We start from the raw sequence: 288,358 nt of genomic DNA, 5'->3' as shown, positions 1-288,358 counted from the left end.
CTTTCTCTCTATCTCTCTCTTTCTCTCCCTCTCCTTCTCTACCTCTTTTTCTCTCTCCCTCTATATATTTCTCTTTCTCTCTATCTCTCTCTCTTTTCCTTCCTCTCTCTACCTCTCTACGTCTATCTTTCCCTCCCTCCCTCTATCTCTCTCTTTCCCTTTCTCTCCCTCTCTACCTCTCTTTCTCTCTCCCTCTATCTATCCTTCTTTCTATGTATCTTTATCTATCCTTCTTTCTCTCTACCTCTCTATCTCTCTCTCGTTTCCTCCCTCTATCTCCCTATGTTTCTCTCTACCTCTATCTTTCCCTCCCTTTCTCTATCTCTCTCTTTCTCTATTCTCTCTCTTTCCCTCCCTCTCTCTCTACCTCTCTCTCTCTCTCTCTCTATCTCTACTTTCTCTCTCTTTTCTTCTTTGTTTAATTTTTTCTTTTTAAATCTCTTTTTTTCCCTTTCTCTATGTTTAATTTCTTTTTCTACTCTTTTTTCACTACTTTTTTTAATTTATTTGAAGCTTTTTTATTTTTTTTACTTTAGTATTTTTTGGTATAAAAAACATTAAACTAATTAACTTTAAACCTAAACTTAAATTCAAGAAACTACTAAATAAAATTAACAATATTTTTTAATCTAACTAACAATTCAAATCAAAACATATAAACTTAATTAATAGCATTATTTAATTTAAATCACAAACTTAAATGTAAAATTAAACAAAAATTAAAGTTTATGTCTGTATGTGTGTGTGTGTGTGTGTGTGTGTGTGTGTGTGTGTGTGTGTGTGTGTGTGTGTGTGTGTGTGTGAGAGAGAGAGAGAGAGAGAGAGAGAGAGAGAGAGAGAGAGAGAGCAATGAAACTTAGTGCACTCACATACACTGTATGTGTGCACAAAACGGTTGCAAAGTGGCTTCCAAACCTGCAAAAACACACATACACATGTACATTGTGTTACACACACACAACCAAGAAAAATGCACAACCATCTCACCTAGTGCAAGCACGGAGGAGTGTGCTTTGTTTTCTCAAACCCGCAATGGCATAGAAGTGCAGATATGTCTGCAAAATGAAGAAGAGAGAGAGAGAGAGAGAGAGAGAGAGTGAGAGAGAGAGAGAGTTTAATTTCGAAAACGCATAGAAAAAGAGAGTCCGCGGTTTTTTTATAGTTGGCGTCAGTATGCCCGCCCATATTGGCCTCGGTATCAACGTCGGAATCGGCATTGATATCAGCGTCAGAAAACAACAGGTAAATTTTATTAAAAAAATTAGACTCCCTCCAGTATTCCGGATGCACATATCGACGGCCGCCATTGACGTCGGTAAGTTGGCGTCGATATTCAAGAAGTGATCTCTACTAGTGATTGTAAATTTCCGATTTATTTCAAGCCATTGTAATATTTTTAAGGTGTTACGAGCTCAATGGGGTTCCAAGCTGATAAGAATAGATCAGTTAGTGTGCCTAGGTTTCCAATTCAGTAAATGGTGGAGCCCTGAAGGCCTTGGGCACTAGGACATTGCATATTTTTACCCTAGCCTATATAAGGTAGTGTGTAAAAGAATCTAGGATTCTAAAACTCATTTGTTGAGAGCCCTCTTTGGTGAGAGCTCTTGAGGTGTGTGGCTATGGAGACCTTGAGCTTCTCCTTGCTCATGCAACGTTAACACTAATCAATGCTTAATTCTCTTTCACTATGCCTCTCTCATGCTTCTTGTGATTGCTATTGATACTTTGATTAGCTAGATCGTAACTAATTAGTGGTTAATCCCTCTCTAATATGTGTGATTGCCCTTTTTTTCTTGTGTGTGCATGTAGTTTTGACTGGAGTGTGTTGCTCGATAGATCTATGTGTGTGTGCTTGTGATTAGTATGCTGCATGATAGGATTAGTGTTGTGTGCGTCTTGCAATTGTTAGTGTGTGTGATTGGGTTGATTTGAGGTGAAGGAAAGTAGATGTGGAGATGGCCGACATTGTGGCTTAGCTCCTCCATAGGCCAAGAAGCTCACCTCGTAGAGTCACCATTTGTCTTGCCATGATTAGCTCACTAATCATGTGAGTATTTCCATATCCTAACCGGGTAGCTCATCCCTCCGGATTGATAATTTTGTTGGTCATTGGAGCTATGCAACGATGGTACCCCCAACAGTTGGCGCTGCTATCGGGGACGATGGCCTACATTAGTGTAATTGTGGTATAATTGGATGTGTTTTCTCACTAATTTCACTGGTATGTTTATGGTTTTGTGGATTCTGAATGTGTGTGCATGAAGCAATGTGTTCATTTTAACCTAATTTGTCATCATATCTTGCCAATTGTGTGTTTACATACTCTAATTTCACAATAACCCCTTGCTAATTTTACTAATTTTGCTAGCTTACACACTAATTTTCTACAAAGAATTGGAGCTTTTGACTTTTCAATCGATCTTCATTGAAAAGGTAATCTAAGTAGTATTCTCAACCTCCCTAGAATCTAAACATGTGTAGAGATTCCATGATGATGCAATGTCAATGCTATGTTATGCTATGCTAATTAACACGATGACTATGCTATGTTATGCTACGTTAATTACAATGCCATGTCAATGCTATGTTAATTGCAATGCAATGTCAATGCTATGTTATGCTTTGAACATTTTTGAATTGTTCATTTTCATGCCATCGTAATGCCGAAATTCTCTAGATTTGGTGGCGTATGAAATTGACAAGTTCAATTGCTAATTGGTGAATGTACATAGCTAATTGTGTGCCTAATTGATCTAATTACATGCTTGAGTGGTCAATTGCAAGTTTGTGTGCACTAAAATCAAGTGTGTGTGCATTCTAATTGAGTGTGTGTATGCCTAATTTTAGGTGTGTGAAAACTATTTTGCCATTGATTGTGCACCTAAAAATCAATGTGTGTTTAATGATTTCTCAATTGTGATGATTGATTTGTGTTGTGGCCATGCCCAACTACAAATTTGTGAAATTACATTGCAATTTCAACAAGATTAACCCTTTTGTGTACGCACCTAAGGATTGGTAAAAACTGTCAATTATCAGTGCCTGTTTGCCTAAAAAGTGCTTAAAGTGCATGATTAATTCAATTTTTTATTTCATTTTTTATGTGTGTAATGGTTAATTGCTTCATGTTTTAGCTCAAAATATGGATTTACACACTCCAAATGTGTCAAATTTTGACATAATTTTGCGACTAATTTTTTTATTTTAATTATCTAGTTTGGATTTTATTGATGAAATTATTTGGTAATTGAATTGATATTATTATTATGGTTTTATTTGGCTGCACTAATCCCCTATGCATGGAGGATTCTTTTAAAAAAAGGTATTTTTTGGTAACTTTTTGCTATTCTTTAGTAATTTTTGCATTAATTTTTTCTTAATTCTGTGAAAAATTGATATCATGTTATCTTGACAAGCTATTTTGTGTGCATATTTATGGCATCATTTTGAACTCATTTGTGTCCTCTTTGGTCGAGTTTTAAGAGTTTCGCTATTTTCGAGAGCCTGGTTGTTAATCTTATTGTAAATCATGTTTTTTATAGAAACTACTATTTTTGGTGTTCTTATGTGTATTAAAAGTGTTTGATTGTGATTGCCGGTGATTTTTAAATATTTCTAGGATTTTTTTGGATATTTATGATAATTTTTAAAATTTTCAGATAGTTTTCTGTTTTTTCAGGTGATTTTCAGCCTAATTTTGGCACTTTTGGACGTTCGAAAAAAAAATAAAACGAATTTGAAGGTTCAGTGTGGATCGGCGGGATTTTCAAACCTTGATGTGCGGTCCGATACAGCATCGACGTTCGTGGCAAACTCAACGGTGGTTTTCAATTTTGACAAAAAAAAACAAATTTTATGCGCTCGCGGTGGGAACGGCTCCTTGCAATGCTAAGGTTCAACAAAAATAAAAATTTCGAAAAAATCCCTCCCCCTCGCAAAAGAGCGATTATTAACTATCTCTCTCTCTCTCTCTCTAAGTCCCTCTCTCTCTTGCTCTCTAATTCCCTCTCTCCGATTATCGACCCTCTCTCTCTAACTTTCTCTCCCTCACTCCGATTATTAACACTCTCTCCCTTTTCTTTCTCTGCTCTCTCTAACTTTCTCTTTCTCTCTGTCTGGGTCCCATATACCCTCCCCCTCTCTCTCTTCTCTCTCTAACTTTCTCTTCTCTCTGTCTGGGTCCCATATACCCTCCCTCCCCCTCTCTCTCTTCTGTAACTCTTTCACTCTCTCTCTTGCAACCCGGCTTGGCGTTCTCTCTCTCTCTCTCTCTCTCTCTCTCTCTCTTTGGGAAAATTTATTATTTACATAAATTACATCATCTCATCTTTGAGCTATGTCATATCAGACTCATGAACTGTAGACTTCTCTCTCTCATCTTCCCGTCAGTGATACAAAGGCAGTCCTCTATCATCTTTTTCTTAATGATCTCCCAGGGGATAGTGACCTTGTAAAGCGAGATTTTCTCAAAACATGCAAAATTTTGAGCATTCCAAATAAAGAACACTAACCAAACTCTCAATGATTGCATACAAAACTGCATAGCATCATCTGGATATTTGCACATCCCAAATGTAACAGGAAAGATAGACAGTTTGATTGGGACCCAATTTTTTTTGTGGTTCTCTCTCTCTCTCTCTCTCTCTCTCTCTCTCTCTCTCTCTCTCTCTCTCTCTCTCTCTCTCTCTCTCTCTCTCTCTCTCTCTCTCTCTCTCTCTATTTGACTTGTAGCTCGCACACACACTCGCACACACACACCAACTCTCCCTCTGTCGTACTCGGCCCCGTTGTCAACTACCCGACAGCTGTCACGCGCCGTAAGGGCTTTCCACGTCAGCAGGACAAATCTCTCTCCCTTTGTCGTACTGCACGTCGTCAAGGCAGCCTACTCTCTCTCTTCTCTCTCTCCTCTGCGCTACGGTGCTACCCCAATTCGGCGAAGCCCATTAACTCTCTCTCTCTCTCTCTCTCTCTCTCTCTCTCTCTCTCTCTCTCTCTCTCTCTCTCTCTCTCTCTCTCTCTCTCTCTCTCTCTCTCTGACCACTAGCCGCCAGGCCCCGCACTGCGCGTGCAACTACCACGTCAGCACACGTTCTCCCCCTCGTCACCTTTGCATGCGTGCCATGCTGCTGACACATTGTCCCTCTCCCTCTGGTACCCGGATTCCCTGCAGAGTCGCAAATGCCAGGGCCCCTTTGCCATGACCGTCCACGCGCCCATAGGTGAGAGCAGGTAACTTTTATTTATAAAAAACCACAAAAACAATAAAAAGACAAAAATCCATTAAAAAAGGGTTTTTAAAATTACCAAAAAATAGAAAACTCATCAAAAATTTACCCAAGAAAAAAACTTTCAAATCAAAAACCTTATAGAAAATTCATAAAAAATAAATTGATTTGATAATTCACAAAAATGTAAAAAATTCGTAAAGACTCAAAAAAATTTATTAAAAATCATAAATTGATAAGAAAATCACACTATATCAAAAAAATCATAAAACCTTCAAAAAATTCATAAAAATTAAAAAATTCACAAAAGAATTGTACTTTTCTAAAAAAAATATTAAAAATACCCAAAAATTTTAGAAAATTCAAAATTTCACAAAATATTAATAAAAATAAAAAGAAAGTCATCGAAAGAGGCAGAAAAGCAAAAAACACACCGTTGGAAATTTACACACCGCAAAGCGAACAGAAGTCGAGAAGAGCAACCAGAAAAAAATCGAGCATACCGCAAAAAAGCCAGAAATAGCAGAAGAAAATACAAAATAAGCGAGAAAAAGACCAAGTCAAAGCCGTGAGCGACATAAGAATTTCTCTGACACTTTCAAGGTAGAGTTAATCAACTCTTGTGAGTCTAAAGAGCAGTCAACTACAAAAGTGCTTTGTCATAAGCAGTTTTATCAAAATCGAGCAGTAGAAATTCTGCTAATCAATACGAGGATCTTCTAGGAGACAATTTTTACAAAACGAGTCGACATGGGCTCAAACTGAGCTGAGGATTCAAGTACAACAGGACAAGCCAGTAGCAATGACAACACATGCACAATTGCAACAAAGCAGATTTTACAGCTATATGTCTACAATGGAGATAAACTCTTATATGTAGATTCAGAAGGCCATAGATACTTGATGAGCAGTAAAAGAAACATAGGAGCCAAGATCCTATTGATCAGAGTGAAGCCAAATTCAGAGAACTCCCAGATGTTCATAGACTTCAGTGGATCCAGGTATTGCAAGATCAAAGATGATGTGCAGATAGAAGTTCAGAAAGTCAACCCAAGTGTTCATCCAAAAATCTACACAAGCCAGCAAAACGGACAGTTGGTACATATGCAATCAGGGTCATTGTACATGGATGAGCCAATAGAAGCCAATCTAATTGGAGAACCAGGTGAAAGACAATACAAAGGTCAAGATGGAACATTCTACAACTTGATGCTTAGTGTTTTAAAGAAGATGCCAGCAACTTGGCAAGCACAGAAACAAAAATTCCTCAGCAAGAGCTTGACACGACATAACCAAATGAAATACCATCAGTCATGGCATATTTCCAAGATTGTGGACGAAAAGGTGGACATTTTTTGGAAGATTGTCCAAGAAATCCACACAACAGGCACACATCAACCGCGGAGCAAGGTACATAGCAAATTGGAAATACAAATCTCGATGTAAGTGCATTTAAGTCATCACTTTTAATGCACTTAGATGATTCTGCATTATCGTTACAATGTGTCTATCGAAGACCTTGCCGCATGGCTATGCTCCATTGTCCCACTCCATCCAAATGCATCTGTCTGCGTCCTCATTGCCATGTAGACACTCAATTGTGGCCCTTTTGTTTACTTCAACATGACATCTATTCAAGATTTGCGTTCAATTTTTTTTTGAAAATGGGTATCATTTGCTACTACTACTGGCTCTTTCTCACATTTAATCGATGGAATCTTTACAGATTCCATCACAACTCTAAATCAATTATCTTGCACATGTCTAAAACTCAAAGGCATGTTTGCAACAATTGGGATCGATCTTGACATCTAATAGAACTGAGATGAGTTTTCCTTGCTAGTAAAGACAGTCGCTGCATAAGATAAGAGGACCCTTGCTTTAAAAAATAGCACTATGCAAGCTCACCAGGTGTCACCTACTTTTTTCCTCGGGTATGTGACCCTGGCTGCCTTGCCCTACAGTGCCAGGCTACATTTCCGCCGACCAACATATTCTGAGCGTTCATTGTGCATGCGTATACACAAACGTGCAACAAAAGAGAGAGAAACGGAGAGCATGTACCAACGATGTGTGTGACAAACGGCTGCATAGGAAAAATCCATTTGAAGACAAAAAATCCCAAGATTCTTTCCTTTCCCCAAGAGCCGTTAACTTTGACCGCCTCTCTCTCTGCTCTCTCTCTCTCTCTCTCTCTCTCTCTCTCTCTCTCTTTCTCTCTTCTCGTCTCAACGGTTAGATTGCAGGGCACACACCACCCGAGCTGGCCTGTTGAAAGAGAATCTGCCACGTGTTGGGGGGAGGGGCCAGAATCCCTCCCCCTTTTATAATAGTACTAGTAAAACGGCGCCGCCTTTGGCGGCGGCATGGCCCCTATTACCCTCAAACTCTTCACTCTTGACAAATTTCACAAAAGAAGATGAAGAAAGTTACTCTCTCTTCTTCTTTCTTTCTTATCTCCCCAGTGTCCCCCCCCCCCCCCTCCCCTCTCTCTCTCTCTCTCTCTCTCTCTCTCTCTCTCTCTCTCAAGGTATCATCTCAAGAAGAAAAGCCACTTGAGGAGGATGCAAGAAAGATGATCTTGTATCCCTAACCCAACAAATAGGGACACATGATCTATGAGACCAACTCACGCTTGCGAATAAGCTTTTGGAATTGTAACGGGTATCCATGGAATGCAGGAATTGGCATTGATGAGCTTACCAATGACTCCGATCTGATACTTCTTATCGAAACATGGGAGCATGATGCACAACGAATTCTTGGATTTGACAAATACGATGTGCATTCTTTGATGTGGGCCAAAAATGCAAAGCAACGAAGAGTCCAAGGAGGCGTAGCATGTATGACCAAAAAGGGTTTGAAAGATGTTTCCATTGTCAAAGAAGATAAGTATAAACGATACTTATGGCTGAAAATCAGCCCACCAAAAGGTCAAGTCATGTTTGTGGCTGGTTGCTACATTCCTCACTATGACTCCAACTTTTATGCTCTCTTGAATATGGATAGAGATCAGCCCTTTGTTGAACTAGAGGACGACATTGCTCATTACAAGGATCAAGGTGAAGTCATTGTTTTTGGAGACATGAATGCTTGCACAAATATGTTACAACACGACACACAACAAGTCAAAATGCCGCATGTCTCAAGAAGAATGGATGACTCATACATGTCTAATCGAAGTTCTAATGATGCAAAAGAACCGGATCACTACGGAAAGTCACTTCTACATATGTGCAATAGTACCAGAATGCTCATTGCAAATGGTGTATCTCTATGGCAAGGCACCAATGACTTTACATGTAGAAAGCACAATGGTGATAGCGTGATTGACTATATGTTGTTCTCGGAAGCCACTCTAGAATGCATACAAAGCTTTACACTTGGTGAATGGAATCCGGAATCGGATCATAGGATGTTATGTATTGACCTCAAGTGTGGTAAATGGCCCGAGCATGTAGCCTCCAATCATGATGTGAATCATTTGTACCTACGTCTAGACTCCAAACGAGCACTTATATATGCTGATATGGTGGACCAAATGTTAAGCATGATAGAGCATCAAGAGAGCCCAACATTAGAATGCAAGTGGAAAGTTTTCAAAGAAGTAATTTGCTCTTGTGCGAAGGAATGTTTTTCGGTGAAACACATGTCTTGCAAAAGGTCTAAGAAGTGTAGCACCAAGAAGAAATGGTTTGACATGGAATGTAGTCAAGCCCGAAAACACTTGCTAAGATTGGATGCAATCAAAGACAAGGAAGTTTACTTGGAATGTTCACACACATACAAAGCACTTGTTCAAAAGAAGAGGAGAAGGTGGGAAGTCAAAAAAAAAACTGCTTTTGGCGCAAGAGAAAGCACATGCATGTGGCAAGTTTTGGCAAAATCTAAAAGTCAAATGCGTTGAGAGCTTTGATGACTTGACTCTTGAGCATATGTATATGCATTGCAAGAACCTCTATGTGCAACCCAATGTTGCTAAGATGGAGTGTTGTAGATCCCTTCCATTTATGTCTCCCTTCTTTACCATTGAAGATGTATGCCGCGCGCTTGAGAAACTTGCTACTCGCAAGGCAGGTGACCTTCAAGGTGTCAAGGCTGAAATAATTAAATGGACAAGCAAGAAAACACGATATTGGATATGCGATATGTTTAACCTTGCACTTCAGTATGGCATGCCTCATGATTGGAGTGCAAATTGAATCAAACCTTTGCACAAAAGAGGAGATGTAAACAATGTGAACAACTATCGCACTATAATGGTTGGTTCTTTGATGGCAAAGTTATTTGGATGTATCATGGACATGAAGATAAGTGAATGGGCTGAAAAGAATGGCAAACGTGCGCTTGGCCAAGCAGGTTTTCGAAAGCATCATAGCACTATTGATCACCTTGTCACTCTTCGAGTTCTTATGGAAGTGTCTCGGTTGAAAGGAAAAAGGTTGTATTGTTGCTTTGTGGATTTCAAGAAAGCTTTTGACATGGTACCGTGAGGAAATCTTTGGAGACGTATGCAAAGCCTTCAAGTGCCACGAGAATTTATGCATGCAGTCTTTTGCATCTACCAAAAAGTGATATATCGATTACGTATGGGAGATGGAATTTCAGAATTTTTTGCGAGCACCATTGGTGTCAAACAAGGATGCCCACTTTTCCCAATCCTCTTTGGGCTACTCATTGATGAGTTGGAATGCATGGTTCTTGATTTTATGCAGCAAGAAGGCATAGAAGAAGTTCAGATCAGAAATGCGGTGATCATGCTTTTGCTTTATGCAGATGATGTAGTGCTCTTGGCACATACCTTAGAAGATGCACAAAAGCTTATGAGTGTCCTGGAACGCTTTTACCTACATAGCGGGCTAATCATGAATGGATCCAAAACCAAGGTTATGCTTGTAAAGACCCTCAATGACGAAAATCCATGCATTGTATACAACAATGAGCAACTTGAAGGGTAGCTCACTTCAAGTACCTTGGCCTTGAGGTTCCATCCAATCATAAATGGAAGGATTGTGCAATGCGTCGCTTGGAAGCCGGAAAGAGGACTTATTATGCATTTGAGCACATGTGCAATGCTGGAGAGATCAAGTGTTGGGCTCTCAAAAAGTACCTCTTTGACACATTGGTGACACCGGTGCTTCTTTATGGAGTGGAGGTGTGGGGTGGAAGCATCGGGAAGTCTACTTGGAAAGAGTTTGAGAATGTCCAAAAGCGTTTTCTCACTTTCTCCAAGTCAAGATACAAACACCCTACATGCTCTTACTTCTTGAGTCCGAATCGCTTCCCATTGAGGTCTTGGGCATGCAAAGGGTTGTGGTGTACATACGTAAGACACAACGTAGCCCTTTGCATCGACTTCCTAGAATCGGATATGAAGCAAGTCAAAAGGTTCAAAAGACATGCAAGAGCAAAATACTAAGTTCGGGGTGGATGCTTGACATCAAGAAATGGTTTGGAAGATGGGATGCATGTCACTTGGTCAAGGATGCATCGATCGACTCCCAAGTTAATGAGGCCTTCTTACAACACCAATGTATCACGGCTTGGGAGAAATCCGGAGATTCTCGCTTCATCCATTACACTACACACGTTGCCCCAAACTACAAATCTCTCTTCTTCTCCGAACGAGGTAACCAAAACCATCCCTACATCCTTGAGCCCATCCCGTTGAGTGTGATCCGCACCATTGCCTCCATTCGTCTTAGCTCCCATTCTCTACGCTGCGAGATAGGACGTTGGGGCACTGGCGAGGAGTGTCATCGACTTTGCACCTTATGCCCTCGTCAAGTGCGAGAGAGTGAGTACCACACACTACTTGAGTGCTCAGCTTTTGACCACATTAGGTCCTCTTTTCCCCATATATTCAGCCATGAGCTCTCCCTACATACCTTCCTCTCCCAACCACGATATGGACTCTCTATTGCGATGCTCATTTCAGCCATTTTTTAGCATCGAGATTCACTTATGACCTCCACTCACACCACGTGACATGTTCATTTGGTCCCATAGGTCATATTTGACCTCCGAGGACGATAATATAACTCTCTCTCTCTCTCTCTCTCTCTCTCTCTCTCTCTCTCTCTCTCTCTCTCTCTCTCTCTCTCTCTCTCTCTCTCTCTCTCTCAATCAATCAATCAATCAATTAATCACACCGGACTATGTCAATCAACATCAAAATCTGCGCTGAGAGCAGTTTCAGAAAAAAATGTGTCTCAACTTAATATCATGCTGTTTTCTATCTGCAGCTCTCTCTCTCTCTCTCTCTCTCTCTCTCTTTCTATCTATCTATCTATCTATCTCTATAGCTCTTTCTTTCTCTCTCTCTCTCTCTCTCTCTCTCTCTCTCTCTCTCTCTCTCTCTCTCTCTCTCTCTCTCTCTCTCTCTATCTATCTATCTATCTATCTATCTATCTATCTATCTAGCTAGCTAGCTAGCTATCTTTTTCTCTCTCCCTCCTCCTCTCTCTTTCTCTATCTCCCAGTGTCCCCCCCCCCCCTCTCTCTCTCTCTCTCTCTCTCTCTCTCTCTCTCTATATATATATATATATATATATATATATATATATATATATATATATATATATATATATATCTAGCTGTCTTTCTTGCTCTCCCTCCTCCTCTCTCTATCTCTATCTCCCCAATGTCCATCAACTTCAAAATCTGCACTGTGAGCAGTTTCGGGAAAAATGTCTCTCAACTTAATATCGTGTTGTTTTCTATCTGCAGCTCTCTCTCTCTCTCTCTCTCTCTCTCTCTCTCTCTCTCTCTCTCTCTCTCTCTCTCTCTCTCTCTCTCCATAGCTGTCTTTCTCGCTCTCCCTCCTCCTCTCTCTTTCTCTATCTCCCCAGTGTCCCTCTCTCTCTCTCTAGGTGTCTTTCTTGCTCTCCCTCCTCCTCTCTCTATCTCTATCTCCCCAGTGTCATTCAACTTCAAAATCTTCACTATGAGCAGTTTCGAGAAAAATGTGTCTCAACTTAATATCGTGCCGTTTTCTATCTGTAGCTCTCTCTCTCTCTCTCTCTCTCTCTCTCTCTCTCTCTCTCTCTCTCTAAAGCTCTCTGTCTCGCTCTCCCTCTTCCACTCCCTTTCTCTATCTCCCTAGTGTCCCTCTCTCTCTCTCTCTCTCTCTCTCTCTCTCTCTCTCTCTCTCTCTCTCTCTCTCTCTCAATGATGAAAATCCATGCATTGTATATAACAATGAACAACTTGAAGTGGTAGATAGCTTCAAGTACCTTGGCCTTGAGATTCCATCCAATCATAGATGGAAGGATTGCACAATGCATCGCTTGGAATTCGAAAAGAGGGCTTATTATGCATTTGAGAACATGTGCAATGCTAGAGAGATCAAGTGTTGGGTTCTCAAAAAGTACCTCTTTGATACATTGGTTACACCGGTGCTTCTTATGGAGTGGAGGTGTGGGGTGGTAGCATCGGGAAGTCTACTTGGAAAGAGTTTGAGAATGTCCAAAAGCGTTTTCTCACCAACTTTTTCCAAGTCAAGACACAAACACCCTACATGCTCTTACTTCTTGAGTCCGGATTGCTTCCCATTGAGGTCTTGGGCACGCAAAGGGTTATGGAGTACATGCTTAAGACACAACGTAGCCCTTTGTACCGACTTCCTAGAATCTCATATGAAGCAACTCAAAAGGTCCAAAAGACATGCAAGAGCAAAAAACTAAGTTCGGGGTGGATGCTTGACATCAAGAAATGCTTTGGAAGATGGGATGCATATCACTTGGTCAAGGATGCGTTGATCGACTCCCAAGTTAATGAGGCCTTCTTACAACGCCAATGTATCACGGCTTGGGAGAAATTCGGAGGTTCTCGCTTCAGCCACTACACCACACACATTGCCCCAAACTACAAATCTCTCTTCTTCTCTGAGCGCGGTAACCGAACCCATCCCTACATCCTTGAGCCCATCCCATTGAGTGCGATCCACACCATTGCCTCCATTCGTCTTAACTCGCATTCTCTACGCTGCGAGACAGCACGTTGGGGCACTGGCGAGGAGTCTCATCGACTTTGCACTCCCTGTATCTCTCTCTCTCTCTCTAGCTGTCTTTCTTGCTCTCCCTCCTCCTCTCTCTATCTCTATCTCCCCAATGTCATTCAACTTCGGGAAAAATGTGTCTCAACTTAATATCGTGCCATTTTCTATCTCTATCTCTCTCTCTCTCTCTCTCTCTCTCTCTCTCTCTCTCTCTCTCTCTCTCTCTCTCTCTCTCTCTCTCTCTCTCTCTAGCTCTCTCTCTCGCTCCTCCTCCTCCTCCGCTCTCTCTCTCTCTCTCTCTTTCTTGCTCTCCCTCCTCCTCTCTCTAAAGCTCTCTTTCTCTATCTCCCCAGTGTCCCTCTCTCTCTCTCTCTCTCTCTCTCTCTCTCTCTCTCTCTCTCTCTCTCTCTCTCTCTCTCTAAGACTCTCTCTCTCTCACACATTTTCAGCCATAACTTAGACCTACACACTTTCCTCTCCCAGCCAAAGTGTGGGCTCTCCATTGCGACTCTCATCACTACAATTTTGGAGCATCGAGAGTCACTCATCAGCCATACACATACTACATCACATGTAACTTTGGTCCCATAGGTCATATTTGACCTCCGAGGACGATAATAAAATCTCTCTCTCTCTCTCTCTCTCTCTCTCTCTCTCTCTCTCTCTCTCTCTCTCTCTCTCTCTCTCTCTGAAGTCTGGAGTTTGGAGTCTCTGGACAGCGGACGACACCTGTGCTGCCAACGTTGCATAGACCACCCCCGGCTGAGCCACCGAGCTCACTCTCCCTCTTCCTCTCTATCTCTCTATCTCTCTTTCTCTCTCCCCCTCCTCCTCTCTCTCTCTCTCTCTCTCTCTCTCTAAATCTATCTGTCTCGCTCTCCCTCTTCGTCTCTCTTTCTCTATCTCCCAGTGTCCCTCTTTGATTCATCTCTCTCTCTCTCTCTCTCTCTCTCTCTCTCTCTCTCTCTCTCATTCTCGAGAAGACGTTAATATACCATTTAATTCATCTCTCTCTCTCTCTCTCTCTCTCTCTCTCTCTCTCTCTCTCTCTCTCTCTCTCTCTCTCTCTCTCTCTCTCTCGCTCTCTCTCTCTTTCTAAAACGCAGCAGTTTTTTGACCTAGTAGACAGCAGTCCACTCTTTTGATCATAACTTCTTCATCCGAACTCCGATTTGGGTGATCTATAGCCTCAATCGAAGAGCACGAAATCCTCTACGCATTGATGTAAAGACAGAAATTTCCAAAGTTATGGAAGGCATTTCTGTAGCAGCATTTCCGAAGTGAACAGGTTCAACAAAATTGATTCTCATCTCCTATTTTACATACAATGTCTTCCGGCACTCGCAAGGGTTCTTCTTCTTCAACAAGGTCCACAACCATTGTGGAAAATGATCCAAAATCTCCTAAGTGTGGAGATAGCAACACAACCACCCAACCAACGACATCGGAAACCATGATCATGGCGTACTTGGAATCATTGCAAGAGACAGTAAACAAACAAGGGGAAGACTTACGAGCACTTGCAATGGAGAATGGGACACTAAGGGTACTTGTGGTTAAGAATGAGAATCTCAAGAGGACACTTGAGATGCAAACAACACGTTTGATGCAACTTGAAGAAGAAGTCAAGGAATGTAAACGCTCTCTTGTGGACTTGAATGCTTTGAAGGAGCGGATGAGCAAAGTAGAGCATGACCATGTATTGAAAGAGGAGAAATTTGACACTATGAGCCGGGATGTATGCGACATGAAAAATGTATGCACAAACAAGTCTTGGGTTGATGTATGTGGTAGCAATGTGGTTTCTAATTCCTCACTTATGCAAGCTATGGTTCAAACAAAGAATGTTGAGAATGTGGATGTGGAGGAGTTGAAGGAACGGGAGCGACGTTCCAAGAACATTGTTATTCGTGGAATTCCCGAAGAGAAGTTAGAGACACCTCCTTCTCTTGCCATTGTTATTGAAGAAATCTTCAAAACCCACTTTGGCATGTCCGGAGTTATGGTCTATGGAGCACATAGAGTGGGGAAGCAAGGAGCTCCTCGCTCGGGAGAACGGCCAATTGTATGCACCATGCCGGATGAGACCAAGCGAAAGATTATCCTTGATAATAGTTGGATCTATTTGAGGGATACAAAATGTTTTGTATGTGAAGATCGCACTATTAAGCAACAAAATATGCGTCGCAAGGCATATGAGGAAAAGAATAATAAAAACAAGGAGATCTCTCATGAAGAAAATGTGCCCAAGGAGGAGGCAAGTCTCTCAAGCAAATAGAAATGCGTGACCTATGAGACCGAGTTACAATTGAAAATATGCTTTTGGAATTGTAATGGATACCCATGGAATGCGGGGGTTGGCATTGATGAACTAACAAGCAAAGCCGATGTTGTACTTCTTGTTGAAACTTGGGAGCATGATACACAAAGGATTAACGGCTTGCAGGATTACAATGTACATTCATTGATGTGGTCAAAGAATCTCAAGCAACGAAGAGGACAAGGAGGGTTAGCAGGTATGGTTAAGAAAGGATTGGAAGATTTTGTATCAATTGTGAAAGATGACAAGTACAAACGTTATGTATGGCTGAAAATTATGACACCAAAAAGAGCACCCATTTTTGTAGCCGGTTGCTACATTCCTCATCATGATTCTCCCTTTTATACGTGCATGGATAGAGATCAACCATTTTCTGATTTGGAAGAGGACATTGCTTATTTCAAAGGTGAAGGTGATGTTATTGTATTTGGGGATATGAATGCTCGCACCAAAACATTGCAACATGATACTCAACAATTTGATATGCCATACATTTCAAGGGAGTTGGAGGAAGTTCACTTGTATGATCGTACTTCAATGGATGAGAAAGAGCCGGATCACTATGGAAAGTTACTTTTACACATGTGTAATAGCACGGGTATGCTCATTGCCAATGGTGTATCTTTGTGGAGTGGAACCAATGGATTTACATGTAGGAGACATAATGGGGATAGTGTGATTGACTATATGCTACTCTCTGAAGCCATCATGTATCGCATAAAGAGTTTTATGTTTGGCCAATGGACCCCGAAATCCGACCATCGCACCTTATGTATTGACCTTTCATGTGGAGAAGCAACTAAGCATGATAATCTCAGCCAAAGGAAAGAGAAGTTATCACTATGTATGGATTTCAAACGGGCACCAATGTACATTGAAATGGTTGAGCAAAAATTATGGATGACAAAGCTTCAATGTGATGCACCATTGGAAACTAAATGGGAAGCTTTCAAGAAAGCTATTTGTTCTTGTGCGGAAGAATGCTTTGCCATAAAGCATCTCCATGGTATCAACAAAGATAGATCACACAAAAGGTGGTTTGATAAAGAATGTCAAGATGCTCGAAAGTCCTTGATAAAGCTTGATGCAACTATGGACAAAGACAACTATCAAAGTCATTTGCATATATACAACGCATTGATTCAAAAGAAGAGAAGAAGATGGGAAGTAAAGCAACAAGAATTTCAAGTCCAAGAAAAGGCACATGCATGTGGAAGATTTTGGAGAAACTTGAGAGGCAAGCGGGTTGAGAATTTTGGTAACTTGAGTCTAGTGGATATGTACACACATTGTAGGCAATTATATGAGCAAGCAAATACTGAAAAAATACCATTTTATGGTTCACTCCCATGTATGCCGTCTTTTTTTACTATTGAGGATGTATGAGGTGGGCTTGAAAAGTTGGCCACTCGCAAAGCGGGAGATCTTTAAGGTATCAAGCCGGAGATGATCAAATGGACGAGAGATTTTACCCATGAGTGGATGTGTGATATGTTCAACCTTGCACTTCAACATGGTATGCCTTATGATTGGAGTAGTAATTGGGTTAAGCCTTTGCATAAAGGAGGGGATGTAAAGAATGTAAGCAACTACCGGACTATAATGATTGGGTCTCTTATGGCAAAGTTGTTTGGGTGCATAATGGAGATGAAATTGAGTGATTGGGCTGAAGAGAATGACAAGTGTGCAAAGGGACAAGCGGGTTTTCGTCGATGCCATAGCACCATTGATCATCCTATCACTCTTCGTGTTCTCATGGAGGAAAGTCGGTTGAAAGGAAAGCGATTGTATTGTTGTTTTGTGGACTTTAAGAAAGCCTTTGATATGATTCCACGTAACAATTTGTGCAGAAGGATGGAAGAACTCCAAGTGCCAAGTGAGTTTATGCTTGCGGTTTCTCGAATCTATGAGAAGGTGATTTGTCAATTGCGCATGGGAAGAGAAATTTCAGAAATTTTTGTAAGCACTATTGGGGTTAAACAAGGATGTCCATTGTCACCAACTCTCTTTGGTCTATGCATCGATCAATTGGAACAAATGGTACTTGACTTTATGCAAGAAGAAGGCATTGAAGAGGTCACTATTTGCAATGCAGTAATCATGCTTTTGTTGTATGCGGATGATGTAGTGCTTCTAGCACACACTTTAGAAGATGCACAAAAGCTTATGGTTGTCCTTGAGAACTTTTGCTTGCATAGTGGGCTGATTGTAAATGAATCCAAAACAAAGGTTATGCTTGTGAAAACCCACCATAAGGAGAAGCCATGCATTGTGTACAATCACAAGTGGCATGAATGTGCTATGCGTCGTTTGGAAGCGGGAAAGAGAGCATATTATGCATTTGAGAACATGTGTAATGCGGGAAACATCAAGTGTTGGGTTCTCAAGAAGTATCTTTTTGATGCATTGGTGACACCGGTTCTTCTTTATGGAGTTGAAGTGTGGGGCGGGAGCATCTCAAAGTCTACTTGGAAAGAGTTTGAGAATGTCCAAAAGCATTTTCTTACAAACTTTCTCCAAGTTAAGACACAAACACCATATATGCTCCTACTTCTTGAGTCGGGATCTCTTCCAATTGACGTTATGGGCATGGAAAGGGTTGTGGAGTACATGATAAAGATGCGTCAAAACCCCTCACATCGACTTCCTACAATTGCATGGGAAGCAAGCAAAAAAAGTTCAACAGACGCATAAAAGCAAGATCTTGAGCACGGGATGGATGCAAGACATAAAGAAGTGGTTTGGGAGATGGGATGCATTACACTTGCTACATGATGCTTCAATTGACTCTCAAGTGAATGAAGCTTTTCTACAACGCCAATCTATTACGGCTTGGGAGAAATCCAGTCGGTCACGCTTCATACATTACACCACCTATATTGCCCCCAACTACAAAACCATGTTCTTCGCTAAAAGAGGAAACCGTACTCACACTTACATGCTTGAGCCTATTCCCTTGTCCGCATACGCACTATCGCAGCAATTCGGCTTAGCTCCCATTTTCTTCGATGCGAGATACGGCGTTGGGGCAATGGAGAAGAGTCAAATCGATTGTGCACATTATGCTCATTGCAAGTTCGAGAGTCTGAGTACCACACACTACTAGAGTGCTCAACTTTTGATCACATCCGGACTTGCTTCTCTCACATTTTCAGCCATAACTTAGACCTACACACTTTCCTCTCCCAGCCAAAGTGTGGGCTCTCCATTGCGACTCTCATCACTACAATTTTGGAGCATCGAGAGTCACTCATCAGCCACACACATACTACATCACATGTAAATTTGGTCCCATAGGTCATATTTGACCTCCGAGGACGATAATAAAATCTATCTATCTCTCTCTCTCTCTCTCTCTCTCTCTCTCTCTCTCTCTCTCTCTCTCTCTCTCTCTCTCTCTCTCTCTCTCTCTCTCTGTGTCTCTCTCTCTCTCTCTCTCTCTCTCTCTCTCTCTCTCTCTCTCTCTCTCTCTCTCTCTCTCTCTCTTCACGCTCAGCCCGCCTTTGTGTTTTTGGGATGAATGTCGTGCTGCCATGTGTCAGGGGGGGGGGAACCGGAATTCCCTCCCCCTTTATCCTCAGTATAGATTTTCTAAAATTTCCTCTTGAAAAATTCAAGAAAGGGAATTTTGTGTGTTTGATAAAATTAATTTCCCCGCACACAAATGCCTCGTCACCATGCCGGTGTGCAGGCTGAGGAGGCTGCCATTCACATATCGCCATCAACTTGGACTTGGAGAAAGAATTGGTGGGCAGCAGTGCTCGAAAAAAAACCTAGGTTTAGTGTAATCCCACCTACAAATTTTGAAATTTACCTCTAAATTTTAGTGTAATTGAGTGTAAAAACCTTCAAATTTTGGCAATTTACCTCTGTTGTTTCAAATATGTAGGTTTCCAAGTTTTTGGAAAAAAGTATTTTTCGAGCACGGGTGGGTAGTGGGAGGTGGCTCGCAGGCCCGTACGTGCTGAGGGCAGCCTAGGTTGGAGGGAGGGAGGACCCGCAGCCCAGATAAAGGGACAGCTCTGGCAAACTACGGGCCACGTGAAGGACTCAACGCCTCCCTCTCTCTCTCTCTCTCTCTCTCTCTCTCTCTCTCTCTCTCTCTCTCTCTCTCTCTCTCTCTCTCTCTCTCTCTCTCTCTCTCTCTCTCTCTCTCTCTCTCTCTCTCTCTCTCTCTCTCTGCCCGCCGACATCTACAGAATGCACTGGCCTAGAGATTGGAGAAGCTGCCATGTGGCAAGGGGAGAGGGTAGGACTCAAGAGCGTCTCTCTCTCTCTCTCTCTCTCTCTCTCTCTCTCTCTCTCTCTCTCTCTCTCTCTCTCTCTCTCTCTCTCTCTCTCTCTCTCTCTCTCTCTCTCTCTCTCTCTCTCTCTCTCTCTCTCTCTCTCTCTCTCTCTCTCTCTCTCTCTCTCTCTATGTGTGTGTGTGCCGTCGAGCGTCTACTGTGTCATGTCGCGCAAGGCACACACGCCTGGAAGCTACCGGATGAAGCTCCTTTTGCCAAGTCTCCTCTCTCTCTTTCTCTCTCTCTCTCTCTCTCACACACACACAACGCGCTTAGTTGCAGTCCACACTGCCGAAGGTGGCTGGAATGAGCAGGTCTTGACATGTGGCAGGGGCGGAGCCGGAATTCCCTCCCCCTTTATCCTTAGTATAGATAGATATAGCTCAGATATAGATAGTGGGGAGGGGTGTCCAAGATGACACACTCTTTGCTAATGAGCGTATGCAAAAGATAAAAATTAGAAACACAATAGATATACATCATAATAGCTCCTCAATAAACCATGCAAGAGCATAAAAAAAACAATGGTGTGCTTAGCAGAGTTCGGGCTAACAGGAGAGCCACCCCATTCACAAAAGCATACCGTAGAAAATCATAACGACCAAGCAACACTCCGAAAAAGCCCGAGGTCCCCATCACCGACCCGAGGGCCACAGCACGGATGAAGCAACACCACTCCATAGATCAAATCCAAAAAAGACTAGTTCCAACACATACCGGCCTTTTTAGGAGAGCCTAGCACCATCATAAGAAGCCGCCGGTACTGAGCGTTGCCGCAAGGTACAAGTTGCCTGCCACTCGAACCCTACTTGCCACTCAGATTTTGCACCGGCAAACGAAAAGAAAACTGGCCCCCATCCTCTCCCCCCCCCCCCCCCCCCCCCCCCCCCCCCCCAAGAGGGGGTAGGAGGGTGGGCCTCTCCTGGAGCTCCAAAAATGAGGGAGGGGTGAAGACCATGTGATAAACCATGGGGAAGGCTGCAGATGGTCTCCCTCCCAAGGTGCATATGGAGTCCCTCAGCCCTTTGTTTGGGTTTTTTTGGGTGGGTTGGGGGGGGGGGGGGGGGGGGGGGGGGGGGGGGGGGGGGGGTGGTGCGGAGCAATGGAAACTTTCTGTAATCACATAGGAGGAAATCTAGACGTCAGTTGACTATGCCTTAGGATTAAGTCCTCTAGATATTGTTATCCATTGTAACCTGCTAGCCCTGAAGGCTAGGCAGTGGCTTGAGGTTCTTTGTGCTTTATCTTGGCTAATAAAATTCATACACTCACTATTGTGAGTTGTGTGTGTGTTTGGCGTTTGTGGGGGCGGGGGGCGGGGGGGGGGGGGGGGGGGGGGGGGGGGGGTTGCGCGTGCACGCACGTGCGTGCGTGTTAATTCCTCTAAATATTGTAGTCTATATTTTGTAATTTCTATGTCGACGTCAAGCAATGTTTTGGTAAAAATCAGTTTTGTAACCATACTGAAATATTCTTAGTTAGAATTTCTCTTTTTTTTTTTTCAAAACTCACAAAGGTCAGTGAAATATATTAGCATAACCAAAAAATTATAAATTTTTGTCATGCTTATGTGGACCATGATGTCCCATAGATACATCAAGTGGGAGCCACACGAGGACATTGAAGAGGACCCTAGAGAGAACCTTGGCTGATCATGGAGCAAAGTTCAACCTAAGCAGGACCAATCCTTCTGTTCCATTCATCAAAGTTCATCCGTTTTCCAATGGCGACAATTGTTTCTCTGCTTTTTTGTATAATCTCCATGAACTTAGATGTTTCTAGGGTGTTTCTTAAGACCCAATAGTTCCTTAGTCCTCTCCACATGTTTGAAGTATCAAAATCTAACAATTTGGGTGTTGATTAGAAGTGCTTGACTCTTGAACACCTTTCCCACCCGCGAAGAGATTGGAAGAACCCTTAGGTCTTTTGAACCCATTTGCAAATTCTCTCTGATAGGCCACAAATTCCCGAGCATTCCTTGGATAAGTGAGGGAGGTCTTCACAATCCGTTTTGCATTGCAAGCATCTATCTGGACCAATTCCTCTGGCTAGAACCTTTATACCAGCCAGAGGTACTGGTTCAGATAGGTGCTCTCATACAAAAGCTCAATTGAGGACATTGAAAAGGACCCTAGAAAGAACCTTGGATGATCATGGAGAAAACTTCAACATGAGCAAGGATCCATCTACTAACCAAACTATGCGGCACCAATCGCCTTGTTCCATTTATCAAAGTCCATCCGTTTCCCAATTGGCAAAAATCATTTCCCTACTTTCTTGTATAATCTCCATGAACCTAGCTATTTCTAGGACATTTTTGAAGACCCAACAATTCTTGGCCTTCCACACATGTTTGAAGTAGAAGAATCTAACAATTTGCGTGCCAATCAGAAGCACTCGACTCTTGAACACCTTCCCACCCAGGAAGACATCGAAAGAGCCCTATCTTGTAGATATTTTGAACCCATTTGCAAATTTTTTGTGCGAGGCCATAGATCCTTGAGCATTCCGTGAATAAGTGAGGGAGGTCCTCACAAGCCATTCTTCATTGCGAGCATCTATTTGGACCAATTCCTCTGGCTAGAACCTTCACACCTCAATCTTAGTTATAATTTCTCACCTCAATGGCATTGAAAGATTGCTAGTTAACAGGATTGTAGAAGGGCCATACAAGTGCTTGATGCCTATCTGCAAGCCAAACTTTGAGTGGAAATCCTAGTGATGGTCAAGAGCATAACTTTTCTCAAATCAGAAACCAAGGGTATCTACCACAATCTAATGATCAAGATTGATTAGGCCTCGCCCCGCAACAAACAGTGAGATATGCACTGGTCAGAATCAAGATGGGTGTTGGTAGAAAATAACATTTGGAATCCACATTGGCCATTGTCAATGAAGATCTTTTTGTGGAAGGTGCTATGGGGTTCTTTGCAATAGGCGTCAAGATTCTAGCCAGAGGCATTGATTTAGATTGGTGCTCTGGTACAAAAGCTCAATTAAGGACCCCTCTCACATATTTGAGGAGTGTCCAACTATTAGAGGCCTAACAGGTAAGATATGCAAATGGGTTCAAAAGACCTAAATTTGTTCTTAAGAGGGAAGGTGATGAAAAGCCAAGCGTTGTTAATCTGTACACAAACTACTATATTTTGCTACTTTTAGCGACTTTGGAAGACCAAAAACTGTTGAATATTCAAAAATGACCTCTCAATAAATAGATTCATGGAAATAATCCAAGAAAACAGGGAAGTGATAATTGTCCTCGAAAAAAAAAAGAACCCAGACGAGTGGAAGCGAGCAATTCTTGTTGTCTTGACCACTAAGGTGGGTAAGTGATCATGGGTATACTTTGTAGATTCTAGAGATATCGAGTTATACCTCAAGGCTTGACAAGAGCTTGAGGTTACTTTGTACATTTCTTTTTGGAGATTTTAATAAGTCAACTTGCAATTGTGAGTTTGATTCATATATATATATATATATATAGCTATTTTTACAAAAGCTAGTTTTAAAAACTTCAGCCTTCTTTTACAAATTTTCAATAAAGTTCTCAATCTAAAAGTGAGCTTTCCCACTCGTTTTCAATCAAGATTTTTGAATGAGCAAAAGCCACACAATTCTAAGATGAGGCACGCTTTCCTTGATCATTGAGACAACGAGACATCCATGGTCAATGTATGAGTATCCATTGTCATGGTGTTCAATCAAGAGTCAAGAGCTAAGATACAAGTCTCTTTACAGAGATGCACACTTTCCTTGACCATGAAGGCAAAGGGACATCCATGGCCATGATCATCAATAAGGACTCAAGAGCCAAGATGTTATTCCCCTAGTAGTTCTAATCCAATTGCATTATTGGCCTATAGAAGGCGATAATGGAAGGTTGAGAAAATGTACACCTTTTGTGCCGTTGATATAGAGGCTATTGATGGTGGACAATTGTCCTCTTTGATTGATAAGGAAGGCTTTATAAAGATTATATCTTCCTTTAGAATGTAAATGGTTCTTTGCATCATTGTAACTTGGTCCTTTCGTTCAATGCTCAATTGACTTCCCTTTTTTCTTCCTGCCTTTGTTTAGTTTGTAAATGGGTCCCTTCATTTAAGGACCTAATGATCTTTTTAAAAACTGTTTTGTCTAAAACATAGTTTCTTAGTCGTAAATTCTCCTAGCATTTGAAGATAATTTACAAAAAAAATAAAAAAATTTCTTAAATGGAGAGAATTTTTTCACAACTAAGAATAAAAGAATTGAATTTGAAGCAAGATGGTAAATTTCTTCAAAAAAAAATTGTAATTTTCCTTAAATGAAAGAATGTCTTCACAACTAAGTTCTTTTTTTCAACTTCTGGGTTTAATATGCAAACGTTACCTTGCTATTTTAGTGTAACATGTATCATTATTAGGAATTAGATTTAGCACTAGATTGATAAAAAAACATTTTTATGTCTTTGCAAACTTTTATGTCCTCTTAAATAGGCAATTTCATAGAATTATGACAAGGGATTGCAATGAGTCCACAAAGATAGCTTATGAGTTGAAAAAACTTGGAATTTGTTTGGCTATGGATTCTAGATTTAGAATTGTCTTTTGTAAGTACTTTCCAACCTAAACTATGCCACAAAATCTATGCTATTTTTGTACATTTTTCATAATATTGGTCATATATATATATATATATATTGTAAAGAATGAGGATGCAAGAGAGCTACACAAGACAAGCACAAAGCACACAGAGATGGAAAGCTTCTTCTTCTTCTTCACAGAAAAGAGAGTACAAAATGACTAAGTGCTAAAGCTGAAAAGTAGCACATATGTACATGCGGTCACTAAGTGTGAACTCGCTAGAAGCGTACTAGGCTGGCACTATAAGTGTAGTCCAGCTGTAGAATCACTGGCAGAGATCCTCCGTGTCGGTCACCTAACGCGCCAGTGAGTAAATGCCGTAAGCGGCCAAGACCCGTAGTGGATGCCAGCTCAAGGTGTAGAGCTCGACATCTCAACACTCCCCCTCGAGCTCTGCATGTCGCAAAGTCCAAGCATAGTCCGGAAACGTCGAAGCTTCTCAGCTCCGAGGGCCTTGGTAAAGATATCCGCTATCTGCTCCTCTGTGCTGACGTAGACCAAGTCGATGTCGCCCGCCAACACTCACTCTCGAACGTAGTGGTAATGGACCTCTATGTGTTTGGTCCTAGCATGGAACACTGGGTTCCTAGCCAACTGCATGCTGCTGAGGTTGTCACAATGAATGACAATCTGCTGATCCACCTGCACTCCCAAGTCCTCAAGTAATGTGCGTAGCCAAGCTATCTCGCACGCCGCAACTGCTGCACCTCTGTACTCGGCCTCTGTGCTCGATAAAGCAACCGTAGGCTGCTTTTTGCTGCTCCAAGTAACAGCAGCACTCCCAAAAGAGAACATGAAGCCACTCGTAGATCTCCTATCAACAATGCTACATGCCCAATCTGCATCTGTATACCCATACAATGCTAATGGTGCATCTGCTGCATAGAACAATGCGTAGTCAAGAGTCCCTTGCACATACCTAAGTGTGCGTCGTACTCCATCCAAATGTGGCTTCCTCGGAAGCTGCATGAACTGACTCTCCAAGCCTACTGTGTAGCTCAAGTCTGGCCTTGTGATAGTCAAGTAGATTAGACTACCCACCATCTTCCTGTACATATTGACATCCTCAACAACATCACCCTTCTCTGCACTCAGCTTTGCATTCACATCCAAGGGAATGGAAATCGGCTTACAATCAGCCATACCATACTTTGACAACATGTCCAAAGCATATTGTCTCTGTGACAGCCATACACCCTCTGGAGTCCTGATCACCTCAATGCCAAGAAAGTAGCGCAACTCGCCCAAATCTTTCATTTCAAACTCCTGTTTGAGAAGACCCTTCACATGGTCAATCTCCATAGCATTGTCACCAACAATAATAAGGTCATCTACATATATGGTAATGACCACAATCCCCACATCACTCTCACGTACATAGAGTGAATGATCAGCATGAGCTCTCCTAAAACCAATATTGACAAGATACTTGGCAATCCTGTCATACCATGCTCTAGAGCCCTGCTTCAACCCATACAAAGCTTTGAGAAGTCTGCATACATAATCTAGGTAACCTGGATCGACATAACCAGGTGGCTGATCCATATACACTTCCTTTTGCAACTCACCATTCAAGAAGGCATTCTTTACATCCATTTGATGCATAATCCATCCTCTAGATGCAGCCACTGCTATGACAGCTCTCACAGTCGTCATCTTTGCCACTGGAGCAAAGGTCTCCTCATAGTCTATGCCATACGTCTGTGCATAACCCTTTGCGACCAGCCTTGCCTTGTGACGCTCAATGTTACCATCAGCCTTGTGCTTGGTTTTATACACCCATTTACAGCCAATAGCTTTCTTGCCACTTGGCAATGGCACCAACTCCCATGTGTCATTTGCTTCCAATGCAGCCATCGCTTGGTAATGCGCTAGATACCCATCATAAGTCAATTTCTGAACTGGATTTCTGACTCTATTAGATCTGCGCGGTCCTTGGTCACTCCTTTGCCCTCTAGCATCTTCTTGTACTTTCCTTACACCAGGTGTCCTGACAGCCGGAATTCCAAATTCCTCATCAAGACTTTGTTCAGAACCATCTGAATCCATGTCTACATGTGAAAAACCTGATGATGCATCAACCATAAAGGGAGGTTCATCAACCTTTTCCTTTCCTTTTCGTGATACATTCCCTGTACCTGTTGGTGGAGTAACCTGCGTACGTAGTCTACCATTCCATGGTTTCTCAACAGAGCCACGAGAAGAGGACTCTTGTGGTCCACTCAAAACCTGTGACTGTGGCCTCACATTTTGTACAACCACATCATCTTTTACATCAGCCCCAATAGTGCCATGTGCATTACTGTACTAGCTGCTCATCTCATCAAAGACTACATCTCTGCTCACTCGTAATTCTCGTGTAGTAGGATTGTAGCACCTGTACCCCTTTTGTTCAAGGGAATATCCCACAAGAATACATTTCTCTGCTTTAGGATCCAATTTCCTACGCAACTCATCTGGTACATGCACGTAAGCTATGCAGCCAAACACTTTCAAGTGTGCCAAATCAGGCTTTGTACCTGTAAACTTTTCCTCAGGTGTTACATCATGCACCGCAGCTGTAGGTGTCCTGTTCATAATGTACACAGCTGTATTTACAGCTTCAGCCCAGAAATGATGAGGCATGTTCTTCTCATTCATCAATGCACGTGCAGCCTCTGCAATGTGCCTGTTTTTTCTTTCTGCGACCCCATTCTGCTGTGGAGTATATCTGCATGTAAACTGTCTGTGTATACCATGCATTCGCAGAAAATCTGAAAAATCATTGGAGAAGTACTCTCCCCCTCCATCTGACCTCAATGTCTTGATTTGCATATCTGTCTCCTTCTCAATCATGACTTTGAAGTCTTGAAAGTGACCAAACACTTCACTTTTGTTACGCATGAAGTAGACCCATACTTTCCTTGTATGGTCATCAATGAAAGAGACATAATACCTGCAACCATGTATACTTGCAGTATCGGTTGGACCCCAAACATCTGTGTGCACCACCTCAAGTAGCCTTTTACATACATTGCGCTCATGTGGAAATGAGCCCTTTGACTGTTTTCCAAACTGGCATGCTGCACACACTTTATGCATATCATCCACCTTGAATTTGGGCAAACCTTTTACAATCTGTTTTGATTGCATGCTGCGCAATCTCTGCTCATTGACATGGCCAATGCGTTTGTGCCAAATGTCAACATCAGCCACAACACCTGTGCCTTGTGCAAATAATGCAGCTTTTACCTCAGGCATGTCTACATTCAGCGTAAACATTCTGCCCACACATTTGCCCTCTGTGATCAGCTTACAGCCATTCTGGAAATCTTCTACATAACAGCCATTTGGATTGAAGCGAACCTGCAAACCCTGCTCAACCATTTGTCCAACAGAAACAAGATTCTTTGTAATGTTTGGGACATGAAGTACATCTGCTAAGTACTTTGATTTCCCACTCTTCATATTTAGAGGTATGTCCCCTACATGAGCAATGGGGTGAGCTGTATCATCTCCTGTCTGCACATAGCCTGACACATCTGGTTTGCGCATATCTCTAAACCACTCTCCACGAGACGTCATGTGATTAGAGGCACCTGAATCCACATACCAAACATCATCTTGGGTGGAATTCTCTGCAATCATTGTATTCATTACATGCTGCATAACAAACATGCGCTCGTTTTTGCTGTCATCTGCATCTCTGCTAGTAGATGCATAGTTGCCCTGTTCTCTCTTTCTACTTGCTTTTCCCTTTGGACAGTCACGTGACATGTGACCTCTTTCACCACAAGTCCAACATTCTCTACTATCTGGAGTATGTTGCTGCCTGCTTGATCCTGCACCACGACCTCTTTGACTCATCCTGCCTTGAGACTGGTTTCCCCTGCCACCTGTATTGTTTTGATTTGATTGACCTTCCAGAAATTGGCCCCTGCAACCCCTTGGGCCTCGACCACGACCTCTACCTCTACCTCTGGAGTTAGAATAGAAGGCCTGTTCAGAATTATTTCTGCCATGAGAAGAAGATGTGTCAAGGTTCTTCTCCTCAAGAATAAGCATAGAAATCAAATCTTGGAACACGGGGATGTCGTCTCTTGTATTCATGGAAGACCTAAAATGTACATACTCATCTCCCAGACCATCCAAGCATGCACGGACAATGTCATCGTCTTCCACTGAGACTTTAATAGATCCAAGAGTCTCAATGATACTCTTGATCTTCAAGGCATAATCATTGATTGAGAGGTTGTTCCTCTTAACCTGATTTAGCTCCGACTTTAGTTGAAGCTTCCTGGCTTTGGTGTTCACCTCGAACACTCTGCCTAAGTTTCTCCATGCAATGGTGGGGGTTTCAGCATCCTGTAGATAGCCCATCATGCCATCTGTGATGCTCATAGACAGCCAATACATCACTTTGCTCTGGCCTTGTTGCCAGTCCCTCAAAGCTTTCCTTTGTTCTGCTGTAGCATTTGCCTCGGGAATCTCTGGTTCCTTTTCATTGTCTCCTTCTACATAGTCCCAATAACCTTTTCCTTTTAGGAAATTTGTTATTCTGAACTTCCATGCAGGGTAGTTATTTTTCTCAAGCTTCTCAGTAACAATCTGACTGAAACCGTCAGACATCTTGAAGCACTAAGACAAAATAGCTGCAATCTGCAAAAACCTGCAAATCTGTTGAACCTGCTATCGTGGTTCCTGTAACGCTTTCTACACTCAACGAGTGTCCACAATCAAGCGTACATACAACCACTGTACTTGTACAGTAAATCTCTGTATACTGCACTTTGGAGACCCCTAAAAAAATTTTCGCTGCGCGAGGCGCCTTCGGCATCTGGTCGTGGATTGCGAACGAAGGGATTGTGATGCTCTTGCTCTCTTAGCCTCTCTTGCCTGCACCAGGCTCTGATACCATGTAAAGAATGAGGATGCAAGAGAGCTACACAAGACAAGCACAAAGCACACAGAGATGGAAAGCTTCTTCTTCTTCTTCACAGAAAAGAGAGTACAAAATGACTAAGTGCTAAAGCTGAAAAGTAGCACATATGTACATGCGGTCACTAAGTGTGAACTCGCTAGAAGCGTACTAGGCTGGCACTATAAGTGTAGTCCAGCTGTAGAATCACTGGCAGAGATCCTCCCTGTCGGTCACCTAACGCGCCAGTGAGTAAATGCCGTAAGCGGCCAAGACCCGTAGTGGATGCCAGCTCAAGGTGTAGAGCTCGACATCTCAACATATATATATATATATATATATATATATATATATATTATATATATATATAGATAGATAGATAGATAGATAGATAGATAGAGAGAGAGAGAGAGAGAGAATCTTATGCTAGAAACAAACTAGATTTCCAATTATCGTACAACGATTGGAATTGACCCCTTTAAGCTTCCCTGCTTTGGGTATCGTACAACGGTTGGAACTCACTCCTTTAAGCTTCCCTACTTTGCAAGCAAAGAGCTCCTAGAGCTAGCATGACGCGTACCCTTGCATTCTCTATTTCTCACAAAGTTTAGATGTAAATCTTAAGAATTGTAGATGGAATCGAGTCTTTGGTGGTGGCCCTTGGGTGGCTGGTGATGGAGCTTTGTGCTCCCCCCATCATGCGATCTGCTGCTCGTTGGAGTCCTCCGTTGGTCCTGCAAGGGTGGGGTCCTACCCAGTGGCAGTGGGCGGGCCTTTGTTGGTGGTAGCCTTGTAGGAGTGTATCTAGTCTTTCGAGGGTGCCTCTCTATTTAGCTAGTGTATGTCTTGGTCCTCTTGTCTGTCTTGGGGTGGCTCCCCTTGAAGACGATGTATCTGGAGGGTCAAATTGTGGGGGCCTTCTATCGGTATGGTTGTATGGTTCTGGATGTATCTTGGTTATTTTGTAGTCTTAGGATTTGATGTGGCTCCTTGGAACGGTTTGTGCAGGGAGCTGTAATTGTATTTTTTTGGTGATCAATACATTCATTCACATAATGTGAGTTTGGCAAAAAAAATTTAAAAAAATTGTAGATGGGATAACCTCATAGCCTAAAAGTTGGGCTAAAGTCCTAAGGGAGGGAGGATAATCTCAAACAAAATATGTTTCCTCTTATCCCACGTCCATGATATGGATGTTAGCTCAGCTTTTAAGCTATGAGGTAATCCCACTTGCATTTCTTAAGATTTACCTCTAAACAGGGTTGCGCTGGAGCTACTCTGTTTCTTGTTCTGTTGCTTGCAAGGCCATGGAGCTAGGATGCTCGTGGATGGTGTTGCAAAAGGACGGGGCAAGATCAAAGCCATTGGGGTCATATGTTTGCATATGCATGAGGACAGTGGTCTCTAGAGTGAGGCATCAGGCAGATCGACTCTTCTTGCATGCAGTCCCCTATGGCTGGCCCCCTCATTTTATGGAAACGTGAAGGTTGCCTCTCCAAGTTCTGCAAAGAGCCAAAACGGCGATTGGTTCTAATCAAGGCTTCTGATGCGTCTGGGGTTTTGTTGCACGTGGAGGGAAGGAACATTGGTGGCAGTATGGGCTCCTTCTCATGGCTTCTATATGCTCACAGGCCCCATGGATTGAAGGTGAGGCTCACCTAAATGGCCCGTCTTCTGTGGTGTGGTGCATGATGCTCTGTGGTCACTAGCAATTGTGGATTCATCTGTAGCTTACTTTTTGAGGTGATGGAGGCTATTCCTCCCCCTTTATGCGGCATGTAATGACATCTGTAATCTATCTATTGTTTTGACGCATCATGCGGAGGTCTCCTCTGGGGGTGGTAGTCCCGGTGGTTTTTGTTGCAGCCTTGTGCTTTTTTTTAACGTAGCTTTGTGCTCTCTATTGCACCGGGTATGGGTCCCCCTGTAAAATCCTAGGACTATGTGCTAGATTTTAGCTGGTTTTTATCATATTGAGGGGGTTCCCTTTGAGGGTGGTAGCTCTGTTGGGATTCATGGCAACCTTTTGATGTTTGTCTATGGTTTGTTGGATGCCGAGGCTCGGTTTGTGAGCAGGGCTTGGTATGTAATTTTTTGCTATTCTTAATATAATCACTCACATCTGTGAGTATTGAAAATAAAATAAAATCTACACTTGTGAGAAACAGGGGATGCAAGGGTGTGTAGCCCTGCTAGGTCTGGGAGATCTTTTCTTGTGAGCAACCTTGAGCAGGGAATCTTAAAAGGGTCCACTGCAACAGGAAAATGCAACCAAGCCTCTCACCCTCACTTGTCTAATGCACGCTACTGTCCACTCATTTTTGGCATTGGGAGAAACTTACTTCCCACCTCCCCCATGGGGAGCAGAGGTAGTTTAGATTTGGTCTATGTGCGATTGGAAGGGTTTGCGGTGTGGGAGAATGCACCCCTTGGTGGTGGCGATCTTAGTAGGGAAGAGTTTGTCCCACTTTTGTCAGAGATTTGCATATTGTTTTGCTTGTTCTTGGTGTTTCTTTGACAGGCGGTTGGTGGGTGACAGACGTCGTCCACTTGGGGGCTAGCAAGGAATAATCCTTGGGCATTTTTGGAGAGCCAAGCACCATTGCCAAGATTTGGCATCGATCGAAGCCCCCTTTGCGGCCGCTTAGACTTGACTCCATCTAGTCGATCTTTGGTCGTTGGTTGGTGATGGAGTTCATGACTCCCCTCATAAGTAGTGCTATCTTCCACTTCTCTGGTACATTTTCTGTGTAGTTATGTTTATCGTCCCAACAAAAATCTCCTAATGTACAAGTTTCTGGTTCTATCTGTGGTGGGGTGGATCCCCTGTTAGCCATCAGAACTCTTGGCTATTTGTTTTGGCTTGCTTCCTTGGCTCATGTTGAGGAGGGAGATGTTGTAAGCTATGTTGGTTATAGTAATTTATCTTCACTCTCGTTTCGAAAGTACTGCCAAAAATATATATATATATAAAAAGTGTGATAACCTTTAAATATAGTTCTTTTTGTCAATGCTCACTCAAACTAGAGTGAGTGACGATTATATTGATAACCACCACAAATTCATGCTCAAACAGAGCGAATGGAGGCCACCATAACTCTCAATTTAAACTAGCTCGTGTGACTCGCCTTCGACGGATCTTGCTCGCTTTTACATGACACACATGATATTCATAATGTGTGAATGAAATTTCTTAATTAAGTTGTGTCTATATGACCTCAATTAGTTGTTTTCATAGTCAGCACAAATGACGAAGGGCTTGTTGAAGTAGTTGCTATCTCTCTCTCTCTCTCTCTCTCTCTCTCTCTCACTCACTCTCACAATGCCAAGGGTATATTTTGGCAACACAAAGCACAACAAGAATGAAGAAGGCATGGTGCAAAATCTATTGTAGGATGGTTGAACCATGATGGCATGGAAGTAGCCCTCCATGATGACGATGATGTGCGAGAAGAGGAGGGGTCTCATCTCACAACACATGACGACAAACAGAGTCACTTGGGCGAGAACAAATGCATGTGAAGAGAGTCTTAGATCTGGATTGTTGTGTAGAAGGGGTTGGGAGGACCCTCCCCATTGCTTGATGGATGGAGGGGGGAGGTTGAATAGATTGGTGCTATAAAAAAAACCTAGGTTTAGTATAATCCCACAAAAATTTAAACTTGAGCGCACCCACTATGGTTCAACCCTCGAGACATGTGGGTGTGGGTGAGTGGGCACAATCCCATAAAACTAGTTAAAGCAAAGCTTCGAACGAGACATGTGGGTGTGGGTGAGTGGGCACAATCCCATAAAACTAGTTAAAGCAAAGCTTCGAACGGCCAAAAAATATATTTAAAAAAAGATACAATTTTTTGATAAATTAGTGTAAGAACCTTCAAATATAGTCAATTAAGTCTCACACGTAGGTTTTATAAATTTTGAGAAAAAAAGTTTTTTCAAGCAATGAAGTAGACTAAGGGCTGCATGACAGCAATAGTCTTGGACTTGGTGATGGCGCCCAACAACTCCTCAAAATGGTGAGCATCACAGGACAACTTGAGGGGCCCACTCTACTTTGCATAGCCAAACTCTCAGGTAAACATCTCCAGCAATTGTGTCAGCAAAGGATGCACCAACATAATTATCCAAATGACAGTTGGTGTGGTAATTGAGCCCTAGAAGCATTGGCAAGAACCCTTTCGGGAAGCACTAGCAAGAGGCCCTAAAACATTGGTTGAAGGTGTTGGCCTTAGATGGCATGATCCACTGCAACACCTAGTGTGTGACTTGACATCCCAGGTGTCAAGTACTACATGCCTTTCCCAAGCACATTATAAGATCGAGGCTATGTGTGGGTTGCATCGTTAGCGGCTTCCCACGGCCTCCTCTCTATGCGTATGTGGAGAAACTAGAAAAACGGGGAGGAACTCACTGCAAGGGAACTGCATCATCATTGGCTTCCCATGGGATCCTCTCTATGTGAATGCTACTTAGGATGGCAACAGCAATACACTCTGGCTCACCTCATGACCGCTTCTGTAGCAGCATTTCTGAAGTGATCAGGTTCTAGAAAATTGACTCTCATCCCTTATTTTACATACAATGTCTTCTGCTACTTGCAAGGGTTCTTCTTCTTTAAAGGTCCACAACCATTGTGGAAAATGATCCAAAATCTCCTAAGTGTGGAGATGGTAACACAACCACCCAACCAACGACATCAAAAACCATGATCATGGCATACTTGGTATCATTGCAAGAGAACATAAACAAACAAGGTGAAGACTTATGAGCACACTAAGAGTACTTGTGGTTGAGAATGAGAATCTAAAGAGAACACTGAGATGCAAACAACACATTTATGTAACTTGAAGAGGAAGTCAAGGAATGTAAACGCTCTCTTGTGGATTTGAATGCTTTGAAGGAGCGGATGAGCAAAGTAGAGCATGACCATGTATTGAAAGAGAAGAAATTTGACACCATGAGCCGGGATGTATGCGACATGAAAAATGTATGCACAAACAAGTCTTGGGCTGATGTATGTTGTAGCAATGTGGTTTCTAATTCCTCACTCATGCAAGCTATGGTTCAAACAAAGAATGTGGATGAGAAGGAGTTGATGTAACGGGAGCGACGTTCCAAGAACATTGTTATTCGTGGAATTTCCCAAGAGAAGTTAGAGACACCTCCTTCTCTTGCCATTATTATCGAAGATTTTTTCAAAACCCACTTTGGCATGTCCGGAGTTATGGTCTATGGAGCACATAGAGTGGGGAAGCAAGGAGCTCTTCACTCGGGAGAACGGCCAATTGTATGCACCATGCCCGATGAGACCAAGCAAAAGAATATCCTTGATAATAGCTGGATCTATTTGAGGGATACAAACTGTTTTGTATGTGGAGATCACACTATTAAACAACAAAATATGTGTCGCAAGGCATATGAAGAAAAGAATAAGAAAAACAAGGAGATCTCTCATGAAGAAAATGTGCCCCCAAGGAGTGGCAAGTCCCTCCAGCAAATAGGGATGCATGACCTATGAGACCGAGTTACAATTGAAAATATGCTTTTGGAATTGCAATGGATACCCATGGAATGCGGGGTTTGGCATTGATGAACTAACAAGCAAAGTCGATGTTGTACTTCTTCTTTAAACTTAGGAGCATGATACACAAAGCATTAACGACTTGGAGGATTATAATGTACATTTATTGATATGGTCAAAGAATCTCAAGCAATGCAGAGGACAAGGAGGGGTAGCATGTATGGTTAATAAAAGATTGGAAGATTTTGTACCAATTGTGAAAGATGAAAAGTACAAACGTTATGTATGGCTGAAAATTATAACACCAAAAAGAGCACCCATTTTTGTAGCCGGTTGCTACATTCCTCATCATGATTCCCCCTTTTATGCTTGCACGGGTAGAGATCATCCATTTTTTATTTAGAAGAGGACATTTCTTATTTCAAAGGTGAATGTGATGTTATTGTATTTGGTGATATGAATCCTCGTACAAAAACATTCCAACATGATACCACTCAACAATTTGATATGCCATACATTTTAAGGGAGTTGGAGGAAGTTCACTTGTATGATCGTACTTCAATGGATGAGAAAGAGCCAGATCACTATGGAAAGTTACTTTTACACATGTGTAATAGCACGGGTATGCTCATTGCCAATGGTGTATCTTTGTGGAGTGGAACCAATGGATTTACATGTAGGAGACATAATGGGAACAGTGTGATTGACTATATGCTACTCTCCGAAGCCATCATGTATCACATAAAGAGTTTTATGTTTGATCAATGGACCCCGGAATCCGACCATCGCACCTTATGTATTGACCTTTCATGTGGAGAAGCAACTAAGCATGATAATCTTAGCCAAAGGAAAGAGAAATTATCACTATGTATGGATTTCAAATGGGCACCAATGTACATTGAAACGGTTGAGCAAAAATTATGGATGACAAAGATTCAATATGATGCACCATTGAAAACTAAATGGGAAGCTTTCAAGAAAGTTATTTGTTCTTGTGTCGAAGAATGCTTTGCCATAAAGCATCTCCATGGTATCAACAAATATAGATAACGCAAAAGGTGGTTTGATAAAGAATGTCAAGATGCTCGAAAGTCCTTGATAAAGCTTGATGCAACTATGGACAAAGACAACTATCAAAGTCATTTGCATACATACAAGGCATTGATTCAAAAAAAGAAAAGACAACTATCAAAGTCATTTGCATGCATACAAGGCATTGATTCAAAAAAAGAAAAGAAGATGGGAAGTAAAGCAACAACTTTTTCAAGTCCAAGAAAAGACACATGCATGTGGAAGATTTTGGAGAAACTTGAGGGACAAGCGGGTTGAGAATTTTGGTAAATTGAGTCTTGTGGATATATACACACATTGTAAGAAATTATATGAGCAAGCAAATGCTGAAAAAATTACATTTTAAGGTTCACTCTCATGTATGCCCTCTTTGTTTACTATTGAGGATATATGCGGTGGGCTTGAAAAGTTGGCCACTCGCAAAGCGGGAGATTTTCAAGGTATCAAGCCGGAGATGATCAAATGGACAGGAGATTTTATCCATGAGTGAATGTGTGATATGTTCAACCTTGCACTTCAACATGGTGCCTTATGATTGGAGTACTAATTGGGTTAAGCCTTTGCATAAAGGAGGGGATGTAAAGAATGTAAACAACTACCAGACTATAATGATTGGATGTCTTATGAAAAATTTGTTTGGGTGCATAATGGAGATGAAATTGAGTGATTGGGCTGAAGATAATGGTGTGCAAAGGCAAAATGAGGTTTTTGTCGATACCATAGCACCATTGATCATCTTGTCACTCTTCGTGTTCTCATGGAGGAAAGTCAGTTGAAAAGCAAGAGATTGTATTGTTATTTTGTGGACTCTAAGAAAGCCTTTGATATGATTCCATGTAACAATTTGTGGACAAGGATGGAAGAAATCCAAGTGCCAAGTGGGTTTATGCTTGCGGTTTCTCGAATATATGAGAAGGTAAATTGTCAATTTGCAAATGGGAGGAGAAAATTCAAAAAAATTTGTAAGCACTATTGGGGTTAAACAAGTCTCTTTGGTATATGCATCGATCAATTGGAACAAATGCTACTTGACTTTATGCAAGAAGAAGGCATTGAAGAGGTCACTATTTGCAGTGTGGTAATCATGCTTTTGTTGTATGCGGATGATGTAGTGCTTCTAGAGCACACATTAGAAGATGCACAAAAGCTTATGGTTGTCCTTGAGAACTTTTGCTTGCATAGTGGGCTGATTGTGAATGAATCCAAAACAAAGGTTATGCTTGTGAAAACCAATCATAAGGAGAAGCCATGCATTGTGTACAACAATGAGACACTTGAAGTTGTTGAGAGCTTTAGGTACCTTAGGCTTGAGGTTCCGTCCAATCAAAAGTGGCATGAATGTGCTATGCGTTGTAGGAAAGAGAGCATATTATGCATTGGAGAACATGTGTAATGCGGGAAACATCAAGTGTTGGGTTCTCAAGAAGTGTCTTTTTGATCGATTGGTGACATCGGTTCTTCTTTATGGAGTTGAAGTGTGGGGCGGGAGCATCTTAAAGTCTACTTGGAAAGAGTTTGAGAATGTCCAAAAGCGTTTTCTTACAAACTTTCTCCAAGTTAAGACACAAACACCATATATGCTCCTACTTCTTAAGTTGGGATCTCTTCCAATTGAGGTTATGGGCATGGAAAGGGTTGTGGAGTACATGATAAAGATGCACCAAAACCCCTCACATCGGCTTCCCACGATTGCATGGGAAGCAAGCAAGAAACTTCAAAAGATGCATAAAAGCAAGATCTTGAGCACGGGATGGATGCAAGACGAAAAGAAGTGGTTTGGGAGATGGGATGAATTGCACTTGCTACATGATGCTTCAATTGACTCCCAAGTGAATGAAGCTTTTCTACAACACCAATGTATTACGGCTTGGGAGAAATCCGGTGAGTCTCGCTTTATACATTACACCACCCATATTACCCCCAACTACAAAACCATGTTCTTCGCTAAAAGAGAAAACGGTACTCATGCTTACATGCTTGAGCCTATCCCCTTGTCGGCGATATGCACTATCACAGCCATTCGGCTTAGCTCCCATTTCCTTCGATGTGAGATACGGTGTTGGGGCAATAGAGAAGAGTCAAATAGACTCTGCACATTATTCTCACTACAAATTCGAGAGTCTGAGTACCACACACTACTAGAGTGTCAGCTTTTGATCACATCTGAACTTGCTTCTCTCACATTTTCAGCCATAACTTAGACCTACACACTTTCCTCTCTGAGCCACAGTGTGGGCTCTGCATTGCGACTCTCATCACCACAATTTTGGAGCATCGAGAGTCACTCATACTACATCACATGTAAATTTGGTCCCATAGGTCATATTTGACCTTCAAGGATGATAATAAAATATCTCTCTCTCTCTCTCTCTCTCTCTCTCTCTCTCTCTCTCTCTCTCTCTCTCTCTCTCTCTCTCTCTCTCTCTATGGGGTGAATTGATAGGTGCCTCTCTTTTCAAATAAATCTATGAGGTCTCTTGGAAAGTTCTCTCTCTCTTTCTCTCTCTCTCTCTCTCTCTCTCTCTCTCTCTCTCTCTCTCTCTCTTTTGTACAGCTTCTCACTGACAATCTGGTTAGGCCGGTCACTGTTGAGCGACATGTTTCCAACCCTTCACCACATTTTTGAGTAGCCTACTAAAAATAGTTAGCTACCACATGTAACCACAATCTATGTACATACACCTATTTCATTGTGCTAAATAGTATTTGTGCACACTATAGCCGAACCGAAGCTGTTTGCACCACCAATATGCAGACATAAAAACCCCAAACCTTAGCATTTCTGCATGCGAACACACTCTAACTCCAAAACCAAGGTCAAAATAAAATCCTGAGACACAAAATATTCAAAAAGAACCACCTCAATTAAAGATCATTGGATAATGGCTCCCGAGACTACCGAAGCTGCTTCATGGGCTGCTCCTACTTGTAGTTCTTGTACTTCTTCTTCACTAACTCAAGATAAGAGGTGTACCAAACATAGGGGAAAATACAACATAAAAGGGCAACTAGTGAAACAATCTAATGTAGCCGCTATTGAGTGAGGTGAGAAGATAAGTATGCCATCACTCCGTTAGGTAGACCAACTCGTTGTAGTATAGTTGTAGTATCACTATAGAAGATATGTGTATCCACCAAGACGTGTGAGTGATGATGACTATCACTGGTAGTCATCTAGGAGTCCTATATGTTGAGCTTGACATATTAACATGTTCTATTCATTCTCACAAAAAGCTCCCCATCCGTTAGTACTTTCTAGATGTTGCAAGTATAGCAAGAATTTTATGACAAATGAGATCACTAAGCACTCCAGCCTCTAGACAACCCATTTTCAAGTGCAACTAGTGTGAAATAAGCATGTCTTAGCCCATGGCTTCCTTTTGTAATGCTGCAAATAGGGATATCCAACCATCCCAAGCCAATCCTCCACTCTATCATTGCCAAAAATCTATCTAGGAAAACTAGGTAACATGTCACAATCCCCAAAGGATCTTTTAGAGAAATTGATAAAGAGTGGAAAAAATCCTTTTTTTATTGCAAAAGCTTTTGAGTTCCCTAGAAAACCCTTGATTACCACTTTGTGATCTCAAGAATGAGGGTAGGGGATGGTAGATGTTCTATTGCACTATGTGTAACTGCAACCAAAATATATCAATGACTTTGAGTTAGCATCCATGAATGTGAGTCAACATGCCAAACCTACCCATTTCCCCAACTGAATCCGTTTGTCATACGCTAAAAAGTATATATCTTTGAATAGTCTCACAAAAACCATACTATAAAGCATTCCAAAAAATGTGTACATTGACATAGGTTTGAAATTCTTCTATGATTGAGTGGTTTCACCCATGCTTATATGTTGATCAAAGTGTCTTTTCATTTCAATGCAAAACATTTAGTGAAGATACTATCACAAATGCAAAAACTTCAATATCATTTGCCCTATTTTTCAGCATTGATTTTAGTATTCCAAAGCATGCCATCTTACTAGAACCTCTTACAAAAGGATTTAAGGCAATTGATTCAAAGTTTCTATAGAAATAAACTCATCAAGTAACTAACAAAATGTTCACAATCTAGATAACAAACCATTTTGCAATAGTTAAACCATAAAGATATAGGTTATCCAAGATGGGGAATGGTCTAAACCAGAAGGGGTCACTACTTACATCATAGGCAACCAAGTTTAGCACGTTATATTTATGCAAAGTCTAAATATGAGAAAACCCTTTGCAATTTTAGGTATATGATTTAAAAGTGATGCAAAATGAGGTTATAAACAAAATGTTGATAGGCTTCTAGATGAAGTTAGCAATTGAATGACTATTTAATGAGGACTACACAACTAGTAGTGTTATTCTTTAAGAGAGATAATCAAGACCACCAAAAAAAATTTATTTTTTTTTTTGCAAAACTCAAAATTGTGAGTGGATGTATCAAAATGTAACCAGGAAAAATCAAGCTCTAAAAAAAAAAACTTGACTAAGCTCTAAAGACCACAAAATCCTAAAATGAATAGCATATTGTTTGGATTATATTGAGATTCTCAATAAAACAAAACAACAATAAAACACGCAGCTTATTTAGCTTAATGAAAAATATACGTATAAGAATTAGAAGAACCATGAAAACAATGAAGATAAAGAACACATGCGAGTCACTTGCATCGATTGGTGTTACATTTTATGTTGATGACAAAGTAGAAGTTTGTATGCAAGCTTTGGGTCCAAAATAAACAGTTCAAAACTGACATCCATCTTTGAGATAACACTCCCTCATTATCAGATCTTGTGCTCTTATTGATTGTGGAAGAGAAGGAACTTGAGTAAGACTCCTCTACACAGGGTGGAAACAATTTTGAACAGGTCCTTTTCAATTATAAAGGAAGAGTAAGAGGATGTGGTATAGGTCATGGTTGAGGCCAAGGAAGAGGTAAGCACCAAGCACAACAAGAGAATAAAAATCAAGGTCAAAACACAGGTGGTCGAGGAAACTCTCGAGGTAGGGAGAGTCCAAGAGGTCATCGAAATGTGTAGCAAAATAATGCAACACAAAAATGTAGTATGTTGGGGTTGTGGAAAACATGCCCAATTTGAATGTGACTATCCAGATAGGAGGCAACAAAACAATTATGCAACTACTAGTAGGAATGTGGACGAGTCAGCCTGAGAGGCTATTTGTGGTGTATCACATGTTGAATACTATGTCTGTAAATGTAGCAAAATCCAGTGATAATGTCTGGTATGTGGATTCTGGTGCATCAAATCACATGATCGGTCATGGTGAATGGTTCAAGGAAATGCAAAGTTTACAAAGTCCTAGTTATGTAAAAACTTAGGGTGATATTGCACTTCTTATTATGCATGCAAGAAATGTACCACTATCTATGACAGATGGTAAAGTGAAGTACCTGGCTGATGTACCTGTAACGTACCCAACATTACAAACAACCTGGTTTCTGCTGAGAAAATGGTTGAATAGGGTTTTCATGTCAGGTTTAACTCTGATGGTTCTTTGACAGCATAAGAAGCATGGAAGGCTAGTTGTGCACCGAAATAAAGTGTGCAAAATGTTTACTTTGGATGTAAATGTGCCTTAATTGAATGCTGCCAAGTTTGCACAAGGTGTAGGTGATGTTTGAGATATTGAGATTTTTGGCACAAACTTATTGGTCATGTAAATTTGTAGAGGCTGACAATGATGCAAACTAAAGAGATGGTTAAAGGTATACCAGCATTCAAAGTTGTTGAAATGCAAAAAGTTTGTGAAGCTTGTCAATTTGGAAGGTAGGCAAAAGCATCCTTTCCTCATGATAAGAATGTAAGAAAGAATGCATTAGATTTAGTGCAAACAAATGTATGGGGCCCGACAAATATTGCATCTATGGGTGGATGTAGATACTATGTGAGTTTTATTGATGACCATATGAGGAAGTCATGGGTCTATTTTATGAAGCAAAAAAGTGAGGTGCTTATGCACTTTCAGAATATCAAAGTTATGGTTGAAAAATAGACTAGAAAACATGTAAAGTACTTGAGATCACATAGAGGGGGAGAATACTTCTCCAATGAATTCAATGGTTTTTTGAAAAAGCATGAAATTCAAAGGCATTTTTTACATAGGTATACCCTGCAGCAAAATGGTGTTACTGACTGAAACAACAGACACATTGCAAAGGTTCCTAGAGCATTGATGAATGAGAAGAACATGTGTCATTGTTATTGGGATAACATTGTTGCTATAGGTGTTTACATTATGAAAAGGACCCCCATTGTTGCAGTACATGATATGGCTATTGGGGGTACCATCGTAGCATAGCTCCAATGACCAGCAATAAATGTCAATACGGAAAGATGAGCTACCTGGCTAGGGCATGGAAACACTCACTGATTAGTGAGCTACTCATGGCAACAGGAATGGCAAATCTATGAAGTGAGCTTCGAGGTCTATGGAGGAGCTAATCCATGATCATTGCAATCTCCACATCCACTTCTCTTCAACTAAAATCAACCCAATCAATCACACTAACGATTGCAAAGACACACACATCACTAATCCTATCATGCAACACACTAATCACAAGCGCACACACACATGGATCAATGGAGCATCCACACTCCAATCAAACCTACATGCACACACAAAGAATAGAGGGAAATTACACAAGATTAGAGAAGGATTAACCATTAATTAGTTATGATTTAGCTAATCAAATCATCATTAGCAATCATATAAAGTATGAGAGAGGTATAGTGAAAGAGGATTATTAATTGATTGGTGTAAATCAAATCACATGAGAAAGATTAAGCTCAAGGACTTCATAGCCACACACCTCATGACTCTCACCAAAGAGTGGTCTCAACAAATGAAGTCAAGAACCCTAATTACATTTTCACACTGCCTTATATACATATGGTAAAACTATGCAATGTCCAAGCGCCCAAGGCCTTAAGGGCTCCCACAACTTACTAAATTTGCAATCTACACACACTAAATGACCTATTCTTTATAGCTTGGAACTCTCATTGAGCCTGAAACCCATTATGAATATTATAATGGCTTGAAATAAATTGGAAAATTACAATACATGGCCATTTTGAAAAAAATATGAAAAACTTGCAACTCCAATCTCTAGTGCTTCTTTGTATTCATCTTTGATATGCTTTGTAAGGCTCGGACCTTCAGTAGCTTCTGTTAACTAATCTCAACTCAGTTAATATTCCCCCCTTGCAATTTTAGTGCCCGTCCTTGGGCACTGTTGAAAAGTGTTAGTAGAGACTGGAAGGTTTTTAATTGGTTGTTGATGGGTTGTCTTCATTTGTTGTTGAATTTGTTGATGAGGTTCATTTTGTTGTCGCATCTTCATTGGTCCAAGTTTTTTTCTTGATGTGAGAGATGATGTTGTTGTAGCAGCATTAATGGTGAGGCTTCTATTTATCCATTTTAAGAGTATGTACAAGACAAGTAGAATGGTGAGGATCTAAATTAGGGTCTTATACTTGGATGACCAAAGGGAAAAAGCCTGGTGGGAAAAAAGTTCCTTTCGGATACACACATTAGTGGAGTACTTATTAGCATAGAAAATATTAATAAAGTAATGCAAGGATCATTTGCTGAGGGATATAGAATTAAGATACACACATTAGTGGAGTACTTATTAGCATGAAAAATATTAATAAAGTATTGAAGGGATCATTTGTTGAGGGATATAAAAATTAAGAGGGCATCATATATATAGGTAGTATGATGGAACATTGATTTGCTTGTTGTAGTGCACTCAAGCTACATAGGTAGAAGCAAAAAAGAATGTCTAATGTATATGTCCAATGATAGAACGTCCTATATTCATACACAGAAATGCATTGAAAAACAATATGATGTGCAAGAAATAATTTTGAGGGGTTCTTCAAAAAGGAGGTTTAGCTATAAAAGCATATGTCGTGGCTTTACAAGATGGCACCCCTTTAAGAAGGGTTTTTGTTGTTGAGGATATGTGCTCTCATCTTATTGTGCATTGTGCATGAGTGTTGGACTCTATGTCACTCCACCATGACTAAATTAATATACTTCAACTCTTATGGTCATCTCATTCAGCATGAGCAACACGGCTTATATATGCTCAACTCTCCAGGTTGAGCATAAGCCTAGAAACTATGACTCTTAGCACATAGTTTACTACAACTTGAAGCTTTGGGACTGACATTTTGCTCATTTTTTGGCTCATCATCCCGACTATACCTATGCCAAAGAGTATTTTTTGCACCCTGGCAACTTGGCTATTTACATTCTTGAACTTACTACAAATATATCCTCTGGTAAAAGTAAGATCGAATCCTCAAAGAGAGGATTAGTTAAGAACCAAGTTGGCATTGAAGGTTTCTTTTGCCATACCTATTTAATTGGCTTTGAATCTATGTTGACGGTTGGGTCAACAACACGATATAACTCAACAAAGCCTTATTTTTTGAGAGTTATGGAATGCTGTGGATTATGGTTATAAACATCATTTGTAATAAGTAGCTAGTCTAGTTGTAGAAGCCGGCGTGCAATGGCACTTCCAGATTGTAAATACCAATCCATTTGACCCCTCAAACTCTATTTTTAGTTAATCTAACGTAGCCTTAGGATATAAGGTACCTAGGTCATTTTTGTAAGGAGAACTTTTATCATAATCATAAGTTTTAAGCTACCGTTGACTTTGTGTGAGAGAGGAAGAGAGAGAGAGCATGAGTTTCATCCTAGGGCTACTCCTCGCTCGATCATCACATTGTAGATCCGACTGCACCATTGCGTTAGCCTCAGCAAGAGCTATGCAACAACGCCAAGCATTCCTTGTAAAATGGAGCAAAGGCACTCACCCATCTGCGTACTATTTGCGGCTATAAGTATATCAAATGATATCTGTTTTCTACCTGCAAGTAGTTGTTAGAATTGTAGTGACATAAGCTACACATAGGTACCCATAGATTTCGATTTTGGGCATTTTAGAATTCTACTCTGTCTTTATACGTGTTTTGCGCAGATGGGTTTAGAGCTAGGATTTATAGTGTAGAGGCTTAGGGAGAGGTGTATCCTAGTGAGGGGATGGTGTTCCTTAAGTTTCATACGATTCTGGTATGATTTAGTGAGTTCCCTTCCGTTTGTGCATATGTGGGTAGGTGGTGTTTTTGAAAGCAGTGAGATTCTAGGTTGTGGTTTAGTTGGCCTTCCAGAGTGTTGTATGTGTAGGATGGTCTCAACCTAACAAGCTAAACAGATTTCCTTCGTGTGTCTATCGTGGCATCTGTGTCCTTGATTGAGATTATGTTGATCTAGGTTGTGTTGCATGCATTTTATGGTGGTGTGATTCGCTCCCGCAACATTGGTGCCATTGTCGGGGATACAAGAACTTAAGTATGTATTCCCACTAACACTCATGTGATGGTTGCTTGCTTTAGTTTTGGCTAAAGAAAGAATTTCTTTTAAGTGGATCTGGAAGAGGTTATTTAGAGATCAAATGGATAGCCACGAAGCGTGTGTCTTGCCGAGGGTATTCAACTAGGTATATTTAGTTAGGATTTGTAGATTAGAGTAGTTGTTGTGGTGGTTGAGTGTTTTGTGAGCTGATAAAAGCATTTTCTAGTCCATGTGTGGCATTGAAGCGTTTTTCTACTCATAAATGCAAAACCCCATATGATTTGTAGAGTAGCTTTAGTTAAGTGATCTAATTTTGATCTAGCTATTCATCTTTGATTTATTTGCTAAAGTGCTTATTTGCATTAAGAATCTCTAAAAAGACTACTTTTGAGGAAAAATGCAATAAAAAGAGTTCTAATGACTTTTTTGCATGGCTAACTAGTGTTGAGGATATAAGAGGGCATGTGCAAGAGGTCTATATACAAAAATTGCAATTCTGTAAACTAGGACATTATACTCGTATAATGTCTCAAGGGGCATGTCGAGACCAAATTTGAAAATTTTGACTGCACCAGTGTGTTTAGAAGGGCGGTTTAACCCTAAGTATACATTGAGACTAGAGTTTTGACCAACTCTTGACACCCAAAAGACAAAAGACGGAGTGTCTAAAATAGAAAATAGAAAAACTTGAGATTTTGAGCACACTTTTGTATGAAAATTGGTAGAGGTGCTTGAAAACCAGTGCTAGACACTTGGGGATGCCTGTGAATGAATTCCGACCAAAAACTCATCAGTAGACATCATACACATATGATGTCTAAAGGGTGATTCTCGCAGCCAAAATGAACTTTTGACATTTTACCCATCTTCTGCATGTTGTGTTGAGCACATACACCAAATTTCATGTCATTTGGACATATAGATTGAAAACTCGGAAGGTTTTAATCTTTCAAAGGATTTCCTTGTGGAAAAGTAGTGATTTTGAGCAATTTTGACATCCAAAAATTGTTGTGAGCACATATTCTTGTTCTACACACTAAGGGGCACCTCTGGTAGAAACAGAACTAAGATTTATAATGTCTTAGAGGCCAGATCTGAAGTCAAAAGTTACATCTGAGTGCACCCTTGTGATCTACAACATTTAGGAACCATATAGAACAAATTTCATCAAATTTGAAGCATTTTTGGGTTTGCAAAGACCAAAGACGCATGTAGGAAAAGTAAAGGCTGGTATTGGCCATAACTTGCACAGAAAATATCAAAATTTAGTTTTGAAACTTGCTGTGAGTTGCCAGTGTAGTGAGGAACCTCTTGAGTAAAACTCACTTCATTCTGACCAGTTAGACATCATACACGTATGATGTCTAAAAAGTACTTTTAGATACTAAAATTGATCTAAGCATACCAAGGTGTTAAGCACCACAAGACAAGCTCACATACCAAATTTTGTCAAAATATGAGCACATAGATATTATATGCGTATAATGTCTCAATGCCATATTTGAAAGTTAAACTTCACTTTTTACCACATAGGGGGTTGGTAAATGATGTTTTAAGCTTGTTTGCAAAATTTCACTCGTAGCTTCGATTGACGAGCCGTAAAGACAGGCATTTAGAGATTTTTGAGTAATTCAACTTGGATTAATAAAATCCCAGCTATGACCACTTCAAGAAATTCATTGTCTGGCATTACCAAGACATCTTCTAACCCTTGGAGCCGCATTTGGCACACTTTCAACTTAAAAATTGGCTTGTTAGCAAGCCCTTATAATTGTTGATTAACCATGCAGGATTCAAATACTCTTGATCAACATTCCTTTGCTCATTTTCTTGTCATGGGAGCGGAGCGGCACGACATTCACCCCCTTTGAACCTGCACAGCCTCCGGTCTGTGCCAACCGATCTTCAAGCTACATCTTCTATAAATACCTTAAGCTACTTGTCATCAAGCTCACGTAGTTGATAAAGGTATGTAAAACAAAAAGAAGGTGTAAATCATAACATCAATAGTCTAGCTCAATTATTTGGTAGTTGTCCCATCACAATCCTTGAACCGTATGGTCGTATCTCCAAAGCTTTCAATTATATTAAAAAAATCTATTTAGTGAACCCGCCAAACTCAAGTGCTCCAGTTACTTATGCACACGGCTTGACCATCAGCTCTCTTTAAGGAACTCTATCAAGCTCAAGTATGTCTTACTCTGTCTGCACACGGAATGGTCGTCAAGTCCTTTACTTCAAGTTCTGGGAGCAAAACTATCTCAAAAGATGTGAAGATACGATAACAATTGTCCAAGACGTCAACTGGAAGCTAGCCATGTAAGCTTATTTATCATATAACCAAAAACACTTCTGTCTTAGTATACATCCAAAAACAAATCTACTGCCAAGTAACCTGCTACTACAGGAAAATAAATGATATCTCTGAATGTGCAAGTTGTTCTTCAATAGCTCCCAAGATCAAATGGGATAATAAGGAATTGCCCCAATAGTGGAGCATCATAAAATCCACATGAGCATACATATTCTGAATCAATCAACTTCAAGAATTTCTGCTCCAAATATGCTATTCCAGGATCTAGCAAAAAGAAACCACAATGTAGACCAAAAAATACCCATCCATAGTGTACCTGCTTTTGAAGATCTGTCGAATCACCTAGATCAAATACCATTAAGATCACATAGCATTGATGGCCTTTGCAATATACTAGAGCTTCACCTGAAGCATAGTGCAGCAGCCACGTCTCATAAACTTTTAGTAACTTAAGGTCGTTACCAGCAAGAATTAAAGAATTATGACTCCCTTTTACTGGTACCCATACAAAGCACGAGGAGATTGCTTCAACCCATACAAAGCCTTCTTACATCTGCACACTTTTTCCTCTTGTCCTTTTATGACAAAACCGCGAGGCTACGTTACATAAACTTCCTCAAATATTTCATCATTCAAGAAAGTAATAACAATGTCTGATTGATGTACATCCCAACCAAAATGAGTTGCCAATGCACCTAGAAAACGCACAGTAGTCATACGACAAGTGGGAGAAAAAGTCTCTTCATAATCTATGCCTTTTTGTTGTGCATAACCCTTTGGAACAAGTCGAGCCTTATGGTGATCGATCTCACCACCCGGCTTGTGTTTCAGCTTGTAGACCCACTTCATACCAATGGCCTTTTTGCCAGGAGGCAAATCACATAAAGTCCATGTGTCATTTTCTATAAGTGCATCATATTGTGATTGCATGGCAGCCATCCAATTTTCAGAATTCTGTGCTTCAATAAAAGACAGAGGCTCCTCAACATCATGTAAGCTAGACGCAGCCAAAGCATAACAATCTGATGCATAAGATGCATGGCGAGAGCCTAAACGAGTATGACTAGACAAAGGTGCATCCAATTTACTGTGACGCAAAATGTGCACCAACCATTTTGGCATACCTCTAGCCTGCTCATTTTCAGCCCTTTCCTCATCAAATACATCATGTGCATCTGCATCAGTAATGGGTTGATCTGTAACATTTCAGAAACTCCCATAGGCTGTACATTTGCCTCATTGGAACTTACATTCGTATTTCCACCACTGAAAAGAGGCAACAAAGTGTCATAAATGTCATGTGAGCTTACATTACTGTCTCTAGTACATGACAACAAGGGCTGAACAGAATCTTCCACAAACACTACATCCCATGAAACCAGAATATGTTTTGTTTGCGGATGATACAACCTGTAACCTTTGCTTTCAGCACTATAACCAACAAAAATACATTTTATAGCCTTATCATCCAAATTTTTTGTGTTGTGTTTGTGGCACCAAAGCATATGCCAAACAACCAAAAACACGCATGTGCTCAGTAGAAGGCTTTCTATCATGCCATGCTTCATATGGAGTAATAGACTGCAAAGCTTTCGTAGGACACCTGTTAAGTACATAAGTGGCACACATGATGGCCTCAAGCGAAAAAGAATGCGGAAACGCTTGACTTTTGACCATACATCGTGCCATTTTTGTCAGTGACCTGTTTTTCCTCTCAACAACACCATTTTGTTGAGGTGTATAAGGCACTGTACATTGGTGTTTTATCCCACGACTAGCCAGAAATTCATTAAATTCATGAGACATATACTCCCCCCTGCGATCGGAACGGAGGGTGCCCATAGTACATTTCGAGACATTTTTAGCCATAGCCAGAAATTATTTGAAACACATAAAAACTTCGAACTTCGCTTTAAGCGGAAATACCCATGCATGCCTGGAGTAATCATCAATGAAAGTCATGAAGTAAAGGTAATGCCCAAGGACGGAGTTTGCATGGGCCCACAAACATCACTATGCACAAGCTGCAAACTACGTGTGGCCCGAACTGAACCATCCTTTGAAACTTAGAATGCTGCATCTTACCCAAAATACATCCTTCACAAACATGTTTGACAGGTGCTTCAAGAGGCGGCAAAGAAGCAACCATATCAGATATCTGCAAACGCGGCAAACTGGCAAAATTCAGATGACCAAAACGTACATGCCAAAGTTTTGCATCTGAAATAGCCCTTGAATCTGCAACAGCATTTGCAAAATTTTGTCCACACTTGTCATACAAAGTGAGCTTATACAGCCCACTGCACAAAAAGCAACAATTTCATCACCAAAACTGAGATCATGAACTATACATCTCTCATCCACAAATTTGACTACAAGTCCAAGTCTAGAAAGAGATTCTTCTTGATCCCAGGTACATAAAGTTCATCAAAAAGTGTGAAGGAACTCCCATTAGCAGCAGTAAGCACAATCTTTCCAACTCCCTGAACTGCATAAGAAGCATTGTTGGCACAAGTGACAGAATTCCCACGAGGGACAGACTCGAGAGAGGTGAACAATTCACGATGTGAGGTAATGTGCTTTGTAGCACCACTGTCGAAATACCACACATGTGAATCTGCAGCAACAACTGACAAGCGTGCATCATGGACAGCAGGATTGTAAGTGCACTCTGGGCTAAAAGCCCATTCTACATCAACATCAGCATCACAGTCTCCTTTCACAAAAGACTCGACAATGGCTGCATTTGTAGTGGAACCAGTATTTGCAGTGGAACCACCCTCTTTCTTCTTAGACTCTTTGGCCTTCAACTTAGGACACGACTTATTCAAGTGATCATTAGCTTTACAATAATGGCAACGCATCTTCTTTTTTCTCTTATCACCAGAGTTTCCAGATAAATTGCTACCAGTAGAAGCATTAGAAACAGAATTTTTTCCACTCACAGCAGAACCATAAGAAGTGGCTACATTGTTGTTACCACCCTTTCTTTGAGAAGCAATAAAAGCCTGTTCAACTGCATGCTGCCTAGTCCTATTTTTTCTGGAAAGTGACTCTTGCAACAACAATGTGCATAATGCATGAAACTTGACAACTTCAGGATTTCCTTGGGTCATAAGTCTTCAAGTACAAGCAAAAGTCTGATAAGAATGTGATAAGGCATCAAGAACAGTCTGCACAAGGGAACTGTCTGAAATGACTTCACCTGCAGAAATAAGTTGCTCATTGATATCCTTGACACTAGCAAGGAAAGTGTCCATATCATCTTCCTCATGCATAATCTTCAACTCCAGCTCTTTACGCAGCAAAGCAATTTTAGCCTCATTGCGGCTTGCATAAAGACCAGCCAAAATATCCCAAGCCTGTTTTGTAGATTTTGCTGAACGAATATGAGGAACAATGGTGCACTTTCATAGACAACGCAATCAATGCGTGAGCCTACGCATCCTCTACATCCCAACGAGCTTGTTCTACCGTAGGCAAAACAACTCTAATAGTAGCAATTCTTGCAGCAAGACCTGCAACATCCTCAACATCGCCTACATCCTCAGAACTAGGACGTACATCAATGCCCTTCACAATATTCTAGATGCCCTTTGACACAAGAACGTGCTGCATCATATAAGCCCACATAGGGTAATTGTCCCCATCCAACCTGTCCTCAGTAGCAAACATGACATTTGTTTTGTTGTCAGCCATGGTAAATGTTGCACGTGATGTGAACAACACGTGCTATATAGCACAAATCATAGAAGACTGTAAGGCACCTGTTATGCAAAAAAAGACACTGACAGAAACTCTGCACAAAATGACAAAATAGCCTGTGTCGTACTGCCTGTAGTGGAAACGGAGGCCGAAATGAGCCCGAATCAGAAATTTGAGCAGACTGAGCTCTAAGAGCTTACCCAAAATATTTTTCGTCCTGTGAACGCTCACCAAAGCTCACTGAAATCAGAGAAAGTGAGCAGGCATGTGCTGGAGCAGCTGGCAACTAAGCCCAAGAGGATGCAACCTGCTTTGATACCAATTGTTGGAATTAGCGTTGCAGAGAAACGCACATAGCTTGGAGAAGATGAAGGAAGCTCAAGGCACACAATAGAGAGTGTGTTACTTAGTGTGCAATGGAAAAATAGATAGCCCTAGAGTGATGGGCGTATATACAATGCTCGGGGGAAAAAACCTCCTAAAGAGGGAAAAAATGCCCCGACGGTCCTAGTGTGTTCACACACATCACTACCACATGTATATGGTAACACTTCTTCCTTGGAAGGGTCTTGATTTTACTTCATATGCCCTGATCTTTGGTTTTGGTAACCATATCTTTCTGTTACCTCTATAGTACTCTTGTTCATTTAAAGTCCATTGTGATGTTATCCATCCCATGTGTTTGTCTTCCTATGTTGATCTTCCAACTTTAGTCCAAATTGGATCTCTGACTTTTACTAAAGTGCTCCAAACAAACACTTGCTTGACGTTTTTTTTTCTTGGGTACTTGGGCTCATATACCTTTGTTTTTTTTCTTGGGAACTTGGGCTCATATACCTTTGTTTTCATAGGTGTCTCCCTAAAGGTTTTATTGGGGTCAACAATTGACATGAAGTTTCTAAAGCCTAACTTGCTTGAAGAAGTTGGTCCATAAGGGTTCTTTGATGTAGAGGCATATAATGTCACATCTTTTGTGCTAGTTGGTGGAAGTTCCACTTTTTCTTGACCTTTGTCTGCAAGATTTTTTGTTGATTCTTGTGACTTTTGCAACTCTAAATCTAAAAATAACGGTACCTGAAACTATTGATTGCTACCACTTGGAAAGGAGAGTAATAGCATTGTATCTTCTTTGTAGGTCTTGTGTTGGTCTAACCACTATTGTCCAAGGATGACATCTACAAGAATTTCCTTTGAAGGCTTTACTTGAAACTTTATCTTCTCTTCATGCTTTTGGATGCTAAGAGAAGCAAACATTTATTCTTAACTTGTAGCCATACCTAGCATTGCTTTATTGTCATGTTTGCCTGTAATGATCTCAAGTATTCTCTAGATGTTTTTTGAAACCATATTACACCTTCTTTCTTAATCCAATAGATCATTGCATTTGACACTTATTCCATTTGAATTACTGAGGACTATAGTTATTCTCCTTAGTGGTTCTATTGAAGATCTCTCCCTGCTTTTGCTATAATCTTGTCTTGATATTTTGTAGTCTCTATGTAAGGTGATTTGAGACTTTCTGTTTCACTCGGGCTTCCATTTGCTGACTCAACGGACATCGATTGACTAACCTTTGAATTTCCTAACACTAGAATGGTAACCTAACAGGACATAAAAGTGTCCTTTCAGGGTTTTGGGAAAAATTTCCAAAACCATAGTAGATCCACTCATTTTGAAAAATCCTTTCATGAGCTTATAGTTCAATAACTACTACATATGGAAAAAATGAGAAACTTGTATTTTTTCTCATCCCTTGGTCACTACAAGACTCCAAAGTTGATGGACCAGTGCATTTTGCCCAAAACAACAATTTCTTACGGTTGATTGCATATAAATAAGAGTGGGGATTTTTGTAGGACATGAGATAAAATGCCCCGTTAACTTCAATGGGTTGGTGACCAAAAGATATGGTTGCTTTTACCTCACTAATTTTTTTTTGGGCAAAAAAAATAGGTACAAAAAAGTTGCATTTTTTCCATTCTGCAGACCTATCATCAAAGTTCTATAGTCACGCTCAATACAGATACTATATACATGTTTTCTTAGTTCCCTTTGGGCATTTGGATTCAAAAGGAGCCATGGAGCATGTCAAAAGGATAATGGATCTCTTACAATTGGAACCTTGGGGGCAATGATAAAGTGCTAAATACAGCAAACACCCATAGAAACTACTCAATATCTAGCCAAGTTTGTAGTCTATGATTAGATATGGTTACTACCTACAAAATACACACAATTGGCCTAAGAAACTAGCAAAAAGTTATACTTGCTACTCTAAAATGTATCGTATTCTTCAGCAATCAAAAAATTCAACCATCATCATATACTATGCTATATAGCATATTAGGTCCCCCAAAACTCAAGGAAGATTAGCTTTATGTTATACGTTACACTTACACAATCAAAATTGAATTTGGATATGAAGAAAGCCACCAAAAAAATCATAAAAGTGCTAATTTTGGCCAAAAAGCAGGATTATGCAATTCTTATAAATTGGTCATAACTTTCAATTTTAACACTTAGTTCTCCCTACAAGCATCAAAACATGTTGAGAACTATGAAGGCCTAACCTCTAGCCATCTAAACCTCACAAACATGAAGTTTAGAGTGGTATAATTGCCAAAACTTGAAAAAAAGCCAAAAACAGGACCCGTTTTTTCACACAGTTTAGGTTCAAAAATGTTGTGCAAGAGTAAGGTTAATGGTGAGATCGATACTCCAAAAAAAATGCTAAGTTTTTTTCAGCTCATAAGGCAACTTTGTGGATATATAGCACCTAGAAATTCATTTTCATACTCTTCAAATAATTCAAGCAAAATGGTCACTTAACAGGACACAAAAGTGTCCAAGGACATAAAAGTGTCCTGTTACCATTCTAGTGCTAATGCTCCTTGGATTTTTGCAACCTCGGTCTTCTTTACTTACAGCTTTGATGGCATTCTCTGCTCAATAGCTTTTGTTGTTTTGTTAGGTGGAGATGAAACATTTTCAATGAGCTCTACTTTGGCATCCGTCTCCATTTGAACTATACTTGTGCTATCTTTTGTGAGTGACCATTTCTGGTCTTCATTCTTGTTTGTCTTTGAAGATTGCATCTTGTTTGAACTCCATACCTCTAAAACCTTCTGGGCCATTGGCATTCCCAAAATGATGTTATCTGTTATATGTTTTGCTGCAATCACATGAAATTGAGCTTTGATGGTGTTTGAACCTATTTGAATGGTAGTTAAAATGATTCCCCATCATTCTGCTCATTTGTTTCCAGAAATACTAATGAATACATGAGCATCTTCCAACTATGGTTGGCCACAATTTTTCCAAGTGCAAAATGACATGAGGTTCTTGTCTAGCTAAAAATCCAACATTACTTTGCTTGATAGCTTTTCTTCATGTTCACCAATAATGTTGCACTTGATCTTCTCAGGATACTGACTAATCTTGTTGTGGTGGTATCCCTGAGTTGAGCGCTTTTAGCATCTTCTTTGTTTTGACCACCTACTTCAATCCATGTTTACTCATTTGGTTGTGATACTGCACCTTTTGTTTTTAGCTATTGAACATTATCTGTTTGCATTTGGGTGACTTTTGGTCTTAGAAGGTCCACTGTACGTTTTGGTAGAATTTTTCTCTTTGGAGGAGATTTTGGTGGTGACTTTTGTGTAGATTTTGTTGATTTTGAGTTATCCTTCACCCTTTTGGCAGCTTGAGGCTTTGCATCATCTTAGATAATCTTTAACTTCAATCTTACCATCCGCAGGGGTCTGTACAAGGTTTTCCACTTGCTAGTACTTGTTGCAATCTGCATCTCGATATGCATACATGAGCTTGGTCACATGAAATTTCTTGAACACTATGTTATTCCTTGGCTTTTGGCTTTGATTTGTGAAGATAAACTAAAACCTTTGTCTTGATGATCTTCATAGAAGCATCTGTCTGTAGATTCTAGTGGGATTTGGGTTAATTAGAAACTTCCAACAACCATATGATACTTTAATTTCTTTTGCTTTGAGGAGGTCTAGCTAGAAATTTGAATGGTATTGCGTTTTCTGTTACAAGAGTTGAGCTTACTTGATTTGTAGCTCCCCCCTTCCTAGGGTGAGCACTAAAGTTTTCTCCATGGTGAGGACTTAATGCTATAGGCCTCTGGTTTGATCTCACCTTTTGAGACTCTGAAGGCATGTGCCATTGCACTATTGATGTTTGGCATCTGTAAACCTTGTGCATAGTTTCACATGTACCTTTGTGAAACATGACATATGATTCCCCAAGCTAAGTTGTAAATGGCATTATCTTCACTGTGATATTGTATATCCTGTGGGTCTCCTAAGATATGGGCTTCTATGGTTTCAAGACCCAAGCATCATAGATTATAGATTTTCGTCTATATCTACCACTGTTTTGGTCAAAGTATATGCTAGTCTGGTCACAACGTTGAAGCTTGACTTTTGATGGGGGAGAGTTTGGTTCTAAACAAATTTATGGGTTCACTCGGGTAATTTCATTCAGCTCTAGAGAGGATAGGCTATAATAAATTATCTCCTCTAAGATAAACCATCCTTCTTAATCTATCACTATGCACAATTCTATGAGCTGGTATGTAGGCATTTCAAATACTGGTTGATCCTTTTTGTACAATTTGCTTTCTTGATCTACAAGGTGTGGGTATGAATTATGTGTGTCACAGAATGCTAAAAGCGTTTGTTTTGATGTATCCCTTAGACTTGTGGTTGATTGCACACTAGCGGTACTGGATGCAAAATAATTTGCAAACCTTACACTCTTTTTGGCCTTCGATGATAATTGGATGCTTTGACCAAACTCACGCACGAATTGGTTTTTTACAGGATCAATTTTAAGCCTTTCACGCCCTCATGCATCTTTATGCTGATTTTGAACTTGACGTGATTTTAGTGGTGCTTCTAATGATAATGCAGAATCATATGATTGCATAAAAAATGATGAATTAGATGCACTTACATCACAATTCACGTTTCCAATTTTATATGTACTTTTCTTAGCAGTTGCTATGTCCCTATTGTCTGGTTATTTGCGACAATCCTTTGGGAAATGTCCACCTTTTCTTCCACAATCTAAGCATTACACCATGAGTGGTGGTATTGCATTTGGTCTTCTATCTCAATCTCTTGCTGTGAAGTTTCAACTTCTATGTTGGCCAAATTGTTGGTACCTTGTTTTAGAACAGTGAGAATCAAGCTATAGAATGCTCCATCTTGACCTTTTCTTTGATTTGGTTCTCCAATTAGACTAGCTTTTATTGATTGATCTATTGTATCTTCCATTTTTGGATTTTGACTGTAAATCTGACCATTGTAATCCATGTACAATGACCTTGATTGCATATGAATCAACTATATGGTTTTCTGGTTGTGAAGATGTTTGGATAAACACTTGGATCTATTTTTTGCACTTCTATCTATACTTCATCTTTGAGCTTACAATACCTAGCTCCACTAAAATCTGTAAACATCTGGGAGTTCCCTAGATCTGGCTTTATTTGAATCACTAGGATTTTGGCTCTTGTGTTGTTTTTGATGCTCATCAGGTACCTATGGACTTTTGAATCTACATATAAGACTTTGTCTCCATTGTAGCCATAGAGAGTAAAATTTTCTTTGTTGCACTTGTGCTTGTGCTACTCTACTACCTCTAGTTCACTTGAATTCTCGGCTTCCATGTTGTGCTCGATCTGTAATGTTATCTTTAGCAAATTTTGATGTTGCTCAGCAGAATTTCTCCCTCTCGGGTTGACAGTACTGATTGGCTCAAAGAAATTTTGGCAATTGATTGCTCTCTACACTCACAAGAGTTTATGAACTCTAGCTTGAATGCATTAGAATTGATTGCGGTCTTTGAAACGATGAGAATATGGGCCTCAAATAACCTAATATGCAATTCAATGTGAATTGTGACCCTGTTTGTCCGATCCTAAGCCCAATCTACAATGCAATTGCTTGCACTTTCCAATTTGTAGTTGGCATGATCACTTTTTACCTCTAGCGTTCTTTGACTGAGTTGTGGTGATCCCCATCCAAGAGTAAGCTAAACCAATGATGTTTTCCACCAAAGCGTTGTAGTCGAGAGATTTTTCTAGCTTTCTCGGCCAAGTTTTGGACTATGGCAAGTTTTACAACTCGAATTTTCCAAGTTTCATCCAAATTCTGCTAATTGATCAGGTTTGAGGGTTTTTGGCTTTTCTATTCCAAGTGGTTTCACTTTCTACTCGTTTTTCAACAAGTTTTAAATTTTTTATCTATCTTGGTTTGATTCCACTGTTCTCTCGCTTTGTTTTACTATTTTCTTTCTTTTCAAGCTTCTTTTGCTCGCGGTGTGGTCACCTCCATGATTTTTTTAATATTATTTTTTGTCTTTTTCTTCTTTTTGGCACCTGCCGTTTTATCTTTATTATTTATTGTGAGATTTTTACATTTTATGATATTTGGTATTTTACTTTTTTCTTTATTTTTGGGGAAATCTTTTATTTTCTTTGAGTTTCTTTTGTCATTTTTATAAATTTTAATGGATTTTTTTAGTGTTCTTATTATTATTTTTTATTTTTGCAGTTTTTTATTTTAATGTATTTTAGGAGATTTTTATGATTTTTTGGTGACTTTTTTTAAATTATAAAATCTTTTTTCTCCCTTTCATGATAATTTTTTACTTTTGAATGTTTTTTTGTGTGTTTTTTCCTTTTTTTGGGTCTTGAATTTTTTAATTTTTTTGTTTTTTGTGTTGTTTATAAAAAAATTATATTAATAAATAAAATAGCAATTTAAAACTTGAAAATCAACAACCTTACCCTCTCGCTACCTTGTAGTGACGAGGACATTGGCCTACACAACACGGATGCCGAAAATGGGTGGGGCCGAACATGGGTAGTAGATGGCGGTGATGGCACGCAGCTTAAAGGTAGCAGAGTAGGTGGATCCACACACACACACACACACACACACAGAGAATGTCATGCCTGGCGGTGACATGGCAGGGTGCAATGAGGAGAGAGAAGGAGACAGAGAGAGTGTTGGCCTGTGGCTCTGTAGAGGGCGTAGAGAGAGAGAGAGAGAGAGAGAGAGAGAGAGAGAGAACGCAAGGCCTACTATAATGGTCTATAGTGCGGGTCCACACAGTACACACACACACACACACACACACACGGAGAGTAGTGGGCCTTCACGTGCGAGAAGAGAGCATGCGTGGGGAGTAGTAAAGGGAGAGAGAGATTATGGGTGTATGTGTGTGTGTGTGGGGGGGGTGCAAGTGGGGAGGAGAGAGAAAGAGAGAGTAGGCTACTAATCAAAGAGAGAGAATGGGGGAGGAGTGAGAGAGTTGTTCATCGGAGAGAGAAATTGTAATCAAATATAGCTATAACATTCACGATAGCAGAAATTGAAATAATAATAGTGATCTTTTCCTTTAATAGAATTCTTAAAGAGCATAAGAAGAATAATTGATTAAAAGTAGCAAGATGAAAATTATACCTAATTAGCTTGGCATGAACACTATTTATAAAAGAGAGAGAGAAAGGATAAGAGAAATTGACAACAGTTGAGGACCGGATTTATGTGGAGCCGATCCCCCCTCCAAAAGGCTTTTGTATTATAGATTCCCCCATAAAGAGAGACTTGGTACAATACAAGTTTGTTTTGCTTGAGACATCGTTGTTGGTGCAATGAAGATGGTAGAATTCATACACCAAAATTATGCCCTTCATTAACTTGCAAAAGCAGTAACATATCCCCGGCCTCAATCCCAAGACTTCAAACACCATCTAAGCAAGCTCAAAACCGAGCAAAGTTATCGGCCAGTGAGTTTCTCACGTATATATATACTTCTTTTCTAAAAAGAGATATCACAGAAAGAGAGAGAGAGCTCTTTCTCTAAACCCAAACAATAAATGTCAGCACCATTGCTCCCCAATCATGATTATGCAAATCTAGTAGTCCTTATACATGTCACCATTGCTAGAAAAAATATGTTTTTTTGGAAACTTAAGATCAATTGAACAGCTTAGTTCACAAAGATGGAAGATGCAATTCCTTGCCATTTTGGATTATTGTTTGGAAAAATCTAGAAGATGTCTATAAGGCCATAATTTGTTTGCGGAAAATTTCATTCTTTTGAGCTTGTGTCTGCTCAAGACAAGGTGGTAAGGAAATCTTGCTAGATGGATAAGGGAAAGGGTTGCATCGTATTGACATCACATTTTTTGCAGATGATAGAGACTTGCCAAACCAAGAGCTACCATGTATATTCACTAGGAAGAGAGCTAATAAGTGATAGAAGATGCTTCTCTCTCTCTCTCTCTCTCTCTCTCTCTCTCTCTCTCTCTCTCTCTCTCTCTCTCTCTCTCTCTCTCTCTCTCTCTCTCTCTAAAAAAAGAGAAACAATATCACTATCACTGACTATTTTCATCATATACAAAACATCTTTACAACAAAATGTTGAGCCTGGAGAATCTCCAAGAAAAAGCATTTTCATTTTCAGGGACCAAAGCTGACTGGATCTACTTCGATCTTTGACTTATCTTTCTTCTCTTTCACTTCACCTTGCACATTCTCCCACTTAAGTTTTAGTCCTCATGAAAACCAAGCCAACGTGTGAGCACAACCAAGCTACCTTGTAGGATCTTCTCTCTCTCTCTCTCTCTCTCTCTCTCTCTCTCTCTCTCTCTCTCTCTCTCTCTCTCTCTCTCTCTCTCTCTCTCTCTCTCTCGGGTTGTCATGGCGCTTCTTCCCCTCAATAAAAAGGGGCCCTTAAGAGGCACGAGAATTGGCTCTCCATAGGCTTGTCATGATATGTGGCCTCATTAGCTCTGCCACATGGTATCTTGGTAGTCAACACACCCTTTTGGGGCCTCAAAGCACCTTCTCCAAGTTCAAAAGAAACCACCATCTTGAACCACTTTGAGACTGGCTTTATTACCTGCTCAGGTATCCAATGCCCCCATTCAAGAAAAACCCACTAAGAGCCCACTTTGGCGGCTTTGATCTCACCAATCACTTCCACATTTCAAGGCTTCAGGGACCACAAACCAATGTGTTGAAAATGATTAAAAATCACCCGACACCGTCTCTCCAATAATTGTGCCTAACTTCACCTGGTCGTATCTTGGCAACCGTGCTTTGATTGACATGTCATAACTTGTTATGGCAGCAGACTCTAATTCTCTAGTTTGGATCATTTTGAGCAGCAGAGAAAACACTTCTACACGTGTCTCAAGAGCTCCTACACACAATGAAACAACCCCCTTGTGATTTGAAAGAGTTTTCACTCTAGAAAACTCTCCGTTTTTGCAAATTTTTGTGATGGAACTATGTGTACATGTTGGGGATTAGCTAATTGCCTTGACAAATGCACATAAAACCCACTAATTGTATATGGTCATCTGAGTAGCCCAACTAGTGGGGCATTAACATATATTCAAAGGGAGGAGAGAGATGCACAAGAGAAAATCATCATCCTAGATGAGACAAGGGAAGAAGGCAAGCTTTCTATTAAAGCTTCAAACCCGAAAATCTACTCACAAAATTGAAATTCAGCCTCCCTTCTCATATATGGATGGTGAGATTTCTAGTCAGGGGCTTTGGGAAAATATATGCTTGGTGGTGAGTTGATCCATATATCCAAAATGTGGTGCCTCATGAAAGCACAAAAAGTTCTTGATGGGCGTCCTCTCTGAAATTTGGTCTCTTGAAGTGTGTTGATTGCAAGATATGGCTAGCATGGCTGTAATAAGGAAGCATGTGCTATTTTCATTGGATTTGAAGGGAAGGCCTCCCTCTAAATGTAGCCACTTATGCATTGATTGAAGGATATTCCCAATGTGGATGTGCCAAAGTAGCTTTGAGCTATTATAAGTGGCTGCAAAGGGAAGATCTTTCTACAAATGCAAACACATGTGGCCTTATACAAGGCCTTCACATAGGTGAGAGAATTCTCTCTCTCTCTCTCTCTCTCTCTCTCTCTCTCTCTCTCTCTCTCTCTCTCTCTCTCTCTCTCTCTCTCTCCACCCAACAAATAGGGACACATGATCTATGAGACCAACTCACGCTTGCGAATAAGCTTTTGGAATTGTAACGGGTATCCATGGAATGCAGGAATTGGCATTGATGAGCTTACCAATGACTCCGATGTGATACTTCTTGTCGAAACATGGGAGCATGATGCGCAACGAATTCTTGGATTTGACAAATACGATGTGCATTCTTTGATGTGGGCCAAAAATGCAAAGCAACGAAGAGGCCAAGGAGGCGTAGCATGTATGACCAAAAAGGGTTTGAAAGATGTTTCCATTGTCAAAGAAGATAAGTATAAACACTACTTATGGCTGAAAATCAGCCCACCAAATGGTCAAGTCATGTTTGTGGCCGGTTGCTACATTCCTCACTATGACTCCAACTTTTATGCTTGCTTAAATATGGATAGAGATCGGCCCTTTGTTGAACTAGAGGACGACATTGCTCATTACAAGGATCAAGGTGAAGTCATTGTTTTTCGAGACATGAATGCTCGCACAAATATGCTACAACACGGCACACAACAAGTAGACATGCCGCATGTCTCAAGAAGAATGGATGACTCATACATGTATAATCGAAGTTCTAATGATGCAAAAGAAGTGGATCACTATGGAAAGTCACTTCTACATATGTGCAATAGTACCGAAATGCTCATTGCAAATGGTGTATCTCTATGGCAAGGCACCAATGACTTTACATGTAGAAAGCACAACGGTGCTAGCGTGATTGACTATATGTTGTTCTCGAAAGCCACTCTAGAATGCATACAAAGCTTTACACTTGGTGAATGGAATCCGGAATCGGATCATAGGATGTTATGTATTGACCTCAAGTGTGGTAAACGGCCCGAGCATGTAGCCTCCAATCATGATGTGAATCATTTGTACCTACGTCTAGACTTCAAACGAGCACTTATATATGCTAATATGGTGGACCAAATGTTAAGCATGATAGAGCATCAAGAGAGCCCAACATTAGAATGCAAGTGGAAAGTTTTCAAAGAAGTAATTTTCTCTTGTGCGAAGGAATGCTTTTCGGTGAAACACATGTCTTGCAAAAGGTCTAAGAAGGGTAGCACCAAGAAGAAATGGTTTGACATGGAATGTAGTCAAGCCCGAAAACACTTGCTAAGATTGGATGCAATCAAAGACAAGGAAGTTTACTTGGAATGTTCACACACATACAAAGCACTTGTTCAAAAGAAGAGGAGAAGGTGGGAAGTCGAAAAACAACTTCTTTTAGCACAAGAGAAAGCACATGCATGTGGCAAGTTTTGGCAAAATCTAAAAGGCAAGCGTGTTCAGAGCTTTGGTGACTTGACTCTTGAGGATATGTATATGCATTGTAAGAATCTCTATGAGCAACCCAATGTTGATAAGATGGAGTGTTGTAGCTCCCTTCCGTTTATGTCTCCCTTCTTTACCATTGAAGATGTATGCCGCGCGCTTGAGAAACTTGCTACTCGAAAGGCAGGTGACCTTCAAGGTGTCAAGGCTAAAATGATTAAATGGACAAGCAAGAAAACACGATATTGGATATGCGATATGTTTAACCTTGCACTTCAGTATGGCATGCCTCATGATTGGAGTGCAAATTGGATCAAACCTTTGCACAAAGGAGGAGATGTAAACAATGTGAACAACTATCGCACTATAATGGTTGGTTCTTTAATGGCAAAGTTATTTGGATGTATCATGGAGATGAAGATAAGTGAATGGGCTGAAAAGAATGGCAAACGTGCACTTGGCCAAGCAGGTTTTCGAAAGCATCATAGCACTATTGATCACCTTGTCACTCTTCGAGTTCTTATGGAAGCGTCTCGATTGAAAGTAAAAAAGTTGTATTGTTGCTTTTTGGATTTCAAGAAAGCTTTTGACATGGTACCGCGAGGAAATCTTTGGAGACGTATGCAAAGCCTTCAAGTGCCGAGAGAATTTATGCATGCAGTCTTTCGCATCTACCAAAAAGTGATATGTCGATTACGTATGGGAGATGGAATTTCAGAATTTTTTGCAAGCACTATTGGTGTCAAACAAGGATGCCCACTTTCCCCAACCCTCTTTGGGCTACTCATTGATGAATTGGAATGCATGGTTCTTGACTTTATGCAGCAAGAAGGCATAGAAGAGGTTAAGATTGGAAATGCGGTGATCATGCTTTTGCTTTATGCCGATGATGTAGTGCTCTTGGCACATACCTTAGAAGATGCACAAAAGCTTATGAGTGTCTTGGAACGCTTTTGCCTACATAGCGGGCTGATCGTGTATGGATCCAAAACCAAGGTTATGCTTGTAAAGACCCTCAATGATGAAAATCCATGCATTGTATATAACAATGAGAAATTTGAAGTGGTAGATCACTTCAAGTACCTTGGCCTTGAGGTTCCATCCAATCATAAATGCAAGGATTGTGCAATGCGTCGCTTGGAAGCCGGAAAGAGGGCCTATTATGCATTTGAGAACATGTGCAATGCAGGAGAGATCAAGTGTTGGGCTCTCAAAAAGTACCTCTTTGACACATTGGTGACACCGGTGCTTCTTTATGGAGTGGAGGTGTGGGGTGGAAGCATCGGGAAGTCTACTTGGAAAGAGTTTGAGAATGTCCAAAAGCGTTTTCTCACCAACTTTCTCCAAGTCAAGACACAAACACCCTACATGCTCTTACTTCTTGAGTCCGGATTGCTTCCCATTGAGGTCTTGGGCATGCAAAGGGTTGTGGAGTACATGCGTAAGACACAGCGTAGCCCTTTGCATCAACTTCCTAGAATCGCATATGAAACAAGTCAAATGGTTCAAAAGACATGTTGGAGCAAAATACTAAGTTCGGGGTGGATGCTTGATATCAAGAAATGGTTTGGAAGATGGGATGCATGTCACTTGGTCAAGGATGCGTCGATCGACTCCCAAGTTAATGAGGCCTTCTTACAACGCCAATGTATCACGGCTTGGGAGAAATCCGGAGGTTCTCGCTTCAGCCATTACACCACACACGTTGCCCCAAACTACAAATCTCTCTTCTTCTCGGAACGAGGTAACCGAACCCATTCCTACATCCTTGAGCCCATCCCGTTGAGTGCGATCCGCACCATTGCCTCCATTCGTCTTAGCTCCCATTCTCTACGCTGCGAGACAGGACGTTGGGGCACTGGCGAGGAGTGTCATCGACTTTGCACCTTATGCCCTCGTCAAGTGGGAGAGAGTGAGTACCACACACTACTTGAGTGCTCAGCTTTTGACCACATTAGGTCCTCTTTTCCCCATATATTCAGCCATGATCTCTCCCTACATACCTTCCTCTCCCAACCACGATGTGGACTCTCTATTGCGACGCTCATTTCAGCCATTTTTGAGCATCGAGAGTCACTTATGAACTCCACTCACACCACGTGACATGTTCATTTGGTCCCATAGGTCATATTTGACCTCCCAGGACGATAATAGAACTATCTATCTATCTCTCTCTCTCTCTCTCTCTCTCTCTCTCTCTCTCTCTCTCTCTCTCTCTCTCTCTCTCTCTCTCTCTCTCTCTCTCTCTCTCTCTCTCTCTCTCTCTCTCGCACACACACACACACACACACACAAAACTCTTTAAAAAAGTTTGCGTCTCTTTCAATTTTTAGATTTCAAGTTCGCTAAAATATAGTGCTAAGAGCCGATTGAAAACTCAAAACAACTAATTCAAGGGAGGGAAAGAAGGATTAAATCCGGTTTGAAAATTCAAGAAAATAGAGTTTAATTGTAAAAAATGCTGTTATTTTGAGAAATTTCCTTTATGGATGTTTGTGAAATTGATTTTTTCTGAACACTTTTTGAAGCATGTGAGCCGATGCTCTCTCTCTCTCTCTCTCTCTCTCTCTCTCTCTCTCTCTCTCTCTCTCAGACATGATGACCATACACTCATTAGAAGTATAACAAGCTAACATTTGTCCAAAAATGATTTGCGGGAAAAACCCAGGAGCAGTACCACAAAGTAAAACTTACTTTAGCAACGCTACATTCCAAAGAGGCACCTACCTAAGATTAATTAAGCTAATTCTCTGGAATCTCAACATCCCCATCGTCAATCTCTGTTTTCAAATCCTTAGAATCATTGCCATCCACAGAGAAACCCACAGAAACGCAGTACCGAGAATTTCCTTTATTGTGCCAGCAAGCTCCTTTGCTATTGGACGGGGACACATCACATGGGCAATCTCGATCACATCACCGAGAGAAATGTTTGTGCTTGATGTTCTTGAATGTATAAGGAGAAGGAAGAGGAATCTACATGTCAAAAACCAGGTAAGAGCTCATGGGGCACACTAGCATGGAGCAAAACCCTATCGCCAATGCTAGGATTGAGGGGCAAGCATAAGAAGAAGAAAAAGACAATCGAGTGTTGCAACGGCTTGCATGGTCAGATTAATAGGAGGAATTTTGACAATGCAATTATAAGAGTAGCCAGCAATCATGAGAAGCATCTGCTGTATAACAATGTCATAAATGCAAATGATGGCATCTCTATTGTTTCAGTCAGTGGGCTTCATCATTGTGGTATTAATTGTGCATTAAATGGATAGGAATCTGACTGTCAAAGCTCACCCTCTTCGAGATTAGAAAGAGAGATAATTGTTGCACAAAATTCACAGTGGATTAACAAATCCCTTAGCACTAATCATGAGCAACTCTAGCTGTATTCAGAGGCCGTGTTCACACCAGAGCACAAGCACCCACCACAACAGCACTCGGAGCAAGGATTATAGCGCGTTGAGCTACTATTTCAGTCCTGCGAGGAGAGCAGCTGCAGCAATGCATTCATCTTCTTCCTATCGTGCTCGGGCTTTGAGGGCTTTGATCACAAGTGTAGCGATGCTATTGCTCCCCCACTTCTAGTGCTGCTCCAGTTCAGTGTCACCATTGACGAAGCCACCTATAAACTCCAGTAGACGATAGACATGAAGCTTAGTGATGCATGTTTTGCACCCACAATGAAGATGCAATGCTGATAAAGCAAGGGCAGCAAGAATATGAGGAGGTGGTTTTTGTTCGTTTAACAGAAGGGGAGGTTGGAGCTGCCTCTTCATTGGCGCCCAAGATTGGGCCTCTGGGTCTGTCGCTCAAGAAGGTAGGAGAGGACATCACCAAGGAGACTACCAAGGACTGGAAGGGCCTGCGTGTTATCGTCAAGCTCACTGTCCAAGATCGTTAAGCCAAGGTCGCTATCGTCCCTTCCACTATCTGCGAGGGATCCAATTTGGGCAGCATCTCTGTTGGTTCCTCTCCTTTCTTTCTGCTGCTTCTCCTTCTGCTCCCGCAACCATGCATTGCCCCCCCCCCCCCCTGCCCCCCCCCCCCCCCCCCCTCTCTCTCTCTCTCTCTCTCTCTCTCTCTCTTACTAGGAATAAACGGTAGCTAAATTAAATCATGATAAAGATGCCCGTTACATAAACCTCAGAAATTTAGCCAAGTTTGCTTCATTCTGTAGCCATCCCCGCACCTAAAAATTACTACAGAACATGAAACATCATTGCGATCAAAACTCAATAGCTCAAGCATAGGAGAGCTAATACTTGTAGTTGGCAACATGAAGCGATTCGTCAGTGCCAACACCCTTAGCAGCATCTCCAGCATATTTTCCAAGGAGAGCATCAGAGTTGGCCTTGCATCGGGCAAGCAAAACAGCTTGTGCTGTAGGAATGTTTTCCTTCTTTCCAGCCCAAGTCTTCAAAGTGCTGGCTTGCAATGCTCGTCCAAATGAGAAAGAAAGTGTCCATGGCTTCTTATATCCAGCTCATTCATGGCATTCAAATTCAAAGTTGCTTCTTCCTCACTTCGACCATCCTTTGATCAAGTGCTTGTATTGTGTATTTGGCTATCTCCTGAGGGGTTGTCTTTGGCGCTTTAGAGCCAGGATTAACCATGTTTGGCTTCACAAGATGCCCTCTAAGAGTACATGATGATCGCTCAAAGCCTTGTAAACAGCAGCAAGCACAATCTCCGTCACAACATCACATTTCTTAATATCATGGGGCCCATCCACAAGAATCTCACGCTCAACAATGGGGACTAGACCATTCTCTTGGCATGTGATGGCATAGCGAGCCAACCCATTTGCATTCTCAAGTATGGCAAGAAGAGACAGCTCAATTGGACCAATCTTGAGCACAGCTCTCCACTTCGCAAATCAGGCTCCAGCATTATAATATTGCTGGCAGTGTTGGGCAAGGCCGTCCAATCCCTGAGTGATTGTCTCACCGTCAGTGCCTGCAAGGTTGACAATGCCCTTATCTACCTTGATGCCGGGGACTACTCCACCCTCTTTAAGTGCCCTTATCTGCTTGTCACTTGCTATTTTCTGATAGAGGGTTTCCTTAAAGAGAATGACGCCACAAAGGTACTGGAGGGCATCTGGGGTAGTAAAAAGAAGCTCCCAGAGAGCTTGCTTGTTTGACTCTACAATATTACCCACATGTATACTTGCCAGATGCTTCCCAATAGTCCATGTGCTCTCATCGACTGCCAGGATGCCCTTGCCAGGGGTCGCAATGTACTTGGCAGTGGCAATAAGCTCAGCTTCATATTACCCTCGAGCGTGGCCATGGTGGCTAGCATGGTAGAGATGCAAGGGTCTCTCTCTCTCTCTCTCTCTCTCTCTCTCTCTCTCTCTCTCTCTCTCTCTCTCTCTCTCTCAAGAAACTCATGAAGCCCATGCAACTCTGGTGCGCGCTCTTTGAGAGAGTTCTCTCTCTCTCTCTCAAGAAACTCATGAAGCCCATGCAACTCTGGTGCGCGCTCTTTGAGAGAGTTGAGTTGAGAGAGAGAGAGAGAGAGAGAGAGAGAGAGAGAGAGAGAGAGAGAGAGAGAGAGAGAGTTCAGAAAATATCGTGTCTCAACTTAATATCGTGTCATTTTCAATTTCAAAATTGTCTACTGAGGGCAAGGGAAAAAGGAGAAACCCCACCCCAAAAAAGAGAAAAACAGTGTGAAACCCCAAAATATAAACCTAATTTTTAAAAATTTCCTCTGGGAAAATTCAAGGAAAGGAATTTTGTATGTTTGGAAAATGATTTTTCCCGAACACTGGAGAGAAACCCTTGCGCACCGACGCACGCTCTTTGAGAGAGTTGAGTTTTTAGAGAGAGAGAGAGAGAGAGAGAGAGAGAGAGAGAGAGAGAGAGAGAGAGAGAGAGAGAGAGAGAGAGAGATATCCACGCCGAAGAGGAAGCAGAAGCAATCATGACGGTCAAGCGCCCTAATGGTGGACATAACAAACACCGAAGAGGCCACATTAACCCCATCAGGTGCTCTAGCTGTGGGTGATGTGTGCCCAAGGGCAAGGCTGTCAAGCGGTTTCTTGTAAGGACCATTATTGAACAAGCTACTATGCAAGATGTGCAGGATGCTTGCGTTTATGATGGGTACACACTTCCCAAGCTTTATGCCAAAATGCAGTACTGTGTTTCATGCGCCATTCACTCTCACATTGTCCATGTGAGATCCCGCACAGCAAGAAGAGTTTGGGAGCCACCATAGAGGTTTAGACGCAACGAGGATATGCAGAACCAGAATCATTGTACCAATGTTCCTCCTGTTAGGAAGTGGAGAGGTGTCTAATTAGTGCATAATCCAGGAGAGGAAGAAGGCTCATGAATTTTGACTTCTATCATAGAACTCTTAGAAGACGCATGCTACGAGCATTGCCATTGTGGTGAAGCCATCAAGTGGATGGACGTTGAGGGACTTTTGAGTCTTTTGGACAAGCTTGTATCTGATGTTTTGAAAATGTCTTTCTAAAGTTTTTTCAAAAAAAGAAAAAAGAGAGAGAGTCTGACTTGCTTCTGAGAATCTGAGAGTGCGTGACAGAGAGAAGCCTTGCGAGTGAGCAAGAGACACGACACTGAAAATTCATTAAACTCGGCCGCTGAGAGTGAGTGACCAGTGCTTGAAAAAAACTACTTTTCCAAAAACTTGTCAAACCTACATGTTAGAAATATTAGAGGTAAACTGACTAAATTTGAAGGTTTTTACACCAATTTACATTATTTTTTTTTCAAGTTTTGGAGGTTTTCTCACCTTTAACAATAAAACTTAGAGGTAAATCTCAAAATTTGTAGATGGGGTTACACTAAACCTAGGTTTCTATTACGCTAAACCTATGTTTTTTTCGAGCACTGTGAGTGACTTATACAGACGGCGCTGAGTCTAGAGAGAGAGAGAGAGAGAGAGAGCGTAATTGGCTAGATTGGTTGAGAGCATGCACACCCCTTCCATGCAGAGCTCGTTGCCCAGTGGCGGAGTCAATCCCAATTTTGTGGAACTCTAGAAGAAGGTGGAGGTAGGGATTGCTGAAATATCAACTTTTGGCATGCGACCAGAAAGATTGGCTTTTGAGAAAAGATTCCTCGGCTGTGATCCCACAACTGTGGAAGACAAACCTCATTCTCTCTCTCTCCCTCTCTTTTTTTTGTTGGAATTTGTTATTTACAATAATTACATCATCTCTTCCTCTCTCTCTCTCTCTCTCTCTCTCTCTCTCTCTCTCTCTCTCTCTCTCTCTCTCTCTCTCACACACACACACACACACACACACATCCAAACTCTTCATCTTTGTTCTCGCCAAAAGATAGGGCTCAGGTGATTGCAAAGGCATAAGAGGTGATTGCCAACCTGTTGCATGCAAGTGGTGATTATCGTTCATGTCGACAGTACCTTATGATCTTCATCACCTCTCCCGCCCTTGGCCACAAAGTCCTCGTGATTGGGGCCTCCTCTTTTGCAACTCGCCATGAAAACTCTAAAAGAGTCTGTAGTCCATGAAAATTATTCTTTTCATGTATGTGATGTGAAGGATATTTTCTTTTTTCTCTTCGTTTCTCAAGTGTCATGTTTATATGCTGAAAGATCTTTTTTGCAAGCTAGACAAAATGGAGTCACTCACCCAAAAAAATTATCTCCAATTTCAATAAGGTACAATCTAGCACCAAAGATTGCAAATACACATTGTTCATATTGGCTCCAACCTACCAATACGATCTACCAAATCTACTTCTTCTATAACTTCCCTACAAGCACTTGCCATAATTTTATGTATTGAGAAACCCTCCTCCCCCCTCCACAACATTGTGTGCGCGCACACACACACACACACACACACACTTTTACTTGTCCACGCAACTACCATGGCTTGAATATTGATGACCACAAGCCGTGATTCAGAGGAGGGAGCATAACCTTGGATACTCAAGGAGTTAATATAAGGGTGGATGATTAAAGTCTCCATAAGGAATGCTCTAGACATTTAGAGACAATGATAGAAAGATTGTAATATGTAATTTGATGCTAAATGTTTCTATTATGATTTTTCTATGTATCTTGTGGGGTTTTGCTCTTTTTTATGATTGCTTGAAAATGATTGCTTGGAGTTTGAAATTCCTCATCCTGCAGTCAATCATGGATAGACACATAACCATTTAAGGATGACAACGTGGCAACAAGATTGTTCTTATGTTTGACAATAGCATCTATGCACTTTCGTTCTCTTTTGTGATACAACATTATGAAATAACTAATGCATTCAATTTGCATCCATTAAATCTAATGGGAGAGCATGTGAAGATAAAGGCTACTGAACTTGCTAGTGGTGAACAAATCTTCCTTCTCAATCATGGCCAATGTCAATTCTAGAAGGTTTGCATTGCTATTTAAAGCACACGAGGCATTGGAATGAAGGAAACACTAGTAATAGTCAAATGATCCCTCTAGAGTAGTTGGTATACTACATGCAATGCCTTCACAAAGCAGCCTACACATGGCACTCAAGCAAGCAAAGGATATCATTCAAGTTCAAGAGCTACCTATGCATTATGATGGACATGTGGCATTTGAGTTGCCATCTTTTGATCTATTTGTGCACGAGCTTATGAAAATTGCAACATGTGAATTTACCATGGAGAATAAGTTTGCACAAATAGAGTTTTGGAATATGCTCCAACAAGGTTATGACTGTGTATCAATGTGTGTGTGAACACATGAAAGGAAGAGTATGGATCTTTTGTTTGAGATTATTTTAATGTGTGTGAACACATTAAAGGAAGAGTATGGCTCTTTTGTTTGAGACTATTTGAGATGCAACATGGTTACTTTGCTACACTATACTCTGTAGAGTAACTACTGAGATCTTGATCTAATCTTTTTCATTGCTTATGCTCGCTCGGTTTCTTGTCCGCTCGGAAGTACTCGCTTGAGGATTGGGATTCCTCATTCCAATGGACACCTCATGCAATACGTAAGCATGACATTGCTCCTTGACAAAGTTTTATAATCATGCTTTCAACAATGCATTAAAATAGGTGTATCTTTGAAAATCATGCAAGCTAGTGACCCACTAGGATATAGATTTTCCTAGTAGCTATTAAAAAGAAATATATGAAAAATACATAGAATATATATAAATTGGAAGTTACCCTAGATATAGTATCTAGCTAAGGTGTGAGATGATAATGAGATAGTTGAAATAAAGAACCAATTACTTTTGCCCCAAGTCAAAGAGACGAAGCTATTGACGCTTTTTCCCATAGTACTTTCTAATGGTAAAATAAGAATATGTTACCCTGGAGATAAATATTAGGATGAGATAGAAAGATGATTATTATTCTTAGATATGCGTATGTACATTATGCGAAATATACTTATGTATCTAAAAAGTTTCAAGATATGTCTTGTAGCATTCATTCCCACTATGTCGTGTCACAACACGACAGCGGGAAAAAGTCATCCGCGTGAAACCGGTGTGTCGGGTCATATATCTAGGAATTCACCGCAATGTGTAAGAATGTCAAGCCGGTGTGCTAGAAATGGTGTCAAAAATTGATGTGCGAATGCATAACAGTAAATCACTGATGTCAAGGAGCAGTAGCTCTATCTCTCTCTGCTTGAGAGTGATGACGATGTCGATGTTGATGTCACCTTCCGCCGTCGGACAAAAATGGCTAGCGGAGTAGCCGCAGACGCCTATGCTTGAAGCCGGTGTCGAAGAAATTTGCCGATGTTGAGGTCGATATCAATGCCAAAAAAGTGCACGCACCGGGTGTGTGTGTGTGTGTGTGTGTGTGTGTGTGTGTGTCAAAGTCGGAGAGTTCGGAGGCCGAGATGGGAAATCGAAGTCAATTTTGGAGCCGGATATTCCCAAATATACGCAACCGTTGTTTTGCCTTTATCTCTCCCTTTCTAGCACTATCTCTCAAAAGGCGGTCTCTCTCTACTCAAGCTCGGGACTCCGAGTAAGTGGGAGGTTGGTGGGAAAATCCCTTGCACACACACAAACTTTGTGTTTAAAAAGAGCTTAGACACAAAAAAAAATCGATTTTTGTTAAATCAAATTTTGTCGATTTCTACAGGATCATTGACGAGCCAGAGCATGACGAGGTACATTGTGTGTATGGATTGTCGACTGTTTGCAGCGCTGCCTTGTGCAGAGTGTGCAAGAGAGGATAGCATGCAAGAGAGGGGAGAAGAGAAGGGGGAAGAAGATGATACAACACGCAAGTCATCCTCAAAGTTTTGTATTTGGATACTTTTGAACTTTGTCTGAGAAAGTAACATTTGGAATGGATTGTATCTGTTTTAAACTTTTCTTGGTGCCAATTTGAGAATTGTTTGACTCTAGTTTTAATACTGGTTTCAATGACTTGTGATTTTCTACGGGGTGGAGTATTGAAGAATTGTTGTTTGATAATCTTTAAACCTCAAAATGACGTAGACCGTGGGTGTCTGAGGAGTGTTTTTTTGTATGCTAGAAAACCTCAGAACAACGAAGACCGTGTGTCTGGGGAGTGTTCATTTGTATGCTTGAAACCACCAAGTGACATAAGCTGCGGTCTGGGGAGTGTTTGGTTGTATCATTCCTCTAAGCTCATGCAATTTTCAGACCCCACACATTAGGATGCACTATGCATTAGGATGCACTAACTCCATCATAAGAACAACAATTTTGAGCGCTTTTTCCAAACCGAAAAGCCTCAAACACCTTTACACACTGGAACCATCTTAAACACTAGCAAACCTATCACCAACTCTTGAACGTGTATAGTTTTCAACCTTTGCAATATTCTTGCAAGGCACGTGCCACTTTTACCTCAACAACCTCCCACTTAAAGAAGGCGAATGTGCTGATAAGTGCATTCTACTAGTTAAACTACTAGTATGTACAAGAAAATAGGTGAGAGTCTATGTCAACCTATGCCCACTAGCGCGTTCCAAACTCGATCTACATGCATTCATATCAGCTCTAGTGATGGGCAAGCGTATGTATGCACTCTAGACCTTGCATGAAAATCCCACAAACAACTCTGTAAGGAGTGCATTGCTTCACAATGCATCATGCTAGTGTCAGTCATCATACAATCCTTGCTATAAATTCTCCCACTATGGTTGCTAGGTTGAGCCTCGACACTAGTAGCTCGTACATGAGACACCCAAACGTTGATGAAATCTGTGCAAACCTGACTGTACTAGCCTCCTCATTACTATAGGCATGCACTACATCATTTGGACTACTCATCACGTATGGATGTATCATTCTCCAAGACTAGGATGGCTACATCCCTCTCATCCATACGTGGAACTATGTGTCTTGAAATCAACTCATCAGCCTCTACCATGAGCATATCAAATAATTCCATGTTCATCATCTCTGTCTATGTCCCTAGTCAGCAGACCTGATTTGCCTCTATCTTCACAAACTTCAATGACACCTATTGTGTCTCACCAGAGCACTGCCACTCTACTCTGTCTCTACAAAGTCAACTGACATGTCGTGCACATCTAGTGGCTTTTGACTCAATTCTAGGATCAACAAGCCCACTTCTCCTTTGGAAACTTATGGCTCTGACAAGTTTTTTGGAGTAGTTTTGACCAAGGTTTTATCCTCTTAGATCATGTTTTCTACTTCATATTATGATACATAGTTTATGTGCGCATGTATGATTGTAAGGGCTACTTCAAAGAGAGTATTTCCAATACGGTTTTGTGTGGTTTTTTCTATGTATGCATATATGGATAATGAGTGAGCTAGTTACAACTCGCAAGTGGCAGATTCATAGGTTTACAACGTTTTTGGATAGGTACAATTGTCCTTAAAGTTGTTCGTTTAGGAGTGAGCTAGATTGGCAGGCTTTTGGGCAATTTATGTATGCCATATGTGGATTTTCTTACTCAGATATTGAGTGTCTATTTATGGTCTATGCGTTTTCGCTGTGAATTTTTTGAGAAATTTCAAGGAAAAATCTACCCATATTTCTATAAACTCTTGCCCTGTTTTCTATGTATCTGCAGCTTATTGTCTCATGCTTTAGCGGTCAAGATTTACTTCCACTTTGATAGTGATCAAGTTTTGACTCTCACTTTGACAGGTTTTCGTTAGTTTACAACACATATTGGTGTTCCACTCTCGCAGGAGTGAGATTTGTGTATGCTCGTAGTGGCTATAGCTTACATGTAATCATAGGTTCTACAAGTTACAAGTATAGGTTCCTTGCATGTGCCAGATTGTGCATGGAGTTTTGTGGGATACATATTGAGCATTGCATTTTCTCTTTACTCAGCATATGGTTATGCATTTTTTGCTCATTTGAGAGTTGTTTATCCCTAGATTGTTTATGCACTAGCTTTGCTTGGTTTATTGCAAAGGTTGGACACTACTACTGTACATTTCTTTGGTAGACCTACATTGTGCATATGCGAGCATTGGATTGATGTAGTGGTATGGTCGAGTGATCTCCCACTTTGTTGCCATTTTGGCATGGTTTATGGTTGAGATTTTTCTTATCTTACAAGGGAGACTTTGTTAGATTTCTCCCAAGATTTTGCGCCCATGTAGCATATATGTGTGACGTTTTAGAGTCTACAGAGATGACTCGAGAGACATAGATCTTGTTTATGCCAATACTTGCATTGTTGGCATTGTGGTCACACATGGCATATAAGGCATCATTGCTTTTGACATATGAGGTAGCAGCAGTGATGTATGCGAATGCAGGTTTGGTTTTGACACATGCTAGAGAGCTGACTTTGTATTCCAATCGTGATGATGTCACGTTTACCTCTAGCATTCCTATTGTTTACATGCCTTTGAGAGGTGGCACTTCTTCCCCCCGTTGGTTGCTAGATGAGGATGCAGTTTTCCACATCACATCACATCATGAGTGGTTTAACACTTTCTCTAGTGGGAGCTTTGGTCGAGTGTACTTGGCCAATGGTTCAGCATTTGACATTGTAAGAGAAAGAGATGTATGAATGTCATTGCCCAATGGTGCATCATATACACTTCAATATGTGCGCTATGCTCCTCAATTGAGATAAAGTTTGATCTTAGTGAGACAATTAGCAAATTGTGGGTGTCAAATATTTCTTAGAGAGAAGTTGTTCCAGATGCATTGCATATCACTAGTGATTGCCAGGAAAGCTTGGAGTGGCTTGGTATATCTTGTGCATGTATTTGTGGTACGAGACAACATAGTCTCGATAATGTTGTTGGCATGCATTGAGCAAGAGATGAGTGTGTCTCCTTTGCGAGTGAGCTTGATACCAATTCATGAGACGATTTTGGGATGCGAAAGTGTGCATGCAAGAAGGGGAAGAGGAAGAAGGGCACACTGTGTGGAGTGGACTAGAGTGGAAAATTCCCTCACTCATTCCTTTATGTATATAAAGAATGACTGATTAGGTCAATGGGCGCTGGACACTGGACGTCCATCTTGGGGTAAGACACGTTCTTCCTTTACCCCAATAGGCTCTTAATTCTACTTTATTTTTCCCAATTTCTCTCTAATTGTCTCTATTTCTCTATGAGTATCTACAATTATTATTTAAGTGCTATGAATCATTGCCTCACCACTCTTTTTAAATCTTGCTTAACTCCTCTCAAAGTCAAAGGGCTGACTCTTCTTCAGACACCCCTTGTGCAACAACTCTTTTGGCAGCACATATTGAAAAAGTTTTGCAAATAAAATAGCCTTTCAATTAGAAACTGCATATGCTAAATCTTTCACATGTCTTGTAATCATTAAGCTTAAATAGTCTAGAAAACAAAGTGTAGATGCCACTGTAGTATCATCAAAGCTAAGATCATGCACAATACATATATTGTTCAAGAAATTGACAACAAGCCCAAGTTTTCAAGTATAAATGCAAAAAAAAGGCTCTTCTTGTTCTTGTTCTTGCATCCAAAAGTGTGAAAGAATTGCCACCTTTAGTAGTAAGCACAATCTTTCAAACTCCCTTAATTGAATAAGATGCTTTGTTGGCACATGAGAGAGTATTCTCACTAGGAACACTATCAAGAAAAGTGAACAAATAACTATGAGACATAACGTGCTTAGTTGCACCATTATCACCCATGATCCATGGATTTTGTGCAAATTGGTCATGGCAAAGCATTGGAAGCCCATTATAAAACCTGCAAAATATTTGCCAAATCTGCATATAAAAAACATTTGTGATGGCTGCATCTACCTTTTCCTTGCAAGCCTCTTCAACCTTAAGCATAGACATTGCTTGATGGGATGATCATTTGCCCTACAATATTGACATTTTAGCTTCTTCTTGCCTTTATTGCAAGCCTCATATTTATTGATGTTGAAGAAGTAACAGCTGTTGGGGCAATATTGCACATTTCTTAGAACTCTTCCCTTTGTTTGATGAGACTCTTGCATCAATATAAAGATAATACCATCAAAATTCACATCATTAGGCCCATTCTTTCTCACAAGCCTAAATGTGGAGGCAAAAGTTTGATAAGAATATGGCAAAGCATCAAGAATTGTTGGGGCATCTAAAAAAAACAGGAGTCTTTATGTTAGAATGCACTTTATAATTCAATGAGCAACTATACATTCATGCAGTCTTAGCCTCGCTAACTTGGATACATCGTTTCAGTTGAGGGTCGTAATAGGGATCCTAACAAGGTAGAAACAATTTAAAAGCGGCCTTCTCCCAAAATTTTGGAATAGCTCCAATTTTTTTGCGATGTGATAGCCTATTATTGTAGACTAATTGAGGGTTATGCTAAGATCGCTATGCATATGATGGACCAATTGAAATTGTGTGGAGTAAAGTTGTTTGACCTTTAGCTTTTGAACATTCTCTTTAGAGGATTTTGTTTATTCTAACCCACGTTTGGAGGAGATACAAGCTCTTTCATGAGTAAATGTTTGTTTATTGTTCCCAAGATTTCTGACCCTTCAAAACAAGCTTTATCCTTTTTTATGGCTATCTATTAAATCCATAAGGCCTCCTTAAGCTTACTTTTGTTAATGAAGTTATAATTAAAGACTAAATGATTCTCTGGTTATGATTTTAAAAAATCTATTGTCTTTTATTGCAGCATTAAAAGACTTAATCAAAAGAGTCTAATGCATTTTGGGTCATTAACCCACAGTATGCATTTCTAGTTAACATCTAGTTAACATCCCTACTGAAATATTTTCTTGCAACTCATTTGATAACACCGCCTATAATGAGGCTTTCCCTTGTGAAGGTGATTTTTGCCTCATTGGTGCTTTTACTAATCCTCTTAACTCTTGTGAATGTCTTAGATATTGGGATTTTTTTTTAAAGTGAAGATTGCAAGGCTTCCTAGCTAAAAGTACCTCTCATAAAAAGTGAAGATTGCAAGGCTTCACTAGCTAAAAGTACCTCTCATAAAATTTTTTTAGCTTTAGGTCTCTTCTAGAACTTGATGGAATTTCCAATCCTTCTTTATTCCTCTTGATCTTATTGTTGAATTTTTTTGGTGGCATATTCATGCTCACCTCTTTGGTGTAATCTTTACCGAGTATTTTTTTTAACTTATCCTATTAAAAGGCTCTTGGATCTTAGAAGTTTTCAAATCCTCAAGCTTATAAGATTTCCTTTAGGTTTATTGATGGTGGGGCTTTCCTCTACCCTTATATCAAGCTACTTATAGATTCATGTCAACCTTGTACTCCATCCAGACTCTATTGGATTTACCACTTTGATATCATTCAGAGTAGACTTACTTTGGCAATGATGGACAAAGTTACTTTGCAATCCACACATTTATGTTGCTCTATTACAATATCCAGGAATTCTTTTGGTGCATATACTTCTTGCATACATTGTGGAAAAAAGCATAAACTACCCTACGACAATGTATCCTTTAATGTTTTGAGTGAACACTCGGCCAAGGAATCAAAACTATAATGTGTCCATTTCTCAAGTTATGCTAATAATCTACTATGCCCTTGATTCTTCGTTGGCCTTTTAGAATTTACGCACATGCTATTGGATATTAAGGAGGAAGACTTCCATCCCAACATTGTTCCTAAACATATACGATTAATCAAAAGAATTCCAAACTAGGCTATCAATCTAGACCACAAAACCTTTATTTGATGGAGACCTTTGGCCCAACCAATTTGAGTCAACTTATAGCTTGACACCTTTTCTTCTAGCTTCCCCCCTTGGTAACCCTGTCCAACTTTGCTTGCCAACCATTGATGCTCGGCACACCAACCTCTTTTTTGCCAACCAGTCCTTCACTTGGAACGCCAACCTCTTGCCTGCCAACTAGAATTTACACTTAGCAAACCAACAAATTTACTCTAATACCATTGTTCGAATTGGGGGAAAACATTCTAAGAGGTCACCCATCCCAACACTATTACATGCTTAACTGAAAGAATTCCAAAACTGAGCTAGCCATCTAGACCCCAAAACCTTAAGGTAACCTTTGGTCCAACCAATTTGAGTCATTATATAGCTTGGCACCATTTCTTCCAACACAAGTTAATTCATCTCTTTGAGCCAATGGGTTTAACAATTAAAATTATCCAAGATTATTGTAAGATTCCTTACTTCTAATTCTATTCGCACAGGCAAGTTTAAAATTGATCACATATTTCAAATTTTGTCGAGTGGGTAGGAAGCTACCACTTGTCAGCAGGCTATCCACACAAGTGGTAGCCTACATCACATGTGCCGATCAAGGGTGCTTTATACATGTGAGACTGACCAGTTAATTCATGTATATCTTTGTGTGGGATTAGCAGCATTGAATTTCATCCAAATCTTAACTCCTTCAATGGGCCTCTAATCTCTAAGGTTCTTCTTTTCATTATTAGTAAATTTATCGTGCATCAATGCCTTAGTTTCTTATCCACTTCTATCCTTTCATGGTTTCGTGCCGACCTAGTGGCTTTTTTTGGGACAGAGGCAATGAACAAGATTGAAAGTGAAACTTTTTTTCCAAGAGCCACCCATGCACCACCTTTACCGCCCCTCCTCCCCTACCGCCCCCCCAACTCACATAACAACTCTATCCTCCATGCCTATGTATCTATCCATCACTCCATCTCTCTCGTGAGTTGTCCCCACGTCTCCATTCTAGTTGACTCCTCTCTTTATCTTGATCCTCTCTCTGAGTTTTCTTGGCCCACCTTTTGCCTATGTATCCTTCCTCTTCCTTCCAATTGAGTGAACGAGTTCCTCCCCCTCACTATACCGACTCTCTCCACGCCTCTTCTTCCCACCTCAGTATACCCCACTCTCTCCACACCTCTTCCTCCCAACTCAGTATACCCCACTCTTGCCATGCCTATCTTTCTTTCCTCTCCCACAACCCCTTTGCTCTCTCATCTCGGAAGCTAGTAATCATCTCCCCGAGCTCTCTCTCTCTCTCTCTCTCTCTCTCTCTCTCTCTCTCTCTCTTGCAACTGTTTTTTGACCTAGTAGACAACAGTTCACTCTATTGATCATAACTTCTTCATCCGAACTCCAATTTGGGCGATCTATAGCCTTAATCAAAGAACAAGAAGCCCTCTACGCATTAATATAAAGACAAAAAAAAAAATAGAGTTATGGAAGGAGTCTTTGTATCAAAATTCCTGAAGTGAACAGGTTCATAAAAGTTGACTCTCATCTCTATTTTACATTCAATGTCTTTCGGCACTCGCAATGGTTCTTCTTCTTCAACAAGGTCCACAACCATTGTAGAAAATGATCCAAAATCTCCTAAGCGTGGAGATAGCAACAGAATCACTCAACCAACGAGATCAAAAACCATGATCATGGCATACTTGGTATCATTGCAAGAGATTAAAAAAACAAGGTGAAGACTTACGGGCACTTGCAATGGAGAATGGCACGCTAAGGGTTATTGTGGTTGAGAATGAGAATATCAAGAGGACACTTAAGATGCAAACAACATGTTTGATGCAACTTGAAGAGGCAGTCAAGGAATGTAAATGCTCTCTTATGGACTTGAATTCTTTGAAGGAGCACATGAGCAAAGTAGAGCATGACCATGTATTGAAAGAGGAGAAATTTAACACCATGAGCCGGGATGTTTGCGACATGAAAATGTATGCACAAATAAGTAATGGGCTGATGTATGTGGTAACAATGTGGTTCCTAATTCCTCCCTCATGCAAGCTATGGGATCAAACAAAGAATGTTGAGAATGTGGATGTGGAGGAGTTGAAGGAACAGGAGTGACGTTCCAAGAACATTGTTATTCGTGGAATTCCCGAAGTGAAGCTATAGACACCTCCTTCTCTTGCCATTGTTATTGAAGTTCTTCCAAACCCACTTTTGCATGTTTGGAGTTATGGTATATGGAGCACACAGAGTGGGTAAGCAAGGAGCTCCTTGCTCGGGAGAACAGCCAATTGTATGCAACATGCCGGATGAGACCAAACAAAAGATTATCCTTTCCATAATAGTTGGATCTATTTGAGGGATTCAAAATGTTTTGTATGTGAATATCGCACTATTAAGCAACAATATATGCGTCGCAAGGCATATGAGGAAAGGAATAAGAAAAACAAGGAGATCTCTCGAAGAAAATGTGCCCAAGGAGGAGGCGATCCCCTTGAGCAAATAGGAATGTGTGACCTATGTGGCTAAGTTACAATTGAAAATATGCTTTTGGAATTGCAATGGATACCCATGGAATGAGGGGGTTGGCATTGATGAGCTAACAAGCAAAGCCGATGTTGTACTTCTTGTTGAAACTTGGAAGTATGATACACAAAGGATTAACGGCTTGGAGGATTACAACGTACATTCATCAATGTGGTCAAAGAATCTCAAGCAAAGAAGAGGGCAAGGAGGGGTAGCATGTATGGTTAAGAAAGGATTGGAAGATTCTGTATCAATTGTGAAAGATGACAAGTACAAACGTTATGTATGACTGAAGATTATGACACCAAAATGAGCACCCATTTTTGTAGCCGGTTGCTACATTCCTCATCATGATTCCCGCTTTTATGCTTGCATGGATAGAGATCATACATTTTTTTATTTAGAAGAGGACATTGCTTATTTCAAAGGTAAAGGTGATGTTATTGTCTTTGGGGATATGAATGCTCGCACAAAAACATTACAACATGATACTCAACATTTGATATACCATACATTTTAAGAGAGTTGGAGGAAGTTCACTTGTATGATCGTACTTCAATGGATGAGAAAGAGCTGGATCACTATGGAAAGTTACTTTTACACATGTGTAATAGCACGAGTATGATCATTGCCAATGGTGTATCTTTGTGGAGTGGAACCAATGGATTTACATGTATAAAACATAATGGGATAGTGTGATTGACTATAATCTACTCTCGAAAGCCATCATGTATCGCATAAGAGTTTTATGTTTGTCCAGTGGACCCCAAAATCAGACTATCAAACCTTATGTATTGACCTTACATGTGGAGAAGCAAATAAGCATGATAATCTCAACCAAAGGAAACAGAAGTTATCACTATGTATGCATTTTGCACCAATGTACATTGAAATGGTTGAGTAAAAGTTATGGAAGGCAAAGCTTCAATATGATGCACCATTGGAAACTAAATGGGAAGCTTTCAAGAAAGTTATTTGTTCTTGTGCCGAAGAATGCTTTTCCATAAAGCATGTCCATGGTATCAACAAATTTAGATCACACAAAAGGTAGTTTGATAAAGAATGTCAAGATGCTTGAAAGTCCTTTATAAAGCTTGATGCAACTATGGACAAAGACAACTATCAAAGTCATTTGCATACATACAAGGCATTGATTCAAAAGAAGAGAAGAAGATGGGAAGTAAAGCAACAATTTTTTCAAGTCCAAGAAAAGGCACGTGCATGTGGAAGATTTTGGAGAAACTTGAGGGACAAGCAGGTTAAGAATTTTGGTAACTTGAGTCTTGTGGATATGTACACACATTGTAGGCAACTATATGAGCAACCAAATGCTGAAAAAAATGTCATTTTATGGTTCACTCCCACGTATGCCCTCCTTTTTTTACTATTGAAGATGTATGCAACGGGCTTGAAAAGTTGGCCACTCGCAAAGTTGGAGGTCTTCAAGGTATCAAGTCGGAGATGATCAAGTGAACGGGAGATTTTACACATGAGTGGATGTGTGATGTGTTTAACCTTGCACCTGAACATGGTATGCCTTATGATTGGAGCACTAATTGGGTAAAGCCTTTGCATAAAGGAGGGGAGGTAAAGAATGTAAACAACTACCAGATTATAATGATTGGGTGTCTTAGGGAAAAATTGTTTGGGTACATAATGGAGATGAAATTGAGTGATTGTGTCGAAGAGAATGATGAGCGTGCAAAAGGACAAGCGGTTTTTTTGTCGATGCCATAGCACCATTGATCATCTTGTCACTCTTCTTGTTCTCATGGAGGAAAATTGATTGAAAGGCAAGCAATTGTATTGTTGTTTTGTGGACTTTAAGAAAGCCTTTGATATGATTTCACGTAACAATTTGTGGAGAAGAATGGAAGAACTCCAAGTGCCAAGTGAGTTTATGCTTGCGGTTTCTCGAATCTATGAGAAGGTGATGTGTCAATTGTGCATGGAAGAGGAATTTCAAAAAAATTTGTAAGCACTATTGGGGTTAACACAAGGATGTCCGTTGTCACTAACTCTCTTTGGTCTATGCATCAATCAATTGGAACAAATGGTACTTGACTTTATGCAAGAGGAAGGCATTGAAGAGGTCACTATTTGCAATATGGTAATCATGCTTTTTTTGTATGCGGATGATGTAGTGCTTCTAGCACACACTTTAGAAGATGCACAAAAGCTTATGGTTGTCCTTGAGAACTTTTGCTTGCATAGTGGGCTGATTGTGAATGAATCCAAAACAAAGGTTATGCTTGTGAAAACCAACCATAAGGAGAAGCCATGCATTGTGTACAACAATGAGATACTTGAAGTTAGTTGAGAGCTTTAAGTACCTTGGCCTTGAGGTTCCGGCCAATCACAAGTGGCATGAATGTGCTATGCGTCGATTAGAAGCGGGAAAGAGAGCATACTATGCATTTGAGAACATGTGTAATGCAGGAAACATTAAGTGTTGGGGTTCTCAGGAAGTACATTTTTGACACATTGGTGACACTGGTTCTTCTTTATGGAGTTGAAGTGTGGGGTTGGAGCATCTCAAATTCTACTTGGAAAGAGTTTGAGAATGTCCAAAAGCATTTTCTTACAAACTTTCTCCAAGTTAAGACACAAACACCATATATGCTCCTACTTCTTGAGTCGAGATCTCTTCCAATTGAGGTTATGAGCATGGAAAGAGTTGTGGAGTACATGATAAAGATGCATCAAAATCCCTCACATCGACTTCCTACAATTGCATGGGAAGCAAGCAAAAAAGTTTAAAAGACACATAAAAGCAAGATCTTGAGCAGACATAAAGAAGTGGTTTGGGAGATGGGATGCATTACACTTGCTACATGATGCCTCAATTGACTAGCAAGTGAATGAAGCTTTTCTACAACGCCAATGTATTACGGCTTGGGAGGAATCCGGTGGGTCACGCTTCATACATTACACCACCCATATTACCCCCAACTACAAAACCATGTTCTTTGCTGAAAGGGGAAACCATACTCACACTTACATGCTTGAGCCTATCCCCTTGTCAGCGACAATAAGCACTATCGAAGCCATTTGGCTTAGCTCCCACTTTCTTCGATGTGAGATAGGGCGTTGGGGCAAAGGAGAAGAGTCAAATCGACTGTGCATATTATGCTCATTGCAAGTTCAAGAATCTGAGTACCACACACTATTAGAGTGCTCAGGTCGCATCCAAACTTGCTTCCCTCACATTTTTAGCCATGACTTAGACCTACACACTTTCCTCTCCTAACCACAATTTGGCTCTCTCATCACCACAATTTTGGAGCATCGAGAGTCACTCATCAGCCACATACACACTACATCACATGTAACTTTGGTCCCATAGGTCATATTTGACCTTCAAGGACGATAATAAAATCTCTCTCTCTCTCTCTCTCTCTCTCTCTCTCTCTCTCTCTCTCTCTCTCTTTCTATTTCTCTTGCTACTTCGCTCGACAATGGCTACAACTCCCCATGCCTCTGCTCTTGTAGGCTTCCTTCTCACCTATCTCTCCCCTTTCCCTCTTTGTTGCATGCTTGCCCTCTCTTATCTCTACCTTCTTGCCCTTCCCTTTCTCCCAATATCCTCGATTCCTCTCTCCATGCTAACACCTCATCTCAACTCCCATTTTCTCCCCCTCAAAAAGTGGTAGTATTAGAAAAAATGTCATTTAAATGTAAATTGCAAGTTCATTGCTAGGCCATTGAATTAAGAGAAATTTTTTAAAAAAGTCATTCCAAATTGAGTTTCCTACTCATTCTTAGGCCATTGAATAATAAGAAAACTCTATATGCATCACTATGTCAATATGTTAAACTTACAATCACGAGCATTTTCAAATTGTACACAATTTTGATTGTATAATGAAGACTTGCACAAAACCAGACACTTGTAACCCAGTACCTTTGCTCACGTGGGTTTCCCAATCCTCGGAATCTCACAATACTTAAAAAATTAACATGGACCTACAACTTTAAAGCATCGGTTGTAAGAAGTTGTGCATTGTTTAGATAAATGTGACAAGTTGTGCTATTGTAATCATTGATATCGGTACAAGGACTTTTTTTCTCCTCCCATCTCTTCTATGCTCTTATTCTTCTCCTCTCTCTCACATATACAAATTGGACATATTATGATGCATTTCTTATGAAGATCATGAGGCATGTTACAAATGGTATCATAGCAAACCAACCTTGCAAACATGGAAGCTACGAACAAGTAGGAAGATTCTAAAAAATTTCTTTTGAATTAGATTTTTGCAAGCAAAGAGGAACCAATTGGACATGGCAAGGATCAAGGAGGCCGGTGAAGGAGCTAAGTACCTATCCTTTTTATGAGATGCATGATTTCCTTTTAGCAACTATTAAATTCATGTGTAGCTATATTTGGGGAAACATAAGCACAAAGGTAGTATTTTTTTGTTGATTTGGGTAGTACATTGTTTCATGTAATCAAAACCTATAAGAAACATGAATTTTATATTTGATTTTCACATTATAAGACCTTTAGAGTTGGCAAGGAAGCATTATATTTTAGTTTACTTTTGTAAATCTACTTTTATGCTTAAAAAATGAACAACATTTATGTGGTTGACATGTGCAAACCTGATCTTGTATAGAAGCTAGTTGACCGTGCTCTCCTTGTGTTCTAAATGATTACAAGAAAAAGGTTTTGATTTTAAAAGAAAATAGAGAAATTGAAAAGTATAAAAGTAAGGCAAAGGACCAAAACACTCACTATGGATATTGTAAATTCAATGGGCTTGCTTTTGGATTTGAGTGCCCCTCCCACTTTGATGGGTTTGATAAATAATATATGTTGATGTCTTTGTTGTTGTTTTCTTGGATGTCACCTTTGTGTATTCAAAGGGTGAGGAAGGCTATAGCTGACTGGAATAAACTAAAGATTGTGTGAGGTGTGGGAAGTTTAATGGGTTTAGCACAATATGAGAGGGCACACCAAATATGAGAGAGCACACCAAAAGGAGTCTTTTTTTGGTTTCAATCCATTGATCGGTTTGACTAGAGAGGATGAGCGTTTGGTGAGAAACTCTAATTTTTGTTTAGCCTTTGATACATTACAAGGACGAGGTGTTGAGTATTGTTTTGAAATTCTATAAAGTGGGTAAACTCTTCGTGTTTTGTTTGATGCAAACGGGGAAAGATCAGGGTGTGTATTTGTATTAGAGAAAACAATGATTACATATGGATCAATAATATATGGTAAACATAAAGTGAACTATGTGTGTCATGATTAAGATTTACTAGGCATGGTGCATGTATCTAGGCATTGGAGGCATCTCTTGCTTGGGGTAATTTTAAGAATTTACCCCAAGCAAGATATACTAGGCATGGTGCATGGATTTAGGCATTGGAGGCATCTCTTGCGTGGGGTAAATTTAAGAATTTAAATTAAGAATGGATCATGAAATCTGAATTTCTATTTCTTAAGACTTTTCTTGATATTAGAAAATAAGATAAATTCAAATCTTGTCATAGTAAAATTATGATTTAAAATACTTGGATATAAAAGAGATAAATCTATTATATTTGTTTATGTCTAGTAGGTAAGAGTATGTGTGTTTTATAGGTTATCAAGAATTTTCTATTGCTACAAGTCCCTATAAGTTTTTGAAGGATATGATACTTGCAAGGAAGAGATTTATTTTATGATATATGGGACATGCTATTGTTTCCTTCATCTGATTGAGTTTGATTCAAGATTGGAAGCTAATGGAATCCCTCCAAAGGAAGGTGATAGATTTGATTGAGCCTATTTTGAGGAGATTATATATAGGAAAGAACAGTGGCATGATGAGGAGAGTGTACCCCACCTATGAGAAAAAGGCCCATTGTGCTACTGCCAAAAGAGCACGAGCACATTATGGAGATGGCAACACGAGGGGCATCCCTATGAAGCCAAGGAGAAAGTGGAGCAAGTTTGTAAACAAAGTTGACAAAGAAAGATGCCATAATTATTGATATAGAGACTAGGCTTGCAAGATATGAGCAAATATATGGACCTCTACCCCTAGGTGCAAATGAATTTTGCATTGAAGACCTATTACAAACAAAAGGAGCCTATGTATATTTCTTTATGTATGAGTACAATGAATCTTCTTCTTCTTCCATATATTCTCCACTCTTCTTCTTCTTCTCTCTCTAATGGATGCAAATTGGACATATTATTACGTATTATTATGATGGAAAAAATAGAAAAGGCCCTCTTTTCTCTCGCACAAGTAGAAAACAAGCTCGTGGTAGTGGTACCCTTTACTAGAAGTTTAAAGGAGTAAATTGGGCATCAATGGATTATGGTTGTGAATAAAGAAGGTACAGAAAAGTGTTTGCTGTAATCAATTTATCAGAGAATTGCAAATGAGAGTGTAAAGCATACAAAAAGGAGGTAGCATACCCAAACAAAGAGTATCCCAATATTCAAGGGGCCTTCCAAAATGAAGATAATGTACTCAACTAAGGCAATGTGCCTAAATATGGGCAAAGTCACTAATGGAGGGGCACAAACCCATTATCAGTGTGACTAAAAATGTATGATCACTCTTTCACAAGGCAGGCTTACTCTAGCTCTTACGAAACAAATCTAATCCTCCTAGGCCAAGATCTACAAGATAAGGCCAAAGCCTTAGCAATGATGTTAGAGGAAAGGGGTGGGGCTCTTATAAATAGGAGGGGCTGCGTGGAGAAGAGGACAACATTGCAGAGGATCCTATAGTAGCATTAGACCTTTAGTCGATCTCCTTAGGTTTTCCTTCTACGCAAGAACAATCATTGGTGCCCTTTTTCGGCATTGGGCTCTACTTTTTTAGATTCAAGAGTTACGAGAGAAGCGCCTCTTGTGGCGGGAATGTCCAAGGTTGACCTTCGCATTGCAAGTAAGGCAAATTTCGAAGCTGGGCACCTTGTGATTCTCGACAAGTTTTGCCTCTGTAGCATTGGCAGCGAGAGCCTCTACAAGGGCTACGTTGAGTTGTGCAAGCCAACTTATTGAAGTCTTATATTACTAGCACTCTGTTTTAGGCCTTGGGATATGTTTTATACCTACTTGTTTTAGTTAGAGCTAATTCCCATGCCAAAGGAAGTAAACAAATTTAATTGGATTATAAGTTGGATTTATATGCGTGAGTAAGCAAAAAACAAAAATCACATTGTTGAGCCGAGATATTTGACTCTTGTTGGTTGTAGGTGTTTTGACAATGTTTTTTTTTGAAGTTCATAGACAAGTTATCACAGTAGTAGAAATGTGTATTCAAATTTTTAGATTGAGCATCCTCTTGGTGAGCATCAACTTTTCTCCTCTTCTTATGATGGCATCTGGTCAAAAGCTTTCGGAGGAATTTTGAGCTTTGCTTCCAATAGTGATGAAGATGTATCTATGAGCTTCATTCGATTTATGCTCTTGTATGGATATCAATTCTAGATCCACAATAAGAGTGTGTTTGGCCAATGAAGGTGTACATTTGGTCAAATTATTTTTACAAGAACATTTTGATAGGTTACACGTTGCTTAGAGTAATGTTAGGAAATCTCAAGACCACTACAAAAATTTTGCAGATGAAATACTCCTACTCACAATTAGAGAAGATAATACTTCATTTCAAGAGGTGGTTCAAAGACCCTTTGATGATAACCCTTTGCCACAACCTGCATGTAGAGAATTTAAGATGTTGGAAGGATAAATTTGTCCAAACTGTGTGGTTTGCTCATCGTTTGATTTAAACTTTACGGATGAATTTTAGAAATATTAACGGGTGTTACGGCCAATAAGTGTAAACATGCCGCATGAAGCTCGCCATATAAATCTAATCTTGATTTAGCTACAAGGTGAGCTTAAGGAGACTGAAACAACAATCAAGCACGCTTGCCATGTGAAGCAGCGAATGACCTGTTTGAGGGCTATGAGACAAAGAAGGAATTTCTGCATTCAAACTCGCACAAAGGAAAAGCAAGAACGTTCTCTAATCCATTGTGTAAAAAAATAGGAGCTCAAAAGCTAGACACACCTCGTGGGTTGTTAAAGAACATGGTTTGTAAAAGAACAACATGCAGGCTAGCAAGATTTGAACCCACAATCCAGCGAAGACTCAGCTCTCACTCCATCGTGGTTAAACAATAATATAAGGTTTTACCCCATAGCAAGAATTCTATCCTTAGGCTAACGGAGAGGCCCTTGTAAGTACCAAGGTTCTCACCTTGGTAGAACGCCATGCTATTTGGCGCGGAGGCCTGCACCCAACGCTTTTCAAATTAGTCTGGAACATGGACGTAAGTTCGTCTCTGCAACGCACCGTGGTACTTCTCTGTCTTTGTGTGTTGAGAGAGAGAGAGAGAGAGAGAGAGAGGTCTTGGCATAGGGATTGGAACTGCTAGAGTCCACGAGGCCATGGCAGAGCTAGCTTACTAAGAGATGCTCCATGGGAAGAGAAGACGAGGCCATGGCAGAGTTAATCAGGGCTGTCAGGGTGGATGTCCATTATGTCAAACCCAAATTAAACTTACAGTGAACTTTTTTGAAATGTGAACTCAAAAACTAAATTTTCTGAGCTGCAAGTATAAATGCAGTGTGAACTAGTCGTGAACTATATTTACACAGAAGGTCTTGCTGGGGCTGAATCTGCTACTTCTTCATGGGCTGAATCTGCTACCTTTAGGGGCCGAGTCTTGCTGACTCTTCATGGCTGAAAACGCTAGGCTGCTGTGGCTGAAAAATGCTGAAATCTGCTAACGCTGGTTCATGCAAAAATGCTAGGGATGCAAAAACGTTGGCAGCTGGCTTCTCTGCAAAAACGCTAGAGGGTGGGGTTCCTTGGCAGGGTGCCCTGATGCAAAAATGCCAGGCTGTGGTAGGGTTGTGGCGAAGATCTGCTGATGGAGAAAACGCTGATGATGGGGTTCTTGCTTGGAGGAAGTCCACCAAGGTCCTGTTGAGAAGATGCCTGCTGAGCTTGGCTCTTGTTGCCTCTTCTGCCAAATAGTGCTAACTTTGGTTTGCTTATATATTTTCTTACCCAAATTGCCCTACCTACTTTTGTTGGAAAGTCACTTAAATTAATAAGTGAAAAATACAAAAAATAGGTAAAATGGAAGAGAGTGCTCATGAAAGAATTGCCATGCCTCTCCTGAGTCTCTACTCAAGAACAGAACAGCTGATACAAGTCTTGCTCTATCTGGGCCAAGTAAGCTCGTTTCTTCCGTCGCACAAGGCGTTGGGAAGCAATCCGAGATTGTTTGTAAGTGATGACTCCTAAAAGTAGATCCATTTGAAGTTGGGCTCTCATCTCTTTGCACTCCTCATCATACCAACTATTATGGGGTACTCCCAGAATGTCGCCCCTGACGCGGCTGAGTGTGTGGGTATGTCTCTGATGCTACACCATGCAGTTTCTCAGACAGTAAAGTGGTGCACTCCTCCACTGAGAGGCCAGGACAAGCTGTGCATAGACAGCTATAAATCTCCTTTGTATAAACCTAGTCAATCTCTGGTGTAAACGTATAACGAGTATGTGACTTGCCTCCTGATGTTTGGGCTGTACTATACTGAAATGATACAGAGAATGTCAAAAGAGCACGATCCACTGCTAAGCCCATTGGTCTGGCCCCTGCTTCCACTATGATATCCTGAATACAAGGAATAAAGCTCGGCTGCGCCGTACAATAGTCCACTATACTGGCCCCGTGTCTGTGTGGAAAGCATGTGAAACCGGCGGCTCCAGGAAATCGTTGTAAGTGACCTGCCTCCTGATGTCTGGGCTGTACTATACTGAAATGATACAGAGAATGTCAAAAAAGCATGATCCACTGCTATGCCCACTGGTCTAGCTCTTGCTTCCACTATGAAATCCTGAATACAAGGAATAAAGCTCGGTTGTGCCGTAACATAGTCCACTATACCGGCTCCGTGTCTGTGTGGAAAGCATGTGAAACCGACGGCTCCAGGAAATCGTTGTAAGCCATTAAGTATGGCTAACCCATGTGTAGTCGTCATCTCCCATACTCCGTCTGCTTTGTGTCATGTGAGCATCTGTCAAGCCCCAACTCACTGACATCCATCTCTCTAAACATCTCATCTGAAGTGTCGTAGAAGACTGTCTGAGAGTTGCCCGTTCGGGCATTGAAGGAGGATGATATCACCATCCTTAGAAAACTCCCATATATCACCACCTAGTATAGAGAAAGGCGACTGTCCACTGGATGTAGCATATACTGATGTACTGGGGGGAAGTAACATATGGCAATGTATAGAAATCGGCCTGTGTCAGCTCTCACCCTCACCCACATGTATCTAGCATGATCATCTCTCCGTACAGTAAGTAGTAGTGGCTATAACTCCTTTCTAAATAGCACTGCTACTCATCTTGAACCTCTACACCCATGCTCAGATCTCACGATTGTCCTGTGGGCTGTCTCCCATCTGTATCCCACCACATGTGGCATAAGTTGTCCAGGGGCTTGACGAGTCTGTGAGAAGAAAACAATGTCCCTATCTCTGAAACTGTCCTCAAAGGCACCAACGTCCAACCTCATAGATCCATTACAATTCCAAGTAGCCATCTTCAGTGTGGTCCCATAGGTCTCACACAGTCATGTAGAGCGCCGCTCTACAATCACCACCCGACCATCTCTGTAAAAGGCCATCTTTACCTTCTCCCTTGTCGCAGTAATCTCTGGCATTACCTCTCTCATATGCGCAAGCTGTGAGAGAGTGAGATCATCACCAAGGAAAATATCTGTCTTCTTGAGACTAGGCCTCTTTCTCAAGAATTCCTCCTTCTCTTCCAAGGAGGGGAAGCGTAGTATCAGAGCTCTCCCTTCTGAAGATTCTCCCGGGCCATCACTCTTCTTGCCCACTCTCCATGCCTTTGTGTGTGAAGGCTTGTCCACCCCCATCATGGATGTGAGGCTTGTGACCTCTTTTTCCTCATTGTTTATGTCTTGAGGCCGGTTACCCTTACATGTAGAGCCCACATCCTCCTTTGTTTCTCTTCGAGGGTCATTTTAATAAGAGTGGGTGTACAAGGAGCTTCCTTACCTTTCCCTTTCTTGGCAACCTCAATCCAATTTTCGGCCTCTACTTTCTTTTGTGTTGCGGAGATGACCGCGGCCCATGACTTCTTCTCTCTATCTTCCTTGATAGTCCGTATTTCTTCTCTCATGGTATTCAATTCTTCCATCATGGATGGCTGAATTTCTCCTTCCTCGAGCCGTCCACTTTTTGCTTGTAGATTTCGGATGATGGAATCTTGGATGACCACTTTCTCCTTGAGCGAAGCGATCCTGCTACGTATGCCATCTCTTTCTTCGGTTCATCTTTGAAGAATAGTGCTCCTTTCCTTCCTCCACTCTTCCACTTTGTTTCTCCATTCTCTCATTTCCTTCTCTATTACTGGCCTCCTCTTCCCTGTTCGCATGAAAGAGGCTTTGTGGGCGACAGACGATGGATGTGTCTTCTTATACGTGGGGGAAGCCGTTCGCACTTCTCTAATGCTTCCCCACACACACACACACACACACACACACACACACACAGAGAGAGAGAGAGAGAGAGAGAGAGAGAGAGAGAGAGAGAGAGAGAGAGAGAGAGAGAGAAATGAAATGAAATGTTATATTAACTCTTCAAAAGGCCAAAATGACCTACGAGACCAATCTGTTACAAAATGGTGAATCTAATACCATGTCTGGGTACAAAAGAACTAGATACTAGAGAGAGAGAGAGAGAGAGAGAGAGAGAGAGAGAGAGAGAGAGAGAGAGAGAGTCTAAAAACAACAAAAAAATACAAGAAACTCTAGAAACAGCAAGAAATGCTTGTGAAACTTAAAAAAACAGTAAAACACCGATTTGAAACCCTAAAAAAATAGAAAAAACAGTGGCAAAACTCTATAAACAGCAAGAAACAGTGACAAAACCCTAAAAATCAGCAAAAAACAGTGACCAAACTCTATAAAACAGACAAAAAATAGTTTCAAAACCCTAAAAACAACAAAAAAATAGTGACAAAATCCTAAAAACCGCCAAAGAGCAATTTTGAAACCCTAAAAACAGCAAAGAAAGAAGTGACGAAACCCTAAAAACAGTGAGAGACCCATGAGAGAGAGAGAGAGAGAGCGAGAAGACTAACACCAGATGGGGTCCCAAAACCCCCTCGAAGGGCCCTCCTCTCTATCTTTAGAGAGGTATTTGCTTTAGATTGCACAAATGCTGATACAGTTGTCCTAGATGCTGGTGGGATCTTGCGGTAGATGCTTGGATGTGCGAGGCTAAGGGCTGAAAATGCAAAAACACTAGGGATGCTGAATAGGATTTGCAACTGCGACGAGGCTATACCTGCACTAGCCACGTTTTAATAGGTTGTGGCCCTTTGTCCCTCACTAAAATATGTAGTGTAAAGCTGTCGAGTCCTTCATGAATCGCTAAAAAAGTGTATGAAATGTGTTAAGGCTTCAAGTCATCACTCTAAGACTTTTCTTCTTTTGGCAGACCCAGGATTCTGCTGGATGTTTAGAAAATTGTTTAAGTTTCTTAAAAGGGAACAATGATGAGCAACGTTTGGTGGGTTTGCTACTTGCAACGAAGTATGTACAAGGAGATGACACGAGTTCTGTTGTTCAAATTTTTGATGCTGTTGGCATCCAGTTCATAAATAGACTTCTCAATTCTGGTTCGTAACTCATACTATTTTGACTCTTGAGGTCTCTGTGTGCATGATTCAGTGCCAATTTTTGACTTGTCACTTGTTCTGTTATTTGAAGCTTATTTTGACCCTTGAGATCAGTTTTTATTTTGACCCTCAAGATCAGTTGTTAAAAAGCCTCAACTCCTTGTGTCCATGATTGCTTCTCTATGTGACTGTCTGCATGTTCTCTGTGATCAAAGTAATTGTTTTAGGACTTTGACTATTACCATACGCATGGTTTTTGACATGCTTTCTCCTCGCTTCTGTGGTTTATGATTTGGTCTCACAGTTTTTTGGTACGGTCTTGTTCTATTATAAGTTGTTGGCTTTACTGAATTTCCATATATCAGACATATAGAAGCTATGTTAAGCTCATTGGTCAAATGACAGGAGTACAGGGGACTGCAGAGCAAAAGGAGGCTTATGTACAATTGTCGATTTCAGTACTTTCAGCATTCTGCAGAGTACCCGAGTTAGCTGCATCAGATGAAATAACCGAGAAGATCCCTACACTACTGGAGATTTTAAAGAAAAGGTATGCTGAGCTTTTAGTCATCTGGTTCTTCTTGTTGTGGGTCTGGGGATGTCTTACTGTTTGCAGATCACAGACCTCAAGAGAGCTTTTGATTTTTTTTTAATAGCTTGTGTGGGTCATGCAGGCCAAAGGACACCATACTGGTGGATTGCCTTGAATGTCTTATTGGAATTTCTGCGGCCTCTGACCAAGGAAAGGTTTCTATCAAGAAAGCTGGGGCTTTGTCAGTGTTAATGGAGTGCCTTGCTAGGTCTTCATCAGGTTTGATGAAGTATTATTGTAGAACTTTTCATTAGCAGCGATTTAAGCTTCTCAATTGTGAGACTGTGATGTCAGTATACTCTAGGGATGCACATATCTTTACAAGTTTAAGTTTGAAAATGCAGTTTGTGAGTCCATCATGAGTAGTTTCATGTTTTATAACTTGCAGGAAGAAAACCTTAGCATTCCAGGGAAGTGCTTGTTCACAGTGGCAACACATGCTCAGTTATAATACGTCTCTTTCTGTCAATAATTGCTACTGTGATGGATTGCTTTGTTGCACTAAGGCATCGAAGATCAAAGCTTTGCTTTGGAACTGCCATTCATATAGGGTCTTGAGTGCCCTGGCTAGGATTGATTTAGTCTGCATGAAGAAGGGTGGTCTCAATGGTGCTTCTTCTTTTCTGTATGTCCTGCTTGAATGTGATTATCTGGATGGTTTCCCTTTACTCCTGTGGGGTGTATGCCAAATGACTGCCTGTTTGGTGAAATTACTGTGCCAGAATTGGGTGCCAAATATTCAGAAGATGCAACATGCTATATTGAGTGGCATACATGCTACAAGTGGGATGGAGTCCATTAGAGGTGATGATAAGAGCCATTAAACAAAACATGACCAATTTATGATTGCACGATCCCATAGAGACATGGAACGGGGGACGGAATGGGAATGGGAACGGCCAAAGGAGGGCAACGCGAATTGGTTTGGGGGGGGAGGGGAGAGGTAGATAGCCTAGAGGAGATTGAGAAAATGGAGATTCTGTCGAGTAACTAGGCTTAAATGGCCACAAGGTGTGGAATGAGCTGGACTTTTCAGTCAGCTATTCTAGGTTGGTTGTTAGAGTTAGTTTAGATCAGGCATGAGACTTCAAATCAGTCCAGATAGTGAAACTGGAAACGGAAATGAACATTGAGACTACAACTGGAAATGAAAACTGGAAATGAGCATTGGAACTGGATTGTATATTCAGATAGAGACAAATACAATGTTGAGAAGTATGTTTTTGAATCACAAGAGCATATAGCTCCAAGATACAAGAGGTTCGGGATAGCTCAAGCCAAGATAAGATAAGATAAGATCAGATCCCCAAAATGAAGTAATGGCCCCTATTTATAGGCCTTTGACTAGGCTTCTGACTGTCTGTATCCTGTGGCAGTTACTAAAGTAACTGTCGGTAATTACTGTCTCTGAAAGCTTCCAGTACAATCATCCGCCAGCTGCCTGGTAAGGGCCATTCCCGCCATCTACATTCCTCCTCCCCTTTCCTAAATTTTGGTGTATACCAAAATTTTCAGGAGTCTTCAACATTTATCCAGTGTCAGTCCATGTGACTCGCTTCTTGCCTGGCACCTTCTTCTTGGGAGGTTTGTGTGAGACCGGGGTGCTTGGACCAGCATTGTCCTTCGAAAGGAGTCGGTATAGAGCTTCTGCTCCAGTTGATCCTTTCTGACAGTCTGCATCTCAAAGTTATATGGAGTGAGAGCATTCCAGGTCTTGGTGTCAGGATCATACAATGTTCGTTTTCCTCTGGTAAGCCGGGCTCTGGCCAGCTTGCAGTGTGCATCCATCCTTGAGGTAGTGGTTGGTTGCATTTTATTCTAGTTTCAAACAAGATTTCAGCCATCTCTCTGAACTGGGGTTCAAAGGATGCTTTGTTGGCTAATTCCTTCTCAACGATCTTGAAGGCTTCGACCATGAGCTGTAGTAGTTGATTTGTAATCTTGATTAGCCTTCTGATTAGCACCTTCCACTGACCCATCCTTAATTGAAAATTGTGAAGATTGTTTCAGCTCATCGAGCTGGTTTTTCTTCAGAGCGTCTTGCAACACTTGATTCTAGGCCAGCCACTCAGTAGTGGCTTCTTCATACCAATCCTGAGCCCGTGTCCACTACCTTGACATATTGTTGTTTGGTCTGCTGGCTCAGGGTGTGTGGGGTAGAGAGCTGGGAAAAAGCGTGGAAGCTCTACCGCTTTGGCCCGAATGGCATACACCAGTACTGGTGAGTCTGGAACAAATTCTAAGAAGTTTAGTACCATTTGGTTTTGCTGCTGCATCATCTTTCTAGTGATTTGAACCAGATGAAATAAGCTTTTCAGATTCTGTTCTTGTTCTCTTAGTGTCATTCGTGTCTCTGGTCCCCTGTTGCTGGTGGCATTGTCTTCCAGGAGAGCTCTGATCCTTTGATCCAGTATTCCTCTGGCACTCTGCATCTGAATTAACATCTCTTTTGACCTGAATTTTGATGTCTTTCATGCAATGGTATGTGGGTTTAGTGCCGAGCAACATTCCCAATTTCAATCCAAACGACTTCAAGTTGTCAGTGGCAAAGTTCTTCAGAAGTGGATTTAGTGCCACATCATCAGGGGTTACACACCATTCTGGGACTCTTTCCAGTACTTGGATACAACTTGGATGTGGAGGCAGTTTACATACTGGTTGAGTGTGATAACTCATTGCTTTCCAATCCAGTACCATCCGCCTGGCCCCTACATACAACATTTGAAACGGCTCCAAATTCGAATAAACTGTCTCAGCATGTAAGAATTCCTTTGGAGATGCTTTTGCTTGCTTAGTCTTTTATTTAGTGTCATGAGGTCAATAGAATTTGTGTGGTCAGACTTAGAGTCAGATTCTGGAACAATTTTCTTTCCTTTGGAATAGAATAAAGCAGGACCCCCCCCCCCCCCCCCCCACACACACACACTCAATCTCGTGCGAAATTGTTTATGACGTGGTAGTTGCACGGACGCCCACGCTTTACACTGATGATGTGGCAAACTGTACGATCTTCCGCGAAATGCAATGACTGCTGATGTGGTAGTACAGATTTTTGTGAAACGCGCTGATGCTTTTTGGAAGCCAGATGCTTTTAGAACTTGAAGCTTTTCATGTAACCGCTTTTAGAGGCTAAGGGCCTTTAAATATGATCCATGGGATCCCACTCTGGTAGTCTACCCACGGGGGATGCAGAGCAAAGCCATGGGAGTTGTACCTTTTTGATGCAATATAAAGAAATACTGAAAGGGGCACTAGGGTTTGGGGCGAGTGCTCTCTTGGGATGGAACTCCGCCACTCCGTGTCTCGTGTGTCGTGCATCTCTTTAAGTTCAGTTTTTATTTGAAGTGCTTAAGGGCCATCTGTTGGTGTCACTCATTGTCCCAGGAAAGTACAAGGCAAAGAACATGGACGTCTATCTTGCACCACTCAGTCTATTCTTTTCGGTTGGCATGTGGTGCCCGTTTTCTTTACACGCACTAAGTTCAAATCATTCATCAGACAAAATGTTATAGACATTTCATCTTTTTCTACATGTCTCTAACAATACACACATGAAAGAGCACATGTTTTCAATTCAATTAAGGAAATTTCCAGTTCAGTGCACATTTGTTCATAAAGTCATTCCGCAAAAAATATTGTTAGCGTGTCAATACCCTAAAATCTCAACGAGAAATTAGGCAATCAGTGACAAAGGAGTGGAGTGGCTCCCCTCTTGTGCAATCCGCACCGCACCAGATTCAACTTGTTGATTCATCGGTAGCTTTTGGCATAGACATTGCTAATATCACGGAGACGGGCACCACGTGCCAACGGAAAAGAACAGACTCCCCATCTCATGTCGTGCATCTCTTTCAGTTCAGTTATTATCTGAAGTGCCATCATATTTTGAGGTTATAAACTTGTCTCACTTCGTTTCGGCCACTTTAAACAAGTTTTCTTCGACTTTTAGGGTTTTTAGGCCCCTCGACCATTGATCTATGAGTTAGTCGGGGATTCCTTCTGCTTCTTCTTAGGGTTTAGGCCCCTCAGTCGGGATCTGCAAGTTGGCTCCGTTTTTTAGTGGCTTGACACGTCAGCAATTTGTGACATCCCCCCTTCTTGAAAGAAAGTAATCGTTTGCGATTACCGTATATCTGCAAAACAACTCAAGTTAGCTCAAAAATTTCCGAGGGTCATTCCGAGGGACAATTAGTTTTCTCAATCCAGATCGGAGCTCTTGATATCTTGAGTCGTTGGTTTTTCAGAAGTATCTTATCCAATAAGGAGTCTCATTCCAGATCGGAGCTCTTGATATCCTGAGTCGTTGGTTCCCATAAGTATCTCATTCAATAAGGAGTCTCATTCCAGATTGGAGCTCTTGATATCCTGGGTCGTTGGTTTCCTAGAAAACTCTCATTCAATAAGGAGTATTCAGTGGTTGGCACATCACAATGCAACACAAATGCTCACATATGCATGTTACAAGACATAGAAACATAAAGCCGCCGATGAACATTCCCCCCACAAATAACCAGGGCCATGAGTTGTTCAATGACTTCCTCATCACTCCTTCCGCAAATAACCTAAAAAGGTTCGGGCCATGAGATATAGAGGCCTTTTACAACCAAACGCTTCCCAGACCGCAGCCTACGTCGTTTGGAGGTGCTGAGAGTAACCATTGAATGTTTTGAGAGCCACTCTCCAGAGAAGGCGACGTCAAACTGTATTTGGCCGGGTCTATATGTACGCTTTCTACTGAGACGATGTGTCTCAAGAAATGTAACTCAGGCAAGAAAAAAGCGCTCTTTTTTTTCACATTTATAAGCAATTTATGCTTCCTCAGTGTTTGGAAAACCCACAATTTATGCTTCCTCAATGTCTGGAGAACCCACAAATAATTGGTAGTCTGTGAAAATCTAAAAAGTCGTCCTGAAAGTAGTCTTATTGACGTCTTTAGAAGCAATACAGATTTGATGGTAATCACTGATCATATCAATTCGATAAGTAGAATTCTGAAGTCTGTTGAGTATATCAGCGATCCTCCTAATGTGGAAATTTATTCTGGTTCATTGTTTCTTTATCTTGGCCTCGGCTAACTCTGTAAGGTGGCCGGTTCAGTGGTGTACTACCACGAATCAATCATGTGATCTTCACGACATGAATAAAAAACAACACTTTTCAAACATTCAACACTTTCCCCGCAAATAACCACAAGGGTCCGGGCCATGAGTATGTGCAAGCATTTTCAAACATCATTTCTCACTACTCCATTCAGGAGTAAATCACCAAGCATTGAAACTAGTATTCAAACCAAAGTCAAACAGTTCAAATTGGAACCAAGACAGGTTTAAAACAGATACCATCCATTTCAAACAAATGCCAAACAAGATCATCATACAATTTCTCAAACAGAACTCCATTCTCGACATCAATCGAGCTCAAAAGTCGACAGGGCTTCCGTCTTGAAACTTGCATCAAAATTAGGGTTAGAATTCTTCCATAAGGTTGTAGCCAACCACACCATGGTCCATAAGCTCTTGGATAGACAATGTCCGTGTAATGGTGATGGTAGCCCCAAGGTATAGAAATCACACTGGGCCCCCAGGATTATCAGCTCGAGAAGAAACACCTATTGCAAGATGTTGAGAAATTTCTAGTTATAATCTGCTAGGGTTTTTGTGGCAAGCATTTCATAATACCCCCACTCTGCCAGAAGCTGTACTCCGAAGGCAGATGTCAGAAGGCATATAACTTTGGGCAAAAAGTTTTTTTGAAAGCTTGCCGAGTCCTTGGAGTGTGCGGCTTGGTAGCTACAGACTTCCACCACTTCATGGCACTGCCTCTGAGAAAAAAGTGGTTTGAAAAATCTTTGATCCTTGTCTTGTAAGTGATCTTTATGGCTTATGCCCTGTAAGATAGAGCGATGAAGACGGGAGCGTGTCCGATACGCGATGAAGTAAGGGTGAGAGTGCCTATAAAGTCCGGGGTTGAGACACAAAGATTCTTTAATATAGTTTCATGTAAAGCTTGGAAGCGCCATCTTGCTCTGTCTCCTCTTTGGTAGGACCGATATGCTTTCAGAAAAGCACACGCCTGAAGCTCTGATGCCACTATCACGGGGAAGGGCAACACGTGCCAATGGAAAAGAACAAACTAAACAACTTTAAGCACTTCAATTAACAACTGAACTGAAAGAGATGCACGACACAAGACGGAGAGTGGCAGAGTTCCACCCCAAGAGAGCACTGGCCCCAAACATTGGCACCCCTTTTGGTATTTCTTTATTATTGTTGACTCGCAAAGTACAACAGCCAGAGAGCACCTCCTCTGCGATCTGCGCGTTGAAGAGTGCTGAGAGGGCCCCCAAGGCTCATATTTAAAGGCCCAAAGTCTCAAAGCATCAAATATGAAAAGCTGAGCACAAAAAAAGCTTTCCTAAAATTTTGGGATTTATCTAAAAATATGCCGCGAATTCCGGGATATCCGTATCGATGCCACGTCATCATATTTTGAGGTCATAAATTTGTCTCACTTTGTTTCATCCAATTTCGAGCGCTTTAAACAAGTTTTCTTCGACTTTTAGGGTTTTAAAGCCCCTCGGTAGCTGATGTGTGAGTTGGTCGGGGACTCCTTATGCTTCTTCTTCTTAGGGTTTAGGCCCCTTGACCGGGATCTGCAAGTTGGCTCCGTTCTTCAGTGGCTTGACACGTCACTATTTGTGACATCTAATGGCCCAAAAGCTTCAAGGTACAACTCTCTCTGAAGAGAATTTGCAAGGTTCTCCTCCGCCATCCACTTTGCATTGAGGGGCAAAAATTACCCTTGACCAAATATACGGTGGACCTAGCTTACCTTTTTGTTCTTTTCTTGTGCCTCTTGGTAGCCTTGCTGGCCTCCCTGTCCTTGGCACCTCAATTGGTATCTGTGGAATTCTTTGACCTACCAGCTGATGCCCTTTGCTTTCTTTCCTTGTGCCTTGGGATTGTGGGTAGCCTCGCTAGCCTCCCCTGTCTGTTGGCACGTCAGTCGCAATCGTCGGGACCCTGAAACGCACTATCATTTGATCCCCTTTCTCCTTTTGAGTCCTCGGTTGAGCTTGCATTTGCTTCCTTTAGTTCGTTGGAACCCTCGGTCGCGCTACCATCTGATTTCCTTACTGCCCCAAAATCTTGTGATGAGCTGTCATTCGGTTCCCTTGATTCATTCTTTGCATTGTAAGACTCTTGCCGTGTTGAGGTGGATACTATCGTGTTCGTAGGATAAGTCAATGAGCTACCATGCATTTCAAATCCTTGCTTAGCATGTCCCATAAGTCTCTAGATAGAGTTAGAACTGAGCGTCGACAAACTCCCCCGCCGAAAATTTGTCTGTGGCTGGCATTTCAAAGTGCCCCCCACTCTTGGGTTCTTTATATCTTATGCCCCTTCAGACAAAGCGATAAAGGCGGTAGTGTACGCGATGCGGTGGACTAAGGGTGGAAGTTGCTAATAAGTCCGGGGCCAAGACAAAAGATTCTTTGATTTGACTGCTCTGTGTGTTCTTGAAGGACTGGTATGCTTTCACAAAAGCACATTCCTAAAGCTTTGATACCACTGGTATAGGCTTGGACACTTTAAGCGAGAAATAAATAGCAACACACGAATGGAAATTGCAAAATCACCGAACTTTGAGAGAGAGAGAGAGAGAGAGAGAGAGAGAGAGAGAGAGAGAGAGAGAGAGAGAGAGAGAGAGAGAGAGAGAGAGAGAGAGAGAGAGATGGATGGCGGAGTTGAAGCACTGGCCCCATAGATTGTAGCCCCTTTTGGTATTTCTTACAACTCTCGAGGGTCCTTTGCTCTCAGAATTTGCCTTTAATTGCTTTGCAGAGTGAGGCCCCCGGGGCACTTGTAAACAATACAAGGGATGCCTGAAAGCAAAGCCCCAAAAGCATATGCTCCCAAAAGCTAGCGTTGAAATCAGCTAAGGAAATTTGTGGAAATATGTATAGCCTGCCATGTAGCATCCTCAGCGCAAAACGTGCAAAGATCCATACAGTCCTGCCATGTCATCGTTCGTACGGCTGCCACGTCAGCCTGTCAGCGTGTTTTATGGAAATCCTCCTCAGAGTTCAAGCTTTGAGATTTTTAGGGTTAGGCCCCTCAGCCGGTGCACAAAAGGTCTTTAGGTTGGTTGGTTCAGCTTCTCTTGTCCACTTGGCCATTTCCCTTCTAGATGGGCGTGCCACGTCATCAGTTTGTGACATTCCCCCCTTGAAAGAATTGTGACCGACCTCGGAGAGAACCTTTCTTTAGTAGACAGTGACTCTATGTACTCATGACTAGACTGCACCAAGCCAGTACTTCTACAAAGACATTAGTCATTGATTAATCACATTTTTTTCGAGGGTCTTAAATACATATCGTGTCGAGATGTCACCTCTGGACTATTTCCACCATGTAGCTCTGATTGAGAGCTTCACATGTATATTTTTAGTACATTTTTAGCCCACCAATTTGGGCTTGTATAGGCATTATACTTCCTTTATTGGCCTTTGGACCACTTGGACTATTTTTAAAGGTTTCACATTGTCCGATTGGCCAAATGGCCCATTTTAATAAAAGAGTACCAAAAACCTAATCACTTGAAGTTTTAGAATTCTAAAATGTACGTTGCCCTCTTCTCTGCAACCAGCGCTACCTCTCTCTCTTCTTCTCGGGTGTGTGTGGGTGTGTGTGCGCAGGCTAATAAAAAGAGGAAAATGGTATAACCTTTCTATCACCCAAGTGTGGTAGATTGGTTATGCCATTTCCCTCTTGAATAACAGGCCTTGAGTTCAACTCTCCTCGTTGGGAAGATCTTTAAGGTCTCTTGGGATAGTTTCCTACGACGTTAAAACTCTCTTCTTCGGGTGTGTGTGTGTGTGTGTGTGTGTGTGTGCGTGCGTGCTAATAAAAAGAGGAAAATGGTATAACCTTTCTATCACCCAAGTACGGTAGATTAGTTATGCCATTTCCCTCTTGAATAACAGGTCTTGAGTTCAACTTTCCTCGTCGGCTAGATCTTTAAGGTCTCTTGGGATAGTTTCCTACGATGTTAAAACTCTCTTCTTCTCGGGTGTGTGTGTGTGCGCTAATAAAAAGAGGAAAATGGTATAACTTTTCTATCACCCAAGTGTGGTAGATTGGTTATGCCATTTCCCTCTTGAATAACAGGTCTTGAGTTCAACTCTCCTCGTCGGCTAGATCTGTAAGGTCTCTTGGGATAGTTTCCTACAACGTTAAAACTCTCTTCTTCTCAGGTGTGTGTGTGTGGGTGTGTGTGTGCGCGCTAATAACAGAGGAAAATGGAATAACTTTTTTATCACCCAAGTGTGGTAGATTGGCTATGCCATTTCCCTCTAGAATAACAGGTCTTGAGTTCAACTCTCCTCGTTGACTAGATCTTTAAGGTCTCTTGGTATAGTTTCCTACGACGTTAAAAATCTCTTCTTCTCGGGTGTGTGTGTGTGTGCACGCTAATAAAAAGAGGAAAATGGTATAACCTTTCTACACCCAAGTGTGGTAGATTGGTTATGCCATTTCCCTCTTGAATAACAGGCCTTGAGTTCAACTCTCCTCGTTGGCTAGATCTTTAAGGTCTCTTGGGATAGTTTTCTACGACGTTAAAACTCTCTTCTTCTCGGGTGTGTGTGTGCGCTAATAAAAAGAGGAAAATGGTATAATCTTTCTATTACCCAAGTGTGGTAGATTGGTTATGCCATTTCCCTCTTGAATAACAGGTCTTGAGTTCAACTCTCCTCGTCGGCTAGATCTTTAAGGTCTCTTGGGATAGTTTCCTACAACGTTAAAACTCTCTTCTTCTCGGGTGTGTGTGTGTGTGCTAATAAAAAGAGGAAAATGGTATAACCTTTCTATCACCCAAGTGTGATAGATTGGTTATGCCATTTCCCTCTTGAATAACAGGTCTTGAGTTCAACTCTCCTCGTCGGCTAGATCTTTAAGGTCTCTTGGGATAGTTTCCTACGACGTTAAAACTCTCTTCTTCTCGGGTGTGTGTGTGTGCTAATAAAAAGAGGAAAATGGTATAACCTTTCTATCACCCAAGTGTGGTAGATTGGTTATAGGCCTAAAGCACTCAACATGTACTTTGGAGCTCTTGAAGCCCTCCTCCACTAGGTTTGCTTACATGTTCATTGTGCTTGAGCGTCTCATTAGAGTGCGGCCAAATCTTATACGCACCATTAGCTGTGATGAATGGCTTGCTTGGAATGACATTACTAAGCCAAGGTTCCTCGAGTTCCGGCGTAATATTTTCAATGAATCTTGGTGGGTGGAGGCAGAGGCATTGGTAAAATCCTTGAATCCAATCTACATGGTTCTACGCATCACCGACATGGAGGGGAGCACATTAGGCCTACTCTACGAGTACATGGATAAAATTGGGGAAGCTCTCAACAGGAATACATACTTGCCATCGGAAAAGTAAGTCCTATCTCATTTGTAGCTACTTACAATCTCATGTTATAACTGGCTGAATTTTATTTGTCCCTTTGTTTAAGTCATACGTGTCTTGCCATTTGATGTCACAGGGTTGATGAGTTGAGGGAGGTGTGGAAAACACGATGGAATTGGTTTCACAAACCAATCCATGCTGTGGCGCATGTGTTACACCCTTTATGGCGTAGTGAAGACCATTTTTTGTCAGATGAGCTAGACAAGGGATTTCAAGAGTATGTGGCAAAGTACATGCGCGGTGATGTAACGGTCGCAAGAAGAATAGAAGATGATTTGCTGGCCTTTCGGAATCACAGCAGTCACTTTGATCGAGCCACTGCAAAGCTTCGGGACACACAACTCCAACCTCTATCTCATGGTGGGAGAAGTATGGGAATTGTGCACCTACTTTGGTAAATACACTTTCTTAATCTCCCATAATACATTCTAGGCTTTGCCATTTAGGCTTTGCAAAACCAAGTGTTAAATGCAACTTTTCCCCCTTTATTATCATGTGTTGTTTGTAGAAACGCCTTGCCATTCGAGTCCTCTCACAAGATTGTGTTGTTGGTCCTTGTGAGAGAAATTGGAGTACTTGGGCCCTCTTCCATACAAAGAAGAGAAATAAGCAGACAACCTTGCAACTTGAGCGATTGGTGTTTTATAATTGCAACTTACAATTGTTGGAGAAGCTTTCTGATTCCCCTGAGCCTACACAGGTCAATGTCGATAAAATTGACATTGAGAAGGTGCATGACATTCCAGATATCCCACAACAAGAGCGTGATTAGTATGCCTTGCTCTATGAGGAGGCTATTGCTCCAACTCATGATACAAGGGGAGAGTGGGGACGAAAAGGAGAGTTGCTCAAGTTGCTAGCACTAGTGCAATTGTAGCTTCAATGAGTGCATCAGAGTCCTCTTCCTCTTCTTCCAGTGGAGAGAGTGAAGAGGATGAGGCAGAGGATGATGCTCAGCGCTCAGATCCTTGAGCATGATCATTCACATTATGGACTACTCACATTCCTTGTTCTTTTGCTTCCGGTTTGATTTCTGCTTGGAAAGATGTAACAAGTCATTTATCATGGCACGATCGACAACAGCGGGATGGAATTCGCTTCGTTTGGAGAGTCTTCATAGGAGCCAGGCATTCTCTTACTTTGGTTGACCGTTTGAAATTGGTCCGTAGGGCAGTAGACTTTAGCTTTCACCCGAATCTTTACTTGATAAATTTTACTTGACTTTACGACACAGAGAAACTTTACGAATAAACATGTGACTAGAATTAACACTTCAAACAAAGCATAGCCTGGGAGCTAGAGTGCTTCCAAGTAGACAACGACACCCTGTAGGCCCCAAAGACTGGCGCCCCTTTTGGTATTTCTTTGTTCTTATAAAACTTGGGAGAAAACTTGTAAGTTCCTACGAGCTATCCTAGTTTTACCAGGCTGAAAATGACCTACTCTAGCCCGATTTTGACAGCATAACAGTAGTAGGAGGCTTCACAGTCAAAATCCCCATGTAAGAGGTGACTTTCCCAACGCATACGAGCACTTTCTCAAAACTGGCAAGAGACTTGCAGCATGCTGTTTTCTGCCCCGAAAATGCACTAGATCACCCGTACAGTGATCCCCTCGCTTTCCCAAATCTCCTGGGGGTACGAGCGATCAATTAGGGTTAAAACCCTAAACTTGCAAAAGTCTGTAATTTACTGTTTTGGGCTCCGTTTCGTGTGGTGGTCGCATCCGTAGCAATTCCTCGAGCTCCTGCACCTGTAGGGGGCTACTTGCCCTTTGAATCGAACGAGATTTATCTCTTCGAGTTCACCTGTACTTGCGGAGGATTAGCAATTAACTATTATAGTACTTGTGCAAGAGGCTCTTGCCTTGGCAAACGTGCATGAACCCACACAATTGTACATAAAAATGGAAAGCCCTTGAGCTTGGCATTACGATTCTGTATTCAAAGGATGAGAGAGGTGCACGAGAGCGGAATGATCGTGCTACATAGAACAGGGGAGAAGGCAAGCTTTCCATTAAAGATGTGATCACTTGCACCCACTACTCACACACATAGTAGTTCACAATGTGGAAAAATCAGCTCCTCTCTCATGCTGGGTCGATTTTGGGCGCCCCCTTTGTTGACTAGACCAGCAAAATTACTTGGGGCCGCCATGTGTCCAACTGGCCTCTTTTGAGTTAAATTCCTAGTACTCACGAACTTATTAAGTGTAGCGCGGGCCTAAATGACTTTGAAATGAGCCTAGAGACACCCTTTTATTGCTCGGATTTCAGTGCCCACTGGCCTGACCATCTTGTGGCGATTTGCCCTTCCCGACTGTGGGTGAAACTCTCGGTTGTCGGCCATTTCACACTGGCCACAGAATGTCCGCCCATTTACGACTTCAAAAAGAGAGTCCCAAATACAAATCAAGGGAAAGAAACCAACAACTAAGGTTAGTGGTTGCCACAGCCTCGTGACATACCCCCCTCTTGAAATCGCAAACGTCTTCGATTGCATGCCAAATATACATGCCATAGATGGTTTAGTGTGATTAGCACCCTTTTATCATCACATGTATTTGCAAGAAAGGTCGTGTAACATAGATACAAATGACTTAATGAAACCTAATACTTTTGCCATTTCTATCTACGATAGAAATGAATGTTATACCTTTAGCATTTGTAGAGTAGTGTATACTTCTATTGCACTGAATCCGTATGAACATTTGATGTGCTAGCTCTATTATGACCCCTCCTTTGAGCACGTTGAGTTGGGGCATACGTAGGTTGTAACCCAAAGGCCTCAAGGTAAAGCTGCAATACATTTGGTGACTCTAACTGTTCACACTTTTCCATCCACTTTGCATCCATAGGTGGTTAGCTCCTGAACTTCACCAAATACCGTCATGCAACTTTTCTTTCCTTATGTGCCAAAATATACTCAGGTACCAAGATCGCATGAAGTTTCTCAACTTCCGGTTGATTTTGGCACCTCTCCCACGAAGGGTCTTAGAAGACTCACGTGAAACACATTATGAATCTTCCAAGTATCAGGTAATTTCAGTCTATAAGCAAGATCGTTGATCTTGTCAAGTACTTGAAAAGGCCAATAGTAATACATGCTGAGCTTGAAAAATAATCTTTTCTTGCCCTTCATCTTCTTTAACCTTGCCTTTTCAAACTGTAAAAGTACCCAATCACCAGGTGAAAACAACAATTCACGTTGGTGACGATCAACAACCCTTTCCTGATTTGTTGAGTCTTCTCCAAGGCAACCTTGATCTTCTTATACATTTCATCCATGTTCTTTACATATCGATCTGCCGCAAAAATCTTGTCCTTTGTGTGCAAAATGGGAGGAACCTTTTTGTAGCCCTCAACAATCTCAGAAGGTGCCTTGCCTGTTGATGAATGCACCTTATTGTTGTACGCATACTCAAGCATGGGTAGATACTGTTCCCACTTGCCCTTATTATCTAACACATAACATTTCAGCAGATCTAAGATAATAGAATTAGCCTCTTCTGACTGTCCATCAGTTTGTGGATGAAATAAGGAAGAAAGCTTGAGCGCGGTGCCCATGTTTTCAAACAAGCCTCTCTAGAACATGCTTGTCATACGAGGATCACGATCAATGACAATAGACTGTGGCATACCATGGTACTTGAAAACATTATACATAAACAATCATGCCACTTGATTAGATTTTATCGTTTTTCTTGACAAGAATAAAATGGGCTTGCTTGCTGAACTTGCAAATAATGGTCCATATTTCATTATTCCCTGTCGGCGTTCTTGGAAGATCAAAGATAAAATCCATAGCGATACTTTTCCATGGGTTATCTGGAATAGGCAGTGGCTGTAACAATCCTAGTGCCTTTTGCCTGTCAAACTTGACCTTTTGGCAATCACGCATGCTCGCACAAAGACATCCACATCTCTCCACAAAGTAGGCCATCAAAAGAATGTTGCTTTTTTAGTCACATCTATACCACGATGCCCTGCATACGGTGGGACATGGCTTTCTACCATTACCTTATGTCACAATGGCCTAGTGACACATAGCCTTCCATTCATCATCATAAAACCATCCTTGAGGAGGTAGTGCTCATGGCATTGCCCATCTTGCAACTGCTCAAAGATTTGTGGCTTTCTGGATAACGTATCAACCACAACATTCTTCTTGCTTTCAACATGCAAAATTTGAAAGTGGAACATAGAGGGAATGTTTACCAATCACATGCTTTTCGGATAACTTTTCTAATGGAAATGGCCTACGAACTTTGAGAATAGCGGAATTACGAGAATTAAAGAGAGCATTTTTGTGAGACAATGAGAATGTAGAGGGTGAACTTATTTAGCGGTAATAACTTAATCATATTACTTAATTAACTTGGCATGAACAATACTTTTGCAAGAGAGAGAGAGTTTAGAGAACTTGACAACAACTGAGACCGGATTTATGTGGAGCCGTCCCCTCTCCAATAGGCTTTTGTAATATAGATTCTCCCATCAAGAGAGACTTGGTACAATACAATCTTTGTGTTCCTTGTGACCTAGGTGATGCAATGAAGATGGAAAGCTTCATGCATCACGAGCATAACATAGACTTTGTAAAAAGCATTAACCATCCCCAGCCTCAGTCCCAAGGCCTCAAACACCTTCAAAGGTGGAGAGAGCTAGCGGGGAACGAGGGTAGGGAAGAGGAAGAAGAAACATTCATAGGAGAAATATATAGTCCCTCACTTATCATCACTCTTCTTGCCAGCATACATAATAGCATAGTAATGAAGATGGCAAGCTGAAGCATTGAAGCATGGCTCTTGGTTGGATTTGCATTCCATAGCCAAGAGTGTTGGTGTAGGCTCTCAACTTCTCTACTAGCTTGGAGAAGGAGATGGAGCTCTTGTACTTTGCACTTCACACAATGAGAGTGTGTGTGGAGGAGAGTATTACCCCCCAAGCTAGCCCCCTCCTTGCTTTGGTTGACCCCCTCTTCTAGCACTAGCTGGCACTTGATTAAACCTCAAGCGTGGCCAATCACATGCTTAGTGCATATCAAGCAACAAGGGTAGCCTTGGGACAAGTGTCCCCCTTTCCCCTTTGAGAGAGAGGACTTGATAAATGCATAAACCATAGATTTTTCATACACCAATCATACGGGTATGAAAGTATGAAAAAAGCATGATACACCTCCTTGAGTACCATATGAAGGATTTCCTATGCCATTAAAAAATAGGAAGGGTTGGGGTGTTACAGTTCTTTGGCATGTGAAACAAATTACCACAAACTAATTGAAATCAACAAACTTTAAAGTTTAAATGAGAGAGAACATTGGAGACGAGATATAGTGGAGCAGAGTTCCCCACTCAGAGACATTGGCCCCTAAACTAGGTACCCCTTGCGATACTTCTTTATTCTATTGCTCAGGTTGTCTGTTACAACTGCCACTTTGAGCCCACTCCTCACATTTAAGTGCTGATGCTCACCTTGGCCTCATGTTTGAAGGCATTGGGCCTAAAAGCAGTAGCTTTACAAGTTTGATTAGCAAAGTGTTCAAAAGCACTACGGGTCATCTGTTTGCACCTTGCGTGACAAGTTCCAAGCCAACAGATGTCATACCATTTGCAACATCAACAACCTCACAAGTCAGCCCGTTGTAGTTTGTACAAGCAGTGAATCGTGTCACAATTCGAACCAACATTTCCAGGCTGCTACATGCGTGTTTGTGCGCGGGGGTTCAGCTCCGATCGGCTTTGGATCATAGTTGCCGGAAATGACGTTTTAGGTCCTTCTCCTAAACGTTCCGCCCTTTTGGGCCATTTTGGGAAGTTCAATTCTTTCCCCTCTTATCTAATGATTTGTAGGTTGTAGTGAACTTTGAAATACAAAAGGTCATGTGTATATAATGGTTAATGACAAATGTCAAGTGTTATAAGTTTTAATACGGGCTACAACTAACATCTCTTCAAAATATACTACATAGTCTGTTCATATATTAATTTATGTTCCCGTTTTGCATGTCCCGGTTTCCTCCCAGGCTCGAAACTCCATTTCTTCAATACGGCCTACAACTCTCCTTACAATATGTTTTATATCTTTATTTATGTTCTCGTTTTACATTTCCCTGTTTCCTCTCAGGCTCGAAACTCCATTTCTCTCGTTTCCCAACCATTCTCCTTTACTGAAACTCATGGCAACTATGCTTTGGATCTACTCTTCCTCTTCCGCTCCGGCACCGTCATCCTATGTCACCAAGTTGTGACATACCCCCCCATGAAAGCAGAGTAATCGCCCATGATTGTGCCTCCAAAATAGACATGAACCAAGATTCAATAAACATTAATTCCATGCAGACATGCTAATTTACCATCACACACAAGACAATACAATTACAAAGCATGCAAAAGCACATATCCTAATCCACACTCGATTTCGGACAACAATCTTGGTTGCCGTTGGAATTCACATGCAAACCGTGATCCTCATTAAATCCTCTAGCCATTACATCCGGGCCTCGCTGACCTTTAACAGATGCCTTGATAGCCTAAATTCATCTTCATTACCTCACTAATGAAGAGAGTTAAAATGTTGTAGACATTCTTTCTCACATACTCAAACAAACATTCAAATTTAAAAGAGTAAACATCTTTTTTGTAATAATACATTTCATTCAAGCCATAACACATGTACCTATATAGTAGTCACAAGACAGAGTACTGTCAGCTTAGTACCCCCAAAACGCCAAAGACAAAATGGTTGACACTAGTCTCGATCTGCCCCCCCGCGGAGCGGGCAATGCACTATCAACTGCTAAATCGACCTCCACTTTTGGAAAGGTCGTTGCCAACCCAAAAGCCTCAAGGTAAAGCATTGACAACTAGGGAGTATTTGCCAAGTCCTCCTCCATCCCCTTGGCATCAAGAGCAAGGTAGTTCTACTTTCCTTTCATCATATGCTAGATCCACTCGGGTTGAGGAGTTTCCTCTCTCTGGTCGCTCCTTTGTCTCCGTATCCTTTGGCAGCTGCCGTCGAAATTGCACCGAAGACTCACGACCTCCTTACTTGGCTGAGATTGAAAGAGCACAAAAGCATTAGTAAGGCAAGTGAGAGCAAGAGAAACATTTGCACACATCCTAGAGCGTGCAATAATATGTATATGCCTTTTGAGAAAGTCGTGTCGACGCTTATCCGGCTCCCTCATGCATGTCCTAAGACTTTTGCAAAGCCTCCTTAAAGATCCTCAACAAAGTCATAGCGTGAAAGATCTCGTCCTTAGTGTAGATGATAGGTGGAACCTTTTTGCCACCTTGGACTATCTCAAATAGTGCCTTGCCAATAGACGTATGAACCTTGTCGTTGTAAGCAAATGCCTCCAATGGAAAATACTTGTCCCATTGAGAGTTTTGATCAAATATATAGTAATTCAACAAGTCTTATCACCACTGAGTTGGTAATCTCTACTTGCCCACCGTTCTTTGGATAAAACAATCAAGAGAACTTGAACATGTATATATACACATATATACATATATTACAACCACACTTTTTTTTTTTGTAAATCTATTTGATTAATTTACCAGTGGGAAACCTCAAAGTGAGGAAAACCCACCAAAAGGGTAATATACAATGCGAAGAACACAGAACTACTCAGCTGTACAGAGTAGCTAGAAACAGTCATAGGAAAGCCGATGTATCTCTGCAGTGATATCACCAACTTCAAAAGCAAATCGTAACAATTGCCTCAGGGAAAGCTTGAAGAGTGGGAACGGGTCTGCATGAGTATGACGAAACATGCAGGCATTACGCTGACTCCACAGGTGTAAGGTGTAGCGGAATGAATGTTTGTGCTTTGCTCAAGATGAGTGCTCCGAACTGTTCTCAAGGGTTCTTTTTGTTCTTATGGAAGGGAGAGCCTTCCGTTCGTAATGAGAGAATGCTATTATCACAAACAAAGTGAATGGACACTGTGCGTGCGAGTGTATGAGACTGAGAGATAGAGAGAGAAGAGAGATACGATACCAGAGACGTTGTAAAACCCTCCTCCTAAGGCTCCACTCTCGTCGGCGAGAGTGGTCTACTTATGATTGCACAATTTGGTACAAATGGAATGCATGGGACTGATGCAAGTCTAGGCTATGTCGACGATGACAAAGGTGATGACGAAGTCGACCTAAGGGCTGAAATCTGCAATCTTTCTACTGCTGTCCAAAAACGCTATGGGCTGAAATCTGCGACTAGTCCAAAAACGCTGATTTTGGGGCTGTTTCTGTAGGTCTTTGACGTTGAAAATCTGCAAGTTTAGGACTGAAAACTGAGGTGTCTTTAGGCTGAAACTGATGGTCTTTCCGGGCTGAATCTGCTACTCTTTAGGGCTGATCTTGTTGGTCTTTTAGGGTTGAACTTGAAGGTACTTCACTGCTGAAAACGCCTGCTGAGTACTGCCAAAAACGCTAGGTTTATGAGGAACAAAAACGCTAGGCTGATGGGGAACAAAAACGCTAAGTGTTGTGGAATGCTTGCGGGAAGATCGGATGCAAAAACGCCAATGCTGAGGCTTGCTTGGGCGATGATGCTTGATGCAAAAACTGGGGATGCTTGTGGATGGCGATGGATTCTTGTTGGAGGAAACGCTAGTGATGGGGTTCTTTGCTTGGAGGGAAAACACCAAGGGTCTTGTTGGAGAAGTTGCCAGCTGAGCTTGGCTCCTGTTGCCTCTTCTGCCATTTAGTCTAGCTCTAGTTTGCTTATATACAAACTTAGCAAAATTGCCTTACCTACTTTCCAACAAAAGTCACTTAAAAATAATAAGTGAAAAATGTGAAAAATAGGGAAAATAGGGTAAATGCATTGGAAAATTCCCCTGAAGGATTCTGATGGGAATGCTTATTATCATGCTGTGTGCAACCAGAGGATATGCATCTACACTAAGTGTCTGGACATGCACGGTCTGCGAACTGACTTACAAAAGTGCTAGATCAGTTCTAAATCTAGACTGATTGGATTGACTGAACCCTGATCGTGTTGTAGCTTGTCCACGGACACATAGGGTTGGATGTGTCACGTGACAACAGGGTCCAATAAGCCCAATATCTGACCCACATAAAAGAAAAGCGCAAACCGCTGTAGTGTCGATGAGAAAATGCCAAATACCCAGAACCGTTTGTGAAAAACAACCCCAGGAAAGCAGAGCCACATACATGCCGATACACGGCGAAGGAAATCTCTAGTAGTGCAGCAATCCCACAACAAGTGGCAAATATCCTCTTTTGCATTGGAGCAACGGACGCAAGAGGAAGGGCGAATATGACGTGCGCTAAGAAAAGTGCCAACAGGAAGCACTCCAAGCAAATAGCGCCAAAGAAACAGTCGCTCTTTCAACGGCAAATGGCTTTTCCACAAGGCAGTGAGAAGCTTCCTCCACTAGAGATCCGATTTATGCATATGCCCAAGATCATTACAACGATCAGCAAGCCATGATTGTGGTAGAAGAAGAGCATAAATGCAACCCGCAGAAATATCTCGAAAAGGCGTTTCTCGAAGATCCCAATCAGACATGCGATCACTATCAGGTAAGGGCGAAACTGACAAAAAGTCAAGCAGCATACATTGAAGTTCTCTCCAAAAGTGACGGTAATGCATATCCAATCCAAAACGGCGAGCGGCGAGGGGAAACTCAAAAGTATATCCAACCTCATCGACTACATCCTCAACCACACGAACACCACGGCCAGAGAGACAGTAAGCCCGGCAAGGGGAGCGATCGACCAAAGTAAGAGAAAATGCACGACTCCAGTGGACGCTCTCCAAATGAATTGAATCACCTTCCCGTCGAGGATTCCATGAAAGATGAATCGTAACCTCTTTCCAGGCAGACACTAAAGTGGAAGCAAGAGGGCATCCACGAATGTACCTGTCACGTGACACATCCAACCCTATGTGTCCGTGGACAACCTACACCATAACATGGTTGAGTCAATCGAGTCAAGTCTAGATTAGAAGTGATCTGGCACTTTTGTGAGTCTATTTGTAGACCGTGCATGCCCAGTCACTTAGCATAGATGCATATCCTCTGGTTGCACACATCATGATCATCAGTATTCTCATCAGAATCCATTAGAATCAGTTAGGGGATTTTTCCAGTGCATTTAGCCTATTTTCCCTATTTTTGACATTTTTCACTTATTAATTTAAGTGACTTCCCAACAAAAGTAGGTAGGGCAATTTTGCTAAGTTTGTATATAAGCAAACGCAAGTTAGCACTAAATGGTAGAAGAGGCAGCAGGAGCTCCCCGCTCATTTGGCACCTTCTCAGCAGGAACCATCAAGAACCTCTACACCTTGGCGTTTTTGGTCGACCCCAACCCCTAGCCTTGGCGTTTTCAGTTTTCCCTCATGGCCCATAGTCCTCTGGCGTTTTCAGCTTTGCCATCACGCCCAACATCAACCCTAGCGTTTTGTAGCATCGCCATCAATCCCAGATCCCTAGCGTTTTTACTAACGCTCCCCACGTCTGCCAACGTTTTCATTTTCAGCCTGAAGTGAAGCATTTGCAGCAGCGTTTTCAGCATTCCATACAGCAACAGATTCAACCCTAGATGCATGCAGGATATCGTCATTTTCAGCCTTCAAAAACGCAGCCAAAACAGCGTTTTTCAGCCATCCGAAACAGTCCCATATTTTCAGCCATAGCGTTTTTATGGACAGCAGATAGAAGACCGCAGATTTCAGCCCTTAAGCTGTCGTCGTCATCACCGTCCCGTCACCGGCATAGTCCCCAATTGCATCAGTTTCCATGCATCATCATTGTACCACTTTGTGCAATCAATAAGTAGACCACTCTCACCGACGAGAGTGGGGCCTTCGGAGGAGGGTTTTACAACGTCTCTGGTGTCGTATCTCTCTTCTCTCTCTCTATCTCTCAATCTCATACACTTGCACGCACAGTGTCCATTCACTTTGTTTGTGATCATAGCATTCTCTCATTAAGAACGGAAGGCTCTACCTTCCATAAGAACAAAAGGAACCTTGAGCACAGTTCGGAGCACTCATCTTGAGCAAAGCGCAAACAATCATTCCGCTGCACCTAACAGTGGTATCAGAGCTTTGGCAGTGTTCTGTATCACTCAAGGAAAGAACCACAAGAATCACAAGAATTTTTTTGCTTCTTGTGGTCGCACGAACCTAAGTTCGCTTGGGCGTGTCGATTCCTAATCGAAGAGTGACAGGAATCCCAAGAAAGAAGGGCTTGTCCAGTCTCCCCTTGTGTCTCTTTTCACTCATTGAGAGCGGACCGTGCACTTAGCGGCTGGCCAATCGACGTGAGGTGGGAAAAAGCAACCTTGGTGTGAGCGCAAGGTCGCCAAGGGGTGCACCTGCGGAAAGGAGTAGAACTCGGGTGAAGAGAAGATCCTTCTCAAACGAGGTTTGCAAGCAACATAAAACCTCAAGAACCTCAAGAACCGAGACTCCCAAGAACCCAAGTTCCTCGTGAACTTAAGAACTCAAGAACCGCAAGAACCCAAGTTCCTCGTGAACTTAAGAACCACAAGAACCCACAAGAACCCACGATTGCAGAATGGTCATCACTCGAAGCGGAATGGATACTTTGCTTAGAGGTGATGAGCATGAGAGAGGTGAAGAAGAATTTTCCCCACCAGGAGGTTTTTCCGACCCTCCCCCTTCGCCATCTACGACAAAGATTGCACTAACTCCTATGGAGGAGTTGAAGCAATTGTTTAAGGAAAGAAAGTTAGAACGCGAAGAAAGAAAAGCACAAAGAGAAGCAGAAAGAAAGGCCTACGAAGAACAAAGGGGAGCCATAGATCGTGAATACAAAGAAGGAATGGCAGCCGTACAACGTCAATACGACTTGGAAGAAAAAGAAAGTCAAGCCAAATTTGATCGCGAGAACAGATGCAAGAGATTTGGGGAAAGGAGACTCTCTCAGTCTCTTCTTCTCCAACGCATGATACACAGGATTTGCATGATTGTGTGAAGCATGATGATGATTTGATTGACAATGACTTGTATGATGTTTTGAACGACAATGATAAGCACAATGCTTTGCATGATGATTTGAATGACAAGCATGATGATTTGGATGACAAAGATAAGCATGATGATTTGAATGATATTGCTAAGCATGATGATTTGGATGCCAATGACAAGCATGATGATTTGCATGATCAAGATGTGATTTCTCATGATCAAGATGTGATTTCTCACAAGCATGATGATTTGCATGCAGAAGATGTGATTGTTCACAAGGATGATGTGGTAGTTGATGCTTTTTCTAGTGAAGCTAACCTCGTTGTAGATTCGATCAATCACGAAGAACCGATCTTGGCTTTCGAGTCGAGGTCCAAAGAACCCTCACAGGACGATTCGATCATTCAAGAAGAACCGATCTTGGCTCTCGAGCCTAGGTCTCAAGAAACCTCACAGGAAGTATTATGTGTTCGCATGATAGATGCGCACGCATTGTTCGATTGTTTCATTCGTGATCGTTTCCTGTATTTTAGTCATCATCTTTATGTGATCCCTTTTCCTAGGCATGATTTATTGTATGTTGAGCATGTTTCTCTCATGGATGAGCACGAATGTATGCAGATTTTTCATGAAAAGCCGAAAAGTATGCATTCAAGGAAGACTCCGTCCATGTCTCTTCCTTGGCACGACACATTCGTAGAACGAGCACATGAAAGTATGAGCACCAAGCATGGGCATTTCCGTTGTGAAATGCCAAAGTTGATTGCTCTAGATCATAAGAGAAAGATTCGATCTCATTGTTTGCATGTATGTGATGAACGGTTTGGCATTCCGTCTATTGGTTCATCTACATTGCATGCACAGTCTTTTAGGAAGAATATTTTTTCCTCTCACTTTACACGGAATAGATATGTTCATGGTTTTGTGTTGGAAATGGTTTCAGGAATTTTCAGCCATGGAGATTCTTGAAGAAGAAAGAAGCATGACTCTAGACGAAGTTGAAGCATCGAAGGAGCCACAGAAGACTGTCACTTTCGGCGCAGCCCAAAGAAGCAAGCGGTTGCAGACCTTTATGAAGTTCAAGTACCGCACGACCCATACATCAGACTGGGCCGGCGAAGAGTCCCTTCCAAGATTCCGGATGCTATTGGCGATCTCCCTGGATGCCATACAGTTCAGTACCAGTACCTCACTTTGAAAAGGAGGGGATGTCACATGACACATCCAACCCTATCTGTCCGTGGACAAGCTACACCATAACATGGTTCAGTCAATCCAGTCAAGTCTAGATTAGAAGTGATCTGGCACTTTTGTGAGTCTATTCGTAGACCGTGCATGCCCAGTCACTTAGCATAGATGCATATCCTCTGGTTGCACACAACATGATCATGAGTATTCCCATTAGAATCCATTAGAATCAGTTAGGGGATTTTTCCAATGCATTTAGCCTATTTTCCCTATTTTTGACATTTTTCACTTATTAATTTAAGTGACTTCCCAACAAAAGTAGGCAGGGCAATTTTGCTAAGTTTGTATATAAGCAAACCCAAGTTAGCACTAAATGGCAGAAGAGGCAGCAGGAGCTCCCCGCTCAACAGGCACCTTCTCAGCAGGAACCATCAAGAACCTCTACACCTTGGCGTTTTTGGTCGACCCCAACCCCTAGCCCTGGCGTTTTCAGTTTTCCCTCATGGCCCACATTCCTCTGGCGTTTTCAGCTTTGCTGTCACCGCTAACATCAAGCCTAGCGTTTTGTAGCATCGCCATCAATCCCAGATCCCTAGCGTTTTTACTAACGCTCCCCACGTCTGCCAGCATTTTCATTTTCAGCCTGAAGTGAAGCATTTGCAGTAGCGTTTTCAGCATCCATACAGCAGCATATACAACCCTAGATGCATGCAAGATATCGTCATTTTCAGCCTTCAAAAACGCAGCCAAAACAGCGTTTTTCAGCCAACCGAAACAGTCCCAGATTTTCAGCCATAGCGTTTTTATGGACAGCAGATAGAAGACCGCAGATTTCAGCCCTTAAGCTGTCGTCGTCATCACCGTCCCGTCACCGGCATAGTCCCCATTTGCATCAGTTTCCATGCATCATCATTGTACCACTATGTGCAATCAATAAGTGGACCACTCTCACCGACGAGAGTGTGGCCTTCGGAGGAGGGTTTTACAACGTCTCTGGTGTCGTATCTCTCTTCTCTCTCTATCTCTCAGTCTCATACACTTGCACGCACAGTGTCCATTCACTTTGTTTGTGATCATAGCATTCTCTCATTAAGAACGGAAGGCTCTACCTTCCATAAGAACAAAAGGAACCTTGAGCACAGTTCGGAGCACTCATCTTGAGCAAAGCGCAAACAATCATTGCGCTCGCAAAGAGACTGCCCAAAACTCAGATTCAACAAAACAGGGTAATGATCAGATAACTGCAAGGTGTAATCAATGCTGGCCTCACACACAAAATCCTCATATTGTTGTAGATTGAGCAAATACCATCGATCCAACCGCGCTCGATAAGAAGAGTGGGCAACATGCTGAAAAGTAAATCCAGAGCATCTGGGTGCAAATGCCTCCATAAATCAATCATCGAAGTAGTAGCAAACAGATATTCCATTCTCGCCTTTCCGTAGACAACATGTGCGAATTACCTGTGGTACTATCATGCATCGTAGGGGTATTATTAAAATCACCACAAAGGAATGCATTTGAAGTCCACAAACGAGAAGAGATATCCCGCCATAAAGCAGCTCGTTGCCCAGATGTTGTACGTGCATAAACACCTCCAAATTCATAAACCCGACCGTTCAACAGACATTGAACCACCATCCGGCGGCCTTGCGGATCATTGTACAAGAGAGCTGGCTGAAGCTCATGTCGAATCAGCATCAATAAACCTGAATAATCTTGCAAACCAGCATATGCGATCCAATAACCAGTAAAATAGGAACACTGGCCAACCAAGTCATGCTGGTTGTGTTCCTGCAAAACCACTATGTCTGTCCTACATGTATGTACATAGTGCCAAGTCAATCTCCATTTGTCAAGGTTACATAACCCATGCACATTGTATGTAATGCATTTAATGCGATTGTGCATTAGAAACCATATGTACAACGGCAAAAAAACACATGGATTAAGTCGAGATGCCCATATGGACATCTCCATCCACCACATCTATGCTAGAACCTGTCCGTTGAGTGAAAGCAGGAGATTTGCCCATAGAAACTGCCTGAGAGGTGGAAGCCTCACCCAAAAGCACATCCTTATAAGAATGCATCCCTTTTTCCCAGGCATCAATCAATGTGTGATTGTCATTGCAGGGAAGCTGTTTAAATGATACATTCTTGTTTGCATTAACAAGAGGAACATAATTACGGGAGGAAGGTGGAGTACGAATTTTCACTGTCTTTTTAGGCACCGTCCATGAGCCAACATCACCTGACCCAACATTTTTGCCTTTCCCTGCATTTACATTCCCTACATCAGCAGACTGCAGATTTTTGTTTTCTCTTTGTCTACATTGGGAATCCCCTTCACAGTAGAAACACCATTCAATTTAGCTTCACCAACAGATTTGCCTATAGCGGCAGGGGTAGAAGCAGGAACAGGTGAAAGAGGGGACTGAAGAATTGGTTCAAGACATTCAGATTGCATGTGACCAAATCTACCACAACGGAAGCAGGAGTTTGCAAATTTGCCCCATTTGAGTTTAAAGGGACACTTGCCAACCCATGGATCCCCTGAATCCGCCATAATTTTATCCGGGGTATGCTTATCCGTATCCCAAAGAATGCAAAATCTATTGGTATTCGCATCCAATTTCGGAGGGCAAATTACCTTGCTTAGCTGAGTAGCCAGCAACGGAAGGAAATGCCGCCACGTGCAAGGGAAATCAACAATTTCCACCCACATAGGACATTTGTGACGAATAAGGCTTTGATAGTCCTTCGTCAGTGCCCACGGAAGAACATGAGTCATCTGCGTGCCAAAAAAGAGTGGAGACATCTCCAACAAAAGGTTTCTAGCTTCAGTGTCTGCCAGTAAAACCTCATAGAAACCCCGAGCACCAAAATAAACTTCTCGGACAGCTTGGCGTTTGAGAAGAAAATCAACCCATTGTTCGACATCCTGCACAATAGGCATTTTGCCCGGGAAAAACAAAATGACCGCATTCATGGCATATTGCGCGATCGGATCCATCAGGTCTTGTACAGGAATTCACACCTCAAGGGCAGGTGCCTGTCCATTCCATGCTTTTCTGGCCTCTTCAAAGTCCTCATACAGGCAGCTTTTGATTTATGAAGCACTCTCTGAGACATTGTCCATGGCTTTACGACGCTTGAAAACACACTGAATTTCTGACATACAACAAGCTAACCATGAGCGAAGACCAAAACAAAGACTTTTTTTGTATTTTGATTTGCAGTATCTATTTACAAAGCCCTCAGAAATATGTACATCTCCCATAGAGGACATACATCTCGCAAAAAACCTGTAAAACTGAATGCTGATATGGACTTTAGGATTTAGGAGCAAAACTAAAAAATTGTATGTGTCCTGTCTCTACCTGGAAAATTCTGTAGCAGGTTGCAGTAGGCTGACAGTTGACGAGTAGGCTGAGGGCAGCAAAGGCAAGGCCCGGAGCAGTCACGTAGGGCAAGTGGGAGACCTCGCAGGCACTGCTGAGTCATTGACGCTGGCGCAAAACACTACAGTAGGAGCAGGTGCAGGTTCAGAGAACGCAGCAGTGCGCATAAGTAATTCACGCAAAGTTACCCGGAATGGGAACGGGGCCCTCGGGAACATTTCCGGAACGGCACCCCCCCAAAAAGGCGGAACGGGAACGGGGCCCGGAACGGTAAGTTTAAAATATGCTTAAATTAGGTTGGATTTGACCTATATGTTAGTAGAGAGCCATACACACCCATTAGTCCAAGTAGAATCCTATTCAGGCATGCTCTGCAATGATTCTTCAGTCTTAAGGGCCAAGGCTTACACACGATTACGCAATACACAATACATGAATTGGGATCATCCTTCACAAAAGCATCTTGAATCTTGATCCTTAATAGAAAGAACATTAACTCAGAGTTGAAGAATAGAATCTAGAGTCCATGCTCTACACAAAAGCTTGGAGGAAAAAGATGATAGATCATAGATTATAAAGATGGCTTACAAGACCAGCCAAGGCGCTACAAAAAGACATGTAGAGGCTAAGAGTGCTAAATAACAACTGTAAGAGTCAATAGGTGACATGTCAAGACTCAATCACTCATATGGTAGTGCAATACAAAAAGGGGGCAAAGCTGGCGGCCACAAAGGAAACAAATATCAAAAACCAATGAGCAATGAGTCATGACTCATGACTGAAGTTCACCTCTAGGTAGGGGCAGAAGAGCACCCCCCCTCCCAATTTGTAGTGGAGTCCTGGACGTCGTGAATATCATCCCAATCCTCCTGCATAGGCTCATCCTCATGCGTAGATCCTCCTGCCTCTCCAAGCACCTCTGCCTCTGCCTCCATCTCCCACTGTAGAAAGGGATCTGTCACTTTGGATGCTGACTTGCAAAGCATTCTTAAGTTTGCATTGACAAAAACAAGGTCATTTGCTTTCTCCACTCCAAGTCGGTTCCTCTTTCTAGATGCAATGTGGCTATATACACTCCACAATTGCTCCAAGCAAGAGGAGCTAACCGCTTAGCTAAGAATGCGGACGGCAAGTCGCTGAAGATCGGGACCATCTGAACCATTTTCTTGTCACCACAAGACAGAGGAAATCTTGGTGCGATCAATTTGGGCATCGGCTGTCCCAAATGATCCTCGCATATCCCTAAAAAATGCAAGCTGATCCTTTATCTTGCGTTGCATGTCACGTTCAGGGTGAAGCTTCTTCAAGATGGTGTTCCAATGTGTATTTACCTCCGAATCATGCTCCTGCCTTGCACCCTGGAACTCTGGGTCCAACACAAAAGCTGCACCATGAAGAGGTGAACTATAGGCATTCCACCTGCTACTGCAAAGCTCTTTGATTTCTTTGAGCCTATCTGGGTCCTGCTCATACTCTTCAAGGGCCTTGACCATGCGATCCATTGCTTCATAGACCTTGCCAATGCAAGGTTGCATACCATCCATCTCTCTAAGCAAGTGGATCACTGGTTTCACCATTTTGTCAATACTCTTTAGGGACTCCCAGAACTCGGGATCCTCCACCTTCCCTGTACAAATGATCCCTACGACTGTACTTGCATGGGTAGTCTGAGCAAACTCTGTACTGATGAAGAGCTGCCGCACTGCACTTTGACACTCTATAAAGCGGCTCACCATTAGATAGTTGTAGGCGAAGCGGGTCTCACAATACTTTAGAAGCACTTTGCCCCCCGACCGCTTCAAGAACTCGGCTCGAAGTATGTTGTGGTTGTTGATGAAAGCAACCACCTTGGACGTGGATGCAATGAGAGGCTCTATCCAAGGTAGTTTGCCGAAATCCTTCAAGAGGTTGTTAAGACAATGTGCCATGCAAAAAGACACCGTGATGTGAGGATAAGTGCCTTCCAAAATAGCTCCGGCTGCTCTGTTTGATGCCTCCCCATCGGTGACCAAACCTATCACAAGGTCCGACCCAATGGTCTCTACGGCGAAGGCCCACTCACCCGCAAGGACATCTGCTGATTTTCCTGTCTCCGTGGCGTCATGGGAGTGGGCAAAATACATCTCCCCTTTGGAATAGGCAACAATGCCATGGATGGACCTCCTCCTAGTGTCGCTTCATCCATCCTCAATGAGGGTCACTCCATACTTCGTCCATTGCCTCTTCATGTTAAGGGTTGCCATCTCCACTACGGCTTTCTCTCTATCGAGCAGAGTAGTGCGGAGGGCCTCGGAAGAGGGTGGCACGTAGCGTGCCCCATACTCTCCAATCCTCGTGCACATGGGCTTGAAGTACTCCGAGCTAGACATTGCACATAAGAGGTATTAGTATTTACTATTTAATTGAGAATTTACTATTTGATTGTATTTGAAAATGATAGTAAGTCTTACCGAGCCTTTATGAAGGGGATGTGAGCGTGATAGAAAAAGCGGGCAACACTTGCATCCACATCCTTCTGCCTTTTTGGATCCCAAGTGGTATGTAGGGTGCGTTGTTGAGAGTTGGGGGTGGAGACTGGAGTAGTATTAGGCATTGAAAATGCCGAGCGAAAAGATGTCGTCGCCGTCTCCGTCGTTGTCGCATTGCTATCACCACCAACCGATGAAGAAGGTGTAGAAGAGGGAAAAACCAAGTTGTTGGGGTCGATTGTAGAACGCTTAGGCCTTGCCGATTCTTTCTCTCCTTTGTTGGCTTTCATGGCGGCATCCTTGCCATCAAATTCCTTCAACCGTTGCTCGTTGACGGCCTTGCATATTGCTACTTGTTGTCCCTCAAGCTTAAGGAGATGAGCACGGATTTTGGTTGTACCGGATTGCCGTTCGAAGCCGCATAGTTTGCACTTCCATGCGCGTGCACCACCGGACTTTCCCAACACTCGGGAATGCACTTCGTCCCACCATGATGCTTCGTCCTTCTTCTTCTTGGCACCCAAGGGATCACGTTCACTTGATGCGGAAGCTTGCGCCATAAGTGATGAGACTCGATAGAGGAAGGAATCTTGAGAGAGAGAGAGAGAGAGAGAGAGAGAGAGAGAGAGAGAGAGAGAGAGAGAGAGAGAGAGAGAGGGGATGATGGCGCGGTAGAGAGTGATGGAGAGGTGGAGTCTTGATTCTTGAATCTCAAGCTTGGGCCTTGAGGCGTAAAGCCTTGAGGCCCAAGGGAGAGGAGACTCGAGAGAGGTGATGAATGAGAGAGATGGAGAGGTGGAGCTTGAGCCTTGAGGGAGAGATGGAGAGGTGGAGCTTGATGGAGAGGTGGAGCTTGAGAGGTGGAGCGTCAAGCTTGAAACCTTGCCCAATGCCTTGAGCCTTGGCTTGCTTCATTGCATTGAGCCTTGCTTATTATATAGGGAAGATCTCCCCCCAAAACCCATGGCGTTGAAAATTTAAAAAACCCAAACGCCCGTTTTTTTAACCAACGGACAGTATTTTTAAAACTGCCGTTCCGCCAGGCCGCCCGTTCCGCCCCCGTTCTGCCCGTTCCAGGGTTCGTTCTGGCCGTCGTTCTGGTAAGCGTTCCGGCAGGCGTTCCGAAATGTGCCCGTTTCCGTTCCGGCTGTCCGACCCCCATGGGAATGAGTTCCGGGAACGGGAGGGACCCGTTCCGCCCATTTCCTGTTATTCTAAATTCACGCCCTTCTCCCTGACACACACACACAGTCGCAGGCGCTGGAGTAAATCGCGACCTTCTTGCTGACACACACATAGTCGCGCGCGCTACACACACACATATACATAGACACACACACACACACACATACATACACGAAGAGTGTATGAATGTAAACTGTAGATAAACATTTTTTGAAAAAGACTTCATCACTCTTGTACGAAATCTAGAAAGTACTTGGATTTCAGAACAAACCGCTTAACTGTGGTTTGTCAGTTGTCATTTGCAACAGTTTTTCTATTCAGTTGTGGGTATTTTAGTTTATATCAAACAAGAACACACACACGCACACACACACACACCTTTTTTGTAAATTTTTGGGAGCGAGAAACCTCAAGGCGAGGAAAACCCACAGAAATGATCATATACAAAAGAAAGAAGACATAAGTATTTGGCTGAGAAAGAGGGCTAAAAAAATTCATAGGAGAGTTGATGTATCTCTAAGATGATATCACCAACTTACAAGGCAAAATGTAAAGATTGCCTAAGGGAAAGCTTGAAAAACTGATATGGATCTGCAGCAAAGCGGTGGAATATACAACCATTACGATGGCGCCACATGAAGAAGATCGCAAATCATTGTAAGGGAGGTGGGAGAATCCCAAAGGCCCAAAACCGTTTGTGGAAGACCATCGAGTGGAAATGGAGCCACATACGAGCTGATAGGCGGCAAAGGAACAATCCCAGAACAGGTGACTAACAATCTCCTTTGAAGTTGAGCAGCGGACACAACGAGAAGAGCAAATATGAGGTGCACTGGAAAAGTGCCCATCGGGAGAACTCCAAGCAAGCATCAACAAAGAAACAAACGCTCCTTCATAGGCAAGTGGCTCTTCCAAAGGGCAAAGAGAGGTTTCCTCCACCAGGTATCAAACTTATGCATAGACCATAGGTCATTATAATGGTCAGCAAGCCAAGGCCGCGGTTAAAGAAGACCATAAACTTGACTAGCAGAAATAGCCTAAAAAGCCGTGTCCCGAAAATTCCAATCAAGCATGCGGCTACCATCAGCTAAAGGCGGAATGGGTAAAAAATCAGCTAGCATCTGTTAAAGCGCTCTCCAGAGCTACGGTGGAAACTGGAAGGTGTAGCCCACCTCATCAACCACATCATGAACAACATGAAGGCCACGACAAGAGAGAAAATATGCCTCACAAGGCGAACGGTGTCATGAGGCTGTGGCAACTACTAACCTAAGTAAGTTAGTTGTGGTTTCTTTCCCTTGATTTTTATTGATTTTTGGGACCCTCTTTTTAAAGTCACAAATGGCCGGATATTGTGTGGCCACTGTGAGACGGCCAACGGCCGATAGTTTCATTCGTAGTTGGGAAGGGGAAGTCACCACCAGATGGTTGGGCCAATCGACACCAAAATCCGAGTAGTAAAAGGGTGTCTAGGCTCAGTTCAAAGTCATTTAGGCCCTGCATGTCACGTGACACATCCAACCCTATGTGTCCGTGGACAAGCTACACCATAATAGGGTTTCCGTCAAGTCCAGTCAGTCTAGATTATAAGTGATCTGACACTTTTTGTGAGTCTATTCGTAGACCGTGCATGCCCAGTCACTCATTATAGATGCATATCCTCTGGTTGCACACAACATGATCATAAGCATTCCCATCAGAATCCATTAGAAGCAGTTAGGGGAATTTTGCAGTGCATTTAGCCTATTTTACCTATTTTTGGCATTTTCACTTATTAATTTAAGTGACTTTCCAACAGAAGTAGGTAGGGAAATTTGGGAAGAAAATATATAAGCAAACCAAACTTAGCACTAAATGGTAGATGAGCCAGGAGTACAGCAGGCCTTTGGCGACAGGTCCTCCCCTCTCTCAGCAAGAACCATCAAGCACCCACTGTCCCTTGGCGTTTTTCCCTTACCCTCAGCCTAGCGTTTTCTGTTGCATCCTCGCCAACCATTGCCTTGGCGTTTTCAGCACTTACCTCGCGGGTTCACACCTTTGGAGCCAGCGTTTTCCAAATCGCCAGCAAGCTGCAAGGGCCAACGTTTTTCATCATCGCTAGAGAGCTGAATTTTCCAACGTTTTCAGCATCGGAACAAGCTGCGTTTTCAGCCTTCATTCGCATCAAATCAGGCAGCGTTTTCAGCCCTAATCACAGCAACAAAACAGTGTTTTTCATCATAGCATTGCAGCGTTTTTCAGCAGCCCAAAACAGCCCCGAATTTCAGCAAATCATCCGCAGCAGATTTCAGCAGTTAGCGTTTTTGGACAGCAGTTAGCATCGCTCAGTTTTCAGCCCTATTGTCGTCATCGCCATCCCGCTTGTTGTCGTTGACATAGCCTAGATCTGCATCAGTTTTATGCATCATCATTGTACCCGTTTGTGCAATCAATCGTAGAGCTCTCTCGCCAACGAGAGTGGGGCCTTCGGAGGAGGGTTTTACAACGTCTTTGGTGTCGTATCTCTCTTCTCTCTCTATCTCTCAGTCTCATACACTTGCACGCACAGTGTCCATTCACTTTGTTTGTGATAATAGCCTTCTCTCATTAAGAACGGAAGGCTCTACCTTCCATAAAAACAAAAGGAACCTTGAGCACAGTTCGGAGCACTCATCTTGAGCAAAGCGCAAACATTCATTCCGTTGCACCTTACATTGGTATCAGAGCTTTGGCAGTGTTCTGTATCACTCAAGGAAAGAAGCACAAGAATCACAAGAATTTTTTTTGCTTGTTGCGGTTGCACGAACCCAAGTTTGCTTGGGCTTGTCGATTCCTAATCGTGCTTTTTGAAGAGTGACAAGAATCCCAAGAAAGAAGGGCTTGTCTAGCCTCCCCTTGTGTCTCTTTTCACTCATTGAGAGCGGACCGTGCACTTAGCGGCCGGCCAATCGACATGAGGTGGGAAAAAGCAACCTTGGTGTGAGCGCAAGGCCGCCAAGGGGTGCGCCCGCGGAAAGGAGTAGAACTTGGGTGAAGAGAAGATCCTTCTCTAACACAGATTGCAAGCGAAAGAAAACCTCAAGAACCTGAAGACCTCAAGACCCTCAAGAACCCAAGAACCCAAGTTCCTCGTGAACTTAAGAACCCAAGACCACAAGAACCCACAAGAACCCACGACTTCAGAATGGTCATCACTCGAAGCGGAACGGATACTTCGCTTAGAGGTGATGAGCATGAGAGAGGCGAAGAAGAATTTTTCCCACCAAGAGGTTTTTTTGACTCTCCCCTTTTCCATCTACATCAAGGATTGCACTAACTCCTATGGAGGCTTTGGAGCTGATGTTTCTGGAGCTGAATTTAGAACGCGAAGCAAGAAATGCAGAAAGAATGACAGAAATGAAACGCAGACACGCAAAAGACAAAGCAGAAAGAGAAGCAGAAAGAAAGGCAAGACATGAACAGCGCGAGCGACACATGCAAGAGTTGTTGCGACTCTTTTCTTAAGTGCCGGCACAGATGGAAGAGATTCAGGAGACGTAGACTCTCTCAGTCTCTTCTTCTCCAAAGCATGACACACAGGATTTGCATGATTGTGAAAAGCATGATGATTTGGATGACACTGACAAGCACGATGATTTCCATGATCAAGATGTGATTTCTCACAAGCATGATGAGTTGCATGAAGATGATGTGATTGTTCACAAGGATGATGTGTTAGTTGATGCGTTTTCTAGCGAAGCTAATCTCGTTGCAGATTCGATCAATCACGAAGGATCGATCTTGGCTCTCGAGCCTAGGTCCAAAGAACCATTACAGGAAGTACTATGTGTTCGCATGATTGATACGCACACATTGTTCGAGTGTTTCATTCGTGATCATTTCTTGTATTTTAGTCAGCGTCTTTGTGTGATCCCTTTTACTAGGCATGACATACTGTACGTTGAGCATGTTTCACTCATGAATGAGCACGGATGTATGCGGATTTCTCATGAAAAGCTGAAAAGTATGCATTCAAGGAAGTCACATTCTATGTCTCTTTCTTGGCATGACACAATTGTAGAAAGAGCACATGGAAGTATGAGTACCAAGCATGGGCATTTCCATTGTGTTTTTCCACAGTTGATTGCTTTAGATTAGAAAGACAAGATTCGATCTCATTGTTTGCGTGTGTGTGGTGAACGGTTTGGCACTCCGTCTATTTGTTTATCTACATTGCATGCACAATCTTTGAGGAAGACAAGATTTTTTCCACTCACTTTACATGGAATAGGTATGTTCATGATTTTGTGTTGGAAATGGTTTTAGGAATTTTCAGCCATGGAGATTCTTGAAGAAGGAAGAAGCATGACTCTAGATGAAGTTGAAGCATTGAAGGAGCCACATAAGACTTTGTGTCGCTTTCGGCGTGGCCCAAAGAAGCAAGCGTTGCAGACCTTTATGAAGTTTAAGTACCGCACGACCTACACCTCAGAGTGGGCTGGCGAAGAGTTCCTTCCAGGATTCCGGATGCTATTCGCGATCTCCCTCGACGCCATATAGCTCGGTACCAATACCTCACTTTAAAAAGGAGGGGATGTCACGTGACACATCCAACCCTATGTGTCCGTGGACAAGCTACACCAGAACAGGGTTTTCATCAAGTCCAATCAGTCTAGTTTAGAAGTGATTTGGCACTTTTTGTGAGTCTATTCGTAGACCGTGCATGCCCAGTCACTTAGTATAGATGCATATCCTCTGGTTGCACGCAGCATAATCATAAGCATTCTATCAGAATCCATTAGAAGCAGTTAGGGGAATTTTCCAGTGCATTTAACCTATTTTACCTATTTTTGGCATTTTTCACTTATTAATTTAAGTGACTTTCCAACAAAAGTAGGTAGGGCAATTTGGGTAAGAAAATATATAAGCAAACAAAAGTTAGCACTAAATGGCAGATGAGCCAGGAGTACAGCAGGCCTTTGGTGACAGGTCCTCCCCTCTCTCAGCAAGAACCATCAAGCACCCACTGTCCCTTGGCGTTTTTCCCTTACCCTCAGCCTAGCGTTTTCTGTTGCATCCTCGCCAACCATTGCCTTGGCGTTTTCAGCACTTACCTCGCGGGTTCACACCTTTGGAGCCAGCGTTTTCCAAATCGCCAGCAAGCTGCAAGGGCCAACGTTTTTCATCATCGCTAGAGAGCTGAGTTTTCCAACGTTTTCAGCATCGGAACAAGCTGCGTTTTCAGCCTTCATTCGCATCAAATCAGGCAGCGTTTTCAGCCCTAATCACAGCAACAAAACAATGTTTTTCATCATAGCATTGCAGCGTTTTTCAGCAGCCCAAAACAGCCCCGAATTTCAGCAAATCATCCGCAGCAGATTTCAGCAGTTAGCGTTTTTGGACAGCAGTTAGCATCGCTCAGTTTTCAGCCCTATTGTCATTGTCGCCATCCCGGTTGTTGTCGTCGACATAGCCTAGATCTGCATCAGTTTTATGCATCATCATTGTACCCGTTTGTGCAATCAATCGTAGAGCACTCTCGCCAACGAGAGTGGGGCCTTCGGAGGAGGGTTTTACAACGTCTTTGGTGTCGTATCTCTCTTGTCTCTCTCTCTCTCAGTCTCATACACTTGCACGCACAGTGTCCATTCACTTTGTTTGTGATCATAGCATTCTCTCATTAAGAACGGAAGGCTCTACCTTCCATAAGAACAAAAGGAACCTTGAGCACAGTTCGGAGCACTCATCTTGAGCAAAGCGCAAACATTTATTCCGCTGCACGTAACACCGCATTACACTTTATAAGTTGTTGGGTACAACTCAAAAGAGGCAACTTGACACATGCTGGCTCCAAGTGATTTTGCAAGTTTAGTCAACAAAGGGGACGCCCAAAATCGACCCAGCATGAGAGAGGAGCTGATTTTTCCACATTGTGAAGTACTGTGTGTATGAGTAGTGGATGGAGGTGATCACAACTTTAATGGAAAGCTTGCCTTCTCCCCTATTCTATGTAGCACGACGATTCCGCTCTGGTGCACCTCTCTCCCCTTTGAATACCAAATCGTAATCAAGCTCAAGGGCTTTCCATCTGTATGTATAGTTGTGTGGGTTCATGCGCGTTTTGCGAGGCAAGAGCCTCTTGCACACGTACTCGATTAGCTAATTGCTAATCCCCCCGCAGGTACAGCTGAACTCGGAGAGATTTCACGTGATAGATCTCGTCCGATTCAAAGGGCAAGTAGCCCTATAGGTGCAGGAGCTCGAGGAATTGTTACGGATGCGACCGACACACGAAATGAATCCCAAAACAGTAAATTACAGCATGCTATGTAATTTTGCAAGTTTAGGGTTTTGACCCTAATTGATCCCTAATAGGCTTTGGGGAAGCGAGGCAATCATTGTACACGTGATCTGGTGCATTTTCGGGGTAGAAAACGGAGAATTCAACGTGCTGCAAGTTCTCGCCAGTTTTGGGAAAGTGCTCATATGCGCCAGGAAAGTCACCTTTTACATGGGGATTTTGATTGTGAAGCCTCCTACTACGGTTATGCTACTGAAATCGGGCTAGAGTAGGTCATTTTCAGCCCGGTAAAAGCGAGACAGCTCGTAGGAACTTGCAAGTTTTCTCCCAAGTTTTATAAGAATAAAGTAATACCAAAAGATGTGCCAGTCTTTGGGGCATACATGGTGTCGTTGTCTGCTTGGAAGCAGTCTAGCTCCCAGGCCGTGCTTTGGTTGAAGTTGAAGGAGTATGAGCGGAAGTGCGACGCGAGAGAGAGTGCGAGAAGAAGAGCACGACGATATGGTGAACTCGCTCTACTGTAATGTGTAGAGCATAGTGAGTTCTTATTAGGTTTTTACAAAAGAATATGTGTACATACCTGGCGGCCCGCCCACTTACCTGGGCGACCACATTGGGCTTTATACCCCAACAACCTCCCACTTAAAGTCCAATGTGGTACTTTAAGTGTGAGAGAAGCTACTATACAAGCTAATATACAAGAGATGTAGAGAAGTGATGTACTACCCTACACCTAACTGCTTGCGAAAATGCGCAAAGCTCTCCGAGGGAAGTCCTTTTGTAAGTAGATCAGCAGGATTTTCTGTGGTGTGAACTTTGACAAGCTGAAGTTGCTTATCCTCGAGCATTTCCCTGATGAAATGATACTTCACATCCACATGCTTTGTCTTTGAGTGATAAACTGGGTTGCGAGCCAATTGTATAGCACTTTGACTATCACAATATAACACAGACATCTCTTCTTTGATTCCCAAATCTGTTACTAGTCGATTAAGCCAAATTGATTCTTTGCATGCCTCTGATGCTGCAACATATTCAGCCTCTGTAGTAGACTGAGTAACACAATCTTGTAATCTAGAACGCCATGATACTGCTCCACCAGCCAATGTAAAGACATACCCTGACGTAGACCTTCGGTTGTCTAAGTCACTTGCATAATCTGAGTCTGTAAAACCCTTTACACTTAGCTCCTGACTCCCGTAGCATATACGCATACTCTTTGTAGCTTTCAGGTATCTCAATATTCCTTTCACTGCCTCCCAATGTTTCTTGCCTAGGTTTGACATGTATCGACTTACTACTCCCACTGCAAATGCAATGTCTGGGCGAGTAGCAATCATTGCATACATCAAACTACCCACTGCAGACGCATATGGAATCTTATCCATTTCAGCCCGTTCTTCCTCAGACACAGGACAATCTTGTTTACTAAGTTTCACATATGGTGGCAATGGAACACTCAATGCCTTTCCCTTCTCCATATTGAAACGTTGCAAAACCTTGTCAATATACTCTATTTGAGATAACCAAATCAACTTCTTTGATCTCTCTCTCAATGCGCATACCAAGTATATGACTTGCCTCACCCATGTCTTTCATGTCAAACGATTTTGCCATCTTTGACTTCAAAGCTGAAATTTCTTCCAAGTGCTTGCCAGCAATCAACATGTCATCCACATACAAAATAAGGATCAACCAACTACCATCTTTAGCCTTCTTTGTATATAGACAGTGATCGAACTCACTACGTTTGTAGCCTTGAGAAAGCATAAACTTGTGGAATTTATGGTACCATGCCCTGGGTGATTGTTTTAAGCCATAAAGACTCTTTAACAACTGGCATACCCAATCTTCCTTGCCTTTCTCAACAAAACCTTCTGGCTGCTGCATGTAAATTTCCACATCTAAATCACCATGCAAGAACGCTATCTTGACATCCATTTGGTGCAACACCAAATCTAATATGGCAACCAATGCAAGAAAGCATCTCAATGTAGTTATCTTGACCACCGGAGAGAAGACTTCATCAAAGTCAATGCCTTGTTCTTGCTTAAAGCCCTTGGCAACAAGCCTTGCTTTGTACTTTGGCTGACTATCATGAGCGGTGATCTTATACCTGTAAACCCATTTACAAGGTAGAGCCTTTTTGCCCTGTGGTAATTTAACTAGCTTCCATGTCTGGGTTTTATGCAGAGCTGTCATCTCTGACTGCATGGCCAATTGCCAATTCCCGGAGTCCTTCATTTGCACTGCTTCCTTGTAACATGAAGGCTCATTGCAATCAGTCAACATGACATAGTTCGTAGATGGAACAAACCTATCAAGAGGTCGCGTGACACGTCCAGATCTACGCACAATAGGTGGCTCAGGCTCAGCCACAACCTGTGGTTCCACTCTATCCTGTCCTTGCTCCTCTCGAGCCCTGACATTTTGTCTTGCACGTGCAGGTCCATCTTCTTGGAAGACAACTCTTCTAATCTCCTCAACCCTCTCTGGTTTAGAATGATATTTGGATTCATTAAAGTAAACATCATTGCTGCGGACAACCTTTCTGGATTCGGGATCCCAAAGTCTGTATCCCATCTCACCAGAATTACCATAGCCTAGAAAGATGCACTTTCTACTCTTTGGCTCAAGTTTGTTCCTAAATTCCTTTGGAACGTGAGTATATGCCTCACAGCCAAAGACTCTGAGATGCTTGTATGAGGGCATTTTGCCTGACCATACCATCTCTGGCACTGAATCCTCTTGCAAAACCTTGCTAGGAGATCTATTTACAAGATGAACAGCTGTTGATACAGCTTCAGCCCAAAACCCATTAGGCAGTTGTGCATTAGAGAACATACTTCTGACCTTCTCTTGTATGGTCCTATTCATCCTCTCAGCAACACCATTTTGAGGAGGATTGTAAGGAGCAGTAAGTTCACGTTTTATACCTTTTGACTCACAAAAGTCTTGAAAGGCCTTTGAAACATACTCTCCACCATTGTCAGTGCGTAAGCATTTAAGCTTCTTGCCACTCTGATTCTCCACAAGTGTCACAAACGTTTTGAAAACACTAAACGCTTCATCCTTGTGCCTGAGAAAGTAAACCCATACTTTCCTCGAGTAATCATCTATAAATGTCATAAAGTAAGAAGCTCCCCCTAGAGATAGGTTAGGCATAGGTCCACACAAATCACTATGAACAAGTGGCAACTGTGTATCTCTTCTACTGCTTCTATGCTTATGTGGCTGCTGTGTTTGCTTACCATATAGACAATGTTCACAGAATTCAAAATCATTAAATGAAAAGCCAGGCAAATAACCAGAACGAGACAACATTTCCATTCCCTTCTTGGACATATGTCCTAACCGGCTGTGCCACAAAGAAACGTTCGGCTGCTCGGTTACATTGATTACATTTTTAGAGACATTTGATACATAAATCATGTAAAGTCCTCCAGACTTTACTCCATGTGCTACTGTCATAGAACCCTTGGATATCTTCCACATGTTCTGTCCAAAAGTGGTGACGTAGCCAGCATCATCAAGTAAACCTGTGCTGATCAAGCTCTTTGTAATTGCGGGAACATGTCTCACATTCTTCAGCGTGAAAGAAGAGCCATTCTGAAACTTCAATTGAACATCTCCAACACCTAAGATCTCACATGTCTGCCCATTGCCTAGCCGAACATGATCTTTAGTGGTCACATAAGAAGTAAACCACTCCTTGTTTGGAGACACATGAAGTGATGCCCCTGAGTCTATAATCCAGTCACTCAGTGCATTTCCATCAGATGCTGTAAGAAGAGCAGAGTCCATTGTATTCTTCAAGAAGTAGATGTCTCCTGACACTAGACTGTCATTCTCTGCAACAGTGTTTGTCACATTTATTTCTTGAATCTTCACTGAGGACTTGTTCTTCTCACCATGGTCTTTAGCTTTCTCTTTGCCTTTTAAGTTTTTCTGCTTTCCATTCTCTGCAGTCTCTTTTCATGTGACCCTTCTTACCACAATGGTAGCATTCTATGTCACTCTTGCCTTTAGCACTGCGGGACTTGCTACGAGACTGATTCCTCTTTCCACCTTTGTACTTTTCTTTGGTCCTTCCCCTGACAACTAAGGCTGTTCCTTTGCCTTTGTCCATTGTCTTTCTATTGGTTTCTTCAGTAAGCAGACTTCCTTCTACACCTGCTATGTTCAAATCATCTGGAGGTGCAGAATTACTCAAAAGCTGTGCGAAAAGTGTCCCAACTTTCCGGCAATGTGATCAACAGGAACATAGCTCTAACAGGTTCATCAAACTTGACACCTTGAGCTGACAACTGATTGTAGATGGTGTTGAATTCATTCAGATGATTGGACATAGGTGTCCCTTCTTTCATCTTCAAGTCAACAAGCTTCTTAAGCCAGTATACCTGTGAAGCTGCACTCTGCTTCTCATAAAGATCACTCAGCTTTAACCATGCTTGATAAGCCGACATCTCATCTGCTACATTGAAGTAAACGCTTTCTGCCAAAGTCAGCATAATGGTAGAAAGTGCCAATTCATCCATTTCGCTCCATTCATCTTCGTCCATATCTTCTGGTTTTATCCCCTTGAGCTTTATAGGTTTTATCTGCTTCTTTTGTACCAACACGTGCCAAATCTGCTTCTTCCACAATGGGAAATTGGTTCCATCCCGCTTCTTGATATTGTAAAGAGCAGTGTCCTGTGATCCAGCCATAGCTACGCTTCATAGTGGTTTACTTCCCTGGGAAAAATTCGGCAGAGTTTCCCCTGTAAACTGACCTCTGAACCAATATCAACCTGTCAAATGAACCAAGAAAGCTTCAGATTCTGCATAAATTTCGGCAGAGTCTCCTTTGTAAAATGGCTCTGGTGTACTCAAAAAACAGACCAAAAAACAGCTCAAAAAACACTGTCTCTCTGACACTGTAAGCTGCGGGTAAACCTGTCCTGCACCTGTACTGTCTCTGACTGTCCTGTCACTGTCCTGTAAGCATAGATTGCGACAATGCCTCAACGGCAGTAAAGCAAAGATGCAATCCCAACTGTCTAACTCACAGTCAATACATCCTAGCTGCCTATCTAAGGGTGCTCGAGGGATCGCTCCAAGACCTGTATCACTGAAAGGATCTCAACATTCGAGAATCCCCCAGCTCAATAAAACCTCACTCGACCCTCAACAAAGGCTGTAGTAAATCTGACAGTACATAGACTTCCCACAAAGTCATACATCCACAAATTTCCCACTATATGTTGTAACCGCTGCGGCGGTTGTTTGTTGCGTGACTCACAGCCAGCAAACCCTCAACAAACATACATCATCTCTGACAATACATCCCATGTGCAAGTACCTGCAATGTCAGGATGAAATCTGGAATATCAAGCAGCAAACACAAGCTACCTGATGAACTAGTGGATGTCGCCTACAGTCTGTGTGTAGATGCGCCCGTGTCGTATGTGACACGCCTCCAAGAACTGTGAGCCGTCCTTCGATGTGTAGACAGCCACAAATCAACACTCTGGGAGTGTCGATATCCTCAGCACCTGCAGTCGTAGGCCGAAAACCCCAAATTTGCAGAGTCGGATCTGCACCCGTCGAGACCACGTAGTCGAAAATGGCCTGCGCAGAACTTTGTCGAAGCCGAACGGTGGCCGAGATGACCTCAGAATGAAATTCTGACAACACCCAGCCCTTCGGCCTTTCCCACGAGATTTGGGGCCGTGTGTTCGCGTGTCGAATTTCACTCCAATCTGAGTTGGTGACTCTAGCCTCCTGCAGTGCTGCCCCGAGCCTCGATTTGAGCTCTGATACCAGTTGAAGGAGTACAAGCGGAAGTGCGACGCGAGAGAGAGTGCGAGAAGAAGAGCACGACGATATGGTGAACTTGCTCTACTGTAATGTGTAGAGCATAGTGAGTTCTTATTAGGTTTTTACAAAAGAATATGTGTACATACCTGGCGGCCCGCCCACTTACCTGGGCGACCACATTGGGCTTTATACCCCAACAAAAGTGTTAATTCCAGTCACAGGTTTATTCGTAAAGTTTCTTTGTGTCGTAAAGTCAAGAAAAGTTGCCAAGACGGAATCACTTTTAATTTAAAGAGTGAGCCTTGGTTGGATTTCGGCGAAGACACAGAGCACAAGAACTTGGAATTACGCTATGGCTGACATAGTAAACGACACCAAGGAGGAGGGTTCCTCTTCACATGACACACAGGCTGTTCTTCCTCCAATGTTCGAGCGTGACGAGAGTTCACGGCCACCCCTGTCTGTACCTTTTGTTGATTTGAATGCTCCACAAGGTCAGGGGTTTATGACTGGGTAGGATGCGTTTAGGAGTTGGTTGCTGCTGTGAATGTGTTTTCTCAAAATCCTAGGTTTATGGAATTTCTGCAAGCGTCACCAGTAAAATTGTCTCATGAAGTAGAGCTTGTTAAGGCTCAAGCCAAGGTCCCTTGTGCGTCCTAGCAGAGCAGGGAGCACCCACATGTTGCGGAGTTAGTTGGGGCTGCAAGAATAGGTGGTTAGAACGCCTATTCCACAGGCTTTGCCAGTTCAACCAGCCATCTTTCAGCGTCCGAATGTTGCATTAAGTGAACATGGAACCAGTTTGCAAGCTATGCAATAGGTTTTTTCACCACCCACACTACATCCTGGGTATTTCAGGGGTGGATCTATGTTTCAAAACAAAGCGTTGCTCTCAGAAACCTCCTACAAGTTTGTGCCATTGATAGAGCAGATTGAGCAGTATTGTTGTGGGCTGCCTAGAGGGCTTTGAAAATACTACACAGAACAAAGTGGCCACCCTTAGTCAACTTATGGAGGTTGCCAACATTGAAAATGCTTTGTTGAAAGGAGAAGACAGTGGATTCCAGGGCAACGTGAAAGGAGACTAGCCCAAGAAAAATTCAGCAGAGAAGCCCTTAGCAAAAGCGGCTCCTGAAGCGTCACAGGGGTCAAGAAAGGCAAACAAAGACAAGGACTCAGCCGAAACGTCTGGTGCGTAGGCTAAGAAACAGAAAAGGAAGCCTTTTGTTCGAGGAAAATGGCTGAGAACAAATGTTTCATATACGAGCAGCCTGGTCACTTTGCTACAGATTGTCCACAAAGAAGTAGACCACCGATTTGCATGATAAAGAGGATAGGAAAGGAAAGAGCCCAAACCTTGAGCACGTTTAGTGCCAAATATGGTGGGTGACAGGCCAAGTTCACATGCGTGTGAGTTATGCAGAGCGTGGGGTAAAGTCAGAGACCACACAACACTTATCTTCTTTGATCCAGGTGTGTCACGTGACACATTTAACCCTATGTGCACATGGACAAGCTTCTTCATGACATGGGTTTAGTTCAATTCAGTCAGCCTAGATTAGGAAGTGTTTTGACACTTTTGTGAGTCTGTTCGCAGACCGTGCATGTCCAAACACTTAGATTAGATGCATATCCTCTGGTTGCACACAACATGATCATCAGATTTCCATCAGATCCCATAAGGAGCATTTTTACAGTGCATAGACCTATTTCCCCTATTTTTGATAATTTTCACATATTATTTTTAAGTGACTTTTGTTGGAAAGTAGGTAGGGCAATTTTGCTAAGTTGTATAAATAGAAACCTAGGGCTAGCACTTTCTGGCAGAAGAGGCAGCAGGAGCACCTTGCTCAACAGGCAACTTCTCAGCAAGACCAACACCCGCAGTAGACCTAGCGTTTTCAGCCATCTGAGAACCTAGCGTTTTTGCATCAGATCAGCCAATGTTTTTGCAATTGCAGATTCTTGGCCGACAACAAAAGACAGATCAACCCTAGCGTTAGCAGTTTGCATCAGCAGATCAGCCCTAGCGTTAGCAGATTTCCCGCAACAGACAGAAATCAGCCTAGCGTTTTTTGATCAGCCTGGACCTCAGCGTTTTTGTAGATCTTCGCGACAAGACCATCAAGAACACTAGCATTTTCAGTTTTCAGCAGTCAGCACCCGCAGAAGAAGTCCCGAACCTCGCAGATCTCACCTTCCCGCAGCAGATCCTCACCGCAAAGTCAGATCCCACGAAGTTTGCAGATTCAGCCCGGAAAAGGCAGATTTCAGCATCTGCGTTTTCAGCGCGTCTCGTCGCATCATCGTCATCGACATAGAGTCAGAATTTACCAGATAAAGATTTGCAGATTTCAGCCCTTAGCATTTTCAGATTTCAGCCCGTCTCGTCGTCGTCCTCATCGTCGTCGACATCGTCGGCAAGTCCAAGCATTGTAGAGATTTGTGCAATCATAAGTAGACCGCTCTCGCCATAGAGAGTGGGGCCTTCGGAGGAGGGTTTGACAACATTCTGGTGTCGTATTCTCTTCTCTTTCTATCTCTCAGTCTCATGTACCTTCATTCACAGTGTTTATCCACTTTGTTCGTGATCACTTGCACTCTCTCATTAAAGAAACGGGAGGCTCTCCTTTCCGTAAGTAAAAGGAACTTTGAGCACAGTTCGGAGCACTCATCTTGAGCAAAGTTCAACAATCACTTCCGCTGCACCTTACAAGGTGCTAAAGCAAACTTTATCCTACCAGAGTTGGCCATCAAGTTGGGCGGCATCAAAGCTGAAGAGACGGGGTACATGGCACAGGCATGGTTGGCATGTCCTGGCCACTCAATGTGTGTTCTTCCTATCATTGGAAAATTGTGTCTGCATATACAGTCATATGTGGACACACAGGAATTCTATATCATGCCATTGAAAGGGTGCGATGCTCCGTGGATGTGAGTGTCGGATGTTTTCAACTAAAAGATCACCCTTCAGCATGGGGGCAAAACTCACATCCTGGATGTAAAGCTTAAAGGGGAGTCTGTCCCTATTGTATCTGCTTCGGCTCTCACTTCTGTAATTAAGAATCATCTTTTTGCGTACTTGATTTTTGCACATGATGTTTCAAATAATTGTCAACAAAATTATATGTGCTAGATAAAGAAAGGTCAGCATTTTTGCGAGAGTTTAGTGATTGTTTTTCCAACTCATTATTGTCTCGCTTGCCACCCGAGAGGCCTGAGGATCATGCGATAGGTTTGGTGCCAGGTTGTAGCCCACCAAATAGACCTCCCTACAGGGTTAGTGCGGCTCACCAGAAAAAGATTATGGGCTAAGTAGAGGAGCTGTTAGAAAAAGGGCTGATTCAACCTAGTTCTTCATCCTTTTGCTCCCCAGTGCTTCTAGTGCAAAAGAAGGATGGCTCTTGGCGCATGTGTATTGATTACCGTGCATTGAATAAGAATACCACCATCAAGAACAGGTTTCCTATCCCAAGGATTGATGGTATTCTTGACTATCTAGAGGATGTTGCAATTTTCAGTAGGATAGACCTCAAGAATGGGTACCATCAAACTTGTATCAAGCCAAAGGATGTGCACAAGACTGCGTTTAGGACGACATTTGGTCTGTATGAGTTCTTGGTGATGCCGTTCGGTCTTACAAATGCTCCTCCTACGTTCGATAGGATGATGGATCGAATCTTCCGTCCACATCAAAAGTTTGTCGGCGCATTCTTCGATGACATGATAGTCTATTCAAAGAATGAAGAGGAGCATAGGCGTCACTTGACCATTGTGTTCGAAGAGCTATGCAGTCACAGGTTGCTTGTCAATCCTAAGAAAAGTGAATTCTTCTCGAAGGAGATCCACTTTCTTGGCCACATAGTGTCAAAGGATAGTGTCCGAATTAATCCTGCCAAGGTTGAAGCAATTAAGACATGCCCAAATTTAAAGATTGTGCAGGATGTCCATAGCTTCTTGGGCTTATACTCTTACTACAGAAGGTTTATCGGGAACTTTGCCGAGATTGCTTCACCCTTCATGCTCTACAAAAGAAAGAGGTCCCTTTCAAAGTTTAAGCTTTTAATCTATTATGGTTAAAGATGACTTTGGATCTAGGTAACTCTTTTACCAGATCTTAGGAAGTCATTTGCGGTCCAGTTGCAATAGTGTTGGGGTAGTGTTAATGCAAGATGGTCGGATAGTAGCTTATGAGAGCAGAATCTTGCAAGGGCCACAAAAGACTACGCAAATCTATGAGAAAGAGCTACTAGCCGTGATTCATGCGCTTTCAAGTTGGAAACACTACCTACTAGGTTCTCATTTTGTTGTCCAAACAGATCATCAGACCTTGTGATACGTCTTGATACAGTCAAAGTTGTCATAAAATCTAATATCTAACCAACCCAAATGATTTTCTCAAATTAAACTGATCATTTAATGTGGGATAATAAACGGGAACAAGGGTTAGAATATAGACATATGCTTACGGGCCTATCTCAACATGGGGCCAATGGCAAAGGGGTCCACATGAGAGTTGATCTCTCAAAGAGCAAGGCTAGCTAATGGAGCTTAAAGACCTTAGGGTTAGCTTCATTAAAGACCTCCAATGGTTAGTGTTAAAAGTCCTTTGACCTTAGGCAAGCTAGGGCTATGCTTGAGGTGGGAACCCGGCCCAAGCTTGAGGTGCTTGTCGTGCTTGATGACTGAGATGCTTGAGGTGCTAGTCATGCTTGAGATGCTAGGGTTGTACTTGAGGTGGGAACCCGGCCCAAGCTTAAGGGGCTTAAGGGCCAAGCTTCTCGTGGGAATTGGGTCCAAGGTTGAGGGGCTTGAGGTGTCATAAAAGTCAACAAGGATCCGTACAAGGAGGGGGTGAGCCCTACAAGTAGGGGCATGAGAGAGAACACACATACCCTCACACAAGGCAAGCCTTGATCAAGGAGGCAACAAGGACACATGTCAAGCTCCCCTTCATGTTGCCCTCATGTTGTGCCTAAAGCCTATTGGTTGGCCGCCCAAGGGGTCCAATGAAAATTTAGTTAATTTAATTAATTGTTTATGCATTTATCAACTCTCCACCTTTGAAGGTGTTTGAGGCCTTGGGACTGAGGCTCGGGATGGTTAATGTTTTTTACAAAGTCTATGTTATGCTCATGATGCATGAAGCTTTCCATCTCATTGCATCACCTAGTAGTGACTAAGGTTTTAGAGGGTACCAAAGCACAAAGTGATTCTATACATAAGTATAATTAGCATGGCTAACAATAACCAAGAGAGTAGAATGAACATTAATAACTGCACATGAAGGTGCTAATGATGATGCCCCCATGTTTGTCAATTATCTTGTTACTAGGTTGCAGCAAGCTATGGGCAACCCTGCTTTGCAAGCCGAAGTTACTCAACAACTTCGTGCTTATGGGATTTCCCTTCCTCTCCAAGAGGGAAGAGAGCTTAGTAGGCCTCTTGATGAGACCCCCAACAGAAGACTCTCTCCCATATGAGAGGAGGAATTCAAAGAACGAGAAAGTAATGAATCCCTAAGTTCCTTTGAAGATGTGGCTCCACAAAGACGGAGGTCTAGACGGTCGCCAACTCCCCCCAAGAGGAAACGGTCAACTCACAGTCCTCCTCCTCGTCACTCCGAAAGGAAAGAGAGGAAACAAAGGAAGAAAAAGGTAAGAAAGAGGTCACCCTCTTCTCCTTCTTCTTCACTTTCTTCCTCTTCCGTCGAAAGCTACAGCTATTCTCCTAGAGAATAGAAGAGGGGAGGAGATCGCAAATCTTACCCTGCATGGTGAAGGTCCCAAAAGCTCAAGAAGTTCAAAGAGGGAGGAAAGAGTATCTCTTTCCTCACCTATGATGGCACCTTTGGTGCTACCGACAAAGTATTGGCCTTCATCCAGCAATTTGATGCGGCCTTTAGAGACGAGGGCTTCACGGAGTCCTCCAAGCTACGCTATGTATCTATGCACTTCCTGAAATCCGCTTGTCGATTATGGGCTAGCCTTCGTGGCTATGGCGAAGCCCCAAAGACATAGAAAACTCTACGTGTTTCCATCATGAAGCAATTCCTTGCAAGCGATGCAAAGGAAATAGTGCTTACCGAATGGCAGAGTTTGAAGCTTCTCTCCCACGAGTCTATCCACAAATATGTAGACAAGTTTTGGGATTTATATCTCAAGGCTACTGTCTTTCAAAATATAGACTTTGCCGAGCAAAAGCAATAATTATGTGCGGAATTACCTGAAGAGATTGACGAGTACGTCAACTCCCAACAGCCTGGTTCTATCGAACCACACTATGGTTGCTTCACGCATCAATTTCCAACAAGGGGCTAGAAGGAATGTCAAGCCCATGGAAAGCAAAGACAAAAGTGATGCAAAGGGGAAAACCAATGCCCAAAATTCTTTTCAAGGCAATTCTAACAACAACAACAACAACAATCGGTCCAAGGAGAAGGGAGTTTACAAAGGTAAAAATAAACTCTCTCCTAAAGAGCTTGAAGCTTTTCGCAAGGACCACAAATGTTTTAAGTGTGGGGAGCAAGGACATGGCTATCGTTCTTGCCCAAAGAGAAATGCCCGCAATGAGACTCCTAGAGCTTCCACTATCGAAGCTCCAAAAGAGGATGCTCATTGCAAAGGATCACCTCTCTCCTATGCTTGGAGAAAGGTAAGGGAGCATGATGCCTTCATCTTGTTTGACCTTTGCTCTACTCACAATTTCATATCAACGGACTTGGCCACCAAGTTGGGTATTCAAGCTTTCAAGATGGGAGATACTGTAATGGCCGACACAGCTTTCAAGGGTCAGCAAGCCTTTGTTAATCCCTTCATTGAGAAATTGAGGCTTCATGTCCAAAGCTACGTCGACAAAGAAGACTTTTTCATCTCTCTTCTCCAACATGAGGATGCTATCCTAGGGGCACCATGATTCAACCGCATGGCTGCCAACATGAAGTTTCCTGAAAGGAGAATCTACTTCACCTACAGGTAAAAGAGCATATATATAGATGCTAGTGAGTCCGGTCGTACTATACTACTTGTAAATCCTCTTGCTTTTGATAAATCAATGAAAAGCTCAATTTCTACGTACATGATTTTTGTCAAAGAGTCTCTAAAAGGTCCCGATGTTTCATCAAATGTAAATGGTAGGAATTAATAATAGTTAGACTTGTCTAATTTTCTAAATGGATTCCAAGATGTGTTTATTCATGATATCCCTATGGACTTACCTCCAAAACGAGGGGATGCTAACCATCAAATTCAAGTCTAACTATCTAAATGGATTCCAAGATGTGTTCATTGATGATATCCCTATGGACTTACCTCCAAAACGAGGAGATGCTGACCGTCAAAATGAGCTCCTACCAGGAAGCTCACCGTTGGCTCCCCGTTCTCGTTACGGTCTCATGATTTACTATTTGCTTTGACCCTCTGCTTGTCTCTCACATCCACTCACCTCTCCCTTAATCTATGCAACGCTCTTAGACACTACAGATTGAGAGCATGTCCAAACAAGAACTTGGCGCCGTGAAATTGTGTTTGCATCTATTTGTGTCATACACGCGTAGAGAGAAAGAGAGGGGACTATAGGAACTGCTTGCTCGACGATCATTCATCTTGCGGTCTCCTACAAGCGTTGCCTCTCACAACACCTGAACGAGTGGTGCCATGCAAATCGACACACACATAGCGCCAGTCCTTGGACTAGTCGTGGCATGCGTGCATGCGCACACACACGGAGAGAGAGAGAGAGAGAGAGAGAGAGAGAGAGAGAGAGAGAGAGAGAGAGAGAGAGAGAGAGAGAGAGAGAGAGAGAGAGAGAGAGAAGGGTCAGCGCTGCCCTCATCCTCGCCTCAACCTAAGAGAGACAGAGCTACGCACAACGTAGAGAGAGAGAGAGAGAGAGAGAGAGAGAGAGAGAGAGAGAGAGAGAGAGAGAGAGAGAGAGAGGTAAACCAGGTCCAGGTGGGCCGCCCCTCAATAGAAAGAGAGGGAAATACGGGCCAACTCAACTCCTCCTGCCTCTAGAGGATCTTCCAAGATGCTCTTTATTTTATGAATAAAAATCAGCTGGTACCCCCTACTTGAGTAGGATTGACCTAAAATCGGCTATCATCAAATAAGGATAGCGAATGAAGATATCCTAAAGACCGTGTTTCATACAACGTTCGGCCTTTATGAGTATTCAGTCATGCCTTTTGGCTTGACTAATGCACCAGCCGCGTTCGATCGTTTAATGGAAAAAATCTTTAGACCCTACCGCAAATTCAATGGAGTGTTCTTTATTATCTACTCCAAGTCCTTGGAGGAACATAAGCAACATCTCCAGGTGATTTTTCAAGCATTGAGGAAGAACAAGCTTTTTATCAATCAAAAGAAAAGCGAATTTTTCCTTCAAGAGATTCAATACTTAGGTCATATTATCTCTCAAGATGGTATTCCTATGGATCCATCGAAGTTAGAGGTAATAAAAGCGTGGCCTAATCCAAGGAATCTACATGAGCTAAGAAACTTTATTGGTATGTGTGCATACTATAGACGCTTCATAGAAAAATTCTCCCAAATAGCAGGACCATTACAAGGACTTGACAAAGGAGAACGTTAGGTACTCATGGACTGCTAAGGAGCAAAATGCTTTTGACAAGCTCAAAGAGAAGCTTACCTCCCAACCGGTCCTTATGCTTCCGGATCTCTCAAAGCCATTTGAGGTCCAATGTCATGCTTGTGGTGATTGCCTTGGAGCAGTCTTGCTTCAAGAAGGACATCATGCCATAGCATATGAGAGCCGAAGGCTCAATACCGATGAGCGAGTCTTGGGCATATACGGAAAAGAGCTTTTAGTTGTTCTATATGCCCTAGACACATGAAAGCACTATCTATTGGGGACTCCATTTATTTTACGAATAGGCCACCAAAATTTCAAGTACTTCATGACGCAAACCAAGCTTTCCGACAAACAAATGAGGTAGGCAAATTTTCTCTCGCAATTTTATTTTCATATTGCTCACATTGTTGGTAAGCACAATCAAGTGGTCGATGCACTTTCAGGACGACCAAAAGTTAATGCGGTGTCTATAGCAACCCACAATGATCTATCTTCTATGATAGATGAGTATGCTTTTGACCCCGACTTTAAAGACATAATGTCAGCCCTTGCTTTGGGGAAGAAAGAAGAACCATTCACCTTGCAGGATGGTTATCTTCTCCATGGCAATAGGCTGTGTTACCCACTCCCTTCGTGAGAAAGTCATTTATGAATCCCATGCTCCTCCCTATGCGGGGCATAGAGGCATTCAACCTACTCTTCGAGACGTAGAGATATACTTCTATCGACCTACAATGAAAGTGGACATACAAAAGTATGTTTCAAAATATATGGTATGCGAAAAGACTAAGTATGATAGAGGGAAGCAACCTGGATTACTCCAATCATTGTCAATTCCTAATTCACCATGGGAGAGTGTATCCATGAATTTTATCTTTGGATTATCCAAGTCTATCCATGGGAATACGGGAATATGGACAATATTCGACAGGTTAAGCAAGCAAGCACACTTTATTCCAGTCAAAAAGACTATTAAGGCACATCAAATGGCAACTCTCTTTATATCCTAAATTTTCAAACACCATGGATTGCCAATATCCATCGTGTCAGATAGAGATCCTAGAATGACCAGTAATTTTTGGAAAGGTCTCTTTGAAAATCTAGGTACAAGATTGAATTTCTCTTTGGCCTATCACCCACAAACGGATGGCCATAGTGAGATAGCTAGTTTTACGATTCTTGATCTACTGAAGACTTATGTTACAGAAGTAGATCAACGCTCTCAATGGGAAAAGTACTTACCTCTTCTAGAGTATGCGTACAATAATATTGTCCATACTTCTATGGGAAAAGCACCTTTTGAAATCATAGAAGGAAGACCTAAAAGTACCTTGCTACTTAAAGTACATGGGAAGATCTTCGCTGCCAATGAGTATAGCCGTGACCTACAAGAATCGTTTCAAAAGATTAAGGAGGCTATATCCATCTCTCAACAAAGGCAAAAAGTTGTTGCTGACAAGCACAGAAAGGCCTTAACGTTCAAAGAGAATGATTGGGTCTTACTTATGTTTCCCAAGGCTTGATTGAGGCAAACGACGGGCAAAAATCCTACGGGCCATCAAAAGTATTATGCTAAACTAGCAAAAAGATACTATGGTCCTTTTCAAATCTTGAAGCCAATCAATGAGATGGTTTATCAACTAAGTTGCCCAACCATTTGCTCATACACAATGTTTTCATGTGAGCCTACTTAAGCCCTACAAAGGAGAGCCACCAAGTGAGCCAATTATTGAAGACCCTCCCGAAATTGAAGACCAAGAAGAGGTGCTACAGCCCAAAGCTATCCTTCAGCATGAAGACAAGGTACTACGACATGGTAAGATTATCCGACGTATCTTATTAATTCAAAAATTATCCTTTTGAAGATGCTAGATGGATGCAAGGAACACGACTTAAAGATAGTATGAACCTTGTCAATGCTTACAATGCTACGTTAGAGTAAGCAAATGTACATGTTTCTTTTAAATGATCAATGTTTTTGTTTTATAAGACTAATTTTGTGCACAAATTTAAATAGTATACATGCTTTCAATCATGTTTATGATGAAGACGTCACTCAAACACCAAGTAAAATTTGTCACTCTACTTTGGGAGAATGGAATGGACTAAAGAGCAAACATGCTTGCGGCAGCTATGTCTCCCAAGCACCAAATGGATTGGTCATCCATCTAAGAATGATGTCGAAGGGTAAAAAGGGATCCTCTATCCACTAAGAAACATTGACTATGACCAAGACTTTATCTCTTCTACCTCATAGTCGAGGACGACTATGATTTCAAGAAAGAGTAATGTCATAAAATCTAATATCTAGCCAACTCAAATGATTTTCTCAAATTAAATTGATCGTTTGATGTGGGATAATAAACGAGAACAAGAGTTAGAATATAGACATGTGCTAACAAGCGAATCTCAACACGGGGCTAATGGTAAAGGGATCCAAATGAGAGATGATCTGTCAAAGAGAAAGGCTAGCTAATGGAGCTTAAAGACCTTAGGGTTAGCTTCAATAAAGACCTCCAATGGTTATTGTTGAAAGTTCTTTGACCTTAGGCAAGTGGGAACCCGGCCTTGAGGTGCTTGTCGTGCTTGATGATTGAGATGCTTGAGGTGCTTGATGGCTGAGATGCTTGAGGTGCTTGTCGTGCTTGAGATGCTAGGGTTGTACTTGAGGTGGGAACCCGGCCCAAGCTTCAGTCTTAAGGCCCAAGGTTTACACACGATTGCGCAATACACAATACAGGAATTGAGATCATCCTTCACAAAAGCATCTTGAATCTTGATCGTTCATAGAAAGAACATTAACTCAGAGTTGAAGAATAGAATCTAGAGTCCATGCTCTACACAAAAGCTTGGAGGAAAAAGATGATAGATCATAAATTAAAAAGATGGCTTACAAGGCCAGTTAAGGCGCTACAAAAAGACATGTAGAGGCTAAGCGTGCTAAATAACAACTGTAAGAGTCAATAGGTGACATGTCAAGACTCAATCACTCATATGGTAGTGCAATACAAAAAGGGGACAAAGCGGGTGGCCACAAAGGAAACAAATATCAAAAACCAATGAGCAATGAGTCATGACTCATGACTGAAGTTCACCTCTAGGTAGGGGCAGAAGAGCATCCCCCCTCCCAATTTGTAGTGGAGTCCTGGACGTCGTGAATATCATCCCAATCCTCCTGCATAGGCTCATCCTCATGCGTAGATCCTCCTGCCTCTCCAAGCACCTCTGCCTCTGCCTCCATCTCCCACTGTAGAAAGGGATCTGTCACTTTGGATGCTGACTTGCAAAGCATTCTTAAGTTTGCATTGACAAAAACAAGGTCATTTGCTTTCTCCACTCCAAGTCGGTTCCTCTTTCTAGATGCAATGTGGCTATATACACTCCACAATTGCTCCAAGCAAGAGGAGCTAACCGCTTAGCTAAGAATGCGGACGGCAAGTCGCTGAAGATCGGGACCATCTGAACCATTTTCTTGTCACCACAAGACAGAGGAAATCTTGGTGCGATCAATTTGGGCATCGGCTGTCCCAAATGATCCTCGCATATCCCTAAAAAATGCAAGCTGATCCTTTATCTTGCGTTGCATGTCACGTTCAGGGTGAAGCTTCTTCAAGATGGTGTTCCAATGTGTATTTACCTCCGAATCATGCTCCTGCCCTGCACCCTGGAACTCTGGGTCCACCACAAAAGCTGCACCATGAAGAGGTGAACTATAGGCATTCCACCTGCTACTGCAAAGCTCTTTGATGTCTTTGAGCCTATCTGGGTCCTGCTCATACTCTTCAAGGGCCTCGACCATGCGATCCATTGCTTCATAGACCTTGCCAATGCAAGGTTGCATACCATCCATCTCTCTAAGCAAGTGGATCACTGGTTTCACCCTTTTGTCAATACTCTTTAGGGACTCCCAGAACTCGGGATCCTCCACCTTCCCTGTACAAATGATCCCTACGACTGTACTTGCATGGGTAGTCTTAGCAAACTCTGTACTGATGAAGAGCTGCCGCACTGCACTTTGACACTCTACAAAGCGGCTCACCATTAGATAGTTGTAGGCGAAGCGGGTCTCACAATACTTTAGAAGCACTTTGCCCCCCGACCGCTTCAAGAACTCGGCTCAAAGTATGTTGTGGTTGTTGATGAAAGCAACCACCTTGGACGTGGATGCAATTAGAGGCTCTATCCAAGGTAGTTTGCCGAAATCCTTCAAGAGGTTGTTAAGGCAATGTGCCATGCAAAAAGACACCGTGATGTGAGGATAAGTGCCTTCCAAAATAGCTCCGGCTGCTCTGTTTGATGCCTCCCCATCGGTGACCAAACCTATCACAAGGTCCGACCCAATGGTCTCTACGGCGGAGGCCCACTCACCCGCAAGGACATCTGTTGATTTTCCTGTCTTCGTGGCGTCATGGGAGTGGGCAAAATACATCTCCCCTTTGGAATAGGCAACAATGCCATGGATGGACCTCCTCCTAGTGTCGCTCCATCCATCCGCAATGAGGGTCACTCCATACTTCGTCCATTGCCTCTTCATGTTGAGGGTTGCCATCTCCACTACGGCTTTCTCTCTATCGAGTAGAGTAGTGCGGAGGGCCTCGGAAGAGGGTGGCACGTAGCATGCCCCATACTCTCCAATCCTCGTGCACATGGTCTTGAAGTACTCCGACCTAGACATTGCACACAAGAGGTATTAGTATTTACTATTTAATTGAGAATTTACTATTTGATTGTATTGAAACTGATAGTAAGTCTTACCGAGCCTTTATGAAGGGGATGTGATCGTGATAGAAAAAGCGGGCAACACTTGCATCCACATCCTCCTTCCTTTTTGGATCCCAAGTGGTATGTAGGGTGCGTTGTTGAGAGTTGGGGGTGGAGACCGGAGCGAAAAGATGTCGTCGCCGTCTCCGTCGTTGTCGCATTGCTATCACTACCAACCGATGAAGAAGGTGTAGAAGAGGAAAAACCAAGTTGTTGGGGTCGATTGCAGAACGCTTAGGCCTTGCCGATTCTTTCTCTCCTTTGTTGGCTTTCATGGTGGCATGCTTGGCTTCAAATTCCTTCAATCGTTGCTCGTTGACGGCCTTGCATATTGCTACTTGTTGTCCCTCAAGCTTAAGGAGATGAGTACGGACTTTGGTTGTACCGGATTGCCGTTCGAAGCCGCATAGTTTGCACTTCCATGCGCGTGCACCACCGGACTGTCCCAACAGTCGGGAATGCACTTTATCCCACCATGATGCTTCGTCCTTCTTCTTCTTGGCACCCAAGGGATCACGTTCACTTGATGCGGAAGCTTGCGCCATAAGTGATGAGACTCGATAGAGGAAGGAATCTTGAGAGAGAGAGAGAGAGAGAGAGAGAGAGAGAGAGAGAGAGAGAGAGAGAGAGAGAGAGAGAGAGGGGATGATGGCGTGGTAGAGAGTGATGGAGAGGTGGAGTCTTGATTCTTGAATCTCAAGCTTGAGCCTTGAGGCTTAAAGCCTTGAGGCCCAAGGGAGAGGAGACTCGAGAGTGGTGATGAATGAGAGAGATGGAGAGGTGGAGCTCTAGAGGTGGAGCGTCAAGGTTGAGCCTTGAGGCTTAAAGCCTTGAGGCCCAAGGGAGAGGAGACTCGAGAGAGGTGATGAATGAGAGAGATGGAGAGGTGGAGCTTGAGCCTTGAGGGAGAGATGGAGAGGTGGAGCGTCAAGCTTGAAACCTTGCCCAATGCCTTGAGCCTTGGCTTGCTTCATTGCATTGAGCCTTGCTTATTATATAGGGAAGATCTCCCCCCAAAACCCATGGCGTTCAGAATTTAAAAAACCCAAACGTCCGTTTTTTTAACTAACGGACAATATTTTTAAAACTGCCGTTCCGCCAGGCCGCCCGTTGCGCCGACGTTCGGCTCGTTCCGGCGAGTGTTCCGAAATGTGCCCGTTTCCGTTCGCGCTGTCCGACCCCCATGGGAACGTGTTCTGAGAACGGGAGGGGCCCGTTCTGCCCGTTCCCTGTTACTCTGGAAAAAGATACCAGCGATTCAGTCGAGCGCGATACATAGATTGAGCATTATGCTGAAAAGTGAATCCTGGATTAGTCGCATGCAAAAAGGGCCATAAATCAAGCCCATTACATGTCAACATAAATTGATCCCATGATTGGCTTTCCAAATGAAGGATGTGAGAATGCCCAGTAGTATTATCCGCAAGGTTTGGTGCATTATTAAAATCCCCATAGAGAAATGCATTGGGACGCCAACAATAAGAGGAGATAGCACTCCACAACCGTGCCCTATCTGCAGAAGCTGTGTATGCATATAATTCTCCAAATTTGAAAACTTCCCCATTAACAATACATTGAATGACCATCCATCTCCCAACCGGGTCATTGAAAACCAAGCTCGGGAAGAGTTCATGTCGAACAAGTATAAGGACTCTAGAATAGCTAGCTGATCTTGCATAAGCTATCTAGTAGCCCGCAAAGTAAGAAGTCTGTCCTGCAAATTGATGCTGGTTATGCTCTTGAAGAACCACAATGTCCGCTTTACATGTTTGTACATAGTGCCAGGTAAGCCACCACTTGTCGTGATTGTATAACCCACGCACATTATAGGAGATGCAATTCAAAGAACTATGCATTCTATATGGTATATACAGTGGGCGAGGAAACGGGAAAAAGGGGAAACTTTGAAAGATTTTTTCCTATACATGTGTGTGTGTACATATATATGTATATACATGTTCTTTATATATATATAAACCCCTTCAAGGGGGTTGTAAACGAACGGCGTGCAGAGGCCATTCCACAAGATGTTATTGTCCCCTTTGCGTGTCGTTCGGCTAGAACCCCCTTTAAGGGGTTTATATATATATATATTAATTATTGTGTATATAGACACACACGTATATATATGTAGATTGACACTATCGACATTGTCCACGTCTTCAATATTGTCGACCGTCTCGCAGCCTCCTCGTTCCCATCCTTCCTTGTCCTCCTTAAACACCGACCAAGGATATATTTCCATCAAGAACCACACCAAATCATTATTTCGTTCTTCCTTGTGGGTTCCCCATGATCGAGCCTTGGCCCTTGCACTATTCTCCCTGAGGATATCCTCTTAATAACGACGTCACAATATCCGTGTGATCATATAATGTCATCTAACGCATCCATATATATATATATATATATATATATATATATATCTTTCTCTCTCTATCCCCCTCTCTCTCTCATATACATATATGTGTGTGTGTCTGTGTATATATATACATATATATGTATATATATGTTCTTTATATGTATATAAACCCCTTAAAGGTGGTTGTATCCGAACGACGCACAGAGGCCATTCCACAAGGAAGGAGAGAGAGAGAGAGAGAGAGAGAGAGAGAGAGAGAGAGAGAGAAGGGAGAAAGCTTCCTCTTGAAGCTCTATCCATGAGTGATCTTTCTGAGGGAGCTTTCTAGGAAGCTATTTTTTATTTTTTCTCCTACAAGTAAAAACTAAGAAAAAAGCTCCCTAAAAAGATTCCTCAAAAAGCTCTCTAAATTTCCATCCCTGATTTTTCTAGAGTTTGCAGGTATTGAGGTTTCTCTAAATATTGTAGGTTTTCTCATCTTCAGATTAGAATTTAGAAGTAAATCTCAAAATTTTAGAGAAGAATTGCACATGGAAAAAAACATGGAAAAATTAAGATTAGGGGATTTTTCTAGGAAGTCACACAAAAAACATGGAAAGAATTACTTTTCCCAAAAACATGGAAAACTTACATATGAGAACTTTTAGAGAAAAATTTACTATTTTTAAGGTTTTACATTAAAATTCTTTAAACTTTGTAGGTTTACCCACCTTCAAATGTAGAAACTTGAGGTAAATCTCAAAATTTGTAGGTGGGATTACAATAAGCTTGAATAGACAATGCTTTTTCTTAAAAGCTCGAAAGACCTATGTATCATAAATTCTAGAGGTAAATTTAATGTATTTTGAGATTTTTACCATAAATTTACCTAAACTTTGAAGAATTTTTCACCTTCAAATTTAGAATTTTGAGGTTTCTCTAACATTGTGGATTTTCTAGTAATTTTGTAGGTGGGTTTTTTGTAGCACTTGAATACACAATGCTTTTCTTGAAAACTTTGAAAACGTACATACGACAAATTTTAAATGTAAATTTGTTGTATTTGAAGGTCTATATACTAAATTTTCCTAAATTTTGTAGGTTTTCTCACCTTCAAATCAGGACTTTGAGGTAGGTCTCAAAATTTGTAGGTGGGATTACACTAAGCCTAGGTTTTTGTTACTAAATTTGTTTAAGCAATGTAGGTAATCTAGAATTTAGATGTATATCTCAAAATTTGTAGGTGGGATCACACTAAACCTAGGTCTTTCTTTGCTTTTTCATAAAAGAACTTAGAAAACCTACATATGAGAAATTTTAGAGGAAAATTTTGTTATACTTCAAGGTTTTCACACTAAATTTTACTTAAACTTTGTAGATTTTCTGACGTTCAAACTAGAATTTGGAGGTTTCTCTAAACTTTCTAGGCCTTCTCATCTTCAAATATGAATTTAGAAGTAGCTCAAAATTTGTAGGTGGGAATAACCTAAAGCAAGGTTTTTCTAAACTCTGTAGGTTTTCTAATCTACAAATTTGAATTTAGAAGTAAATCTCAAAATTTGTATGCAAGATTACACTAAATCGAGCTTGTTTTTAGCACTTGGATATCCAATGCTTTTCCCTAAAACTTGGAAAACCTACATATACGATTTTAGAGGCAAATTTAATATATTCAAAGGTTTTACATTGAATTTCTCCAATCTTTGTTTGTTTTAGTTTTCTCACCTTCAAATGTAGAGTTTAGAGGTGAATCTCAAAATTTGTAGGTGGGATTACACGAAACCCAAATACAACTTGGAACTTGAAACAACTTACAATATCTTTGGGAGGAAAATTTACTATATTTGAAAGTTTTTACACTAAATTTCCGTAAACTTTGTAGGTTTTCTCACTTTCAAATCTAGAATATTTGAGGTTTCTCTAGACTTTGTAGGTTTTCTTACCTTCAAATTAGAATTTAGACGGAGATCTCAAAATTTGTAGGTGGGATTACTCTAGATGTAGATTTTTTCCACTTAATTTGTTTAAACTTTGTATGTGTCCTCACCTTCAAAACTTGGAACTTGAAACAACTACATACAATATCTTTGGGAGGAAAATTTACTATATTTGAAAGTTTTTACACTAAATTTCCGTAAACTTTGTAGGTTTTCTCACTTTCAAATCTAGAATATTTGAGGTTTCTCTAGACTTTGTAGGTTTTCTTACCTTCAAATTAGAATTTAGACAGAGATCTCAAAATTTGTAGGTGGGATTACTCTAGATGTAGATTTTTTCCACTTAATTTGTTTAAACTTTGTATGTGTCCTCACCTTCAAATCTAGAATTTAGAGGTCAATCTCAAAAGTTGTAGATGGGGCTACACTAAACCTAGGGTTTTTTTTAGCATTCAAATACACGACGTTTTTTCTCAAAAAAACTTGGAAAACCTATGTATGAGACATTTAGAGGCAAATTTACTATATTTGAAGGTTTTTACACTATGTTTCCCTAAACTTTGTAGGTTTCAGACTTTTTCCAATAACTTGGAAAAGCTCCATATGAGAATATTTTACAGATGAATTTACTATATTTGAAGGTTTTTATAATAAATTTCTCTAGACTTTGTAGGTTTTTTCACCTTCAAATATAGAATTTAGAGGTAAACCTCAAAATTTGTAAACCTAGGTTTTTTGCATGCGGGATTACACTATACCTAGGGTTTTTTTAAGCATTTGGATACACAAAGAATTTTCCCAAAAATTAAAACTTGAAAAACCTACATACGATAAATTATAGGTGAAATTTTTATTGTATTTTAAGGCTATTGCATTAAATTTCTCTAAAGTTTGTAGGTTTTGTCACCTTCAAATTCAAAATTTAGAAGTACAATAGACCTAAGTTTCTCTCAAGCACTCAAATACACAATATTTTTTTCCAACAACTTGGAAAACTTACATACGATAAAATTTAGAGGAAAATTTACTATATTTGAAGGCTTTTACACTAAATCTCTCTAAACTCTATAGGTGTTCTCACCTTTAAATCAATAATTTAAAGGTAAATTCAAAATTTTATAGGTGGGATTACTCTAAACCTAAGTGTTTTTGAGCACTGAGATACACAATAATTTTTCCAAAAAACTTGGAAAACCTACATATGAGAAGTTCTAGAGGTAGATTTTTACTATATTTGAAGGTTTTTGCACTAGATTCTTTAGACTTTGTAGGCATTCTCACTTTCAAATCTAGAATTTAGGGGTAAATCTCAAAATTTGGAGGTGAAATTACATTAAACCTAGCCCTTTTTTGAGTATTTGGATACAAAATTTCAATGTTACAACAATTGAAAGCTTTAAGATTTTGTGTAGGGTAACCCATCAATGTTACAAAAGTTTAAAGCTTTAAGATTCTCTTTAGGGTGACAAGGGATGCTAGATGCTAAGCACTAAAATAATAATAATAAAAAAGCTAGTATTTTACTTCAGCACATACTTTCGTATGAAAATATTATTTTAGTTCTCAAGCCTTGGGCTCATCTTTAGCGCATCTTTTCTTAAGCGCATTTTATTTAAGTTCTCAGGCCTTAAGCTCATCTTCAATGCTCCCTTGCTCTCAGAATTGGTTATTGTTATCTTAAACGCTTGTTATCTTAAGTGCTTGTTACCTTTAGCACCCTTTGCTTTTAGAGTCTCTTCATTACTCCTTCACTAGGGGTGGTTTCCCTGAGCTTATAGTCCATAATCCCCCTCTGTAACACTTAAGTTTTGGTGGGTAAAATGGATTTTGACTGAAATTGAGAGCCAAAAGATATAATAGTCCGCCATCTTCAAGCCAAGGAATTAATTTGAAAACCATAGTTGAGAAGGTAACCCTCACCTGCACCCATGGAAACAACACAACATATAGTTAGTATTGGCACCATATGCATGTGATGCATGGGTATCCCTTGTGTTATAGATGTCACTCAACTAGATTTCTTTCAAAGACAAATAGTAAAAAAATATAACATATATTCAGAGATGGTTTCATTAACAAGGGGTTGCAAGGAAACCAAATGGAGCCCTTTTTCTTAATCAAGTTCTCATGAGATAAGGTCGGCCCCTTTTCTCACTCCCCCTCCCATAAATATGATACCCCCATCCCTTATTTTTAATCTTGGGAGATAAATTATTGGGGGCGTGCCCCTAACTTATACGCTTATGTAACTTGTAAAAATACCTCCCTTGCACTTACGTGGTGCGGTAAGTTTTCCATGGTGAATCCCCCAGGATATAGAATTTCATTTCATTTCATTTTCTCTCTCTCTCTCTCTCTCTCTCTCTCTCTCCATGAAGAGGACATCATCATGTTCTTGCAAAGGGTCATAGCCAGAAGAATGTCCACCACTGATAGAACAACATTGATGGATGAAGGGGAACAGTCGTATTCACGATTGTTTAATGACGTCATGTTGAAGAACATCGTGGGACAAGGAATCCGTCCTAGTCTAGCAATAATAATCTTTTGGAGGACAAGGACCTCTTGGGGAAAGAAAACGGAAATGAGATAGCCCAACCTGCTCAAGAATACAACTTTGGGGTGAAGACCCTTAAGGCCGGTTTGCTCCAAGGGTAGATTGATACAAATGTGAACAAGGGATCCACGGTCTCTACTACTCTTCGACCAGGCATCTCGTTCGCAAGAATCTTGAAGAGCCCAAATCACAAAGACTATACTAAAGTCACGGGTGATGAGTCACCAAGAAATGGGGGCCATGATAAATTGAAGGATATTAAAGCTTGGCTTGAACAGAGTTGAAGAAAGTAAACAGTCACTTAGAAGGCGACCAAATCGGTAACAAAAGGACTTGCTCTCAAGCTAAATGCAGTGGGATTCTTGAAAAAGGGCTGGGGGATCAAGCCTATAGTGCTCTAAAGAAGTCTCTATCGCAGCAAGTGGAGGTTGCAAAGGCTATCATTTATGCAATTCTACCAACACTCATTAAAAATAAGCTAGCCATGCAAGCTTAGTTTACGCTTGTGGTTGGATTCAGTGGGAGAGTCCCTAAAATATTTGAGCTAATCCAAATGGATCTAAGGACCGTAGATTCTTGGTCATGGGGGGGGCATTTGAAAACACCAATTACCTTGCCAAGGAAATTTTCACAGTTAGATTCAAGGAGGTTTCCAACATGTCAAACATCCTAGAATAAGGCTCCCTAGTATTTAATAGGACCACTATGTGTGTGGTGCCATGGGAACCAATATATGATTCAATGGAGTCTCTCCAAGGAATTCTTCCTGTATGGGTCGAGTTTGCAGGTTTTCCTTGCTGACTATGGGATAACATCAGGTTGCTTGCAATTCTGCTTGGCACCTCCTTGTTTTTCCCTAACAGAGAGGTCTAGGAAGATTCTCTAGCCGTGTGTGTATACAAAGGAAGAGTAATGGGGGGTCAAGAGTAGAGGATGAAAAAGAGAATATGATGTGTGATAAGGAGGACACTAAATTGCAGGAGAAGTCTGTGGGAAATCTACACCGCAAAGTACAATTCCCTGAAGGCACATGCAATGTTAAGCCGATGTTCTTCCATGATTCAACACCAAAACTTTTGACAATGATAGCTTCATTGGTTGTGCAAGTCCTCAGTCTGAAGAGGATCAAAATGGGGAAGGCAGTAGGAAGAGAATCTATATTGTCAAAAGATACTGAAGTGTTGGAAGGTTTTTTTCTCCTCTCTCTCTCTCTCTCTCTCTCTCTCTCTCTCTCTCTCCCCCCCCCCCCCCCCCCCCCCCCCCCCCCCCCAATGAAAGGGAGGCTCTTGTGCACTCACGCTCCACAACCCCTTTGAAGCGCTTCAGACAAAGAAAGCTCTGGGTAAATGGAGAGTTTCATGACTCTCCTTGGAGTCAAAAATGGGGCAGGGATCGGATGTTGAAGAATTTGTCCCTCTATCCCAATGATGGAAGCTCAAGCTATCCAATCATGGAACGTGAAAAGACTGAAGACCCAAAGCTCTTCTGGGAGGAAGTTAGAAAAGATAAGGAAGTGAATTGTAGGGCCATCCAAGAGCATCATCTCGACACTCATAGAAAAAGAAAACAGACATTGGGGAAGAAGTTGGTGTTCTATGAAGAGGTTTTGGACGGGTTCAGTAGCATCCTCTCTATTGTGGATAGGGATGTGGAGCCTAATGTGGTCCTAAATCACACTTTTGGGAGGAAACTTGGAGTGAGAATCAACTGGGTAGGACAATATATCACCATAATAAACATTCAAGGCCCTTGCAATGCTAAGGATAGAGCCAAATTGTGGATGATTCTTAGGGATACTCCTATTGAAGGAGAATGGCTAATGATAGGTGACTTTAATATGGTGGAGAAGAGCAAGGATAGAACAGGATCAACGAGTTTACTAAAAAGTTTTAAAAAAGCTAAGTGGATGGGTCTCTGTGAGAATGGTGGACGTATGGGAGGTGGGTCCCTGGAATAGTACGCTTTGCTTCACATACACAAGCCTACAATATGCTTGCATGACTTACCAACTTGATAGGTTCTATTTCTCTGACCAGGCTGACTGTATCCCATCGCTATTTGGGATGAAGGTGTTGCCAACAAAGAGCATGTCAGATCACATACATCTAAATTTAAAAGTCAGGAAATCCAAGGGGGTGCTTTAGGCCCCAAGAGAGGGTAAGAAGTTTCTTGTAACTGGGGCACACCTGTTCAAAGGCCCTCTGTTTAGAAGGCTTACCAAGAAGTCTATGCGTAAACTCAATAAAGATATCAATCTTGATAAACCTAAAGCTTGGTACTTTTTTTCTCGAAGTAGATAGAAAGCGATTAAAAGCTTGGTCCCTTAAATGATGAAAAAGAAGCAAAAAGAGCACTGGAAGTAGCTCGAAGATAAGGTTGCTAGTCTAACCTTGAAAATCTACTGAGATGCATCCAAAGAAGAACACAAGAGGTGGATGGAAGCTAAAGTCAACCTTGTTGAGCAATAGCTTGAGGAGGTTAGGAGGGTGATTTCCAAGGAGACATTACTCCAACCAGAGGCCACTAATCAAGCACATTTCTTTAGATCCTTGAAAGTCAAGAGGAGTCAGGGCTCCATCCACTCACTCACAGATGAGAAAATGGAATTCTACTCAGGATCAAGACGGGATGGCTAGGATGATGCTTAATCATCTAAGGCAAATTATTGACCAACCAAGGTACAACTTTCAAGAAGTGGAAAAAGACCTTGCTCGACAGTGTCAATAGAAAATATCCACAACCTACTGAAGCTAATCATCTTGAAAGATCCCTTTATGAAGAGAAATTCTCGCTTGCATTGCAAGATTTTGGCAAGGAGAAGTCTCCTGGGTGGGATGGTTTGATAAAAAATTCTTTGGGGACTTATGGGAGGACCTCAAGGTCCCAGTCATGTTTATGGAAAACCAAGCTTTTGTCAATGGGTCGGTGGATTCGAGTGTGAAAAGAGGCCTTATCAAGCCTATCCCAAAACAGGCTTGTTGCTCGCATCTTAAGCACCGGTGATCCATAACCATGATGTCTATGACATACCAAATCATTGCCAAGGCAATCACTCTTAAAATTGGCTGTAAGACAAGGGGAACTAGAATCTAGGAGTCCACCACCCAACCACCTACTATATAGAATGGCCCCTGGCCCTTTGCTCTAGTTGGACTCCCTTTCCACACTGCCTAGCCCGGCCTTGCCCTTGTCTAGTCCAGCCTTGCCGGTGTCCTGACATTACTCCCCCTTAAGAAGAGTTTTCGTCCTCGAAAACAAAAGTGGGAAACTTATTCTTAAGAACACTAATGTTTTCCCCCCTAAGAAGATTTTTCGTCCTCGAAAACAAAAGTGGGAAACTTCTTCTTAAGAACATTAATGTTTTCCCAAATGGTATCCCTCATGGATCTAGTTGTTTGGTTGATCGGAACACGGTTCCGCAGGCGGTTCAATGAAACCAAGAGTAGCATCTTGATTTTCCACATTGTTGTCCATTAGCAACCAACATGTATTACCGATTCCTATCCTATCATTGTGTGTAGACTCCATTTAGAACACACATGAGTATTCAAAATGAGTTATCACACAAAGATGTACCCTAGTGAGTACCTCTTTTCACTTTCCATGAAAGTAACTTGCTAACATACTCATCAGCCAAGTTTAGGTCCTTGAAAATTTCAGTAGTAAACAACCCCACCATCACTAGTGTTCAAGGTTAAGAACTTGGTTTATACATGAAGAGACTACACCTAGTCAAACCATGCTTTAACTTTATAAGCAAACTCCAAGTAGAGCAATAAATGCTTACTAATTGGATCGTGTGGTGCTAACGTACGCACTTGCATATCATTTTAGCACAAGATTACACTTTCTAATCTGCATATCCCCTTGGATAAGTGACAGTACTGAGGTGTGTTTCCCCCATGGTTTACAGCCAGTCATTCTAGATGGCAAGTAAACGGGAATCACAATATCGTACCACATTGCTGAGGAATCAACAATTGGCTAAATAACCATTGTGGTTAATGTGAAAGATCCACAAGCACCCAAACCGAGCCATGACCTCTATTGGTGATTGGTAGACCAAAAAGTGAACTCATTGAGATAATGCACACCGAGTGTAGAAGGCTTGATAAGCAACCACTTGATAAATACGCATGCCGTTTCAAATCATCCTTTGCTAAACACTAGGGCCCATAACACCTAGTGTGCATGAATTTTAGCAAAAAACAGACCCAAACTTGTATATCCATGATTATCCTTGCCAATAATTATGGCAAATGTGATGTGCATAGCACACAATAAAGACAAATGTAAATAGTTCCAAACAGAAACTAAATACTTTCAGTGGTAATCATTTTCAAGCCTTGCTGAAATGTTGGAACCATAGTAGAAGGTGAAACAATGATCACTTCTAAGTACAAACAATGAAACTTTTTCATTAAAAACTTAGAGCCTTGCTATATGTATAAACAACCATCTGTAATGTTGTTTAGCAATACTTGTAGCTGAACAAGTCATTATAACTATCCGACAATTTCTGGCCCCACTGAAATTGCTCCTAATACGTCGTGCTAAAAATGGTCTAGAAAACAGATTTAACCAGCATCTGGGGACTTTGTCATGACACGTATTTGAAATAGGGGTCACCAGTGTCAGTCCCAGAGACTCATATTCGCCACACGTGGAATATGTCTCAACTAAGGATGTCTAAAAAAAGAACATCCTTCAAGTACAAGATGTACTTGTGTGTGGAGGTAACTCTAAACACTCTGCGACAAGAGTGAGACGGACCCTCATTCATTTCTCCACACTGGATAAACTGAACTCTTTAAGTGCCTAGACCATGTTGTATCCCATGTGACAACATGTGCCAAATTGAATCCTACCAGTGGATTCCTAAAAGCACAATGTACATTGGACACTATGACCCAAAATACTTGTTTTGACATGCCCTTGGCATGGCCCTGAAATATTCAAGTGTATTTAAATGACTTGAGAAAACCAAGCAATGCATACTAAAAACTGGAATAACACCAAATCAATAGATGCGTACTTGGAGATTGAAGTGAATGTTCTCTTACCCGTATTCAAATACAGAGGAACACGTCGTCCACGTGTGAAAAAACAAGAAACATTGCACTGGAAACCCTGGGTGTTTCCTTTGCAATCTAAACCCTTAGATTAGAATCTACATAGTCAAACCCTTTGATAAGACCCTTTGTAGAAACTGCTCGATTAAGAGGTAATGGTAACTAGCATAGTCAACCGTGTATAGAATGATTGGAATCAACTTGAGAAGGTGACCATATTTACATGGGAAGGAGGGGACGGACCCTAGGGACGAGGACGGGTGGGGACGGACGGAAAAAGGGCTGTCAAGTGGGAACGAATGCAAAACGTGCCGGGGACGGTAGGGGACGGTAGGGGATGGGAGGGGACTTTTTTTAAAATTTGAAAACCTGATCATTTCTAGTGGTTAGTTCCTCTCCAATAGCCATATGTTCGAACTTTGAAGCACCCCAATGGCTATAAAAGCCACCCTTTGGGTCCTCATTTCTCGATGTTTATTAGCACATTTGCGTCTATATGACTCATGTTCTTCGGTCTATTTAGTGTAAATTTGTGGTCAAAGTGATGCTCTATGTGTGTGGCATGTGTGTAGGTCAAAAAATGCCAAAAAAACTATTTTTTTTTTCCGTCCCGACCCTCGTCCCCGTTTCTTGACTTTTGCTGTCCCGTCCTCGTTCCCGTCCCCGTTCCCGACCTCGACCCCGACTCGGCGTCCCATGTAACTATGGAAAAAACTTAAGTATCAGTGCCCATTGACACATCCTCCCCAGTTGTCGGTACCTGAGGAGGTGGGTCAAGACCTGGACTCGGATGAGTGAAAATAAAGGCACCTTGCGATGAAGAGGCTTCTCCTGTAACAACTTCCTTGTAAGAGCGAACCACCTTGTCCCAAGTTTCATCCAAAGAAGTGTTGTCGTTACAAAGGAGTTTTTTCTGAGCAACATTCTTCAAAAAGGGCACATAATTACGAGAAGATGCCGGAATACGGGCTGTAGCAGCTTTAGCGGGTTTCTTGGGCACTATCCAAGTTTGAGAGGTTGAAACCTGTTCTTTTCCTTTGTCTTTAATATTCGGAGAAGTAGAAGGTGCAGACAATTATAATTGTTTCCCTTTGCCTTTATTCGCCCCAGCTGTCGAGGAGGAGGTTGAAGCACCTTGGTTTGAACCTCAGTAGAAGATTTTGGAGGTAAGTGAGGTTGAGGAGAAGGGACAACTGAAGGAGGTGGTTGCAGATTTGGTTCCGGACACTCGGGACTATATATGACCAAATTTGCCACAGCGGAAGCAAGAATTTGCAAATTTGCCCCATTTAAGCTTAAATGGACGCTTTCTAACCACTGCATCCCCATAATCGATCGAAATATCTGCTAGTGTGGGGATATCTGTGTCCCAGAGAATACAAAAACGGTTTGTATTTGCATCGAGCTTAGGAGGGCAAATGACTTTGCCCGGCTGAGTAGCCAACAAAGGAAGAAAGTGATGCCAAGTGCGAGGAAAGTCGACCACCTCAACCCAGACGGGACACTCGTAACATATGAGACTCTGATAGTCCCGAGTGAGAGCCCAGGGTAGTACATGAGTCATCTGCGAATTGAAGAAAAGAGAGAAAAGAGGGGACATTTCAAGCAAAGCATCTTGAGCATCCATGTCGGCCAACAAGACTTCATAGAAACCTCGCGTGCCAAAGTAAACCTCTCTGACAGCTTGCCGTTTGAGTAAGAAATCAACCCATTGGCCTACATCTGAAGCTGTAGGCCTTCTACCCGAGAAAAAAAGAATCACCGCGTTAAGTGCATATTGAGCAACAGGATCCATAAGCTCCTGTATAGGAATGCGCACTTCCATGACGGGAGCGGATCCTTCCCAGGCTTGACGTGCATCCTCGAAGTCCTCATGCAAACATTCTTTGATAAGGCGTAAAGCATCCATATCCGAAGTTTCCATGGCTTTCCGACCCTTGTATATACACTGCTCAGTCGAATCCAGGTGAAGCTCTACACACACACACACATACACACACATGAGTTTTTTCATACTCATTGATGCAAAATGTAGGCGTAGCGGTTTTTGAGAAATGCGATTTCATACTCCATCCTGAAAAATTAAGGGCCACACAAATTTAATGCCCAAAACTATTAGCGATTGTTTTTTTTCAATTTGCAATCGACTATTGTTTTATCCAAAAATTCCAACTTCAATAGCATGCTGCTATTTTTGAATATTGTAGTAGCAAATTTTTAATGTGTAATGGGTATATGTGCACTAGTACTCCAAGTTGTAAATACTAACTTCCTTTTATGTTCTAAAGTTTGGTTGTTTGGGGATAATGGAAATTTCATGCATCTTGTTATGTTTTCCCGTACCTTTTGTATGGCACATGCAATAAGGCGTATGGTTTTTCCAAGGGGTCCGAGTCATACTTTTTCCAAACTTTCATGACCGTATGCGTATGCAGTATGGTTGGTTGTATATGTGTGTGTGTGTGTGTGTGTGTGAAAGTATGTGTATGAGAGAGGGCTGCCGCGTGAGCCTCTACCCTTGTGTTGTCGGTGAGCCCCCTGCCCTAGCTCTGTTGAGTCTTTCGCCTACAGGCCTGCGCTGCAGCTATCTCCGAAGCACCTGTTTGTAGTCTTCGTCCACAGTGTTGGCTAAACAACAGCTAGGGGGAGCTCTGCGCATGTGTGTGTGGGTGTGAGTGTGCGCGTGTGTGTAAGAGGTCTTTCAGTTGCGTGTCTATCCTTCCCGTGCCTCTGTGTGTGCATCTATTTTCTGTAGTCTTTTTCCACCTAGACAGAGTTCCTAGCAACTCGTTCTCAATCTATGTGTGTGTGTGTCAAAAAATAAGCGTCCTCAATATTAAGAGTATCTCCTTTTCAGTTGTACGACGGATTCCACCTTTCCTACCATTTGCTCTTACAAACGCAGGAGACAAATAGCTGCAGAGTCCTCGAAAATGAGTGAAATCCGAGCTTGCTTATTGGAGAATTTTGAGGATGCGCGAAATGCCACGGTCAGGAACCTACCACTGAGGTGCTCATTCTAATTCAAGCCCTCATGGACCCAGTGGCGCAGTAATCTCAATGCGGTTATTTTGTTCTTTCCGGGCAAGATGTCAACTGTGCAAGACGTGGGCTAGTGGGTAGATTTCCTTCTTAAACGCCAGGTAGTCAGAGGTGTCTACTTTGATGCGAGAGGACTCTATGAAGTCTTGTTGGTAGACATTGATGTCCGCGCTATGCTGCTCCCCATTGTTTTTTGGTACTTAGATGACACATGTATTGCATTGGGCTCTTACAAAAGACTACCAAAGCCTCATCCACCACAAATGCCTAGTATGGGTGGAAATAGTTGACTTTCCACGCACCTGGCGACACTTTATTCCTCTGCTTGCTTCTCTTCCTATGCTTGCTTCTCACGTGGGGAAAGTGATATGTCCTCCCAAACTCGATGCCAATATAAATCGATTTTGTGTGCTTTGGGACACGGGATGTTCCCACCCTTGAAGGCATTACTGTTGACTTGGGGGACCCTCTCATTGAAAAACGCTCCTTCAAGCTCAAATGGGAGAAATTTGCAAATTCATGCGTTTGTTGTGGAAAATTTGGACACGTAAAATTTGAATGTCCTTAGCCTAATTTACAACCTCCTCCTTTAGCTGATCTAGAGCTTGCTCTTTCCAATGAGAAAGAGGTTTGTAACCCTAGATCGCCCTCCATTGAGGCCTCTACCTGGTCTGTTATTCACTTCGGATAAAGGCAAAGTCAAATCTGCTAGTTTCCCAAACACCCTGAGCAAGGGAAAGCTTGCAACTGCATATGAGACGAGGAATAAGGGGAAAATTGTCGATTTGGGGGGAGGATCTCCTTGCATACCCCCAAGAAGACCGTTAAAATACGCTCACAGCTTTCCTCTTGTAATTATATACCTTCTGTTGTGAAAATTGCGGTGCAAAAACGTTTTCCTTGAAATGATAATCGCACACTTGCAGATGCATGGAACAAGATTGCACATTTTTATAGAGATCTAGTGATATGGGGCTTCTTCATCACCTGTAGGCTTTACTTCTTGTGATGCGGGCATGTAGGATGTTGTAGATGAGCCAAGATCTGTTGATGTTGATGTGCCTATAGGAATGTCGCAATAGGCTTGGTCACTCCAAGCGAGAAATCAATAGCAACACACGAACAGAAACTTCAAAGTCACTGAACTTTAATAGAAAGAGAGAGAGAGAGTCAACACGGCCCGGCGTAGTTCCGTGCCTAGAGGTATTGGCCCCAAAGTCTAGTGCCCCTTTCCGTATTTCTTTATCATTAATCATTGCAAAGTAGAACTCCCGAGGGACCGTTGCTCTTAGACTCTGCGTCGAGATGCTCTACAGAGTGAGGCCCCAAGGGCTCTTATAAACAGTACATGGGATGCCCAAAAGCAGAGCCCCAAAAGCAATCAGTTCAAAAGCTCAGGTCTCCAAAAGCTAGCGCTGGAGATTCCCAAAAGTAGCCAAAGTAATTTGCGGAAATCAGTACAATCTGCCACGTGACACCTGTAGTGCAAATCGTGGAAATTCCGTACGGCCCTGCCATGTCAACACATTTTATGGAAATCCCTTTTAGGGTTCAAGCTTCTGTCTCTTAAGGGTTTCGGGCCCCATGGTCGGTGCTTGGTAAGTTAGTTAGTCCGTTCAATTTCTCTTGTCCACTTGGCCATTTCTTTACCAAATGGTCATGCCACGTCAAAACTTTGTGACATACCCCCCTCTTGAAAGAATTGTAATCGCCCTCGATTACGCCTGCAAAACTAGACATAAGCCATAAACAAGTTCAGTAGACACTGACTCTTAAGTACCGACGCACTAGACGACACAAATCCAACACTTGCACAAAGACGATAGTCATTGAACATCAAATCACATTCATATCAAATCACATAGAATCCATCGAGATCTAGGACCATGATTCTTGGCAACATGTTTAGCAATCGCATCTAGATCCACACCTGACCTCACTGATGCCGGATTAACTAATTCTTATTGCGATCAATCATTCAATTCTAGTCATCTTATCACCGTGTGGCCATCTCATCCCTTGGGAACTCTTGATGTGCTCACCACAATTTCATTCAGTCATTCATCATCAGCGATCATCATCATTCAAGATTCATGATCGTGATCGGGTTCATTCTGGAGCGGTCATTGCTCTGATACCACTGTAACAAGCTTGGACTCTCCAAGCGAGAAATCAATAGCAACACACGAACAGAAACTTCAAATCATTGAACTTTGAGAGAGAGAGAGAGAGAGAGAGAGAGAGAGAGAGAGAGAGAGAGAGAGAGAGAGAGAGAGAGAGAGAGAGAGAGAGAGAGAGAGAGAGAGAGAGAGAGAGAGAGAGAGAGAGAGAGATTTTATTTACCTCTTTAAAAGGTCAAGGAAAACTGGCCTATGAGACAGATCCATGTACAAGAATGTGAATATCCTCTGGATATCTGGTATGTGCAAAATGACCGGGTAATAATAGCATCCGGTGTACAGAGTGTAGTGTGGTAAGTGACCGGGTAATAACAAAGCATCCGGTGTGTAGATGTGGGGGTGATCGGGTAATAACAGAACATCCGGTGTACATAGAGAGAGGCATGTATGTGTGTAGTGAGAGTGAGGGGAGGAGGGAGGGGGGTGGTGTGGTACATCAGCTCCATCCAGTAGTGATGGCAGGGTGTAGTATCTGGTACATCCGTTAGCCTGATGTGAGGACTCTGGCTATGTCCGCCATGTCTAATGTCTGCTCTGCCCTCCTCTAAATATATGCTGTATCTCCTCGGCTCGTATCAAAGTCATCCCCTGATGTGTGGATGGCTGTGGCTACATGGGTACTCTAGCCTGGAAGTAGTCTGTAAGGTGTGTGCCTGTCCGATCCTCCACCTTCCCCCGTCTGGAGGGCTCTATCTCTATGCTGGTGCATCTCCACCAAGAGTCTCCCAAGTAGTTTCTGATCTAATGATGTGATCACTGTCTGTAATGAGACCTCTGGCCTGTCAAATAGAGTGGGGTACCGTGATCTGAGCTCCACATAGTGAGGGCATATGCATAAGAAGTGGCTCTCACACTCTACCTCTTGCCTGCATAATGTGCATATCTTGGCCTCGCGTGGGACCCGTGCTGCTCTGCCGCTCTCAATCTCAAGCTGGTGGGATGATACTCTGAGCTGTCCGAAGGCTATTCTCATGCCATGTGGTAGCTATATATCCATGTAGTGGGGCCTCTGTATGAACCTATCCTTTGTGAGCATAAGGAAATGATCTCTGTAATATGCCATCTTCGTGGCCAATGGCCGCGAAGGTGTGAGCCAAGTCTGCTCTACATACCTCTGTATGAGCTCATATCTGACAACTGTGTTCCTCTCAGTGTGTGAGAGGGCCTGGCGTGGTGCATCTGGATCATATTGTGAGGGAGGCAATCTGTCCATAGAGTAGCCTTGTGTGTGAAGCCATCTAGTCACACTCGCGTACCATGATCTCTCATCCCCATAGTCTGCTAGCCCGCGGGAGGCCTCAAGAGCAAGGCGAGGTAGTCTATCTGCCCTCATGTCTCGCAGCCTGTGGAGGTATCCCACTGTCTGAAATAGCGCCTCCACTACCATGGGTGGGGCACCGAACTCTGCTCTCACAATATCATGTGGGACTGATGTTTTGCTCCGGATCATCCGGGCAAGCAGCAATATCTGTGGCCTCTCGAGTCTGCTCCAAGCCTGCTCTGATAATCCTGTGGTCCACACTGGGGCAGCGTATAGAAGAGTTGGTGTCACCAAAGTGTCAAATAGCCAGCTCTTCGTGCGGGGCTCCTGGAAATGTGTCTGATGACATCCCTTCTCAAGTATGGCTAGAGCTGCATACGCTCGTGTGGTGCAATCTCGGGCTGCCTGTGCCATAGAGAAGCGGCCAGTGCTGGCTGTAAAGGTGATGCCCAAGTATACATATGACTCTACTACCTCAATCTGGCTGCCCTCGAAAGGAAAAACTGATCTCCTTCGAACAATGCCTGATGTGTGGAATAACAAAACCTTGGTCTTGCCAAGGTTCATTGTCACTCCTCTCTGTGTGCAAAATAAGTCTAGAGCCTGTATGTGGAGCTGGAGATCCTCCTGTGACTCTGCGAGTAAAATAATGTCATCAACATATAGCATAATGTGTACCTGAGTGCCTGATAGGTCGGCGCCTGCTCCTCCTCTCTGTGGGATGTAGGCCTCCATCTCATCTATGTACATACCAAATAGAGTAGGGGAGAGTGGACACCCCTGTGTCACCCCGATGGTGCTAGTGATGCTATCTGATAGTCCTCCTGGGCATCTGACCTTGCCTGACACTCTCTCATACAAAGCATATATGGCCCATATCATGTCCGGGGTATCCCAAGAGATATGAGTCGCTGTAGTAGTCTCTCTCTGGGGATTGTGTCAAAGGCTTTGCGGAAGTCCACAAAGCAATAGTAGAGGCGTCTCCCTCGGCTCTGTGACTGCTCTAGCAGGCATCTGAGAGTGAAGATGTGGTCCACAATAGAGAATGTGCGTCTGAAGCCTGCCTGTCTGGAGGCGCGTAGCCCCTGTGTCTCTGCATATTTGCTCAACTCTGACTCTAAAACTGCTCCATAGATCTTGGTTATCATATGACCAATCATGATAGTCCTGTAGTTGGCTGGATCCATGCGGTCTCCAGCCTTATGTAAAGGTACAATAGTATGCATAGTCCAGCTCTCTGGAAATCCCTCTGCCAATGCCCTGTTGAATAGGTGTGCAATCAATGGAGCCAAAGGGTGTGTAGCGTATATAAAATGCTCACCTTGAAGCTCGGTGTGGTCCGCGGCACGGCGGTGCTGTAGACTCTGAATGCCTCGTCTCACCATGTCTATGGTAAAGAGAGTGGGAGCTGTAGGTCGGGGAGCCACCGGGTGTGGAAGGAAGGCTGAGCCGGCACCTGATAGAGTGTCTCTGCATATGCATGCCATACCGCTGGGTCCTCTATAGGCGTGGGTGGGGTCCGCTGTCTCATATCTCTCCAAGAGATCGTTGCCTCTCGACTCTGAAGTGTATGGTACACATCCCACCACTATGTCTCCTCAAAGGCTCTCCTCTTACGTCTAGTAAGAGCACCCATTTGTCGGTGCATCTGTCTCTCAGATATCTGCCCAGTAATATGCTGTGCCTTAAGCCTCTGATATAGCTGTTTGCACTCATCATCATACCATCTATTCTAGGGCATCGTCCCATATCGTCATGTGTCGCTGGAGTGCATGGTCGAGGGAAAGCTCTCGAGCGTTGCTGAGTGGAGTATGGAGGTGAGCTTAGTGGTGAGTGTGGAGAGTGGGGCGTCCGGGTCTAGCTGGCTGATCCCTGCGTACACATGGTATTTGTAATCTCGGAAGCTCCTCACTGAAGTGTATAGTGGTATGTTGCGTGGGGAACTGGGGAGGTGGTGTCGGTAAGCTGGTCCTAAGAGAGAGGCTGAGATATGTATGATCCGTGCCAATGGGCGGTGGTGGTATGGTAAAGGAGCGTACAATATCCATGGCCCCTGTGGAGCCTAAGATGTAGTCCACTTTGCTCTGGCCTTTCTTGCCTCCCTTTCCTGTTTTGCCTCCCTTCTGGAAGCAAGTGTATCCAACTGACATCGGCCAACGGGACATCCGGTTGTAGATCAGGAGGTGGTGCACTGATCCTAGTGCCAGTAAGTGTGATCCATATCTGGTAGAGTCACTCCCTCTGTCCTCTGATGTCCTCCCTAGTCCCATATCCTCCGCTGCTATGGTATGGAATAGGGTGGAATCATCAAAGGCATACATCTCGCACTGTCGGCTCTGTGTGCGGGCATTGAAATCGCCTACAACTAGGATCTCTCCCAATGCCGCGTAGTGTAGGAGGTCTGTCACCAGCGTGTGACTACTATCTATCCTTTTTGTTGATTTATTTCTTATTATCTATTTACTTTCACTTTTTGGAAACACCCCTCGGGAAATCTAACTGCCCTGCATTGCATAGCTAGTGTGGAACTGTCCAGAGGGAGTCCAGGCCTGAGGGCAAGAGAGCACTAAGGTTGGACAAAGACTATGGTTAGCCAAAGTGGGGTCATTGACTAGCCAAAGTGGAATCCTTTGCTACAGAGGCTACATTTCAATTTTGGGTGTGGCTGCAGTGTACAAAGGGGGTGAGATGACCTAGAAAGATACAATGGCAGCATCTCCTAAAATTTAGGGAACTGCTATTTTGGGACCTGAAAATGTGTTTGCGTCATTACCTCCGGAATGACAAGGAGAACATTTTCTTACTCTCCCGTGAGGTCAACTGGGCAACCGGTTGGGAGATTTTTAGGCGGCAACGTCGAAACGGGAAAATGCTTGTAAATGCGCCAAGTGGCACATTCTGGTGCACTTTCCTCATGCAAGAGAAGGTGGCGCTGAATTTGAAGGGGAAAGAGGCTCATTTTCAGATTTTGTCATAGGTTAAGAGCTATGGAGTGCTTCCTTTCCCTCCTATGTACAGTGCGGTGCCAGGAGTGATGCCCTGCACGCTACGCACTGCCCTCTCTCTCCCGTATGGCATTATCTTTTCATTTGACCATTGTATAGTTGTGTGGGTTCATGCGCGATTGCCGAGGGAAGAGCCTCTTGCACAGGTACTGGATTAGCTAGCGGTTAATCCCCCGCAGGTACAGGTGAATTCGGAGAGGTTTCACGCCATAAATCTCGTCCGATTCAAAGGGCAAGTAGCCCTACAGGTGCGGGAGCTCGAGGACTTGCTGAAAACAGAGAATTCAGCGTGCTGCAGATTCTCGCCAGGTTTTGCAAAGTGCCCGTATGCGTCGGGAAAGTCAGTCCATGCGTGGGAATACTGACTGTGAAGGGTCCTAGTACAGTTATAATCGGGCCGGAACAGTTGAAATTCAACCAAGTTTGTGCGGGGCAGCTTGTAGGGAACCACAACGTTTATTCCCTCTTTTTTAACAACAAAGAAATACCGAAAGGTGCGCTTGGCCAATCTGGTGTCGGTCTACTCATACAGGTGCAATCTAGCAGCCTGTATCCCTCTCCCCTTTGTTGTGTCTTGAAAGTACAGGTAGAATAGACGACTAATAATGGGTGAAAGCTAAATCAAGGTTTGAAGTAAAGTCTACTGTCCTTTTTGGCATGAACAGGCCGGTTTCATGGTTCCATCCCCGGGATTAAATCACTTTTTTTGCATAGAAGTGAGCCTTGGTTAGTTTGGGCTTGAAGACACAGGGGATCATAGACTAGACACAGGGAATTGCAATTATGGGTGACAGATCAGACGATGTGACTGAAGAGGTTTCCTCTTCACAGGGTCAACAGACACATGAAGTGGGTGAGTCTTCAAGACCACCACAGACGGATGATGATATATTCAGGACCCAGTTGGCTACTGTGGTGGCTATGTTCACACAAGTAATGCAGAACCCGAGGTTTTTAGCCTTTCTGCAACCTCCTCTTCCGTCTCAGCAAGTTGGGTCACTGGATCGTATTGAGAAGCGTGTTAAGACTCAAGCACAGGTGATTCATACTGCAAAGTCAATGGAAACACCTGTACACTTGACGGAGAACATGCAGTCTCCACAACGTATGCCTAAGGTGCAAGAACAGGTGGCTGAGATGCCAGTCTTTCAAGCTGTACCAGTTCAGCCAACCACTTTTCAACAGCCTATAGCTGGTTCTAATGGGCAGGGAAGCAACCTACAGGCTATGCAACAAGTCTTCCCACCACCTTCAGTATACCCTGACTATTTTGGAGGTGGATCGGTATTCCAGAGCATGGCTGGTCATGCACCTGGAAATCAGTTTTATACGCCAGGAACAGTGTTCGGGGGTGCTCAAACGATGATGCCTAACCCCATGTATAGTGTCACGGGCATGCTAACAGGGTTTGAAAGCACTCAGGGCAATTTGGGATGCAAATGATATGAGAGAACAATATGCAAATGATGAAGATGTTGCAAGGGTCTTCGAGCAGCTAATGGATGGACAACGTCATGAACACTATCTTCTTAAAGACGGGTTCATGATGATGCATGGCAGATTGTGTGTCACAAAGCCATTGCGACGCAAAGTTATGGAAGAGAGTCAAGTCCCATTGTATGCAGGGCATTGTGGTATCGATGCTACAGTTAAAGCGGTTGAGACATTCTTCTATTGGCCCCATTGAGAAGAGATGTGGATGCCTTTGTGCGAGAATGCCTAATTTGCCAGAAGGTCAAGTTTGACAGGCAAAAGGCACCAGGGTTATTGCAACCACTACCTATTCCAGATAAACCATGGGAAAGTATTGCTATGGATTTTATCTTTGATCTTCCGAGAACGCTGACAGGAAATGATGGTATTTGGACCATCATTTGCAGATTCAGCAAGCAGGCTCATTTTATTCGTGTCAGGAAGAAGATAAGGCCAGATCAGATGGCATGCTTGTTTATGAGCAATATTTTCAAGTATCATGGCATGCCACAGTCGATTGTTAGAGACCGTGATCCACGCATGACAAGTTTGTTCTGGAGAGGCTTATGGGCACCATGCTCAAATTCTCTTCGTCGTTTCATCCTCAAACAAATGGGCAGTCAGAAGAGGCAAATTCTACTGTCCTAGATCTGCTGAAGTGCTATGTGTCAGAGCATAAAGGAAAGTGCGAGCAGTATTTGCCATTGGTGGAGTATGCATACAATAATACAGTGCATTCATCAACTAGCAAGGCACCTTTTGAGATAGTTGAAGGTGGCAAGAAAGTTCCTCCCATACTGCATACAAAGGACAAGATATTTGAAGCAGATAAGTATGTTCAGGACATGGATGAAATGTACAAGAAGGTCAAAGTGGCCTTAGAAAAGACTCAGGCAAAGCAAAAGAAAGTAGCTGATTGTCACCGTCGTGAAGTGGTATTTTCACTTGGTGATTGGGTGCTTCTACGCTTTGAAAAGGCAAGGTTAAAGAAGATGAAGGGCAAGGAAAGACTGTTTCCAAAGCTCAGCATGGCTTACTATGGGCCTTTTTAAGTGTGCGACATAATCAGTGATGTTGCATATAGGCTGAAATTGCTTGAGTTGGAAGATTCACAATACGTTTCATGTGAGTCTTCTCAGACCCTATGTGGGTGACGTGCCAGAAGATATGCCAGCTGAAGATCAGCCGGAGGTTGACGAACTTGACGAGATCTTGGTCCCGGAACAGATTTTGGCACACAAAGAAAGGAAAGTGAAAGGCAAGGTTGCTAGGCGTTACTTGGTAAAGTTCAGAAACTATCCACCAATGGATGCTAAGTGGATGGAAGAAGGTGAACTTGCAGAGTCACCAACTGTGTTATCACTTTACCTTGAAGCCTTCAATTTACAACCTACCTTGACCCCTTGAGTTTCAACGCTACATGGATTGTCAGTGTGACCATAGCTTTTGAAACAAATGATGTACATGGTATTTAAAGTGAGCTCAAATGAAATACCTGTTACATGAATGTTAGAGCTGTACAAATTGTCAGTTTGGCAATTGCTCTTATGGAATGTCCAAAAGTTTGGTTAGTGCTATAGAAGTGAGTATTTCTTGTCAGTTTGTCAAGGATACAGTAATTGCTTCTAATAAAGGGTACATGTGTGACTCCATTCTTAAACTGTCGGTTTGGGTAAAAGAATTGTCAAGCCCATGGAAAGCAAAGACAGAAGTGATGCAAAGGGGAAAACCAATGCCCAAAATTCTTCCCAAGGCAATTCTAACAACAACAACAACAACAATCGGTCCAAGGAGAAGGGAGTTTACAAAGGTAAAAATAAACTCTCTCCTAAAGAGCTTGAAGCTTTTCGCAAGGACCACAAATGTTTTAAGTGTGGGGAGCAAGGACATGGCTATCGTTCTTGCCCAAAGAGAAATGCCCGCAATGAGACTCCTAGAGCTTCCACTATCGAAGCTCCAAAAGAGGATGCTCATTGCAAAGGATCACCTCTCTCCTATGCTTGGAGAAAGGTAAGGGAGCATGATGCCTTCATCTTGTTTGACCTTTGCTCTACTCACAATTTCATATCAACGGACTTGGCCACCAAGTTGGGTATTCAAGCTTTCAAGATGGGAGATACTGTAATGGCCGACACAGCTTTCAAGGGTCAGCAAGCCTTTGTTAATCCCTTCATTGAGAAATTGAGGCTTCATGTCCAAAGCTACGTCGACAAAGAAGACTTTTTTATCTCTCCTCTCCAACATGAGGATGCTATCCTAGGGGCACCATGATTCAACCGCATGGCTGCCAACATGAAGTTTCCTGAAAGGAGAATCTACTTCACCTACAGGTAAAAGAGCATATATATAGATGCTAGTGAGTCCGGTCGTACTATACTACTTGTAAATCCTCTTGCTTTTGATAAATCAATGAAAAGCTCAATTTCTACGTACATGATTTTTGTCAAAGAGTCTCTAAAAGGTCCCGATGTTTCATCAAATGTAAATGGTAGGAATTAATAATAGTTAGACTTGTCTAATTTTCTAAATGGATTCCAAGATGTGTTTATTCATGATATCCCTATGGACTTACCTCCAAAACGAGGGGATGCTAACCATCAAATTCAAGTCTAACTTTCTAAATGGATTCCAAGATGTGTTCATTGATGATATCCCTATGGACTTACCTCCAAAACGAGGGGATGCTGACCGTCAAAATGAGCTCCTACCAGGAAGCTCACCGTTGGCTCCCCGTTCTCGTAACGGTCTCATGATTTACTATTTGCTTTGACCCTCTGCTTGTCTCTCACATCCACTCACCTCTCCCTTAATCTATGCAACGCTCTTAGACACTACAGATTGAGAGCATGTCCAAACAAGAACTTGGCGCCGTGAAATTGTGTTTGCATCTATTTGTGTCATACACGCGTAGAGAGAAAGAGAGGGGACTGTAGGAACTGCTTGCTCGACGATCATTCATCTTGCGGTCTCCTACAAGCGTTGCCTCTCACAACACCTGAACTAGTGGTGCCATGCAAATCGACACACACATAGCGCCAGCCCTTGGACTAGTCGTGGCATGCGCGCGCGCGCACACACACGGAGAGGGAGAGAGAGAGAGAGAGAGAGAGAGAGAGAGAGAGAGAGAGAGAGAGAGAGAGAGAGAGAGAGAGAGAGAGAAGGGTCAGCGCTATTTTGGGACCTGAAAATTTAGGGAACTGCTATCTTGGGACCTGAAAATGTGTTTGCGTCATTACCTCCGGAATGACAAGGAGAACATTTTCTTACTCTGCCGTGAAGTCAACTGGGCAACCGGTTGGGAGATTTTTAGGCGGCAACGTCGAAACGGGAAAATGCTTATAAATGTGCCAAGTGGCACATTCTGGTGCACTTTCTTCATGCAAGAGAAGGTGGCGCTAAATTTGAAGGGGAAAGAGGCTCATTTTCAGATTTTGTCACAGGTTAAGAGCTATGGAGTGCTTCCTTTCTCTCCTATGTATAGTGCGGTGCCAGGAGTGATGCCCTGCACGCTACGCACTGCCCTCTCTCTCCCCTATGGCAGTATGTTATGTGCACGCTACGCACTGCCCTCTCTCTCCCCTATGGCAGTATGTTATGTCCCTCTAGTGGGCTTTTCATTTGACCAATGTACAGTTGTGTGGGTTCATGCGCGATTGCCGAGGCAAGAGCCTCTTGCACAGGTATTGGATTAGCTAGCGGCTAATCCCCGCAGGTACAGGTGAATTCGGAGAGGTTTCACGCCAGAAATCTCGTCCGATTCAAAGGGCAAGTAGCCCTACAGGTGGGGGAGCTCGAGGACTTGCTACGGATGCAACCGGCACGCGAAACGGAGCCGAAACAGTAAATTACAGCCTGCTGTGTATTTTTGCAGGTTTAGGGTTTTGGCCCTAAACGGTCCCTAATACCCCCAGGAGGTTCGGGGACGCGAGGGGACCGCTGTATAGGTGATTTGGCACATTTTCGGGGCTGAAAACAGAGAATTCAGCGTGCTGCAGATTCTCGCCAGATTCTCGCCAGGTTTTGCAAAGTGCCCGTATGTGTCGGGAAAGTCATTCCATGCGTGGGAATACTGACTGTGAAGGGTCCTAGTATAGTTATAATCGGGCCGGAACAGTTGAAATTCAGCCAAGTTTGTGCGGGGCAGCTTGTAGGGAACCACAACGTTTATTCCCTCTTTTTTAACAACAAAGAAATACCGAAAGGGGTGCCTGGCCAATCTGGTGTCGGTCTACTCATACAGGTGCAATCTAGCAGCCTGTATCCCTCTCCCCTTTGTTGTGTCTTGAAAGTACAGGTAGAATAGACGACTAATAATGGGTGAAAGCTAAATCAAGGTTTGAAGTAAAGTCTACCGCCCTTTTTGGATTGAACAGGCCGGTTTCAAGGTCCTCCGAGAGAACCGAAAAGGGTGACTGTGACTGTGGTCCCTCCTCCTCCTCTACCATACTCTCATCGGCATCCTCCTCTGTCGTAGATGCTCCTCGTATCTCTGTATGGTCTGCAAAATGTGACCCGCGTGGGGGGAAGTAGCACAGTGCAACATGTATGGCTCGGTCTGGGGCTAGCTGTATCCTCACCCACATGAAGCGGGCCTCTACATCTCTGCTCACTACTGTGACCCTGTCATGTAGCTCTCTCCTCACTAAAAGAGCAATCCCCCATCCCCCCCGATCCTCATGATGTCTCCTGCCTCCCTGTGTATCGCCTGTATGTGGACTCCCAATGGTAGCCTCAAACATGTGGTAGACCTCTCTCCTGGCTCTCATGTGTCTCTGTCAGCATCACAATGTCTCTCCCCTCTATCACCTCCTCGAGTCTGCCTGGCTGAGTCCATAGGCATCCGTCACAATTCCATACTCCGAGTGTGATCTCGTGTCGTGTTGCCTCTGTAGTGGTCTCCGTAGTGTCATAGGCTACGAATCCCTATGCCATCTATGAAGATTCGCCCATCTCTATAGAAAGCCTTCTTGCCCTCTTTCCTTGCTTGCATGATTTTGGGCATACAAAGCTTTGGATGCTCCACTTGTGTCTTGGTGAGATCCTCATCAATGTAAATGGGGGCTCCTCCTAATCCTCTCAATGCAATCCTCTTCTTTAGGAAGGTGATTTTGTCCATAAGGTCTTTGAATTGTAGCATGAGCACCCTCTTTTGAGGGTCTTTCCCTACCCTCCATGCTTTGGTGAAAGGGGTGTTGGTGTACCCAAGTTTGGCACACAATGTTCTCCCGTCACTTTCCGGTGATGATCCATGCTCCTCTTTGATACCACTTACCCTTACATTGAGCATACGGGCTTCTCGCATCTTCTTCTCCTCGAGGGTGGCATGCATCCATAGTGTCTCTTCATGTCGCTTCTCTTCCTTTACTTCCTTTGTGATTTTTTTACGCACGACATCCATCCATCCTTCCTTGGTGGCCTCCATCTTGACCTCTATGGCTTTGGTGAGAGAGAGAGAGAGAGAGAGAGAGAGAGAGAGAGAGAGAGAGAGAGAGTAGACACGGCCCGACGTAGTTCCGGGCCCTGAGGTATTGGCCCCAAAGTGTGGTCCCCCTTTTGGTATTTCTTTATCATTAATTATTGCAAAGTACAACTCGGGAGGGACCTCTACTCTTAGACTCTACGTCCAGATGCTCTGCAGAGTGCGACTCCAAGGGCTTTTATAAACAGTACATGGGATGCCTGAAAGCAGAGCCCCAAAAGCAATCAGTTCAAAAGCACTTTCACCCAAAAGCCTTGGTCCCCAAAAGCTAGCGCTGGAGATTCTCAAAAATAGCCAACATAATTTGTGAAAATCTGTACAGCTTGCCACGTGACACCTGCATCGCAAATCGCGGAAATTCCTTACGGCGTTGCCACGTCAGCCTCCGTACGATTTGCCACGTCAACATGTGGCACATTTTATGGAAATCCCTTTAGTGTTCAAGCTTCTGTCTTTTAGGGTTTCGGGCCCCACGGCCGGTGCTTCATAAGTTCTTCAAGTTAGTCCGTTCAATTTCTCTTGTCCACTTGGCCATTTCTGTGCCAAATGATCATGCCATGCCATCACTTTGTGACACACGTCAACTTAGTTTCCACCTTCCTTTGCTTTTGTACATATCTCTCGAATGCGTAGTTGTGGTAAATGCATTTCATACGATGTGCGGGGTTTATGTAACCCTGATAAGTGGAGATTAACTACATACATGAGTTTGCTGGGCAATGCTCGTATTTTGCAGGCTACTGGATAGCATATGCCGGTTTAACGGGCTTTTAGGTGTTTTGATGATGGTTAGGCATGAGTTGCAACTAGTTCTTGCTTACAATGATTTAGTAGCTCGTTGGATGGTGGGTCAATGTATGATCAATGGCGAGATTTATAAATTTGGCGGTGTCTATGCATACAAGGCCTCAGGGCCACAAGGCGCTTTATGGCGTGCTATGTCCTCCTATTCATGGCTCTTCAATGCTTTGATTTATGGTGATTTAAACAATGTGCCCGCTTTATCTGATAATACCTTAGGACATTCACACATGTGGAGTGTGGAATTGCAGGCTTGGATCGGTGTTGTTGCATGCACACGGATGCTCGATTTGTTGAGCCTTTTGAGTCCGTATGTTTGTCGATACACTTTTCAGCTCAATGCTTAATCCTCGTATTGTGCACGATCAGATCAGTGGTTTGTCCTCAACATGCAACAATATGATGAGTTTGTATGCATAGACCACACCTTGTTGTGTGATCATGCCCCTGTTCTGATGACCTTGCGCTATGGGCGATTGCACAGCAATCAGCCTCTCTAAGAAACGTCTGCTACACATCAATAATGCCTATCTCTCGCATGAGGCGTTTCGCGAGATGATTCATGATGTTATCCATCACTGATCGCGCAAATGTATCTTGATCTTGATATTGCTTGGTATCGTTTCATCATGCGCCTGCAATGGGTGATTTAGGATTATGGCAAGCACTACATGCATCAGTTACGTGGGGATGTTGAGGATGCCAATTATGTTTATCAAAAGATACAACTTTTGATTGATATGTGCCCATTGACTGAGTGGGAATGGGTAACGTTATGTGAGGCTCATGTATGTCCGCAACATAATGATAAACACAAACTAGATAAATGGGAGACTCGTGCCCGACATTGAGCATTTGTGGATAAGGGATGCTCCTCGAAAGAGCTTTTTAAGCACCTACACCATTCAAGGGCCTCTCAAACCATCAAGAGGGTTATGCTTCAATTGGGGCTCTTGGACAACTCCAAAACATAAGCTTGCTGATGCCATGGTTTCATTCTTTGGGAATGTAGTTGTCGCTCCTCTTCTCGTTTTTGTTGAAATTCATCATGCACAGCAACTTTTGTTATCAACAGTGCATTCAATTCTCTTGTCTCTAGATGCACAAGCAATGGAGGTTGATGTTACTGAAAATGAGTTGCACTCAATGTTACTTGCTCTCGGTCAATGGCATTCCCCTAGTTGGGATGGGCTCAATTTGGAAAATTTTCTCTCCTTTTGGGAGCCCTTAAAAGAGCTTTTACTCTACATGATGAATGCTGCGTGGACTAAGCAAAACTTGTCAGTATCTTGGAAAGAAGGCTTGCTGAAATTATTACCCATAGAGGTGCTTTGTGAGTATTTCTCTCATTGGCGGCCCATCACTCTCATGCCGGTCATGTACAAAATATTGGCTAATATGATTGTACATCGCATCAAGGAGCCTCTTCTTGCAGGTATCTATCCGGCTCAATATGGCTTCATCCCTCATTGTCAAATCATGGATAATTTGGCTAATGTCTTACTTGGAATGAAATATGCCAAATATACCGAGCAAGGTGTATTCGTGATGTAGGTAGACCTTGAGAAGGCTTTTGATACGGTACACTAGGATTTCATTGCCAACACAATGTGGGCCCTTGGATTCAATCCTAAGTTAGCCAATGTTGTATATTTCTTGTATATCGTAGTATCTCTTCTGGCCTTCTTGATGGTGAGCTGACTTGACCCTTGGCCACTTGGATGCTTTGTTTGGCAAACTTGCCTAGTGCCTTATTGTTTGCTATTGCCACTCACCCCTTGTTGCATTTGGATCATTTGGCTTCGCTTTGTCGTCTTCACGGGTTGCAATTACCCTCTTGAAATGACTTTCTTGGGCAGGCTTATACTGATGACACATGGTTCGCGCCTCACAATAACTAGGATGACATGCGAGAGATTATGTAGGCATGGGATACGTTCGGGCTTGCGGCAGGCCTTACGGTCAATTTTTGAAAATCCAAACTCCTGCCTCTCAATTCACGTGGCTGGCACCATCTTTTGTGGCTTGGGGATATTCTTGATCCACATGTGATTGCCAGACACCTCGGGTATCTTATTGGTTGGAAGGTAACCAATACTCAACAAATGGATTGGGTTATGCAACGCATGAACATCAAATTGCAATATTTGAAATTGTCCACATGGCCATTACATGTTCGTCTTCGTAATGTCTAGAGCATCATGATGGCCAATGTTCAATTTTATTTGTTGTTGCTGCATTGGCCTTGTTCTCGCCTCACATCACTTATGTTTGATATTTTATCTAATTTGTGGCTAATTCCCGCAAGAAGGTCTTCGTTTGGTATCTATGGAGAAACTTTGCACTCTGAAGCGTTTTGTAAGGTGCAACAGAAGTGAATGTTGAACTTTGCTCAAGATGAGTGCTCCGAATTGTGCTCAAGGGTTCCTTTTACTTACGGAAGGGAGAGCCTTCTGTTCCTTTAGTGAGAGAGTGCAAATGATCACAAACAAAGTGGATAAACACTGTGAATGAAGGTACTGAGACTGAGAGATAGAAAGAGAAGAATACGACACAAGAAAAGTCTTCAAACCCTCCTCCAAGGGCCCCTCTCTCGATGGCTAGAGAAGCCTATGCTATTGATTGCACAATCTGATACAAGGTAGTGACGCAAGTTCTTGATGCTATGATGCAATGAGGTTCTAAGTCGGAGACGACGGCTGGCTGAAAACGCTGGTTTCAGGCTGAAAAGACGCTGGTTTCACCTGCTAAAAATGCTGGACAGCAGGGCTGAGAACGCTGGTTATCCTGCTACAAAAATGCTGATTTGCTTGCTTCAAACGCTGCTCTAACTGGACAGAAAACACTGATGCTTGCTTGCTGAAAACGTTGATTTAATCTGCTACAAAAACGCTGATTGATTGGACAGAAAACGCAGTCTGTTGAGTGTTGCAAACGCTTGTGGAAGGCTAGTCTAAAGGGCGATCTGCAACGTTGGAATGGATGCTGAAAACGCTGTGGTTATCTGCTGAAAAACGCCAATGTTTGTTGAGGTTCTTGCTTGAGAAGGAAGGTTAGAGAGCCTGTTGCTGCAGGTTGCGTGTGCTCTCCTTTCTTCTTCTGCTTCCACCAAGTGACTGGCAGTTTCCTTATATATTAACGTAGCAAAATTGCCCTACCGAGTTTCCCAACAAAGTCACTTATTAATAATAAGTGAAAAATGGCTAAAATAGGGAAAATGGGTTGTGTGCTCTGAAAAATGCTGATGATGGCTACTGACTGTAATGCTGATGATCATGTTGTGTGTAACCAGAGGATATGCAACTACTCCCTAAGTGCCTGAACATGCACGGTCTGCGAACAGACTCACAAAGCTGCCAAAACACTTTCTAACACGACATGAACCTTGGACTTGAAGTAGCTTGTCCACATGCACATAGGGTTAGATGTTCACGTAACATCTCCTCCTTTTTAAAGTGAGGTATTGGTACCAAGATGCATAGCTTCCTTGTAGTCGGCCAACAACTCTGGGTAATTTTTGAAAAACTCTTCGTCGACCCACACTGCTTCGTGGGTTCCTCGATCCTTGAACTTCAAAAAGTACTGTCTCACTTGTTTTTTTGAACCATGGTGGAACCGATGCAACAATACTTGCTTTGGCTCCATGACGTCTGCTTCATCAATGATTTCTGGCTCTTCTTCTTCGGAAATGTCCTTCGGAGGTGTTCCTTGAAACACTTTCGACCAAGAAACATGGAAAACGTTGTGCATTGACCATGAGTTAGGCAATTGCAATTTCATCGAAACCTCATTTATCTTTTTAATGACAGGAGATGGACAATACATTCTGAAAGACAACTTTAAACACTTCTTTCCAACTTGCTTAAGACGTTGCTTCATGATTCTTCATGATGCTTGTTGGCGTGCTGTGAGTAAGACTCCTGAGCCTTGCTCAACCGAAGCTTCACACTCTTAGAAATCTCATCCAACGACCGACTTTCAGCATTGGCATCAGGCATTGGACTGACCGGGCGAGTCTAAAGTGACTGGAACGGACGTCCAAAGGCTGCCTCATATGGAGTTCGACCAATGACAGAGGAATAAGACTCATTCAAAATAGCCTGAATCAATGGGAGATAGAGCTCTCAATGAGACTGCTGATCATGCACATATGACTTTAAAACATCAAAAGCCAACTGATTGTAAATCTCTGTCTGACCATCAGACTGTGGATGAAAAGCCGAAGAAAAATTGAACTTACTGCCAAAATTTTCAAAGAGTGCGGACCAAAAATTGGACTTTAACATCCCCATCTGAAACAATTGATTTTGGCAAACCACATAGGGGTTACTTAATAAACAAGCGTGCCACATCTTGTGGGGTGACTGTGGCCTTACAAGGAATCAACATGCAAAACTTGCTGAAACAATCAACAATTGTCAAACATTGAGTGTTCCTTGAATGCCAACTAGGTGGAAGGCTAGTCACAAAATCCATGTAAGTATCTTGAAAGGGTCTATCGGGAACAGGCAGCGGAAGCAAGAGGCCTTGCTGCTTACTTTGAGAAGCTTTTACCTTTTGACAAATAGTACACTGTGTAACATAACGAAACACATCCTTTCGCATTTTAGGCCAATAAAAGAATCTTTCTATTTTTTCTAGAGTGGTGTTCATTCCCCTATGCCCACCCATGAGAGAGTCATGTGCATCGTGCAATATGGTTGTCCTAAGAGAGGGCAACACACATAGACGGTGACAAAAATACAACAAACTTTCGCAAATGAGATAGTTGCTAGGCCCTTGGGAAGCAAGAGCGTGCAACCATTGCTTACCAAACTCGGTATCTGCGTACTGGTTCTTCATGCTGTCGAAAGACACACCCTGAAGAGAAACTGTGGATCTTGACTCAAGAGCCAAGATCTGTCCTTTGCGACTTAATGCATCTGCAAAACAGGGTTAGCTTTTCCATGCACATACTCAATCAAACCTCCAAATTGCTCAAAAAATTGTGACCACCGTGCTTGGTGATCACTCCAATGTGCACTAGGCATAGACTGGAGCCACTTGAGGGCTTTGTGATATGTGCGAACTGTGAACTCTCTACCATATAGAAAATGCTTTCAATGCTTAAGAAAGTGAATAGCAGACAAAAGTTCTTTATCATAAACTGAATAGTTCTTTTTTGCACTATTGAGCTTTCAACTAAGGAAAGCAACTGGACGACCATGCTGCTGAAGCACAGCGCCTATGGCGACATTGCTCGCATCCGTCCATACCTCAAAGGGATCATCCCAAGAGGCAAGGATAAGACATGGCGCTTCTGTCACCGCAACCTTGAGAGCTGCGAAAGCCTCAATGGCAGCCTCGGGCAAATCCACGCACTGTCGGTGAGTCTCTACCCTTTCAAAACATCAGTCATGGGTGCCGCAATGCGTGCAAAATTCTCTATGTGCGAACTATATGCCTGACATAAGCCAAGAAAAGAATGCACGTCATATGTAGTTTTGGGTAAATCCCAATTACGTACATGTTCCACCTTCGTGGGGTCTAGCTTGACGCCTTTTGTAGAAATGATATAACCCAGATAAGTAACTTCAGTGAGAAAAAACTCAGATTTCTTAGCTGCAATGTATAATTGACACTTATTTGAACGAGTTAGTACCCTTTCTACATCCTTTTCATGTTGTTCCCACGATGCAGAAAAAATGAGAATATCATCAAGAAAGATAAACACACATACACCAACCATATCGCCAAAACGGCCTACCATGAGACGGTTAAATGTATCCACGGCACCTGTCAATCCAAAAGGCATGACTACATACTCCCATTGCCTTCGCTCTGTGCGAAAAGCAGTCTTGAAGTTGTCGCCTTTGAATACCCTTACCTGATGGTATCCACTCTTGAGATCGACCTTACTGAAAACCTTTGCCCCATTGAGCCTATCGAGGATATACTCAATGTGAGGCATCAGAAACTTGTTCTTGACGGTTATCTTGTTCAATGCCCTGTAATCAACACACAAACGAGACGAATCATCTTTCTTGCGGACAAACAAAATAGGAGCAACAAAAGGACTTACACTTGGACGTATGAATCCTCTGGCCACCAACTCCGTGAGTTGCCGCTCTAACTCTTCTTCCCGAGTCTTGTTCAAACGGTAGGGAGCCTTACTGACAAGCTGTATCCCCTCCGTAAACTCGATGCGATGGTCCTCCGGCCTCTCGGGTGGGAGATGGGGTGAAAGATCATCCTGCAAAAAGAGATGCTTAAACTTGATAAACAAAGCTGAATACCTGTCTGGAACCTGAATGCTCTGGGTAAGTGGAGCGGCATAGATGAATGCCGCTTGTGCTCCTCGTCGTAATTCACGCTTTGCCTGTACATGAGAAATGAGAGGCGAAGAATGCAAACCCTCCTCAGCACGAATGATCATGGGAGAGTCACTTTTGGCATTTAAAATGAGAGTATTATCCTCCCAATCAATGAGAGGGTTATGCTCACGAAACCATCTAATGCCCAAAAGCATATCACATCCTGAAAGAGGAGACACGACAAATTTCCTATGGAAGGCAGCTTGTTGGACCGAAAACAACACATGACGGCACTCTTGTGTGATGAGAGAGTCCATACCGGGAGCGGAGCCAGACACCTCGAGAGGAGATGTTTGACTAACCTCTAGGCGGGCTCTCTCTACAAGAGAGGCACTAATCACATCATGCATACTACTTGGAGCAAACAATATGAGAAAACGCTGACCCTTCACATGACCATAACACTTCATGAGAGACTCATCAATATGTGTGTCAGAAACATGTGATGATGCAGATTGATTCATTAAGGTGCTTGTGGTAGCTGTGGGTTCTTTGGGTTCTTTAGGTGGGGCTGTCTTAGGACAAGTCTTCTTAATGTGACTCTTGACGTGACATTGATAACATCTACCTTCCTTAGCATAAATCACTTGTTTTTTACCCGTTATGTATCCTCCTATAATTCCTTGTGCAGCTTTTTCATCCGGGGTTAGCTTAGGTTTTGCAGGTGCTTTAGCTTTACCCTTAGATTCATTTTGAGAGTTCTTTTCTGAAGGATTAGAGGAAGATTGGCTAGAAGAGTTACCATTCTTACTGTTCTTACCGTTTCGCGGGTTCTGAGAAGTCTGAGAGGTACTTTGAGACGCTCAGACGACTTGTTCTCCTTAGGCTTTCCTTTGTTGTTCTTCATCTCGTGTGCAAGAGCAATCGCTACCGCCTTGTTAAGATCCACGGGATCGAAGATTTCCATATCAAACCTGATATAGTCGTCCAACCCGAAAATGAAAGCCTCTTTGCCCATCGCATCCGAGTTGCATAATTGGGTGCCAAGCTGCAAAACACGGTTAGAAAAAGACATGACTGGAGTACTATTCTGCTTAAGATTGCGCCAATCTTCCTTTAACCGCGCTAGGTACTGAGGTGGCAAGAACCGCGCCTTGAGCTTGTCTTGGAAGTCGGCCCAACTGAAAGAAAGGGGCACGCCTACCTCGGCTTCCTCTAGGTGCACGGTCAATTGCTCCTCTTGCCATGCTTGATACGAATTTATGGCATCACGGCAAGATACATGACTGTCGTCAAAACTTTGCTATTCCTTGTCTTCTTAGTTGTCGCAAAATAAGCATTAAATTGATGCAACCAAGAATGAATAACATTAGCTTCCATTTTACAGTCATACTTACTGAATGCCAACTTCTCGGTGACGGGGTTGCTGGAGTCCGAATCTCGGCTTGCGCCACTTGATGAACCACCAACATCTTTGACCAGCTCAGGTTTCGAGGTGAGTACCTGTAGGATCAACTCTTGCATGCGTTGGTCTCTCTGCGCCTCACGCTCTAACTCCAAGGCCGCTCGTCTTTCTTCGGCCGCCAAGCGCGTTTGCTCGTGCTCACGCTCCAAGGCTAACCGTCTTTCTTCAGCCGCCAAGCGCGCTTGCTCACGTTCACTCTCCAAGGCTAACCGTCGTTCTTCGCGCTCGCAAGGTAGCGCGTTGCGCCTCTTGTTGTAGCATCATGTCCATCATCGACTTGACCAAAGCCTCCATCGGATTTGATGCAAACCGTGGCGTAGATGGGGAAGGGGGAGGGTCGGAAAAACCTCCTCGTGGGGAAAATTCTTCTTCACCTCCTTTATGCTCATCACCTTCATGCAAAGTATCCATTCCGCTTCGGGTGATGACGTTACATTGAGATCTTGGGTTCTTACGTTCACGAGGAACTTGGGGTCTTGTTGTTCTTGGGGTTCTTCTTTCGCTTGCAATCTGTGCTAGAGAAGGATCTTCTCTTACCCGAGCTCTTCTCTCTCCCGTGGGCGCACCCCTTGGCGGCCTTGCGCTCACACCAAGGTTGCTTTTTCCCACCTCACGTCGATTGGCCGGCCGCTAAGTACATGGTCCGCTCTCAATGAGTGAAAAGAGGAACAAGGGGATGCTGGACAAGCCCTTCTTTCTTGGGATTCCTGTCACTCCTTAAAAACACAATTAGGAATCGACACGCCCAAGAGGACTTGGGTTACATTCGACCGCAACAAGCAAAAAAATTCTTGTGGTTCTTTCCTTGAGTGATACAGAACACTGCCAAAACTTTGATACCAATGTAAGGTGCAACGGAAGTGAATATTGAACTTTGCTCAAGATGAGTGCTCCGAACTGTGCTTAAGGGTTCCTTTTACTTACGGAAGGGAGAGCCTTCCGTTCCTTTAGTGAGAGAGTGCAAATGATCACAAACAAAGTGGATAAACAGTGTGAATGAAGGTATTGAGACCATAGTTATAGGGAATGGCCATTTTCAAATCATTTTCAAATCCCCGTTCCGCGTTCCCATCCCCCCATTTCGTGTTTCAAACGTGAGTATCCGAAACAGGGAATGGCATTTCATGCATGTTGCCGTTCCCCGTTCCATGTTCCGATTTCCCGTTCCGGGTAACTATTATTGAGACTAAGAGATAGAGAGAGAAGAATACAGCACCAGAAAAGTTGTCAAACCCTCCTCCAAGGGCCCCTCTCTCGATGGCGAGAGAAGTCTATGCTATTGATTGCACAATCTGATACAAGGTGCTGATGCAAGTTTTTGATGCTATGATGCAATGAGGTTCTAAGTCGGCGACGACGAGGGCAGTGACGATGAGGACGACGGCTGGCTGAAAACGTTGGTTTCAGGGCTGAAAAGACGCTGGTTTCACCTGCTAAAAACGCTGGATAGCAGGGCTGAGAACGCTGGTTATCCTGCTACAAAAATGCTGATTTGACCTGCTGCAAATGCTGCTCTAACTGGACAGAAAACGTTTATGCTTGCTTGCTGAAAACGTTGATTTGATCTGCTACAAAAACGCTGATTGATTGGACAGAAAACACTGGCTGCTGAGTGCTGCAAATGCTAGTCCAAAGGCCGATCTGCAACGTTGGAATGGATGCTGAAAACGCTGTGGTTATCTGCTGAAAAACGCCAATGTTTGCTGAGGTTCTTGCTTGAGAAGGAAGGATAGAGAGCCTGCTGCAAAGGGTTGCCTGTGCTCTCCTTTCTTCTTCTGCTTCCACCAAATGACTGGCAGTTTCCTTATATATTAACTTAGCAAAATTGCCTTACCCAGTTTCCCAACAAAGTCACTTACTAATAATAAGTGAAAAATGGCTAAAATAGAAAAAATGGGTTCTGTGCCCTGTAAAATGCTCACGATGGTTTCTGACTGTAATGCTGATGATCATGCTGTGTGCAACTTGAGGATATGCAACTACTTAAGTGCTTGGACATGGACGGGTTGTGAACGGACTCACAAAGGTGCCAGAACACTTCCTAAGACGACATGAACCCTAGACTTGAAGTAGCTTGTCCACATGCACATTGGGTTAGATGTGCACCTGACACGTTTTGAGGGGACTCAATATTTTGGAATTTTGCCGCCACGCTCTTGCGGGGAAGGCCATGTTATTACCTATACTCTTGCGCATCAATCTTAACCATGGACAAGCATGATTGCCTCACTATGTCAGCATATTACCACTTCCACCTTTGGTCATTGGCAGACGTCCCTATGGGAGATTGTGTTTGGCAAGATGGTCGGTCATATTCCTGGATGCTCGGTTACCTCTAGTTTACTTTGCTTGGAAAGCCATTATTGTTCATCTTTCATGGCATGGGAGACAAGAACCGAATGGGAATTCGCTATGCTTGGAAAGCATTCACTAAAGTAGGGCATTCTCTCTTACTTTGGTTGACCGTTCGCCATGCTAGGCATACTTCCTTTATTGTCGTGGCATACATACGGTGGATGATGTGGTTGACATGTTCGGGAATATGCTTCGTCTTCCTCAGTCAGCTACACGCTTTGGTTTGGGTGTGCATTCTCATCAGATTTGGGGCACACTTGAGCCAATGCTACTTCTTGCTTGTTCCGCCACTGGCCAATGGATGCCGTACGTCTGATTGGACTATATGGGACACACCTTTTGTTGCCATTTCTGCCCGCAACATTTATGCTTCTCTCCTGGTTGAGTCTTGGCTGGCTGACCATTGTAATGTGCTATTGTCTATGCATAATTTAATCAATGTTGGAGAAAGTCTCTTACTTCAATTTTGGAAGAGCCATTTGTCTCTAAAGGAATGTCTGTTTCTATGGTGTTGCTTGCTAGGAGTTCTTGTTGTTGGAACTCTCCTTAGTGTGTGTAAAATCAGCTCTTCTCATTGTGTCAGATGTTCAACCTGTGATGAGACTGTCTGACACTTGCGTTGGGATTGTCGGTTTACGTTGGCCTCCTTTATTGCATATCGGCATGTATGCGCCTCCGCTTTCCCTCGACAGTTTTCCACAAAGGGTTCTGGGCTTTTGGGATTCTTCCAACTTCCCTTCAACGATTTGCGGTCTTCTTCACATGGGTCAGATTTCAATCTCTATGGTCTTTGTGGCGCCAATGCAATTTTCGCATGTTCCATTAGCATGATGTGTGTCCCTTCCTTCGTTCAAGATTTCACTTAGGCAATCCTTACATATTGCCCTTGATGTTGGGAACATATCCCCCATGGTCGGGACATAGCCTCTGTGGATATCCTTCAGCTCTTCTATGGAGCCTTCACATGACAGAACACTTCTGTGTTCTTCGTTTTGTATCTGATGATTTTGCTGGGTTTTTGTGACAGACTTGGACACTCCAAGTCAAGAATCAACCACGACAACACCAAATAACCACTTTAAAACAATTCACAGATCACAATAGATTTGCACTAGCTCGGGGAAGTTCCGTGCCTAGAGATATTGACACCAAAGACTGGCGCCCCTTTCGGTATTTCTTTTTATATTAATCAATTCAAAGTACAAGAGAGTGGGTCGGGATTCACTCTCAGACTGTGCGTCCAGATGCTCTGAGAAGTGAAGCCCTCACCAATTATTTAAAGGTACAAGGGATGCCCAAAAGCAGAGCCCCAAAAACTTTTAAAATAAAAAGCATCAGTTCTCTCTCTCTCTCTTAGAGAGTCTTTAAAAAAAAAAAAAGGCAAGTTCTCTCTCTTTCTCATGGCATGGAGAAAAAGCAAGATTCGCGTCGCTTATCATTAAATTTATTATTATTATTATTTTTTTAAAAGCCTCCGCGATATCCGGAAATTAGGGTTTCTGCTGTCCGCCACGTCATCACTTTGTGACATACCCCCCTCTTGAAAGCATTGTAATCGACCGCGATTACGCCTGCAAAACCGACAAAAGCCATAAACCGTCTTAGCAGACACTGACTGTTAGTACCTACGTACTAGGAATGTAACAAACTGCTAACGTGTCAAAGCCTAAAGAATGGAGCCAACCTACAGTTGCCGGCCGAGGGGCCTAAACGCTAAGAAGCAGTAGAAGAAGTGTCACAGAGTGAGGACGTGTTAACCCTAATTTCTGAAACCCTAATTCTGGAAACCCTAACCCTAAAACCTGCAAACCCTAATTTCTGCCAGAAACCCTAACTGCTGAAACCCTAATTTTGGAAACCCTAACCCTAAAACCTGCAACCCTAATTTCTGCCAAAAACCCTAACCCTAACCCTAAGGCAGCAGACAAATTCCGAAAATTGCGCTGACATGATGACGTGGCAGGCTGTACGGATTTCCGTAAATTGCGCTGGCAGCTTTTGGCATTGCTTTTTGGACCAGAAGCTTTTGAGTTTGAAAGTTTTTCATGTAAACTGCTTTTTGGACCAGAAGCTTTTGAGTTTGAAAGCTTTTCATGTAAACTGCTTTTCAGGCCAAGGGCCTTTAAATATGAGGCTAGGGCTCATTCTCTGGCATGCTTCAGTACGAAGGTGCAGAGTCTGGAGTACTGGCTTGTACTTTGATGATGCAATATAAAGAAATACCGTAAGGGGCGCCAAGGTTTGGGGCCAATACTCTCTGGGGTGGAATTCCGCCACTCCGTGTCGCGTGTCGTCTCTCTCTCTCTCTCTCTCTGAGTTCAGTTGTTATTGAAGTGCGAAGAGTTTGTTCAGTCTGTTCTTTTCTATTGGCACGTGGTGCCCGCATTTGTGACAGTGGTATCAGAGCATCAGGCGTGTGCTTTTCTGAAAGCGTACCGGTCCCACAAAAGAGCAGACAAGCTTTATTCGAGGATATCTTCGCCCTCCAACCCGGACTTGCTTTTCTGAAAGCATACCTGTCCCACAAAAGAGGAGACAAGCTTTATTCGAGGATATCTTCGCCCTCCAACCCGGACTTGCTTTTCTGAAAGCATACCGGTCCCACAAAAGAGCAGACAAGCTTTATTCGAGGATATCTTCGCCCTCCAACCCGGACTTGCTTTTCTGAAAGCATACCGGTCCCACAAAAGAGCAGACAAGCTTTATTCGAGGATATCTTCGCCCTCCAACCCGGACTTGCTTTTCTGAAAGCATACCGGTCCCACAAAAGAGCAGACAAGCTTTATTCGAGGATATCTTCGCCCTCCAACCCGGACTTGCTTTTCTGAAAGCATACCGGTCCCACAAAAGAGCAGACAAGCTTTATTCGAGGATATCTTCGCCCTCCAACCCGGACTTATTAGCCACTCCCACCCTTACTTCATCGCGCATCGGGCGCGCTCCCGTCTTCATCGCAGCGTCTTACAAGGCATAAGCCAATTAAGATCACTTGCAAGAGAAGAATCCAGATTTGTTTCAAGTCACTGTTTTTTCTCAGAAGCAGTGCTATGCAGATGTTGATTTCTACAACTACCAAGCAGCATACTCCAAAGTGCAACTTCTGGCAGAGTGGGGTATCCTGAAATGCTTGCCATGAAAACCCTAGCAGATTATAACTTGAAGTTTCTCAACATCTCCCAGTAGATGTCTCTTCACGAGCAGATGAACTTGGAGACCGAGTGCGATTGCTATCATGGGACTACCATCACTGCCAAAGAAACACTGTTTGTCCAAGAGCTGATGGACCATGCTGTGCTCGGCTATGACCTTATGGAAGAAACCTAACCCTAATTTTTGGTGCAGGTTTCAGGATGGAAAGTCAGTCGACTTTTCGAGCTCGATTGATGTCGAGATTGCTTTTTAAGTTTGAGTTCTATTTGAGCATCCTGTTTGGAATTTGTTTGAAATGGATGGTATCTGTTTTGAACCTGTTTTGGTGCCGATTTGAATTGTTTGACGCTGGTTTGATACTGGTTTCAATGATTGGTGATTTTACTCCTGGGTGGAGAAGTGAGAAATACTGTTTTGGTATTGTTTGAACCTCCAAACGACGCAGGCCGATGCCTGGGGAGCGTTTGGTTGTATGCTTGTAAAATAATTGTTGTTGTGACTCCCGGCCCGGACCTGGATGGTTATGCGGGAGGAGTATTAAGAAGTCTGAGCAGTGGTTACTCTCAGCACCTCCAAACGATGCAGGCTGCGGTCTGGGGGGCGTTTGGTTGTAAAAGGCCTCTATATCTCCCAGCCCAGACCTTTTTAGGTTATGCGGGAGGAGTGATGAGGGAGTCGTTGAATATCTCCCGGCCCGGACCTTGTTAGGTTATGCGGGAGGAGTGTTCATTGGCGGCTTTATGTTTCTATGTCCTGTAACATGCATATGTGAGCATTTGTGTTGCATTGTGATGTGCCAACAGTGAATATTCCTAATTGGATGAGATTGCCTGGGTATGTAATTTTAGTACATCAAGACACCCGAGGAAGATCAGCATACGGTCTGGGTGTGACGGCTAATTTTACTACGCCGGAATATCAAGAGTTCCGATCTGGACGAAAGGAGAAGCTAACTCCTTGATCAAAACAACCGAAAGGAGAAGCTAACTCCTTGATCAAAACAGCCGATAGGAGCAGCTAACTCCTTGATCAAAAGAGCAGAAAGGAGAAGCTAACTCCTTAATAAAAAGAGCAAATTGATTGTCCCTCGGAATGTCCCTCGGAAATTTTTGAGCTAACTTGAGTTGTTTTGCAGATATGCTGTAATCGCGGACGATTACTCTCTTTCAAGAAGGGGAGATGTAACAAACTGCTGACGTGTCAAAGCCTAAAGAATGGAGCCAACTTACAGATGCCGGCCGAGGGGCCTAAACCCTAAGAAGCAGTAGAAGAAGTGTCACAGAGTGAGGACGTGGTAACCCTAATTGCTGAAACCCTAATTCTGGAAACCCTAACCCTAAAACCTGCAAACCCTAATTTCTGCCAGAAACCCTAACTGCTGAAACCCTAATTTTGGAAACCCTAACCCTAAAACCTGCAACCCTAATTTCTGCCAAAAACCCTAACCCTAACCCTAAGGCAGCAGACAAATTCCGAAAATTGCGCTGACATGATGACGTGGCAGGCTGTACGGATTTCCGTAAATTGCGCTGGCAGCTTTTGGCATTGCTTTTTGGACCAGAAGCTTTTGAGTTTGAAAGTTTTTCATGTAAACTGCTTTTTGGACCAGAAGCTTTTGAGTTTGAAAGCTTTTCATGTAAACTGCTTTTCAGGCCAAGGGCCTTTAAATATGAGGCTAGGGCTCATTCTCTGGCATGCTTTAGTACGAAGGTGCAGAGTCTGGAGTACCGGCTTGTACTTTGATGATGCAATATAAAGAAATACCGTAAGGGGCGCCAAGGTTTGGGGCCAATACTCTCTGGGGTGGAATTCCGCCACTCCGTGTCGCGTGTCGTCTCTCTCTCTCTCTCTCAGTTCAGTTGTTATTGAAGTGCGAAGAGTTTGTTCAGTCTGTTCTTTTCTATTGGCACGTGGTGCCCGCATTTGTGACAAGGAACACACATCTAGCACATGTATAAAATCGACAGTCACATCACACGACATCATAGGTCATCACCAGACATCACAGGACATCACATGACATTCAACATTCATTCGGATCTTAGACCATGATTTATCGGCAATGTAGCTAGCAATCACATATAGGTCCAATCGGGACCTCATCGATGTCCGATTGACTAACCCCTATTGCAACCATGTCTATTCGAGATCAATCAGACCAAAATGCTGCAGTCATTTCGGCTATCAGTTCCTGCACTCACAGGAAGTCAAGAACAAATCAGTATCATTATCAGGAATTTCATTTCATAAAGTCATCCAGCAGAATACTGTAAGCTCTCAGTATCCCTGAAGCTCAAAGAGACATCAGTGACTTTAGTATCAAAATCAAGGCATCTGTTGACAAAGGAGCGGAGTGACTCCCCTCTTGTGCATCCCACTGCACCAGATCTCCGGCCAAGCTGAATTCTGGGTTCTGTTTGGAGTAGACTATGCTAAACCAAAACATCGAGGTAAAGTTTCACAATCCAAGGAGTATCTGCTAGGTCCTCCTCCTCCATCCACTTCGCATCAAATCCAGGAAAGTTCTTGAACTTAACCAAGAACCGCCTTCGGACTTTACCTTTCTTCGTATCATTATGTGCCAAAATCTGTTCAGGAACAAGGATCTCCTGGTTTTCTTCCACTTCGGGTTGCTCATCAGGCTCCCCATCATTAGGCACATCACCCTTAACAGGTTTCAAGAGATTCACATGCAATGCATTGTGAATCCTCCAATTATGTGGCAGTTTCAATCGGAAGGAGACATCATTTATCTTGTCAGTAATCTGGAAAGGTCCGTAGTATCACATACTAAGCTTTGGAAAAAGCCTCTCGTTTCCCTTTTTCTTTCGTAGGCGTGCCTTCTCAAAACGTAAGAGCACCCAATCATCCTCCTTCAATTTCAAGGCGCGACGATGGCGATCCGGTGCCTTTTTCTGTCGTTCTTGAGACTCTTGCAAAGTCTTGCGAACCTTGGCAAAAGCCGTATCCAAATCTCACGAATATTCAGCCGCTTCCAATATCTAACTCTTTCGTGCTCAGCAAGGATGGAACCTTCGCAGCACTTTCAACAATCTCACATGGCGTCTTCCCCGTCGAAGAGTGTATCGTGTTATTGTAGGCAAATTCCACCAAAGGTAAGTTCTTTTCCCATTGAGTCTTCTGATTCAAGATACAAGACTTCAATAAATCTAAAACCACTGAATTGGCAATCTCAGATTGCCCGTCAGTCTGCAAGTGGAACGATGACGAGAACAGCAACCTCGTGCCAATGTTCTCCCAAATTGTCTTCGAAAACAAACTCATAAATTTAGGGTCTCTGTCGAAGACAATCATCTCATACGTGCCATGTAATCGGAAAATCATCCTGATCATTCTGTGTAATCGGGAGATCAAAAATGAAATCCATTTCAATACTTTCCCAGGGGCGGGATGGTATGGGTAAAAGGGTGTAACAATCGCTGTGTCTTATGCCTGTCAAACTTGACCTTCTGGCATACTGCGCACAACTCTTCCACGTCCTTTTTGAGTCACGGCCAAGAGAAGTATCTCTCTACCCCTTTCATGGTGGTAGCAATGCCGCGGTGACTCGTAAAAGGTGGACAGTGGCATTCAATCATAACCTTATCCCTCAATGGCTGTGTAACACACAACATAGTCTTTCTCATCAAGTAGCCTTCCCGAAGGGAGTATCCCGCTACTGTCTCCCCATCCCGTATCTGTGTGAAAATTTCTGCAAAATCTGTATCTGTGGCATACTGATCGACCATATCCTCGAAGCTCCTATGATGTATCCCGGAAATAGCTAGAACCAACGGTTTCCGAGACAAAGCATCTCCCATCACATTCTTCTGTCCCTGCACATGGACAATCTGGAAGTGGAACTGTGACAAGATGTTTGCCCACCGCATCTGCTTTTCCGAAAGCTACTTCTGTGACAAGAAGTAGCGCAAACTCTGATGGTCTGTAAAGACAGTAAAATCCGCTCTGGGTAGGTAATGCCGCCACTGAGTAAGAGCATGGATGACCGCCAAAAGCTCTTTCTCATAGATCTGTGCTATCATCTCCGGCTTAGAGAACAAACCGCTCTCGTAAGCTATGACATGGCCTTCTTGCATCAAGACCGCACCCAGACTACGACCACAAGCATCACAATACACTTCAAATGACTTCTGCAAGTCCGCCAAAGTCAACATAGGTCCCGTAGTCAATTTCTCTTTCAATGTCCGAAAGGGAGTCACCTCTGTGGGTCCCTACGAAAAAGGTACTCCTTTTTGTGTCAGGGTATGCGCCTGTAGTAGAACACAGTCCCAAGAAGCTTCTAACTTCATGGACATTCCTCAAATCGGGCCAATCACCGATAGTCTCTATCTTCGCTGGGTCCATTTGCACTCCTGCTGCTGCTGACACAATGTGTCCCAAAAAGTGTATCTCTGGTAGGAAAAATTCAATTTTCTTTGCATTAATCACTAACGTGTGATCGCGTAATGCCTGAAAGACTTGAAGCAGATGATCTCTGTGTTGTGCCTCATTCTTGGAGAAAACAATGATGTCGTCAAAGAAAGTGCCAACAAATAGCCTGTACTCTTGAAAAATCCTGTCAAAGAAAGATCCGTCTTTCGTCAAAACCAACAACACTAGAGAGCAATACAGTGAAGTACTAGGCTGGACAAGACCCTTTTCCAAGAGGTCTTTCACTTGGTTCATAATCTCTTCATTCTGTGCTCGGCTCACACGGTAGGGTGGCTGGTTCGGTGACGTGCTTCGAGGTATTAGATCAGTGGTATGATCTTCAGGCTCTCTCAAAAGCAATCGGCATGAGTGTGGAGAAAAATTTTGGCGTTCTTTAGATCAGGTCAAAACATATTCAACCTTTATCCATCGTTCAATTCTCTCCGAAAAGAATGAGTAAGAAACTGAAGTTCATCAAGTACAATCTCTAAGCCCTTCATTTATCAAAGTCGCTTTCTCGGCCCGGTAGTCAACCACGGCGTAGTTCTTGTGGTACCAAGGGATCCTGAGTAGAACGTCACTCGCGTGCCTTGAACACCCCTGTCATTGCAAACAAAGTTTGCCAATGCTCGGTGTAATGGCAACGTCCCATCCGGGTGCCAATCGAACTACCTCCGCTTGTGACGCCAGACTGTCGGGCGTAATTCCAAATCGAGCCGCCAATTCCAAGTGAAAAGAAGTTGGCCTTGGCTCCTTCAAAAGAGCTTCCTAATCCTTCACTTTGCCCCAAAAGCGGCAAAGTTTGTACTTTCATTCATTAGATTCGGTGCAGGTCCCACGCCCAGTGGTACCAATTCTGCTTTTCTATCTGCCTTTTCTGCCACATTCCTCAGCTGCTCTCGAACTCTCAGGCTTGTTGTCGTCTTTATCATTCTGTTCTTTCTGTGCCTATTTAGGGCACTTCGCGGAGATATGTCCACGATCCCCGCATCCAAAGCAGTTCGGCTTTCTGATGAAGCGAGCTCTCTCCTCAGGAGTAAGCTTGGGTCGTGCATCCTTTTTCTCTGGGTTGCTCTTTTTCTTTCTTTTTTCATTCCCAGAAGTCTGTTCGGCTCGTTGTGTCATGGCCTCATCTGTGGGGTAGGTCAGACTGCCAGAGGGAATGGCAAAGCCCTGCTTGGCATGACTCATCAACTCCTGAATAGAAGCTGACTTCTATTCCAAGGAGTGATCTTGGATCTGTGTAGGTAGACCCAAGGTAAACCGCTCAATCTGTTCTTTGAATGAGATCTTCTTGAATGAAGAGGCGGGTAGGAAAGAGCTTCAGAATCTTTCACAATAAGCATTGATTGTATCTTTCTTGGTCATCCGAAGATGGTTCCAAGCAGCTCGTACATCTCGTTCATATTCTTGCGTCAACCAAGAAGAAATAAAAAGCGTCTTAAATTTCAGCCATTTAATTGGCGCAGTCTTGTTTAAAAGAAGCGTGGATCTCCAAGTACGAGCATTCCCCTTAAAGGAAGAGGTAGCTCTCCGAATCTTGGAGTGCTCTGAATAGCGTCCTCCCGCGAAAGCGATGTCAAACTGCTGTATAAAAGACAAAGCCTTCGAAGCACTTGATTGAGTGGCCACCTTCCTTAAGCTCTCGGACTTTCTTGCTTTTATCTTCGAGAAAGTCATACAGGTTGGCTTTGTAAAAATTCTTCTTGTTCGCATAAAAGTTCCGTCATCAGAATGTGAGCTGTCTGTAGACGAGTCCTCAGTAGAACTGTCAGTCTCTGGGCGAGATTTAGCCTTCTTTGCCTTTTTCTTGCCCTTTCCGAAGCTTTGTTTCTTGCTTCGCTTTTTACCTTTTTTGTCTTCTTCGCTCGAATCTGAAAAGCTAGAAGAACTGTAAGAAGAAGAAGAAGAAGAAGAAGAAGAAGAACTGGGTACTCCTTCAAATCGAACATGGTTCTTCTGTTTCTTTGCCTTGTCAAAATTCGACTGACGACCCAAACAACCTGGAAAGTCAGTGCTTTTGTTTTGCTTTTTGCCATGCTTTCTTCTGTGCGTCAAAAAGCTGAGCAATCCATGCATCAACCACGTCTTCTAGTTCCTTCTCTGAATATTGTGTGGGATCAGAAGGTTTCTTGAAAGCAGATTTCGGGGGTGGTGTGTAACCGGCCTGTTCAATCCAAAAAGGGCGGTAGACTTTACTTTAAACCTTGATTTAGCTTTCACCCATTATTAGTCGTCTATTTTACCTGTACTTTCAAGACACAACAAAGGGGAGAGGGATACAGGCTGCTAGATTGCACCTGTATGAGTAGACGGACACCAGATTGGCCCCTAACTTAGGCGCCCCTTTCGGTATTTCTTTATTGTTCAAAAGAGGGAATAAACGCTGTGGTTCCTACAAGCTGCCCCGCACAAACTCGGCTGAATTTCCACTGTTCCAGCCCGATTTCGGCAGCATAACTGTACTAGAACCCTTCACGGTCAGTATTCCCACGCATTGACTGACTTTCCCGACGCATACGGGCACTTTGCAAAACCTGGCGAGAATCTGCAGCACGCTGAATTCTCTGTTTTCAGCCCCTGAAAATGCGCCAGATCGCCTGTACAGCGGTCCCCTTGCGTCCCCGAACCTCCTGGGGGTATTAGGGTCCGTTTAGGGCCAAAACCCTAAACCTGCAAAAATACACAGCAGGCTGTAATTCACTGTTTCGGGCTCCGTTTCGCGTGCCGGTCGCATCCCTAGCAAGTCCTCGAGCTCCCGCACCTGTAGGGCTACTTGCCCTTTGAATCGGACGAGATTTCTGGCGTGAAACCTCTCCGAATTCACTTGTACCTGCGGGGGGATTAGCCGCTAGCTAATCCAGTACCTGTGCAAGAGGCTCTTGCCTCGGCAATCGCGCATGAACCCACACAACTGTACATTGGTCAAATGAAGAGCCCACTAGAGGGGCATAACATACTGCCAAAGGGGAGAGAGAGGGCAGTGCGTAGCGTGCAGGGCATCACTCCTGGCACCGCACTGTGCATAAGAGGGAAAGCAAGCACTCCATAGCTCTTAACCTGTGACAGAGACTTGCAAAATGAGCCTCCCAACTATAAATCACGTTTTTGCCTTCTCTATAAGTAGTAAACTGGCCTCAAAGTGCCAAGTGTCACTCATTTGTGCATTTTCCCGCTTTAGACCCTCGGGTCTAAAAATATCTCACCTGCAGCCTCTGTTGACTTGGCCACAGAGTAACAAAATGATCCCCATGTCAAACTGCACGTAATGACGCGAAGACATTTTCAGGTCCCAAAATAGCAGTTCCCTAAATTTTAGGAGATGCTGCCATTGTATCTTTCTAGGTCATCCGACCCTCTTTGTACACTGCGGCCACATCCAAAACTGAAATGTAGCCTCTGTAGCAAAGGATTCCACTTTGGCTAGTCAATGACCCCACTTGGCTAACCATAGTCCTTGTCCAACCTTAGTGCTCTCTTGCCCTCAGGCCTGGACTCCCTCTGGACAGTTCCACACTAGCTATGCAATGCAGGGCAGTTAGATTTCCCGAGGGGTGTTTCCAAAAAGTGAAAGTAAATAGATAATAAGAAAGAAATCAACAAAAAGGATAGATAGTAGTCACACGCTGGTGACATACCCCCCTCTTGAAATCTCAAACGTCCTCGTTTGCATCTATATCGTACATGCTTACTGTCAACACTGATGTATTCAACACCTGTCAACACATATACGACACATACATGCTCATTGTCAACCCTGGTGTATTCAACACCTCGTCGACTCATGTATTGCCTGCGTGTGAACCCTGTCCCAATGACATAGTGGTAGCTTCGGACTCTGCCATTGCTTTGAGTCACTAACTTTCCAATGACAAAATGGTAGCTGCACATTTTGCCACTGTCTTATAGTACACGTTGGATCCCGTAACACTTTGGAGCATACCCAAACCGACAGTTTAAGAATGCAGTTACACATGTACTCTTCAATAGAAGCAATCACTGTATTCTTGACAAACTGACAAGAAATACTCACTTCTATAGCACTAATCAAACTTTTGGACATTCCATAAGAGCAATTGCGAAACTGACAATCTGTACAGCTCTAACATTCATGTAACAGGTATTTGATTTGAGCTCACTTTAAATACCTTGTACATCATTTGTTTCAGAAGCCATTGTCACACTGACAATCCATTTAGCTTTGAAACTCAAGGGGTCAAGGTAGGTTGCAAATCGAAGGCTTCCAGGTAAAGTGATAACACAGTTGGTGACTCTGCAAGTTCACCTTCTTCCATCCACTTAGCATCCATTGGTGGATAGTTTCTGAACTTTACCAAGTAACGCCTAGCAACCTTGCCTTTCACTTTCCTTTCTTTGTGTGCCAAAATCTGTTCAGGGACCAAGATCTCGTCAAGTTCCTCGACTTCCGGCTGATCTTCAGCTGACATATCTTCTGGCACATCACCCACATAGGGTCTGAGAAGACTCACATGAAACGCATTGTGAATCTTCCAACTGTCAGGCAATTTCAGCCTATATGCAACATCACTGATTATGTCGCATACTTGAAAAGGCCCATAGTAACGCATGTTGAGCTTTGGAAACAGTCTTTCCTTGCCCTTCATCTTCTTTAACCTTGCCTTTTCAAAGCGTAAAAGCACCCAATCACCAAGTGAATATACCACTTCACGACGGTGACGATCAGCTGCTTTCTTTTGCTTTGCCTGAGTCCTTTCTAAGGCCACTTTGACCTTCTTGTACATTTCATCCATGTCCTGAACATACTTATCTGCTTCAAATATCTTGTCCTTTGTATGCAGTATGGGAGGAACTTTCTTGCCACCTTCAACTATCTCAAAAGGTGCCTTGCTAGTTGATGAATGCACTGTATTATTGTATGCATACTCCACCAATGGCAAATACTGCTCCCACTTTCCTTTATGCTCTGACACATAGCACTTCAGCAGATCTAGGACAGTAGAATTTGCCTCTTCTGACTGCCCATCTGTTTGAGGATGAAATGACGAAGAGAATTTGAGCGTGGTACCCATATTCTCAAACAAGCCTCTCCAGAACAAACTAGTCATGCGTGGATCACGGTCGCTAATAATCGACTGTGGCATGCCATGATACTTGAAAATATTGCTCATAAACAAGCGTGCCATCTGATCTGGCTTTATCTTCTTCCTGACAGGAATAAAATGAGCCTGTTTGCTAAATCTGCAAATAATGGTCCAAATACCATCATTTCCTGTCTGCGTTCTCGGAAGATCAAAGATAAAATCCATAGCAATACTTTCCCATGGTTTATCTGGAATAGGTAGTGGTTGCAATAACCCTGGTGCCTTTTGCCTGTCAAACTTGACCTTTTGGCATATTAGGCATTCTCGCACAAAGGCATCCACATCCCTTCTCAATGTAGGCCAATAGAAGAATGTCTCTACCGCTTTAACTGTAGCATCGATACCACGATGCCCTGCATACGGTGGGACATGACTCTCTTCCATAACTTTGCGTCGCAATGGCTTTGTGACACACAATCTGCCATGCATCATCATGAACCCGTCTTTAAGAAGATAGTGTTCATGACGTTGTCCATCCATCAGTTGCTCGAAGACCCTTGCAAAATCTTCATCATTTGCATACTGTTCTCTCATATCATCAAGTTCATGATGATAAGGAATCGACACAGCTGAAATTTGTGGCTTCCTTGACAAGGCATCAGCCACAACGTTCTTCTTGCCTTCCACATGCACAATCTGAAAATGGAACATGGACAAGATATTTGCCCATCGCATATGCTTCTCAGATAACTTTGTCTGTGTCAAGAAGTATCGCAAGGTCTGATGGTCCGTTTGGACAACAAAGTCTGCACCTAGCAGGTAGTGTTTCCAACTTAAGAGCGCATGAATCACAGCCAGTAATTCTTTCTCATAGACCTGCATGGTCATCTCTGGCCCTTGCAAAATTCTGCTCTCATAGGCTACTACCCTGCCATCTTGCATTACCACTGCACCAATGCTACTACCGCAGGCATCACACTGGACCACAAATGACTTCCTAAGATCTGGCAACACAATGACTGGATCTGAAGTCATCTTTTCCTTTAAGAGATTAAAAGCTGAAATCTCTTTTTGTGTCCATCTAAAGGTGACTGCCTTCTTTTGAAGAGCATGTAAAGGTGAAGCAATCTCAGCGAAATTTCGGATAAACCTTCTGTAATAGGAGCATAGTCCCAAAAAGCTTCGGACATCATGCACCGTCTTCAAATTTGGCCATGACTTGATCGCTTCGACTTTTGCAGGATCCATTCTGACACCATCCTTTGAGACAATGTGTCCCAGAAAGTGAATCTCTTCCAGAAAAAACTCACTTTTCTTTGCATTGATGAGCAACCTATGACTGCGTAGCTCTTTGAACACAATGGCCAAGTGATGCCTATGCTCCTCTCCATTCTTTGAATAGACTATCATGTCATCAAAGAACGTACCAACAAACTGCTGGTGTGGACGGAAAATTCTGTCCATCATCCTATTAAACGTAGCAGGAGCATTTGTGAGACCAAAGGGCATCACTAAAAATTCGTAAAGGCCAAACGTTGTTCTAAAAGCAGTCTTGTGCACATCCTCTGATCTAATGCGGATCTGATGATACCCACTCTTTAGATCTATCCTGCTAAACATAGCTGCTCCTTCTAATTTGTCCATAATATCATCAATTCTAGGTATAGGAAACCTATTCTTGATGGTATTCTTGTTTAGTGCACGGTAGTCGATGCACATACGCCATGAGCCATCCTTTTTCTGCACCAACAACACTGGAGAACAGAATGGAGATGAACTGGGCTGAATCAGCCCCTTTTCTAACAGCTCCTGTACTTGGCCCATTATCTCTTTCTGCTGAGCCGCACTAACCCTGTACGGAGGCTTATTTGGTGGGCTACTGCCTGGCACCAAATCTATCGCATGGTCCTCGGGTCTCTCTGGCGGTAATTGAGACGGTAATGAATCGGAAAAACAGTCACTATACTGTTGTAAAAACATTGACCTTTCTTTATCTAGCACAGATAAATTTGATTCATCACAATCTGACACTTCACGTGCAAAAACCAAGTACGCAGAAAGATGCTTTTTCATTACAGAAGTAATAGCAGAAGCTGATACAGTAGGAATAGACTCCCCTTTAAGCTTTACATCCAGAATGTGAGTCTTTCCCCTGCTCTGTACAGTGATCTTTTTGTTGTAGGCATCCATGATTCCCTGTACACGAAATAACCAAGGAATACCTAACAACACATCACATCCGTCCAGTGGCATGATGTAGAATTCTTCAGCATCTACATAGGACTGGATATGTAGACGCAACTTTCCAATGATGGGTGTCACAGCCTCTGTATGGCCAGGACATGCCAAACCTGCCTCTGCTGTATACCCCATCTCTTCAGGTCTGATTCCCAACTTTGAAGCCAATTCTGGGGAAATAAAGTTGGCTTTAGCACCTGGATCAAAGAAGATAAGCACTGTTTGATCCCTAACCTTTCCCCATGCTCTGCAAAGCTCACTTGCATCTGAATTTGGCTTGTCGCCCACCATATCTGGCACTAGACCAGCCATGGGCTTCTTTCCTTTCCTGTCCTCCTTGTCTTCAGAATCAGCTGGCCTTTTCTTTGTAGGACAGTTGTAAGCAATGTGGCCAGGCTGCTCACATATAAAGCATTTGTTCTCTGTCCTTAGGACCTTCTTTTGCTCTTCTGACTTGCGAGGAAAACGTCTTTTCCATTTCTTTGCTGGTCCTTTTTCTGATTCAGCCGTAGCTTTGTCTTTCCCTGTGTTGGCCGACTCCTGAGTCCCTTTTGGAGCCTCATTGGGAACGTGCTTCTTGGCTGAATTTTTCTTGCCTGATCCTGCCTTGACGCCAGTGTTAAATTCACAATCTTCTCCCTTGAGCAAACCATTGCCAGTGTTTGCTACCTCGATGAGCTGCGTCAAAGTAGTGACTTTTGTCTTCGTGCAGTACTTTCTCAATCCTTTAGGTAGGCCACAACAGTATTTTTCAATCTGTTCTGTCAATGGCACAAACCTATAGGAAGTTACTGGAAGTAGAGCTTTCCAAAACTTCCGATTGTAATCATCCAGATTTCTGCAAGTGGCAGCATTAAGCTGGTGCCATTCTGTCATGACATCTGCTTCAAAGTCATCAGATAACCATGCTGCTGCAAAAATCTGCTTGAAGTAAATCCATGTGGACGGAGCTTGCCCTTTAAGCAATAAAGTTGTCCACCATTGTCCCGCATTCCCTGTCAAGAAAGTGGCTGCCTTGCGGACCTTTGAAGCCTCTGTAAAGTTTCCCCCTGCATAGGCCTTATCAAACTGCTGGAGGAATGAAAGAGCCTTCTTCCTGTCATCAAACCCTGTAAAGGTCGTGAATGACACTCCTTTGCCACCTTCTTTGTACGGAGTTGGCCTCTCCAGCGGCGTTAAATTGTCATATGGAAGTGACTGAAACATGGGAACACTATTAGGGTTCATCTGTGTTCCTTGGCCGCTATTAACTTGACTTGGAAACGCCATATTTGGCTGCTGATTTGTAATTCCAGCCATACCAAAATTTGCTTGTGGCATCCCAAATTGTCCCTGAGTGCTTTGAAACCCTGGTTGCATACCCATGACACTGTACATGGGGTTAGGCATCATCGTTTGAGCACCCGCAAACACTGTTCCTGGCGTATAAAACTGATTTCCAGGTGCATGACCAGCCATGCTCTGGAATACGGATCCACCTCCAAAATAGCCAGGGTGTACTGAAGGTGGTGGGAAGACCTGTTGCATAGCCTGTAAGTTGCTTCCCTGCCCATTAGAACCAGCTATAGGCGGTTGAAAGGTGGCGGGCTGAATTGGTACAGCTTGAAAGACTGGCATCTCAGCCACCTGTTCTTGCACCTTAGGCATACGTTGTGGAGACTGCATGTTCTCCGTCAAGTGTACAGGTGTTTCCATTGACTGTGCGGTATGAATCACCTGTGTTCGAGCCTTAACAGGCTTTTGAATATGATCCAGTGACCCAACTTGCTGAGACGGAACCGGAGGTTGCAGAAAGGCTAAAAACCTCGGATTCTGCATTACTTGTGTGAACATAGCCACAGCAGTAGCCAACTGGGTCCTGAATATATCATCATCAGTCTGTGGTGGTCTTGAGGACTCACCCACTTCATGTGTCTGTTGACCCTGTGAAGAGGAAACCTCTTCAGTCACATCATCTGGTCTGTCAGCCATAATTACAATTCCCTGTGTCTGGTCTATGATCCCCTGTGTCTTCAAGCCCAAAACTGACCAAGGCTCACTTCTATGGGAAAAAGTGATTTAATCCCGTCGATGGAACCATGTAACCGGCCTGTTCAATCCAAAAAGGGCGGTAGACTTTACTTTAAACCTTGATTTAGCTTTCACCCATTATTAGTCGTCTATTTTACCTGTACTTTCAAGACACAACAAAGGGGAGAGGGATACAGGCTGCTAGATTGCACCTGTATGAGTAGACGGACACCAGATTGGCCCCTAACTTAGGCGCCCCTTTCGGTATTTCTTTATTGTTCAAAAGAGGGAATAAACGCTGTGGTTCCTACAAGCTGCCCCGCACAAACTCGGCTGAATTTCCACTGTTCCAGCCCGATTTCGGCAGCATAACTGTACTAGAACCCTTCACGGTCAGTATTCCCACGCATTGACTGACTTTCCCGACGCATACGGGCACTTTGCAAAACCTGGCGAGAATCTGCAGCACGCTGAATTCTCTGTTTTCAGCCCCTGAAAATGCGCCAGATCGCCTGTACAGCGGTCCCCTTGCGTCCCCGAACCTCCTGGGGGTATTAGGGTCCGTTTAGGGCCAAAACCCTAAACCTGCAAAAATACACAGCAGGCTGTAATTCACTGTTTCGGGCTCCGTTTCGCGTGCCGGTCGCATCCCTAGCAAGTCCTCGAGCTCCCGCACCTGTAGGGCTACTTGCCCTTTGAATCGGACGAGATTTCTGGCGTGAAACCTCTCCGAATTCACTTGTACCTGCGGGGGGATTAGCCGCTAGCTAATCCAGTACCTGTGCAAGAGGCTCTTGCCTCGGCAATCGCGCATGAACCCACACAACTGTACATTGGTCAAATGAAGAGCCCACTAGAGGGGCATAACATACTGCCAAAGGGGAGAGAGAGGGCAGTGCGTAGCGTGCAGGGCATCACTCCTGGCACCGCACTGTGCATAAGAGGGAAAGCAAGCACTCCATAGCTCTTAACCTGTGACAGAGACTTGCAAAATGAGCCTCCCAACTATAAATCACGTTTTTGCCTTCTCTATAAGTAGTAAACTGGCCTCAAAGTGCCAAGTGTCACTCATTTGTGCATTTTCCCGCTTTAGACCCTCGGGTCTAAAAATATCTCACCTGCAGCCTCTGTTGACTTGGCCACAGAGTAACAAAATGATCCCCATGTCAAACTGCACGTAATGACGCGAAGACATTTTCAGGTCCCAAAATAGCAGTTCCCTAAATTTTAGGAGATGCTGCCATTGTATCTTTCTAGGTCATCCGACCCTCTTTGTACACTGCGGCCACATCCAAAACTGAAATGTAGCCTCTGTAGCAAAGGATTCCACTTTGGCTAGTCAATGACCCCACTTGGCTAACCATAGTCCTTGTCCAACCTTAGTGCTCTCTTGCCCTCAGGCCTGGACTCCCTCTGGACAGTTCCACACTAGCTATGCAATGCAGGGCAGTTAGATTTCCCGAGGGGTGTTTCCAAAAAGTGAAAGTAAATAGATAATAAGAAAGAAATCAACAAAAAGGATAGATAGTAGTCACACGCTGGTGACATGGTGTAGTGGTTTTGTGCCACTGTGCATGCACTTCCCGAAAAGAAGTCTCGCTCATATATTTTTCCAATTTCGGATCCTTCGCAAAACTGAGCATCATCTTTGTTGCATCGCCAATCAATTGATGACGCTTCATCTCTCTTTGCTCTGCCTGAGTAGGCCTAGGTGGGCCATACTCTCTGTCTGAATCTTCGTTGTGATCCCAGCCCGCATCTTCAGATGCAGAGGGAGTCGACTGATCCTTGCGTGAAGCCATATGTGCCGCGGAAAAAGAATTGGGGATCTGATTTCCCGTAGAAGAGAAATCGGCCGTGCTCTGATACCACTGTAACAGACTTGGACACTCCAAGTCAAGAATCAACCGCGACAGCACCAAATAACCACTTCAAAACAATTCACAGATCACAATAGATTTGCACTGGCCCGGCGAAGTCCGTGGCTAGAGATATTGGCCCCTAAGACTGGCGCTCCTTTCGGTATTTCTTTTTATATTAATCAGTTCAACGTACAAGAGAGTGGGTCGGGATTCACTCTCAGACTCTGCGTCCAGATTCTCTGAGAAGTGAAGCCCTCACCATGTATTTAAAGGTACAAGGGATGCCCAAAAGCAGAGCCCCAAAAACTTTTAAAATAAAAAGCATCAGTTCTCTCTCTTAGAGAGTCTTTAAAAAAAAAAAAAAGGCAAGTTCTCTCTCTTTCTCATGGCATGGAGAAAAAGCAAGATTCGTGTTGCTCATCATTAATCTAAAAAAAAAAAAAAAAAAGACTCCGCGATTTCTGGAAATTAGGGTTTTTGGCAGAAATTAGGGTTTGCAGGAATTTTAGGGTCTCTGCTGTCCGCCACATCATCATTTTGTGACAGTTTTCCTCACTTTGAGGTTTCCCACTTGTAAATTAAAAAAAAAAAGTGTGTGTGCGCCCGCTTTTTTAACAAAAACAACCCCCCCCCCCCCCCCGCCCCCCGCCCCACCTCATGTAGATGTTTATATTCAACATACAAGTTCGAAAGCTACGTGGAAATGATAATAGCTTACTTGCACATCTGTTTAGTTTTTGGTTATGCATGCTAGCTAAGCTCATTCACAGAAACCATGAGGATAATTCTTTTGGGTGCAGGCTCAGATTGCTTTCTTGCAAGCTTAAAGCTAGTACAAATGTTAATGAGAGTGAATGTTTCTGAGGAAGAGATTGGCGAACTGGCATCCAGCATCTTATCTACTGTGAGACAATGCTCCATTACCGTTGCAAAGTTGCTTTCTTTGATGATGAATATTTGTATGTTCTAGGACTTTCTTATCTCATTCTTTCGTAAGAGCTTGCGAGGGTCACTTTTGTTCATCCATCCAAAAACTATGTTGTTGCAGATTGAAGTTCTTGCAGAACTTTTATCACGTGAACTGAACACTCTGGAATCTCTAAAGCTTGATGCCTTGCTGCTTCTTCAAATGCTTTGCAAACCAGAGATTCTGGTATTGGCTTTTAGATTTGAATTGCATGCTGTAATTCTATTTGTTTTTTATTAGAGACTTTGCATGTGAGTAACCTTATGTACTCACGGTTTTGTATTGAAGGTGCATATATTTTAGTATTGATTCTTGTTTTTACTCTTCTGAGAATCGTTCTGATTTCAAAGCAAAAAAAGGGAGCCAAAAAACTCCCGCCACTGGTGGCAGGATTGTATTGCTAGTGGAAAGTAGGTTTTCTAAAAAAAAGGCTGTTGTCATTTTACAATCGCCATGTACTTAGTTTTCTATGACAGGTGTGTATTCTCTAGTAGTGACTCTTGTTCTTTTGTGAGCCAAAAAACGTTTGGTGGCAGGATCTCATTGCTAGTTTTGAGACAGTTTTCTATGAAAGGCTGTCTCCATTTTTGCAGGTGTTTTAGGTGATCTCGTGTACAATATGTATCTCTTCTGTCAATATTTTCCAAATGACCTTCTTAAGGTCTTGTGAGACAAGAGTAAGTCATAGCTTAGCTATAAAAGTTCATTGTTTCCATGCTGATGAGTGGCCGTAACCCCAGGGGCCTTGGGACCTACTGTTTTATTCCACGTGGTGGGCTTGGGTTGGCAAGATGAGGTAATAAGAGGAAGGGTTCTTTTGATTTTCTTTTTTGGGGAAGAGGGTGGGGGGTGAGAGTCTTACTCATTTAACAACTCCAAGGAGAGAGGAGGCTTGAACTCTCCATTCTCTCACCCTTGTAGGGGAAGGTGGGCAGACTCCAAGCAATCCACAGGCAGACCTCCAAAGGAGAGATTATCGGACAAGAATCGAGAGAAGATACCAGAGCGGGTGGACAAAAGGATAGAGGAAGATCAACAATCGATGGGAGTTTAGGAGCAGCCTAAGTTGCCCCAAGATAAACTTGTTCAGTAGGCTTTGGATCTCTTGGAGATGTAGTCACAAGTACCTCTCACAGTAGGCTTTGTTCAGGGGGAGCAAAAGAGAGTCCTCACAATTTGCTGAGGATTTTGACTATTCAGCAGGCTTTGCATCTCAAGTAGATGTCCCTCTCTCTGAGATCTTGCCACTTGAGTTTGTTGCAGTTGGTCCATGGAGATCCCCATAGGTTTCTTTGAGGAGTGGGCCACTATGTGTCGACATACTCTTCCTGCAGTTATCAGGAACACGTCACATTTTCCTCGCCCCAAAGAGGGCCCCCATGATAAGATCTAGAGTACAGGTTTTACATGGTGACTCCTTTTGGACGAGGGAGGCTGTCTATGGTATCTTACAGGAGCATACAATGGTTGAGGCCAATTACTTTATGGATATCAAGCAGTTTGAGAGTCAGTTCGAAGAGGCATTAGGGAAGTTGGTTTGGTCAGAGAGATTTGCATCTTGGTACCTTACCTTGGCTTTTGAGGTGGACAGCGAGTGGGTCCCCCTTGCATAGTCACATGGGACGAGGACGGGTCTCCGGGATGTGACGGGTCCCGAGGACGGGGATGTGGCAAAATAGGGGACGGGGGACGGTGGGCCAAGGGACGCGTGTTAAAAAAGCGTATGCTAGACAATATTACGAGCAGAAGATTGCAAAGAAAAAGAAAAAGTGGGTTTTGCAGCCATAATACTAGAATATGATGTGTGGTAAGGATGCGGCACGCACACCGTGCACGTTGACGCGGTGAAATTATGATCAATCATCGTACTCAAAGGGCAAAAAGTAATGATGTACAAGTGAAGAGTGGATAAGTAGCAGTGTAATGTAAGACACTTTGTGGATGATCTTTTTGTTCCTGATGTTCCTTCTTTTCAAGATTTTATGTACTTGAATTCGAGTTTTGCAAGTGGAGGAATTTAGACCTAAAGATTTTTCAAACTTCCTTGGGATTGGAATAATTAGATATCTATGATAAACGCCTTGAACCGGAATATGCCAATCTAAATATCATCTGTATGGCTTACATTTCTTCGAACATTTCTCTCTTAGCTAAGTACGATGTCATTTGCTCTCAACTATTTAGATTTTCTCGTCTTTGTTCTAGTAAATCTGCTTTTGTTGTTCAGTGGTGCCATCTTATTTCTTTACTCGTTGAGAAAGGATACTCATTCAAAAGAATCATGAAAAACGTTTGTTCATTTTTGCGTCGTATTATTATTTTTTTCAATGTTTCTTCCTTTGGAATGTTCAAGATAATTAGTAGTAATTTCAATAAAAGTAGGGAGCTTAAAAGCCCACTTATTATTTGCCTTAGTATCTCACTATTTTGATGTTTTGATCTCTAGCGCTTCTAGTACTTTTACTCTAGCTTGACAAATGCTAGCCTTTAGCATGGCTGAGTATACCCATTACCTCTGGAGGGTGATAGAAACTCAGCTCGTTGGTTTGATAGAGTACGTTCAAAGCATGAATGACCTCTGTACAAACCTGCACCTACTCTTGGGCACAGACAACGTGAATAGGGATGTCAAAGCTGTTGTCTAAGCTATGCATGATAAAGGTGATAATCTTATTCTTCCCGTTTGGACACGGAGCGATGTTGAGCTCACATATTGTCAAGTTCGGATCTTTGTACTTCTTTTTTTTTTTTCCGAGAAAAAGATACTTCTATTAGTTAATGGAAACTGCCCATAGGGCTACAACCACCTCTGCAAGAGAGGGCTACAACAAGCATGATGGGGAGACTCTCCCAATGAAAAAACAGCATGTATACAATGAGGCTAAATCAAGAGATGGGAGGAGGGAAGAGCCACACAGGTGGACAGTAGTGCCATCTGAGCACCCCCTGGACTATGGTGTAGAAAGGCCCAGGGCGCGAGAGTCGAAGGAAAGCCTCGCGGCGCTCCCGCATGTGGTCGGAGCTGCCCTGTAGTCCCTCAAGCTGTCCTCTTAGAGTATGGATCAGCTCTAGCCAAAAGTCACGAACAGTCTCTGCTGGTGGAACAAGGCGCGCCTCAAAGATGCGGAAACAGCGGGCCTGCCAGATGAACCAAGTGTCAGGCCACTGATGAGCTCCCAACACTCCTCTCTCTCCTTGCACCACTCCTGTGGTGTAAGCTCTGTAGCAGGCTGGAGTGTAGGTCGCCCCCCCTGCATCACTATCATCCTGCTGGTGGAAGATAGCTCAAACTGAAGTGCCGGGCCCGTGAGGGTGGACCAAGCCGCTGCCCCCCAAGTGTACGGTCGAGCCGTGGAGAGAGCAAGCATCAGCCGAAGAACTCGTAGCCACACTTGCTGGGCCGAGGGACAGTCCCAAAGACAGTGACGCTGACTCTCCACCAAATGGTCACAAGCTGCACATCGGGCCGAGAGACCACTATGCACTAGCCAGCTCCCTACTGCTGTGGCTCTGTGTGCGACCAGCCACTGAAACAAGGTGACTTGCCTCGGCTGTTTGGAGTCCCACAACCTCTCCCAAAAGTCTGCCAAGAACTCGACTGTGAGACCCTCCTCCTGTTAATGACGTGCTGCAGCGGGGACGGCCTCTCTCTGTGCTGCTAGTATATGACGTCCCAGTCGAACAGTGTACTGAAAGAAGGTGACTCCTGGGTGGTCTGCAGAAGAGAAAGGGTCCCTCCATAGCCACTCACCAGGATCCCACCGTACTCGTGCCAACGGACAACACTCCCAAGCCCATAGCCTCCAGTGTCCTGTCTCAAGAACTGCTGGGTCAGGGTCTATGACGCAGGTCCGCCCACTAATGCCCACTACTCGGATCCTCTGAAAACAGCACTCTGCTACCTGCGGGGCCTCTACTACAACTCGTAGTCGTCCCCCACCTTGAATCTCGAAGAACAGGGCTGAGACAGACTCTGAGCATGCCCTGATTGAAATGAGAACCTCCAGTCGTGTGAAGGCTCCGATCCACCGGGGTGCTACTGGCTCGAGAGGCGTGAGCCACTCAGCTGGAACTGACTCTGAGATGTCCTGACACATGCTCTACACCCCTCTCATGCCCTGTAGCTGGAAACCCTGCACCTCCTCTGACAAACCTGTGAACTCTAGCCAGTCACCTAGAGAGCGCGCTGGACCTGCTGCCATGGGACCCCAAGAAACATGAGGCCGACTACCAACGAAGTGGCCTCTCTGAGTGCTAACCATGGGGTTCCAGACGAGGGGATGCCGTAGGCGCTCCTCTGTGCACGTCGGCTGTCTCTGCTCTAGGCCACGCCGTAAGAGCTCCCAAGATCGAAGCAAACTCACAGCGAAGCGGTCCTCCAGTCTCCTGCTCAAACCAACTCGGCACATCTCTGTAAAGATCCATCTGATCGAAGGTTGCCAAGGGCCTCCTGACTGAGGCACCCTTGCACGAAGCCTCTGCAGCAAGAACTCCTTCCTGGGCTCCTCTCCTGGAAGAAGTCCTCTGACTACGAACTTCCCAAGAAGGGATCTGCTCTGCTGTGCTGGATCAATGATCCCAAGCCCTCCCTGAGAACAAGGAAGTGTGATGACGGATCAAGCCACCTTGACTCGGGCAATCTGAGTGTCACGTCCTGACCAAAGGAAGTTCCTGATCAGCCTCTCTACTTGGCTGATACAAGAACTCGAAAAGATCTAGCAAGAAGTGATGTACCACATAGTCGCCAACAACGCTTGGTTGGCAACTACTACTCTACCAGTCAGCGAAAGTCGTGCTGAGCTCTAATGTAGCAGCTTTCTCCTGATGGACAGGAGAAGAGGAGCAATCTGCTGCTCGGGGGATAAGTCCAAACCAACCTGACAACCCAAGTACCAAACTGCAGTCCTTGGGGGAATCCTCCTGAAACCCTCTCCTAGCATCCAATCTGGCACAGGAGCACTGCCAACCGAGAAAGCCACTGTCTTTCTCCAGTTGATCAGTGCGTCCGATGCACAACAGAAGATCTCCAAAGCCTGCTCACATCTGTGCAGATTGGCCTCCTGGCCCTCTAAGTACAAGGCTGAGTCATCGACAAACTTAGCGTCCAGTAGCTCATCTCCCTGAATAGGGAGTGCTAAGCCCCTCAGACCAACCTGCTGTGACACCAAAAATCTGCTCATCGCATCCGCAAAGGACAGAAAGAGAAAGGGGGCAAGAGGACAACCCTGTCTGACCGAGCGTGTGAGCATGAAGCGCTCACCTCTACCTCCTGCCAAAAGCACTTGACTGTGAGCCTGTCCGTACAAAGCTGACACCCCTCTGATCCAAGCATCTGAGAAGCCCATCCTGCGTAGAGTGCCCTCTAGAAAGTCCCAGTCAACTCTGTCGTATGCCTTCTCAAAATCGAGAAGAAGAATCACAAGGTCCTTCCCGCGGAGCCGTGCCAGGGCAGAAGCCTCCCAGAAAGTGAAGATGTTGTCAAGGATACTGCGTTCCTTGACAAAACCTGTCTGAGTCCCATGTATAAGGCTCTCCAAAAGTGGCTGAATCCTCAAACTCAGAGCCTTGGCAAGAATTTTGTAGGCTGAGTTGAGGATGGTGATGGGGCGCCACTGTCGAATCTCATCCAAGGAGCCCCTTTGGAATGAGGTCAATCAAGCCTTCACTCATGCTATCAGGCATCACTCCTGTGTGCAAAATGTACTGAAAGGCACTACACAGATCTGGGCCAAGCAGGTCCCAGTACTCCAAGAAAAAGTTGGGAGTCAGCCCATCCTCACCTGGACAGCTACCACGCGGGAGGGCCCTAAGAGCCGTGTGCAGCTCCTCAAGCTGAAGTGGCATCTCTAGCCTCTGGGGCATCTCCTCAGTCACAAGACAAGGCATCTGTGCCCAAACCTGCTCCTTGCATGTATCCTGCCGCTCTGACTGGGGCTCAGCCGACAGTAACTCACGATAAAAGTCAGTAGCAACTGCACGCATCTCCTCGGGCTCACAAACAACTGACCCATCGGGTCTCCTCAACTGATTGACCTTGGCATGCGAGTGCCGAGGTCCCACTGTCTCAAAAAAGCACCTGTCACTCTCTCACCCACCTGAGTCCACTGAGATGCCTGTTGGTGAAAGGCAAACTCATGACGCCTCTTCTCTGTGTTAGCAAGCTCCTGTCGAGCCTACTGTAACTGCTCCTCCAACCATGGACTGTCTGGATGCTGCTCCTGCATCCTCTATAATGAAGCAATGCCTCGTCTGAGACGCTGCTCCTCCTCTCTCGCTGACGCCCGACGAGCCAGAGACTCCTGGAGAAAAAAGTGGCTAAGTTGAGCTAGGCCTAAGGCCACTCTGTCTGCAAGTAGAACCTGCTTGTCCATGCCCTCTGTCAAGAGAGCCTCTACCCTCTCTTTGCGTGCTGAGTCCAACAAGACCGGCTCTGGGATGTGAAGCATCGTGCTCCCACTCCTCTGCGTGTCTGCCACTGTGAGGATCACTGGTGCATGGTCCGAGAAGGATGTCCCTGCCATGGTCACTAGTGTAGAAGCGATCTATCCTCGATAGATTCACTCCTCCCACTCTGCGGTCCGATCTAGAGAAGGCAAGACTAGCTGGAGGCCTCACAAAGCCAGAGTGCTGCCATGTATCCGAGACCCTCAAAGTCATACACAACCTCTCCCAAGCTGCTAACTCGACTCCATGCACAGTAGCATGGCTGCCTCCTATCCTGTCAGAAGGGTCCTCCAACATGTTGAAGTCCCCTCCTACACACCAATGGTCAGCCTGCGGCAAAGACTCAACAATCTGTGACCAAAACTCTGCACGAGCACTCGCCACATTGGGCGCATAGATGTTCAGGAAGCCCACAATGCCACCTTGAACCTGCATAGTAATGCACTGAGCCCTGCCTGGCACAATAATCCCTCTGCCCACAATGCCCTGTTGCAATGAATCCGCAATAGTCATACATACCCCACCCTGGATGCCTCCAGGTCCAAAAGCTGCTGACCAAAAGGTATCATATCGTCCACGCAAAATTTGACACATCGCCGAGTGCGGCTCTCACACAGATGGTGTTCCTGAAGCATAAGGAGATCAATCTCTCCTCCCACAAGGCAACGCTGAAGCTCCTGACGCAATCGGCCCTGCTGTCGCTGAAACTGGGGCCCACCTAGTCCCTGCACGTTCCACGAGACGATCCTCATGGGGAGCAAGAGAGAACAGATGCTGCCGTAGCAGCAAGACAGGCTATCTTCGAGGCTGGCTTGGATGGGGAGTAATCCGCATCTGAGCGTCCTCTAGATAGGCGAGACTGCAGTGAGTGCCTAGCCCAACCCCAAGCTGAGCGAGCCCTGCGTAAAGCAACCTCCTCTGTCCAGGAGTCCTCATGAATGCATACATAGCAAGGCAAACACTGCGTATCAGCAAAGAAGTACACCACAATGTGCCTACATCCTGCTGAGTCTGGGGGTGTCACCGCAAACTTGGCCAGTGGCCACAAAGTCTGTAGCAAATCTGTAACTCCAAGTTCTCCCATGTGATGAGAGAACTCGAGAACCTGTGTATGTAACCATCCCACAACTGAGTTGAGGGACCACTCTGTCTCGGCCCTACCACAGAGGGGGAAGGAGAAACCAAGTGCTGAGTCCAAGGCCTTTATCCCCCTAGCGGCGAGGAACAAAGCATGGACCCTGAAGCAGGCTGCCTCGTGGTTTGGTGGGGAATCGCCGAGAAAACGAGTGAACCCGTAGTCGAAGAAGTCCCAGCGGCGTCGGAGGTCAATGCTCGTTAGACCACGAGGGATAGCTGTAAGGGAAGATGTCTGAATCTGCAGAGGGGGCCGCAAGAAGGGCTGACCCTCTCTCGCTAGGCGACTCGTGGCAAAGGCGCTGCCAAGAGATCTCCTAGCCGCTGGCGAGGGACCAGTCTCCTGAGTCGAATGTGGAACTGGAGCAGGAGGGGGGGGAGAAGGAGCTGGGGGGAGCGGCGGAGAAGAGGAGCGGGATGGGGCGACAGAGGTAAAGAAGCGAGGTGGAGAGGCGAGGGGAGCAGAGGGCAGGGGGGAGGATGATGAGGAGGAGGGGAACTCTGAAGGGGGAGCGGCTGTCGAGGGTGAAGCAGAGGTGGAGGCTGGCGTAGGGGACTCCTCCTGCTCAAGAGGACCAAAGCGGTTCCCCTTGGGAACCCACTGATGCTGAGTAGGCACCTGAGGGCCACTCTGAGTACTAGGCTGTCGCTGAGGCCCCTGGCGTCGATTGCCACGGGCCTGCTGCCACCCCTCCTCCGCTGGAGCCCCAAGTTCGGGGGGTGGCTCTGAATCTGTGCGCTGTGCCGCTGACTGAGGCTGCGGCCTATCCTTGGCAGGCTGGGGCTGAGGCTGAGGTGCACGTCGTGGCCTCCTCTGTGGACAGGCCTTCGCAAGGTGGCCCATCTGTCGGCAAATGAAGCACTGGTTCGGGAGGCCCGAGTACTCCACACTCTGTCTAAACCAACCCCCACTCACCCGAGGCAGAAGGATGACCTTCGGGAGCGTGTGGCTATCTCTGACCAAAACTGGAACTGAGGGGATGCCAGCCGCCTTGGCAGCTACTGATGCTGCTGTACGAGGTGTCTCTAGGACAATCCCGATGGCGGAGCCAATCGTGGAAAGAAGTGGTAGGTACTCCCTTCGTAAACCCGGAAAGCAGACTGAGATGGGGATGTCTGCCTCCTCTACTAGAACATCCGAAGTTGGGTCAAAACCATGTCGCCACTGTCGAAAGTGGGCGCGTGATGCTCGGATTGCCAGTGGACTCATAGCTATGACCTTGGACTCCATCTCGGAGGACTCAAACTCGATCTGATAGTAACCCCGTCCGAGAATATGGACATCCAAAATCTTTCCCACGTCTGCGAGAAGGCGGGCCTGGAGAAGGTCTCGCAGCTCTCCTCTGCTAGGTCGGGTGCCGAGAATCTTGCAGATGACCGAGGTCGCCTGCAATCGCTCTACCTCTGCGGCAAGGCTCTCTTGCTCTGTAGGCGAGAGAGCAAGTCGAATGGTGGGCTCAGCGGGGTCGAGCGAGGGGGCTTCTGGCGAGTCCCTCTGTGGCGAAGCTGGAGCCTCCATCTGTGTCTGTTGCTGTGGCGTAAGAAAGGGACGACAGGATGGCGCTGCAATTGGGCGTGTCAACACTGCTCCAAGGAATTGAAGCACTGCCGGAAGTGCCGAACTGCAAGGAGTAACCAAGGGAAGGACCCCAGCGGGCGAACGAACGGGGGGGGGGGGGGGGGGGGGGGGGGATTTTTCTTTTTCTTTTTTATGGCGGGCTGTTTCAAGCGGGTATGTAGTGCACAAAAGGTGGGGCTGAGGGCGGGCGGGCGGCGGCAACTGGGGCTGAGGGTGGGGGCGGCAGTAGGGGCTGAAGGCGGGCGGACAAGGGCAGCGTGAGGGGGGGCAGCGAGGGTTGAGGGCAGGCGGGTGCAGCCAGCTGGGAGGCCAGCAGCGACGGGAAGCGCTGAGGGAGGGGGGGGGGGGGGCGGAGTAGCGATGGGGAGCGAAGAGGCACAGCAGAAGCGAGTGCGCACAATCGGAGTCAAGACTCTTCGGATGCTGCAATGGTGATAGTAGCGACGACACTCTTTTTGGATTAACACGATCGAGATCTTTGTACTTATTTGGTTATTTTCAGCCTTTTCTTTGCAGGTTTGTAGTAGTATTCATTTCTAGTTTTTAGCTTACATCAGGACTTAAGATTTTGTTCCTTTGTGTGGAGTGTGATTTCTAGGATTAAGTCTTTGAGGTGTCTTATCCTTTGTAGCTTAAAATCGAGTACTTGTTTCAAGTTTTAGCCAAGCTGCATCAACTTATTTGCGTATGCCTTTTCTAGAAACTTTTTGAAGTAAATAATGGCTTTAAAAAAAAAAAAAATCTAGTTTTGTTAAGTAAATAATCTAGTTTTGTTTAGTAACAAATAAAGTGAAATTTTTTGGTTGTTTTGTTTTGTTTTCTTGTATCCCTTGCTTTTTGTAGTTTTGTGAGTCTCTTGTCCTCTCTTATATTTCATGAGTTCAGACTATTCTGAACTTATGAAGGAATATATAATATTGGCATATATGGGATCTTGTCCCCTGTCAAAATTCAAACCTGCCATCCCTTGCCTACATCCCACCCGCTTGTGTTACCGGGACCCGCGTCTCGGGACGCGTCCCCTCTACGTCCCATGTGAAGGACCCCTCTGCCGTCCGTCTCCTCGTCCCGCATCCCTTCCAAAAAGCCTCCCATCCCTTGGTCCCCTGTGGCTTTGCCCCGTTACCTCTCTTAGAGTTTGGTTGTGCCGTAGATCCGCTTCCATTTTGGAGTTCATCATTAGGAAATGTTAGAATGGATGCGGATGATTTTGGAGGCACTACTTAGGGATTTCACAATCCCTTGGCTTTTGTGAGCTGCTACAGGAGGTTCTTACATTGGATGCTTTAAATCAGTTAGATAAAGAGCTCTCGACATGGTGGTTTTCGCCACATTGCTTGAGGCGGACATTTGGGTAGCTCGTGTAGACTTGATCACTATCCAGATCGCTACACTTTACTACCTAGTTGAACTATCCCCCCATAATCTCATTGTATATCCGTCACGGTTTTTCCCATCTTTCTTGTATATGGACCGATGGTTGATGTTTATGTAATGCAAAGTGTCAAGCCCCACTTTTTTCTGTGCGCGCGCGAGAGAGAGAGAGAGAGAGAGAGAGAGAGAGAGAGAGAGAGAGAGAGAGAGAGAGAGAGAGAGAGAGAGAGAGAGAGAGAGAGAGAGAGAGAGAGAGAGAGAGAGAGAGAGAGAGAGAGAGAGAGAGAGAGAGATGGCTCCCGCGGGAAGCGTCGTTGTGTTGACCCCCGTTTCGCTTCCGCTGATGCCGCCCTTTGGAGGCTTTGGGTGTGGGAGGGTCGTGCCCTATCTCAGCTTTATTGGGACCCAAGAGAGTGGCATTAGCCTCACTCCAACCCCACTGGTGCACGTGTATCATTCTTTGAGTACACTCTTAGAATTGGAAGATTAGCATTGATGAGACAGCACCCAGAGCAGCCCACTCGTATGCGTTTTTGGTTACATTCAGGTCTCTCCCATGCCTATCTACAGCAGTTTTGGTCAGCCATCTGGGATTTACATGCAGCTCGTCGTATGCCTTTTTTCATGTGGATGATTGCACATGCAGGACTTCCAGTTGGGACTTGGCTAGCTACTATGGGTCATGATCCGTTATGTCCTCGATGTCCTTTGCGACTACATGAGTCACCTGCACACTGTCTTTGGTCATGCGCCTCTTCTCATATAGTGTGGCTAGCAGTTTGCTTTTTACTTAGCAGAGCCGGTGTTCAGCATGGATTTCTCACTTGGGGATCTGTCTCATGGTTGATGCCGATGCCCGGACCGCATCTTTTCTATGAGGGCTCAGACACAGATCCAGCTCTTATGCTTACCTCGACTGGTTATCGGCGAGGGACTTTGCCTATGTTACCACAGATCGCTTGGCAGGGGGATCCTCAGACACGTGATGAAGTTTTTTCAGTCATCACTAGCATTACACTATGGAATGTTTGGAGAGCTCGTTGTCTTCACATTCTCAGTGGGATTCTTCCTCAGGTACATCTAGAGTAGCCGAGGCTCGTCGATTTGCCTTCCTTCGGCGTTGGGCCCGTTCTCCACTCTTCTTCACACTTACAGGTGGCCAGATTACATGGCAATATGCCCCCCCTCGGTGGTTTCTCCTCCACTCATCACATAGACCACCATGAGATTGTTCTAGTCGAGTTGTCACTATAGTGGCTCTCACCCTTACATTCAGCTTGTACACCCCACGTGATAGGCTATTTTGGCATCCGCTGGGGATTATATTGTACTCAATACTATACAGCCCTGATTTTTCCCAAAAAAGAGAGAGAGAGAGAGAGAGAGAGAGAGAGAGAGAGAGAGAGAGAGAGAGAGAGAGAGAGAGAGAGAGAGAGAGAGAGAGAGAGAGAGAGAGAGAGGAATGAAATGAAATAAAATGTTATATTAAAGTTTAAATGTCTTCAAAAGGCCAAAATGACCTATGAGACCAAACTTATACAATCTTGGTGGATCTTATACAATGTCTTGGTACAAAATAAAATGAAGAAAAAGAATATACAAGCTAAAATGAACATTAGTGTGGGAGGATGCCCGACGTCGGGCGCTGTCCGAGGATGTACTGCATCAGTTGCTGAGAGCATCTTCTATGTTCGCCTCTGTAAATAGTCGTACTAGACGTCTCCCATGTCGTGCTAGTAGTCTTGATCCTCTGATGGAGCCTCCGTCAATGTCGTGGTGGCCCTTGTAGATGTGGGCGTCTAGCTCTCCTAAGCTCAATGGCTCTATCAGTCAATATACCTCTGGTATAGGTGGACTCTGAACTTTGCAGTGAAGCTTGTTATCTGATTGGCGAGTCTCTCTAAAAATGCCAATGATCTCCCTCTGTGAATGTCTCCCACTGTCTAATCTCCTCAAGAGTGACTCCCTATGTCTACGCAACTCTAGCAAGAACAACCCGAGGCATCTCTAATCTTGATATCTCATGACTCTACCCAATGGTCCAAAGCCCTCTCTGATTAGACAATGAAAGCGGCCTCGTATCTCATAGTATACTGGTCAATGACATATGTGATGTAACGCTGTCTCTGACTCTATATCACACAACTGGCAAATCCTGGCCTCTTGTTGGTCTTCTAAATGTGCTAGTCGCAATCTCTAGCTGATGCAATGATGTGTGCATGCGACCAATAGCACATCGTATCCCATGTGAGGCAGGTTTGATCACATATCCATCCTCTGTGAGCTGGAGGAGATGTTCTTTGTAGAAATCCATCTTCGTGTCAAGCTCTCGTGTCGGCTTTGTCCATGTCCTCCTCGTGTCTAGCTGAATCAAATCTTGTTTGATGAGGCAGGTAATCTCGGTCTGTGTGAAGGACAAGGAGGGTGCATCCAGTGAGTATTGGAAAGCGGGTAGGCTGTCCATACTAAATCCATGTAGCTGAAACCATGGTGTCATTTGTGCATACCAAAGAGATGTGTCTCTCTGGGAGGCAAGATCTCAAGAAGACTCCAAAGCTAGGCGAGCATGGCTACCTTTGGGGAGATCCCAGATACTGTGTCTAAAAGAGACACATCTGGTAAGTGCCTCTATGACCAACAGGGGAGCAACTCTGCACCGAGAAATCATAGAGATCAGACTCCAGAGGCCTTTCGATACATCTCCATCCATCAATACTACCTCTTTCTCTCCCACTCCTGTTTGGACTTTCTGCAAATCTGGAGCCGCTAGGTGCAAAGTAGTTCAAAGAGTGTGCTCCTCGAACAGCTCAATCCGTATCCACATGTAGCGTTCGTTTGGATCGCGTGCTACTATCTGTATTCTGTTGTGAAGTGAGCTACGGTAAAGGATTGCTACTCCACCCGAGCGTGTAGAAGTCTTGTGCCGTGTCCCACTGATAGTCTTGTACTCGAGGTAGACCTCTTTGCGGGCTCTTATGTGTCTCTATGAGTAGCATGAGGTCTTGGTCATGCATCACCACCTCTAGTCTCCTTGGGTGTGTCCATAGAGAGCAGTTGAAGTTCCAAACTACCATATGTATCTCCTCATATAGTGTCCCATAGGCCGTGAGTCCCTATGCCACGGTCTTGCCATCAATGATGACCGGACCTTCAGATTAGGAGGCTTGTTTCCCTTCTTGCACTCTTGTTGTATTTGAGGCATTTATGCTCGTCTATGCTCTACTTGCATTCTTGTGAAATTGTCATCAAGGTATATGGGTGATCCTGCGTGACCTCGTAAAATTACCCCTTGCGAATAAAAAGAGCACGTGCTTCTTTCGATGGAAATTGGAGAATGAGAGGTCTCTTCTTGGTTGGGTCTTTGCCGGCTCTCTAAGCTTTAGTGACGGGCGTTGGGTCTTCTATACCCTACCTTGTATCCAAGTGTAGTACATAGGCCTTTTCCATCTTTCTCGGGTGTGTAGTCTTTCCTCTCAATACTGGTGACTCGGACTTTGAGGCGTCGAGCATGCCACATCTTTTCTTCTTCAAGTGTGGTGTGGACAAGAAGGGCTTCTTCCTTATGTGTGTTCTCTTTTTGTGAGGTTCTTCTTGACCACTTCTACTCACCCCTCTATTGTGGCTTCTAGTTTGTCTTCCAAGCTCTTGGTGAGGGTCTTTGCCGGCTCTCCATGCTTTAGTGAAGGGGATTGGGTCTTCTACCTTGTATCCAAGTGTAGTACATAGACCTTTTCCATCTTTCTCACTTGTAGAGTCTTTCCCTTCCTCAATACTGGTGAGTCGGAAATTGAGGTGTCGAGCATGCCACATCTTTGCTTCTTCAAGTGTGGTGTGTTCAAGAAGGGCTTCTACCTTGTGTGCGTCCTCTTTTGCTTCTTTTTTGAGATTCTTCTTGACCACCCGCCCTCTTTTGTGGCCTTATGTTTATCGTTTAAGCTCTTGGTGAGGGCCTTGGTGAGCTCCTCTTTGATGGTCTCTTTCGTTTCGTTAATGATTTCACCTTCTTCAAGAGTGAGGTATGCTATCAAAGCCTTGAGAATAGTCATTTGTTCTTGCATCTCCTCCTCCTCATTCCTCCATTCTTCTTGGACTTCTTCCACTCCTCAATCTCTTTCTTTCTCTCCTCTTCCTTAGCTTCTTTCTCCTTTTTCCAATTTTCTTTCTCCTTGCTCATGCGATTGATGATGTTGTTAGAGGGCGGAGTCCCTCCATTTCTTATTGTCCTTGACCAATCTTCGCAACTTCTTCCTTGGTGACGCGTTTCGCCATGTTGAGTTGGTCCCGATGTGAGGGCCCTCAATACGAGTATCTTCAATGTGGTGATAAGCCTCAACATATGCATGTGGGTGTCATGATGGTGGGGTGTGTGCGTGCACGGAATGTGTATGTCCTTGGGTGTGTATGTGTGAAAATGTGTGTGTGTGTGTGTGTTGGGGTGTGTCTACAGCATAACGATAAACAAAAATTGGACAAATGGCAGACTCGTGGTCACCATCGAGCATTTGTGGACAAGGGATGTGTCTCAAAACAATTTTTTAAGCACTTGCATTATTCAAGGGCTTCTTAAACTATTAAGCGGGCTATGTTCCGACCAAGATCTTGGACAACCTCAAAGCGTGAGCTTGTGGATGCCCTGGTGTCTCATTTTCGGAATGTTTGCTCCCCCCGTAGCATATGCTGAAGTTCTTCATGCATGCCAAGTAGCAAGCCGGATGCAGTACCAACAAATAGGCTGGGAGAGGGGGGACGGGCTGAGAGGTGGGGGTGGGTTAAGGAGCGCTCGAGCAACAAGCTGAAGGGCAATGAGAAAGGCCGGAGGATGAGAGAGAGAGAGAAATGAAATGAAATGAAATGTTATATTAACGTCTTCAAAAGGCCATAATGACCTATGAGACCCGAAAGTTACAAAGTCTGCTCTGAAGAAGTCTGTGATCCGTCTTTGAGACTGGCTAGCCTCGCCATTCATCATGCTATCTCTGTGTCTGCGCAGCTCGAGCAAGAACAAACCCAGACATCTCTGATCTTCGTATCCCATGACTCTTGAGAGTGGTCCAAAACCCTCTCTTAACAAGCAATGGAAGCGGCCTCGTATCTCGTAGTAGACGGGGCAGCGACATGTATAGTGTAGCTCTGTCTCAGGTTCCATGTTACACAAGGGGCATGTCCCGTCCTCTACTGGTACTCCGTTGTATCTCCCAGTCTCAATCCGCAACTGGTGAGAAGATGTGCGTAACTGGCCAATAGCACATCGTATCCCATGAGACAAGTGGGTATCCATGTATCTGGGTCTCGCCACAAAACCATCTTCCGTAAGCTGGAGAAGGTGGTCTCTGTAGAAAGCCATCTTCGTGCCCAATTCGTGTGCTGGTTGTATCCATGTCCTCCTGGTGTCTAGCTGGGTCAGGTCTTGGCGGATAAGCTTGGTGATCTCTGACTGTGTAAGAGTGAGAGATGGTGCATCTAATGAGTAATGGAATGGTGGCAGCCTGTCTATAATGAACCCATGTGCCTGAAACCATGATGTCATCTCCCCATACCAGCATGTTGTATCTCCTTGTATGGCTAACTGTCGAGAGGATTCAAGTGCTATGCGAGCATATCTGTCTCTAGGAAGTTCCCATGTGCGGTTTATGAAGGAGACCGATCTGGTGAGCGCCTCCACCACAAGTGGGGGGGCCGCTAGCTCTGCTCGGATAATGGCCCGTGGTACTGATGCCTTGGCTCTAATGAGCCGCGAGATCATAGAGATGAGAGGTTTCTCCATGTTCCCCCATCCGTCTGAGTGACCTGGCCTCCCGTGGTGATCCAGTGAAGGTCCCCATATCTCGGTTCCATAGAGCAATGCTGAAGCTACCAAAGTGTCGAAGAGCGAGAGCTTTGTCCGGGGCTCCTGAAACTGCTCAATAGACAGAAAGACGGAGTAAAAACTTAAAAGACTATGACTATAAATTCAAGTGTGGCTTATAAGGCCAGCCAAGGCACTACAAAAAGGTAAGCACTGAGAAAAGATAAGAGTCGAGGCTCAGGAGTAAAGACTAGCCACTATGGACTCAAGAGCTCAATACATAGATGCCAAAATGCCATAATGGAAACATGTCAAGGGCCAAGGCTCAAGGACCAGTGGCAGAAGAGCCAGCCTGCCAATGTGTAGTGGTGTCATGGAGATCATGGATGTCATCCCAATCCTCATCCCCAACAGGCTCGTCCGCATCATCCACTTCATGTAAAACCTCTGTAGATCCACCCTCCCCAAGTATCTCCGCCTCTGCCTCCATCTCCCACTGTAGAAAGGGATCTGATACTTTGGATGCCGACTTGCAAAGCATACGCAAGTTTGCACTCACAAATACAAGATCATTTGCTTTCTCCATTGCAAGTCAATTTCTCTTCCTGGATGCAACGTGGCTATAAACACTCCACAATTGCTCCAAGCAAGAGGAGCTAACCACTTGGCTGAGGATGCGCATAGCTAGTCGCTGAAGCTCTGGCCCATCTGAGCCATAGTCCTCCTGCCACCACAAAACTGAGGAGATCTTGGTGCGATCAACTTGGGCATCAGCAAGCCCAAATGATCCTCGCATATCCGTGTACATAGCAAGTTGATCCTTGATTTTGCAGCGCTCTTCTCGATCAGGGTGAAACATGGTCAAGATCTCGTTCCATTGCTTGGTCACCTCCCCATCATGCTCCTGTCCTGCACCTTGAAAATCTGGATCCAGCACAAAAGCCGCACCATTGGAAGGGGAAGCATAGGCATCCCATCTGCTCTGACAAAGCAAGCTAATCTTCTCAAACCTATCTGCATCTGGCTCAAGTGTTTGGAGGGCCTCCACCATGCGATCCATGGCCTCATAAACCTTGCCAATGCAAGGTTGCATGCCATCAACTACTCGAAGCAAGTGGAGTACCGTCTGTACCATTGGTCTATAGTCTTCAGTGACTCCCAAAACTGGGGATCCTCTGACTTGCTTGCACATAAGATCCCTGCGACGACTCAACCTGCGTAGGATGAGGAAGTGTACTCCGTACTGATGAGGGTCTGCCGCACTGCACTCTGACATTCGCATAGGCGATGAACCATTAGGTAGTTGTAGGCAAAGCGGGTCTCGCAATACTTCAAGAGAACCTTGCCCCCTGACCGCTTCAAGAATGCAGCACGAAGGAGATTGTGATTGTTGATGAAGGACACTAGCTTGGACGCACTTGTAATGAGAGGTTCAAGGTAGGCGGCCTATATCCTTTAAAAGGTTGTTGAGACAATGTGCCATACAAAATGACACTTTGATGCGGGGATACATGCTCTCCAAAATGGCGTCGGCTACCCTGTTTGATGCCTCCCCATCCGTGACAAGCTGCAACACCACCTCCGGGCCAATGATCTCTATGGCAGACGCCCACTCTCCAGTAAGCACATCGGCGGATTTCCCTGTTTCTGTGGCGTCATGTGAGTGGGCAAAGTACATCTCTCCCTTGCAATAAGCCACAAGCCCATGAATGGATCTCCTCCTTGTGTCGCTCCATCCATCTGCAATGAGTGTCACTCCATACTTGGCCCATTGTCGCTTCATGTTTACGGTTGCCATCTCCACAACGGCCTTCTCTCTATCAAGAAGAGTAGTACGGAGGGCCTCTGAAGTGGGTGGCACGTAGCATGGCCCGTAATCCTCAATCCTTGTGCACATTGCCTTGAAGTAGTCCGATCTATACAATGTACATGTCACAAAGGTCAAAAGAGAAGACAATGTAGATTGGAAAACAAACATACTAGTTATGGTCATGATATGAAAGAGCATTGAGAACTTGGAACTTACCGAGCCTTTATGAAAGGGATATGATCGTGATAAAAAAAGCGGGCAACGGCGGCATCCACATCCTCCTCCTTTTTGGGATCCCATGACGAATCTAGAGTTCGTTGACGATGGGTGGGATGAGAGGGAGTGCTCGTTTGAAATGATGATTGAGCCGCCGCACTACTACCTCCAACGGAAGCGTGCGAATGAGTGGTAGAAGAAGGAAAAACCAAGTGATTGGGGTCAATGGCTTTCCGCTTAGGTCGATCATTTGCTTTGGCTCTTATGATGGCATCCTTGATCTCAAGCTCCTTCTTCTTCTCGGCCGTCACATTATTGCAAAGCTTCACTTGCTCCCCCACTATGTGAAGGAGATGTGCTCGAACCTTGCTTGTCCCGGATTTGCGTTGAAATCCACATAGTTTGCACGTCCATGATCTTGCACCGCCTTCTTTGCCCAAGACTTCGGAGTGCACCTCATCCCACCATGAAGGCTCATCCTTCTTTCCTCTCTTACCAACCGAGGGACCTTCATTTTATGCGGAAGCTTGTGCCATATTGATGGCGCTTAAGACTTGAGGCTTGAGGCTTGAATCTCAAGAGAGAGATGGAGGGATGGAGCTTGAAAGTTGAGAGAGGGATGGAGCTTGAGAGAGGGATGCGATGAAGGAAATTGAAATGGAGCTTGCAAGTTGCGAGAGGGATGAAGCTTCAACCTTGAGAGCTTGTGGCTTCGAGCTTGAGAGAGAGGGTTAGAGAGGCTTGAAGCTTCAAGCTTGAGAGAGGGTGTGAGAGAGTGGCTTCAAGATTCGAGCTTGAGAGGGAGGGTGAGAGGGAGAGAGTGGCGCTTCAAGACTCAAGTAGCAATGCGAGAGAGTGAGGGCTATGAAATTGTGAGGGGTGTGGATTAGCTTTTATAGGAGAAAATAGTGAAGACCTCCCCCTCCCCCCCCCAACACACACACACGTCTAGTGTGAACCATCCCAAAAATGGGCGCTTCAAAAACTGCCGCCTAGATTTGAATTTTAAAAACTGTCGCCAGACGTTCCGTCCGGCCGTTCCGGCCCGTTCCGCCCGGTTGGAACGCCGTTCCGCTGTTACGTTCCGAAACCGGAACGTCCGCCCGTTCTCGTAGCCGTTTCCCCGGCCGGCCTTGCTCGGAACGCCGTTACGGAACGAATTGCCCCCGTTCCGTGTTACTGTGCACGGAACAGGCTTCCCAGACAGGGATAGGTCGGGATGGCCAGGAACAGACGGGAGGAGCTCGGTTTAGGCGGGTCGTAGAGAGTGGTGTTCTGAACAGCAACAGGTAGGGATCGGGACCTGGAACGGCCAATGACCAGATTTTTTGAAATTTGAATGGACAAAAAACAGATAGTGTTTGGGAGCTTTAGGGTCATTTAGACCACGCTTTAGGGGTGTATTTAGGGGCATTTTTGGAGGCCTACAAAAAGAGGCCTCCTCATTCATTTCTCAAGCCTCATGCTTCCTTGAAGCTCTCTTCCCACTTGGGCCTTGGCCCTGCAAGCTCCTTGCACCAAGGCTCAAGCTCCCTTCAAGAACTCCAACGCTAACACCACCTTGATGCCGATGCAGAAAACTCTACGTCCGGGCAATGTGCTGGAGAAATTAGTCTCTTGGGAGACTTTATTAGAGCAAAACGTACACTCCCACTACAAGACTACAGTGTGGTAGCCCTCAAACACACCCTGGCACTCTTGTTGCCGTCAAAGAGTGTTTATATGCCGAAAACAGGCAATCAATGTTCTATTGGCGTATTTTGCTATTACTGAGTCATGTTTTCTGTCTATTTTGGTGCAATTCAATGCTCAAAGTGTTCTTAGCTCTATGGGACATACATGTAGCTCAATGAAATCAAGAAAAAAGGATTTTTATTTTTGCCATTCCGGGCACCGACGCCATTCCCTACTTCTGCTGTTTTGACTCCGACCTCGTCCATTGTACCATGTTTCTATGACAATAAGGAAGCTTGCAAAGAGATGGTTTGGTCCTTTTGTTGTTAAGCATGTGCATGGGAATGCAACTTATGCTTTGCGTAAGCTAGATGGGATAGAAATGAAAATTCCCATTGTAGGAAAAAGGATTAATTTGTTCAAAAGAAGAGGGGATGTTGATCGGTTTGATGCACAAGCAAGTCATGAATACGATGGATGTGATTGTGTGCAAAGTGAGGATGGAAGTGAAGATATGTTATGTGCCAATTAGTTTTGATGCTTAACAAAGACTATTGTGGCACATGCCGGAGGATGTGCAGGTTTAGAGCGGGTGAATGTCATGCTGTGGTGTCACAGGGATGGGCACCATGTGCCAGTGGAAAAAAACAAACAGAACAACTTTAAGCACTAACAACCAAATTGAAAGAGATGCACGACACATGAGACGGGGAGTGGTGGAGTTCTACCCCAAGAGAGCACAGACCGAGGCCCCTTTTGGTATTTCTTTATATTGCTTGAACTCAGTACATCGCCGGTATTCCATCCTCTGCACCTTCATGCGGAAGCATGCAAGAGAATGAGCCCTTGGCTCATATTTAAAGGCCCTTGACCATGAAAAGCAATTACATGAAAAGCTTCAAGTTCTAAAAGCATCTGGCCTCAAAAGCTGGCATCGCGTTTTGCGGAAATCCATACAGCTGTCAGATTTCAATGTAAAACACGGTAATCCGTACAGGTGCCACATTAGCATATCTGCGTGTTTTGTGGGCTGTCCGTACAATTACTGCCACGTCATCAGTTTTATACTCTCGTTTTTTGGGTGCTTTATTTTAATGCCTTTAGTCACTTGGGCACTTGGGCCCCATTGCACGAGGTCCCATAAGTTGGTGGGAACTCTTCTTTAAAAATATGCCTCTCGACAAGACTTTGCAACATAGAAACAGGGGAGGGGGGGACACGGTCCATTTGTGCAAGGACGAGACGGGGGACGCCGGGACGGAGACAGGGACGACTTTTTGGGACGAGGGACGTCCCTCACAGGGGACGAGGGGCACGACGGGTCCCGGGACGCACGTCCCCGGTGACACCGCGGGATGGGACGCAGGCAGGGGGCGGTGGGCTGCGGGGGCAGGATTTTTGAAATTCAAGTTTTGGGGGGCCTTTCAAAATTCAAACGCCCATTTTGGGGGGAGCTCTCTCTACTTAAGAGCACCGAAGCCTCAAGGCTCATACCCAAGCCTCAAGGCCAATTCCTTGAAGTTCCCATTGGGCTTGCAAGTGCCAAGAGCCAAGTTTGAAGTTGCCCTTCGAGACTCCGCCCTTGAGTCTCTTGACTCTCGAGTCTCTTTCTCCTCTCTCTCTCTCCCTCTTGCATCTCCCCTCCTCTCCAAGTCGAAGGCTTGAGCCTTGAAGTCTACCCCTCTTTCCTTCTCTTCAAGCTTTCTCTAAATTCTAATATCTACCATCAATGGCATCTCAAGATTGATCCGAAGCTTCTCTAAGCCCTCCTCCTTCTCCTTCCTCCGGCCCTACCACCGCTTCTCAACCCCCTTCCTCTGCCCACTTCACATAGACATGGTGGAATGAGGTGATTGCTCCTAATTCCGGTGTTGAGGTGGAAGCAAGCCATGGAAGTGCCGCCGTTGTAGCTACGAGCGCAGTGGTTCCGTGAGGAATGTGTGCGCCCACTTCCTTCACGAAAAAGGACATCATGTTCAATTTTGCCTGCAAACCGGCTCGAAAGAGGAGAAGCAAAAGCTCCTAAACCTTGAGAAGACTCTTGAGGATATAAAAGAAGCCAAGAAGAATCGTACCAAGCGTCGCACGGTGAATCCCAGGGAGATGGTCACGGCGGCTTTCATCCGAGCATCCGCATCCCCTTCTTCGGCATCATTTTGTGCATCAACCAGCACCGACGGTGACCACCCACCTCCACTCTCTACCAACCCTTCATCGTCATCTTTCCCTCCTTCTCGTCCACCCAAGCGGCAAGCAACTCTTGGAGATGGTTGGAAACCGGCCTTGAAAGAGGAGGTAGATGTCGCCGTAGCAAGATTTTCCTACCACGACCATATTGCTTTCAATGCAGCGGGGTAAGCTCTTTAGACTTTAACTTCTAAGGCTTAAGCTTTAATCTTTAGTTTATATCACTCATTTACAATGTATATCACTCATTTACACTTTTTTTTTTGACATAAAAGATCTCCATATTTTAAAGAAATGGTACGGAAGATCGGGGAGTTTGGACCCACATATGTCCCTCCCTCTTCGGAGAGCTTGCGCACCACTCTTCTTGACAGGGAGAAAATCATGGTGGGGGCGGCATGTGTATCCACAAGGGCTTCATGGAAGAAGAATGGGGTATCCCTCATTGTGGATGGGTGGAGTGATATCCGTCGCCGCTCCATTCATGGTGTGGTGGCATATTCTCGGGGGGAGATGTATTTCATTCACCCCCATGATGCATCGGGGACCGGGAAGAGTGTGCAAGTACTTGCATCGTAGTGGGCGCTTACCATTGAGAAGGTGAGAAAGCACGATGTCATTGCCATTGTCACCGAGGGAGAAAATAGCAATCGTACCGCCGGAGCCATCATCAAATCCCTTTATCCACAAACCACGGTCACATATTGCATGGCTCATTGCCTCAACAATCTTCTCAAAGTTTTAGGCGCCTTGGAATGGATTTCCCCCGTCATTGAGCATGCGAATTCAATGGTGACTTTTGTCAATAATCATCAAAAGGTAACCATTAAGTGTTAACCAATCTCATTTCAATTCAAATCTAATTTCAATATGGAAGGCCAATTCTCGTTTTGAATATTGAAACTTGATTTTTCTAAATAGGTGAGGGCTGAATTTTCAAAGAGGTCAACGCTAGCTCTTCTCAAATACTCGGAGACTAGCTTCGCCTACAACTTCATTATGCTCCATCGCTTGAGTTCATGTAGTGGGGCATTGAGGGGACTCTTCACTAGTGATGAGTTCTTGGCAATGCCCAAGTCAAAAAGTGTCAATGGAGTGGCATGCCGAGCACAGGCCGACATGCGGGAATGGTGGGAAGAAGTAAAGACAATCTCCAAAATGGTGAAGCCTATCATCCACCTCTTTTGCTGTGTTGGATTCCATGAAGCCTTGCATCGGCAAGATACATGAGGCCATGGACACCATGATCGACTCTCTTAAAAAACTTGTGACCGACCCCGATAGGTATTCACGTCGCTCGAGTCACTTTTAAGTTTTCCCTATACTTTACAAGTTTACTCTCTTGAGTTTGTAACTTGGTTTTGAATCTTGATAACGTAGGTGTGTCAAGGTGGAATGCCTACCGTTCTTCTCTTCATGCGGCCGCTTATGTAGTGGATCAACAAGGGAACCAATGGAAGGACAAAGAGGTGATGAATGATTGGTAAACCATCCTTGCGCGCCTTGTGCCCAACCCAAAGGAAAGGACCGAGATTTGGAGGCAAATCAATGTCTACAAGAATGGAAAGGGAGAAATTTGTCACATGCATGATGCACAAGCATCTCGCTTTGAGATGGGGAGTGCTCTTTGGTGGGAGGAGTTTGGGGCGGGATTGGGCGGTTTACAGGATTTGGCTATTCGCATTCTTAGCCAAGCATGCACTACGAGTTGCTTGGAGCAACTTTGGGTGTGTATGCTCATGTAGCCTCAAAGAAGAGGAATCATCTTGATGTGCAGAGAGCCAATGATCTCATATATGTCTCATCAAATTTGAAGATGCTTTCCAAGTCAGACGAAAGTGATGATTTCGCGGAGTGGGCACTTACAGAGGATGATCCTATCCTAGAGACACAGATAGATGCAGAGGGAGAGATTGAGACAACACCACTTGAGGATGATTTTTTGGGTCAAATGGACTATGCAGAGCCAATTGACATTCAGTTGGCACCATGGGCCAACATGTAGAGTCTAGAGTCTAGACCTCTTGAGTCTTGAGTCTTGACCCTTGACTCGAGTCCTTCCCTTTTTGACTCCCATTTATGCTAAACTCTACTTATCCACTCTTCACTTGTACATCATTATGTTTTGCCCTTTGGCGAGGATGATTGATGCTTGATCACCACACCAATGGTGTACCGTGTCGTCCACGCCGCACTCCCTTTGTTATATTTTGATATTATGTAATATGAGTGCAAAACCCACTTTTTCTTTGCAATCTTGTGATCTTAGTGTTCACTATTGTCTCAGTATTAAATTTGCAAAGAACTAGTGTTTTTCAAAGCACGTCCCCTGGCGCGTCCCCTGTCCCCTGTTTTGCCAAGTCCCCGTCCCCGGGACCCGCCACGTCCCTGAGACCCGTCCCCGTCCCCATGTGACTATGCTTTGCAAGCTTCTTCTGCTTCTTTTGTTGCTTCTAGGGTTTAGGCTCCTCTGCATGTTGGCTTCGTTCTTCAATGGCTTGACACATCAGCAGTTTGTGACACGTGGTATGTTTACAATGTCAAATTGTTACATTCACTTCACTTTTTATGCTTCTTACTGAGGAGTCGAAGCCTTGGAGGTGGCACAGTTGCATGTTTTCTTAATCTAGAATGTGCATACTTTGGGCTTTGGGTTAATAATGTACATATCTGAAGTGCGTCATGGTGGCCACAATCGTTTGCCTATGTGAAGTATATCACGGTGGTACATGTTAACATAAATACCCATTATGGGTCAAAAATGGCTAAGTATGCCACATCACTCATGGTGGTGTGACTCTAAGCAAAGGGCTAGCTTGTTTGAGTTGAATATGAGCACTTTAAGCCTCATTGAAGAAGGATACACAAGCTTCTACTATGGTGTGCTAGTGTAGTCCCGTGTTGCTCCTACCTTGTATTCGAGTGAGTCAACAACATCTGAGAAGGGGCCTTTCTGCCCTCGTGAGGATGTAGAAGGGACAACCAAAGAGCTCGTGGCTACAGTCTCAGCTTAACCAAGATAAACAAGGGACTTTTGAGCTCGGGGAAGGGCGTGAAAATTATGTATTTCACAAACAGGCTTTACGGTGGACTCAAGTACGCAATTGGATCCTTGGGAATTTTTCGAGAACATAAGATCTCGACAATGTCACTTCAGGACTAGGCGGTTGTGGTGATACATCATACGATGGATCTTTGACTCAGGATTTGCTGGAGATCAAAAAGATTTCGATAGCTGTGTACAATAACCTTCTCTTAGCAAAGGGGCCTTTAGAAGGACGGAAGTCTTGTCGGTCTGGGGGTGTCTGTGATGTGAGACAGCATGTTATGGTATACTTGGCCATACCGGAGCATTGGTGACAAACAAAGCATTATCGAGGATTTTCTTTCTAATTTTTTGTCATGACTCTTGGCTGGTCACTAGGCTTGTAGGATGATTTTTTTAAGTGGCAGGTTATATAATATACAGAGAGGTGCAGTGGTGGGAGTTTGAGTTTGGGCTAGCTTATCATGGACACCTTTCAAGTTTTCCTTGGGTGTGGGCATCTAGTGGAGACTTACTTTCATTACTCAATGGATTGCCACTAGGTTTGGTCCAAGATTCTTTGTGTGATGGCTTCTGTACCAGACATGGCAGGTGAGGCACCTTCAGCAGTGCCCCATACTTGTCAGACTTCTTGGCAGCCGCATGTACTCAAGAAAGAAGCCTTAGTTGATCAGTAGCTTGGGTCTCTTGTTTATCTCAAGGGCTCCGTATTTTTGTGCTTTCCAGGGGTTGCCAAAGCCACCAACAGTGACAGTTTGCCCTTTTTGGCTTAAGCAGATCCACACATTCAGAGGCACCGTCTCTCAGCCTTGTCTGAGCTGCCCTCGATGCGGTCATACAAAGGGAGCTCAGACAATGCTGAGAGACGGCATTCTGTATCCATTAGTTTGTGGCAGCCAAGACCTTTCCTTCATTGGGGCATGATTCCTGTTTGGCTTCTTCCACCTATCATTCTTTGATGTAGCCAATGTATACTTTTTGACACTCACACTGGTAAGAGTCTCCCTTAATTGTACAGTTTTCCCCCATGATAGGGTAGTGTAGCCCATTGGGCAGATTATTAACACTAATAGAGGGTCTTTGTGCCTTCCTTAAAAAAGGGACTTTGGTGTACGATTTATTTTGCCAGGACTAAAGACCAATTGTTACCCCCTACTATTTGACATCAAAAGCTTGTGAGTACGAACATAAGGATTCTTTCCGTCTTGCTCCTGTGGATGGATGATGTTATCTTGAGTACGCCTCGACATTATAGAACCCCAACCTATTCCTGATTTTTGTAAGGAAATGCCATTTCAAGATTGAGCAATATTTTGAATGCATAGATCCTAGTGATTGTCACTCACTTGGGACAACAAAAGTAGATTTAATATCCTTGATAATTCAAGGGTTGTTTCACGAGTTTTCTTTCTAGTACAGCCTATGCAGACGAGAGTGTATTCTTTCAAAGCCAATAGTCTTCCTAGAGATCTGAAGGCTACAAGTAGTCCTACTTTAGGCTATCCACCTAAAGACTGCTACAAAGAGGTCTCCTGGAGATGAAAGTAGCTGTGGCATAACAATGTGGTCTATACTCACATGTATTTTGAGTTGTCTAGTGCAGTATGCGTTGAAGTCTTACTGTACCAATGATACAATCGCAAGGTCAGTGCGCTAGGTTGTCCCTAAACTTTAAAAAAGGTTTGGATTGAACACAATGGACAATACTAAAGCTGAATGAAACAAAAGAGACAATTGCTGATGTGATGGAACCTTTGATCTCGAAACACCATCTATAACTGGTATCAATGGTGTAGCAGCACGCTAGCTGAATGAAACAAAAGAGACAGTTGCTGATGTGATGGAACCTTTGATCTCGAAACACCATCTATAACTGGTATGAATGGCGTAGCAGCACGCTAGGCTCCCCAGTACACGGCCCAAGTGACTTTGGTACAAGGAGATTGTTAAAGGCTCCAACACTACTTAGTGCTAACAAGTAGTAGTGTAGTGCCATGAGAAAGACCACTATGATGCAATTATCTGTGATCGCCACTACTGAGCAAATATAGGGGCTGTATTAGGTGATCCTCCTCCGATAGTGCTGAAAATGGACACTGAAGGATGGATTTGCCCTATCTACCTATTAGTGGTGCCGGGGTTCGAACTAAGGTGTAGCTGGGCTACAATGTCACTCTACACGGTAAGACAGTTACAGTTGGTGGACTTGACACGTGGCAGGACTGGTGGTTTAGAGGACATCGTGGCCAGTTCTTCTCCGCCACAGTTTGGGGATAGGTGCAGCTGGACAGTCAGAGATATTTGATGTTATGTGTTGGTTGCCCTTTTGGGGTTGTATATATGCTCACATTTTCTTGAGTCGAGATAAACTGTTCTAGATGGTTTATGAGTTTTGAGCCTAGCGTCGAGTCAAGTCTACATCACACACAACACCCTCCCTGCACATCTTGAGCCTTGACACCCCTATTGTACCCCTATTGTACCCTTGAGTTCTGGGCTTGGAGCAGAGAGTTTGCTGCCATGCCAGAGTCTGTACTTGTTTATCTAAGTTAGTCGAGTCCCATGCTGTTCAGGTTCTATTGTTGAATTTGTTGTTGAGTCACTTGTTTGCTATATTATTCATTGTCTATAGTGTTTCATTCTGTTGGATTGAGATTTTACGCACATTGCATTGAGGAGCACCCACAGTAGAGAGCACGACACATTATTCCCGCTATAGGTGCTCTCTTTTTTGGCACGCCCGGTGGGATCTCAACTGAAGTTTCACTCCCTTGTCGAGGAGCTAGTCTCTTGTCCGCCAGTCTAGTCACTCGTCCAGGTCACTCACACTGGTCTAGTGTAGTCTGGACCAGCTAAGTAAAAGTCTTAGTGCCCAAAGCTTGAGTGGGTTTCTGATTAGTGCATGACACATATTAGGCAGTCCAAAGATCGACAAAGTCCATTATTGAGTCCTCTGAAGTACTACCATCGAAAGCGCCAACCCTTTGTGCTGAGTAGAAGTCCACCAGCCCCATTACCCCTACCTTCCCGTGCGGCTACCTCCACTCCCTCAAACAGTTCTTCACCTTCCAGGTCACCTTCCCCAGTATAGTTCTTGCCCTCTGTGTTACAGCAAGCTCTTGAGCAACAAGCTCGTGAACTGGCAGCCATGGAGGAGATCAGAAGCGTCTTGGCTAAGGTGAAAATAAAGTTTCCAACTTTCAGAGGGCTCTCCACAAAGGATGCAGATGACCATGCTAGGAGATTTGTTTCCCTCTGTAGGGGTCGTGGGCCAACAGAGAAGACGCCTACCTAGTCCTCTTCCCTTCAACCTTGGACGGGGCCAGGAAGCTGTTCACCAACTCTCCTCAGGTAGAGACTGCCTTAGTATTGTTTGAATGTCCCTCTGACTCTTTGACTTCTTTACACAGGGAGCTCGAAGCCCTGAAGTTACAAGGAGCTCTTCAAGAGGAAACATCATTTTCTCTTCGATAGGAGAAGCCTCTACATCAAGAAGCTTTGAACCAGATCAAGCGAGAGCTGGAGGAGCTCAATGCTCATCAGAAATCTAAGGCTATGATCTGGTGTAGCTCCTGCCGTTCTCTTGGGCATATTCCACAGGAATGCCCGCTTCGAGCTTACTGTCACTTCTATGAGAAGTCCGGCCATGATGACAAAGAGTGCTAATATTTGAAGGGAGTGCGGAAATTATAGGGAAGCCTCCTCCCTACGCTTCAACACGGCTTGGCTCTTGCATCCAATATGGTTTCTCTCTATGGCCATCCAAACCACATTCCCCCTCTGTTGACAACCCCTCCTACTATGCAAGGTATGCAAAGCGCCTTTCCATCTCAAAGTTTTTATCATGCTAGTGTCCCCTCAGGTCCTCAGAGCTTCTACACCCCAGCTTCCACCCCCATGCAGCAAGAGCAGAGACTACCTTGTCCCTCTCCCTCGTCCGTCCAATTGCACGATTTTGTGCTATAGGTGTGGGGACTATGGGCGTTACCAAAGCAAGTGTCCCTTGCCCGGAGGGTCTCTGCCTTGTTGTCATTGCCCTGAGGTTAAGGATCACTACAATAAAGATTGTCCCAAGCAATGGGTATCCACCTCTTCCAACCTCAGTGAGAACCAAGAAGAGTTCACATTTCCGAAGATCAACCTGATTGTGGTAAGCACCATTCCTCAATCGTCACCTGCTACCCATGTGGTTACACAACAAATGGGAAAGCCATTTGGTGTCCTCACTAGGTCACAATGAGCAGCCATAGGCCTCAGTCTTTCTGAAGGTCCGGCTCTTCCAATTCCTCCTCAACAACCTAGACCGTCTGCAACATCTGACAAGCCACCCCTTGGTGCCAACAGTCGACCGACTACTATGCTATTTGATATTGATGGGGCCTTCTTGGGAGCAGTAGCTGACTTGCAACAGATCAAAGTCCTAGAACCATAGTTACATGGGACGGCGGGTCGGGGTCGGGACGGCAAAAGTCAGGAAACGGGGACGGGGTCGGAACGGCAAAAAAAAAGAGAGTTTTTTTGGCATTTTTTGACCTACGCACATGCCACACACATAGAGCATCACTTTGACCATAAATTTACACTAAATAGACCAAAGAACACGAGTCATATAGGCTGAAATGTGCTAATAAAACATCGATGATCGATGGATACAAAATGAGAAGTGCATGCCACAAGGGCTCAAGAGTCAAAAACTAAAGGACTTAGGACAAGCCTAAGGCCTCAAGGATAACAAAAAGTACAAAGGGCTATGTAGTAGGTAGAGTCGTGGACTCAAGAGTCTAGACTCGAGAGTCAAGTGATCAATGATCATCAAACTCAAGAAGTGCTCGCGTGCTGAATCTCCACATCGTCGTCGTAGTCGAGATCGTCAGCGACGTATGAGGGATCGGGAGGCTCGCATTGAGGCTCGAAATCCTCCTCTAGCTCCTCCAAAAGAGTATCGGCCATAGATGGATTCTCTTGTGCCATCTCCCGCTCATTGAAAGGATCTGCCTTGTGTGTGACGCTCTTGGCAAGCATGCGCAAGTTAGCGCTCACAAACACCAAATCATTGGCTCTCTGAACCCCAAGGCGATTCCTCTTCTTAGAGGCAATGTGGCTGTACACACTCCATAGTTGCTCCAAGTAATTAGTGGTACATGCTTGGCTAAGGACACGAACAGCCAAGTGTTGCAAATGTGGGCCATCTCCTCCATAGTCCTCCCACCACAAAACGGAGCCAATCTTGTTACGATCAAGCTGTGCATCTACACATCCATAGGAGCCCTTCTTTTGCATGTAGTTGAGTAGCTCGTCTCTAATCTTGCGCCTAATGTCACTGCTAGGCTCAAGGCGCTCCAATGCAAGCCGCCCTCCTTTGCTCACCTCCTTGTCGGTCTCTTGACGCCTTCCTTGAAACTCAGGGTCAAGCACATAAGCTGCCACATGAAGTGGAGAGTAGTATCCATTCCACCTCGACTCACATAAGCCATGAATCTCCGCATACTGAACAGGGTCAGGCACAAGCTTCTCAAGTGCCTCTATCATGCGATCCATGGCTTCATAGACTTTGCCAATGCATGGCTGCAAGCCATCCACCACTCGAAGTAGGTGTAGAATAGGCTTGACCATGGTGTCAAGAGTCTTCACCTCCTCCCACCAAGCGGCGTCGTCGGCCCATTCTCGGCATTCAATCCTACTGCTGATGTAGACTCCGGCATGGTGTGGAACTCATCACTGAGAAAGAGGCCCCTTAAGGCTCTGCCACATGTAGACAAGCGGCCTAGCATAAGCCAATTAAATGCAAATCTTGTCTCTGAATATTTGAGCAAGGACAAGTGGCTCCTCTTTGAGAATTCATAGCGCACTTTTTGATGGTTGAGCACAAAGGAGACAATTCGAGAGGCGTCACCAATGGTGGGTGAAATCCATGACAAGTTCCCTATGTCCTTGAGGAGGTTATTGAGGCAATGCGCCATGCAAAATGTGACATGGATGCTGGGATATATGCCCTCAATGATAGCTCCGGCTGCCCTATTTGACGCCTCTCCATCTGCAACCATACAAAGGACATTCTCCGGGCCGGTGGTCTCTATGGTGCTTGTTCACTCCGCAGCAAGTATCTCGGCGGCCTTGCCACTATCGGATGCATCATGTGACTCCACAAAGTACATCTCCCCTCGAGAGTAGGCCACCACCCCATGGATGGACCGCTTGTGGGTGTCGCTCCATCCATCTACAAGAAGAGAGACGCCATTGGTCTCCCATAAATCCTTTGTTGCTTGGGCCGCTTGCTCCACGGCAAGCTTCTCTTTGTCAAGGAGGGTGGTGCGAAGCCTCTCCGATGAAGGTGGCACATAAGAGGAGCCATATTCCCCTATTTTCGTAACCATGGTTCGAAAGTATGGAGACCTATCCACACAAAATAGAGCATGTTGTGTTAGTATGGAGAGTCCAGAGTCGAGAAGTTATAACCCATTATGAATACAAAATGGAAGATTGCAATGTGCATATGCCAAGGGAAACTCACCGCGAAGCATGGAAGGCAATGTGGTCGTGGAAGAAGAATCGGGCAACCGACCTATCCACCTCTTCCTTCAATTTAGGATTCCAATTTTCGTTGAGAGTGGTTTGGCGATGCGGAACGGAAGAGGACGGTGTAGATCCATGGCTCTTGAAGGTTCGAGCGATGTCGTCAAGGTTGGCTTCCCTTTGCTCTCGCGGTGTCGCCGTGGCGGAGGGATCAACGGCAACAAAACGGCCCCTCTTGGCCGCTTCCGCAACCTCATACACCGTGAGCTTCTCAAGAAGATCTAACCTCTTCTCGGGAGCTACATGAGGGCAAAACTTCACCTCGTGACCGGGTTCATGAAGAAGATGGGCTCGCACTTTGTTTGAACCACCCGATCTCTTGTATGGACATAGCTTGCACGTCCCTGGTCTTGCACCGCCACCTTTGCCACGCGAGCTAAAGTCGACTTCATCCCACCATGACCACGTTTGCACGGCGGGCCTCCTTCGAGAAGAAGCGGCTTGAGAAGTGGAGTTGGCTTGAGATGACATGATGGTTAGAGACTCGAGAGAGTAGAGCTTAGAAGTTAGAAGAGTTAGAGGAGAGCTTGTGTGGAGAGAGAGTAGAGGAGAGCTTCAAAGTGGGTAGAAGAGGAAGAGGAGAGCTTCAAAGTTCAAACGTGAGCCTTGAGCTTGAGCCTTGAGCTTGAGGGAAATGGAATGAGCATTGAGCATTGAGACTATGAGTATTAAGAGGCCCAAGGGAGCCTTTTATAGCCTCCCAAGGGCCAAGGCTCCAAAAATATGGCAGTTGGGGCTGCACAGATTCGTTGCAAACGGTCAAAAACGGGCATATTTTTGAATCTGTTCCGGGCCGTCCCCGGTCCGTCCCCCCTGCGACCCGCCCGTCCAGCCCGTTTTCCGTCCGTCCCTCGGCGTTCCCAACCGTTCCCGGCCCGGTTACGGCCGTCCCCCGGCCCTAGGGCCCGTCCCCTGTAACTATGCCTAGAACACGCCTTGACCAAAAGCGAGAAGCCTATAGCGGAAACTATCATGAGGAACACCTTTCAGCAAGTCTCTCTTCACGACGTGCTAAAGCTCAATGCAAATTTAAGAAGTGACACCCTTACAATCATTCAGTCTCTGTACCCGAGTGTAGGGCCTAGTGGCGGGCACCTCCCTATAGAGCCCTTAGTGTCTTACATGATTTCCTATCCCGTCGCTTCCCTCACCGATTATAGGAGTCCTCGTCTCACTGTATCTATCCTTGGGCGACAATTCTCCAGTGTCATAGTCAATGGTGGATCTCGCATCAATCTGATGGCAGAGTTCACTATGTTGGCTTTAGGTCTGCAACCTACCTGCCTTGCTCCCTTCACAGTTACATTGGCCGACCAGAGGACAGTCTACCCAGTGGGCATAGTGGACAAGGTGCCTATGCAAGTACAAGAATTCACATTTAGCTTGGATTTTGTTGTGGTTCGTCTTCCCCACGTTGAGGGAGGTTTTCCTTTGCTCATCGATAGACCATGGCTGCGGCACACTAAAGCACTTTACGATTGGGGAAACGACGCCATGTGGATCCATACTTCTGGCTCCCCAATGCCACCAATTCAACTCGAAGGAGTTATGGATCTAGTGGTTCATCATTGTTCTTTGTCAGTGGACAGCCCACATGACCCACCTGACAGGTCTGACGAAGATCTACTATAGTGGTTGGAGGCTACTACATCATTGCCATGCTATGTGGTCTCTATTCAACCCTTGCCTACTCATCCACCCTCTTCTTCCCCTGCTCCTCTAGCTGAGACTAGTGCGCCACATCATCCAGAATCCAGTGTGAAAGTCACTGAAATTCATGCGTTTGTTGCCCCCTTGATGGAGGCCATCGGCCTTGGTGAACCTATCACACATCATAGAAGGGGAAAGAAATCTCATTTGCAAGAGTTCACCGCTTCTCACCTCTTCCCTTAGCTTCCTTTGACTCCCCGCCCACGCAAAAGCACTCTGCTGTGTCTGAGGTCTTACCCTTCGAGGAGCTTCCCCCATGATGGTTACAAGAGGAGTATGCTGATTTTCACATTGATCAGACACCAGCCGATGATGTCTCAAAAGCTCCAAGTGGCGGCTCAATCTTCATCTTCTGATGCACCCTCACCAGCTACACCTCTTGACCCCATCAGAGAAGGCAACTTTGGCGACCCCGACGACGCTCAGCACATCCTCTTACCAGCTTGGTTATGGGATCATCTGGCGTTACTCGGTCAGCTAGTCTCTTTTATGCACTCCTTTAACACTAGAATGGTAACAGGACACTTTTATGTCCTTGGACACTTTTGTGTCCTGTTAAGTGACCATTTTGCTTGAATTGTTTGAAGAGTATGAAAATGAATTTCTAGATTCTATATATCCACAAAGTTGCCTTATGAGCTGAAAAAAACTTGACTTTTTTTTTGGAGTATCGATTTCACCATTAACCTTACTCGTGCACAACATTTTTGAACCTAAACTGTGTGAAACAACGGGTCCTGTTTTTTATCATTGCCCCCAAGGTTCCACTTAGTAAGAGATACATTATCCTTTTGACATGCTCCATGTCTCCTTTTGAATCCAAAGGCCCAAAGGGAACTAAGAAAACATGTATATAGTATCTATATTGAGCGTGACTATAGAAACTTTGATGATAGGCCCGTATAATGGCAAAAATGCAACTTTTTTGTACCTATTTTTTTTGCCCAAAAAAACATTAGTGAGGTAAAAGCAACCATATGTTTTGATCACCAACCCATTGAAGTTAACGGGGCATTTTATCTCATGTCCTACAAAAATCTCAGCTCTCTACCATCTTCCTTAGGTGCAGGGAGGCACATCTGAAGCTCAATCCAAACAAATGCCATTTTTTGGTCACTGAAGGTACACGTTTAGGCCATGTGGTGTCTGCTAAAGGTTTAGCGCCTGACCCAGAGAAGATGGTAGCCATCTTGAAGTTGCCTCCTCCCATCAATCCCAAAGGTTTTCAGAGCTTTGTAGGCCACACAAGCTATCATCCCAGGTTCATCCGGATGTATGCACAAGTACCCCAACCATAGACTTGTATATATGCACGCATTTGCTTGAGTCGAGATAATGTTTAGATGGTTTATGAGTTTTGAGTCTAGCGTCGAGTCGAGTCTACATCACACACAGCACCCTCCTTGCACATCTTGAGCCTCGACACCCCCATTGTACCCGTGTGTTCTGGGCTTGGAGCAGAGCGTGTGCTGCCATGTCAGAGTCTGTACTGGTTCAACTGAGTTAGTTGAGTCCCATGCTATTCAGGTTCTACTGTTGAGTCACTTGTTTGCTATATTGTTCATTGTCTACAGTGTTTTCATTCTGTTGGAGTGAGATTTCACGCACATTGCACTGAGGAGCACCCACAGTAGAGAGCACGACACATTATTCCCGCTACATGGCCATCGTATCCAAGGCCACCTGACAATACCTGATCACGGTCAGCAAAACAGAGCCTGCTATAAACAATGGTCTGCATAGCCTTTGGTGCTGGTTTTATCCCAGGGGCCAGCCAGCACTGTCCTGTGTTCAAAAGCACTTAGTCTACAAAAGTAACATGGTCTTTTATTGTGCTGCCATGTTCTTCCCTGGATCTTCATTTGTGTGCTCTCTTGATTGTACCTACTTTGCACATAGCATTTGAGATATTCTCTTTGGCGTAAATGCTTTTGGGTTGACGTTTTGTTCGCAGTTAAAATTGCCTTTTCATACATAGTTAAAAACACTTGATGTCTTCAACATATGGTATTTAACTCTGTCAGTGTCTGCAGCAGGTTTTTTCTTTTATTAGTTGAAACATTGCGGGTGGAAACGTTGGTCCTGTTAAATGAAATTGCCCGCTCACGTTTCAATGCTCAGAAATGGAAGGCTTGCAACTCTAACAAACTCATCAAGGATCAACACCTTCTGGCCACATGCTATTTTTTGCTAGAATCAGTCATTAACATCACTATCGAGGAAGAAGGTAGCTAAATTTTTCAGGAATAATTAAACACATTGGAAGTGTTCTCTACTAAATGAATAATAGCTCATGCAGATGTTGAGAGGCTTTCCGATGTGGCTCTTAGGAGAACTGTTTCAATTTTGAATGAGATCATTAATACCGTGATTGATTTTCTTCAGGAAGCAAAGGTTGCTTTCTTAACTCAGGTTGTTGTTTATTGCAGTTGTCTTTTTTTCCCCTTGTCTGCTACTAAAATTATAGGCAACTGACAGAGGCAGAGCATGACTAAAGGAGATGACATTTTAGCATCGGCTCGTTTATTTAGCAGGTAGTACCTTGTTGCAGACTTGCCAGATAATGAGACAGGTGCTTAGGCTGATTGAGTCATGATTTGGCCCCTGTAGGTATCTAGCAGATGCGCCTTCACTTCAGAGAGAGATAAGTAAACAGTTTCTGTTAATGCTGGAGTATCTTTTTACAATTACATCGGACGTTGAAGAAAGGTATTAGTCTAGTGTTTTGTATTTTCTGCTGCAACAGATTTTGTCAGAAAAGATACTGGAATCTTTTAATGTTTGCTCCTCAAACCCTTTTTGGCAGTCCCTTCCTTGTGACACAATTTCTGCTACCGACAGTTTGTGAAATCACACGGGAAAAGGATGGATGCAAAGCTTTTGTTTGTCAGGGTGGCCACAAGCAGGTGAATCAAAGTTTGAGCAGTTATTTTACCTTGAATGAGGTTATCCTGCATTGATTTTATTTAGGGTGGGAAATTGCTACTGGCTTTCGGTAAATGATTAAGCTTTTGATCTTTTTCACCTTTTTTAAAGCATGGTTAATTTTTGCTACTATTAAGAATTTCATGATATAGTATGGGTATTCTATCAATGCAGGTTCAAGCCTTGAGCAATCACTTCCATTAGAGTTAGAGCTCCTCGAGTACATCGCCAATCCTAGAGAGCACATCACAGGGCCATCCAAGAGGATAGAGGGAGATTGCGGGCTTTATCAGACCCTGTTTCTATCTTGCGGGAACTCTTCACTCTCTAGTCAGCTATGCATCTCATAATACACCCCCAGTTTGGTACTGGATGGAGCTAGCTAGCCTTTTTCATATCATGGTTGTTGTACTCCCCTGCTTTCACATCCATTAGAGTTCGAGCTCCATCGCCCTCATCCCTCATACACATGTACACACACCCCCAGTTTGGTACTGGATGGAGCTAGCTAGCCTTTTTCATATCATGGTTGTTGTACTCCCCTGCTTTCACATCCATTAGAGTTCGAGCTCCATCGCCCTCATCCCTCATACGCATGTACACACACCCCCATGTCAGCCTATTTTGTTTTGAAGTATCTATATTTTCAGCACTTTTGTCCTTCTTTCTGGATATCCACACACATGTACTCCGTTCTGCATCCACAAGTGTGTAATTGAGTACTACTAGTAAACAAATATGGCAAGAGTGCCATTTAAGGAGGCAATAGGATTTTGAGGGGAATTATGCTCATGCGTCTACTGTTGGTGCTCTTCAATTGTTCTTTCAAGGTCTCTAGTTCTGGTTTTGCAAGTTATTCTGTGATCCGACTCATCCAATCAGTTTCTTTCTGCCTATCCAGTGTGGTGATCGGATTGAAGATTCACACTATGTCAACTTTTCTTTCCTTTAGAAGTAGCATCTTAATAGCAGACTTGCCTAATATTTCATGCATATATGTATTGCAGGTAATAGCTTTTATGCTAGAGGCGATTGCCAATGAGGAGGTGCCTTCAGGATTGTCCGTGAAAGCGGGTGATATCATCTTGAATGTTCTTCAAAAGGTGGTGTCTGTCTATCAGTTGTTCCAACTTTTAAATTTATCTGGTATTGGCAACTTCACCAAGTGTTCCCTCTGTTAGTACTGCAGCCTTTGATCATCTATTCTGTGTGCACATTAAGATTCTTTGAGACAAGTTACGCTTTAACAGAATTTTCAATGAAGTCTTTCTCAAAGTCTCAGTTCATATTAGTAATGTAACTATAGTAAGCCGTGATGTTTGTACCTTTTTGCGAGAGCGGCAACACTTCTGTCAATTTATGCATAGCTCAAACTGAGGTTTGATTCAAAGTGCAATTCTATCTAGAGCCTTTTCTAACTTGATTTTCTCAGAATAAAGGCTTACATAATTCCCTAAACTATGGTTGGATGATCATTTATATGAAGCTATATTCACAGGAGAACAGGCTAACTGAACATTATGGAGCCATGGATTTTCTTCCGTTACTTTCTGCTCTTCCGTTTTGGGCAGGTAAGAAAAGACGTGTTATTAAATCCACGACTTTCATTACATGTTGTACTGAATTGTTTGGCAAGTTTAGATGCTTCACATTGGGTCTGTACGTGAGTAGGGGTTTAATTATCGTGCTTTTAAACGTGGCTCTATCTAGAAAGTCGTTGCTGTTGTGATCTAGCAAGAAACCTGGGAAAGTTGGCGCCCCAAAAAAGCAACCCACCAAACTTTGTTTCTCGCTCTGTGTTTTACCACTGCTAAGGAAAACAAAAATCCAACGCTCTCTCGTTTCTGTCACCCTTCAGTAGTCAAAAGGTTTTGTGTGCGCCCATTGCTGCCTCATGTCAGCCACTCAGCCACCATCAGCTATAACTATGTGAATTTAACCTCCATGCCCCATGTGCAAGAAGCATCAGCACCTGAAAGACTCATTCCAATCGATTTTTGCTCGACTGGCAAGCAACTAGCCGTCAATGCACCTGGTACAGCATCCAAAAAAAGTTTATGTACAGCCATTATCTGCATACTCAACAACTGGCCATCAACAAGAGGCAGATGAGAGTCCCAGATCTGCAGATTCCACTTCTTCAGAAAGAAAGCCTTTACAAAGATTAGGAACAAGTACAGTGCCAAGGGCCTGACACTCAACCTGCTGCTCCCCAAGAGAAGTCTTTGATTGTGATGGTGCTGTTGGGAGGTCTGTATACACATCCTACTCCTGTGATTCATCTTTGAAATGCCCATCCTTTGGATAGTGCCCTTGAGAATTTCCTTATCCACCCAATGATCCCAGAAATCCTATCTGCAGACCATGCAATGAATTGGGGAATCGGGATAAAAGATCTCGGGCAACCATTTCTATCCGTGCAAGAATTTTGTGATCTGTGGAACAAGGTGAGATACTTTCCAATGACTCATGAGTCATGCTTTCAAAAAATATTAAGAATATTCTTGGAAGTATTCATGGATGGCATACGTATTCACTCTTCGTTGAAGGAGATCACTTTGATCGCTTATGAAAGGTCTTTGAAAAGTGTTGATTGTAAAGGATTTGTTCGCAACAAGGCAAACTCTTTGGGGCATATTGTGTCCAAAAATGGGATCTCCACGGATTTGGAAAAGATAAAAGCAATCACTCAGCTACCAAGACCTAGCACTATTCGCGAAGTCAAAGCATTCATGGGTCATTTTGGGATACTATTGACACTTTATTTGCATGTATGTTGTCATAGTCAAACCATTGTATGGTTTGATAACTTATTTCATATGGACTGATCACTGCAAAGAGGCATTTCAAAAGCTGAAGAATGCTTTTGTATCGGCTCCTATTCTGAAAGCTCCAAATTGGACTAAAATGTTCCATGTGCATGTGAATGCATCAAACTGTCATTGGATATGTATTGGCCCAACTTGGTGAAGCCACAATGAATTGATTAAACCAGTGTATCTTGGCGAGTTGCAACCCCTTTGCTACTTTCCACTCTGGGGGAGTATGAGATTTGCCGTACTTCTCATTGTGTGGAAGTGCAGGAGAGACTTTTCAGACCTAATCGTGGTGTCTAGAGCTAGCTTCAAGTAATTTTTTCACACTGCCACCACGGCCTAAGAATGCATGATTGCATATGAGCATACAGTGTACATGTCTTTGTTGTGATGTGTGTATGTTATTGTCCTTTTAGTCAGCTTTGGGTTAGTCTCTCTCTTTTGCTTAATGCCTGCAATTGAGGACAAGTGCTTTAATTTTAGAGGGCGGTATGTGACAGGTTTTAGTGTTAGGGTTTTTGTGTCTAGACCAAAGATGCAAGTGATCACTGTGTTTGTTTGCCAGTGATGTGGGAGCTTCACATTCCATGAGAGTCGAGACATCGAGTGAAAGGGAAATTTTGGCAGAAGCTTATTATTTGGCCGAGCTCGAAACCAGGTTCCTGTCTCTGCCACTAGTTTGAAGAGGAGTGGTGGAGGGATATAGAAATTCTTGACAGGCAGTACAATGCATCACAGAGCATCATTGATTTATGTGCCACAGTTAACTGCTCAGGGGTTTATCTAAGTGGAAATGCGCAGAAGGGGCAAAGGTCCCAGGGATATGATGGGTTGCATATTCAAAAGCAATTGAATGGGCTCCACCTGTGGAATGTTTGAATCTGTGATGGTCTCTGGACGGTGGACAGGAAAAGCAGACATCCTAAAAGCATGTCCCAAGGTGGAGGGGCTTAGGTGGTCATTTGGGAGTGAAGAGAGGTTGACTGAGAAGGCCTCCAAGAATGAGGATTTTTTAAGTTTGGTATAGAAGTGGAGGTTGAACGGGGTGCAGTCGGGGGAAATAGGGTTCGAAAGGCGAACTGGGTCAGCGCTGGGCTGCTAGCTGTGGGAAAAGAGAGAGAAAAGGTATACCACACTGCACAATAGAGTAATTATTGTTTGGAAATGCAAACAGAACACAAAACCAATTGAACTTGATAACACTATCAAGAACCAATGCACATTTGTCAAAGGGTGTTGTAAACATCACCGTTAACTCAATTAATTGCAGATTAAGGAGTTTAAGCTCCCTTTACAAAAGCTAGGCCAAATTATTTTAGCCTATACTGAGTTCGAGCGTCCGTCGATGCTCGGTGTTGATAGTTGTCACGCTTTTAATGATGTCGAAGAAGAAAACAACAGCGAAGCTTCGCATATGCTTCCTTTGCTTACAAAAATTCCTCCTTGCTCGCTTCCTTGCTCCGAAAACTCCTTGGCGCAAAAGACAACTCCTTTGCACGCAAAAAGAAACCCTCCTCCTGCTCGCAAAGAACTCTTGCTCAATCGATCGCCAAGGAAAATTCCCTCCTTTCTCAAGGGAACTCTCCCCTTGCTTGCCAAAAAAAAACTGCTCTCCAAGCTCTCCCCTTCCTCTCTATTTTTCTTCTCTCCCCAAAAAAGATTGTGTCCTTGGCGTGGGGAAATAATCCCCTTCTATTTTCGGCCCCAAATCACATGTGAAGCCACGCTATATCTGGCATCTTGCCTTGAGCCCCAAGTTTACATGTGAGCCCCTTCTTAAGTGGGGCACCGACAGCGCCGTCAGTGCTCCCAACCCTTGCTTTCAAAACCTTTAGGGCGTATGAACATGCCCTCGTTGAAAGGTGGGCATGGGAACTCCTTCGACACCTAGCTCAAACAAGCGGATAACACAAATGGAAAGGGAGATGAGAGAATGGAAAGCAAAAACGAAAGGATGGTGGAAAGAGAAGGCCAACCTTTTTCAAATGTTTCTCAACGAAAGCGCACAATGGAAGAAGGAGAAAGAGGACTTGCACGCAGAGCTACAAGGACTTAAAGCAGAATCACAAGCACTCAAAGAAGAGGTTCAGCCCTCAAGCGAGAGCTTGCTGATAGAGCAAGCAGTGGAATAGAGGAAGGGGAATTCCAGCCCTCAGTGATAGAGGAAATCAAGGTCATCAAGGAGCAGGTGCGGATGATCAAAGAGGAGGAGAAACAGAATGTGGTAAAGACGTCTTCGTGGTTGGATGTGATCACGAAGACACAGAAGAAGGCGGATGAGGCCGAGAAATGGATAGAAGTCGCTAAGAAAGGGATGATCAAAGAGGAGGAGAAACAGAATGTGGTAAAGACGTCTTCGTGGTTGGATGTGATCACGAAGACACAGAAGAAAGCGGATGAGGCCGAGAAATGGATAGAAGTCGCTAAGAAAGAGAAAGGGAAAGAATCCACATCTGTCTCCACTCCTACAATCATCAACATGACTCTAGAAGAAGAGCAGCGGAGGGAAACTAGATCTTTGCATATACGAGTAACCGAGATGATGTGGCGAGGGAAGTCGAAGAACTTCTCCGCATGATGGGGAGTGAGTCTACTCATACAAAAGCATGGAGGGTAGGGAAGAAGAGGCAAGGAAATGGGGAGACTTCCAAGGAGAGAGCTTTAATCATGCGTTTCCCATCCATGGAGGCAAAGGACTTCTTGAAGAGGCGTCCTACACTTAAGAAAACGGGCATATTCCTTGGAGATGACCTCACTCTCACACAACTTGCGCATATGAGAGAGGTAATGCTAGAGATTCAAGCGGCGAGAGAGAAGGGAAAGACGGCCTTCTACAGAGATGGTCGGGTGGTGATTGTAGAGCGGCGCTCCACATGACGGTGCGAGACCTATGGGACCACACTCAAAGTTGCCACTTGGAATTGTAATGGATCTATGCGCCTTGATGTGGGTGCTTTTGAAGATAGTTTTATGGGAAGAGACATCGTCTTCTACTCTGAGACACATCAGGCCCCTGGGCAGTCTATGCCTCACATTAGTGGATATAGATGGGAGACAGCTTGTAGACAGGAGACACGATTAGAGCACAGAGGACGGGGCTCAGGAGGAGTGGCAGTGTTATTCAGGAAGGAGTTGCAACCATTGATACATATAGCTCGTAGGGATGAGCAAGCTAGGTACATGTGGGTGAGATTGAGAGCAGAGACATGCAGATATCTTTACATTGCTATTTGCTACTTTCCCCCGAACACGTCAGTTTATGCACCACCCAGAGGACAGTCCCCCTTCTCTATTTTGGATGATGACATTTGGGAGTTCTCTAGAGATGGTGACATCATCATTCAATGCTAGGATTGCCGATCATCAGACAGTATTTTATGATACTTCAGAGGAGATGCTGAGAGAGTTGGATGTTGTAGAGACAGGCCTATCTAGACTATCACAGGATGGGGAACACACTGAGTATGGACGACACTTGATAGACATGGGGACTGCACACGGATTGGCCATCTTGAATGGCCTACAAAGATTTCCCACTGCGGGGGGTTTTACATGCTTTCCACACAGACATGGAGCCAGCACAGTGGATTATATCGTGGCACAGCCGAGCCTCATCTCTCATATCCAAGATCTCACGGTTGGACCCAGACCTATGGGTGTGGCAATAGATCATGCTCTTGTGTCGTTTACCATCTCTTTTCAGTTAGTGTAGCACACAGGCCACAGGCAATAGCCCCTACTCACTACACCTTCACGCGGGAGACGGACTCTGTATACATAGATGGGATCTACAGACGCCTGTGCACAGAGGAGCCAGGGCGACCTCTAGAGGAGCGTACTACTATACTGACACAGACACTACATGGTGCAGCAGCAGAGGCATACCCACATACCCAGCCTAAGCAGAGACGCCGTTCGGGGAGCATGCCCCAAAACAGCTGGTATGATGAGGAATGCCAGGACACTAGAGCCAGACTTCAGAGGGAAGTACTTTTGGGGGACATCACTCACAGACAGTCACAGATTGACTTCCGACGCCTAGTGCGGCGAAAGAAGAGGGCATTTTTGGCTCTCGCCTAGAGCAGGATCTATACCAGCTATTCTTGAGTCAGGACTCGCGTGAGGCATGGCAGCTCTTTCATGAGCACTCCCCCCCCCCCTGCCATCTCCGACTCTCCGGAGGGGATGCAACGTCACTTGGATGCTTTGCATAGGTTTGCTCAGGAAAGTGGTTTGTCCGTCAACCTTGGTAAAACCAAGGTCATGGTATTTAATACTACCCCACAGTGGATCAGGAGATAGTGGAGTATACAGATGCTTATACTTACCTTGGAGTGGTTTCTAGTGGGCCAGCATTTTCACTGAGGAGGGCAGCAGAGACTAGATTGACCAGAGCCCAAGCAGCACTAGGTAGATTGGAAAGGATGTGTTCACAGGTTCAGTTTTAGGAGCCTCGGACGAAGCTCCGGCTCTTTGACACTTTGGTGGCTTCTGCATTGCTTTATGGAGCTGAGATTTGGGGACCTTCATTGGATCATCACGGGAGGACAGGCCGCACTGATGGATGGGGGGACATGGAGAAGCCACTGGTCTCTATGATCTCGCGGCTCATTAGAGCCAAGGCTTCAGTACCACGTGCCATTGTCCAAGCAGAGCTAGCTGCCCCCCCACTAGTGGTTGAGGCGCTCACCAGATCTGTCTCCTTCATACACCGCATGTGGGAACTTCCCAGAGACAGATATGCCCGCCTTGCACTTGAGTCCTCTCGACAGTTAGCCATGCAGGGAGATACAGCATGCTGGTATGGGGAGATGACATCATGGTTTCAGGCACATGGGTTCAGCATAGACAGATTGCCTCCTTTCCAGTACTCACTAGATGCACCCTCTCTGACTCTTACACAGTCCGAGATCACCAGGCTCATCCGCCAGGACCTGACTCAGCTAGACACCAGGAGGACATGGATACAGCCAGCACAGGAGCTGGGCACGAAGATGGCTTTCTACAGAGAGCATCTTCTCCAGCTTACGGAGGACGGTTTCGGACGAGGCCCAGGTACATGGACACCCATTTGTCTCATGGGGTACGATGTGCTATTGGCCAGGTACACACATCTTCACACCAGCTGCAGATCGAGACTGGGAGATACAGCGGAGTACCAGCAGAGGCCAGGACATGCCCCCTGTGTGACATCGAGCCTGAGACAGAGTTGCACTACACATGCCACTGCCCCGTCTACTACAAGATACGAGGGCGCTTCCACTGCTTGTTCAGAGAGGGCTTTGGACCACTCTCCAGAGTCATGCGGTACGAGGATCAGAGATGCTTGGGTTTGTTTTTGCTCAAGCTGCGCAGACACATAGAGAGCCTGATAAGAGGAGAGGCTAGCCAGTCTCAAAGACAGATCACAGACTTCTTTAGAGCTGCCACTGGACACCCGAAGGAGTTACTACCACAGCACAGCTCGTCGCTTTACACCAGAGGCATATTGATTGACCGAGCGACTGAGCTGGGGAGATCCAGACGCCCACGATTGCGGAAGACTACACAGCATCGATAGAGGTTGCATCAGAGGATTCGGGTCACTTTGGCTCGACATGCACGACGCCCGGTCAGACTACTGACCATGGAGGAGATTGATGAGATCCGCCAACGACCGATGCTGGATATCTTGTGATGTTAGCTATCCCAGCTAGCTGATTAGTTCACACCTTGGAGTTTAGAATTCCATAGTAGTCATTTAGTCATCTTGTCATATTGTCATTCTCAGTTCATTTGTTACTTTTATTACTCGGACTTTGTATCAGATCCACCACATTGTAACTTTTAGGTCTCATAGGTCACTTTGGCCTTTTGAAGACGTTGATATAACATTTCATTTCTCTCTCTCTCTCTCTCTCTCTCTCTCTCTCTCTCTCTCTCTCTCTCTCTCTCTCTCTCTCTCCTGTGTGCAACCATGGTTGTTCCAAGCTTCAAACCACCTTGAGCTCATTGCATCAATCCACCCACCCAAGCTTTACAACTGGTAGCAGAGCCTGTCTTCCGATCCAAAGCTTCGACACTTCTCTCCCGCTTGTGCAAGCCCGCTTGGATATTGTGAGGAAATCTCTGCAAGCAAACCCTTTTTGAGCAAGGAAATAGAGCTTGAGACAATCTAGTGCAATAGAGGCAAATCTCGGCATTGCAAGTAGGCAAATCGGAGCCAACCTTGCAAGGCAAATCAAAGCAAAGACTCACAATCGGGCAGGGCAGTTGGCATCTAGTAGAAGAGCAAAGGAATTGAATCAAAGAGTGTCGAGCAGTAGCGAGCAGAGCTAGGAGCTTGAAGCAAGGTAGATATCGGCAATGCATCAAAGCAAGGAAAGCAGTAGAGTATCGAAGAAAGGAGAAAATCCAAAAGCAGTAAAGCAGAGAGTTCTTGAGCTTCGCAGGTTCAGGGCAACTCGTAGCCAAATCTGAGAGTCGGGCAACCTGCATTGTGTAGATGAAATCGAGAATGAATGTCCACAATCGACTCCACTTCGCTTGATTCAGCTCTCGGTATCTTGCTTTGGGCCTGTGGCGTTGTATGCATACCACACATTGACATTGGAATCTCGTATAGCTGATTGCAATCAAGGAATCGGAAGCATGTAAACAAGGGAATTTGACAGCGCTGGCTTACACAATGCAAAGCAAGTAGTAAGAAGCAAATCAATGCAATTCGGTATTCTACTGCAGCGCTTTCTTCTCACACACACACACACACACACACTAGCGCTTCATCAACAAATTAGCCTCGATCAGCCCCCACGGATCGAATCAGGAGGCCAAAACGATTTACTCTGCATCCTCAGTTCATGCCAAGCACCAGGACTCATTCCCAAGCAATTGGACGGCTTCTGCTCGTTCTTTGCAATCGACAGAGCTCGCGGGTTCTTTTTTTAATTTATAAGCTTTATGATAAGAAAACCTTGTTTCCCACAGTCCAAAGTTTATTCCCATGCATTTGTTAGTTGTGTCGGCCATACCAAAGTTCGTGTGTATTCCCATGCATTGGTCATTTTTGAACTTCATAAAGAAGATGATCTCCTTGTTTTAGCCGCCATCCCCACTGTTGGTAACATGAAAAAGATAGGTCCCTCATCACGACTCGGGAGCTCTATTTTTATGTCCTTCAAAGAAGGTATCACACATCGGCAACGACGACCCAAGCACAAGGATATGTGTGAAATGTCCAATTCCAAGATTTTAGAACCCCACATCATATATTTGCATATATATATATATATATATATATATATATATATATATATATATATATCCTTGCATTTTGCACAACAATGCATGAAGATGACAATCATGCACAAAATCACAATGAAACCATTTACGGGTTTGGCACTTTAGGCGCACTCTATGTGAGAGGACTAGACACTGCTCCAAAGATTTTTGGAGGTAAGACCTTCCTCGCAAGAGCAATTTTTGTGCTAACACCATTTGCACGATGTTATGTATGCCAAATCTCCTTTTTAAGAAGAGATCCAAAAGCAAAGCTATTATTGCAACAAAGCATGGACGAGCTGCAGCATGCAGCAGTAGTAGCAACAACAATAAAGGCAAGAAGCCAATGAAAGTCGCAGTTCATGTAATCAAAGAAGAAGAAGCTGAGGACGAAGGGGAAGTTTATTTCATTACAGATGTACTTTGAAGATCCGTTTCTACTCTCTCTAGTTCAAGGGGAGGTATTTTTTCATCCTGTGTGGATAATGTCATCCTGTGTGGATAGATCTTGTCATCCTGTGTGGATAATGTCATCCTATGTGGATAGTTGGGTCTTCATTATGTATGACATGCCCAAGGGGAGGGTTGAAAGGTGGGCAAGGGAACTCCTTCGACACCTAGTTCATTTTTTATGTGACGCATATTACATATATGTGTAGCCTTTTAAAAAGGCACCTGGAGATATGAGCTGCCGGATACAGGCTATGAGACCTTTTGTATATAAACACTTCTTTTTGTATATGATATGTTGTAAATATATTGCATGCACATTATAGTCTATAGAGTGTGACTCTCTCTCTCTCTCTCTCTCTCTCTCTCTCTCAGTAAGAGTACCACAGAGGTAGAGGGGACACCACCATCATAGAGCTCGGTTCCCACCCATACACACATCAGTGGTACTCTCATTGACCGAGCTATAGAGTTGGGGAGATCGAGACGACCGCGACTGAGGAGGGGAGCCACGCAGCACCGGCGGAGATTGCGGCAGAGGATCCACAGGATTCTAGCACAACACCCAGAGTGTCAATCAGGATAGGCTTCATGCCACTGCTATATTGTATCATGGTGACACTTATCCCCACTTTGTACCTTTGTGGCATGATACCATTGCTCAACTTACCAACCACCCATAGGAGTCGGCAGCACTCCTATCTCAGTTTTTAGTTTGTAGTTTTCTTTGTTTGTACCCAGACTTGATACTAGACTCATCATTGTAATCAGTTTGGTCTCATAGGTCATTTTGGCCTTTTGTAGACGTTAATATATCATTTCATCGTTTCATTTCATTTCTCTCTCTATATATTGTGTGCAACCATGGTTGTTCCAAGCTTCAAACCACCTTGAGCTCATTGCATCAATCCACCCACCCAAGCCTTACACTCGCGGCCCTACCACGTCAACATATCGAATAGGTGCCGCTAACGGCCGTCACAAAAGAAACCTCCGGCGTCCACCCGCGTGCACCCCTGCAGGGTCGCCTACCACCACCACCAGTGTTCGCAGCACCACGGACGGGGTCCGCCATAGCCTCTCACGCAGTGAGCTCCCAAGGAGCTCCTTAACACCATGTATAGTGCACTCTCTGGGCTATGTAGTCCACGCAATCAAGTGGTCGCCTCGTATGTGAGAATTCCCCCCCCCCCCGCTTGCCACATGGCGGCCTCTGAGCCAATGCCCCTCACGTGTTAGAAGAAGAAAAACAAAAAACGCCTTTAAACTTCAAGTGAACCAAAAAAAATTATCAATCTTCTTTGCCATGGAGTTCCCTGCTCACCAACCCAATGTTCCGGCCGTGAAGTGCCATGGAAACCCTTGGTGCCGGGCTTCAACTCCACTTCTCCGCTCTGAACTCCCTAGAAGTGTTGGTGAGTGCTCGTGAAGTCGCTCACCTAGTTTTGTGTTTTCAACCCGGTTTTACTCTCAAATTTTTGATTTTTTTGTCCTTTTTTCTGACCAAGCTATTGAATATAGCGTGTGATAGCTCAAAACGAGCGTCTTGGTCATAGGGACGTGGCGTGCTTTACAAGCCAAGATTTGGTTACTTTACGTCCTCAAAATCCTCAAAATAGTCTAGTTATTTGTGCTTTTCAAAATACATCACACTTGTTGTAGCGACCTCGAACAAAGCGTATTAAAATCTGAATAAATCATCTGGTGTCACTTTACCGCAATTGCTCCCCAACTTGCCCGTCCGGACTTTGTTTGACACGTCGTCACTTATTGTGGCCTTGATATATAGCATAGTTTCCGTACAAACCGTGGAGAGGTTGCAAAAACCTCAATTGGCACATTAACTGAGGTGACCAGTCCGGTACAAAACTGGCTCCGATGAAACTTAAACTGGCAGTATCTTGGCAACCAGAACTCCAATTGCCAATCTGAAAAGACCAATGCGCTCCACAAGATGAGCACTTCAGGTCCATGCATTGACTTCATCCCTGATCCTTCATCTGCAGCTGCCCAATCCGGTACAGATTTGCAAATTGCTCAAACTTCAAACTGTCTTAACGTCCTCTCCATAGCTCCAATCAACAAGCCGTAAAGACAAGTCTGTAGAGCACTTCGAGTTCTACAGTGCTAGTCCATAATATACCCTTAGTGGTTACTTAAAAAATAGTCACTTTTAGCATTAGAAACATGAATTTCGGCCCTTTAAAGCCACATCTGACATACATTTAGCATAAAATTAGCTTGTGATCAAGCCCTGACCACTGATCAACAATCATGTAGACGTCAATTTTGCACAATGTGCATCCTTCTGGTCTTTTTCCTTCATGGAAGTGGAGCTGCACGACAACGCGCCTAGTGAGAATAGTGATAAGGAAGATAATAGGCTGTGAAGAAGGTATCAAAACCACAAGGCACATCACATAAGGCATTAGCATCAGCACGTTCATGTTTATGGGCTGTCAGTGTGCAAGGTAAGGACGATGTGTAGATTGACGGCGTCTACTCAACTGCTAGACTGACAGAGTGGGCTCAAACGATATTTAGATTTGATGGTGATGATGATCCTTGAGTGAACGGAGGACTAGATACACTCTTTATGCACAAGATTGAGTGGTGGTGTAGCCCAGCCTGGTCTAGCCCATAGTTTTTTCTTTACCCATTGGTATGTACTTTTATGATTGATCTTGGATTGAGCTAGATTCTAAAGTTTCTATGCTGTTTCACTGCGTACTCCATGTATGGAAAAACTGTGTTCTTTGGAGTCCGACGTATGGTCAAGGTATGGAAAAACTATGGTCTAGCCTGGTCCCTAGCCCACCAAGATGCATGTTTCACTGCTCCACCATAAGTGCATGTTCCACTGGGTCTACTAAGATCTACTTGGTGTCATTGTCCAGGGTCTACGGGGACACCAAGGTCCAATGAAGTGCCTGTACCATCCTGAGTGACTGTACAATGAATGTATTGTGAGTATCCTGTCCATATTTGTAGAGTGGATACAATGATGTCCTATTTGTTGGCCTTCATTACTCATGTGTTTACCTGTTGAGGCTGCCACAGCTTTTTCAAATGCAGGTTGGTAGTTTGTTGAGTATCAAGCAGTTTCCTTGGTATTACCAGACCATATCCTCACCAACAACAAGGGTTAACATATCCCTTTTGAATAACAGGTCTTAAGTTCACGGATAGGCCTTTGAGGTCTCTTGGTCTTGTTCCTACGACGTTAAAAACTTTTCCTCTCTCTCTTCCCTGATTACCACCGCTGTATTAAGAACTTTATGTTCAGTAACGGCAAAGCTATTCATCTTTTAAGAAGGCTTGCGACATTTGATATGCAATTCAACAAACAGCCTCCCACTGTTATTTGTTTGTTTTCTGAAGAAGCTCGCTTTTTGAAAACAATGTGTGAAACAATCTATGGAATTAATTGGTGCAAGTGCTAAAAATTTGTGCTGTATTCCCTTTGCAGATAAGGCAAATCGATGTATGGAGATCTCAATGGCTGCCTCTATTTGTGCCCTAGTTCTGGACCTCACAAGTGAAGAGGTCATATTGCAATGCACATATGACCAAGTTCTACCCAAGGTTTACAGCTTGCTTCTCAAAGTGCTAGGCTACTTGCAAATGGTGAGGCTTACAGTGTAATCATGGTTTTGACTAACACAAAATTTCGTAGCGTCCGGCTGCATATTGACACAAGGGTTGTTTCCAGAGAGAGACATCACTCGAAGATAATGAAGAGGGAGACTTATGGGAGATCACTTTGTCAGGTGAATATTTTCTTGAATTGTGTGTGATTTTTCTCTCTTGAAACTTACCAAGCTCTGGTTTGCTTGTTTTGAGCAGCATGTATGGGCTTTGTTGATCGATATCCCTCCCTCAAGGATTCAATAAAGTCGTGTGGTCTCACTTCGTCAAATTTACTCATAAAGAGATTGTCAGAATGATCTCTCATCTTTTGTACAACAGCGGCTTTTGTGCCTAGAGAATCTTCTACCAGATTTTGATGTTTTTCTGCCAGACTGGCAAAAACCCGCTCATACATGTACATGTACAGAGGACCCTATTCCTCGCCTTTCAAAACTGGGACCTTTCTTAGAGCCTGCGCAATCAAAATGGGCAAATGGATGTCGCCTTTAAATATTCTGCACACATTGAACCTGTTCCTGGTTTTATAAATTATATGCTCCACCTCTAGTGCAGAAGAGTTCGTGAAAGAGCTCTTTATTCATTTCATTGCTTTTGCTACCCAAACATACGTTCCTCTTGAGTGCAGATCTTATGCATTTCATTGATTTGGCTACCTCAAGTCATACTCTACTCTCAATTGGGTGTTGATGTATGATAGTAGCCTTGATAACCAAACACTGAAGAAGCTTCCTAAGAGGTTGCCTCTTATCTATTTTGAGCCTTGCATCTTTTTTCTCAATGTCTTGAAGCCTTCTTTATAATTGCCTCATGTGCAATGCCAGGTCTTCCCTAGTCATTTCATCATCACATGGCAATACATTCCATGTAAGAACCACGTCTTCAATTGGTGTTACCTAAACTCATCGTTTCATCTTGCTGCACATTTCTAAAGATTAGCAGTACTTGAGTATGCAAATTAACTATATCTATAATATATGATGCAATGCTAGATTTTCAAATAGCTACCATAAGAGCAAATGTAATCTGTTGCATCAATTCTACTCTGGGCTATTGTTAGCTCATCATGTGGGGTGACGGGCGTGATTTTTATGGATGCCTAGGTCACACACACACACATACACACAACCATCTCTTTCATGTACACAGGAAATTCCTCTAAGTTCGAGATATATTTGGAGGGACTGGCATTACCTTCGTAGATCTTTATGTTAGGTATAGTTTGATCAAATTGTGGGCCTTGGTGAGTTGCAATAGGGTAGCAAGTAAATGTAGCTAGAGGAGACAAACATATGTTTCACCAAGTTGATTCAAGAATCCACTTTCTGTAGCTTGATGACCCACTTAGTATGATGAAAGACGAACTTCATATACTCATAAGCTTCTTCTTGAGTGGAACCCATTTGTATAGTGCCTCCTCTATGATATCCCATTTACAAATGTGTGGAGATAACACTTGAATATGCAAAATACAATGCCTAGACTATGATATCCCATCTATAAATGTATAGGGATAATAGTGGGAGATGCAAGATGCCTATCTCATGATTTGGCAATAAATTCAATTTTGAGATGTTGGGTGATCATTTGTCATTTGTCCTACCATTTGAGCGAGAGAGATTCCATTGTTTTATTCTACTTTGTGGCTTAGCAAATTTTGATTTGAGAGAGCTTTAAAGTCAATTTTGAATTTTGAGAAACAAAAACTTAGTTTCAAGTAGTCTTTTGAGGTGTTCAACTATAATGTTCTGTCATTCTTTGCAATACTATAGCTAATCATACTCTTGAAGCATCTCTACCCATCTAGTCTAGTGCCATTAAGTCTCTTTGAGTAGTGGACTTTGTAATACTTCCAAGTTTGAGCATTGTCTCAAATAGCAACACCATTTATATCATGCATGAATAGCATAGAGCTCATTTTCATTAATAGAATGATTAAGTTACATCTAACTTCTTACTTTCAAAAGCCAATGACCTACCATGTTGTATTAGTACTTGCCAATGGCATGATTACTAGCATTTTCACCACAAATTGTTTGTGATGATCCATTGTTAGAAGCAAAGCAGTAACTAAAGAGCTCTCTCTCTCACATACACTTTTGTCAAAGTTTAATCAATCCATGGCTCATTAAGGAAGTGGGTTTACAAAATTGTAGGTTAATTTTCAAGGAGGATTGAGTTACAAAAGAAGGCTAGTTATACTTGTAGTGGATGACTTAATGCTAGGTAGGTGCTAATTACAGCAAAATGAACCATGGCTGTGCAAAAAATATGGTAGAACTGAGATTGCCTCTTCTTGTGATCACTTTGTTGATTGTACATCTAAGACTAAATTGGACAATTTTTTTTCTCTTCTTGAAAGCACTTTGTAAAATTATTTGAACATTTTGTGTGAGGCAATAGTACTTTTCTTTCTCATTAGTGGGATTGTTCCCTTCCTTGAATGCTAAAAATGCATAATGAACCATGTTGTAAAACACTATGCTCTATGCACTTACCAAATGTGTTGCCACCTTAACAAAAACATTGTAAGTATACGCTTCAGCTCAAGAGCCGCTTCATTGGAAGTTGTTGGGTTTTGAGTTAGAATATTTGAGAGCAAAATCTTGGCCTTTTTGCCTTTATGCTACCCTTACAAAATTTGTTGGGTCTATCCTAAGTGCTTTGAGAGCTTCCTTAGCTTTTCTTAGCTTTAAAGCACCACTATGGAGACCTACACTAGATAGAATGCCTTTCAAACACTTGTATGCATTCTTCTCTTCTCCATGTAGGCTCCATGTTCTAGCATGTAGGGTGGGTACTATGAATGGGTGAGAGGAATGGCAATTACAAATAGAGGAAAAGAAGTAGGAGATAGGACTTTTCCTTGGCTTCTCTCTTTGAGCTTCCACTCTCCCAATAGGTTCACCTATCCTCCTAGAAAGAGGGTTGACCCATGAAGATAGGGGCTTGATTTGGACTCCTGTGTAGGCCCATCATGTGGACTCATGGATACTCTTTATGTAGAATCATGGATGCATCATATCACCATAAGAGGAGGATTGTAGGCTAAAACCCATCTCCAATAGAGAGCTCTATCCATTCTAACCATATCCATTGGTATCCAATTTCAAAGAGGTACTTAATTGATTACTAATCAATTTTCAATTACCAAGTTCTAGGTAAATCCTACAAGCCACTACCATCCATCGGTTTATTGGGGTTGATTAGAAGAGTACTAAGTGTGACTCAGAGTAACTAGGCATCAATCTTCTACTTTCATTTTTTGTGCAAAAATCTCTTGATGTTTCTTCCTAATTGCCCTCATTATTGAGGTTCAATTTTCCATTCACAATGGCTAATTCGTGTTTGTATGAAGCAAGTTTAACCAATTGAGCATCGATGAGATCAATTTTCTTCATTTAATATGTTGGTTGATCCCAATATTTTCCTTCTTGCATTTCAAGTTACTTTCTCACAAATTTCATTCTTATTGCATCACTAGTGTGTGGTTAGTGTCAAGAGCTTTCATTTTCACCCATCAAAGGTGATTAGGTTAATACATTCTCCTAATTATCCTATCCCAAATAGGTGTATATGCTTATGAAAAGCCCTGCCAAGTCATCTTGTTCTACACCTTTTTTGGCTTACCTCGACATGGATGCATTGGTGTTCTCTTGGTTAGCCACCAGATTCAGTTATTGGGCTAGAGATTGTGGGTTAAATGTCAACTCCCTATTTTGGAAGAACAAGGATGGCAGATGCGAGCTTGCAAGGCTAATTCTAGTAAATTCCCACAAGCTCTTTGTAAACGGAGGAAACGGCTGCCAGGCTAGGGCGCCTAGGCTAGTAATGATCAAAGTCAGTTAGTGAGGTAACTAGTATAGGAAACAGTCACTCAAAGAGCCAGTAGAAGAGCTATAAATAGGGCTCATTACTTCATTTTCAAGACCAAATCCCTGATTCCCCAACCCTAAGCCTAATGTTACTACATACTCTTAGCCAAGAGCTATTCATTGTAATTCTCATTGAGCTAAAGGCTTATTTGTTTCGCTAATTTCACTTGTATACAATTATCTGATCTACAATTCCAATTTCAGTTCTCAGCTTTAGTTTCAATCTCTTTTTAGTTCTAGTTTTGTCTTTCAGGTATGCCTGATCTAATCTGAAGTCTCGTCTGTTATGGACTAACTCTAACTGCCGACCTGCAATAGTTGTCTGCTGAAAGTGTCCAACTCATTCCATTTTGGCGATCACAGTGCCTTGAGGTAATTTTCTCTAGACAAGCGAACTATCTCCTGGTTGGTGTTAGAGTCAGCACTCACCAGTCATGCCACCCAAAGGAACAACACGAGGTCGCAAGCCAGCTACTAGATTCAGGGACAATTTGGATTGCATAGATCCAATTCTAGAATATTCTAAACAAGGCTCTGAAACTGAGAAGGAACTTGGGAATGAGACGGATGTTCCTGTAGGGCCAGGAATTGCTGATGAATCGAGGGATTCTCAACACTCATCTCATTCCATACGTAGACAAGCTGAACAAGCAGAGAGATGCAACCAATCCCATGGATTCTACCGTAGCCAGAGATGTGCAGAGGAGAGCGAGGGTAGCAAGAAGAACCATCACTCGGACATGCACACGTCAGCAAAGAAAGAGGATACAATGTTAGAGACTGAAACAGACAATGATTGGGATGCTGATACGAACCACTATAATAAGAGAAGATCCAAAGATAAGAAACCAGTACAAAAAACCAGAACCAGTCACATTGAGCATTCCAGTAATCTGAAAGTATCCTTCCTAGTGTTCAAAGGTGAAAAGAAGGATGATCCTGATGTTCATATTCAAGCATTTGAACATTATGCAGAACTTAAAGATATAGAGAGTATTTTCCACATACATTAGCTCAAAAATGATATTACCATTATCCAGTTTGCTAACTCAGATACAACAAAATAATCAAGGCTTTCAAACTGAAGTATTCAGACAATAGAGGAGACGGAGACATTTTGTGTGAGCTCGACAAGATCAAGCAAGGTAAGCTGTTGATTAGAAGTTATGCTGGAAAAAATCAAAGAATTAACCAAATAGTTACAAGAACCTCACTTTGAAAAGAGAATGAGAGCTTGGTTCCTGAATGGATTCAGAAGTAAGAGATTAAGGGAACAAGAGGTTCTGGTACCAACGAAGAAACAAGCAGCTCTAAAATTGGAACACCAAGCTAAGAAAGAAAAGGGTCACAAAAAGAGACAATCCAATGATAGTGGGTCTACCACTGAAGAGAGTTCTAGCTTAAGTTCCAGCTCAAGTTCATCTGAAAGTGAGCTAGATGATAAGGGTAAGGGAAAGAAGAAAGGATAGTGGACTAGGAAATTGAAGGAAATGTCTAAGCAAATAGTTGAGATTGCTAAGACAAGACCTTTAGTTAAGAAGATGAAAATTTGGTGCTCCAGTGTGGGTCGAGAGATCATAGGTCTGATGAGTGTTGTGGAATAATTGTGGAATCAAAATCCATCACTTTAAGAAAGTTAAGGACTTGTTGATGATTGCTCTGACCAATCCAGAAGCAATCAAAGCGGATGGAGCCAATGGAGCTAGTGGGTCCAAAGAGAAGGAACCAGTACAAGTATTGGTAATGGCCGAGGCAAATACTAGGGGGGGTACTGGCTGAGGTAGAGGAAGAGAGACTTTCAGAAAAGAATTCTGAAAGTATGATCGTTTTGCAGCACAATGTCCACAGGTAGCAAAATTGGAAGTACCTGAGTAGAAGGCACCGGAACTAGTGGGAGTCAGGGTAGTGACTAGAAACAAGGGTGTTGTCATTGAGGAGATTCTAGATGAAAATGAGGGGAAGCAAATTGCTGATTTGAAGCCAAAAAGTGAAAGTAGCAGAGCATTCTGGAAGGCTAAGGTCAAGGAGAAGGTAGTGGACGAATGGAAGGAACAGCGAGAGCTTGCAGCAAAGATTATTGGAAACCTAGCCAAGAGGCTGCGAGAACAATCAGAATGTTCTAAAGCTTGCACAATGCAGAAGCTACCACCCCAATGTTCAGAAGTGCAGGAACACTAGACTGAGTGAGTCCATGATTGCTGCAGTGCAAAATTTGGGCAATGAGGTACAACAAGTCATAGCAGTCTTGACTGAAGCTCGAACAAGTGAACGAATGGAGGGCCAGTTTGAAGGTTCGTCATATATTGTCACATATTCAACCAGTGACCAGACAAGGGAAACTAGCAGAATGGAACTGTGAAGATAGCTCAAGAGGGAAAATCTTCCAGTTCATATATAGCTCTAGTAATGAGGAAGATGAGATATATATCAAGGTCTACAAGAGGATATAGAAGTTGACAATTGAACTTGATGATACAAGGAAGACATTATCAGCAGCTACAAAGTTCACTAGGCAGAAGGAAAAAGTTGAGATTGAAGCCAAAGTAAAAATTGCACCCATTCGAGATGATGAGGTACTTGTGATTCAAATCGATTATAAGCTCAAAAAGAAATGGGAACCATTTTCTGGAGTAATCCTAGATGGGGGCGCTGGAGTTAACATCCTTGAATAGCATCTGAGGCAAAAATTGAGGATCATTGAAATGAAACCAGCCACATTCAGAGCCAGAATCAGGGTAGTCCAAGCTATGGGGCTCATTGAAAGCATTCAAATCACAGTGGACAAGGAGAAATTAAAAACCAGCTTCTTAGTGTTGGAGATGCAAGGGGCATATGGGATGCTTCTGGGCAGGCCTTGGCTCAAAACTGATGGTGCCATTTATGATTATGCAAACAAGACATTGACTATTCAAGGGACCAACAGAAGGATTCAAATGACAACACCAAAAGCTGGAAGAAAGCTTTGAGGCCTAAGGAATTATGTAAGAAATATGAGACAAAGAAAATATGAAAAGATGCTTTCCTCCATGAACATTTTTCCCCTCATGCAGATAGATCTAAGTGCTATGTCGATGGATAAGGAATAGGCTGAGAAACAAAGGAAACCGTATCCATAGCAATTCATTCAGTTGAAGTCTACAGAAAGACCAATTCAAATTGATGGGCGACCGCTAACAGCCAGCACTAGACAAGTTCAATTTCAAACCACTGGGGCAAACGATCTCAACAAATTTTGATAAAGGAAACCCGACAGCTGAAGAAGCAGAAATTCATGAAGGGGATCGGGGAGCACCACAGACACGACACAGATATGGGTGGGGAGACTCAAAGAGTGAGTAGCCCCCTATACACTTATGCTATGTATAAGGTATACAAGTCAGTGGGCGCCCAAACTCTGGGCGGCCGGGCAAGGCACAGACGCCTATACCCCAACAACCTCCCACTTAAAGGCGACTGTGCCTTTAAGCAAGAGAACCTAGTCTAAAGACTACAAAAGGCAAGAGAAAATCGCTCTCAAGTGATGCCCACTGGCTGGCTGTGATCGTGTGCATCCAGCTGTCCTGCTTCCGTGTAAGTCCATACACCACCAGACGTACCGCACACGTACTGCAAGTATGTACGCAATACCTACATATCTCCCTCGTGCACTATGCCATCATCAGTCAACAAACAACTGATAACCCCAACTGCAAATGCTCCCACTGCAACTGCGATATCCGGTCTCAAGATCAACATCTCATACATGAGACCACCGAATGCCGATGCAATGCTAGCGGGCCCTGCTAGCTCTACGGAGCATGCATCAACATATATATCCCTGGCAATAGGCATCTCTGACTGACAAGGCGTGTCAGCCACATGCATCTCCTGACTGTCCGCAAAAGACGCATCAACCTGTCGTGCAACCTCATAGCAAACCAGCTGCTCTAGGTGTCTGCAGGAAGACATATCCTGCACAACTATATCCCCATGCTCATTGTCGAGCATAGAAAGGAATGACTGCATAATCGCTGACATCTCAGTCTCCTCTGCAATCATCCACTGCAAACATGACCACTCAATCTGTTGTGACTCACTAGAGCTCTCATGCTCTAACTCCTTATGCATAGACTCTTGCACAACGTCCTCTTGTCATGACTCACTAGAGCAAGACCGCTCTACCTGTCTATCCTGCATAGAAGTATCTAGCACAACTGAGTCTCTGCTTTGCTCAGTCACTAGCAAAGCATGCATGTCTGACTCTGTCACCTCTCTATGTGACTGCTCAAGTCGTGCCCCAACTGTGTGCACAACGAGCTCACTACTTTGCACTCCATGCAAAGCACCCTACAACCCACAAGCAAAAGAGACTCACCTGCTCTCTCGCTTTCTACCTGGCTGCATGATCACAGAGACAACACCGTCTCTCGCGTGATCCACATGCAATGGGTAACCTGTACCACTCATGGCACCTCTCGCAATCACTAGCGAACCCAAATGCATCACAAAATCTCGCTCTCGTAGCGAAATCTGACATCCACAAACTCTAAGCTGACCAATCGAGATCAAACTCACCGTCAAATCTGGTACATAGTGCACATGTCGTAACAAGTAAGATGCACCACTCGGTAATGACAGTCTCACATCTCCTGCACCTGCTATCGCATGCACCGATCCATCGGTCAAACGTACACTGCCAAGCATCCCGCTAGAATAGCTACAAAACCATTCACGATGCGGCGTGACATGAAACATAGCATCTGCGTCTAGCAACCACTGCAAAGGGAGTGCACTATCCACATGTATAGCATCTCATGCATAGCTCGAGGTAAAAGTGACATCCCCGTCACTAGTATACTCCGACACTACATCTGCCTCAACTGTCAAAGCAACTGAGTCCATGGCATCACTACATACATCTCTGAGACTGCTATGTCTCCTACGATGTCGCATACGACAAAAACAGCGCCGTCTAACGTGTCCAGAATGACCACAATACCAACATGTCACCTGTCGACGTGCTCGTGAATGTACATGTCTCACACGAGTCCTTGATGACTCAGATCTATCATACATATCATGTAATCTGCGCCAAGGTGCTCTCGAAGTAGTCTCATACATAACAAGAGCATATACAAATTCCGCAAGGTGCAAAGAGAGTGTAGATAGTGCCATCTCCTCTAGCTCCTGCCACTGATCGTCAGACAAGCATGAAGGTCTACCTGCATCACCAATGGTCCATGCAACCCTCGCTGTGTCAATGCATCAAGCATACACTCTCTCCATGCCGCAAAGTCTGACCCATCAAACATGCGCATTTCGGAGAGATCATAATCTGAGCGATCACCTGTCTCTGCCATGAGCACAATGTAGCAAACTAGAAAGCAAAATCACCTCACCAACAACACCTGGAAATTGTCTACCAATATGGCCAGAAACACAATGTAAAACCTGTGAGACACACTCCAAAATAGAGCGCCCGCAATGTCAATACAAGCCTCGCCTGCTCTAGTATCACACTGCAATCTGTGAGCTAATCACCAAGCCCACACTGTGCGGTATCGATGCATACACATGCACAAATCTCCCACCTCTAGAGAATACCGCACGCAAACTTTGAGTGTAACCAACACTCTCAAAGCCAAAAAACTGAGTGCCAAAATCAAGCCAAGCTAAGCAAGAAACATGCACATTATGTCACAAAATACTGGGAAAATTTTTTCGGAATTTCGACGTAAAATGGCTATCTAACCCAAAATAACCATAAGTCGATCAACCGCTCAACAAGAGCCAATGCGCAATCAATCAGCACTCAACATGCATGATCAAATCCCTGCAAATCTGTGCATTAAACTGCACTCAAATACATGCATAAAACCTCTGTGAATCTGTGTCCACACTGCACATCAACTTTATGCATAAGTTGCTCTCCTCGAGACAATGTAACCGGAAACCAAGCTCCCACCTGAACTCAAATTACATGCACATAAACTATGCACAAAACCGATCACAAATAACTCCACACACTGACCAACAACGAGGCATCACATGCACAAATCCACATATGGCATACATAAGCCAAATCTATGGCAATGAAGCTCACTCCCACACGAGGAGCTCTCTCAACACAAAGTCGAAACCTGTATACCTGTATCCGTAATCAATGCATACATAGCACGTCCGCAACCTGCAGAAGTCCTCTCGCGCATGCACTAATTTGCAATAGGCAAAACCACATTGTCTTGTCAAGCAATCTCGTCACGGATTTGTTTCCCCTTGTCAACAATGACTTCGGGTGTGGGAATGCATGATCCTTGTGGAACCTTAGGAGGATAAGTTTTCAAATCCTGCAAACCTGCAAAAAGAACGAATGTGTGCGTGTGTGTATCTTCCTTGTGCTTATCCTGCAAACAGCACGCTCTGAGCTTGCTTCACATGATCATTGCCCTGCGCAATGTCAGTCTGCAGTAGTTCGCAAAATAGCCCCCTCACTTAGCATACATGCTAACTAGAGCATTGCCCTGCGCAATTTCACAGCCCTGATCACTTGCAACCTTTGCACTCTAGCTGCAGAAGCCCGTGAGTGAAATTCGTGCTCAGTAGAACCGCCACACAGTAGCATACATGCCTGTTAAAGCATTGCCATGCTCAATGTCCACTACAACAGCTCAAGGAACACTCAAGCAGCCCGTTATGCAGCCTTGTAGCGCATTGGAGAGAGTGTATGCAGCCCGCTATGGCCGCCTTGCAGATGGCCGCTGTTGCTGGCCTCCTGAGAACCACTACTGAGGTTACCCACACCTGGCTGCCCATACACCCATATGCGGCACCTGTGGGCTGCCTGTTGGTCACCGCCTTGGGTTGAGCACGCTGCCGGGTTGTCCAGAGGATGAAGGCACAGTACCTTAGCCTTGCAAGCTCTTCTCACACAAGAGCACCGCCTTGCTCTTGCACTCAGATCTGCAGCAAATCAGCAAGCTCCTGAGCTCCATAGCTCGCATCACCATAGCTCAAGCTCCGACGCCACTCCTCTCTACGAGGTCGAGGTTGCCATAGCCGAGATCTGCATGCTCGCACACCGCAAGCACACTCGTATCGCTCCCGTCAAGACCGTGTGCGCAACCACGCACACACCGTCGTCCCTAGCTCTGATACCAATTGAAGGGGATCGGGGAGCACCACAGACGGAGAGTGAGAGAGAGAAGGAGACACACGACACAGATATGGGTGGGGAGACTCAAAGAGTGAGCAGCCCCCTATACACTTATGCTATGTATAAGGTATACAAGTCAGTGGGCGCCCAGACTTTGGGCGGCCGGGCAAGGCACAGACGCCTATACCCCAACAATTCAGAATAGTTTTGAAAAGGAGGGCCTAATTGGTTGCTTCCCCATGATCAAGAGGTTGAGGAGTGGAGTCTCGACTCAAAGAAAAATCCTAGAATGATCAAAATCAACAAGCATCTAAAGCCGGAGAGTAAAGAAAAGGCAAAGGTACTGTTCCAAAAATACAAGGATGTATTCGCATAGGAACATATTGATTTGAAATGCGTAGATCTAGAGGTGTGCCCGCAAATTAGATACCATACCAGAAAAATTACAGAGGTACATAATGAATCCTAACTATGCCAAGAAAGTCAAGGAGGAGATTGATATTATGGAAAACTGAGAGTGTGTGTGGACTACAGGAAGCTGAATTCTCAGACAATTAAGGATCCTTTTTCATTACCTTTTACAAATACGATCAGAGATGAGATTGTAGGCCACAAGATGTACAACTTTATGGATGGGTACAATGGCTACAATCAACTGAAGATTGCACATGAGGATTGAGCCAAAACTACATTTATCACTGAATGGGGAGCATTTAAGTACTTGTTTATGCCATTTGGATTGTGTAATGCTCCAGCGACCTTTCAAAGATGTATGATGGAAATTTTTTGTGACTTTTTTTATAAGTTCTTGGCCATATTCATGGATGACTTTATTGTTTTCTCCACTAAAGAAATGCACTTATTATTTTGGAAATGGTCTTTGAGAAGTGCAAAGAGAAGAGGATATGTCTGAATCACTTAGAAGGGACAATTTTTGGGACCCATAGTGTTCAGAAATGGGATTGAAATGGCAAATGATATAGTCAAGCGTGTGTAGTAGGCCAGAGCACCAACAACGGTATCTAAATTGAGTTCCTTTCTGGGTTATAACAACTTATACATGAGGTATGTTCACATGTTTGCTGCCAAGGCATTGCGTCCACATGAACTGACGGAGAAAGAAAACAAGTTTATCTGGACTGATGAAAGTGAGCAGAATTTCCAATGCTTAAAGGATGCGATTAGTAGGAAGCCAGTCCTTTGCCAACGAATTGGGATGTAATTTTCCATGTGCATGTGGATGCTTTTGGAATGGCGATGGGAGCCATATTGGCCCAACCTGATGAGAAGACGAACTACCCACCAGCCTACTTCACCAGTCACATATTCAGTACAACTGAACAAGGATACTATACAACTGAGAGAGAAGCAATGGGAATAGTATTCAGTGCTACCAAGTTTAGGCACTATCTACTTGGCAAATTATTCCATTTCTATGTCGATCACCAAGCTCTGTTATTTCTGATCAACAAACAACTTATATAAGGAAGACTAATCAGATGGGTGGTCTTGCTATACTTACTCGCCAACCTACTCGCTTCGCGTAAAAGAAATTCATATCTTTCAAGATTCTCATCTTTAAATCCAAGCAGTAGACCATAGACAATTGCATTAATTTTTAAGAATTACAAGACAACCCACGGCAACGGTTTGCAAGGCGATTTTCATTTCTTGAGACAAAACGACGGAAACTTTCTGAAAAGAGAAGATGATAAAAAGAGTGTATTATTGCTTAAAATTCATAACCACAACAATTACAATAACTTCTTCTGTCAATAAGTGTAAGAATATAGCCCAAAAAGAAAATTGCAAATGTCCCATTGCTATAAACAATATTGTAGGTGTTACAAGCGGAAACTTCTAGATGCTATGTTCCCTAGTCTAACAACTATTGCATTCAACCTATTCAATTGTGACTTGAAAGAAACTATTTCCCTTGACAATGCATTTATTTGTTGCTGCATTTCTGCAACCTGAACATCAGCAGCGTTAAGCTGCACATCCTGCAACATGTCTTTGACACTCTGTGTGCACTTGACTATGCAAGCACGGAGAGTATCATTGTCGTCTGCATTTCCACCATGGAGCTGTCACCAGATTTGCATCGGCACGTCCTCTAATCTTTGAAATATTGCATCGTCTACACTGTCATGTTGACTCATATCCGTTTGCGTTCCCTCGGCTTCCACATGCTCCGTTGACTCCATCGCTCGCACCTACGGTAGCCAACATATAAAAGAAACAGTGATCGACAAACAAAGAAAATACAGCAAAATGAAATTGTAGCAACGTACCTAGCATGCAATTACGTCAGTTTTAGTTTTCTTCAGCAGCGGAATAAAGTCACTTCCAATGCCAGTGTCAATATCGTCGTCTTCGCTATCAGATATGTTCACCACTTCCTTCGTTGCCGTATTCTCACCTTGCTCCCTGCAGTTCATAAAGAGAAATAATAACACCAATAATTAGGCCGTCACATTACAGAGGAGCAGCTAATGGAATACCTTTCATTGTTTTGCCATCTGTTCAGGAACCAATCCAGACGGGGATGAGTGGCACCTTGGAGTACAAAAATGTCGAGTATGTCATTGTACGTAATTGTGCTCGGAAATGCCATGCACTTCCATACAGCAGCAATTTTTCGTTGCTCCATTCCACGCCCTTGGTAAGGTGTGATCCAAGTGGACGACGAATATTACCTACCGCTCTTAATCATGTGGTGCAAAGTACTAAGAAAGTCATGACCAAAAAGGTGATTCAAACTATATTTTTAATACATGAAATCCCTATCAAACACATTGGTGTTTGTCAAGCAGACTTTATTCTTCAGGTCGTCTGCCCCATGAAGCGTGTAAAGCTTGATCCCTTTATTAATGTCATCAAGAGATATTTTGTGGCCAACATTCTCAAAATGATCTTTACCTACGTCTTTTATGCAATAACCAATCATCCCCTGAAATGTGTGCATCTTCTTTTGCTTTAGTGCCCTGCAAAGAACAGTGGCACCCACAGGCGATTCTCTATCCCATCCCAAGTATGTTTTCACCTTTTTGTTGACCGCTATAATAGATGTGGACATAATACGCACGACCATTTGGAAGTGCAAGTGGAATACCATTCCGCCACGCTCGACAGAACACATTCCACCAATAGTCTCTTTCTCTAGGAATTCTTTCAGCACAGGAAGCAAGCCAATGTCTACGTCCGCCCTCCCAACGGAGATAGTGATACTTAGCTCGAAAAGCCTCTTCGGACACCTACTCTCAGCCTCCGACAACTCCTCCTCGGTCTTCCTAGGTCTACCCCTACGGACCAAAGAGGTAGATGCATCCCCGATATCACCAACTGAACGTACAGCTTTCTACAGCATTGGACCCTCATAAACACAAACCAATCGAACCACACCACGCTTCACAAATTTTACCAAGCACGACATTCAAGCAGCTGATTCATGAAATTATACCTTCGAGACTTTCTCGTTGCTGCAACTAATTCCTCTATTTGAATCACCGGTTGCCTTTTGTTTGCGTGAAACACCTCCAACTGCCCTCGCTTAATTTCTCTTAATGAATCTCCTACAGGCAAATCAAATTGCATAGCCTGTGTGTGAATGTAGGCAAATAAAACTTTGTTGAATTGAATCACATTGTGTGTGACTGCAGGCACAATAAAACTGTGTTTAATTGATTTAAAGCAAATGAATCACATTGTGTGTCACTGCAGGCAAATAAAACTGCTTCAACTTGCTTTATGTAAATTGAATACCTCACGGCAAGACGTCCTGCCTGCGCGACCACTGTGTGCGTTGCTCTCGTGCAAGACCTCCTTCCTGCGCGACCAATACCTCACGGCAACACCTCCTGCCTGCGCGACCAGTGTAAGCGTTGACTGCGGGAGGAATTTCCCAACGACAGCCCCTACCGCTATCAAATGCCACGCACTGCATTGAAAGCACCTTACCCATGCGAACTTAGGTTTGACGCCCACCTTTCCCATGCAAACTGAGGTTCACAAGCGCGAACTCATGTTGTTGTGGCGACGGGCGGCAGTAAACTCACCTTCATCTGGCGATTTCAAATTTTACCAACGTTGGAGAATCGCCCTTGATTCTCCGCTTCATTTGCTTTAAATCAATTGAATCTCCTAATCTCCTACTGGAGTTTGAATTTAAGATTTTCCACAAGAAGGAAAATGCATTGTGGTGCAGACTTCCTTTTCAAAAGACTTCCTTTCCAAAAGCATAGAGGATTGTTCAAAAGCATCGTTAAGGGATAAGCCAATAAATGCTGAATTATTTCAAAATACAGTTGGCTTGAACTTAGTCAGTAGAGTCGATGTCTTCTGCTTCTTGGGTGGCTTGGAGGTGTTGGTCCCAGTTTCTGATGTTCTCAGATCAACTTGTGCTGATGTTCTCTTGCCCTAGGTTAATGATTGCTTATAACCGTTAAGGTTGTCAGACTTTACTGATGTGGATCGTGTCTAATTTAGAGTTATATTGAAATCCTCAACATGCTTAGTTAGTGTCTGACACCTCTCCTTAATTGGTTTGATGTGGAAGAAATTCAGAGGTTCAATTTCTGATTCAGAAGGGTCTTCTGGTTTTGGTGTTACTGGGATTTCTTTTGATCTGACATAATATAGCTAAATCTTGGCCTCATTTAGGCAATAATAATCTATACAAGTCTCTTAATATGATCGTTCCACTATAAAATACCCAATCAACTTCATAGGGTCCAGACCATGTTAATCACCCTTCTTGAATTCTTTGACCTTGATCTTACTATCATGCCAATGCTTCCTTCTTTGTTGGACTACCTCCTGTTCTAGCATGGCCATATGTCTGATCTCATCTAGCTGTAACGGCACATCCAACCTCTGCTTGGGATTTTGGTAGAATTTTATTCCATGTTCAACTTCCAGTCTAAGACTACGAATGGCAAGCCCCATTGGAACTACTGCCTCTGTACCATACACCATTTTGAAAGGTGTCATGCCAATAGTAACCTTGTATGTAGTCCGCCGATAAGCCCAAAGCGTTGTCTAGAGTTTAGTATCCCACTGGTGTGGCTCCTTATGGACTTGATAGTTTTATTACTGCCCATTGCATCTAAGATAGTAGGGTGTAGACTTTCTGTGTTTAACTGAAAAGATCTTAGTCAGTATCTGAAGAATTTCATTCATGAAATGTGTTTCTTGATGTGAGACAATCTCAATTGGATACCCATATCTGCATATAATGTTCTCATACAAGAATATAGTTGTTGACTTAGCAGTGTTATCTCGTAAGGCCATGATGATGTTATTCTTCCTTGGAAATGGCCCCATAAAATCCAGAGTCCATTTCATAAATATTCCCAGTGGATATAATGGAGTTAATGGTGTCATATTGACTAGTCTTGGCCTTCCCATTCTCTGGCAAATATGACAAAGAAAATGTCTTCCATCATAGTCTACCACCACAATCTTGCCTGAAGAATCTTCTTATATGTGATATCAATCGAGAAGTGTCCTAATGCATCTCCATTGTGAGCTTCAGTAGTAACTTGCATTCTTCCTTTCATTGGCACACATCTGCGAAGTACACCATCAATTTCTAGTCTGTAAAGTGCTCAGCAATGATGGTAAACTTCAGAGCCTTCTTCTTATTCTAGGACCAGTCTTCTGGAAAAATTTCCAATTGAAGGAAATCATAAACATCTTGCACAAACAAACCAGCGGAACAGACCACAGGTAAAGGGGCTTTTGCATATCAACCCATTGATTTAGCCCAGACCTCGCCAGACAAGACACAACAAACAACTGTTGAAACCCAACAAGCCCCATTAGTGGATACACAAGGGCAAGGTGCGCCTCAGACCTAGCTAGCACTTCTAGCACCACCAGTTGAGCTGAGGAAACCATACCAACTACAGAGCCCGCAACAAAAGCCAACTCCACGGCACACTCGTAGTACAACAACTAGATAAGTCCATCATGCCTTATCCCACACCTTTTATATCATATGAAGCATCTCAAAAAGATTTGAATGCCATAATAGATGGTTGTGTGGCAACAATGATGTTTGGTTGGAATACAATGGTCAATGCTATGGGTCAACTAATCGAGGCCCGGGAAAAAGGCCTAGGCTCGATCGTTTGGCCCTCCAGATGATGGAGTTGCATGCAACTAAAATAGAATTAGAAAAGGCCAACAATGAGTTTATCATATCTCTGTAGCACGGATAATGTGTCGTGCTATCTACACTGGGTGGTCCTCAATGCAATGTGTGTGACAATCTCACTCAAACAGACAGAAAAGAAAGGAAACAATAGACATCAACTGAGCTCACAAAGACACAACAGCAGACCGGAACATATGACTCGACTATCTCAAAGAACTGATACAAACTCTGGTGTGGCAGCACACTCAGCTCCAGCCCAGGACTCATAGGTACAATGGGGATGTCGAGGCTCAAATGTGCCGGGATGGTGAGTGTTGTGTGTATTGACTCACTCTAGACGACTACGTCAAGATGATCCTGACCAAACCGCTACTACTCATATATACAACCATAAAGAGCCACCAACGGCTCATAAATGAAAGCATCTAAGTCTATCTCCACTGGGTGGCGGTGGTGACCTAGCCACGATGTCCACTAAACCACCGTATCCCTGCCACGTGTCATAGCCCAGCGAGTCCATCCAGTGTGAAACGATCAGACCAAAGACCAACTGTAAAGTCCAAACTGTACTAATTGTCCTATGAAAGTGACATTGTAGCCTGCTACTACAGGTTGCCTGCCACAAGACCGCTTTCCGTCCCGGAGAGCGGAACTAAAGAACTGAAAGATCGGCAACCAGGTCTACTACTGGTAAAACTCCAAAAGGTGATATCTATTGTTGGTGGTATGATGGCGGAGGAGGAGGAGGCTGGTAGAAAGGTGGGTAAGGAGATGGAGGCCATGTGTATGGTGGGGGGTAGTGGCCCTGATGAGGAGGGTACATTGGATATGGAGTGGCCACCCCATGAGCAACAGCAGACTGAGTAGGGTGAGTAGGTGGAGCAGGTGGAAACCCAGGAAAAGACTGAGTAGGCTGAGAAGGTGGGACAGTTGGAAACCTAGGAAAAGACTGAGTAGGCTGAGAGGGTGGAACAGGTGATTAGAATCCAGGGAACCTGTAGAAGTGTTGAGGGAAAGAGGTGGACTGGGAGGGGGAGACCATAGAGGGTCCATGAAACTATGATGAAGCCAATCCTGTTGGCTTAGACTCCATAGTGGTAGGATTTGTTTTCTCATCCTTGAGAGTCCCCTGAATGGGCTTTGGAAACATCCGTCTGTATCTGTCCTGCCATAGCAAGAACTTGCGTATAAACCAGAGTTGTAGTTGTAGCTGTAGCTGTTTGTGAAATGGATATAGATTGGTATTTGGCACATGAGGGACACACTATATGTACCATAGGAGAAAGGTCCTGAACTGCGGCCATATCATTTGCCTCTTTTAACTGTATTTGTTGAGTGCGGAAAATATGTTTGAGGTCCACTACCTCTTGAGTGAGAATCTTTATGCGATCTTGAGCCTGAGCAATTAACATGTCCCTATCCATCGATCGTTGAAGGTGGCTGCGCACTTCCCTTTGCATACTGTCATAGACAGCGCGATGTAGACCGTTGGTACCTTGCAATGAGATGGTTGCATCCATAATTGTTGAAATGGCTCTTCTGTCCGCATCTAAAAGTCTGTCGGCTTGAGGCACAAAATTGGCAAACATGTCAGGTTGCCCAGAGGTAGGTGTCCCAGAGCTAGAAACCCCTGCAGTATCCCTATGTGCCCCTGCACTAAGAGGAGTAGTAGGTGGTACTGTCGACACAAATGGAGCCGACACAAATGGAGCGTGTGTTTTGGTACCTGCAACACTACTCACAAGAGGTGGTGTAAAAGTAGAGGTGGCCACAGAAGTAGTCATGCTCACTCTTGGTGTTGCAGTATTGACGTCAGAGATTTTAACCTGTGATTCAGAGAAGGGTAGTGTTGCTAGCTTATCTGTCGAATCTTTTTGTACTTTTGTCCTGTTGCGGAAGGTGCCTTTCCCTTTGGCCATTTTGGAATGGTCTTGTTCTTTGGCTTCATCTTGCAGAGTTAGAATAGCGGTTGCATCTGCCTTTTGCTGCATAATTTGCACTACCCAATACATAGTAGGGGCTGCATAGCAATTGAACCTCTCCGCTTTTCCTTTACGTTGAGTCCGAAATCGATTTGCCCTGTCCTATAGCGCCCTAAACAGCAGATGGTGAAATGGATACGGCAGACAGTGGCAAAGACAAAAAAAAAAGCATCTCATATTCTTGGAGAACCTGGAGAAGATGGGACTACTGCTCTTTCCGGTGTTGTAGTAAAAAATAATACGATAAAATTGAATATAGTTGTTGATTCCTGTGATAGTCTGCATGTGACTGCAGCAACAGTTCTTGGCACGCATTTGCAATGTCTTCCGAGGTGTGGCGGGCAAAGGTGCCAACACATTCAATATCCCCATAGCATGTCCGATATCCTCCACTGTAAGTGTAATTCCATGTAGTTGTGGAAAAGTAAGCAAGAGGGCACTCAGCTTGACACTGGAGATTGTGCAGGACAAACCGGCTTGAGCCAAATTTTGGAGACCCAGGTGTATCATTTGCTGGTGAGAGAACACATCTTTGAGTGCCGGGTTTGGCGCCTGTAAATGATAGATCATTAGTAAGGGTACCTTCAAGATGGCACCAAAAGGGCGAGGCACCTAGAGATTGGTGACCTTGCCAGCAGTGACTGATTGGGGTGAATCTTCTTTGGAAGATTCTTCGGACAATTGCTCTAAACTATGGGCAAGTCTGATTTACTGTCGATGTTATCCCTAGAGGAGGCAGAGGACTCTTCCTCCGACTGGAGGTGCTGCTCCCGATTCTTTGGAAGATTCTTCGGACAATTGCTCTAAACTATGGGCAAGTCTGATTTACTGTCGATGTTATCCCTAGAGGAGGCAGAGGACTCTTCCTCCGACTGGAGGTGCTGCTCCCGATTCTGAGTACGAACCATCTTCAAAAAATATACCAGAGAATCTGTCTAGATTGAATCTGCAATTGATGACAGCACCTCATACTGATATACTATTTTCACAGCTGAAGGAAACTCCTTAAACCACAACTACATACACCACAACCAGATACCTTAACCCAGCCACACCCAAATACATATACATCTCTGTAGCAAGGTCAAGCTTGAATTTTTTTTTCTTTTCTGTTCTGAACTTAATTGTGTTTATCTGCTATTCCGAGTACTAACCAGCGCTTAGTTGGCCGAGGAGTACTAACCAACACTTAGTTGGTCGAGGAGTAAGAGAGAGAAAGCTTGGTGATGGAGAGAGGAAGAGGGGATGCTGCCTTGAATCTCACAAAAGGAACCCAAATCCTGGCTGAAAACGTATTGCTGAGAGGTGCGTCGCTTTTGCTGACTTAAAACGCTGTCGTGGCTTATACTTTTTGTTGGATGAATTAAAACGTTGGCTTAGCTTATATTAGGTGAGGTGAAAATAATGCCCAGTCAGCATTATGAACTTACGTAGAGTCTGCAAAGACGAGGGCGAGGCCAAGCCAGGGCGAGGGCAAGGACCCAAGGCGAGGCCCCCAGGGCGAGGGTGAGAGGAGAGCGCGAGGGCGAGAGGCGAGGGCGAGGGGAGAGGGCGGGGGTGATGGTGAGGGGAGAGGCCGAGGGCGAGGGGGAAGGGGAAGGGCGAGAGGAGAAGCTAAACCTTCCCTTTCTATGGTGTTATAGTTGCGCTCTGCCTTGGTGAGTAGACGACTCGCATAGTGAACAGGGCGATCCAGGTTGTACTCCTTACTAGGTTGAGTCAGCACCGCACCCACAACCAGTTGATTGGCATCAATATGCACATGAAAAGGAAGAGACCAATCGGGAGCTACTAGGATAGGCGCTTCAGTGAGGCATTTTTTGAGGTATGCAAAAGCTTCAGCCTCTACATTTGACCATTGAAAGGGAACAGTAGCACTGGTTAGGCAGGTTAGGGGTTGAGCCACCTGTGCATACATGCGTATAAACCTGCGATGATAGCCTGTGTGCACAGGCCTACAAAGCTCTGCACCCCTTTTGGGTTGATGAGAGGTGGTAACTTTAAGATTTCCACGATCTTCTCTGGGTCAGGCGCTAAACCTTTAGCAGACACCACATGGCCTAGAAGTGTGCCCTCAATGACCAAAAAATGACATTTGTTAGGATTTAGCTTTAGGCGTGCCTCTCTCTGCACCTGAGGAAGACAACAGATAGTTGAGCGAGGTGTTCCTCTAGATTTTCCATTGGGGTTGACATTGAGCACCTGAGCTGGTCGAAAAATCGTCCATGAAGATGCGAAGATGATCCGTAAGCAAAGGACAAAAGATGAGATATACCGCCCTATTGAAAGAAGGTGGAGCGTTTTTCAACCCAAAAGACATTCTAGTGTAGATAAAAATACCCCAGGGAGTAACAAGGCCGTTTTCAGCTAATCACCTGGATCGATGCCCAACTGATTGTATCCACTAAACCCATCCATGAAACTGTACAATACATGCCCTGCTACATCTTCAAGCACACGCTCAGTGAAAGGTGTGAAGAAACCATCTGGGATAGTTACCTTATTCAGAGCACGGTAATCTACGCACACACGGATTTTATTGGACTGCTTCTTGGGCGCTATCACCATGGGTGATAACCACTCAGAGTGCTCCACAGGTACAATGATCCTTGCCTCTTGCATTTTTTCGAGCTCTGACTTGACAGCCTCTGCATATTCTGGGTTGAGCTTGTAAGCTCGGCCTCTGACTGGCTTAGCCCCTTCAACCAGGGGGATAGTATGTAGACCCAATTCTGGTGGGATCCCTTCCAAATCCTTGTAGGACCAAGAAAAAACATCCTTAAAAGAGTGTATAAAAGAAACTACCTGATCAAGTAATGCGGGTTGCTCCCATAACCAAGCTGCTAAGAGGACGTGTTGAGGGTTGTCACGGTCGCTCAAGTTGACTTTTTTGACCGGGTCAGGAGGTGTAACTGTGGAGGGTACTTCAGAAGTTGAGAAGTGAGCTGCCTCTTGGAGCTTCAAGACATCATGTGCTGGTGTTTGATCGATTGGAAACTCCGCATACTCTTCTTGTAACCATCCTGGTGGAAGCTCCTCGAAGGGTAAATCTTCAAACATAGACATAACAGAGTGCTTTTGAAGGGGCGAGGCGTGGGAGATGTTAGAGGAAGGGGGGAATCATTGGCGAGTTCATGTAGAGGATATTTCTTCCCCCTTCGGTGATGTGTTATAGGTTCCCCGAGGCCGACGGGTGCTGGCTGAGGGGTGGTGTTCACTGTGATTAAATTGATCTTTGGGAATGTGAATTCTTGTTGGTTTTGAGTCGGGCCTGAAGATGAGGATGCCCTTTGCTTAGGACAATCCTTACTGTAGTGGTCCTTAGACTCCGGACAATGTCTGCAAGGAGGAGACCCTTCAGGTAAAGGACACTTACTTTGGTAATGCCCATATTCACCACATCTGTAGCATAAGATGGGCCGATTAGACGGACAAAACGGGGGACGAGGTGGTCGCTGCTCTTGTTGCTGCATGGAGTTGGAGGCTAAGGTGTAGAAGCTTTGGGGAACTGAAGGAGTACTAGCATGATAAAAGCTGGAGGATGCAAAGTTGTTGTGCATACCTTGCTGCATAGGAGGTGTTGTCGGTAGAGGTGGCAATGGGTTTTCATGGCCATAGGGTGAGACCATGTTGGATGCAGGTGCTAGCCCTTGTTGGAGAGAAGGACTAGACTTTGTTGTATTTGCCACAATCCCTTGATATAGTAGCAATCCTTGTCTTTGTGCCCAGATTTTTTGCAGAAGTAGCAATAAGTCCGAAGGGGACAGTCCTGTGGAGGATGTCCTAGAGAGCGACAAAAGCTACACCATACCATAGCTTTAGTCTCCTGCTGAGACTGAAGCTCTTCTAGCTCTCTCTTGATTTGATCCAAAGCCTCAAGATGTGGTGGTTTCTCTTGTCTAAGAGAGATTGATTTCTCTTCTTGGAGAGCGCATTGTAGTTTTAGGGCTTCAACTTCTCTGCGCAAGGAAGTCAATGGATCAGCAGGACTACTTTTTAAAAACACAGAGGGTCCGGAGTCTCTATGTGAGGGGAGTTGAGCTTCCTAGCCCCCTCTATCCTAGTAGTAGTTGCGATGAACTCCTTCAGAGTGGCGTCGGGTCGTAGACTCTCTCGTAGTTTTTGCTAAGAAGTTTTGGGGAGCACCTTCTCCACCCACTTCTTAACCATGAATTCACCAGGTTGCTGGGGAAGCTTAGCAACCAGAGACTTGGTTTTAGTCATAAGCTCTACAAAAGTCTCCTCTGGCTGGAGCACCATATTGGCCAACTCATCCAACACCTTCTCCTGGTAGTCACCTGGCCTGAAAGCTGCACATAATTGTTGTCTTAAGGCTACCCAAGTTGCAAAATGGTTCTCTACAAACTGGCTGTACCATTTGTCTACTAAGCCATCCAAGGTGGATGGAAAGAGTACCAAATAAGCATCTTCTTTGTTAAGACCACGACCCCTACAGAGAGATACAAACCTCCTTGCATGGTCGTCACCATCTTCTGAAGAGAGTCCTTTGAAGGTAGGGAACTTGATGTTTACCTTGGCCAAAACACTAGCCAATGCCTCCATGACCCCTTGCTGAGCCTGTTTCTCAATAGCCTGCTGTAGGAAAATAAGAGAGAGCTTTACTGGAGAAGGTGATCTGGAAGATGTGGAACCAGATGAAGGAATGGGTGATGTTGTATGTGGAGGTATGGGTGATGAGGTTGATGGACTTCTACTAGGTACCAAAGGTCGTCTTCTATTATAGTACTTAAGAGGGCTCAGTAATGCGCTTTGACGCTCGACTGACCGCCTTGTATGTGTCATGCAGTGACCACCAATCCAACCAAGCTTTGGGAAAGAAGACCTTTAATTGTGGGCTGAACAACATAGGTCTAGACCAGGACAAGTGAGGATAGTGACTAGACCACCTGGTCCAAGACCAGTGACTAGACCACCTAGTTGGACCAGGATGAGGAGGACTGGACCAGGGCGAGGAGGACTAGATCAGGACTAGGAGGGACTAGACCAGGACCAAGGGCAAGGACGAGGACTAGTTGGACCAGGGCGAGAGAGAACCAGACCAGCAGACTAGCTACACAATGTAAGCAAAGTGGGCGAAGCTAGGTAACAAAAACAACCAGCTTCACGATTTGTATCTCAACAAAGAGTGAGACTTCATTCGAGGTCCCATCGTGATCGCCAAAATGAGAGCACCTGTAGTGCGGATAATGTGTTGTGCTCTCTACAGTGGGTGGTCCTCAGTGCAATGTGCGTGACAACTCACTCAAACAGACTGAAAAGGAAACAATAGACATCAACTGAGCTCACAAAGACACAACAGCAGACCAGAACATATGACTCGACTATCTCAAAGAATTGATATAGACTCTAGCGTGGCAGCACACTCAGCTCCAGTCGAGGACTCACAAGTACAATGGGGGTGTCAAGGCTTAGATGTGCCGGGATGGTGAGTGTTGTGTGTATCGACTCACTCTAGACGACTACGTCAAGATGAACCTGACCAAACCGCTACTACTCATATATACAACCATAACGAGCCAGCAACGACTCATAAATGACAACATCTAAGTCTATCTCCATTGGGTGGCGGTGGTGACCTGGCCACGATGTCCACTAAACCACCGTATCCCTGCCACATGTCACAGCCCAGCAAGTCCGTCCAGTGTGAACCGACCAGACCAAAGACCAAATGTAAAGTCCAAACTGTACTAATTGTCCTGTGAAAGTGACACTGTAGCCTGCTACAATCTCAGACAAAAGATGTTGGAGATGGCCATTGAACATAACGATGATACTATAATTATGGCCACCCAACAACAAGATATAGTCAAGCCCGAAGGAAAACCAAAGATTAATCGAAGAAAAAAGATTTGTTGAAGAAGCCGCTGCTGAGGTGCAGGGCAAATCAGAAGAGGAAAAACAATCTCTGAAATCCCTTATGGACTACCATCACACTCTCAGGTAGGCAGTCACTAAAAAGTACATATACCAATCCTTGGTGGACATTGCTGATCTAGAGAGGAATCTGACATTGAATATGGAAGAATTATAGAATCTACTTGAATCTATGAAGTCAGACTTAGAGGAGAATGTTGGGCCAGGGTTGCAAGAATCCTTCCAAGTCTTGTATAAACCGCCAAAGAAGTAGCCACCAGACAAGAAGAAGCATGTTCGTTGGATTGACAAAGGTTTACTGATTCAATGAAAAATTTTGGTATACACCAAAATTCAAGAAAGGCAAGAAGGAATGTGAACGGTAGACAATTGCCATACTAGGGCACCTAGGCTAGTAATTACCAGAGTCAATTATTGAGGTAACTGGTATAGGAAATAATCAGTCAAAGAGCCAACATAAGAGCTATAAATAGGCCTCATTACTCATTTTTGGGACCAAGTCCCTGATTCCCCAACTGTAAGCCTAATGTTACTACATACTCTTAGCAAAGAGCTATTCCTACTTTGTAATTCCCATTGAGTTGAAGGCTTGCTTGTTCCCATGATTTTACTTGTATACAATTATCTGATCTGATAATACAATTCCAGTTTCAGTTCTCAGCTTCAACGTAAATCTCTTTTAGTTCTAGTTTTGTCTTTCAGTTATGCCTTATCTAATCTGAAGTCTCTTGTCTGGTCTGAACTAACTCTAACTGCCAACGTGGAATAGCTATCTGAAAGTGTCTAGCTCATTCCACTCTTGTTGACTACGAATCCTACCACAAGAGAAAATATTTTTGCCTAGCAGACCACACGTGATCTGCTTCTCTATTGTACCTCATTAGCATTTCAAGTCTGGAAGCGGTCTCTCTTGTGGTGCCTTCCTCTTGCCAAGAACCTCTCTCGAGTCTCCCTAAGAAGACTAAAGCCATTATAGCACCATCAAATAAAGAGAGTTATCTCATGGTTTGTCGAGCACTTTTCTCCTTAGGAGATCTATCCCACATAGTGAGCTAGCAACCACAATTGCAAAATCTACTGAAGAAATGCTCAAGGCTTCAAGCTTCAAGTAAAAGACTTCAAGGATTAAATTTTCAAGGGCACCTACTAGAACAAGTAATACATTACAATACTTCCAAAGATGCCTAAAATAACCACACACACACACACACACACACACACAGAGCACCAATGCTACACACTCACTTCTAATGTTTACATGCATGATGGTATGATATATTCTTCTTTATATATACTAAGAGAAATTTCATTTTCATATTCACATAAGTGACCTTTCATTTCAAAATTCTTGACCTTTCAAATCCTAAAAACCATTTATCTTCAAACTTTCAATCATTCCAAGCTTTATTATCAGGTTCATTCTGGTACTTCTAATAATTTCTTTTCATACAAATTCAGTTGGTGGACTGTTCTAAATATATGTAAATCCTCTCTCTCTCTCTCTCTCTCTCTCTCTCTCTCTCTCTCTCTCTCTCTCTCTCTCTCTCTCTCTCTCTCTCTCTCTCTCTCTCTCTCTCCATGGCACCCCATGTGTCCCAAAATCAAAAGCTATGTATGCACTTACATATTGTGATTATATGATTTGTATGCCAATTGTGAGAGATAATTAGACACAAATAGTTTTAAGATGGCTAAAGCTTCCTCAGTGGAGGTTTCATTGTGCACTATTAATGGTATGATCTCTTTCTCTTTCTCCATAGCTCTCTCACTTGTGGGACACCTTCACGCATTGGCTTAGCTAAGATTCCAAATATTGACATTTTGGGTTGTCTATCTTGTGTGTGTGACTCTATGCCATACAGTGTTTTGTAAATGATGCTAACCACTTGAGGACACAAATCAAAGATTTCAAAGTTTTAATATCCATTGTGAATTATTACTGAGCACCATGCAAGAAATTGTTGCATAAGTAATAAAGAAACATTATGTCAATTTTTCTTTTGGTTTGATATACTTCAAGTTTCAAATGTGTTGGAATTAGGGTTGCAGGAAAACACACATAGCTTGGAGAAGATGTAGGAAGCTCAAGGCACACCATAGAGAGAGTATTACTTAGTGTGCAATGGAAAGATAAGATAGCCCTAGAGTGATGAGCATATATACAATTCATGGGGGAAAAAACCTCCTAGTGAGGGAAAAAACACCCCAACGGTCCTAAGTGTGTTCACACACATCACTACCACATGTATATGGTAACAAATCTCCCCTGGGAGTGACGCGGTGAACGAGAGCTGGCACCTAGAGTATAGGGAAGTGCCATGCCCTAAGGACATGATCATTCCACAAAGGGGAGTAAGCCCAAAGCTTTGCGGAAAGCTTCAAACTTCTTATGAGAGAAAACCTTTGTGAAAAGATCTGCCAGGTTGTCGTGTGTTGGCACATAAGCCAAGCTGATCTCCCTTGCTGAGAGCCTCTCCCTGACATAGTGGTAATGCACCTCAATGTGCTTTGTGCGAGCATGAAAAATTGGGTTCCTCGCAACTTCCAATGCGCTTTGACTGTTAGTGTAGATAGGGTCGGCAATGTCCTATCCAACCCCAAATCAACCATAAGGCATTCGAGCCATACATAGTCAAAGATACCTGTGAAGTTTGCCTTGTACTCAGCCTCACAACTAGAAGTGGCCACAATAGGTTGCTTCTTGCTCAACCATGATATGCATGAACTTCGAGCATGAAACAAAAACCACTCGTGGACACTCGCGTGTCAAAACAACCATCCCAATCTAAGTCCAAAAAGCATGTAAATCAGGCGGCAATGATACCCCCTTGGGATAAAACAAGCCAAGATGTAAAGTGCCACTGAAGTAGCAAAAAATCCTATTGAAAATCTACCAATGCTTAGACCCTAGGCTATGCATGAATCTGCTGACCTGTGAGACTGCAATCTGAATATCCTACCTAGCATTTCATACATAAATAAGGTAGCCAACAACATTTTGGTAAAGAGTGACATTGGCAGGATCATCAACATCA

At 43.5% G+C, this 288,358-nt stretch overlaps 1 protein-coding gene and 4 pseudogenes across 6 annotated transcripts; 2 read left to right on the top strand and 3 right to left on the bottom strand.

Moving 5' to 3' along the window:
- Positions 1 to 66,943: 66,943 nt before the first annotated feature.
- Positions 66,944 to 70,459, bottom strand: LOC147426441 (fructose-bisphosphate aldolase, cytoplasmic isozyme 1 pseudogene; annotated as a pseudogene).
- An 18,989-nt stretch (positions 70,460 to 89,448) lies between these two features.
- Positions 89,449 to 260,795, top strand: LOC147426438 (neurochondrin family protein). 6 transcript variants are annotated; one of them, XR_015186260.1, is made up of 17 exons: positions 89,453 to 89,610; positions 93,794 to 93,974; positions 94,380 to 94,524; positions 94,649 to 94,785; positions 209,482 to 209,585; positions 209,730 to 209,834; positions 245,302 to 245,407; positions 245,480 to 245,574; positions 245,659 to 245,714; positions 245,791 to 245,889; positions 245,987 to 246,086; positions 247,113 to 247,208; positions 247,604 to 247,676; positions 247,816 to 248,355; positions 248,467 to 248,552; positions 259,529 to 259,801; positions 260,101 to 260,236. XR_015186260.1 is itself a non-coding variant. In XM_086498927.1 (16 exons), the coding sequence occupies exons 1-16, from the start codon at positions 89,578 to 89,580 to the stop codon at positions 260,576 to 260,578; spliced, it is 1,620 nt and encodes a 539-aa protein (XP_086355053.1). In that variant the 5' UTR covers positions 89,449 to 89,577; the 3' UTR covers positions 260,579 to 260,795. The 6 variants fall into 6 exon arrangements, 3 of the variants coding, with proteins under 3 accessions (XP_086355053.1, XP_086355052.1, XP_086355054.1); XM_086498927.1 differs by lacking the exons at positions 247,816 to 248,355; positions 248,467 to 248,552; positions 259,529 to 259,801 and adding exons at positions 260,344 to 260,401; positions 260,478 to 260,795 and having other exon boundaries at positions 89,449 to 89,583; positions 260,101 to 260,258; XR_015186259.1 differs by having other exon boundaries at positions 259,529 to 260,243.
- On the bottom strand, positions 89,619 to 92,726 carry LOC147426440 (uncharacterized; annotated as a pseudogene).
- Positions 231,768 to 234,137, top strand: LOC147426439 (uncharacterized; annotated as a pseudogene).
- Positions 260,796 to 273,130: 12,335 nt separating the features above from the next.
- Positions 273,131 to 275,250, bottom strand: LOC147426437 (uncharacterized; annotated as a pseudogene).
- Between the last annotated feature and the right edge of the window lie 13,108 nt (positions 275,251 to 288,358).

Source organism: Adiantum capillus-veneris, chromosome 24, assembly GCF_014529385.1.
Source record: "Adiantum capillus-veneris isolate H3 chromosome 24, ASM1452938v2, whole genome shotgun sequence".
Lineage (NCBI taxonomy): Eukaryota > Viridiplantae > Streptophyta > Polypodiopsida > Polypodiales > Pteridaceae > Adiantum > Adiantum capillus-veneris.
The sequence above is the reverse complement of the archived record's forward strand: the minus strand, read 5'-3'. Positions and strand labels throughout refer to the sequence as shown.

What these genes read in the sequence shown, in the direction of transcription:
- LOC147426438 (XM_086498926.1), top strand. Translation starts at nt 89,578, where the DNA reads ATGGACGTAAGTTCGTCTCTGCAACGCACCGTG. An exon ending in ACATCGGACGTTGAAGAAAG is followed by an intron (nt 245,890 to 245,986) that starts GTATTAGTCTAG and finishes CCTTTTTGGCAG; the next exon opens with TCCCTTCCTTGTGACACAAT. An exon ending in TGCTAGGCTACTTGCAAATG is followed by an intron (nt 260,259 to 260,343) that starts GTGAGGCTTACA and finishes GGTTGTTTCCAG; the next exon opens with AGAGAGACATCACTCGAAGA.